Raw genomic sequence first — 288,358 nt, forward strand, 5'->3', positions numbered from 1 at the left:
TAAACCTTGTCATCACTTTGAAGTCTTTTTTTTTTTTTTTAGGATGAGTTTTGGTATTTTTGCATTCTGCCTCAAAATAGTCTTATTTGCTTTGATATAAATATATTGTTTTCAATCACATGCACAGTGAATCAGGCCATAGCGATCTGCTGACATCTGGGATCCGAAGCCCACCATACCCCACTCTGCCACCCAAGGGGATTTAGAACCCAGTTTCAAAGCCCACGTCAGCGATTTCTCCTCAAAGCTTTTGCACACTTTGCTCTCTGCTAGAACATCCTCTAGCTCCTTTTTGCCCAGCTGGTGAACACTTTAAAGAAAAACTCAGTCGTCACCTCTGCTTGCTTTTTTTTTTTTTTTTTTAAAGATATATATATTTATTTATTTATTTATTTTTGAGAAAGAGAAAGAACAGAAGGAGAGTAAGAAGAAGGAGAAGCAGACTCCCCACTAAGGAGAGTCCGACATGGGGCTCCATCCCAGGACCCTGAGATCATGAGCTGTGCCAAAAGTAGATGCTCAACCGACTGAGCCACCCAGGTGCCCTGTCACTTGTGCTTTTATGATGCTCCTGGCCTCACACCTCACTGTGAAGCCGGCGGACATCCTCCTTTCGGCACTCACTAGGCCTTTTGCAGATGTCCAGCCCTTTATTACTCGCATGCATGTTTATGTTTGACCCTACTTAATTGTTAAGGTCGTGGAGGGCAGCCAGGAGCTCTGATTTACTGATGAATGCCTAGGCCCCGAGAAGGGTGATGCACAAAATAGATGCTTGTAGATAACAGTAGAAGAATGAATGAGTGAAAGAACAAATGAACTCATAAATGAGCTTCAGTTAAAGCAGCAGTCATTTCTGTGGGACATTCTTGAGAACAGTGGTAAAATGTGAAACGTCTCACAAAAATGGACAGTGAAATCTCTATCTAAGGCTAACGGCAGGAGCAGGGGGCAAGGTTCTGTCTGCTCCAGAAGGCACGACCACAGAGCAGTCTGCCAGAAGGAGGGCGATAGCATAGGGCGTCTCCTGAGAGTTCCACAACTTGTATTAGTGAGCTTGCTCCTGACACCCTCGTTGTCTCTCCGACGGAACCCCCTTTCTGAATTCTAACAGAGTTGAGTCCCTTAGTACTTCAGGCTTGGATTAGCATTTATTTAATTCGGACAGTGGCCTAAAAGCCAGCCCTCTTCAATCAGTCTGCGTGTCAATGCCAGGAGTACTCAACTCCATGCAAAATTCCACCTCAATCCACCACATACCTGGAGAACATTGTCTGAGAAATTAAAGCTCCTTCAGTCCCTAGCCTCAATGTACATCTCAATAGTAGTCCACGAAGTGAATTGGCAATACTGGCTCTGGGTATTCATAGTAGTGAATTCAATGGACAGAACTTCCAGCCCTTGGGCACCTTCTATCCTTGTAGCCTTGTCTACCCCACCTCCATTCACCATCTTTCCTCACCTGCTCCCCATTACCCCATCACACCTCTCATTCCCATTTCCTTGCCTTTGCTTAGGAGTATGTCTTTTCCACCATTAGAATGTAAACTCCCTGAAGGCAGAAATGGGTTTCTGTTTCCTTCCAGGTCTTGCTCAGTGCTCTGCACATGGAGCTCAATGAATATGGCCTGAAGCAGTGAAGTCAGTTGGCAGGAAACAACTCTGTGGGGCTCTCCCTGACCTTGTGGTTTCACTTCCCACTTCCCAAGAGACCTACTTCTTCCTGTTACTCTGTCTGGGTCCTGCCAGCTTGGGCCCTTGTGGCAGTCTGTCAGTTTACGGTGATGCCCTGCGTCAGGGCTCTGGTAATGTGAGAATGACCCAAGTCTTGATGGTGTCACAGGCAGACATTTTCTTTGAAGCTTGACAGAACTGGCCAGGGTCTTTCTTCCTTTCTTGATGTTTCCAGAATAGAAACTACACACACACACACACACACACACTGAAACATATTCTAACTAGTGGGTATCCTTTTTATTTTTGTGAGTGACGAGGATGTTAGAATGGAGAGGAAAAATAAGGCAGCAAGAGGACCTTCAAAGAGCTGGGGTGTCCTCTCAGGAACTCCACTGCCTACACACATGCACAGAGGCACACAGGGCAGCGAGCTCACAGTGTGCACTGCCGCTAGAATGGAGACCCAGTACTGGTCTCATGAACATCATGTCCAGATGGTTGCCCTGGCATAGTCAGACAAAACCTGCTCAGAACACACAGACTGTGCAGGCTGTGTCTCTCCTTCACAGCGGAAGTCATGACCAGCACCGTTTCCCACTACCTCCAGCCATTCATACTGCAATCTGCCAAAGAGGAAGAAAGGAAGCAGTTCACAGACATCATTATCACTTGCTCTGTGAGGTGGTCTCCTAAACTGATCTTGTCTGCCAAACACGGCAGCCAAGACAGCTCCTGCCCTGGGATCAAATCAAAGGAGAGGGGAATTTCAGGAAAAAAAATTAAAATCCTCCTAGATAGCAAAACCCACAATGCTCTGGGGCCACATCTAATTAACTTAGAGCCTCTGATGTCAACAGCTTCCAAGGCTGGCATGGTGCATTCGCAAACACATTCCAGGAGAGTCAACATGATCTGGTGTTGACACAGGCCCATAACTGTCAGGGGCAGTAATTTTCAATTTATGGATGCCATAAAGCTTTGGCAATATGATTGCTACAATGTGTGGTGTGTTTTTGACAATAAGCAGGAGGTAGGGAGTTGGGGAGTACTGGCTCCGCATTTGGCCATGGCCATGGGCTCACGAAGGCAAACCTGTAGTGATTTCTGCTATTGCAAAGCAACTGCAACAGAAGCTCCAACAATGAACTTAAGACTGTTACATGGTTCTTTACCACAAAACTCTACAGTTCCATATCAGACCAAAGGTCATTATTTATTCAATAAACATTGATTACCACCTATCATGTGTTAGGCACATAATGCAGAACCAGCAATGGAAGCACAAGAAACAGGATATAAGCTTACCTCCAGGGGACTCAATCATAGGTCTCCTTGTTTCTAAGAATCCTCTTGGAGGAACAATGGAGAAAGGAAACAAAACAAAAGGAAATGAGTGGGATAACAAACACGGTTCTCATCAGCTTTTACACCTACCACCTCGGGACTGGTTCACATGGGCTTCCACAGGAAGAGTAACTAGGTCATTATCTGACACCCAAAGATAATAGGTCTGATGATTGACCAAAGTAAAGCATAACCAAAAATATTCATTTGGTTATAGACCAAAAATATTCATTACTTATAGACCAAAGCCAACATGTGGAGGTCCTCAGAGTCTAGGGTTTGAAAACCTAGGCAATGTGGCCCCAAGCTGGTATAGAACAGTGCCTGTGGTTTTATTTATGTGTATGCACGTGCATCTAAGTCCAAATCTCCCCAAACAGATCCTTCCAGTTCTCAAAAGTAGAGGTCGCTGGGTCATTGAGAGCTATGTAATCAGCAAACGTTTTCTAACCACCTACAGAACGCCAAGCTGACACAAAGGGGCAGACTGTGTGGCTCTCAGAAGCTAGTGGACATCTGCTTAACAACAGAGAGGAGAGAACCTGCTTAGATTAATAGTCACACACTCATTTTCAGGCAATTCCAAGTAGGAAAAACTTTAAACAAAAAGAGATAAAGAAAAATGTTACCACTACCCATCAGACTGTCTAAAATCCAGAACACAGACAACATGAAGTGCCGCCAAGGAAGGGGAGCCGCAGGAGTTCTCAGACGCTGCTGGCGGGAGTGCAGAATGGTATGGGCACTCTGGAAGATGGTTTCTTATAAAACTATCCATTCTCTTACCATACGTCCTAGCAATCATGCTCCTCCATGTTTACCCAAAGGAGCTGAAAACTTATATCCACCCAAAAACCTGCATACGGATGTTTTTAAGGCAACTTTGTTCATCACTGCCAAAACTTAGAAGCAACCAAGATGTCGTTCAGTAGATGAATGGGTAAATAAGCTGTGGTATATGCAGACAATAGAAATATTATTCAACAGTAAAAAGAAATGAGCTATCAAGCCATAAAAAAGATGAAAGAAACTTAAATTCATATTATTAAGTGAAAGAAGCCAATCAGAAAAGGTTACATATTATATGATTTCAACTATATGACATTTTGAAAAAGGCAAAATTATGGGGACAGTAAAAAGATCAATGGCTGTCAGGGGCTTAGGGGAGGGGAGGGATGACTACATGGAGCACGAGAGATTTTTTAAGGCAGTGAAATTATTCTGTACAATACCAAAGTGGTGAATACATGTCTTTATACATTTGTCAAAAGTCATAGAAGTTATGACACCAAGACTGAATTCTAATGTAAACCATAGGCTTTGACTGATAATGATATGTCAATATTGGTTCATTGACTGTGACAAATGTACCATTGTGGTGGGAGATGTTAATGGTGGGGGAGGCTGGAGGTGGGCAGGGGAGGGAGTATATGGGCATTCTCCATACTTTGTTTAATTTTGCTCAACTTTTGTGATTCCAAAACTCTAAAAAAAAAACAAATCCATAAATAAAAAAACAAATGGATGAATAAATAAGGGAAAATGGCATTCCAACCTGTGAACACTTGAAGAAAGGAGTGGATCTGATGGGTAATTCTCTCAGCTAGGGCCCTGAGCAGATTTCTTGGGTTCTTTTTGACAGTGAAGTAGTTTACATTTTTTGGTGAATATACAGCCATATTTAGAGTAGGGATAGTGGTTCCAATGAGTTTGTACCCAGCCTCAGGAATTGGGTCATAGCTTCCAACCCACGAGTCAGACGAAGTCCACATAAGGAAGCTGGTGCAGTCCAGAGCTCTCAGTGTTCCATGGCCAGGAAAGATTATGATGAAGAGTAAGAATGCTTGACCAGGCACAGTAACATGGCTGTGATACACTAAGTGAAAAAAGTACTTTGCAGAGAGCATGAATTCTATTTGACCTTAGACAAAAGACATACAAATTACTAACAGCAGTTGTCTTGAGATGACAAGCTAATGGTGTGACTTTTATGTTCTGCTTTATGCATTTCTATGTTCTAAATTTTCCACAATGTACAGATGTATTATTTTTTAATCAAAGGCAGAAGAGAGAAAATAAAAGAGAGAGAATGCTCGTTCATCAACAGAGTTCCCATTGAAGGTTTGGGTTTATCAAGATGAAAAGTGACCAGCAGATAAACCTCCCTAACATCTGACTCAGACCAAGCTTCTGAAGAAGGATTGAAGTACACTTGGGTTAAAATAAAAACTGCACATGAGAACATAAACCCATATGTGTTGTTTTTAAGTCAACCACATGGGCCATAGCAGTAACGATCAGCCCAGTTCTTGTCCACTCCCAGAAGAGAATCAAAAGAGCACAAAGTATTTGAACATGGCAGGTTTTCCCATCAAGGTTAAACCTCTTCATGCATGGAAAGAATAGGCTCTTTCCAAAGCTGAAAGGGCAAGAATGGTAGGGTCTACAGTCCTAAAGCAGATACAAATAAGTCAACTGGAGTTGTCGGCCTGAGCGTTCAACTTAATAGGCTGAGAGTAAGGAGGTGGGGGAAGGAGAAAGAAATTAAATAAACCTGAACCACAGCCAAGAATCAAAACCCAACACCTTCTACTTGATGTGATGGCTCTTCCAGGAGCCTATTAACACTTCATAACTTAACTGACACCCACAAAAGAAACCTTTCCACAGGCAGAACACATAACAGTCCGTCCACACACCCAGAAGTGATCACAGTCTCTGGTGCAGGACAGACAATTCTTCCCAGAAAGAGCTCTGCAGTGAAGAAGCAAAAGATTGCAGGGACATTTTTAAATGTCCCTCAACATTCCTGAGTGTGATTTGTCCATTCAAATCCTGGGAAAACACATTTTTGCATTTCAGTGAAGGGCTCCTGTTTGACATGTGAGATAGTGGATTTCCCAGTCTTCTCTGGAGGGCCAGATGAGAACTTGAGGATGGGCTATGAGTTCCTATCCAGAGCTGTTGGTCCACTGAGGTGCTGTCACCTTGGGCCCCTCTAACATGAGAAACATCCTAGTCAAGTTCACTGTGGCAGTCAGTGGTTCAGTTGAAGGTCAGATCTACAAAGTCAAGCAGGTGTCATTCCCATCCTGAGCTTTAAAAAAAAATACCAGAGCCAGTGGCCCCTGGGTGGCTCAGTCATTAAGTGTCTACCTTTGGCTCAGGTCATGATCCCAGGGTCCTGAGATTGAGCCCTGCGTCAGGTTCCCTGATCAGCGGGAAGCCTGCTTCTCCCTCTCCCAGTCCCCCTGCTTGCGTTCCCTTTCACTGTGTCTCTCTCTGTCAAATAAATAGATAAAATCTTGAAAAAAAAAAAACTTGCTGGTATTTAAAAATATATTAGAGCTGAAAAATTCTCTGTAGTCATATAAATTGACATATCTCATTAGAGGTTAGGGACATAGGGTTAGGATTAAGTATGTGTTATTAAATATTAAATGGCCTTTCTAGATTTTTATGATGTATGAATAACATTGATAATCACATCTCCTTTATCCTTCATAACAAAGCAATATGATAAGTAATATTGTCACTACCGTTTTATTTGAAGAAACTGAGCCTCAGGGAAAATGCCTCACCCAAGATGGTAAGCTATTAAGTGACAGAGCTGGGATATGAACCCATATCTTCTCACTCAGCACTCTGTCCACATTGCCTACCCTTGGGCAGCTAGCAGAGTACTACAAAGGAATTTCCAAGCAGGACTTGGAATGTAAGCCCGGACAGTCTGAGAGCTTTTCCAGGACAGGAATCATGTCCTGTTTACCTTCGTCTCAGGGGCTGATGAAACAGGTGAATGATGAAGAGAAGTCAGGAAGACTTAAGGAACACAGTGGGACTCAGTGGCAGCTCACAGACTAATGGCTTTGGGCGAATCAATGTCTCATGATAGGCTCCATCGGAAGGTAAAGCAATGAAACTTCTTAGAGCATCTCCAAGAGCCGGCTTGGATAGTGGCTGCAGCTCTGGGCATATGTAAACCTCCCTCCCTGACCTTTGGGGACTTTCAGAAACAATTTTGGGACACTTCCAAGGCCTAACCTTTCAGCCACTGAAGACTAAAGCAGGTAAAATTTAAATTATTTTTGTATTTAAAGATACTTGTTCTTATTTTTTATTTTATTTATTTATTTGACAGAGATCACAAGTAGGCAGAGTGGCAGGCAGGGAGAAAGAGGGAAGCAGGATCCCTGCTGAGCAGAGAGCCTGATATGGGGCTTGATCCCAGGACCCTGAGACCATGACCTGAGCCAAAGGCAAAGGCTTAACCCACTGAGTTACCCAGGTGCCCCTAAAGATACTTGTTTTTAGACAGTAAACAACAAGTGTTGGAGATGATGTGGAGAAAGGGGAACCATCTTGCACTGTTGGTAGGAATGCAAGTTGATGCAGCCACCTGGAAAACAGTGTGAAGATTCCTTAAGAAATTAAAAATAGAGCTACCCTATGACCCTGCAATTGCACTACTGGGTATTTACCCCAAAGATACAAATGTAGTGAAAAGAAGGGCCATCTGTACCCCTGTGCTCATAGTAGCAACGGCCACAATTGCCAAACTGTGGAAAGAGCCAAGATGCCCTTCAACAGATGAATGGATAAAGAAGATATGGTCCATATATACAATGGAGTATTGTGCCTCCATCAGAAAGGATGAATACCCAACTTTTATATCAACATGGACGGGACTGGAGGAGATTATGCTGAGTGAAATAAGTCAAGCAGAGAGAGTCAATTATCATATGGTTTCACTTACTTGTGGAGCATAAAGAATGGCATGGAGGACATTGGGAGATGGAGAGAAGTGAGTTGCGGGAGATCGGAGTGGGAGATGAACCACGAGAGACTGTGGACTCTGAGAAACAAACTGAGGCTTTTGGAGTAGAGAGGGGTGAGGGGTTGGGTGAGGCTGGTGGTGGGCATTAAGGAGGGCACGTATTGCATGGAGCACTGGGTGTGGTGCATAAACAATGAATCTTGGAACATTGAAAAAATAAAATTAAATAAATAAAAATAAAGATACTTTCTTTTGAACTTTTAATCTCGAGTGGGTATCCTTCTAAATCAGTAAATAAATATAATCTGCATCATGATGGTTAATAGTTATATTGTTCTCCACAATGAACAAGAACACAATTTATTCAACACTCTAGGGGCACCTGGGTGGTTCAGTTGGTTAAGTTCCTGCCTTCGGCTCAGTTCATGATCTCGGGGTCCTGGGATGCAGCCGACATCAGGCTCCCTGCTCAGCAGGGAGTCTGTTCTCCCTCTCCCTCTGCCCTTCCCTCACCTTGTGCCTGCTCTCAAATAAATAAATAAAATCTTTAAAAAACAAAAAAACAAAAAAACAAAGCCTGGTACTCCCTTGATGGTCATGTATGTTCTTTCCCATTTTTTGCTATTATGACCACGCTGCTATGAACACCCTTGCAAAGAGAGTTTCTGAACTTTAAATAAAGAGGATTGGATGGTCAAAAGAGAAAAGGTGACTTTCAGCTTGGGGAGGAAAAATTAGGCCAGGCTTCATGGCACATGTGAAATCTGAGCTGGACTTGGTGGTCAGGTAGAGATTAGGAGGTGAGGAGCAGGGGAAAGGTAATCCAAGTAGATGACTAACCTAGAGCAGAGGCAGACAGCTGGGAAAGCATGGGGTGTGCATGGGGGAAGAGAACACTGTATAATGAGATTAGAGCACAGAGGGAGATGATGAAACAGAGGGGCTGGAAACAAGACTTCCAAGTAGGTTTAGACAAGACCAAGGAGGGCTCTGACTGCCAGAGAAAGGGGTCTATTCCTGTAGATCAACAAGATGGTTTTAAGCTGACTCATTCATGTTAGAGATCAACCTTCCAGGCCTTCATACTCAATGTGTAACTCTCCTGCTAATGGTAATAAAGAAAAAAGAATGCCCTTGATTCCAGATTGGAATATTAGAAAAGAAAATTCACAGACTCAGAAGTTCAGTGAGATATGCATGAAATCACTTGGTATGGATGCATCATACAGAAACTGTTCAAAAAAAAAGGTAATTATTAGCATGCATAACCACAAAAAGAGGTCATTTTGAAATTCTGGGATTCTGCATTCATTCTATTTTTTTTTTTTTAAGATTTTATTTATTTATTTGACAGACAGAGATCACAAGTAGGCAGAGAGGCAGGCAGAGAGAGAGGAGGAAGCAGGCTTCCTGCTGAGCAGAGAGCCCGATATGGGACTCGATCCCAGGACCCTGAGATCATGACCTGAGCCGAAGGCAGCGGCTTAACACACTGAGCCACCCAGGCGCCCCATTCATTCTATTTTTTAAATTAAAAAAATATTTTATTTATTTGACAGAGAGAGGTCACAAGTAGGCAGGGGGGGGGGCAGGAAGCAGGCTCCCCGCTGAGCAGAGAGCCCAAAAGATCATGACCCGAGCAGAAGGCAGAGGCTTAACCCACTGAGCCACTCAGGAGCCCAGGATTCTGCAGTTAGAAACAGCTTTTTTTTTCATGTTGACTCTGCTCTCCCTGAATCTGTGTTTTTAGTTTCCAATAATGTTGCATGGGGAGATGGCAAGCTCACTTTAAGGAGAGAAAAGGAGAAACCCCACACACCCAGGAGGCTACTGGAGCTAGTTTTCAGATTGCTTTATCTCTTTAGTATTCAAATCCTCACTAGCTGATCATCAAATTCACTGCAGTCTAAACTGGCCTATGATATTTCTTCTGTGTTTGGAGTTTATATTAGAAATTAAGATTTACTGCATTTGCAGACCAGTTTTAGCCTTTTCATGAAAAAAATGGAGGCAATAGAGACCCACTTGTCCAATGTGTCATTTTAAACACGGTGGGCAAGCAGAGGGTGGCAGCTTTATTTATCACCACACGCTCACTGGAGTGCTGGTAAATGGAATTGCTTGCTCTGCCAAGCTCACAGGGAAGAAGCACAGCAGAGAGGCTGAGTTTTTACAGCAGCTCTGTGATCTTGAATTATGAAAGGATTAGACAAGGTTTGAGAGAAGGGAGGCTCTGTTGTTTTTCTTCCTTCTTTTGTGAAGATTTGAGGGTGAGGAAAAGCCTAGAATAAAGACAAGGGAAAAAGTCCACCAGATGATCCTCATTGGAAAATGGGTTGGGAGATTTCTGATTTATTCCCTCTGGTTATTTGCCAAGTCAGAAATCATGATGCAAATAACGACTTTTCTCTCTGGAGTGCGGAATTCATTAGTGTTAGACTTAAAGTCTTGCTGGGTCCCTGAAGCACTTGCTTTCCCTGGCAACCTTAAGGGCCACACAGTATTCCATTCCATGAATTTGAGAGTTGAACCCCATGTCTGTTTAATGACATAATGACATTACTGATAAGTGAACTATATTTTTTGGAGATGCTTATCTTTTCTCTTTGCTGCTAAACTGTGTCAAATCGAACTGACCTGCAAGCATTTGGATATTTTCTTCAGTGCAGATGCTACAGATACCACTAGTATCATTTCTAGGCCAATCCCTTACTTCTCTCTGCCTGCCTACCCTTTAGACCACACCCCCAGGTCTCTGCTCATCTCACCATCTTTGAGGGCCTCTGCAAAGCATGTGTCTGACAGAAGCCATCTTCCTGGGAACCTTATTCAAAGGCCTCAGTGTAATGGGAGATTTCTCCCTGCAGATGCAACCTTAGCCTACATCTCCATCTTCCTTGGCAGCTACCAAATTCTTGAACAAGTAAGTCATGCTGTCCCTTATCTCTGGGCCTTTGCAAAAACTAGTTCCTTGGGAAGAAATGCCCATCTGTTAAGGTCAGCAAGGGCTGTCATAACAAAATACCATAGAATAGGCACCTTAAACAACAGACATTTATATCTCACAGCTCTGGAGCCTAGAAGTCCAAGAACAGGGTGCCAGCATGGTCAAGTTCTGATAAGGGCTCTTTTCATGGCTTGCAGATGGTTGCCTTCTCACTGTGTTCTCATGAGGTGGAGAAAAATCTCTTTCTCTTCTTCTTATAAGGAAACTAATCCCACCAGGAGAGCCCCACCTTCATGACCTCAGCCAACTCTACCTCCCAAAGACCCCATCTCCAAATACCATCACATTGGGAATTAGAGCTTCAACTTATGAATTTTGTGGGAATACAAAGCATTCAGTTCATAACACCATCCCACCATCAAATAGGATTTGCTTCAAGACTTAACCTAAATGCTACCTCTGCTGGGCATATTTCCTGAAATGCCCAAGGCTATATTCTCTTTTGGCATACTGTGTTACCACAGTATTTGTCACACTGTATCGCAACTGCTGATATATCTATAAGTCTTCTCCTGCCAGGCTGAACTCCTTGAGGGCAGGAAATACTAGTCATTGATGGATCCCTACCACTCAACATAATATCATGCATATAGTAAGCATTTAAATGCCTATTGCCTGATTGCATGAGTCAGGATCATGCTAGTTGTTTCAAGAACAATGACCTTTAAGACAAAGAAATTTATTTCTCGTACACTAATCTATTGATCAGTTGTTTTATCTGCATATCCTAAATCATCCTTCAGTGAAATGATCTACATTTTGAAGGTACTTATAAGCAGGCAAAGCACCATCCATATACCTTTATTCATCCATAATTAGCCTCAGGTTGGACCTGAAGTCAGTGAGCATGGCCTGACCACCTGTGCCATTACTCAGGCCAACTTCAGACCATCACATAGCAAGAACAAGGGTGAGACTGTATCTCAGTTATTTCAGATGAGAATTTGACACCTGATGGTATTCTGATTGTTTTTTTGTTTGTTTTTTAAGATTTTATTCATTCATTCATTTGAGAGAGACAGAACATGTATATGAGTAGGGGGATGAGCAGAGGGAGAGGGACAAGCAGACTGCACTGAGTGCAGAGCCTGATGTGGGGCTCAATCTCATGATCCTGAGACTGTGACCTGATGAGACCATGACTTGAGCTGCAATCAAGAGCCAGAAGTCCAACCAACTGAGCCACGCAGGCATCCCAATGGTATTCTGATTCTTTTTTTTTTTTTAAGATTTTATTTATTTGGCAGAGATCACAAGTAGCCAGAGAGGCAGGCAGAGAGATAGAGAGAGAGGAGGAAGCAGGCTCCCTGGTGAGCAGAGAGCCTGATGCGGGATTCAATCCCAGGACCCTAAGATCATGACCTGAGCCAAAGACAGAGGCTTTAACCCACTGAGCCACCCAGATGTCCCTTAACATTACCTTCTTAATGTTCAGAATTCTTCTTCCTTTCTAACTATTTCTCACCATGCATTTCATGCTTTCAGATGTGCTCTAAATCTCAAATTTTAAAACACCTGGGCAGAAAATATAAGAGAGGGCTGAAAGGCATGCTAACTTCATTAGAAGCCTATTTTAGGAAATAAAAATAATAAATGTGAATGACCGAAGTTTTCAAAATGAACTTCTAATGGGAATAAACAAACTTAACTAGTCATTTTTGAGGAGTTACTGTGTAACTTCAAATGTTCCTTAGCCCCAAGACTTTCTTTTAACTATAATGACTTTCTAGATTCTTACTTAGCTAAACGACTTGGGCTTAAATCCTCAAAGTGCACGTCAGTAAGAAAGTGTCCTAGAGCTCTTGCAAGTTTTATTTTTGTTTAGACCATTACATTGCCTCAGGAGAAAATGAAAGGGTTCCCCAGTGTTCTGAAACCCATGTATTCCCATGTAAATGACTCAGTAAACATGATCACAGCCTCCTTTACACTTCCCAAACTCCAGGTCCTCTCACTATGAAATCTTGTTCTGACTTCCATGCCTTACGTCCTTGTCCTATTCCCTGCCTAACTCCCCCCGCCCCCATATATCTCTTGGGAAGAATATCACTTCCTGAGGTTGGAAAAGGGTAGCAGAAATGATGCTGCTTTGAAAGTTATTGGCAAAGCACTTCCTAGGTTCAACTTGGCGAGGGAGGCTTTCCCACCCTCCTCCAGCAACCCGCCACTGCCATTTCACACAGTGTACTTTCCACCCCAAATCTAGAGCACTGATCTATAAAGAAGAAAGGGAAAAGCAAGCTGTCTATAGAGTCCTAATTCTTCTTCATGGAATAAAGCAACATGTTACTGTGGCTTTTGACCTCCAGGGGTTGGATTAGATGATTTTCCACATGGTTTATTGCGAAAGGTTTTATTACACATTCACCTCACAGATCCCCCAACAATTTAATTGCCATAAAAACAGCTAACATATGTGGCAGGTTTTAAAAATGTCCATCCACCAAATGGATTTGCTTCTCGTGTGGCCGCCCAGAGCTGGCAGCTTTTCCTCCACACACCTCACTAGGGTTCTAAGCAATAGGGTTAGAGAGTCACCCGGAGGAGCTGTAATGAATGTGGCTCTCAGGAGACAGGAGACAGATTCTATGCTTCTACGACCCTCAGAGACATGCCTTGGTTGCCATTTTTCTTTTTCTATACTGGTGGGGGTTTTGCTTGCCTGTGTTTTTTTCTTTGGGAAGTGAGTTTTTAAAAGAACATTCTCTGTGGGCCATCAAATTTTGTATAGTCGATTCCGCGAACACAAAATGACCTAACAGGGCTCATGGCCACTGTCTTCATGGGCTAGTCCATCATATTCTCCCGAGTGTTCTCATTTGCATGCCACCTACATACCTGTTGGAAACAGAGGGAACGAGGGGCGCCTGGGTAACTCAGTCAGTTAAGTATTAGACTCTTGATTTTGGCTCAGGTCATGATCTCAGGGTCCTGAGATCAAGCCCCATGTTGAGCCCTGCAATGAGCACCGCGTTGGGCTCCACACTAAATGGTGAGTCTGCTGGAGATTATCTCCCTCCCTCTTCCTTTACCTCTTCCCCTGCTGTCTCTCTCTCAAAATAAATAAATCTTCAAAAAAAAAAAAAAAAGAGGGAAAGAAATCTAGCATAATCTATTAGAAGGAATGCAATAATTTCCTTGGTAAGAAGTCATTGTCTTTACATCCCATTAGCTAGTAACAACAATACTAAAAAAAACCATATATGGATATACTTCTCTTTACATAACAGATTTTACTTCTCAAAGTGAGGCTGCCTTCTTGAGAAATATTTTAAGGTCTAGTTAATTAATGTCTCCTCCACAGATATCCAATAACCAGGTGTGATTTCTCCCTTGGCCTCTCTTTTGTTACTTGTCATAGATTCCCCTGGCTATTACTGGGTGATCCCAAAAGCAGCCTCATAGAAGTTTGAGCTCCACCCTGTTAACAGCAGTGCCCCATTATCCTTCTTCAGTAGTGGTGCCTGCTTTAGCTGCCTATAACCTAGCCTGAAGAGGATACTGCCCATCAGAGGAATGCTGTTATCTATCTCTAGGTACCAGCAAGATTTCCCAAGCTCCGGTACCAGAAGAAGAAAGCCGAGGAAGGTCAATTAAGCCCTCCTCCTGTCCTGCTCCCTCAGACCCTAGAATTATCACCTGGCTTAGGAGTCTCATCCAGGCCCAGTGAAGTCCCTCTTGGGCAGCTCTATCAGTTTCTGGTTTCTAATTTAATCCAAAGGACCACTGAGGGTCCTTCCTTTCTTTATCCTCCTAGTCCAACTGTCATTTTTGACCCTCTCTTCTCTCCCCTTTAGAAACAGAACAGAGAGTGGAATATTGCTTCAGGGGCTAGTAGCAGAATTCATCGGGTGGAGACTCGTATTTGTGTAACAAACACGTGGATAACTTTCCCTACCAAACATGATACCTACCAAACATGTGGATAACACTTTGGCTGTAGCAAGATGGTCCATAGGAGATAGGCTGAATGAGACAAGAAGGCTTACAAAGTGAGAAGAATTTTTGAGTTTCTAGGAGCAGTGCTGGAGGAATAGGGGGCCTGAAAAAGGGGAGACATTGGGAGAGATGAGAAAAGATGATGAGAAGGGATGGCCTAGGAAGAGAGCACGGAGTCTGTAACTCTAGAGAAGAGAAAGTAAGTGAGAAATCCCTAGTGCAGTATATGACTTTTTATAATAGGGATAGCTAATCTTTTCAGTACAAAGTTGTTTATTCTGCCATGGACACCAGATTTTTATTAAAAGGAGCTGACTTAGGGGCACCTGGGTGGCCTAGTCAGTTAAGCAGTCGACTCTGGATTTCGGCTGAGATCTTGATCTCAGGGTCATGAGATTGAACACTGTGACAGACTCTGTGCTCAGCACAGAGTCTGCTGGAGATTTTCTCCCTCTGCCCCTTCCCCTGCTCTCTCTCTCTCAAATAAATAAATAAAATCTTCAAAAAGAGCTGAATTAAATTCATTCAATGAAACAAGCTATAGATTTAAAAATGATGAAGATCAGTATGAATTACTGAAGATAATTTTAATTAGTTCAATATATCAAAATATGTCACATATACAGGCACCCAAATAAACTGAAGTTCTTTCTTTATACACAGCTACATACTGTACCTGGGATAAGAGATAGGGTTTTACTGCTTTTCTTTAACCTAATTATTCTCACATACATCCCCCTCCCCAATGTTACTCCTACTTAGTGCCTTGTGGGCGTGGTATATAGGAAAGTGTAAAGAAAATGAGCATCTCCCATATTTGTATAGTTGTAAGAAATAAAGGCTATGCCAGGAAAAGTAATATTTAAGAGAAGTCCGAGTTCAGTGGAAGTGAAAAATCTGAGTATGACACATTGGGGATGGGGTAGCCAGATAAAATATAGAAATGCCCAGTTAGATTTGAATTTGAGATAAACAGGTGACTTTTCAGTATATGTCCCAAATATACTTCTCCTTATACTACATGTCTTACCTGCCGTTTTATTTGCAAAAGCTGGCAATCCTGGAGTAGGGGGATACTGAAATATGTTAGCAGTAAAAAAACTTTTTAGGAGCACCCCGGTGGCTCAGTGGGTTAAGCCTCTGCCTTCAGCTCAGGTCATGATCTCAGGGTCCTGGGATGGAGCCCCACATTAGGCTCTCTGCTCAGCGGCGAGACTGCTTCCTCCTGCCTGCCTCTCTGCCTACTTGTGATCTCTGTCTACTTGTGATCTCTATCAAATAAATAAATAAAATCTTTTTTAAAAAAGCCCTTTTAAATGTCACAGAAGTGATTTGGTACAGTTAATGTCTGGGTTAAATAATACTATTATTATTCTATTCTATTATTCTATTTAGAATCAGGCTCAAAGAAAGCCCTTCACTATGAAACACACAATTTGAATAAACCTTTGCAACATCAACACCTTTAAGAAGATCCTAATGCCATTGACTAGCTGATTGTCTAGAAAAAAAAAACTAGCTATTCTGTCTTTAAAGGGAATTGCTAGTTAGACCCTTAAACTTATACAGAAACTAATTCTAAAAAGGCAAGTGAACAGCCTCCCTTTTGACTCCCTCCCTATAGGATAAACAGAACGAAATGTAGCCTGGGGACCCCTACCTAAGGAAGACTGCAGTTCTCAAGGAGGCCAGCTTAGTCATCAAATAAACAAGTTGGGGGTCCTTTCCCCATTCTCCAACTACCTTGTTTTATCAGGCAGCAATAATCATGCTCTTAAAATGTCCAAATCTTGTTTTAAAAAAGATCTAAGCCATCCACAGAGGGAGAGTGAAAGAATAGGAAATACTTCTCAATTTAAAAAAAAAAAAAAAAGGTTATTACGAAGGTGCTTAATAAAATACAAGGTAAATGTACTTAAAGTTATAGCTTAAAGTGAAATGTGGGGAACCTGTTTCATTTTTATTAAAGCTGGATTTATTGCTTTGGTTTATTGGTTTATGTTCTCAGAACTTAATTTCGTCTCTAGATGATTTGCCCAAAGGAAAGCAGATGGGTCAGCTGCGTGTTGGACCATACCAGCTAAGGGGGTGTGATATAGGTATTAACTAACTTTGGTCTGTGTCAGCCACTCCCAAAGAAACAAAAAACATTCCAAAAAAATCTTTCCAACTTACTCCCAACTTCATCAGGATGAACTTTTTATAAACATCCCTTTTTATAAAAAAATGTGCTTTTTTACCTTTGCCGTGAAACACGACCTCTTTCTCTGTCTCCTATCTGCAAGCTTACATCCCACCCATCCTCTAAGGCTCCTGGATGGCATCACTCCACTTCTCTAGCCTGTCAGCTTTCAGTAGGGGCTGCACCACTCTCAGGGGGCATTTTGAATATTTGTGGGGATGTTCTTCTGGTATTGTCAGAAGAACATCTCAGAAGATTGTTGTTCTGGTATTGCCTAGAACTTATATGTATTAAATGACATACTATTCTATAGAAACATTTTCCCTTTATTTCTTCTTCATATTATAGTAAGGGCATTATTTTATGTATTAATTTAAAAATTAGGTATATAAGGAAAAGTAAAGGGCCAAGAGCAGCCAAAATGCTTCAATTTATTTATTTATTTATTTATTTATTTGGATTTTATTTCTCTATTTGAGAGAGAGCACATATGTGCATGAGTAGGGGCAGGGCAGAGGGAGAAGGAGAAGCAGACTCCCCTGAGAGCATGGACCCCAATGGAGACTCGAACCCAGGACCCTGAGATTATGACCTGAGCCTTAGAAAGATGCTTAACCAACTGAACCACCCTGGTGCCCTGACAGTTCACTTCTGAAAAAGGAAAGTACAGAGGTGGGGTATTGCCCAACCATATTTGGATTTATAATGGAGCTATAGAAATTAAGACAATGTTGTGTGGGTCCCAAACTTAATAAGCTGACAATGGAATAGAATAGAGAGCTCTAAAACAGGTCTATATACATATGAAACCTTGTATATTTCAGAAAAGCCATGTCAAATTGAGGTACACTGAGAGATTGTTCAACAAATGGAACTAAGAAAAGAAGCTTATCCATTTGGAAGAAAATTAGATTGAATCTCTACCTCACAATACACACAATAATCAACTCCCAATGCATTAAAAATTTAAATGAAGAAACAAACTTTTAAAAATATATGTGAGTACAATGTAGCCGTGAAATGAAGAAATTTTCAAAACAAGATATAAAAAGCATTGAGTATAAGAGAAAAGATTAATAAATTTAACTACATTAAACTTAAGTACTTTACCTTAAAGGAAGTGAAAAGTTACTAACTGGAAGAAGAAGCCTGCAATTCACATTACTGATAAAGATTAGGAAAAGAGTATACAAAGAGCTCCTAAAAATCATAAGAAAAACACTAAGAAGCTAGTAGAAAAATGAACAAATATAAGATTGGGCTTTTCTCAAAAGAGAAACTATATATATGGCCAATAAATATGAATTTTGATAAGATGAAGTATTAGAGAGAATGTGGATTTCTAGAATCTCATATATGCTACTGTGGGGATGTAAATTAGACCAACTATTGTGGAAAACAGTTTGGGTTATGTACAATATTAAACATCCAAATACTCTAATGACACAATAATCCCACTTATAGGCATATATACAAAAGAAGCCTTGGACCTGTACACCAAGGAGTATGTACAAATACATACAAATATGTCACAGCATCACTTTTCAAAACAGCAAATATTGAGACACAATCTGAATGCCCATCAATAGGACAGTAAGTAAGTAAACCTGGAATGTTCACTGAATGGTATATAACAGAGTAGTCAAAACCAGTGTACTGCAGAGACATGTGCAAAAATATGGATGAATCTCAGAATTACAACATTACAAGAGGAGATACATGTGAATACTTTTGATAAAGTTAAAACAACTGAAATAAAAATATGTTCAAGAAACTCATATAGATTCAATGAAACTGTATAAAAATGGAACCAATATGGAGTGTCTGGGTGGCTCAGTCAGTTAAGCACTGACTTCAGCTTAGGTCATGATCTCAAGGTTCTGAGATCAAGCCCTGCATCAGGCTCCTCACTCCGTGGGGAGTCTGTTTGTCCCTTTCCGTTTCCATCTGCTCCTCCTGCAACTCATGCTCTTCTCTGTCTCTCAAATATATAATTAAAAATGTTTAAGTTTTAAAAAAAATGGAAGAAAGACAACACCGAACATGAGATTCAGGATTTTGGTTAATCAGGATGAAAAAGATAAGAGCATGGTTTGGGAAACATCTCCAGAGTCAGATGTTGGTTATGGTAAATGTTCTACTTTTTATGTTGGATGGTGCCATCACTGGTGGTTTTTACATTAAAAATAGTTAAACAAATAAACAGAAGACTAGAAGAGGACCATGAATGGACCAATAATGCAGATTATGTCAGTGATTAAGGATTATGACTGATCAGTTCATGTACCTCCTATGACTTTTTTAAAAAGAAGAAAAAAGGGAAGGAAAAAAGGAAGAGAAATTATGTGTATAGGATGTTATATATCATATACAAAATTCATTTCAAAACAACAAAGGCGGCCTTGGAAAATATTTGTTATAAAAGGGTAGAGTAGGGGCGCCTGGGTGGCTCAGTTGTTAAGCATCCGCCTTTGGCTCAGGTCATGATCCCAGTGTCCTGGGATTGAGCCCTACATCGGGCTACCCGATCAGTGGGAAGCCTGCTTCTCCTTCTCGCTCTCCCCCTACTTGTGTTCCCTCTCTGGCTGTCTCTCTTTCTGTCAAATAAATAAAATCTTGTAAAAAGGTAGGGGGAAAGGGCAAGGTATCTATGATAGAGCTATACACCACCACCATAGCCAAATTGCTGGTTTGTTTTTACTATAAACTCTGAAGCTCTATGTCATGTTGTGCCAACTCATTAGGTACCACACATATTGCCTGGGTTGTGGATTTTCAATGTACTTAAAGTATCTCCCCTGGTCAATGAGTTTCTTGAAGGCTCTGGATTCTCCACAATAATTTATTGAATGAACAAAATATACTATTTAATTTTGTGCTTTAATTTCCTGGAGAAGCAGTTTTAGTCAAAACACTAATTTACACCAGATCATTGCCCCTCCACTTTCTGGAGTTTATCAGGCACTCAGGAATACAGCATCTGAAACATCAGGAGAACATCTATTCCTGGACCCAAATGGTTAACTTAGTTTTGACCTATAGTTATTCAAGCCTAAAATATGCTAATTCCCAAGGAATCTCAACAGCTCCATTTATGTAATAAAAAATAGTTAAAATATATTAAGTACCTACTATGGGCCAGATGCTTTGAATAACCTTGAACAAAGAAATTATTTTCATCCCTGTATTACTAATAAGGGAACTGTTAATCAGCAAGGTTAAGAATCTTTTCCATGGCTACATTGTTGGCAATGACAAGACAGGGATTTGACTTCATAAGGTTTTATGCTGAACTAGCCTGTCTCTTTCAAAATGTTACTGTTACCTGGGGAACTTTTCATGTCTTCATCAAGTTTTTGTTTATTTCTTTGTTGTTGTTTTTGTTGTTGTTGTTTTTAAAGGTCCTTTACAGATAGAAAGCAAGGTCTGCAGGGTTCCATTTGCAGAGGCCAGAGAATATAAAACCATTTCTAAAGATTAAAAGACACAGAAAAGGGAAAGGACCCCTCTATGCATAGAAAGCCAGAGGTTAAAAAACAAACAAACAAACAAACAAACAAAAAACAAACACTTGATGTGCTTATAAAACAAAATAATGTTATTAAATTATTCAATAGGAGAAAGTGACTAAATCAGTTGAAGTTTCTGTATCATCCTCAAATTCTACTACCATTAAGTAGCAACCATCCCTTTCAAAACCATTTGAACTTTCAGTCTAAAGACATTCCCATACATGCAGGCAGCAAGAATCATTAGAATGAATGACCACATCTTACACACTTGAGAAGGAAACTCTCACTAAGGAAGCAAAGCCACTGGGAGTCTTGTTTTGCACAAGAAGGTTCTGCAGAGTAAAACCCTAAACAAAGAAGGGAGGAAAAGTGCCCTGAGTCTTTGTAAAGATCCCAGGAAGAGATGAAGGGAAGCCATTTAGGAGACTTATCGAAGATCTGGGAGAGAGATGGTGGCAGAAAGCAGAGGAGCAGTAGCAGAATTCGGAAAGAAGTATACAGAGCTGATATATTTCAAAGGCAGATTGTGAGAACTTTATTCACTGGATTCGGGGAGTACAGCACCAGGAGGCTTGGAGAGGCTTGGTTTCTGAGTTGGGCTCCATGGTCCACCAGCACAGGCCCTGGGAGTGTGTTCCATAACTCTCTACAGAGAAAGCCTAAAAAATACTACAATACTTTTGAGACAATTAGATGGCTGGTTGTCAAAGCCATCATGGATGGCTCTCTACTCTTGTAAGCCAGAAAATGCACTCAAAAGCTGATGACAACTTTCTTTAATAAAAATAGCATCTTCTGGGGGCGCCTGAGTGGCTCAGTGGGTTAAGCCTCTGCCTTCAGCTCAGGTCATGATCCCAGGGTCATGGGCTCTCAGCTCAGCAGGGAGTCTGCCTCTCTGCCTACTTGTGATCTCTGTCAAATAAATAAATAAAATCTTAAAAAAAAAAAAAAGAATAGCATCTTCTGGGGCGCCTAGGTTGTTCAGTCAGTTAAGTGTTTGCCTTTGGGTGAGGTCATGATCTCAGGGTCCTGGGATAGAGTCCCACTGCTCTGGGAAGAATCTGTTTCTCCCTCTCCTTCTGTGTGTGTGCTCTCTCTCTCTCTCTCTCAAATAAATAAATAAAATATTAAAAAAAAAAAAAGAATAGCATCTTCTACCATGGACTTCACAGACCTTTCCCACCCAATTTATTATTTCCATGGCTAAACTACAGAAATGAGAACAAGCATAGGCCATATCTGACTATGAAGGGTAGCAATCTTGGGAGAAAGAAGTGATACTACAAATCATTTCTTACCTCTTAGAAATGTGAAAAAATGCTCAAATGAAGTGATTTGGGTACCAGTCCCATCAATGCATTCCACAGCGCACTCCAACACTAGGGAATAAATTTTTCAAGGGTAGTACCACCTTTATGGCTACTCTGCTAATTCCTTTTTCTAAACCATGTTTTGTGATCTCCCTAATAAATTAGTTTGGATGATAACATCATAAACCTCAAAACAGAAATTATTTGATCAAAAGCAAGATATATGAAGAAGGAAACATATTATGATATAAAATATTAATAGAACGGAACTACCAGAGGAAAAAGATTAAGTCTCAGTGAGGTTAACTTTCTCACCATCTGAGCCTAAATGTTCCCAAGTGTGGCTTCAGCACACAATCTTTTCCAAGAGTCTTAAAAGATTGAACAGATGCTCCTAAAGGTCGATGAACTGCATTACAACTTTGGTACTAATTTATTCTTTTTTTCCCCGTTTATGGGTGAGAGGTGAGAGGTGGTGGAAAGCGGGTCAGTTCTATCATCATCAACAGACACACAGGGACAAAATATCAAGCTGGACTCCAGAGGAATCAATCTGGCCATCCTGCAGAAAATGGCCCGGACTGGATGGGAAACAGAAATAATAACTTGGCAAATGGTTTTGCAGAAGGTCTTCCTTTATCAAGGAAAATGTTTAATCATAGCTGAGGTTGAAATACTCATAAAATAACAATGTTTACTAAAAAGAAGTGGTTATTTTTACAAGTTAAATAAGAAACAGTCATTTCCAATTAGCTTTATAAGAGAATGCCAAATAGAATATCAATGGGATTTAATCATCTCATGTTTTGGCAGGGACAAACATGAGCACATGGAAGAGCCAAATATCATGCTTTTAGCTCCTATACATTTTGCCTAAATGAGATTCTTCTATATGGTCAACATGCCTCTGCTATGCAGCAAAATCCACCCTCAGTCCAACTTTATTTTCTCAGAGCCTAGTTTCTTTCAATAAGGCAATGAATCATTTTATTGCAACTGCCAAATGCTCTCTTATTGCTAGGAATGCTACGATACCCTTACTTTCTGATACATGTTCCAGCTTTCCAAGATTTTGCTGGAAACAAAATGATCCTTTATGACATTTTATAATATTCCACCCCATTTATTGCTTTCCAGAATTTCTGTCATTAATTAAAGGGCCTTCTTTCACTACTGCCCCCCCAAACTAATGTATTCCCCAACTGCCTATCAGAGACTAAATAAAAGTCAGTCTATCACAGCAGCAGTGATGGTCGTGCCAATTTCACAGTGTGATTTGTGCACTCATTTCATTTTGAAAATGACCCTGCCCTCCATCTGTCTAAACCGAATGTCCTGCTTTTTGCAAGCCAGGCCTCAGGAACAGTAGCACAGGAAACAAGGAGAAAGACACAGAGCAGCCTCCCTCCTGCTCCCATCAGCTGCCTCATCCACAGACAGGTAGCAACACAAAGAGGGGACCCCAACTGATGCCTAAAGAGATCAGAGAAATTTGGGGGAGAAAAGATGGTCCATTTTTCATACATTTCCAAGAAGCCATTTGAAGGTGAATGTTCTCATGATACAACTCTGAAACACATGAAAAGATATAAAAGGCAATTTCCCATTTCTATGTTCTGTCATTTTACCTTGATTTAATAGCAAATTACCAAAGGTAATAGCTTCATACTTAAGAACTTAAAATACATTAAGATTTCAAAATATTGAGCCTTTTGGATAATTTTTTTTTCAAGAGTTAAGTGTCAGTCAGGCAGCCATAAAGGAGAAGACACCCTATTTCCTGATTATTCAGCCACACTAGCTAGCATCCCTCAAACCATGTACCTCCTTTGGTTGAAGACCAGAAAAGGCTGCAGCCAGAGACTGGGTCGAAAGCAGCTTTTGAGTAGGGTTATATAGAGGTCTTCTCAGCTGCTTTTTCAGGGAATCTTGAGTAGCCCAGAGACCCCCTCAATTCCTCTGAAATGGGTGCAGTTTCTCCTTTTGCCAGTATTCATGCAGTGAAAGGCTCTTTGTCTAGTTCCATCTAGAAGAACACAAGTTTGGCAAATTTCTCAGCAAGGGAAAAGAATGCTCAAGTACATGAATCAGTTGCTTGACAGTATAGAATCCAGATGCCTAACTGAAATCTCTTTTTAGTTGTAACAGGTGACTAGGAACAACACTGCCACCCAACAATCACTTCCTTACATCTGCTAACAGCTGCAACTCAGGCCAGAAAGCTCCAATTTTACTGCCCAAACCAAGGTGGTTGTTTTAATGGGGAAAATAACAAGCAAAAAACCAAGACACTAGTATTCCCTCAAAACTGAGCTCTTAGGTAATACATACATTGAATTAATTCAATAGTCTCACTTTCCTAATAACTAAGCTTTTGGATATCATGGCTCAGCTGTTCTTTTTTTTTTTTCTCTCTCTCTCTCTCTAATAAGCAGAATACAAGGTGATTATTAAGCTTAGAGATAATCTATATGAACAGTTTAATACAGTGCCCTGCCACACAGCTGATATTGGTTCCAAAACGAATTTATAGAACTTACAGGCTAATGCTACTGAGGCAGGTAAGGGATTTGCACTGAAGTCTTTAATTACATAGCAAAGACATGGTTTTACCTGGACTATGTTTAGCTTGGATTGTAGTGAAGCCAATGGAAATCTGAAAGACTGTGTCAGACTATGAAAGAAAACCCCATTACCCCAGAGGCACTGCATATGATATTCATATCTTACAGCTATTTTTTTTCCCCTTTAGAGAGGGACATACACACACAGCGGGAGAGGAGAATCTTAAACAGGCTCCACAACCAGTGTGGAGCCCAACATGTGGCTCGAGCCCACAACCCTGAGATCATGATCTGAGCCAAAATTAAGAGCCAGACACTCAACTGACTGAGCCACCCAGGCACTCCATAAATTATAGCTAATTTTATTATCTTAAGAACTGCTGCTACCTCACTGGGGTAAGCCAGTTGTGTCTTTTGCTGTTTTGTCTACCTTTGTCTCTAATTTCTGATTGAAAAATTATATTCATCTTTCACAAATTTTAGTCTCCACATCAGTATAAACTATGGGTATGTTTTTTATTAGTGATCCATTATAATTATATAAGATAATTATGTTCCTAGTGTTCCACTGTCCCATGAGGGACAATATTAAATTCAAAAGTATTTACACAGATATAGCCCAGAGGTAGTAACATGGAATCTAGAGCATCTATTCCAAATACATGACAAAAGAACAAAATAAACTCCAGGATTTTTTTGTACTGGAACAAATTTCCAGAGATCTTCAAACTAGGAATCCGAGGTAAAAAAAAAAAAAAAAAACCTTAAGTGTGGGAAATTTTCTTTTCTTTTTATTTTAACTGAAATGAAATCCAATCTTTATCAGTGATATCCAAAAACATTAAAGCCTGACAAGTACATGAATCAGCCTCTCTCTCTCTCTCTCTCTCACACACACACACACACACACACACAAACACACACACAAATTAAGTAGGTTTGGAGAGTTAGAAGAGTTAGTGCAGAGAAACTTGGTCGTGCTTTTATTGTCATCCCACCTTGGAAAAGACCAGGTCATAGATTTTCTCCACCGTCTTTCTATGGTAGTGAAATGTGAAGGTTCAAGGCAGAGGATAGCGCCAAGTGTAAACGCTAACGAAAAAAGTCAGAAAAACCTCACCGCCTGAAGACTGCGCGTCCACCTGGCGGAGACTACGCCTCCCAGCATGCAACGCGGTCACGACCTCGGCAGCGGCGCGATTGAACCAGAGCATGACGGGAAGTGGAGTCTCGGTCTCTGAACTACCCAGAGCAGTTTCTTCTTTGGTAACGCCGCTCACAGTCTGGAGGCTTGGTGAGAGCCCAGACATGAAATACTCAAATTCGTGACTCCTTTCTAACCCTAGTCTGGTCTTCCCCTGCAATGTAACATCATTGGGAATAGACCAAAAAAAAAAAAAAAAAAAAAAAAATCACAAAAAGAAAAAAACCCTAACTCTTCTTCGTATCTTCCGCTTCCGGCGGGCTCGTTGCCGTGGAAACCAGCACGCACCACCGCGGCGGCGGTTATGGCCGGGCTCAGCGGCGCGCACATCCCCGATGGGGAGTTCACCGCGGTCGTGTACCGCCTCATCCGCGACTCCCGCTACGCCGAGGCCGTGCAGCTGCTGGGCGGCGAGCTCCAGCGGTGCCCGAGGAGCCGCGCCGGCCTGTCGCTGCTGGGCTACTGCTACTACCGCCTGCAGGAGTTCGCGCTGGCCGCCGAGTGCTATGAGCAGCTGGGCCAGCTGCACCCCGACCTGGAGCAGTACCGCCTGTACCAGGCCCAGGCCCTGTACAAGGCCTGCCTCTACCCAGAGGCCACGCGGGTGGCCTTCCTCCTGCTGGACAACCCCGCCTACCACGGCCGGGTCCTCCGCCTGCAGGCTGCCATCAAGTACAGCGAGGGCGACCTGCCCGGGGCCAAGAGCCTGGTGGAGCAGCTGCTGAGTGGGGAAGGGGGCGACGACAGTGGGGGCGAGAACGAACTGGACGGCCAGGTCAACCTGGGTTGTTTGCTCTACAAGGAGGGACAGTACGAAGCCGCGTGCGCCAAGTTCCTCGCGGCCCTGCAGGCTTCGGGCTACCGGCCTGACCTCTCCTACAACCTGGCTTTGGCCTATTACAGCAGCCGGCACTACGCCCCGGCGCTCAAGTACATCGCCGACATCATTGAGCGTGGCATCCGCCAGCACCCGGAGCTAGGCGTGGGCATGACCACGGAGGGCATCGACGTGCGAAGTGTTGGCAACACGTTAGTCCTTCACCAGACTGCCCTGGTGGAAGCCTTCAACCTCAAGGCCGCCATCGAGTACCAACTGCGAAACTACGAGGCGGCCCAGGAAGCCCTCACGGACATGCCACCTAGGGCAGAAGAAGAGTTAGACCCCGTGACCCTGCACAACCAGGCGCTCATGAACATGGATGCCAGGCCTACCGAGGGGTTTGAAAAGCTGCAGTTTTTGCTCCAGCAGAACCCCTTCCCCCCGGAGACCTTTGGCAACCTGCTGCTGCTCTACTGTAAGTACGAGTATTTTGACCTGGCAGCTGATGTCCTGGCGGAGAATGCCCATTTGACCTACAGGCTGCTCACACCCTATCTCTATGACTTCCTGGACGCCATGATCACTTGCCAGACAGCCCCAGAAGAGGCTTTCATTAAGCAGGACGGGCTGGCAGGGATGCTGACTGAACAGCTCCGGAGACTCACCATACAAGTACAGGAAGCAAGACACAATAGAGATGATGAAGCTGTCAAAAAGGCAGTGAATGAGTACGATGACACTCTGGAGAAGTACATTCCCGTGTTGATGGCCCAGGCAAAGATCTACTGGAACCTTGAGAATTATGCAATGGTGGAAAAGATCTTCCGCAAGTCTGTGGAATTCTGTAATGACCATGATGTGTGGAAGCTGAACGTGGCTCATGTCCTGTTCATGCAGGAAAACAAATACAAAGAAGCTATCGGTTTCTATGAACCCATCGTCAAGAAGCACTATGACAACATCCTGAATGTCAGTGCTATTGTGCTGGCTAACCTGTGTGTTTCATACATTATGACAAGTCAGAATGAAGAAGCCGAGGAGTTGATGAGGAAGATCGAGAAGGAGGAAGAGCAGCTGTCCTATGATGACCCAGATAAGAAAATCTACCACCTCTGCATTGTGAATTTGGTGATAGGGACGCTCTACTGTGCCAAAGGAAATTATGACTTTGGTATTTCTCGGGTTATCAAAAGCTTGGAACCTTATCATAAGAAACTGGGAACTGATACCTGGTATTATGCTAAAAGATGCTTCCTCTCCTTGTTAGAAAACATGTCAAAACATACGATCATGCTTCGTGACAGTGTTATTCAAGAATGTGTCCAGTTTCTACAACACTGTGAACTTTATGGCAGGAACATACCTGCTGTTATTGAACAACCCCTGGAAGAAGAAAGAATGCATAGTGGAAAGAATACAGTCACATATGAATCCAGACAGTTAAAAGCTTTGATTTATGAGATTATAGGATGGAATATATAGTTATGTCTGATAATGTCTTTATCATAATAGTTTTCTATATCTGTATTTTATAGTTGTATCTATATTTAGCTATCATCATCTTTATATTTGTCACATGTTAAACTTTGTACATTTGAAAATCATATTAGATTAAGCTTATTTTAACTTTGAACTAGAAAGATACATGAAAAATTATTTTTACTTTAACTTTTTTACTTCTTTTAACTTTAACCTAGAAAGATACATGAAAAATTTAAAACTGAATTGGTACTCTGTGCTTATTGGAACTTGTAGTGCCCATGTTCCCTCTCCTTTTTTTATCAGTTGTGCTTGGCTGTATTTAGAGTGTCCCCTGTACAGGGATTACAATTTCCAGCACTATCTTGGCATGATCAAGCCCAGAACAAAGTAGTTAACGTAGAGGATTTCTAGGCTTTTAGTATTAAGTTTTAGGGATTGTGTGTTCTATTCTCACAAGTTACCCTCATATTAATTTAAAATGCACACATGTTGCATAGAGTTTAAGATGTTTTGGCAGGGTTTTTCAATATAGATTTAACACTTTCTGTAACCAAAATTCCTTAGGTGATAAAAGTTCTTGTTTTCTTAATGGACAAAATTCAGTGGGAAATCTTGTGCCCTTAACAAAATTATGGTGCTATAGTATAAAGACAATAAACAATTGCTAAAAAAACAACTTTACATAGTTATCTTTTGTTCCATTTGTTAATAATATGTACATATGAACAAGATACACTGTTACTCTTTTTCATAACTCTGCTCTCATTTATGTCTAGACAGTGACTAAAAGCAGAGGTACCCTAAAAACTAACTTTTTTTTAAAAAAAGATTTTATTTATTTGACAGACAGATCACAAGTAGCCAGAAAGGCAGGCATTGGGGGGTGGGGGGGGGTGGGGGGTAGCAGGCTCCCTGATGACCAGAGAACCCGACATGGGGCCAGGACCCTGAGATCATGACCTGAGCCAAAGGCAGAGGCTTAACCCACTGTGCCACCCAGGTGTCCCCTAAAAACTTATTCTTAATTCCTACCTACTGAGGATAGGTTAATGCTGGAGTTGTTTCTGTGTTGTAGCCTCTCTGGTAAGGAAAAATTTACACCATTCCCGTGACCCCACCCAACTACTTTCCTACCTCTATCACGATGAAAAGTTCTGAAACCTTATCTGGTAGATTCATAATGCCAGCTGCATACCTTATCTGGTAGATTCATAATGCCAGCTGCATACCCACAACGTTCCCAAGGAGAACTCTACTCATTCTGCTTAGGCATTTTATTTTATGAACCATATATGAGCTTTACTATTTGTTTACCTACCTTTTATCCATAAATGTAACTGTCAACCCCAAGTTGACCTGGTTCAGAAAAGAAAGTATTAGGTTGAATTACATGAAATTGCTGTTCTTCAAAGTTATTGACCTACAAAACTAGCAGTTTCTCATGGTTCAATCTGATAGCTTTCAAGTAATAGTGAATCCCTGCATTAATGAAATGACGATTTTTTTTTTCTTCCAGGAGAAATCCCTTATGTGCAGCATAAACCCTTTGCAGCATGACTTCCTAGGAGCTCAAATTCTATTAGCTCTGTTAGAAAATTTGGCCTACCATAAAGTCCAATGGTTTTAAATTTATAAGCATTTTTAATCTTAATTATAATTATAATATCATTTACCATAGATGTTTGATCCCATGTTTGGAAGACAGTTCATGTTTAGTGACTTCAGTGCACCCCACAGCACAATTCTATCTCTGGGAAATGGTCTTCATTTAACAACTTTTATACTAAAAGTATTGCTGCTGCTTTGTGCAGTAGCCCTATGTGCCTCTCAATCTCCATAGCCCCTTAAGATTAGGAAAGTAAATGAACTGAAATCTTATTTTCAATAGCCATGTTAAAATTCTGATGTTTTTGCAGCTTCTATTTTTTTTCTTTAAAAAAAATTAAAAAAAATAAGGTGTAAGTAACGTTAACCACCCAAAAGCACATGTTTTCCAGATTCCCTTTTGCAAATAGCCTGGCCTTTATTCAGTCACATTTTATTTACCCAGGTGCTGTGTGTTTGTGGTTTGCATGTATGTGTAATTTAGCTTTCTAGAACATAAAAAGCTTTTCAGAACAGTTTTAACCCCTTGCCACTGGGCAGCTGGGATTTCCTGGTTAGTAATGAATCAGGAAATCCTGACTGCTCCTACCTCTGCGTAAAGGAATAAAGGTCAATCACGGCATTTGTCCCCTTCCTTACCCAGGCTCTCTGGAGAGGCACCCCTCAGACTGACAGACTGCTGCCTGGGAACAGCAAAGACTCTTGAACCACACTTACGGAAGCTGCCCTGTCTTCCGAATGTTAGAGGAGACTGAGGACATTCCTAACTCTTCAGACGTTACTGCCCTTTATTTTTAGGAGATGTGTGTGTGTGTGTGTATTTTTTTTTTAAAGATTTTATTTTGTCAGAGAGAGAGAGAGAGAGAGCATGTGCACAAGCAGGGAAAGCCACAGGCAGAGGGAGAAGCAGACTCCTGGCTGAGCAAGGAGCCCAATGTGGGACTGAATCCCAGGACTCTGGAATCATGACCTGAGCTGAAGGCAGACATTTACCAACTGAGCCACCCAGGTGCCTGGGGATATATTTCTTTTAAATTCACCTTGGAAGTACTTAGCTCTGCTTATTGATACTATGACACTAACAAATGACTTCACAATGGCTGTATTTTGCCATTTAACTGAAGGCTTTCATCCCTAAAGCTCTGATGAAAAGTTTTGTTCTAAGCTCTTACAACATTATCTATTAAGTGCCAAAAGCATTTTTTTAATTTCATTATTTTTATCAACATATAATGTATTATTTGCCCCATGGGTACAGGTCTGTGAATCGCCAGGTTTACACATTTCACAGCACTCACCACAGCACATGCCCTCCCCAATGTCCATAACCCCACCACCCTCTCCCTACCCTCCCACCCCCCAGCAACCCTGTTTGTTTTGTGAGATTAAGAGTCCCTTCTGGTTTGTCTCCCTCCTGATCCCATCTTGTTTCATTTTTTCCTTCCCTGCTCCCCAAACCTCCCACCCTGCCTCTCAAACTCTTTGTATCAGAGAGATATAATTGTTAAAATCACGTTTCTTGACAAAAGGATTTCTGTATACTTCTAAAGCATTTACTCCTTTTTCTTCATCATGTCTGCATGGTATATTTTACAGGAATCAAAGATTAAATCCAGTATTTCATAATCCTAGTCAACCCCCCATCTCCACATATTCAGAATACAAACCTGTTTGTACCCAAGTAGTTATTTTCATTTTCTCAGGCATAAATAAGAACTTGATCTTTCCATGCAGAACAGCCAGCAGATTCCTTTGATCAGTGACATGACTGCCTGCCAAAGGATTCCAATTCCTCCTGACAGCCTTCTTTGAATCTGGCCTCAGCTGTGGCACGGATATTCACACTAACTCCATCTGTGAGGTCAGATGCATAGTGATGACCTCTGACCTACTTATAAGAAGCCAGGAACTAGGAGAACTGTGGGGATAGAGGGCGGTCATCGGGCAATGAAATCATAGGAGATGATCACACTCTCTCTCTGCAGAGTGAGACAGGAATACAGAGGTATGGCCTCCCAAACCTCAGAGGAGCTCCTCAGATCAAATCCATATAGAACTGCCAGTGATAGGTTCGGCCCCAGATTCTAACAATTTGTTTGTGGAGGGCTATGGGATTGATGCCCAGATAAATAAACTTACTAGAAAATGTGAGGTAAGAAAGGGTAAATGAATCTTGGCTTGGGCCTATTTCCACACTGGAATACGGAAGGTTAGCAGTGCTGGATGTCTGTCCAGTTAAGTAGGGTATAGCTATTTAAAGTACCTAATTTTAAAAGGATAACATCACCAAAGCGAAACGTTTCATCTCAAGTGAATGCCAGCATTTTTAATATAAGTTTTTGTCTTAGGTTCCTTAGTCTTTTTCTTAATGGCTATAGGTCTAGATCTAGAAATACCTTGGAGATTGTGGTTTCTTGATGGTATTCTCTGACACACTAATTCCTAGCAACGGTGTGACTTGCAGCTCACAATCTACTGTTCACTAACTGCCTCTTATCCTTTGTCTTGTCTCTGGGACTAAAGTGACATTTGGGCTTTTTTGTATTCACTTATTGAGCTGTACCCAGAGTATTAAACAGAACATTTTGTGAAGAGCCAGTAACTCTGGGTTCTTGGCTGTCCAACCACAGAAACAGAATGACTGTATCCACCAGATTCTAGACTTCTACTTTCATTCTATCTATAAAATACATGCAACTTTTGTAGTATCCAAATGTAGCTCAAATCCTTCAGCAGCAACTTTAATTCTTAAATTGGCAGTTTTAAGCAATTGTGACTTTCCATAGATGGGTTCTAGATTATAATAAAACATTTCCTTAATCTTAACAGTTCTTTCAATTTCTAGTCTCTTTATGGGAAGGTATAGAACTTATAGAAACAGCTATTCTTACATTTTTAAGTGCAGCTCAAAGGAAAATAGCATTAAAGCTCTAAAAATGCAAATTTATTAAGGCCATCAAACACAGCACTTCCTTTATAAGTTTCATATTAAATCTATAAAGGTACCAATACAGGACTTTGTGGATTAAACATTTACAGAGCAAAACAGTATCTGAGACAAAAGATATCCTGGTATTTTCTATGGTGTGTAGTCATGAAGACAGTGGCCTCCACTTTGTAGCTAGGAGAGACCATTTCCTTACTTACGTCCTCCTGCAGAGAGCAATGACTATTTATATAGTCTATATGTAGAATATATATATACAATCTACTTTAAAAGCAGAAATTGAAAATATTATATTTTCTATTGAAAATAGAAATTCTGTATATGTCATAGATACGGAGTACAAACAGCCTAGAGCAGTGAAGCAGCCAGCAGAGGCGTTGGATTTAGTTAGACTCACAGCCAGTTACTTATGAACAGTTGATGTTACCCAGCCTCATTAAATCTGTTATTTCACCAGTAAGGGGAAAAAAAAAAAAAAGGATAATACCACTCACCTCACAGGATTGTTATAACAATCATTACCTCTTGTCTAGGGTTAAATCTCAGCACAGTGTCTGGCTAATAAAGGATGAATTAAAAAGTAAATTAGTGATACAATCATCATTTCTAGGGTAGTATTCAGCAAAAATATCCAGACTTAATCAGAATCACCAAGTTAGAAGGGACCTTAGGGATTTTCACTTTACAAAAGAAATGGGTTCCAAATAGGGAAAATGACTTGTAGTTGTTAGAGGAAAATGGAACACACTCAAAATTCCAGAACTCTTTCCACTGTGTTCTTAGGCTTTAGAACCCCATCCTCTCGTATTTTACAGCTTTAGAGTGACAAAACTTCAATTTTTAAAGAGTACTTTCCCAGGTGTACTGTGGATACAACGAAGTACACAAGATGTGATGGAACTGTGTAAGTAAGAATGGATTTAAGAGGTTGTAACCAGACCATCCATATTAGACCCAATCAACAGGTTGCATCATAAACTGGGTTTAAGTATATTGAAAATAGAAACACACCCCTGAGGCCAAACACAGGCAAAAGTAAATGTGCTGGCAGACCTCATCTGCTTTTCTCACAGGCTAGGACAAGAAACTTGAGCAGCAAACTTCATCAAAGGATTTCAGTCTGGCAACTGACTTAAATGTAATTGCATGTTTAGGTTTTGTCTGAAATAATTGTTGATTCATTGGGACAAAAAAGCCCATTTGTGGACAAAATATAAAAATGTAAAGTGGACAATAGCACATGAAGTGGAAGAATAGCTGCCTGTGCTCAGAAAGCTCTTTCATGGATGTGTTACCAGGCAGACTCTTATGTACAACAGTTTTCTGCCATTACTTGCAACCAGATCCAGACATATTATGTCTCACTTCTACTAAGGACCCAAAACTGGATGGAACAAAAAAAATTCTGGATCAAAGTCAAGATTCTAAAATTTTGAAACTCTGGAATCAAATCCAGCAAGATACAAATTTTAGTAAGAATAAATAAAAGTAATTGGACTTAAAAAAAAAATCAGACTCCAGGGAGATGTGGCCAAAATGGCATATGCAGAAAAGACAAGCTTTGTTAAATTCAAGTTCATTGTGAGGTGACAGTGCAATGTTCATCAAAAATGCACTTATTAGTGCATCTATTATTAGAATAAGGAAATCATTGCTACTACTCTGGCACATACAGGCTTAGACGCTTCACTTTAAGAACATCAAAGAGGAGGCACGTGGGTGGCTCAGTCAGTCGAGTATCCAACTCTTGAGTTCAGCTCGGGTCCTGATCTTAGGGGTAGTGGGATCCAGCCCCGCTCAGCAGACAGCCTGTTTGAGATACTCTCTCTGTCCCTCCTCCCTGATTGCTCATACTTTTTTCTAAAAAAGAAAAGATAGTAATAATTAAATAAAAATTTAAAAATAAAATTTTGAGGCACCTGGTTTGCACGGTCAGTTAAACACGGACTCTTGGTTTTGGCTCCGGTCATGATCTCAGGGTTGTGAGACTGAGCCCTGTGTCATGTTCTGCAGTCAGTAAGGAATCTGCTTGAGACTCTCTCGCCTCCTCCCTCTGTCCCTCCACCTGCTAAAATAAATAAATCTAAAAAAAACCAAAAAACAAAACCAAAAAACCCCACCGTATCAAGGAGGCACACAGGAAGAGACTGGGATGGTGACGGTTCTGCAAGTCACAGGAGCAAAAGCTCACTGAAGAAGATGTGGGGGAACATGAGCTGCCCTTCACTAGAGCACCTGGACAACTCTATGACTACAGAGCTAAAAGTCACCTTAGTGAATAGAAGAGGAAGGTGGATTTGTTTAAACAGCAAAAAACCCTTAATACTTGAAGATTTCAAGCTGGAACAGGCTTCCTGGAAAGACAGTAAATTCCCTGTGGTCACAGCAAAATGTTCAGGACGCCTGGTTAACTGTGGCCTGGGGGATAGGGGAAATTAGACAATTATGTTTGGGAAAAGGTAAGATGAGAGGATTTCTAAGGTTCATTCAGTCCAAGCTCATACGAGCCAGGCAGAAAACTTCTTTATTTAACTAAGAGCTGAAATCTTAGTGAGGTAAGTGATTATTGAAATGGACCAAGTAAGGTTAGGTTCAACAGGTTTGGTCCTCAGTCATTTCAGAGCCCAGAAAACTGTAACCTTCCCTCCAGTTCAGGAGCCACAGGCAGGGAGAAGACCAGTGTCTGTACACATGTCCTTCAGTAACAAACAGAGAGGCTACTCATGGATACAGACTACATTCTATCACTCTCTGGCAGGCTAGCATGTCGTTGCTGAAATAAGGTTAAATGGGATCAACGTGAAATAAACAACTTCTGTAACAATGAGCGGTTTTGATATTGTTTTATTTCTTCCCAGCACATCTTAAAAATCATACATGGGCATTTGCTTATAGAACAGTACAGTCTAGGAAAAGCAATAAAAGGAGAAATCCAAACATACACCAAAAGCACAGTAGATAGACTATGTTTTGAGCCCTTGTGGAAAACAGTATGGCTCAGTCTGAACTGACAAAGCTGCGTTGAATCTCTCAGAAACTTCCCTTCCCACTACATATCAACATTTAAACTATAAACGTAAAGAGAAGAACTGTTTGTATGCATTAGTTACAGCAATATAATGGCTTACATACAAGAGCTTACCCACATAGTTCCCAAAAGATTACTACAGTACTGGCAGGAATATGTACTGCCTTGGAGGAAGACTCAGGATAAGATATTATTCAAGTCAAGTTGTATCAGAGCCGAAGTATTTCACAGGCTTAGCAAAAAAGGACAAAAATTAAGAGATATAATCTGCACATATTTCTCGTGAGATTTATCATTGTCCAGGAACAGAAATACTCATTATTCTGAAGGCACCATCACAGAAAAAAAGACTGACACACAATATAAGGAAGAGATCCCCCCACCCCAACAGGCCCTGCTCCTCAGGGAGCTGTGTGAGCTAACATCCAAAAGCAAGTAGTGGGTGTCTCAGGGACTGAGTGAGTAGGCCACATCCACTAAGCCACATCTTAGGGCTACTAAGTTAGGGCTACTAAGTTGGGACAATAGAAATGAAAATCTAAGAATGAAAGTACATATAAATCCCATCAACTGAACGGATATATGAAGTACAGGTCCACCGTATAACTAGTGAAACAGACTAGAACAGACGATTCAAACCCACACTGTGGAAAGGATTTTCAGTATTTCTACACATAACTACTTAAATCCTGACATATTCTTGAAGAGGAAGAGCCCTGAACTACTAAACAATCTCAGTCTTTAAAGACTTAATTATCCTCTCCCACTCATTTTAAACAATGGCTATTTTATGGAAAAACAAAACAAAACAAAAATCCCAACAAGGCACTGTAAACTTTTGGGGAAATTCCTTACGAGGTCCAAAAAAATAATTATTTATAGAAACTGTATATCAGTATAAGCATTTCATGTTCTTTACGAATATGTGAACAAGATTACTTTAAGTGTTAAACCGTAAGTTTCATAGGGTGCTCATATTTTTCATGAAAAACACTGCTAACAATAAGATGCCTGAAAAACAGGTATTTGTGCAGCTTAAAGATTCACACTAAAACATTTTTCTTTTCCTTCTCTCTCCCCCTTAGATTTGGAAGTTCAGTCTCTGAAAAATGTTCTTAATGATAATGTGTTATTTTTTTCCTTGGTGGAAAAAAAAAAAAGTTATAAAAAAAATCTCCTTTGGGAACCAAAAAAGAAATCTTTTCATGTTCACAGAACTCAAGTTCCTTCATTCTGTGATGGTTCTTTGGCTTGAGTGTTCCATATATCAGTGGTCCTCACTCAGGTTTATTAAGGAATAATAGAAGAGCATAGTGCTCATTTTCTGAGGATCTTCCTAGGTTCAAATTGGAATGCTTCAGGTTCAAGGGAGACTAAACACCTCCTAGGAATATAACATTGATTTAAAAAATAATTAGTGATAAAATCTAGCTAATTATATTCTAAAGGGGCTTGATTATGCTTCATTAATAAAATTATAAAATTTTGTTTTCAAATCAGTGGAAATATGAAGATGAAAAGCTAAAAATGAAAGAAAAACCCATATGCAAAGAGAACAATGAGCTTCCCACTCCCTTTGAAGAAAACAAAATCTCTTAGACGTGGGTGCATTTTATTAATGATACACATTTCTATAACCTGTTGATGTTACAAGTAGTTTTTACAAATTCCACACTGAAGGCAAACAGTGTGGTTTAGGAAGCAGAAACCCGAGGGTCTTACATCCTTCATAGCAGACAGCATAAAATTCAATAGTTAAAAAAAATCTTTTATATTTTCTGAATTTCAGCATCAATGTATACATTATTTCCTTTTCACGACCCTGAAATGAGTAAGAATTCAATGAATGTATTGACATATGGTTCATTTGGAGCCTTGAGCAAAGCCATACTTCATACTCGTAAAGCCAAAAGTGATTCTGGATTCTTCAATCCAACACTGGCACTTGGTATTTTCAGCTTTTCTTCCACCATGAGCTAAGCCCTAATTAAAAGCAAAGTTGCCAAAGATTAAGTGGTAAACGCAAAGCTATTAAAGCAGTCCTTAATGCCTCAGTGTTCCTTAAAATGCAGACACTTCCCACAGCATTCCATTGTGGCTGCTTCAAGCGCCAGCACATCCAGCTTCTGAATCAATCCATGATCAGGAACTGTTTGTGTTCTACATTTATACAGAATAGATGCTCAACCACACCCAGCCCCATTTGAACAGCTGAGGTTACACGCTTCAGCTTGGGACTACAGGGCTTCTTTGATGAGCTCTGGTTAAGAAGTTGCAGCTAAAAAAGGAAAGAACAAAGAAAAATCTCTGGAGCCAGCATGCAGAAAGGCATTATCAAAAATGTAAGCTAGGACTTAGCAGTTACTAAGAGAATATTCTGAACACCAGGTTTCCTTGCAACCATCTGTATCTGACACACTGATGGAAGCTCATCCTTCACTGAGCTTATGTTTTCCAAAATACATCTATACAACTACATTTAAGAAGGCTTCCAGCTTCATAAGTAGCTCTTAATAGTACTAAATACATGTAAGCATTTACGATGTAAATTCCCAATTCCTCCCAAGACGAAAGAATTCAATCCTCTTTCTTTGTGGTAAAATGCTGGGCACAATAAACATGTGGCTTCCACAATTCTTACTAAACTAAAAAAGCTCAAGTTACTCAGTATAAGACAAAATTCACTTATGCACTGTATTTTGCACCAAACATTAAGGCATCAGTTTCTCTAAGGGTCAAAAAAGCCTGTTCATATTGAGTCTTTAGTATTCAATGCCACTTCTGACTAGCAGCAAGTTCCTAGTCCCACTAAAACCTCAACCCAAATGTAACATCAACAAATATTAGAAATATGACTAATTTAAGAAAGACAAGTCAATGTTTACGCTGTACTAAAAACCAAATCGGTTATGAGCTTTTAAAATTTTAAAGAAACTTATTCAAAATGAGTTTAAAAGCCTCACATAAACAATATACTCCATGCTTTAACTTTTATGAAACCATTTTCAGATATTCCAGAAATATGAGGCAAGGTTTAAGTGCCTCTGTGCATAATCAAGAACCCAGTTCTCCACAGAAACTAAGTACATTCCGAGGTATCTCTCAGAAGCAGGTGTGAGAAAGTGGGGTACAGGGTTTCTGATTTACTAAATCAGAGTGAAACAGCACTGGCAAGTGTTCATCTGTTTCAAAATCCCTGTAGAAATCATTCCAAGAACAGAATGTAGTCATCACTATAAAATCAAGGTTGGGGAGTCCTGCATACATGAAAGAAGAAAAACAAAGACATAAATCACTAATTATTCCGTAAGGTTCATGTAGAACAGTGAACACAACAATTTTCAGCTGTGACATTTATAGTTTCCTAAAACCAAATACAGATTTCTGAGGTTGCTGAAATCTGAACTCCCTGGGAGAGAATGTTAGAACAATCACGTGCAAAGGAATGGGTCTGCTTATGAATCCGTAAATTTTATTTAAAAAAATTTACTCAGAAACATGTATACACTCCAGTGAGATATTACTACTGTATTAAGTTTTACATTTTGATCACCAGTTAGAGAAATTACCTTCATGAATAGATAGATGCATTTTATAAAGCTGAGATTTTTATAATTCTAGAGGCAAGTGGAATTTCCTCATCAAACATCCAACTATTTCAAATAGCAAGGGCTTTTAAAGCTAAGATCTGCTGGAAATTTTATAATTAAAAATAAATCACCAGTGAAGAGAGGCAGCTTCTAATAAATAAACATTTAGTTTTTGTTGTTAAACTGATTATTTAATTTTGATTTGCTTACAGATTTTAAGCTTATTAGTTTGAGGCCAATTTTATTACAAATTGTTTTATCATTTTGAAGTCTTAAAAATACCATTTTGTCAATTTAAATTTTCACTTTTCTGTTTAAGTATACTTCAGATATAAAAGGTATCAAACTGCCCAAAAATACTTTGGAGCTGTTGCTACATAGACAGACAGTGTGTCCTTTTAAAGGATCGTCTGCACTTTGACTTATATTATTTGATCAAATATTAATTTTAAAAAATTATCAAAAGTTAGGTATTGCATTAAGAAAAGAATCCATCCCAAAATGTGAATCATGAACCTTGACAGACAGTGATTCAAAGTAATAATTTTACTTATTTTAATATCCAGGTTTAAATGTAAAAATGTCTGCTAAATGTGATTAACGTTCTCCCTATTATTCAAGAAATATGACATTTCAAACTTTTGATTATGGCATGTGTATTAATATATTTTTTTCAAAATTTAGGTTAAACCAGTAATTCAAAAAGGCGTTAAATCACTATTAAAAACTAAACTGAAACTTTAGTTTTATATGAAAATTTATCATGTTGTTCAGGTTAATTAAAAAAAAATGGTTACTGAAACTTGAAGTTTTCAAATTCAGTAGTTAAATGATAGCTGTGTTTCGTTAGCCAAACGATTCTTTGAACTGGAGATATGAAGTGTAAGGAATCTTCCTTCTTCTGCTCCTGTTGCAGCTTCTTATGCATCTCAGCAACAAGAATGTGAAATCAGAAACATTAGAACTGTTAAGCTGATAAAGGCATTCATTTCATGGTAAAACTGTCCTTCAAATACAATGAGTGATAGGTCAGTTTTTCTTATACAACATATGATGAAGGAACTAGGATATAACAAGAGATTTTCTCACTTATACACATACAATTCATACCCCAGTAGAAACAGAAACACGGAAAACTAAAACATGTCCCTAACAATAATTTTTAGACTGACTTAAGGTCTAAAACGCTATACTCATTTCAAAGAAAAATGTAGGCCAAGCACCTCACAGAACTGAAGGTATCCTAAGTAACAGGTTGCCTATGTTCTTTCCTGAGTACCCTCCTTAATGGCCTACTCACACTAGAATTTGTAATCACTCCGAATGGAATCCTTCCCTAGATATTTGCTTCCCAGCAACACCCTTTTAAAAAAGAGGCTGGATAAGCCGTGGATGACACCAAAATCTGCCTTTGTTCCCAAGGGGAGGCATCAATACAGAGCAGCTGGCAGCATCTTCCTTTGAAATAACAGCTAGCAGCCTTGTGCTGCCTGACTAAAATTTGAAATGACAACCAGTTGGCGATCAACTGATGCACCTACAAGGAGAGAGATTTAGGAATACCATCTGTCAATTCATAGATTTAGAAACAAAACAAATACAGAATGATTAACAACTTATTTTCAACCAACAAACAAACTTTGCTGAAATACAGTCCATGATATATTTGATTACTGGTATAACCATAGTTGAAGACTTAAAAAAAAAAAAAAGAAAAAGTAACTTTTTTTTTGTAACAACAGTAATGGATTTATAAAAGGTTTTTGTTTCCAAAGATGTTATTGGGGTCCACATACTCCTTGACAGACTTCAGCATCCCAAAGCCAACATCAGAGATACTTTCCTTTAGCCACTGCTTCCGTAACTTGCCCACTAGAAAAACAAAATAAAAAATGCTTCAGTATACACTATGATGCTGAGAACCAATCAATCTTGTGACCATGAGTGAACAAACACTGTGTGATAAATGCTTTTATTCAAAAATGAGAAATGTTTTGCTTTATTTGATTTATTGAGCCCACCAGACTATCAAGCTCATTAAGCCCAATGTATTCCCAGGGGAAGCCTGAGCTCCACAGTGTCTCCTTTCTCTGTAAACTGTGAAACGGAGATGAAGGAAGCCTGGGCTGAGATCAGGACCCACTTAACAAATAATAAAATGAGAAAAACATGCATTTCAAAAGAACCCACCTCCTGTCTTAACTACCAAAACACGCCAAAGTTTCAGAGAAAATTAACTTAACTAAAGAAAAACATCATCTCCAGATGAATTTATTGGGAATATTATAGCAAAAATGGCAGGATATATACATCCATAAAATATTGTAAAGCTTAAAATAATTAAGGAAATCTGAACCTGTAATGGGCTTAAGAAAAAATTGTGGTTATGAAACTTTCACTTGCATTTTATTTTCATATTGCTTTTAAATAAATTTACATGTTCCCTAATAATGGTTATTTTCTTCCTATTGTTTTGCCAAAATTAAAGATTTTTTTTTTTTTGGCACTAAATAAATACCTACTCCATTTAAAACTTAATCTTCTACTTTTATATATTGTATAATGTTCCCCTTTTCTGTTTCCAGCTCTTGCTAATTTAGGAATAATAAAGTAATATGATGATCCACAGCATAAATTATCTTTTTGAGGGCACCCAATGAAAAAACAAACTTTTCTAAGTAGAACTTTTATAAGAAAGGATATGTAAAAAAAATTTTGAAATGTTAACTTGCTTTGGCATTAAGAAAAGCAAAGCAATATGCTAATTTATCTGTGGCAAAATGGATAAATCTTTTAATTTACAGATAGGCTTATTTGCAGTTAGTACTTTTCAAACATATTATTGAAATAATTGAATTCAAATGGTCATTTTCCACAAATGTTCATTAATGATCCGAAGTCATCAACAGTGATTTAATTGGCCAACTGAAATGGAAACCTTCTTTCATTAAAGTATTCAGCCTGTCATTCTAAAATGCAATCTCATTTATCAGGCTGCAGTGATACACTGTAGCATCTGCCATTTGGAACCTTAAATACCATTTCAGGCTCAACTGAAACCATCTTTGTGTCCAGTTCTCCAGGAAACTATCAAATTGTCATTAAAATTATAGCATGATACATGCTCAGAAAGCAAAGTATTTCTCCTTGACTTCCAGAAATAAAAAAGTTTGCTGGAATTAAGATGGGGGAAAATGAGATAGAGCAGGGAAAAAAATCTTAAATTCAAAAAGAAAAAAACTGTTTAAAAGAACTCTAAAACCAGAAGCCAAACAAAACAGATTCTTATTCATGCAATCTCTACCACCCAAAAGACGTTCTACCGCGTCCTCCTACTAGCTCCCGAAACTACAATGCTTTAGCCTTGGTTTTGTCATCTTCAAAGGGATTAGAATCTATGAAGTCTTTCAACTCAAACAGCCTATGATTTTAAGCACTCAAAAAAGTTACAAATCAGTTATTTTCCGATTTGCTCCAAGGGATTTAAAAAAAAACAAACAAACACAACTACTTTGTAAGTGATAGAAGTCACATTATTATAAGCTACCCGCATGGAGGCAGCTCAAGGGAGAGGGGTGAAGAGCAGTCAATGTTAGTCTCCGTTATCTGTAATATAGTTTCACTGAATGTGTCCTGTGGTTATGGATGTAATTGTCCTGAAAAGACTGCAAACAACTGCTCCAACAAGATGGAGCACATTAGAACCTCAGCATGATGCCCAACAGCTAGCTTGTCTGCCTGGTTTTACACCTCTAATAATAATGCAATTCCACAAGGAGTTGAACCATCCTCTGAGAAGCCACCCAACAGCCATTGCATATTTAATGAAGTTGCTCACCAAGCGCTGGAAAACAGAAGGTGCTTGGAGTGCATCATTAGTTCTGTCAGAAGGATAATTTACACATCTATCTTGTCAAATTTTCTATGGTTTATACTTTTACAATAATCAATCTAACATACATTTGATTAGTGAACTAGAAAGTAAAAAAAAAAAAAAGGAAAAAGAAAAAAAGCAGTAGAGGCAAAATGGCTGTGGTCCCTCATAAACATATTTAATGAAAGAATTTAACCCCTTGATGGCAGAGGTCTCTGAGCTTCTTCCATCAGTGATAATAGAATTTGATCTAAGGTCAGAAATCATGGCCTATAAAATTAAAGTGACCAGGAATCTTTTTAGTTTTGCTTACAATTAGGTCAGCTATACTGTAGGATAAGTGTACAGACAATCAGCCTTCTAAGACTTTAAGATGATTAGTAGAAATAGTCTTCATAAAATGCTACCAAAGAACATTTGGTAGTTTTCACAGATGAATCAGTAAGTGAAAATAACACCAAAATACCAAAGACCAGGGGTGCCTGGGTGGCTCAGTGGGTTGAAGCCTCTGCCTTCAGCTCAGGTCATGATCTCAGGGTCCTGGGATCAAGCCCCACATTGGGCTCTCTGCTCAGTGGGGAGCCTGCTTCCTCCTCTCTCTCTCTGTCTGCCTGCCTCTCTGCCTACTTGTGATCTGTCTGTCAAATAAATAAATAAAAATCTAAAAAAAAAAAAACAAAAACAAAACCCAAAGGCCATAATCTCAAAGAGAGATTACACTTCAAAGTAGAAGACTTTTATTCTAGAGCTAAACAACAACACTAATAATGTCCTTTGTACAATCCTTACCTGCACTGCATTTAGTCATTTAGAAATTAGTTGACTGTACTGGTCTGGATACGTTTAACACACAAGTACACAAATACATGTGTGCTTAAACATTTGCAGAGCTCATTTCAGAAATGGAGGAAATGACACTCTGTTCTTTATGTAGCATGCCATATTGGAGGAAGGGAGAATGGATAAGAATAGCAAATAACAGGCAGCCGAAGACTATTTCAGCATTCCTTGTGTGTATTCACACGTTATTCATGACAAGACATTTATGTACATTCTTACCACATGAAGTTTATGCTTCTTTCTGAACCTGGGTTATTCATGACTACTGACTCAACTATGTGTATTTGACTTCTGACTTTCCAGAAGTATAAACCTAGTCTAAGAGCTAAGACTAGAGCTTGTATTCCACAACTCACAATTATCCTATTGATGCCCAAAGTCTAAACCAGGTATTTAAGAGCCTTAGATATCTTTTTAAAAATGCAAAAATTTGGGTGCCTGGGTGGTTCAGTCGGTTAAGCATCTGCCTTCAGCTCAGGTCATAATCTCAGGGTCCTGGGACCCAGCCCCACATTGGCCTCCTATGCTCAGTGGGAAGTCTGCTTGTCCCTCTCCCTCTACCCCTCCCCCTGGTCATTCTCTCTCTCCCTCTCAAAAAAATAAAATCTTAAAAAAAAAAAAAGATACAAAAAATACAGACCAGCTAAATGCTGAACGTTATCAAAACGAAGAGGAAAATTCTTTTTCCACTCAAATTAAAGTGGAATTCACCTTTTTACAACTTAATATCTAATTATGTGTATACAGATTGGATAAGACAAGTATTTTATGTTCCTCCACAATATACAGTATATTTTTAAAAAATTACTTTTGGGGGGCGCCTGGGTGGCTCAGTGGGTTAAGCCACTGCCTTCGGCTCAGGTCATGATCTCAGGGTCCTGGGATCGAGTCCCACATCGGGCTCTCTGCTCGGCGGGGAGCCTGCTTCTCTCTCTCTCTCTCTCTCTCTCTGCCTGCCTCTCAACCTACCTGTGATCTCTCTCTGTCAAATAAATAAATAAAATCTTTAAAAAAAAATTACTTTTGGAACAGAGGAAATGGAAGCCTTTGGGGACAGTATTTGAAATCACAAGTTCAACAATCCCTTCTGGATGCTTAAGCTCCAAGAAAGAATGTTGTGGTATGATTGACCAAACATGTATGGGGAATACGGAAGTGCCGGGTGTGAAAAATGAAAAATCTACATGGTAGCCAGCCTAGTCACCAAAAATTATCTGAAACTACTCTTTGTGGTCTAAGGGACTGAAGCCTTTGCAGAAGCTACCAAATAGTCCTGTCTGTTTTTTCCTAAGATTTTATTTATTTGATAGAGAGAGAGATCACAAGTAGGCAGAGAGGCAGGCGTGGGGGGGTGGGGCAGGCTCCCTGCTGAGCAGAGAGCCTGATGTGGGGCTCGATCCCAGGACCCTGAGATCATGACCTGAGCCAAAGGCAGAGGCTTACCCCACTGAGCCACCCAGGTACCCCATCCCAAATAGTCCTGTTTTAAAAAGGATAAATCTTTAAAAAAAGGGGGGGGGGGACAAATCTGGGGTCTGCTGTCCAGAGTTCTTTTTAGTTAAATTAAAAACTTTTTGAATTATGAATCTGATTATAGGATTGCAAAGATTACATGCTTATTTAAAAAACAGATTATGAAACAGACTGTACATTTAGAAGATTACCAAAGCTAAAGCTCAGAAATAGAACTTAGCCACAGCTAAAAGCACCTAACCATTACTACATAACAACTATATTTTGAAAGTTCTAGTTTGAGCATCCTGCATATCACTTTAGCACTACTCTATAGGTCAGATGTTAAAGAGAAAATTTCGACTCAGGTGCTTGTTATGAGTGATCTGAGCATTAACTTTGTATTTCAAGTTTTAATTAATCCAACCAAACTACTGGTGGATTATGTAAGGAATCAGTGCTGGAATATCAGTGCTGGAATCAGCCCAACAACCTCACACCATTTGTGGTTCTGGCCCCATGAAACTTATTAGGTACTGGTAAGAAGAGAGAACATGGACAACCTCCACTCTGAGGTTATATGACTGCGAAGATGCTTCTTCAGAGCAAGGGTTTCAACATGGAAAGAGGATGCACTTGTCCAAGCATTCGTGCTACACAGCACATTTTTGTATGTGTTTGGTTCCGGTAGAGGTACATGCTGAATGTTAGCCAAAAGATCTCCAACTGAGGGATGCTAACATCCAGACTTTAAAGGCACATGAAATGGGACTAGGCCTATCCAAGAGTTTAGTTTAGTGCTTTGTGGATACTCAAGTCATGTTTCCATTTCTTTTTCAGATATTCGACTTATTTTCTACTAATGAAATTTCCGATATTGAGATGACAAACGCATGGATATAACAGGCTTTAATAAAGCAATTAAAATCTAATAGGATTTTTCTTTCATTAAATATTTAAAATGTCAATTTTTTTCATGCTCAGATTTCATCTGTGCAGTTCACACAATAGCTCGAAGATCTTACTGATCCTTGAATAGGTTTTTAGAGATTATGAAATAGAATAAAAGTCTAAATTTCTATGGCCAATAACAGATCACAGGAGATCTGTCTTCAGAATATAAACAAGTGATAATTCTGTTAGACTTCCCCCACAGAGGGCTTGACACACTTGAAATTCAAACCCAAGTTGTCAATTAATACCTATACAATAGAGTAAAAAGCATGTGAACAGGTGAAATAACATGAAATACATAAGGGCAGAAAAAAAATAGAAAATTTCATATGCTCCTTGAAGACTAGGGCCATGTTTTATTCATTTTTGTGGCTCTGTGGTAGAACAGTATATGTCACACAGAATACAATGTTAGTAGACATAAAAAATAAATATTGAATCACAGTTATCTGTAAGTCTGTTAGATTAGGAGCAGAAATTCAAGTATCTAGGGAAAGCTATCTGAGTTTCCTTAATTTCCTTTGCTTCTATTTGCCTTGTACTTCCTATATTCTGGCGTTATTTCTTGGATATAAGCAGAGCTATTTATTTATAGTAGCTAAAACAAGAGGTCAATCAAAGAACCTAAAGCTCTTTCCTTCAAATCGCTAGAACTCTTTGGACTCTATCAGTGGTTCTCAATGGAGACAATTCTGCCCTTCAAGAGACATTTTTGGTTGTCCTATCTGGGATGATGTTACCAGCATCTAATGGACAGAGGCCAGGGATGCTGCTAAACATCTTAAACGCCCTTAACAGTCTCCACAACAAAGCACTATCTGCAGTGCCAAAATGAAGAAATCCTGGACTATGTGCTTCCAAGGGGCTCTCTTAGAAGCCCAAACAGTTTCCATAAGGGTAACATACTCTCACTGTGACAATCAACTGGATTAAGGTGAACTTACTATGAATTTGAGGCTACTGACCAAACTGAAATTCTGGAGAAAGGATAAACGGAAGTTACATTTTAGAACATCAACCACTGATGACAAATGCTACTTTATTTTATTTTATCTATCTACCTACCTTTTTATTTATTTATTTAAAGATTTTTATTTACTTATTTCACAGAGAGAGATCACAAGTAGGCAGAGAGTCAGGCAGAGAGAGAGGAGGAAGCAGGCTCACCGCTGAGCAGAGAGTCCAATGTGGGGCTCGATCCCAGGACCCTGAGATCATGACCTGAGCTGAAGGCAGATGCTTTAATCCACTGAGGCACCAAGGCGCCCAGACAAATGTTACTTTATTTCATTAAAGTTAACTCCTGGAGAGGAGTCAAGAAGGCAGAGAAGTAGCAGGCTTTAGATAGCTTATCTAAAGATTGCAAACACCTACAAATCCAACGGGAGATCGAAGAGAAGAAGAACAGCAATTCTAGAAACAGAAAATCAACCACTTTCTGAAAGGTAGGACTGGCGGAGAAGTGAATCCAAAGCGACGGGAAGATAGACCATGGGGGGAGGGGCCGGCTCCCGGCCAAGCAGCGGAGCAATGGAGCATTAAATCAGGACTTTTAAAAGTCTGTTCCGCTGAGGGACATCGCTCCAGAGGCTAAACCAGGGTGAAGCCCACACGGGGTCAGTGTGGCTTCAGGTCCCGCAGGGTCACAGAAGGATCGGGGTATCTGAGTGTCGCAGAGCTTGCGGGTATTAGAACGGGGAAGCCAGCCACAGAGACAGAGCCAGGGTGTGAGCTCTCAGCTTGGGTTACCTTGAACCAGTCGCAGGCTCGGTGAGCTCGGAGTGTGGTCAGAGGCCAGGGAGACAGGAACAATTGCGCGCTATTCTCTGAGGGCGCACTGAGGAGTGGGGCCACGAGCTCTTGGCTCCTCCAGGCTGGAAACTGGGAGGCCGCCATTTTTCATTCCCATCTTCCGGAACTCTACAGAAAGTGTTCAGGGAACAAAAGCTCCCAAAAGTGAACCCGAGCTGATTACTCAGCCGGGCCCCCGGTAAGGGCGGTGCAATTCCGCCTGGGGCAAAGACACATGCAAATCACTACAACAGGCCCCTCCCCCAGAAGATCAATAAGAAATCCAACCAGGACCAAGTTCACCTACCACGGAGTGCAGGTTCAATACCAAGAAGAGCAGCAGAATTCCAGAGGAGGAGAAAGCAAAGCACGGAACTCATGACTTTCTCCCCATGATTCTTTAGTCCTGCAGTTAATTTAATTTTTTTTTTCAATTTTTTTTCTTCTTGTGCTAAATTTTTTTTTAACTTTTACCCTTTTCTTTTTTAATGTTTTTAAACTAGTTTATCTAATATATATACATTTTTTCTTTTTTATATTTTTTCATTGTTTTCTTTTTTTAATTGTTTCTCTCTCTCTCTCTCTCTCTTTTTTTTTTTCCTGAACCTCTTTTTATCCCCTTTCTCCCCACCATGATTTGGGATCTCTTCTGATTTGGTTAAAGTATATTTTCCTGGGGTCTTTGTCACCCTTTTAGTATTCTACTTGCTCCTTCATATACTCTTATCTGGACAAAATGACAAGGCAGAAAAATTCACCACAAAAAAAAAAAAAAAAGAACAAGAGGCAGTACCGAAGGCTAGGAACCTAATTAATACAGACATTGGTAATATGTCAGATCTAGAGTTCAGAAAGACGATTTTCAGGGTTCTAGCCGGGCTCGAAAAAGGCATGGAAGACATTAGAGAAACTCTCTCGGGAGATATAAAAGCCCTTTCTGGAGAAATAAAAGAACTAAAATCTAACCAAGTTGAAATCAAAAAAGCTATTAATGAGGTACAATAAAAAATGGAGGGTCTCACTGCTAGGATAAATGAGGCAGAAGAAAGAATTAGCGATAGAGAAGACCAAATGACAGAGAATAAAGAAGCTGAGCAAAAGAGGGACAAACAGCTAATGGACCACGAGGGGAGAATTCAAGAGATAAGTGACACCATAAAACGAAACAACATTAGAATAACTGGGATTCCAGAAGAAGAAGAAAGAGAGAGGGGAGCAGAAGGTCTATCAGAGAGAATTATTGTAGAGAATTAACCTAATATGGCAAAGGGAACAAGCATCAAAATCCAGGAGGTGCAGAGAACCCCCCTCAAAATCAACAAGGATAGGTCCTCACCCCGTCACCTAATAATAAAATTTATAAGGCCAGTGACAAAGAGAAAATCCTGAAAGCAGTCCAGGAAAAGAAGTCTGTAACATACAATGGTAAAAATATTAGATTGGCAGCAGATTTATCCACAGAGACCTGGCAGGCTAGAAAGAGCTGGCATGATATATTCAGAGCACTAAAAGAGAACAACATGCAGCTAAAAATACTATATCCAGCTAGGCTATCATTGAAAATAGAAGGAGAGATAAAAAGCTTCCAGGACAAACAAAAACTGAAAGAATTTGTGAACACCAAACCAGCTCCACAGGAAATACCGAAAGGGGTCCTCTAAGCAAAAAGAGAGCCTAAAAGTAGTAGATCAGAAAGGAACAGAGACAATATACAGTAATAGTCACCTTACAGGCAATACAATGGCACTAAATTCATATCTCTCAATAGTTACCCTGAATGTTAATGGGCTAAAAGCCCCAATCAAAAGACACAGAGTATCAGAATGGATAAAAAAACAAAAGCCATCTATATGTTGCCTACAAGAAACTCATTTAGACCCGAAGACACCTCCAGATTTAAAGTGAGGGGGTGGAAAACAATTTACCATGCTAATGGACATCAGAAGAAAGCAGGGGTGGCAATCCTTATATCAAATCAATTAGATTTTAAGCCAAAGACGCTAATAAGAGATGAGGAAGGACACTATATTATACTCAAAGGATCTGTCCCACAAGAAGATCTAACAATTTTAAATATCTATGTCCCCAACGTGGCAGCCAACTATATAAACCAATTAAAAACAAAATCAAAGAAACACATCAACAATAATACAATAATAGTAGGAGACTTTAACACTCCCCTCACTGAAATGGGCAGATCATCCAAGCAAAAAGATCAACAAGGAAATAAAAGGTTTAAAATACACACTGGACCAGATGGACATCACAAATATATTCAGAACATTTCATCCCAAAGCAAGAGAATACACATTCTTCTCTGGTGCACATTGAACATTCTCCAGAATAGATCACATCCTGGGTCCTAAATCAGGTCTCAACCGGTATCAAAAGATTGGGATCATTCCCTGCATATTTTCAGACCACAATGCTCTGAAGCTAGAACTCAATCACAAGAGGAAATCTGGAAAGAACCCAAAACAGGGGGACTAAACAGCATCCTTTTAAAGAATGAATGGGTCAACCAGGAAATTAAAGAAGAATTGAAAAAATTCATGGAAACAAATGATAATGAAAACACAAAGGTTCAAAATCTGTGGGACACAGCAAAGGCAGTCCTGAGAGGAAAATATATAGCGATACAAGCCTTTCTCAAGAAACAAGAAAGGTCTCAAGTACACAACCTAACCCTACACCTAAAGGAGATGGAGAAAGAATAAGAAAGAAAGCCAAAACCCAGCAAGAGAAGAGAAATCTTAAAGATCAGAGCAGAAATCAATGAAATAGAAACCAAAAAAAAAACAATAGAACAAATCAATGAAACTAGGAGCTGGTTCATTGAAATAATAAGATTGTAAAACCCCTGGCCAGAGTTATCAAAAAGAAAAGAGAAAGGACCCAAATAAATAAAATCATGAGTGAAAGAGGAGAGATCACAACTAACACCAAAGAAATACAAACAATTATAAGAACATACTATGAGCAACTCTACGCCAACAAATTTGACAATCTGGAAGAAATGGATGCACTCCTAGAGACATATAAACTACCAAAACTGAACCAGGAGGAAACAGAAAACCTAAACAGACCCATAACCCGTAAGGAGACTGAAACAGTCATCAAAAATCTCCAAACAAACAAAAGCCCAGGGTCAGACAGCCTCCCAGGGGAATTCTACCAAACATTTAAAGAAGAGCTAATTCCTATTCTCCTGAAACTGTTCTAAAAAATAGAAATAGAAGGAAAACTTCCAAACTCATTTTATGAGGCCAGCATCACCTTGATCCCAAAACCAGACAAGGATCCCATCAAAAAAGAGAACTACAGACCAATATCCTTGATGAACACAGATGAGAAAATTCTCACCAAAATACTAGCCAATAGGATTCAACAGTACATTAAAAGGATTATTCACGACCAAGTGGGATTTATTCCAGGGCTGCAAGGTTGGTTCAACATGTGCAAATCAATCAATGTGATACAACACATTAATAAAAGAAAGAACAAGGACCATATGATACTCTCAATAGATGCTGAAAAAGCATTTGACAAAATACAACATCCCTTCCTGATCAAAACTCTTCAAAGTGTAGGGATAGAGGGCACATACCTCAATATTATCAAAGCCATCTATGAAAAACCCACCACAAATATCATTCTCAATGGAGAAAAACTGAAAGCTTTTCCTCTAAGGTCAGGAACATGGCAAGGATGTCCGTTATCACCACTGCTGTTCAACATAGTACTAGAAGTCCTAGCCTCAGCAATCAGACAACAAAAAGAAATTAAAGGCATCCAAATTGGCAAAGACTATCACTCTTTGCAGATGATATGATACTCTATGTGGAAATCCCAAAAGACTCCACTCCAAAACTGCTAGAACTTGTATAGGAATTCAGTAAAGTGTCAGGATATAAAATCAATGCACAGAAGTCAGTTGCATTTCTCATCACCAACAAGACAGAAGACAGAGAAATTAAGGAGTCAATCCCATTTATAATTGCACCCAAAACTATAAGATACCTAGGAATAAACCTAACCAAAGAGGCCCAGAATCTATACTCAGAAAACTATAAAGTACTCATGAAAGAAATTGAGGAAGACACAAAGAAATGGAAAAATGTTCCATGCTCCTGGATTGGAAAAACAAATATTGTGAAAATGTCTATGCTACCTAAAGCAATCTACACATTTAATGCAATTCTTATCAAAATACCATCCATTTTTTTCAAATAAATGGAACAAATAATCCTAAAACTTATATGGAACCAGAAAAGACCTCGAATAGCCAAAGGAATATTGAAAAAGAAAGCCAAAGTTGGTGGCATTACAATTCTGGACTTCAAGCTCTATTACAAAGCTGTCATCATCAAGACAGCATGGTACTGGCACAAAAACAGACCCACAGATCAATGGAACAAAATAGAGAGCCCAGAAATAGACCCTCAACTCTATGGTCAGCTAATCTTTGACAAAGCAGGAAAGAATGTCCAATGAAAAAAAGACAGCCTCTTTAATAAACAGTGTTGGGAAAACTGGACAGCCACATGCAGAAAAATGAAATTGGACCATTTCTTTACACCACACACAAAAATAGACTCAAAATGGATGAAGGACCTCAATGTGAGAAAGGAATCCATCAAAATCCTTGAGGAGAACACAGGCAGCAACCTCTTCGACCTCAGCCGCAGCAACGTCTTCCTAGGAATATCGCCAAAGGCAAGGGAAGCAAGGGCAAAAATGAACTATTGGGATTTCATCAAGATCAAAAGCTTTTGCACAGCAAAGGAAACAGTTAACAAAACCAAGAGGCAACTGAAAGAATGGGAGAAGATATCTGCAAACGACATATCAGATAAAGGACTAGTGTCCAAAATCTATAAAGAACTTAGCAAACTCAACACCCAAAGAACAAATAATCCAATCAAGAAATGGGCAGAAGACATGAACAGACATTTCTGCAAAGAAGACATCCAGATGACCAACAGACACGTAAAAAAGTGCTCCATATCACTCGGCATCAGGGAAATACAAATCAAAACCATAATGAGATACCACCTCACACCAATCAGAATGGCTAAAATTAACAAGTCAGGAAATGACAGATGCTGGTGAGGATGGGAGAAAGGGGACCCCTCCTACACTGTTGGTGGGAATGCAAGCTGGTGCAACCCCTCTGGAAAACAGCATGGAGATTTCTCAAAAAGTTGAAAATAGAACTACCCTATGACCTAGCAATTGCACTACTGTAGTGATCCAAAGGGGCACGGGCACCCGAATGTTTATAGCAGCAATGTCTACAATAGCCAAACTATGGAAAGAACCTAGATGTCAACAGCTGAATGGATAAAGATGTGATATATATACACAATGGAGTACTATGCAGCCATCAAATGAAATGAAATCTTGCCATTTGTGACGACGTGGATGGAACTAGAGAGTATCATACTTAGTGAAATAAGTCAATCGGAGAAAGACAGCTATCATATGATCTCCCTGATATGAGGAAGCGGAGATGCAACATGGGGGGTTAAGGGGGTAGGAGAAGAATAAATGAAACAAGATGGGATTGGGAGGGAGTCAAACCATAAGTGACTCTTAATTTCACAGAACAAACTGAGGGTTGCTGGGGGGAGGGGGCTTGAGAGAGGGGGGTGGGGTTATGGACATTGGGGAGGGTATGTGCTATGGTGAGTGCTGTGAAGTGTGTAAACCTGGCGATTCACAGACCTGTACCCCTGGGGATAAAAATATATGTTTATATTTTAAAAAAAAAGTTAACTCCTAAAATCGTGAATTTAATATCTATTGAAAAAAAACCTGTAAGTCATTTTTTGTGCCATTTTCCTACCCAATGCATGAATATATATATACATGAAATAAAGCTTAACAGCACTATCTGATACAATTCTCTTATGATGATACAATGTTCTTTATCTGCACTATTCGGCATCGTTGCTCCTACCCACATGTGGGTATTTGCATTTGAAGTATAGCTAGTGCAAGTGAGAAAATGAATTTTTAATTTAATTTAATTTTTTAAAAAGATTTTTAAAATTATTTGAGAGAACACAAGCAGCAGGGAGAAGCAGAGGGAGAGGCAGCTGAGCAAGCAGCCTCACTCAGGGCTCAATCCCAGGACGCCAGGATCACGACCTAAGCTGAAGGCAGACACTCAACTGATTGAGCCACGCAGACACCCCGTGCATTTTTACTATTAATTAATTTTTTTTTAAAGGCAGAGAGGTAAGGCAGGGGCAGAGGAAGAGAGAGAATCTTAAGCAGGCTCCATGCCCCTTGCAGAGCCTGACAGAGGCTCAATCTCACAACCATGAGATCTTAACTTGAGCCAAAAATCAAGAGGTGGCTGCTTAATGGACTTAGCCACCCAGGTGCCCCTAATTTTAATTGATTTAAATTTAAATAGCCCAACGTAGCTTAGTGGGTTTCATATTAGATAATACATAACAACACTTTAAAAAAATTTCAACTAACATCACTTTTAATAGATTCACATCTGAAAATATCTATATGTTTTTTTTCTGTTATACATTTTTTAAATTTAAAATCTATTAACTAACATATGGTGTATTATTAGTTTCAGAGGTTGAGTGTAGTGATTCATCAGTTGCAAAAAACAATCAGTGTTCATTCCATCACGTGCCCTCCTTAATGCCCATCACCCAGTCACCCCATCCCCCACCAACCTCCCCTCCAGCAATGGTCAGTTTGTTTCCTGTAGTTAAGAGTCCCTTATGGTTTATCTTCTCTGATTTTATCCTATTTTATTTTTCCTTCCCTTCCTCTACATTCATATGTTTTTTTTTTCTTAAATTCCACAGGTAAGTGAAGTCATATGATAAGTCTTTCTCTGACTGCTTATTTTGCTTAGCATAATGTCCTCTAGTTCCATCAGCTTCACTGCAAATGGTAAGATTTCATTTTTTTTGATGGCTGAGTAGTATCCCACTACACACACACACACACACACACACACACCCTATATCTTCTTTATCCATTCCTCTGTCGATGGACATCTGGGCTCTTTCCACAGTCTGGTTATTATGGACATTGCTGCTAAAACACTGGAGTGCATGTGCCCCTTCAAATCACAACATTTGTATCCTTTGGGTAAATACTTCGTAGTCCAACTGCTGGGTCACAGGGTAGTCCTATTTTTAACTTTTCGAAGAACTTCCATACTGTTTCCCAGAGTGGCTGCACCAGTTTGCATTCCCACCAACAGTGTAAGAGGGTTCCCATCTCTCTGCATCCTCATCAACATCTTTTGGGTGTTAATTTTAGCCATTCTGATGGCTGTGGAGTGGGATCTCATTTGATTTGCATGTCCCTGATGAGCATTTGAAAATATCTATTAGAATTAACTGTTTATCTCAAGAAACTACAAAAATTAATCATTCTCTAACAATCTAATAAAGTAGTACAGACATTCCGACTAACAAACATCTTACTTAGAAGAGTCTTGGATATAAAATTGCTGGGATCTCTTTAGAGGTCCAAAGAGAAATATTAGTATCGAGGCCATCTATTCTAGGATGGTGATAGACCTGAGGGTGTAAGCTACAACAGGCAGCTTCTGGAATTGTATACATGGAAAGGCACAGGGATCAATACAACCTTTACAATAGATTTTCAGTCAGTTCTCAATCGGTTTGTCCTATGATACAGCTGTAATAATTAAATGTTCAGTGAAATTATGGGTAAAATTGGCTGGTTTTGAACTCTATTTACAAGATTACTTCAGTGGAAAAATATTAGTTTTGTGAGAAAAAGCCAGTCACAAAGAAGGAACCAAAAGAAAAAAAATTAATTTAAAGGACAAAACTTTCTGCCATATTATGGTAATCTGATAATCAATATTGGAAAAGCTATACTCATCTGGTAGGCATCAAAAGATCAAAATCACAACCAGGATACTGATATTGATATAGTCAAGATACAGAACAATTCCATCACGACAAGGATACCAGTGTTTTCTGTTCTACAGTCACCCCTTCCCCACAACCGACCCCTGGAAACTGTTAATCTGTTCTCTATTTCTGTAATTCAGTCACTTCAAAAATGTCATAGAAATAGAATTGTATTGTATGTAATCTTTGGGGATTGGCTTTCTTTTACTCATCATAATTCCCTGGAGAATTACCCAAGTTGTTGCATGCACTGATAGTTGGTTCCTTCATATTGCTGAGGAATTGTCATGGTATGGATGTACCAAACCACTAGCTGAAGGACATCTACACTGTTTCTAGTTTGGGACTATATATTGGGTAAAGCTGCTCTAAATACTCACGCAGAAGTTTTTGTGTGAGCCTAAGAGTTTAATACCCTGCTATACAATCCCCTGGTATACATAAGAGTATAATTGTTGGGTTAAATGCTAGTTGCATGTTTGATTTTATAAAAAATTGCCAAAGTGTCTATAGAGTGGCTATACCACTTCACATCCCTTCCAGCAATGTATTATTGATCTAGTTTATTCATATCTCACCAGCATTTGATATTGTCACTATTTTTAAATTTTAGCTTTCTGATATGTGTATAGTGATTTCCCTTGTGGCTTTAATTTGCATTTTCCTAATAGCTAATGATGTTGAGCCTCTTTTCATGTGATTATTTACCACCTATATATCCTCTTTAGTGAAATTCTTTGTATCTTTTGCCCACTTTCTAATTGGATTGTTTGCATCTTACTCTTGAATTCTGAGAATTTTTTTTTTAAGATTTTATTTATTTATTTGACAGACAGAGATCACAAGTAGGCAAAGAGGCAGGCAGAGAGAGGGGAAGGGAAGCAGGCTCCCTGCTGAGCAGAGAGCCCGATGAGGGGCTTGCTCCCAGGACCCTGGGATCATGACCTGAGCCAAATGCAGAGGCTTTAACCCACTAAGCCATCCAGGAGCCCTGAGAATTCTTTATATATGATAGACATAGGTCTTTTGTTGGACATGTGGTTTGCATGTTTTTTCTACCACTCTGTAGCTCAACTTTTCATCCACTTATCAGAGTCCTCCACAGAGCAAACATTTTTAATTTTGATGAGATCCAATTTATCAACTCTTCCTTTAAAGGACTAAACTTTTGGCGACCAGCTTAAGAACTCTTTGGCTAACTCTAGACCCTGAAGATTTTTTTCTTGTTTTCTTCTAAAAGCTTTATTATTTTATGTTTCATATTTAAGTCTGTTAACTATTTTGAGTTAATTTTGGTATATGATATTGAAATTCAGGTCAAGATTCTTTTTTTGGCTTATGGATGTCCACTTACTACAGGACCATTTGTTGAAAAACTATATACTTCCTCTACTGGGTTACTTCTGTATTGTTATCAAAATCAGCTGGACATACTTATGGGTCGGGGGACTTTTCTATTCTGTTCTACTGACGATGTTTCTCTCTCTCTTCCAACAGCACAATCCTGATTTTACTAGAGCTACAATATTAAGACTTGAAATCAGGTAGATAGATTCCTATGATTTTAGTCTTCTTTTTCATAATTGTTTTTCCTAAGTGTTTTGGCTATCTAGTTCCTTTGTCTTGCCATATACATTTTAGAATAATCTTTAATGTACCTACTAAAAATTTTGCTGAAATTTTTATAGGAATCACATTGAACAAATACGTAAATCTGGAAATGGCTGTCTTCACTACGTCAAGTTTTCAACCAATCCATGAACACGGTCTCTCCATTAATTTATCTTCTTTGATTTTTTTCATCAATGTACTATAATTCTCGGAATACTGATCCTGTATATATTTTGTTAGATTTATGCCTAAGTATGTACAAATTTTGTTAGATTTATGTTCACTTCATTTTCTTTGAAGCAACTGGAAATGGCATTGTATTTTAAATTTTGGTTTCTCTATCTTTGTTCTTAATATTAGAAACGTGATTTATTTTTATGTATGCTCTTAAATTCTGCATATCTTGTTTTTATAGATTCTTTGGGATTGTCTACATAGACAATTATGGCACCTATTAATAGTAAGAATTTTATTTCTTCCTTTCCAATATGTATGTCTTTTATTTCACACTACGGTTTTAACAAAGGGCTTTGAAGCCAATCTTTTGCTCATTCTTTTGAGTCGTCTCTTTTTTACTTTTTTAAAGTTTCTGATACTACTGGATTCTGTTAAGACCACAAACAAACAAACAAAACCTTGGAGCAGCTGCCCCACAGTTATTCTCTGAACAATAGGAAATAATTTTGGCTAGGTAAAAACACCAATATTTAAACTAAGACTGGTTTTATTTAATCAAAGAATTATACTTCCTGACAAGGACTTAGGTATAATATTAGGTAAAAACTTAAGTCATAAATTGAAATTAAGGACATGGCTGGTAAAAACTCTTTAAACTGACCAGCTCGTCGGTTATAAAAACAAGCACTATGAAGATTAAGTTAAGCAGGCTTTATATTTCCTATAGCCCCCAGTTCCAGACTACATCTGTTTTCTTTGATACACAAAACCAGAGTTAAAATAGCTCCATTTATCACAGCATGATTGTAGGCAGACAAATCAGCCTGTCTGTTTCCAGATAGTGAAAGCAACCATTATTAATCACAATTACAGGCCAAACCCTCTAAGAGAAATTGCATCAATATTCTCCCAACCGCCAGCCCTTCTACTCTTGAACTCAAAAATGGTACTGAGAATGTCGTGACACTGCCTGAAGGTCAGTAAATAAAGATGACACTATGAGGTCAACTTGAGTTTTAAGTTCAGGATGCAAATTAAGGAAAATCTTTTCTTCACATAAAAAGAAGTGATCTCTCAAAAGCTCTGTCATTAGTTAAGTTTTAGCAGGACAATTAAACCTATTCAATTTCAAATTTATCTAGAAAGGTTTCTGTTTTATGAAACTATACTGAACAGCAGAGGATATTTGACATTTATAAATTAGATGATTAACTTTTAAGCAGGAGGCATTTATGAGAGTAGACATTTTTGTATAGCATATTTTGTAGCCAAGAGTGTGAAGGAAATTTCTTTCATACAGATTATAAGAGAATTTCCTATAGAATGAGACCAACTGCAGGTTACAACTGAAAATATGTTAGGACAATTGTTGTATCCTATACCTTAAATGTATGAATGTATCCCTTTCATATAAACTGTAATCCTTTCTTCAACAGTTAAGAATATAAACCAGAGTTTCCATTTGGAGTTGTCTATTGCTATTTTTTTAAGCCACTGGGTTTTTTTTGTTTTTTTTTTTTTTAAGTGCCTACTATATGCACGGCACCTTAGATGCTTTACATATCACATGTAACTCTTATAATAATTGTATTTTAAGTTATTATTTTAAATGTATTAATATACAAGGTAGGTACTATTAATTCTATTTCAGAAGAGAACACCAGCTCAGAGAAGTTATTTCCTTAAGGTCACCAGCTAGTTAAGTGCAAGAACCAGGAGTCAAATACAGATTTGATACCAATGTCTATGTTCTTTCGCCTTGTTTATAAGCCTCCCAACCTTTTATTTGCTTTAAGACAAAGTTTGAACGGAACCTTATGTACATAATGCATCTATGGAAGAATATTAAAATGGCTGCTGTTATACAGTTGTAGAGAAATGCACCTTATTTTACCCTACTTTTCTACTGAATAACTGGCTCTAATATATTTTCTCAGAAATATTATGGAATGAGGTGCCTGGGTGGCTCAGTGGGTTAAGCCTCTGCCTTTGGCTCAGGTCATGATCTCAGGGTCCTCGGATGGAGCCCCCGCATCAGGCTCTCTGCTCAGTGGGGAGCCTGCTTCCCCCTCTCCCTCTGCCTGCCTCTCTGCCTACTTGTGATCTCACTCTGTTAAATAAATAAATAAAATCTTAAAAAAAAAAAGAAATATTATGGAATAAACTGAGTCTTTTCATCATTAAACATGACCCCATATTCAAACAAGGCCTGACCATTAAATATTTGAAGATAAATTAGCAATGAGACTATAGCCATTTTAATATGAATGACTCAGAGCTATCTGCGAATTTGCAAAACTGCTCCAAATTCTGTGAGCACTTGGGCACTTAGCCACTCACTTAACATATTCATTGAGCATCTACTATACAGAAGAGCCAGTAGTCACTGTTTTAGGGACTGGAAAACACAGTGATGAACAAGATAAAGTCAGTAACCTCACTGAACTTATTCAAATGAGGAACACAGAAACTAAACAAAAGAACAGGGAGGATACCCTTAAGAAGCTGACATTTTTATCAGAGAACTAAACGATGGGAAAGTGAGCCATGAAAACATCTGGGGGAAAAACAAGAGAATGGAAGAACATCAGAAAAAAAAAGAAAAGAAACAGCAAAAGCCTTGCAGGCTTTTAAGATTTAAGGAAATCTGGGGATTTCCCCTTTGCAGGGGAAAGGGGGCTGGTATGTCTGAAGAATAGCAAAAAAGCCAATGTTACTAGAGTAAAAAAGTAGGAAGAGATGTGGATGTAGAGACAGAAACATTTATATCCTTGAAGGTCCTGATAAGGAGTTTGGATTTTATTTTTAGTGTGAGGAGAAAGCACTGAATTTTGGGAAAAGATTACTCTGGCAGCAACAGAAATGACAGTAAGGGATCAAGAGTGGCAGTAGACAGACCAGCTAACATGCTACTGCAAAAGTCTCTGCAGAAAGAAAGTAATTTGAACTAGAATGCCCTGGTGGTGATGCTTCCTGGTAGCTGAGAATCATCAGCATATCTTTAAGTCCTGGGACTGAGGTCATCACCATCGAAGTCAACAGAGAAGAACAAACTGGCTCAGTGAGGAGTCCTGGAGGACACTCCAATATTTAAAAGTTTAGAAGAGGGCAAGCTGGCAAAGGAAAAGCATCTTCATTTTACCAGCACATATGAAATATACTTTGTATTTAGGCTTACCTAGTTTCTTTTTCTAAGCACTTGAGGAAACCAGCTAGTTTAGAGTTTTTTCTATGCAGCTATAATTTTTGAGCACAAAGAAAACAAAAATATGAGAAATACAATAAAAATAAGATTTCTATTTAAATGAGGCAGAATCTTAATAAATACATAATCAAACCTAGCTACATTCAAGTTCAAGTCAATAATTTCTAAAAATAAATCATTTCATCAAACTTGGGAATCTTTAACAAATAAAGACCTATGGGCCTAGAACCTGAAAATGGAAATAAATTACTGAAGTTTTATTGTAACATGATCTGACCAGTATTTATTTTGTTACCTGATACTGACAACATGTTAAAAACCTAGTCAGGAAGTAAAAAAACAATCCGAAAGTCAAACTGATTTACATGTAAGAGCTCAGAAAACAATAAATATCTATGATGCAGAAATTAAAATGTTGACTCATTTCTGTTTTAACATCTAAAGCATGGCCAAGTAATTAATTTGTGTCTAAATTAGAGAAAAAGGATTTTATACTTTAAAAGAAGAACAGTAATGTTTAATATTTCGTCTCTGGATTACCACCACAACTCTAGGCTACCTCAATGACAGACATACAAATTCTCAAGAAATATCAGGTGCCCTCAAATTACATACTGTTGTGGCTCTCCCCAGCACTTTATCAAACCAATTATTTTTAACAGTAGGAATATTAGAAATTCTACCTCCATGGTGATGCGACAGGCTCCCTCCATTAGCAAGGATTTCTTCTCTAGCAGCTGCCTGTATTTGGAAACAACACAACAAACAGTTGCTACTTAGGTTTCACTTTGCAGGGAAAGAGTAAAACCCAGCTCCCAAAGGAGGCACATACTTCCTGGGTTAAATAACAAACTGGAAGCCTAATTTTTCTTTCTCTTGGGTTACCTACATTTAACCCAATTAAACAATTAAATATTAAACAATTAAATAGAAACAATTAAAATATGCAGCCTAGCTTTTTCCCCCCCCCTGGTTGTTTTTTTTTTTTTTTTCCCAGTGAATGGTCACAATGTCTACAACAGTCACTTCAAGATTCTAGAAAACAAGAAGAAGAAAAATGATCAATTCAGGAGCACCTCATTGTTAATAATAATAAAAAGTTTTGTGAAGACATTCAAGTCCTACTCTGAAGTAAACATCTCACTATACCAACAAATGTTACTAACCCACATTTATTTTAACTGCTTATTTTAACATTTAACTGCTTATTTTATGTCTACAAAAGTAAGCAATTTACCTGCAGCAACTCATTTATTTTCCACTACAGCCTTATGGGATAATTACAACTATCCATATTTCACAGACAAAGGAAATGAGGCTTAGATGGTTAAACTGCTCACCAAATATCATAAGGTGGGCATCAGACTCAAAATCACTTGCAAAGCTACCAGAGATCAACCAGAAAAGCCCTTATGAAGAACATTACTTTTTTTTTTTAATTTTATTTTTTCAGCGTTCCAAGATTCATTGTTTATGCATCACACCCAGAACATTTCATAGGTCAATTCCTGGGACAAATTATGGTCAGACCTATTTAAGTGCAAAAAAACCCCCTTATTTTCTCCTCCTAACATGTTTGACCCTGATTAATCTCCTTATAGAGCATTAAGGTTAGAAAAATAAACACTTAAAGGAAAATAGAGAATGACTGAAGTGCAGAGTGGAAAAAAGGAACAGAAGTAGAATTACATTCAATTCATGAGTATATACCAGCCATGAGATGAAATAGCTACAGTGCCTAGAACTCAGAATTACTCAGGTGTGTATAACTATCAGGAATTAGGCCAGGGTAGAAGAGGGCCCAGGCAGGACAGATGGACCATATCTCATTGCAAAGCAACTTATATAAACCCTCATCACTGAGGATTTAGGGTTTCTCAAATTAATCCAAAAAAATGCTAGCATTATACCTTCTAACAAATTATTTTAAATAACTATTTTAAATTTAATAAATCATTACATTAATTAAACAAATAATTTTAAATAAGGCAATAACTATTTGAAATTAGTAGAGCTTAGAGAATTGCAGTTTGGATCAGGAAAAAGGAATAATTTCACTCTTGCAGTACAGTACTACAGGGACAGGGCCTTTGAGTAGTCAGAAGGTAACCAAAACATTGAAAGGCTAAACTGATGGAAAAGTATTTGAACTTTTGGGGGTGATAAATACGTTCATTATTTTGATTGACGTGATATTTTCACAGGTGTAAACATATGCAAAGCTCATCAAAATGTACATTCCAAATACATGCAGTTTTCTGTATTTCAATTATACTTCAAAAAAGCTGTTTAAAAAAAAAAAAAAAAAGGCATAGGAGGCAGCCAAACAAACCCTGCTACTGTTTGAATCTAAAAGTGTGGCACTGAAAATCACTGCATGGTGCTACCTTTGGCAGGCACGCAATAACACTAAGACACTAGGTTTTAAACACTACTTTAAACGGGAGCACACCTAAGGTTTTAACAAACCTCAATCTCTTCCCAGTTCCTCCGTAGTCTAGTCTGTCTCAACTCTAGGCATACTTGTAATGACAATTGGAATCTTAAGGCCACTGAAGGCATGTTAACAGAAACTAGCAGTAAATGAACCTCAGTGGCCTATGTATAGCTATAACAAACCAAAAATTTTAAAACTAGAATGAGGATATTACAGCAACAAAAAGCAAGAAGATCAGGGCTGCTGACTTCAAGTGCAGCCGCCATAAGCAAATGGATGAATTGCCAAAGTGATATCAAGGATTCCTAGTTAAGTTAATCAGGTTTCATATCCTGTAAGTAACAACCAAAGAATCACAGGCTACAGAATATTAATTCTAACATCTCTAGAGAATATTACTTTTAAACTCACAATTCAGTATACAACTCAGTACACCAAATACGCTTCTCATTTCTATAAACTACCAACCAGGTAAGCCATTGAGTGATTAAAGAGAGTCAAACTAAAATTCACAAATTGATAGGAAAGTTTATTTAAATTAATAAAAGAATATAAAAGTATACTCATGTATGCAAAATTACCTCTGTTTGTTCAAACACAGTCAGTGGGTCACTTATTCCCCTGTAGTTAAAGGCAAAGTAGAAATAGATACATGCACCTGCATCGTAAGTCTGCGTCACCCTAAAAAACAAAGAGACAATTCCCACAAGATGTTAAGTGAAATCAGATTTAACATTTAGAAATGTAAAGGTAAAATCATTTAATCTGCTTAAGCCATAATCTCATTCTCTACCCAGACTCTTAACTCCATGGAAGGAATGGAGATTGGGTGGATGAAGGAAACACAGGAACTAACTGTGCTATTTTTAACAACTTTTTTTTTAGTAAATCTGGATTATTACCCAAAGAATTTAAAAAATTAAAAACAATGTACATTTCTCCAATTGATCTGAAATAAACAAAAACCCTACCTCCTCAGAAGAGACTGGTTTGGTTTGGTTTTGTTACAAAGTATAGGGAAGTTAATGAAGTCCCCAAACAGACTAGATGGGACTTGGTGATCCATCATAAGCCTTCTAAACTTGCTCAAAGTCAACAAAATAGGCATGAGAACATAAACCTTGGAAATAAGAGAAATGTTCAAATACCAAAAATGATCAGGCTGGGTAAAATACAGCATCTTCACTAACTTCATATTAATAATTATTAAGAACTTTGGAAACAAATTGAATGATCAGATCAAATGCAGTGACAAGGCTTTAAAATACTGTCTCTGAAGGTTTTACACTCTAGGCCCCATATGTGTGCATGTTATATATGTGTTTACAAATGATACCAAGCACATTAGATTATTAAATCATATATATGACATATATCTGGGCTTTCAAAATGCAATTAGGTGAAGCATTTAGAAGAGGGCTAAGATAATCATAGTCAGATCTGTGAGTGCAATTTACAGAGGTTCCTACAAAGAATTTAATTTAACAGAAGGAGCATACAGAGGAAATACTCTTTTTACTACAACAATACAAACAATCTAATCTAAAATTTTAATGGCCTTTTAGGCCAAATGTTAGGTGCCTCAGAACAGAAGAAATGAACTGTTTAACAATGCTACTGTCAATTTGCCAGCTGTGTGTTTCTTCTAGTGTTAATTCACACTCATAAAAAAGATCCCTTGAATGTTTACATTTTAAGTATCAGATTTGCAAAGTTTAAGAAAAACTGGAGAACAGTTTTAACAATGAGGGCACTATCATTTAGGAATAATCAAATTTAAATACATTGAAAGGATACCTGGATGAAATGAGTTGATAGCAATTAATAAAATATGTATCACTCATATTTGAATCAATATCAATAAATAGAAAATACAACTAAATGCTAACAGAGCATTGCTACCTTCCAACAAATCTAGGATCTATACCACAGAGTTCAGTTTCAATAGATAAACAGGCTTCTAAAAGTCATATAACAAAGTTTCACTGATCAGTAACTCAAAGACAAAGTAAAAATAATAAACATTTTTTTGAAAACCTCAATTTGGATCTACTTCAGAAACTGACTCAGGTAGGTCTATACCTTTTAATAGAACAATTCTATTATTTAAGACACTTAAATGCCAAGAGCTTCCAAAATTATCTGGACAAGTGATAGCATGCCTGCCAAGGTCATTATATTATTCTTTAATTTCTAATAAATTTTTGGAGTTCTTATGTTAGACTCACTGGCCAGGAATTCCTTCCCTTATGTTAGACTCACTGGCCAGGAATTCCTTCCCATAATTTAGGATTAGAATTTCTATTCCAGTATAAAGTACATTTTTTTTTAAAGATTTTATTTATTTATTTGACAAGCAGAAATTACAAGTAAGCTGAGAGGCAGGCAGAGAGAGAGAAGGAGGAAGCAGGTTCCCTGCTGAGCAGAGAGCCCATTGTGGGGCTTGATCCCAGGACCCTGTGATCATGATCTGAGCCTAAGGCAGCGGCTTTAACCCACTGAGCCACCCAGGCACCCCTAAAGTACATTTTAATAGACAGAAATGAAATGAATGAGCCCAATAAATATACCCTACAGCTAATTATTTTCCTTGGGACCTTTGATTTCAATGAGAGCTATAATTATTTCAAGTTAATTTTAGAATAAATTTTTTAAAATAGTTTAAAAAATGTATCTCACACATTCAACATTTACATTCAACACCACAATAACCTCCTTGGCCCACACTATTAAGCAGCTCAAATCAAACTAAACTAAAATCAAACTCTGGTTAAACATTAATTTTATCAAGTATGAGATACAAGAACTATATTTAAAATTCCTTACCAAAACTATTCAAATAATTAGACTGTACATTCTAAATTTTGGTTTTATAAAATGATCACAGAAGCTGAGCATTTAAGCTTTTATCAGAAAATCATTCTTAAAAAAACAGCTGCTTAATAAATGACATATGTCAAATTTAGTCTATCTACCTACAATACATAATAAAGAGCCTTAGTTAAAGCCCTTATGAGTTCCTTTTGAAGATCCAAGACTTGTGCTATCCTGAGGGCAGAATATTTTACTTCCCAATAACTTTCAGTAAGTGGTTTGTCACAGTGATATTCTCATAATGGAAGGGGAGAAGCCTGGACAGAGAAATAGAAAGGTGGGGCAGAAGAAGAAAGAGGGGACAAAATCTATTAAGTCGCTACTTGGTAAAACAAAGGAATAAAAAAATTCTCAACTACAAAAATATAGATTCCATTATTTAAAGTATTTCAAATTTTACGGGTAACAAATGACTTTTGGATTATTAGGCCTGATTTGCTTTCAGTATTACAATAGGAGGCATGACAGACCAGGCCACCAAAAGAATTAAGCATCAATTTGGGTTTATAATATAAACGAACAGAAAATTTTTTCTTAGACTTTAAGATAAAAAACTTACTTTAAAGGACATCTCCAAATTAAAAAAAAGAGAAAGAAAGAAAGAGAGAGAGAGAGAGGAAGAAAGAGAGAGATAGAGAAGGAGAAAGAAAGGTGTATATCGTTACACCTTTATTTGGAGAAGTTCTCTCCAAGATCAGTCACTAGGCCACCAGCAGGTTTATCAAGTTATAAGTTCTTTATTGTACAAAGCAAGGCCCCGATTTTCCCTTCCTTTAGATATCAAATGACCAGTCACTAATCCACATTTTGAGCTTTTGTGTTTTTAGATTCATCCCCAAATACACTTGTTCTAAAACATGTTAATACGTAAATTAATACATAGGTTCAGTACTTCCTGAAATGTCATCAAACCCTGATATTCTCCCTCCCACACAGAAGCCAAAAACACATTTTCAAGTAGATCTTTCAAGCTGACATGAACATTTAATGTCTAAGAAAGAGGCTTTCCTCAGATCTCATGTTAGAATTTTGCTTTCTTATCCCAGCAAAAGCATAAAAATTTAGTAAATTCTGAAAGATATGTGTCCCAAAGGGGGCAATAAGTAGAACTAAGAAATATAATCTGGTAGTAGGGAAGTATGAGATGAGGATATAAAAGACAGAAAAAAAAAATCAAAAGAAATAGCAGTCTGAAAAGCATAGAAATATTTGTAGTCTTACAAATGAAATATATGCAAATTATCATGCTACATTAAAATATTAAAGAGGACTTAACAACTGGATGCCTTCATGAGGATTTGTCATTGGCGAAGAAAAACAGTACCTAAATTTTCCTCACTAGCACTAGTATAGGTTGTCTACCTCAAGTTTCATGTAATGACCTCACAACAATTCAATGGTATTCATAAAGCCCTTCACATGCCCTCTCTCACATTTCAGACTCACAAACTCATCAAGTAGATGGTATTACACTGCCTTACTAATGATAAACTCTGAGCTCAGAGATTAAATTACTAATACACAGCAAAACAGCGCCTTCACCTGTCATATACATGTAGTGTTACAAAACAAAGAAATTTAAAAGTAAACAGGAAGTTGCCATGGCCACACAGCTGGCCAGCAGGGTCTGGTTCTCGATCTGGATTAGGCCCAGATCTGCCTTCCCAGGCTAAGATTAAGTGATTCTGAGCAAATCAGAACAAGCATCACAAATAGAAATATACGGAAATGGTATTTTGGTCAAGCATATTTGTTGTTTAGAGTCCCGCATCAGGTACACTTAACAATAAGGATATTACATTATTTCCCAAATTACCTTAACTTCTAATTTTGCTTCTATTGTAATTTTTGGGTTTATTTCAATAATAAATATTGAGTTACATTCCTGAAAACCACATACACACACACACACACACACACACACACACAGGAGAGGAAGTTATGTAACATAGAATGTTTAAAAAATTTTAAAGTGCTAGATAACTACTGTATCATTTACTTCAAGGATCCCCTTCACATAATCTCCCCTAATTTCCCTTTATTCTCCATTCCAATTAATTCTATAACTTTATAGATAAGTCAAGCTTGATTCAGTCTTCATACATTTAATCTTCTGGTGTTTTACACAGGTCTTTTAATAAGAAAAGATTGACTACAAAGTGCCCCATCTCAAGAAAAACCTCCTTTTGGACTGCTGCTATCTAACAAAGAGGTCAAGACTTTCAGTTAACTGCCCACTGTGGAAGATATCAGCCACATGGAGTGTTTTAAATTTAAATTATTTGAAATTAAATAAAACTTAAAATTCAGTTCCACAGTCACATGTCAACAGCTCCACAGCCACATGTGGCTTGTGGCTACCGAAATAGACAGGGGAGACAAAGAACATTTCCATTGCCGTCGAAAACAACGACTTAATCTTTATTTGGATATTTTGTTCCACTCATTCCTTTATTCTATGCCCATTCATTTAATCAATAACAAAGTGGTGCTTTTAACTTTTGTCTATTGAAGAAAAAGTTATGTTGAGTGTGTATTAAATTATACTTTCTTGAATAGATGTGTGATTTACAGCTTCAGTGAACGAAGCGGGAGTCCTTTACTTATTCCAAGAGCTCCAAGGTTTGGCTCTGCACTAGCATGCTGTTCCAGTAGGGTAGAAGGCTCACTTATGGAAAGGTATCCTACTCCTAAAGCCCTAAGGACTGCATTAAAATCCTAGTGGCCCAGTCCTAAGAAGGTGGCAAAAGGGAAGTTTAGGAAAACTTGCTAAATGGAATAGACTGAAGATATTCCTCAGTTGGCAAATTACATTTCTCCACCAATTAGAAAATGTGGTTTGTTTTTCTTTTCAGGGTAAGTAGTATAACAACAACAACAACAACTCACCTGCAGGTAGAAAGAGGAGCAAACTGAACACCCTTCTCTTTGCATTCCCTTGTTATTCGCTCTTTTACATTTCTGCAGAGATCCACAACCCTAGAAAACATCATTGAACACAATATGAAATTTTCAAAAAATTTTCAAAAATGTGAATAGATGTTAGTTTACCTGGCATCCTTCAACTTATAACTTCAAAGGAGCAAAGTTCTTTCTTTTTTTGCCATAAGAAAGACAGAAGTCAGAAAAGCATACTCAAGCCTCCTGAAGGCGGTTTCTTATATTTAGGCAAGCCCAATTTCAAAAAAAATTTAATTACAAGATTTGAAAAGCTTTAAAAAAGCCATAATGAACACGTTAATGAAAACTCAATTCTGGGTTTATAGGAATACCAACCTGTGTCCATGTCTAAAACATTTCCCTTAATATAAAAATAGTAGTCATTGATGTTATACCAAATGTCCAATAGCCTACTGTTAATCACCGAGCTAAAATACAGCTAAACAAAGACTTACTGGACATGAACTATGTGTAAAGCTATGGCTAGACTGATATTAAAAGTCAATGAAAACAGACAGGTAAGAAATAGTTCTTTTTTTTTTTTTAATAAAAGATTTTATTTATTTATTTGACAGAGAGAGACCGCAAGTAGGCAGAGAGGCAGGCAGAGAGAGAGGAGGAAGCAAGCTCCCCGCAGAGCAGAGAGCCCGATGTGGGGCTCGATCCCAGGACCCTGAGATCATGACCTGAGCCGAAGGCAGAGGCTTTAACCCACTGAGCCACCCAGGCGCCCCAAGAAATAGTTCTTAAAGGGAAGAGGGGATTGATAATATTCAAAATGTCAATCCTTTTTTCTAAATTTTAAATAAACTTTTTATTAAAATAAACTTTTAATTTGAAATAGTTTTAGATACAGAAAAATCACAAAAACAGTACAAAGAGTTCCTCTTTTCCGAGTATCCTCTAACATTAACATATTATATTAACCATGACAGATTTGTCAAAACTAAGAAACTGACCAAAGGACATCACTATTAACTAAAATACACACTTGTTTTAAAATATGAAGGTATTCGATTTCTTTTGTTATTTAGTGTTTTTTTTTTTAATAAAGAGAAGCTTAGGCTTGATTTATTTATTTATTTATTTTTAAAGATTTTAGTTATTATTTGATAGAGAGAGATCGCGAGAGAGGGAATACAAGCAGAGGGAGTGAGAGAGGGAGAAGGCAGCTTCCCACAGAGGGGGGAACTGGGCTGGATCCCAGGACCCTGGCAAGGATCATGACCTAAGCCAAAGCCAGAAGCTTAACAACTGAGTCACCCAGGCGCCCCTTGTTGTTTAGTTTTTGATATAATTTTTAAGGTCCTATTTGGGAGTGGAGGAGATATAATGGTGACGTATCCATATTTGGGGAACAAGCTCAGGAAAAAGTTCTGAAATAGAAAATGGATGTCAATCAGAGCTTCCAGGGTGGAGATCCAGAGACAAAAGATTTGACAGATAAAAGATTAATCTATTTTTTTTAATATGAGCTATAACATTTTGTTATTACTACATATTCCATTTGTTTTGGAAAATAAAGCTCCTAAGGGACATATAAGCCACCTTATTCTCCAATAAACACTCTGGCTACACACTGACACTGACTGTATTTTAAATCTTGGTCTTTTTAGAATCAGGAGAACAGAAAAGATAACAAAGAAACTCAAAAGGCTGGGCCATCTCTAGTCTAAAGACTGATTTGACTGTGTGAGAACCAATCTGATTTAAAAAACTAATATTTACATGGACTATGCTTTCTTAAACACATTAAAGTTACTTATACTTCCAATTAGAACAAAGAATATACATTAAAATATAAATATGGGATTTTAGTATTTTATTAGCTACTGCAATAGCATGTCAAATTTTTTTTAATATGGTATCTGCAAGCTTTATAAATTCTGATTGATTTTATGAGAGTTCCAGGCAAACATGATTTATTAAGTTTATGCCTCAATTATGGAATGATAGGATGTATGCTTTTAAATACTTCTTGTAAAAGTATTTGGATTATTGGAATTTATTGTGTCATTATTTTGAAATTCCAACTTATAAAACAAATACCTGAAATATAAATTAAAGCTACTAAACTTTAAGAGCTACAGGGGTTAATAAAGATTATAAATTTATAAACAAGTTCTTTATCATGACTCTAGAAGACAGAATTTTTTACATAACATTAATTTGTTACATAACAATAATAATAATAACCTACAGTAGTAATAAGAGTAGATGGAACCAAGAACTTGACTAAATGGTTAAAATCCTTAATGGGATACTTTCTAGAAATGATTTATACAGAGGGGGTTCCGAAAGCATTCTCTCATAGAACTTGTACAAAGTTCAGTCCATTTGGACTGATCATCCTATGGGAAAGAAAATAACTGTGTATACTTTTAAATTCTTACCTGACCTATTAGCAAATTTAACCCTGTTGATTACTTCCTATTTGAAAAAAAAAAATTTCCTTGGGCTTCTCTCACATCACTGGTTTTCCTCCAAATCCTCTAGATATTATTTTCTTTTGCTAGCTCTTGTTTGTATGCTCATCCCTTAAATGCTGGGATTCCCTGGAATTCATTCTCAGGCCCTCTTTTTTTTCGATTCACCTATACTACCTATAAGGGTTTATATTTACTCTCTTGGTTTTAATCCCAAATTTCATGCCAGTGAGTCTCCAAAATCTTTAAATCTCCAATTCAGACCTTTTAGACAGCTATTTTTATAGGCTGTATTCTTTTTTTTTTAAAGATTTTATTTATTTATTTGACAGGCAGAGATTAGAAGTAGGCAGAGAGGCAGGCAGAGAGAGAGAGGAGGAAGCAGGCTCCCCACTGAGCAGAGAGCCCGACATGGGGCTCGATCCCAGGACCCTGAGCTGAAGGCAGAGGCTTTAACCCATTGAGCCACCCAGGCGCCCCTAGGCTGTATTCTTACACCATTCCAGAGTTCACTCATAGGACTCAGCAGAATATTCATTGAGCACTTAACAGGTATAGCCAAGGCTACAGAGAAATACCAATAATCCTGTGAGAGACTTATGCATGAAAAGGCCTAGCAATCTACTAATGTGTGAAAGTTGAAGACTGATCCCATGGGTTTCTGCTAAACATGGTCTCTACCTAGCTAAATGTTTGAAAGAAAAAGCAAGTTGCTGAATGGGTAACAAGTAAATTTTATGTCAGGAATGTAGCTGCTTTCCATTAATTTTATTTAAGAAAACTTCAGCTGATGATATTGTTTTAAATGAAAACAAAACAAATATATAACCCTGTATAAAAAATACTGTCAGTGAGTAAAATAAATATATAAAAAATACACAAGAAAAGGATTTAAATAGTGAAAAGATAGAAGTGATTAGCTTCCATAGTTCCAAGAATAGAAAGACAAATGGCAATCATCAACTAATAGTAACGGATGAGGAAATTGATAATGCTGAAGAAGTTAACACTACACTAACCTACCGTTCCCAGCAAGTAAATATATAAAAGACTAAAATGGTCTTTGAGACAACTATGAATAGCTGCCAAATGATATTTGCTGTTCAAAAGTTCAGATGTCAGAAAGTTGATTTTTTTTTATTTATAAGATTTATCCCCTTGTTAAAATATCACATCAAAAACTAAGTAACAGATTGGTACTATACACTTGATCACTGTTTTATAATGCATGGACTATGAACATCCATGCACCAAAAGTTAGAACCCAGAGTAGATAAAAAATGAATGCAGAAAAGTAAAAAGTTTTCTGGGGGAGGGGAGTAAAGAGGTTAGAGTAGAAAAAAAATGTTAAGATATGTAATATCTACAGGTGGATTCATGGGGATGGATCTGTTATATCTAATTTACTTTATAATAGCTTTAAAATAATTTGTATATTTTATAAAGAAAAAGTAAAATGTAAGGCATACTCAGACAAAAATGTACTAACAGTCTTAAGAATTTTTATTACTGAATGAGTTAACTCAAAAGTTCATTTTTAATATCTCACATTTGTTCATCAGTTTTTATTATCAATTCCCTAACCAGTATCTGTATGTACATGTGTATAATGCAAAAAACAGAAATTGTACATAATATCTTAAGCTGGATTTCTTTTAGAAATCACTGAAATACAAGTTAAAATCTTACTTAATAATACCCCTACAAATATCAAAAGCTAAATCATTTATTACAAGAGAAGTGGTTTTAAAATTTGGGGGGACTTTTCAGAGGATGTTTAAGCTATTAAGCCCTTAAAATTTTACACCAAAGCTAGTGAAACTATACATTGACACTTAAGTGCTCAATAAGATTCTTTAAAACATAGACTCCAATAATATTTTCTTCTTCTATGGGACATGGACAAATCTGCCTCAAACAAACAAAAAGGCTCACAAATCTGACATTCTGAAGAAGATACTGATTTTTTTAAATATTTATTTATTTTAGAGAGAGAACACGAGTGGAGGGGAGGGGAGAGAGAGAGGGAGAGAGAGAATTTAAAGTAGACCCTCTGCTGAGTCAAGAGCCCAATGCTGGGGCTCAATCTCATGACCTGAACTGAAAGAGAGAGTCAGATACTCAACTGGCTGGAACCACCCAGGCATCCCAAATATATTAATTAATTAATTAATTTTTAAAGATCTTATTTATTTTTTTGATAGAGAGAGATCACAAGTAGGCAGAGAGGCAGGCAGAGAGAGAGGGGGAAGCAGGCTCCCTGCTGAGCAGAGAGCCCAATGTGGGGCTCGATCCCAGGACCCTGGGATCATGACCTGAGCCGAAAGCAGAGGCTTTAACCCACTGAGCCACCCAGGCGCCCCCCAAAGATATTAATTTAAATAAAAGAGCTCCTTTACAAAAATTTAAAAATTCATATATTCATATACAAAAATATATTATTTCAGCAACTCCTATAGCATATTTGAATAATATTAGACATTTTATTATATTTTACCTGTCCCAAGGAGCAGAAGTCTCGAAAGACTCTCCTAATACATAGTATTCCAAGCCCAAGTCCTGTCAAAACATATATACAAAAATCAAGATATTACAACAGGCACAGAAGAATGAATACTATTGTCATATTGCTAGTATGTCACATAATTTTTAATATTACCTGTTTCTAATGTAACCTCCACTGCTCTTTACTCTCCACTCCATAAAAGCACTAGAAAGTGGCCCTGAGAGTGAGCTATAACCTCTAGGAGGACAGGAACTTTGTCTGTCTTGCTGTCTTCTGTACCCTTGTACCAGGCAATGTGCTTGACACATGGCAGGAATTTAAATATTTCTCCAAGGAATGGAGTCTCTAAGAACTGTCTGTGTACATGCCCAGGAAAACGTATATGCTTCAACTTCACTGCAACCTAAAATTTAGATCTTACCAAGGATTAAATTTTTTTTTTAAGACTTTTTAAAAAAAATTAACTTGACAGAGAGAGAGAGAGCACAAGTAGGCAGAGTGACAGGTAGAGGCAGAGGGGAGGCAGGCTCCCTGCAGAGCAGGGAGCCCAATATGGGGCCAGTCCCAGGACCCTGGGATCATGACCTGAGCTGAAGGCAGATAGTTGCTTAACTGACTAGGCCACCCAGGTGCCCAAAGGATTAAGTTATTTTTAAAATGAGAATACAATCCAAGCTTTCTTAGAGAAGTAAAAACAAATTTTATATAAGTTTATGTATTCCCTTCAGAACAATTTCCAAGTGAATATTTAGAAAATTCAGCACTTGGGAAAGTTAAATTCTCAGTAGGACATTTGAGAAATGACTTTTTAAAATAAGACCCTTCAAATTACATAAAAAAAAGCAATATTTTCAAAATGTAACCCTAGTAAGAGCAAAAACAACTACAAAACTTGAGTTTATTACAGCCAAAGTAGAAAAACAAAACGAAATAAATGAATAAACTTCTGAAATAATGCTTTCCTATCGGATAGTATAGTAGACTCTTGGTCAACATGACTAATAAAGTTTCTCAAAAATAGAAAATCTGGAATTAGAAAAATTTTAGACAAATTATTTTATTTAGAATTAATTTTATATAGAAATCATCACCAGTGAACCAATAATTACTTGGAACCAAGTTAAATACCAATTTTTAAAGAGTTAAAGAAAGATTATATATCTTTAGAAGAGATTATGAACCAGTCAGAGTAGAATGACCTAAATAATCTTTAAATTCCTCAAAAACATATAAGGAAGATTTCACTGGGCTTCTGAACACTTGTAAGCTAGTCCTCCATTCATGTAAAATGATGTGATACACCATACTAGATTAAAATTTAAGAAAATAATTTTATTCATTCAAAGAAAGGAAAAGTATGGTCTGCAACATAAACTGACAAGGGAAATAAGAGGTAACTTACTCGAATGTATGCGATGACATAGGTAAGCAAATAACCTCTCTGTCCATTATCTTCTCCAGCTGCCAATCCACTGTAATTAAAGAACAAACTGTGAATATATATCAGATGTATTTATTAAAAATATATAAAATTAACCAAACTAATATGACACCCGAAGATAACTGCTTAACAGATTAACAAATATTACATTGCATCTCATTTTTATTTTAATCTAATTTATCATAAATGTATCAAAGAGCTGTCAAAAGAATGAACTTGGGTAACAAAAAGCTAAAAACACATAATATTTCAGTTTGGTCATTAATTTCAAACTTTTATCTATCAAACTAATAAAACTGACTCATACGAACTCAACTACTTCTACCCATTCTGACAACAGAGAATTAGCCAGGAGAAACAAATTTAAGAAAACTTTAATAAACTTCACAAGCAAAACAAGATACCTAAAATACTCTTATTTTATTCATATATTCTTATCCATATATTCATGTGTCATTACAGTCTTGTTCACATATAAAGATGTACAATGATGGACTACATCTTCCAAATGCCAAGAAGTTTTTTGCATACTCATGCACATTGCATATGAAGTAACAGACACAGTGTTTATTTTATGAAATTTGTAACTTAAATGAGACAAAATATATGTACACAGAAACATTAAAGTTTAGGAAGCAACATACAATTACAAGAAAACAGGTAAGGTTTTATTACTATGAACTATTCATTTCAGTTTGAAAGTAGTTTTATCCACAGAACTGTATTTGGTGATCTAGTTAGAACTAATCCCGTATGACATATAATTCAGTCCAAGTACTCTGCTTTGTAAAAGTCATTCTTATTCTACTACCTTCAGTAAAGAGCTTTCACTTTTGCTTGTTCCCATCATCAGAGAGAAATTAAATTTTAGCTATTCTTAGTCAACTGATGAAAACTTAGCATAAACTCCCAAAGTGCCCATGGGGAAAAAAATCCCTCAATAAAACCAGATAAAAAGAAAAGTGTACTTTCATGTGACTTTCTTGGGTCATAATGGGTGATAAACTTCTCTGTCTCTCTGTAGAATGCCATAATTACACCTCCTTGGTCTCAGGATGCTGAGCCCTTAATCACAGTGTTGCCTAAGACTCAGGTCTTGAACCTCTGTTATTTGAGCCTTCTCTGGAAGAATCAATTTTCTTATTGCTTCGATTAACACCTTAGAGTTAAGTTCTTGCTTCCCCCTAAGTTTTGCTTGGATTTAGCAGTAAGTAAGTAATACTTCATAGATGTACCTTTATGCTATATAAATACTGTAAGGCAATTTTAAACTCAGATGTAAGGGCCAAATCAGATTTCCTGACTTAGAATACAGCTGCCTATAAACAAATCAGTATCACCCAGGGAATTGACAAACACTTGACAGGAGCAGCTCTAGTCTTGGAATACAATGGAATGGAATGAAATACAATGAAATGAAACGGGGTGGGGGGGCCTGTTTGTATTACTAAATGTTAATGACCAAAGAAGACAAAACTTAAAGTCAATCAGTTGAAAGTGAAAAGTAAGAAGAAATAATATAATTCTGGATTGAATATATATGGATTTAAGGTCAAGGTAGGAGGTCAAATAAAGCTCTAAAACAAGAAGCAAACAAGTCAGAAGTTTGCTGTGGTAAAGTGTGTGCATGGAGGGCGCCTGGGTGGCTCAGTGGGTTAAGCCGCTGCCTTCGGCTCAGGTCATGATCTCAGGGTCCTGGGACCGAGTCCCGCATCGGGCTCTCTGCTCAGCAGGGAGCCTGCTTCCTTCTCTCTCTCTGCCTGCCTCTCCATCTACTTGTGATTTCTCTCTGTCAAATAAATAAATAAAATCTTTAAAAAAAAAAAAAAAGTGCGTGCATGGAGGAAAATATCTGAGTCTATACCTCAGGTAGATAAGAAGCAGAGTCAGACACTGAGTTCAAGAAAGAAAAAACACTACTGAGCTAGGAAACAGGAATAATTCATCTTGGGCCTAGCAGCAGAAAGAAAGGACAGTGAAGACTAGCAAAGGTGCAGGAGACCTGCGCTGGAAATCCCTTAGAAGGCACACTCTAAGCATGTATTTGGTGGGAAGTAACAGGTAGGGATATTTAGTAGACCTGTCTCTCTTAAATCAGGATGAGAAAAAGTCCTACTTTGCAATCCCATGTCGAGCCGTTTTTCTTTAGATCCTGTTCTAACATCTGGTGGGGTGGGAAGATCTGCTTCACTTTGGGATTCAGTGTGACAAACCACACAGAAACATGCATTTTCTTATCCAAAACAGGAAAAAACCAAAGTCATTCTAATTATTCATAAATCCCAAAGGAGAAGAAAAGTCATTCTGGGCTTGCTTTTCGGAATCACAGGTTTTCTGGCAAATTTAGCTTTCTGTAACTTCGATCTCTCTCTCTTTCTCTCTCTTTTTGTAACTTTCGGAACTCTATCTTCCAGACAGGATTACTTTAAAATACAATATATAAACAAGAGTAGGGTGTAAAAATTAAATCCTTCTAACTTGCCCTTTTGCAGCCATTTTGGTATTTAACTTGGGTCCAAGTAGTAATTGGTTCACTGGTGAGGACAGCTATATAGAATTAATTCTAAATAAAATATGTCTAAAATTTTTCTAATTCCAGATTTTCTATTTGTGATAAACTTTAAAATTATACTAAGGTTCAAACCACTTTATGGCAAAGTAGCAATATCCATCTCTTACTTCCTACTCCTCTCCACAAATCTCAAACATCAATTAACAAGGTTCTTAAATAAATTTAAACCTGTTTCATGAGAAAGGGCTGGGAAGACTAATGAAAGAGGAATGAGAGACAACCTTTTTATATAAAAGAGCCATCTGGTGAACCTAATCACTCTCATGTTGAATTACATTAAACAACTTAAGCACACACTTTAAAAATAACAGTAACACATTACCTTAAGTTCTATGATAAATGTCAATACATCTGTCATGATTGCTGACAGGGAATGTTTATTCTGTTTAACCCTTAGAGAAGTTAAAGTATATTGCTAGCAAACATAGATAAACCACCAAAGTATGATTATTCAACATTTGCCTATTATGTTCCATTGGCGCATACGTGTTCAAAGGTATGTAACAGTGTTAGGGTAGGGGTATAAGGAAAAAAGGAAAAATGGCTAAGATAACACTTAAAAATGTTCTAAACTGTTGGGAGTACTTTATTTAAAATAATCAATTCAAAGCTAATGAGGTAGTAGGAACAGAAGATAAAACAAAAGAACAGAAAATAAAGGATAGATGAATAATGTCCTAATTCAAAATAAAATACATGAACTAAACTAACTAATCAAACTTTAGCAGAAAGAAATTTATGCTGCTTTTTAGTTATGCAGAAGAAATCATTCATTGGGGAGCAAGGGCTGGACAAGTGGCATCTTACGTAAGAAAAATATCCCTGAATCTTTCAGTGATTACAACGAAGAACTAGTGCCTAGGGAGAAACACAGAGAAAACCAGGACTTCTGCTAGAAAACCATATGAAGATATTTCCAAGTATCAAATCAAATCAAAACCAAAATAGCCCTAAGTCATCTGCCTAATGACAGCCTGAATTGTTAATAAGAAGATTCCTGCATCCAAATGAAGGAAACCAGGATGAAAGCACATTAAGAAATTAATTATAACATAACTAATAAGTACCAAATAATAATAGCCAAAAAAAGAGACCCCAATCAGAGTTTGAGGTTTAATGTTTTGCCCTTGCTTTAAATAGGTATCTCACTTACTATAACCTATTTTAATGGATGATTTTGATATGTTTTGTTTGATATAAACAGATAACTCGAATGAACTCAATAGTTCTGAGGCTTCAGTATCAGTATCTAAAAAGACCTGGATTCATCCTAAGGAAGTTCATTTTTAACTTCTAAGTTGTAAATGACCGGAATTACATGGGAAAAACAAGACAAATTATATGACAGCAGAATTCATGACAGTTGGCGGCTCAAATTAAAACTGACAAAATGGCTCTGATAAATACCTAAAGATTAAAATACACTGTTTAAAGAGGGGCATAGCAGTTAGGAATATATGAAACAGAATAAAAATTGTTAGGGAAAAATATTCAGTTTCCTTAATTCTTTCAACAAATGTTCAATCAAGCATCTAGTATATACTAGGCATCAGCAGTGATATCCAAGAGAAGACAGGACAAGCCCTATAAAAAATTATGTCTTACCTCACATGAAAAGGCATTTTGCCATCATGCTACCCACCCAGTTCAATAGGAAATGTAGCACATTATTAACTACTAATGATTCTGCTGGCTACTCTGAATTGTAATTAAACTTAAAGATACCATAAAGTAAAATTTCTATACATGTGTATCCATGTGTGAGGGTGTGTGTGGGAAGTAGGTTGAGGACCAAGGGATTAAGGTGAAACTAAGCAAATTTACCTTATTTATATAACATGATTCGAATATTATAGTGTACATTTCCCTACAAGTGCTCCTGAACAATTTTGAAATCCCAATTAAATATTTAAATATATAGAGCACCTGGGTGCTCAGTGGGTTAAGCCTCTGTCTTAGGCTCAGGTCATGATCTCAGCGTCCTGGGATCAAGTCCTGCATTGAGCTCTCTGCTCAGAGTGGAGCCTGTTTCCTCCTCTCTCTCTCTCTCTGCCTACTTGTGAACTCTCTCTCCGTCAAATAAATAAACAACATCTTTTAAAAAAATTTTTTTAACATATAAAAAAATTTTTTTAAGTTTTAACTTCTAATATTTAAGAACAGAAATAAAAGATTTACTTGAGATATAAAAGGTTTTCATCTAAACCACCTTAATTTTTTCTAACACCATGGATTTTAGGAAATAAAAGCTAAAAATCAAATTATGTATAAACTCCCAAAACTTAGAAACCAAAAAGTAGGTACACGTACATTTCAAAAATAAATTCAGAGATGAGCCTGTAATCTAAGCCTTTCAGTTACTAACTGAACTTTTATAGCACAATTACTCTTAATTAATTTAGTTAAAAAATCAGTAATTCCCAGAAAAGGTACTGTGAAAGAGGAAAAGTGAAAGATTAATTAATTTCATCTTTTACTAAAGAAATTCTACTTGCCAATTTCAGAATAAGGTAAAAATAAAACCAAGAAACTAATTTGCAATACTCAAAAACAGTACAAAAGTAAACTAAAAATTAAGCCCAAGATTAGATCTTTTTCTAAGAATTCTGCATTTAAACACTAAGTTCAGAACATCCTAAAAATGAAGGGCTAAATATTATATGTGAGAAAAATACATAAAAGTGAGGCATTCTAAAAGACAAGGCTACAAATTAAGTGCCCATTTATTTTCATAATAGCAAAAAAGGGAAACTAAAGTAAATATTTACAAAGAACTCAGATTAAACATAATGTATATTTTAAGCTCTGAAATAAAAAAAGGAAAATGTTATCCAGGAAACTTAGTTTATGTACTTAGAAAGGAAAGGAAAAAAATGTAGTCCTGATAAATGGCATTTTCACTATAGTTCTCATCAATCAATCTCATAATCCATCAAGCAGACAGAAAGAAACCACCCAATCATTATTCAGTTGGTTATAGATGGGAAATGTTTTCTGTTTCTTTATACCAGCACAAAACAGTAAGTGACAAGGGGTGGAGTATAGAAAATTTATCAAATTCTTTTGTTTAAAAAATTACCTTTTAAAAACATACTAATAACATGTTTTATACATATACAATTAACACTAAATAGTAAGAGGATTATGTATTTTTCATATTTTACTCTAGTACAATGAAAGCAAATATTATAAAATCAGCATTAATGGAAAAATATAATAAAATATTTAATATATCTCAAGTATATTTAATATATCTCCAAGTATCAAATCAAATCAAAACCAAAATAGCCCTAAGTCATCTGCCTAATGACAGCCTGAATTGTTAATACAGAAGATTTTAGAAGTAAACCAACACATTTTAAGTTGACTATCATATATTACCCAAATTTAATACTTTAAAGGATACATTAACAACTGTTTATAGATACCAGAATTTAATTATTTATTTTTTTAAAAGATTTTATTTATTTATTTGACAGAGAGAGAGATCACAAGAGAGGCAGGCAGAGAGAGAACAGGAAGCAGGCTCACCGCTGAGCAGAGAGTCCAATGTGGGACTCATGACCTAAGCCGAAGGCAGAGTCTTAACCCACTGAGCCACCCAGGTGCCCCTCAGAAGCCAGAGAGAGCTGAGAGAGAGAGAAGGGGAAGCAGGCTCCGTGCTGAGCAGAGAGCCTCATGTGTGGCTCAATCCCAGAACCCTGAGATCATGACCTGAGCCAAAGGCAGTGGCTTAACCCAGTGAGCCAGGTGCCCCCAGATACCAGAATTTTAGATTAACATTCTCTTGCCATTATGAACTAAAAGCCATACCCAAATTTTGCAGCGATGTCATACACTTGCTTTTCATGTTGAAGAACCTTCTCACGGTCGCCCTCAAATAGTAATGTAGCGACAGTTAGCTGATTTGGATCAAATCCTTTGAACTACCAAAAAAAAAAAAAAAGAAATTATTACAGATAAGTCTTATCCTACAAAACAGTAAATCAAAATACATTTTGCTCATTTTTCCTTCCGATCTGGGCTCAAAGATACCAACTCTTTAAAACTGAGCTTTGGAATTTTACATGTGAATCAAAAAGAATGTTTAATGCACCTATTCAGGTTGTTACAAATAACAAAGCTACAGAAAAATACTTATTTTCAAAGTATGCCATAGTGTCATATGGGTAAGTAATACAACAATAGAACATGTTAAGAATTATAGCTGCAATAAAGAAGCAAATTAAAATACCAAATGATAGAATATAATGAATTAGCAAGATGTAACGTGAGCAAAAAGTAAAAAATAACAGCATCCTTACATACCAACAATAACTTCTTATTAAATAACATTTTCAAAGGAGATCTTACATATACAATTAAAATACCTAAGAATAACCATAAAAGAAAGTATGTAACCTCATTAGGAAAACATGTCTAAAAATGGATTATAAAGACATATGTTCTTAGAATGCCTCAACTAAGCATATAAACCTGTCAATTCTTGCTCAACTTAATATACAGGTTCATTCCAATTCTGATAGAAACCTTAATGGACTTCCTAAGATGGTGAGGAGTTTCTAAAGTTTTTCTAGGTTGATTAACAGTAGGCTATAATGGAAAACAAGGAAAATTCTAAAAAACAAGAACTAGACCTATAGCAATTAAATCCATTTAATTTTTCAAAAACAAAAGCCATTTAAAAAAATGTGATACCTTTTTAAAATTCAATTTATATAAATTTAAAAAACAAACAAAAAAACAGTTCACCTTCTCCTTCTACCCCTCAACCCCTAAAAGCAAAAGAAGTTCATCTTCTTTTCCTACCCCTCACCCCTGTCTCTTGCAGTTACCAGTCTGTTTTCTGTATCTATAAGCTTGGTTTTTTGTGTTTTTTTGAAAATTTTTTCCAGATTGCGCATATAAGAGAAATCATACAGTATTTGATACATGAAAATGGAGTCTACGTCCTCAGTCAGTACATAAGATGTCTCAGACATGGCAAGTCAATGTAAGAGAAGCAGGGATTAGTTAGTTAATAGTGCTGCCACAACTGGTTAGCAATTGGGGGAGTACAGGGTGAAGGTTAATTTAGAGCTTTATCTCAAATCATAAAACTGAAATAAATTCAAAGAGTAATAAAGATAAAAAATTTTCAATTCCCACTTAACAAAAAAAGCAAGAGAAGAAATGCTCCCAACTTAAAAGTGGTTAAATAATCACGGGAAAAGATACAAAATTTTGAAACTTTTGCACCAAAAAGAAAAACTCTTATTAAAAAGGGAGTCAACCAATTTAATTAATTAGTTAATTAATTAATTAAAAGGCAGTCACCTGACTCAAAAAGTTATTCACAACATTTAAGACAAAGGCATCTAATAATCCCATTACTCAAACGGTACATGCAAAGTACCAAGGGAAAAAAACCACGAGGTTGCCACCCCTAGCAAAATAACCATACTGAACTAATGCAGAAAAAAATCGTACTAGGAATTACAAAGAAATGATGGGTCTCACTGGAATTTCAATGAGAAACACTAACTAAAATAAAGTACTACTTCCCCCCCACCCCCAGATTCAGTACATTTAGAACATAACAGAACACAACTCCCACATGCCATAGCAAGGATGGAACAAAGAAACAGCACGGGTGTGTCCCTAGAGGTAATGTAAGCTGGCATAACCCTTTAGGAAAGGAATTAAGCAATGATTAAAAAAAAAGTCCACACTCTCATTTCACTAGATACAGATATCTACTACAAAAAAATAAAAAATAAAAAATAAAACTATAAAAAATCTTACATGCATGAAACTGATGTTATTTTTAGGAACTTCATATCTGAAAAAAATTATTTCTGAAATTAAATGCATAACTGATTTACTTGATAAAACACATATTCCAACATAAAAAATAATAACTAAAAATGTACATAACACCATGAAAAAACATACTTGATAACAGGTACATGTGAAGGGGGAGAAGACAGAAAACAAAATATCATAAGCACTTACAATTTTAGCATTTTATAAAAATTCCTACCTTTGTAATATAAAATTTCTTTAAGCCATCCAAAAATGATGTGAAAATAGAAGAAACCTGAGGTTTAAGAGCATGACCTAAGAAGAAAAGTTCATAATTTAAATTAATAGTAAATTCTCTTTTTCAAAAGATTAAGAGGCTAGTTTAATTAAGTATCCTAAAAAAGTGAATGTTTCATGTCTCCAATTTTTTAAATCTTCCTACGTTTTATATATAGCATATTGATATTAATATCTACATCTTTTAACTTTATTTTCTTTCAAAAGTCACAACTTTCTTTTTGTTGTACAAAACCTCTCTTGTTTCTTTTTGAACTCAAATTACTATATGTAAATACTACATATAGTTTAGGTTATTTTTCAATGGTATAGTTTATACATAGTAAAATCACTTCATTAATTTTTATTTCATTAAGAACAGCCAATGGTGGCTGAGTTTACTTTTATTTTTTATAATTATGCAGAAACCATTCAGAACTATAACCAAATATGCAGTCAATGCCAAGTTTAAGGTTGTTTCTTAATTAATTCTTAATTCTTCCAGAATTCTTGGCATAAAACTAGTAATTGCTTCCTTAATCACACCCAGAGAGTTAAAATTGCCAAAATAACATAAACAGTGTCTCAGAGTCTGTTAAATTAACATCTTTGCCTGCAGATTGGGCTTAATTGAGTGAAAGTCTTTTACTGTTTTCTCATTGTTTTCAGAGTAACAACTTCTTAACTCCCATGACTGTTAGATTAAGAGTCATACATCTGGCCTTAGTGCTAAAGCCCCCATTCAGAAAAATGGGGCATACCATTTACAAAGAATTTTTATAAAGAATTTTAAAGTCTCTAGTAAATCTGAAGTTATTTTCAAATAAAAATTTTATTTTTTAAAAACCGCTTTAAGATTTTGGGATGTTGGGGCGCCTGGGTGGCTCAGAGGGTTAAAGCCTCTGCCTTCGCTCAGGTCATGATCCCAGGGTCCTGGGATCGAGCCCCGCATTGGGCTCTCTGCTCAGCGGGGAGCCTGCTTCCTTTCCTCTCTCTCTGCCTGCCTGTCTACTTGTGATCTCTGCCTGTTAAATAAATAAAATATCTTTAAAAAAAAAAAAAAGATTTTGGGATGTTGTTTTTGTTTGCTTAAAACAGAGATCTCTTCTTTAAAATAGGTGCAAAGAGCAAAGGAGTTTCTTTGGTAGGGAGGGGAGAGATTTCTAGAGGAAAAATACAATGACTTGTATTTTTTTCCCCATTCATCTTTTTTTTTTTCTTTTTTAGAATCTGAATCTGTTATACTTACTATATTTCTACTACTTACAGTAGGAAACTGTGACATGAAACACCAAGTAACATAAGTCTTAACCAGAGGTAAAGAGTTAGCTATCCATGCCATAACTGAACAAAACAAAAAACAACAAATATGAAGGGCAGATTAGATAGAGATCAACCTAGCAATCTTTCCAAGTTCCTGGATCACATGTTTGGGAAATTTTTTTTCTTTTACTGTACCCTGTCAAAAAATGTTTCTCCAGCATAAACAGTGCCTTAAAAAATACTATTACTAGAAAGTATAAAGTTAGAAATAACATACCATCAAAATATTCACTTCCTGTCCCAAATGGAATTTATCCTACTTTAATAATTAGAAATGAATAAACATAAATGTGTATATTAGTCATATTCTTGCAAAAAAATGAAATTATCTGTTCCCATATAAGCCTTCTGATCCACACATCTTTACATAATTTATGACTCCAAAAGTCACTAATGTGAAATAATCCTTAAGGGTCATCTTAACACATGGAAATTTATTTGCACAATTTCCACTAACACTTAGTCACATATATCCCAAATAATGAGTTGACATGATAGCTTTGAAGAATAATCATCATAAAAGTGATACTATCCTTAAGTGTGTCAAGCATTAGTAGTCACCTAAGAGGATATGACCTTGTATTTATTCTTAAATTATTGTTGCCTTTCAAATTAATTACATTCTAAATATATTTTGGCTACTGTGCTTTATTTTTTATAGTAAATGAAGGAACTAGGTTTTCAAATTTACTAGCTGAACAGTCTGATTAGTAAATTTGGTGTTGTTACACTGTTAAGCATTTTTAGTTATTTAATAAATACCAACATTTCAGAGAAGCAAGCTCAAAAGGTGGGAAAAAGTCTTGGGCCTTGGAGTCAGATTTGCGTTCAACCCTGCCCCTACCAGATACAACCTGTGGGCTTTGGCTGAAATATGTAGCCTTTGAGTCATTGTAAACTGGGAGTCACTTTCAGGAACAGTTGTGAGGAGTATTTGATAAACTATGAAACTGATATTGTGCCTGGCATGGTACTAAGCGCTATTCAAGATTTGTTCACCCTCTTTTGCTAAGTGGATGATTAAGTCAATCAACATCAGGGCCTATCATATGACAGGTGTAGGAGAACAAAAATGATAAAGAATCATCCCCTACATTTGACAAACTTTAGTTTTTCAGAGGAAATCTACAGATCATTTCAATATACTCAATGATATATATCATTTCAAAATATTTAAAACATATCATTTCAATATAATAAATTGAAGGGTTGCATCAGAGGTAAAAGTGAAATTAAAAATAATAACATCTAATAGTAAGGCTTGTGCTTTGTTAACAACCAATATGGTACAAACACTGCCAATCAGCTAGTAAAACGTCGACATCCCTTGCTGTGCCAAGTGTTATTCTTTAGTTGCCTGATCATGGAGCCATGACAAGATATATAGATGGAAAGGCTTCAACAAGTAGTGAGAAATCAAAAAGGTTATAGATAGCCAAGAAGCAGAATCAGATCTGTCTGTTCAGCAAATCACTTTAATGGCCATGTAAAGGGTGGCCATGTAAACAGTAGAAAGAAGAGATACAGTCCAGACTAGAGATGGTAGAACCTGCTTTAGAACATGTTCTTAGACAGACCAATGAGAATGTGGAATAGGGACGACAGATGGCCTGAGGAACTTTGCTTTAAACCTTCATTTTAAATAGTTAAAATCCCAATTATAAATCAAATCTAGTCAAATCAGTTAATTTTATAAATATGTTTATGTCTAACATAATTCACTAAAACAACAGCATATAAATGGATAATACAACATTATTAATCAGATACATGGCTCTCTTAAGACCTACATCTCTAAATACAGGCCGAAACACACAGAAGTCTTCATTTTCATTTGATTTAACTATTTCTTTATTTATAGGACACATTTATCTTAAGCTTTTATCATTTTGAAAATAATTTACTTAAAGGAATAAAAGCTATGACTGGGAAGAACCTAACTTGGAAGAACCTAACTCTTGATATAATATGAACATGACTTCCTTAAGTTTCTATATAATAGTCACTCTTCTCGGGCATCTGGGTGGCTCAGTGGGTTAAGCCGCTGCCTTTGGCTCAGGTCATGATCTCAGGGTCCTGGGATCGAGTCCTGCATCGGGCTCTCTGCTCAGCAGGGAGCCTGCTTCCTCCTCTCTCTCTCTGCCTGCCTCTCTGCCTACTTGTGATCTCTCTCTGTCAAATAAATAAATAAAATCTTAAAAAAAAATAATAATCACTCCTCTAAATTAAAATCTAAACTGCTTTTAAGTAGAACAAACAAAAACCTGCCTATCTTAGCCATTAATATTTACTACTGAGCAATCATTCCTATAATTTCAGAGACTGCTCTAAAGACTTCAATTCTATAAACTTGGATCCCAAACTCAATTTCAGCATACGGGAAAAATATAGAAGCAATAAAATTAGAATTAAAGAGATGATAGACTGCATCAGAATGTCAAATACTTTAAAGCAAAATAGGGAGAAAAAGAAACATGGTTATCTGCTAGTGAATTCTCCACCAGATTTTCCAAATGGTACCTTAGAGGCAAACCACTGTAAGATCTCTTCCACCAAATCATCATTTCTTCCTCTAGACAGTTACTCAATGCACACAGTCAGTCAAATCAGAAATCTGGGAGTTGCTCTCAACTCTTCCCATTACTGAACCTTGACAAACTGAGCTTTGGGAAATCTCTGCCTTATTCTTTATCTCCATTACTCCTGCCTTGATCAGGGCCCCCAAAATTTGCCCGTTGAAGCATTTCAACTCTTAGTCCACACTTGCACCATTCTACTCCATCCTGCATAATGCTAGTAGAATGGAGTTTTCTCCAATGTAAATCTAATTTATTTTATTACCTCTACAAGAAATCCCTCTGCTGACAAGATAAAATCCAAATCGATCCTGCTAAGCCCTAGTCCACCCATCCGGTATCTCTTGCAATAACTCTCACCCACCCTCTGTTTGAGCCATATTAAACTATTTGAAGTACGAACATGCCACTGAGGTTTTACAATTCCATATTTTTTTGCTGATAAGTGAACACATTTGGTAAAGGGAAAAGGCAAACTTGTAATCTCCTTTTAAGACTTAGCTTAAGCTCTACCGTCCTTTAAGAAGGCTTTCCTGACTCCCCATGTCAACATGCAGCAAAATTCAACAGGCTCAACCACCCCTTCATTTGCACTCTAGGGTACCCAGTGCACTCTTCTTTCACAACACCCGCAATAATCCTACACTCATTCTTTATGTAATTGTCTGTCCTCATTAGACTGAGAGCTTCCTGCAGGACAGGAAATATCACATTCATCTTCCTATTTCTTCATTCAGTACTCTTCCTGGCAGGTAACAGCTGTTTCACAAATTTTGTGGCTTCATGAGCAGTGTTTAAAATGACAACTCCTTACTTACCAAACTGAAACTGTTGGTTGTCCATGAGGCGGATAGATGCAGGAGCACATCTCTATTGTAAAAAGAAGAAAATGTGACATAAATTTAATACTGTAGAGAAGCTAGACAGGTAGAATAGAAATGTCATCTTTCTGTTTTTGAGATCAAGAGTAGAGTTCCTAGGAATATATACATTAAAAATAATCTTAACTTTTTATATAACTTTAAGATGACAGAACATCAGTGACTTCTAGAAAATACTTGAAGGAGAAATCCCCATGTATAATAATACACACATATGTTGCAGATTTTTAATTTGTCTGCAACTAGATCTTCTTCATGCTTAGCAAAGATCTATGGAAGCACCTAAACAAAATATTGGGGCTTAAAGTGGATTATTTTGGAACAAAGAAATTTCAAAGACTAAAATCAATGCCTAGAACATTACACCACTTGTGAATTATAATGTGGCCTCAGGTTCTTATATCATCTTTTAAAATGAAGAAGATGATGGTGGATATACACTTTTAAGATGAAGAAGATGATGGTGGAACTTTTGTGAGTAAAAGCGCTTTTTTAAAAAAATTATCTGTGATGCCTTCCTACATAACTCTAGGAACTCCCCTTTTTATCCCTTCTCATAATCCCTTTTAAATAGAAAATTCTGGACACTATCAGACAATGTCCAGAATTCTAAAATCTTTCAAGGTTACTTGTATGAAATAGCAACAAAACTCTGAGGGATAACATTACGTATCTAAACCTACGCCAGTGTTAAATTCAGTCTAGGCATCACAGTAAATGCTACAAGGAAAGAAAAATGAGGAGAGCCGATAGCCATATAAATGTTGTGATGCTGAAATACTACAACACAAACACTAGAAAGGTTTAATTAGCTATAATTTTTCCATAACATTAAAGCAAGCTGGACTCCAGAATTTTATTTTCTATGTGAATTTTTAACATGGTTAAAGTTCTACCAAGAGGTCACTTTCAGATGACAAAATTTTCACATTTATCAATAAAATTTACATCAACACATTAAGATTTCTGCAGATCATTCAAGAGAACAAAACTTACTATATAATTGTACATTTTTGCTACTATTCACTTTTAAATACTTAATTTTATAAAATCACTCACGATACATATTTTATTTCACCCAACAAAGTGACTAGATTCTCATTTTGAACACTGCACAATTTATTTACTCACCTTTGACACTAAAGGCGAGATAATTTAATCTGTATTTTAAAAAGTCACTGCCAAATCTAAAGAAACAGTACTAGGTAATTTTATATATATAGTATAATGATAATCTATGCCTTACTTTTATAGAATCCTGTGATGTCTAACTTAACTTCACATGTCTTACTTAATATAAGAAACAACGCCCTCAGGGTAGCAGAACTGGTATGATCTCCATTCTTCAGATGAGTACATTAGAACCAGAGAAGTTAAAAGACTTGTCTAAGGTCCTAAGACTGCTAAATAGACCAGAGTAAAAGACAGAAGTAGGACCAAGATATACCCTGACTGCTAGAAAAGCAGTATTTCAAATACATCACAAAGCTTCCCAAAAAATGACGTAACACATACCACGTACACACACACACACACACACACACACCCCTTTCAAGTCATATTTGAAACAAAATGTATGTGAAAACTATTCACTATGAAGTTATAAAATAAAAAATATACAGTATGAGTAATTTCAAATCTTTGTATAAAGATACCTTTGTAATTGAGTTACACTTCTAAAAACCAAACTAGTTTCCAAAATACTAAAGAAAAATCAATCTTCCTAAAATGTTCCTATTGAACAGGCATATCAACTTTTTCAAAATTTATTTTTATTCTTATTTTTTTAAGTAGGCTCCACGCCCAGCATGGAGTCCATGCAAGGCTTGAACTTAAGACCCTGAGATCAAGACCTTAGCTGAGATCAAGAGTCGGACACTTCACTGACTGAGCCACCCAAGAGCCCCAGGCGTACCAACTTCTAGTAAGACATATGAAGCCTGCTTAGACAAAGTTTCTTTTCTTCGTGAAATAAATAGAATATCATATAATAAACATATTTATATGTTTTGGCTTACACACACCAGTAACATATAAGAAAGAATTCAGAGCCCTCTATCATTATTAGATAACAAACCTTTATTTTAAAGATTTTACTTTTAAGTAATGTCAACACCCAACATGGGACTCTAACTCACAACCCCGAGATCAAGAGTCAATGACTAAGCCATCCAGATACACCCCCACCCACAAAAAAACAACTTTTAAATTCCTAACAACAACCTGTAACTTCTATCTCCTACTGCTACATAGATTCTACTACTCCTATACCTATAGCAAGTGCTATTAATGAAAACAACCAGCACAGGACACATATACCAGAAAATGGCAGGGAAGTATATTATGTCTAGTACAGCAAATCTGCAGTGGAATTCCATCTCTGAAACAACTAAAATACAATAAATATGCAGGCCTTGATAAAATCTTGGTTTGAAAAGACTATCTACAAAATACATCTTGGGTATAACTGAAATCGTTCCAGTTATACCCAAGATGTATTTTGTAGGTATACGGAGGAGCATTACTCTGTTCTTTTAAAGTTTCTATATGCTTAAAACTATCAAATTAAAAAACTGGAAAACTAAGTAAGCTTCAGGGCACTTCGTACATATAACAACTCATACTCAATAATATTGACCACGATTTTAACCTGACAGCTGAGTCACATAACTAGTCAATCATGTACTATTCCTATTTATAATGAAGCAGGGTAGATGGTTACAGACTAACACCTACCACAAAAGAATGAAAAGCTTAAGAAAGTTTATTGTATCTAGATAATAAATATTAGTTTTCAATACTGACTTCTAAATTTTTTTTATTTAATCTGTTTATTTAGCTTTATAATAGCTTCATTATTAAAGCTATTATTAAAACGGACAAAATAAATAGCTGTATTTAGTCTGTTTTCATGGTGCCATATCTTTTAAAAGTCAGTAAATGAGTTTTTTAGTTATCACAAGTAAAGTCTCATGAGTAAATTCCCATTCTCTCTCTCATAAAATAAATTCTCAAATTAAAAAACATCATCCAGATTGCTTTATGATCCTCTGGCTATTGATAATCTGTAATGACTGTGCATCATTCTAAAAACACGAAGCAAGGAAAGTCTCTTAGAGCTTTACATGAAAACTTGCCACTATAACTAATTAAGTTTAAGCTCCTATAATCAAAAGATCAAAATAATATTACTCTTAAAAAACAACACTCAATCTGGGTAACTCTACCTATGGTTAAGATCAGGTTATGTTTTAACTGCTATAAAAACCTCATTTGAAAACCTAAAAATATTTCTTTAAAAGTTAGAGACATCACAAATCCTGAGAATTTGAGCTCTAAATTCATTCCCACGCTATTTAATTATGCTGAGTATTTCACAGATGAGGAAAGGGGGAAAAGGGTCCTTGAGTTAAAGTGACCCCTGGTGGTTTGTGTCAGAACTAACCTGAGAGGGAACAGTTATAACAAGTAATTTTATTGGTGGGTTAATAATACGCATTCAGGGAATTTAAGGAACACTCAAACAAAATCTGCTTACCCAAACAGGAGTTAATGAAATAATTGATATATTTTCTACTATGATAAATGTATTTTTACTAGAATTCCTTATGTCATCTGACTTGTACCCAAGTATACTTTATATTAGTAAATAATCTGAAAAGAGATGAGAAACTCATTATTGACTAATAAGGAAATATCAAATTATCTTTGTTCTATCTGAAAAGAAATAAATAACTACATTGACCTGAGAGCACAAGTGTAGACTGACTCAGTTAAATAGCTGGCAATCTCTTCCCTTTAATGACACTTCAACCAGGAATTTACTTGAATATAAAACCTGGAAAATAAAAAGCCATCACTGATTAGTCTTATTTACTGAGTAGAATTCTCTAAACTAACTTAAAAACCAACAGATTTTTCAATCCAAACATCTTCTCCAAAAAATAATCCCTATAAGAAACACATCAGAAAATTTCTGCAAAATCTGTTTTTATGGAACTAAGTCGTATCTCTTTCTTATCACAAAGAAAACCAGAACTTGCATTGTAGATGTGACACATTATTTGTAAAGGTATCTCTTAGTTAACTAGTTACTGGCAAATCAATACTAAAACATTTCAAATGTCAGCAAGATTTCTGCTATTCCAATTTCATAAAGATGAAATATAAAATAAAAGCACTGAATGGTTGTCCTATATCTAAACTACCTTGGTTAACACATGAATCTTCTTTGTATTGAAAAGGCTTGTTTATTCAAGAAGTAAATCAAAACATTCTGTGTAGACTCTAGAACAGCCCAAATTCCTGAACCGTGAGTCTTTTTGGGAGATAGTCTAGTAATCCCATACTGTATCAGAAGCCAAAGTTCCAATGCCAAACTCCTGTACCTAACCATACAAAAATTTAAACACCTAAAATTTATTATGATATACGTCATCTGTAGTGATTGCTAGAAGCCAGGAACTATGTCTATTTAAATTACACAATATCCAATGTACTTTGTTGGATATAAAGTTAAGAGCACACTATCTCAAATACAGATACACACACACAAAATAAGTTAATAAATAAATTCAAAAAAGGGTATGTGAAGAGAATTCTGTTAATTGCAAATCTCCAGAGAAACGAAACCTAAAATGTAGACAGGTAATTTGATCTTCCTCAGAGCTGATACTACAGATGAAATCAGACAGCATTTAAGGCTACTGGTATAACTATCAGTCTCACTTGAAGTGACAGCTAGGAGTCCACACTGTAAACAATAAGAATGTTCTTTAACAAGAGAATTATCTCTTGGTTTTAAAGAATGAAACAATACATCTTATAGAGTACGTATTTCCCTCCATTTATATTAAGGGAAAGGCCAAAAGTTAATGCCAAACAGTCTCTGGTTCATCATTTTTATTTTTCATTTTTGTAAGGGTGTAATGACTTGTTCTGACTAGCTCTTGGTTGAAAGTAGGTCTTGTAACTGTCCTCAAGTTTAATACATTTTTGCAGGATCACAGAGTACAGATTCCAATTAATCAAACATTTGGCGAGGTTATTTACTCTGCTTCAGAGGAAGGAAAGAACATGCATTCACGAGTGCGTGCATGCACACACACACACAGGCTCATTTAAAATAGCAATGCCGGGGCGCTTGGGTGGCTCAGTGGATTAAAGCCTCTGCCTTTAGCTCTGGTCATGATCCCAGGGTCCTGGGATCAAGCCCCACATCGGGCTCTCTGCTCAGCTGCAAGCCTGCTTCTCCCCTCTCACTCTGCCTGCCTCTCTGCCTACTTGTGATCTCTCTCTCTCTGTCAAATAAATAAATAAATAAATAAATAAATAAATAAATAAATTTAAAAAATAGCAATGTCATTTTCCACATGTAACAAATTATTTCCAAGAATTACCACTGAATATAGAGAAGTTTTAATTATTTTATAATGTAAGTGCTAAACCTAGCTCCTTTTAATTTATTTCAACCCCTCCAGGATAAATCAAATTTAAGACAGAACAATCAGAACTGAGATATAACAGTCTGAGGTGTCAAACATGAACTATGTACTTCTTTCCAAATTATGGTCTAAACTCTCTAGAAAACAACATCATATCGGTTTAAAATTGCTTGAAATAAAAGTGATGGTGGGTAGAATGGGACACCCCTTGTCAAAAGGGAGAGAAAAAGCCACCTTTTAATTTATAATTCTAAAAACCTAGTTCTAATACTGAGAAAGACTGTTTTCAGAGGAATGCATACTGATCTGTGCCACACATGCAGTCTTTCCAATTAATGGAACAAATGGTCCTCCCTCAATACTACAGGGCAGAACTCGTAAGTTTTTACTGGGAAGGGGAAACCTCAGACTTCAAGAATTGCTTTTGAGCTTAGTTCAAAACTTTTCCCTTAATACTTTATAAAGATATCACGGTCATCTTTAAACAAACAATAAGAGAATAATAAAATACACCTGAAACGGATATTCTGATTAAGAAACACCTTCTCCTCTCCTGAGAGGCTCCAGAGGGAAATCTATTTTCTCAGAAAGTCTTAAAAATCACTTACTTACCCATCTACTGAATTAAGTTGGAGATTATACTGGATTGCCATTTGTAAGATAGAATCACATTAATCTTCCACTAAATCTTCCTTTCTAGTTCCTCACCAGGCAGTGAAGTATTGAAAGAGGACAATCCTCACATGGACAAAGATTAGTTGAGAAACCTTAGTAGAATCCTTCTGCTGTCAGTATAAAGTTGTTTAATTTATTTCCTTCAGTAGGAAAAGTGATGAAAATATGCAAAGAGCCCACTTTGCTAATTGTAAACAAGCATGTATACACCTTTCCAAAAGATACATATCCAAAGTATAGTTTCCCATTTCAAAAGCAACTTGAGTCTGAAAATACTGCAAAAATGGAAGTACTATGAAATGACAGTGAGAAATTACAAGCAGCTAACTCATTATTCAATCAAGAATTTGGCACAGTCATAAACCATGTACCATCTATTTTAATGGATCTTAATTCTCCTGCTATCAGTTGAAATTCCAAATTGCAAATTGAAGAACTCGTGCCAAAATGTGATCATTTTCTCAATTTTTCTGCCTCAGAATACTGTTACAAAGCACTACAGCACACAGTTCCATTCTTGACCTACGAGATTATACATTCTGTAAACGGACATGTAAATGTCCCTAAACCATAATACAAAGATTTACCCATTTCCAGGGAAGGTAAACATTAATGCTTACGTGCAACAGTAAAATACATATGCTCCACAAACAGCAGAATATCTCCAAACTGCAGTAACTATCCTAATTGTTTCATTCATACAAGCAATTTTTGAGGATAAAATATTATGTATCTAGGCTCTTTAATCAGTTTCAAAGCAAGGCAAGCTCTCTAGTTGCATGGTATGTATGTCTTTAAAAACTGGCTACTACTAAGTACACAGAGCCAAATTATTAAAACTGTAGATTAGAAAGGAGCTTTCTTTTGATGTCTTTAACCACAGGGTGGCACTTTATCAACCATCACCTTGGTTTACTCCAAACCATATACCCAATACAATTTTGTGTAGTCAATTTAGATTATGGTCACTGGTGAATATCCCAAGAATTCTTTAAATGAATAAAAGGGCAATTTTTACTGACTTATGCAAGGATGAAGCAAAATTTCACCCTCTGCTTTTCTTTAGCACAAGCAGTTCTTCTCTGTTACTTTCTACCAGGGGCATATTAAATTGTACCAAAACCCACATCAGATTATAGCAACTATGTTTAAATCCAACATTTCCATTTTAATAAAATTATAAATTTAGGATTATGATATATTTGTACTTCATTTCTCATTAATGAAACCTAAGATGCAAATATTTATAATATGGAAAAGCAGGAAAGCACAAAATATGTCTACCTCTACTTCAAAGATCACATAACAACAAGTTATGTTGAAATTCCAAATTTGTTGGAATTTCAAGTCTACTAAATCTGTGTTCTAGAGTCGAGATCTTGTGAAGGGGCAGATTTGGCCAACATAGACTGAATGTGACCTCAGTGAGATTTTTTGTTGAAAATATATACATACCAGATAGTTTTATAAATTCTATGATTTAAAAAAAATCCAATGTGGCAATCCTGCTTATTTTGCCATTAAAAAAACAGACACAACAATGGCCAGTTAAAAAGATGTCATTCAGAACTTGAACAAGAGAGATAAACTATATCTTTTACTATAAAGCTTTTTTGGGGAGGGAAATAATCAAGCTTGACAGAGAGAAAGCAAATAAAAGTACTTAACACAAAGAATAAATTATAATACCAAGTGAAAACACTTTAATAAAAAAACATTAAGACTGAAATTAATAGGAAAATACAATTTAATTATGGAAAATGGTTCTAATTTGTAATTGGTGAACTCAGTTATTTTGTAAACAAAACAAAATAAATACAAAGAACACAAAAACCTAGCTTTCCAGTCTTCTAGGTTTTAACTACCTCGAGCAAAACTATGAGGTTTTGCAAATAGTTCTTTTACTCTTTAACACCTGGGCTATCTTAAATTTGAAATTACTCTCCTTTGCTTCTAAATGAGAAAGGTTTTAGCAACAATATTAAAACACACTTGAACTTTACTGCAGTGCTCAGATATTACATTAGAATAACAAATATTTACTCCTAAAATTTATCTCCACTCCTTTATTCAATAATCCTGCTTTTAAATATTACAAATATTTAATAGTACATGAATTATATATAATATATTAATGATATTTAATAAAAGATGTGCTGATATATATTTACATATTAAAATAATATATAAATATTATACCATCTCACTTTTTTAGCAAACATAGCATAATACTTACTGTATATTTTAGCTCTCTAACCATAACATAATATCCCCCAATTCTAGGAATTACAAGCTCTTCTTGTAAAAATTTCAAATATTAACATTCGCTTTTACTTTAACATCACCAAAGTAACCTGTCACAAGTTCAAGAATGTTCATTCCAGGACTATATTTCTTTATTTAAACTCTTCCCCCACCTAGCAGTAAGACAATCGAGATTAAGGGGGCTAGGGCTAAGTTTTGTTGAAGGAAGCAATCTGATAAGTAACTGAAGCCACTTAGAAATTATAAAAATTATCTTTGCCAACCATGAGATTAGGTGACTATATAGCTGGGAATGTTCTGCAAATGGAAAATGAACAGAAAAAAATGAAGGTCTCAGAAAGCAAAACTAAGTGTATGAACTCAAGAACACTGGAAATGGTGAGTAAATGTAAAATATTTCTGCTAATTTTAACTTCATTAAACCACTTAAGAGTGGTTGTCTTGGGATGGTGGGAAGATAAGACTCTTGACCACTTTCCATTTCAATACCTTACCAAGTTTACAGTGCACATGGAATGGCTGCTGGATATCATTCCGTTGCCTCACCAGATCCTCCCTTCCCCCTGCTCATAACACCTGGAAGCTGACCTATATGGGTCAGGTCAGAAAGCTCCCTTGCCCTCAAGATTCCAGTAATATACAGCTGATGGGAAGTACTATAGAACTCTAGGAGTTTGGAGAAAGCAAGAAGAAACAGGCTGGAGTATTATTCCTTGATTTCCTACCTACTGAGAAATGTGCAATAAAATTTTGTATAAAACCACTGTAGTTCAAACAATGAACCAAATGCCTAAAGAAATGCAAGAATTTCTACAATGACACATAGAACATAGAAATAAAATTACATGGCATTACCTGGTCTTTAAAAATCCTCAATAATACATCTTTTTTTTAAGAAGGAAAGAAAAAATGGGAAGTCTTCTTAACTTACAGCTAAGTATATTATGTTATATTATGCTATATTATGTTATTTAATTCAAACTATAGCTTAGGTAGTATTATAAAACAAAGTAGGGCCTAGTAGTAGCACATTCTAAGAACTGAGAAAGTTTGATATACTATATACTTAATTTGTTTTTTTTTTTTAATCCTTGACATTCAGCCATTATTTTAACTTCGATACCTATCTTGGTTTAAGAAAAATTATACTTCAAATTAATCACAAAATGTCCTACCTAAAAATAATTTAAGAAAATACAACATTCATTAAAGGCAGAGTCATTCAAAGCCATCAACCCAAGTACACATCTTACCTTGGCTTAAAATCACACAGCACTCTTTAAACCAAAATATAAAGAAATAACTGCACTTACAGGGATGATTTTACATTACCTTTTCATAGAGAACTGGGTAAAAACCACATATATAACACAACTAAATATGAAATTATCTGTGACATATCAAAATCAGTTATGCAGTAGAATTTTTGAAATATAAATATAGATGGGTGGGTTTTTGTTGTTGTTGTTGTTGTTTTTACCTGTTTTGCAATTTCTCTTAAACAGGCTACTCCTTGTTCAAAATTAGGGAAAGCTACTGAGCCATACTTTTGGTATTCAGGGATTGGTCTGATTTTTATTGTAGCTTCTGTTATCACACCAAGAGTTCCTGAAAAAGAAGGGGGAATAATCCAATATATCACATGCCAATTTTCTAAATCATATTTAAATCTATTTTATCTATTTATTCTATTAATTTATTCTATTCATATTTAAATCTATTTATTCTATGTGGGGAATAAAGGCTACTCAAGTCTTTTTAGAAAAACAACTAAACAAATTTTATACTTTCTAAAAAAAAAGGTTTTGGAATACATTCTCTTATGTTAGGTATAAATACTTTAAAACATTTTTAAGGTAACCTTCCTACAAGAAGGTTACTTTTAAATACTTTTTAAAGTATGACAACCTATTAAAAGAAAAAAATTTTTAAAAACAACAGGTTTGTATACCTCAAACATTCAGACAAAAGTATATTTTGATATTTGTGCCTACTTTCACTGTGAGAAAAATTTGCTGGGGCAAAAAGAAAATTCTATGAGAATTTAAAAATGATAGAAGAAATTAGAGGGACTATTATTACCCTGCTTTTTTTCCTAGGAATTCATGCGAAGACAATGGCAATACTAAGATGCCCTTGTAAGACACAAAAAAAACCCAGATATTTCAGAGACAGAGTAGTTGCCATAAATACCTAGTACAAGAGAACCACCGATGAAACAAATGCTCTTTCCTTATGTGGAAATTTCCTCCTTACTCGGAGGAGGGACAAATCAAAGAGGAGAAAAGCAATTTAAATATAAACTTCATTCTATGAGATCTAAATAACTATGCTAAAATATCTGAAGAGACATGGTTAAAATGATTATATTCACAAAGCCAAGCTTTTCAAATTAGTGGTTTCTGATGTACAAATGGTAGAAATTATTAATACTATTAGTAAATTTTCTGAGAATGATAAAAAAAGAATCAAGAAGGAGGGAAATCTCTGAATTAGAGAACTTAATGATAACAACAGAAATAAATAAAAAGCATCACAAAAATCAAAGCTCCCAGTACATTTATAATACACCCAAAATGTCAATACAGGATACAAGATTAAAAACTAAGAGTTCAAAAAAAAAAAAAAAAAGAGTTCATTAAAAAGTAAACTACATTAGATCACAGTATGCTCATCACATATACAAATGATTGCCTACCAAGATATCAAATATGACCCTATTATAATTTTTAAATCACAAAAACTCTGCAATTAGCATTTAAATAAAAAGTAAATATATCTTGTAAATTTTAAAGGATCACAAAAGTGACTAAGGCTTTATCTTTAATTTCAGCATCTTTATTGAAATATAATTCACAAACCATAAATTTCACCCATTTAAAGGATAAAACTCAGTATGTTTTCAGTATAATCACAAATATATGCAACTATCATCAAAATTTAAGCTTAGGGGGCACCTGGGTAGCTCAGCTGGTTAAGTGACCAACTCTTGATTTCAGCTCAGGTCATGATCACCGAGTCATGGGATCAAGTCCTGTGTTGGGCTCTATGTTTGGTGCGGAGTCGGCTTGTCTATCTCCCTCTGCTCCTTACTGCCCACCCCCCAGCTCTCTCTCTCAAATAAATAAACAAAATCTTAAAAAAAAAAAATTCTAAGTCTAGAACATTTTTAATACCCCCCAAAAGAAACCCTGTACCCATGAAATAGCCATTCTCCATTTCCCCACACATACACTTCAGCCCTAGACAATCATTAATCTCGTAAATCTCTATAAATCTACAAATCTCTGTAAGTCTCTACAAATCTATAAATCTCATAAAATCTCTATAAGTTTGCCTATTCCGGACATTTCATATAAATGGAATTTTACAATATGTGGTCTTTTGTGACTGGCTTCTCTTTTCAAGGTTTATCCCTATTATAGCATGTATTAGTACTTACTCTTTTTTAATTGTGGACTATTACTCCATTGTATATATAATTCATTTTGTTCATCTATTCATTAGTCAATGGACATTTGGGTTTCCAAATTTTTTAAAAATATAAAGCGCGCACGCACACGCACACACACACACACACACACGATGCATAGGGCAAAGTATGGGGGAGGGGGTTCAGAGTTCCTATGTCCTCTGCAGATGCACTACCCTCCCAGCACCTCCATGTGTTCACCATCTTGCAAGCTCCCTGAAACCAACATTTTAGTGATTTTTATGGAGGCTTCAATACATGGGCATGATTGATTAAAACAATAATTCAATGTCCAGTCCCTCTCCCCTCCCTAGAGCTGAGAGTTCCACAGGTTTCCACATTTTGGCTACTTCATATGAATAATGCTACTGTGAATATACATGTAAATTTATATACATATTTTTGTGTGGATGTATGTCTTCCTTTCTCTGGAATATATACATGAAGACTTTTTTAATTTTAGAAAAACCTCTGGTCCTAGTCCACATTACCCTACTCTCAGCCACCTTTTCCTAAGGCTACATTCTGGGCAAGTACCACCAAGAGGTTAGGGGAATGGAAAGAAGTTAGTTCCCTTCTTGTACCCACCTGGTGGGACAGAGGCTCTACTTGGAGTGACACACTAATACTAGGGTCCCAACTGCCCTTAGCCTGGCTCGAAAAGAGATGGCATCTTGCCAGGAGAAGCAAACCAAGAAAATCTGTTTTCCTTTCCTCTTTTCCCTAGCACTCAGCTACCAAAGTAGGGATGATGTCCTCAGAGAAAAGAATGCCATTGCTCCCCTCTGCTCCCCTCCTGAGCCATGCTCAGAGACTCAGAAGCTCAGAGACTCAAGCTCAGAGATTTGGTCTCAAGGGGCTGAGGAGGGAGGGGGGGAAGGAATACAAGCCAAAAAAACAGTTCCTAATCTCTTTCTAAAGAAAACTATTTTGTTTGCAACAAATAGAGCATGGAAAAGTTCAAGCCTAAGAGCACTCTCAAATCAGTGGAGGATGTGGTAAAAGGCAACTGGGAGGACATAGGTAAATTTATTGTAGATAAAAGCAACATTGTACGCCAATTAGTTTGCTTATATAGAAATAGTGCACAGGACACCAAATATGCCTCAAGACGCCAAATATGCTCAGAAAAGTATCCAAACACTAACCTCAGGAACTATCCCTTCTAAGAGATACACTTAAAATGGGTGAATTTTACAGCATGTGAATTATATTTCAATGAAGCTATTTAAAAAATAACCATGATAAGTTAATTAATTCTCTAAACGAATTACAAATGAAACTTCAGAGTTTTTTTTTTTAATAAGGAGCTAACAGTTATACCTTGTACAAATTGGAAAATTTGTATCTTATGCTATAAAAGTATCTTAAAAGGCACCTAAAAGAACTTATATAAGAATCTTATGCTATAAAAGGCACCTAAAAGAACTTCTAAATCTTGGCCAGAGAAGAGGCAAAAGGCTGACAAGTATAATACTAGTACTATGATGTCCCCTCATCTACCAGTACAGAATTATTTACCACACTTGTTCGTTCCTATCAATACAAGTGGTATCACTTTAATTTCTAAAGTTGCTGATTTTCCTACCACTATGCTGACAGTACCACTAAGCTTATTTGTAATTCTTTCAACCCTTTTTACATTTATAGAAGCTCCTGGTAGCCTTGGAATTAACACCTCATGTTAAATGTCCTTTCTACAAACGAACTAAAATTTGACAGGCATATAATCCTAAACACAGGAATCATCTCTATTTAACTCTAATCTGACCACAGATTACAGAACACTTTAATAAATACTTGCTGAAACTAAAAAGTCACCAGATTGAAATCCATTAAGGAAAAGGTCAGAATAAGCCATGATTGCAGACAGGAACACTTTTCTTCTTAAAACTAAACTCCAAGTTCCCAGGTTTTTGTGAAATCTTTCCTTAACATCTGAGAAATGGAGTCATTTGAAAATCCTTCTTTGAATTAAAGCATATAATATTATCTAATACAACTTAAATATAATCCAGGAAAAAGCTGGAAACCATTTAAATGCCAATCATTGAGGGTCTGGCTAGTGTAGTCAGTAGCTGTCGAAAAGAATGAAGTGGCTCTAAACGTAATGATATGGAGTAAGCTTTACAAAGTGCAAGCAGAGTAGTAAAATCCCGTTTGTGCTTTTAAAAGAGCATACATACACACTTAAATATAGCACAAAGTGTTTACTGTGAACAAAGGAAATGCTCTGAAGAAGGAACAGAAGGCAGATTTCCCATTATACATCCTTAATACCTTTTGAATTTTGTATATCTGTCCATATTTTAATTTTGCACATGTAATTACTATATTCAAAAAGTTTATTTTAAAATATATATACCTTTACATTAGCAAACTTCTTTTAAAATCCTAATTCTACAGTGTAAAGTGACCATGCCTTAAACTTCTGCCTACCTGTATTGCTTCCTATGTAGAGTAGGTACTCTCAAGTAATAAAACCCCCCATAACATAAGTGAGGTTAAAAAAAAAATTGTAAAGTGAGACTCTGCATTATCACAAGGTTAATGAAATGCCCAAAGCAAGTCTCTACAACTATCCAGCTATGAGTCTACAGGGGGGTCCCACTGTGAAAGCAAAGTCACCCAGGTCTCAGAGAGCAGCTTCCATTCAACTTCCATTCAAATTAGCCCATTACAAATGGATATATCTAAATTCACTCAATCAAATGGCTCGTTTCTGTTGTGTTTTATTATATTTAATGATTCTTTTGCTTTGGGAACGTTATGCCAGTGGAATGATATAAAAGACTTGAATTATTATACCTTGAATATATGTACATTATATCACTTTATACACTTATATTTTAATTCTACTTTATATAATTGCTTATAAATAATTCCATGGCAATATGACATCACAGAGGCTTATACATCATTCACTTTTTGGTTTCATCAAAACTACACTACAATAAATTTAAGAATTTTCTAATCTATAATTTTCAAATATAACGTTTCTTCTCAAGAAAACTGAAAGCTTCACGTGCTATTTGATATAAAATGCAAGTATTTGCTTAAAGTAAATAAACTCTTTTGTAATTTAACAATATACTTTCAGGTGACTTCAGGACTAAGAAGAATGTAAGTCATTTGACTCTGAATCTTCCCTCTCTCTACCTTCCCCTGCCTCAAAACAAAAAAATCAATAAGAAACAGAAAACCACAAATAATATTGAAATAAAACTTTCACCATTACTAGAAGACAAAAAAAAAAAAAAAAAAAAAAAACACTCTGACCCTCACATTACTTGTTAAATAGAGATAAAAAGAAAAAATTCCGAAAGACCTACTATAGCCTTCCACCTGCTGCAAGCTTCTAAGTGTAGAAAGTAAGGGGAGGCTTAAAAGATTTTATATGGAAAAACAAAGAGTATCTGAGGACTTGGAGAAAGCAAAGACAAAATCAACCACAGACACCAAAAGTGCAACAGTAACACCAAAATCCTGTACAGGGAAATCCATAGCCCTGGCTGTGGGGAGGGTCTGAAAATGGGAAGAACTAGAAAGGCATCCTTAGAGAGACAAGTGGAACATTTTCAGAGGAGCATCATATTCAGAGAAGTGTGGTACTCCTTGGAGACAAAGTAATGATGGGAAAGAATTAAGTAAGAGAGAGAAATTAAATATCCTATAGAATAAAAAAGAAGACATGCCATGCCTTCTCCCACCAAAATACCACCATCCACAAAACAAGTAGCACAAGAGAGGGAAGCAGCACAGAAAAGAACATTCCCAAACTAGGAAACACTCTCTAAGTAATAAATAGCAATAGAAAAAAGCAGACCAAATCCACAAAAACTACTAGAAAGAGACAAAATGTAAATAAAAGCTTTTCTGCTCATGAAAAGTCTCTCTCCTAAACCAATCACGATCCTGTAAAGAAAACAGTAATAAACATCTCAAACTGAATTAAATATTGTCAAGCAAGCTTTTGGGGATATTAAAAATTAAAAAAATAAAAAACCTGAATCAGAAATACAATCATCAAAAGTCAGCAAAAAACAAGAAGAAATGAAATGAGAGATAACTAATCTCAGGAAAGAAAAAGAGCAGCGACAACAATAAAACAACATATAAAAAATGAAGGCTAAGTTATAAGGTATCCAAAGGAGAACAGAGAATAGATTCAAATGAAGACTTGATAAAGGGCACTGAAGAAGAGCAGGAAAATAATGAAGGGAATGAAAATGAAATAAAGAAAAAAGCTGGGAATAAAAAAGGGTTAGTCACTCCCTGAAATGCCAAACAAACACAGTCAAGTATAGTATAATTGGTGTCCCTGAAGAAGAAAAATCAAAACAAAGGGAGGGAACCCCTAATATTTAACAGTAGATCCAAAAAAAACTTTCCAGAAAGAATAAAAGATGTAAATGTAAACATAGAAAGGGTCCACTAGGTGCCATGTTAAACAACACAGATCAATCAACTCTGAGCTATAAAAGTAGTAGACTTCATTAATTAAAAAATCCTCAGGACACTCAGGCAAAAAGAGGGAAACAATCTACAAAGGCAAAAGAACTAGCATTAGATTTCTTTAAAGCAACATATAAAACCAAGCAACACTGGAGCAGCATTTTCAACAATGAAGGAAACAAAGTGCAACCCATGGACATTATAACCACTCAAGCTGTCTTACAAGTCTCAAGGTCATACAAAAGGTAAAATTACACAAAAGGACTGAAAATAAGGGGGCGCCTGGGTGGCTCAGTGGGTTAAGTCGCTGCCTTCGGCTCAGGTCATGATCTCAGGGTCCTGGGATCGAGTCCCGCATCGGGCTCTCTGCTCAGCAGGGGGCCTGCTTCCTCCTCTCTCTCTCTCTCTGCCTGCCTCTCTGCCTACTTGTGATCTCTCTCTGTCAAATAAATAAATAAAATCCTTAAAAAAAAAAGATTTAAAAAAAAAGGACTGATAATAAGCATTTCACTTATTTCGACATAGAGCAAAGACAAAAACAAGGGTGGGTCATAGGCTTAAAAAAATAAAAATGTAGTTTTAACCATTTTTCAAATGAAAGAACGAATTATTTTGAGTTACTAGTAAATTTCATACGTAAGAAAAGATGTAAAGCATTTCAGAGGCTTTGACTATTATAGTGTCTAAAATGGAAGGAAGCTGCTAATTGAAAAAAATCATTACGAAAAATTCGTAACACAAGATAAAAACATTAAATTCAACATGATTAGTCACATGTAGAACTTAGAAGGATCAGAAAAATACATTTTAGGGGCGCCTGAGTAGCTCAGTGGGTTAAGCCTCTGCCTTCCGCTCAGGTCATGATCTCAGGGTCCTGGGATCGAGCCCCGCATTGGGCTCTCTGTGCAGAGGGAAGCCTGATTCCCCCTCTCTCTGTCTCTGCCTGCCTCTCTGCCTACTTGTGATCTCTATCTGTCAAATAAATAAATAAAATCTTTGAAAAAAATGCATTCTTTAAATGATAATGCTTTCAAGGCTATCATGAGATAATTTTAACTATAGCAAAAAAAATTTTTTTTAACTTGAAGAAAAGTATATGATTCACATTTAAGGCAGAAGGTAATTATTTAGATGGCTAAAGACAACAGATAAAAATACATACTATGAAAGAATATGAACTTGCTGTGATGAGTACTAGGTGATATACAGAAGTGCTGAATCACTATACTATACTCCCGAAAACTAGTATTATATTGCATGCTAACTAGAATTTAAAAACGTAAAAAAAAAAAAAAAATCCTAAAGTAAAAAATAAAATAAAAAAAAATATGATTTCACATAAATTAACTTTCTCAATCATGCTGTCTCCCAGCCTACATTAAGATGACTCTATGTCCACATACAGAGATGGGGATTAAGGACTATACTTGTATAGACTACTTGTAAAGACCACTGATGCCAAAATAATAAATAGCAACAATAGTAATAAACTTAACATTTGTTCAGTATTTACTAAATGCTTATAGACTGCTTATCATAATCTCATTTAATCCTCACAAAAGCTTATGAAAATGGTTTCTTTTATTATCCTAATTCTATAGCTGAGAACACTGGCATAGAAAATTACCTAATTTACACAAGCCACAGAAATTTATGTGGTGGAACCAGGACTGAAATCCAGATCTGAAAGATTTCATCATTCATGCTCCTAAATCATTTTACATATATGTGTATAATAAAATCTCATTTAAATACAGTAATTTTCCCTAGTATATGTTTAATAAATCATATTTCTTTGCTTCCTCTATTATGAGTTTACCTTCCTCAAATTCAGAAAATAATTTATTATTGAGAGAGGTGTTCTAGTCATTTAGATACAGTTTAAACTATTTTAAAAGACATAAAAGACCAAATTCTCTCTCCAGTTACCCTGTAACCCTTACCATTCTACTCTAGACCTGCTGCCTACTACACTCTTATAGCTAAATCTTATGTTCCTGTTATACTGAAAACCTGGCAGCTTCACCATGCAGAGGAGGCTCTTTTCACTTTAAGTCTGCCCACCTGCAGTTCTCTCTGCAGGGCAACTCCCTCACCACCTTATTCCGTCAACTCCTATCAACCTTCAGGGACCACTTTAGGTATGACCCCTCTGAAGAGGTCTTCTTAAGCACCCATTAATATGAACTTTGTCTGTATTTCTCCTGCATTTACTTCTAATCACACAATTTATCATACTATATTATAAAGGCCAATTGTTACCTGTGTCCCTTCAGTGTGCCAGAATAGTGACTAGCACCAAAAATTTTAAAATACTAAGCAAAGGGAGAAAAAAATGTCTGATATAGTTACTTAAAAAGATCATTTATATTTACAGAGTTGACTCCAACTATGTATGCACCAAGAGTATAATTAGTAACTCTCAGTTTTAATACCTATTCATTACTCAATTTGATACCAGATGGCAAAAGGTTATATATCTCAGTTAACTTTTGGATGATGTGTTAGTATTAGAAGTTGCAGAATTTGTTAAGGGAATTTAACATTTTTCTCATAAAAATGTAGTTCTATTTTTCCACAGAAGAGTATACTGATCAGAAATAAGAAAGTAAACTGGTGATACATCGTGACAAAGGTTTATCATTGATTATCATGAAAAAATATTTAAGCTATATCACTGCTCATCAAATCAACAGTTGACCTCTAACATGGCACTGAGACATAGTTTGTTGTATTTTCCCTCCTTGATGTTTCTATCAAAAGATAGAATTGATGTCCTATCATCCTAGTTTATTATAATCGCTCTCTCATTCATGAATACAGCTAAACATTTCAAAAATCTCTTTTTTAGCTTGTACCATCTTCTAAATTAGTAATGAGTTCCTCCACTAAGTTAGAGACACTTGTTTTATCTTATTTCTCTGAATTTAAGGGATATTCCTGTCTCTGAATTTAAGGGATATCCCTGTCTACTATTCTAAGAATTAAAAAACACGACTATGTTCATCTTATCCACAACAATCACCGCAGAACAGTTAGTTTACAAAATAGATCAGTTTTTTCCTGATCAGTACAGCAGTTAAATGTGAGATAAAGAACTACATTCTAATCAACCCAGCATTAAGTAACCAAGCAAAGAACAGTAAACAGTTAAAAGAAAAAAAAGTACATCACACGTTTTAAAAGATATATAAATCAACAGGATTTTAAATTCCACTTCTTCAAAGAATCAAATAGCAAGTAATAAAAAGTACAATTACAGAAAGGCAAGACACTAAGACAATACTTTCTCAGCTATTCACCCCTGAGAAGTCAGACAAGGTTAGAGAATACTATTATATAAAATTTTAAAGCAAACCATTTTAAATCTTAACAACTACTCTTCCTAAAAAACTGTAAAACAAAAATAGAATACCAAAAAGGCTAACATCTCTAAAACTATAAAAAACCGAAATGTAAAAGGACGTTTAATAAGATGTTCTCATAATAAAAACTTTATGAAGTACTAAATTAAAGTAATAAAACTTAAAAAAAATCACCATTCTTTAAATACATAAAACGTGCCTTTCTTTCAAAGATCTTATATCACAGTATTACAGATTTTCACAAAACTGAGTCTCTAACCTGTAATTTTTTGTAATAAATTTAGTTATATTTACCTTCAGATCCCATGATGAAGTGATGGATATCAGGGCCTGTTGACATACGAGGTCCTTGACAGCTTTTTTCTATTATACCTCTAGGTGTTACCATTTTTATATGAACCACCTGTTTAATACAATGCATGATGTAAAGTCTACATATTTGTCAGTGAATGTTGTGCATGTGTGTACACACAACCATCCATATTTATAAAAAACTCTACTTTTAAAATAATAGATTAAGTGATAAATGGTGATACCCTTCAGAATTCTAGTATCTTTTAATAATTCTTAGACTAAAAATAAATTTTATATAACTTTAAAAGAAGAAAAATCATTCTAAGATTGTTACTGATTTGGGTATGTTCATCACCTTAAAAAAATGAAAAGCACTTTTCTTTAAACCAAATTTAGTCTAGGATTATCCATGTGGCAAAACTAAAGGACGAAAAAAATAATGATCATATTTTAATAGGTTCATTCTTTCACTTAATTTTGAATGAAGCACTATTAATCACCTCAAGCTGCTTCAATGCTTAGAATTCTAAGAAAAAATTTACTCTTGCCTTATTCCCACCCTCAATTTATCTACTTTGCCCACTTAGTAGAAAAGAATGAAAAGAATGAAGTATTAATTAATCAGGCAAAAAATGGGATGAAGAGGGAGATGTAGTGATTGAACTGAAAAGAAGAAAAGAGAGATGCATGTGATACAAGTCTCACACCAGTGAGAATGTAAGCATACTCAAGGGAGAGGGTCACTCAAATAGTTCCTGAAATTTAAATCAGGAAATGGTTAGGTAAAAATCCCAACACATTTTTACAACAGCTTTTTGACAGATAAACAAAAATAGTCTATTTATTATTTAAGGAAATGAGCAGAGGACATCAATAAACAATTCACAAAATAGAAAACAAAAATCACCAATGAAGACATTTTAAAAGGATACATTTACTTGCAATTAAAGAAATTAAAAAAATTAAAAAGACAAAAATAAAAATAAAGGGTCCAGTAAAAGAAATACTCTCATAGTGCTAGTGGGAATGCCAATTGGCACAAATTTCTATGAAACATTTTGGCAATAAAAATTCAAAGACTTAAAAAATATATATAAATGTCTTGATTCAGCAATTCAAGCCTTAGGAACTTCCCCAAAGTGACTGAAGATGTATACCAAGGAAATTACTAAAGAAGATATTTTCCTCTTTTTTTCCTACAATTTTGAAATCAAGAATAATTTAAAATATTCACTAATTGGGAATTACTTTAATAAACCATGAATTACTAGTAAAAGAGAATTATATACAGTCTAAAAATGATAGTGTATAAATACACTTGTCTTTGTTTTTTTTCAAATTAATATATTGATAACATAGTCTAAAGAGATTAAACACAGCATGATCCTATTCTGTATCAAAAGCCAGATACACACATGCAAGTAAGCACATTAGGATATATGATGATCTGTGGTCCTTAAGGCTCTCCAAAAAAGCGATAAAATAAATGACATGCTTTAGCAGTACTAAATGTAGCAGTCTATCACATGTTAACTATGAAAAAGTTTTTAATAATCCAATAGTGAAAGGATCAAATTCTCTCTTCTGAAATTGAATGTTATTTTATTTGCAAAAGGAAAAATGTGATTTCTTAAATATCCTCAATTTTTAAAAAGACAGGATTATGTGAACATTTTAAGTGTTTATAATACACACTTATAATAATTCCATGCAGTGAATATCATTATTCTACTTTAAGAAGTAAGAGGAAAGAAGTTTAGAAAGATGAGCTAATTTGTACAAGGTCACACAACTAATCACTGGAAAAGCTACACATGGAACAGAATGCCCACAGTTATACTATTACCACACTAACTCCCAGAACACTGGCACCAGATCAGCTAAAATAAAATGGTGTACACATAAACCACTACAGGTCATATTGCTATCTACTAGAACCTTTTTAATTAGGCTCTCCAACTCTATAGAGAAAAAATTTTTTAAGAGAAGTAAGTATAAACTCTCCTAAGGCAAGAGTGGCAATGATGAGATCATCTAAATAAATGGACTAAAACCTTGGTGGACTTGAAGACTGAGGCTCCATGAGGCTTATAAAATAATGTTTATATATTTTATAAGTCAGATAATACGAAGCATCTATAAAGTTGAAATATCAGTCATTTGAAAAGGAGCACCTGTAAATAATGACCACAGTTGTCTTTAAACTGCTTCTATTACACACAGTCAACTTCACTATAATCAAAAGGGGTATACTTTTGAGAAGACCCCTACCATATAACTCTAAAAAAGGCTTTAATCATTTTATAGTAATATACTAATCAATTATGACATAGTAACCAGAAAAAAATTTACCAGGTCCTCAATATTGCCATAGATATTCTTCTTCATGCCCGATGCCCGAGTAGAAACCCATCCTCCCACGGTGCTGAATTCCAGTGAATCTGGTTCATGACCTGTACAATAACCACTTTCTTTAAGCTGAAAAACAAAAAATGTAGTATTTTACTAGTGAAAATGGGACCATTTCATATAGCATTCAACACATTAATTTTTTTTCAGTGTTCCAAGATTCACTATTTATGCACCACATCCAGTGCTCCATGCAACCCATGCCCTCCTTAATAACCACCACCAGGTTCACCCACGCACCCACTCCCCTCCCCTCCGAAACCCTCAGTTTGTTTCTCAGAGTCCACAGTCTCTCATGCTTCATACTTTAAAATTTCCATATGTCACTGGTATTTGGACTCATTAAAACCCATATAAAAAAAGAAATACTTTAATCATGCTCATCCAAAAAATTTTTTAAGCTTTTGCCCAGTGGAAAACTTTATAAAACTGAAAAATGTGGACCAAAAGACAGGCTTGCTAGCCAATCTTACTCCTTTCATCCTTTTAAAATAAAACCAACTACCGTCCCTACTTCTTTTTTTTTTTTTTTAACCACAAAGAGATAATTTAAATACTTACGGAGATCAGATTATGTTTAAATAACTGTCAACTTCACCTAAACACTTTCAATAAATAAAGCACTTAATCTCTTGTTTTCCCTACCCTAACATAATATGCAGCAGGCCTGCAGAAAATCTAAGCAAATTGCCTGTACTTAATTCTCTCAAGGAGTCATGTGTTTTAATGTACAGCCATCTGGCTAGGTTTCCTGCATGTAATACCGTCATTTATTTGTGATGCAGATCATGCATTCCTGTACATTAAATAGTCACTTGTTTCTCATTTTTCTATATTAGCTTGGCTTTGCCATCTGCACAGCACCTGAAGTTGAATGGATGCCCTTTACTGCAACACCACCAAAGCCATTCCACTGCAATCATTTTAAAGACTAAGGCATCCCATGTCAAATGGTACAGACACCACCATCTGCACACTCACTGTCTACTGCACTCAAGCCCATCAATCTGTATTGACCATTTTGATAGTCATTCAGTTAAGCAACTGCTTCTATTTTTCAAGTAAGCCATGCAGAGATGTAGAATATGTCAGCTATGTTTGTATCTGTAAGTATGGTATAAAAGTTGTGATCCAAACTGAGAGAACTTAATAAGTTAAACATAATTTGTTAGCTTTTGCACATAAGCATTGCAAATTATTATCTTTTCTAACATTTTTGCTAGAAAAACAGCATTTAAAAAGATATCAATTATTAATAATAAATTTCACTAAATATTCAAGGTCTTTAATTTTAAGAAATTACTAACTACTCACAAAGAAGTAGCTTAAATATAAGAATGAACAATTTATTTTTTTATTTTATTTTTTTTTTAAAGATTTTGTTTATTTCTCGGGGTGGGGGGAGCACAGGCAGACAGAATGGCAGGCAGAGGCAGAGGGAGAAGCAGGCTCCCCGCCGAGCAAGGAGCCCGATGTGGGACTTGATCCCAAGACGCTGGGATCATGATCTGAGCCGAAGGCAGCTGCTTAACCAACTGAGCCACCCAGGCGTCCCTGAATGAACAATTTAAAATGAAGATCATCAGATTGTTATTTTTTAGTTTTTCCTTAATTCCCAATCTATATTCGTATTATTTACTCTCAAAAAAAACTACTGTTACTCAATTTTTCTGAAATTAGCAGAAAAAGGAAAAACACTAATAGAGCACTTAGATATCCTAAGCACTAAACAGTGAGTTTTCATATATTCTGATGACAAAATCTCCACATTACCTACACCAAAGCAAATTAAATCTAAACTACTTCTGTGAGTATATCCAGTGTTACATATAATTTGCCTCTTATGCCTGTAGGTTTACTTCATTACCTTCCTCAATTATAAACTGGCTACCACAAGCCAGGAATTACGTAAAGCAATGAAAATGAGGATATAAAAAGAATGGGGGGGGGGGAGACAGTCTCTATGCTCAAGGACCTAAACCTAGCACACCATTTTAAATCTACTACTTTGTTAAAATCTGACTAACTTCCTACTAGGTAAGTGAAGTAAGTGTAATGGTTAAGAACCTGAACATGAAACTTGCCATTTATGCTTGCTAGAAAATCTGCATGTTACAGTGCACTTATTAATAGGAAACAATTTTTGGCATATGGTTGGGTGCTTAATAAATGGTATCTATGACCACATACATTCAGCCACTTTTTCTTCTAAAGGCTGTGATTTGTTTTTGTTTTTAAGATTTTATTTATTTATTTGAGAGAGAGTGAGAGAGCACAAGAGTCGGGTAAGAGGCAGAGGGAGAAGCAGACTCCCCGTTGAACAGGGAGCCTGATGTGGGGTTTGATCCTGGGAGTCTGGGATCAGGACCTAAGCCCAAGGCAGATGTTTAACCAACTGAGCCACTCAGGCACCGCTTGCTGTGTCTTTGTTAATGCCATTAGCTGCTGGAAAATCTGAACAAAGGTTTAAAGATTTAACTCATATAGTTAATCAAATATCCTTTTTTAAAAAAAAAAATTATTTATTTATTTGACAGATCACTCATATAGTTAATCAAATATCCTTTTTTAAAAAAAAAATTATTTATTTATTTGACAGATCACAAATAGGCAGAGAGGCAGGAAGAGAGAGAGAGAGAGAGGAGGAAGCGGGCTCCCTGCTAAGCAGAGAGCCCGACGTGGGGCTCGATCCCAGAACCCTGGGACCATGACCTGAGCCGAAGGCAGAGGCCTTAACCCACTAAGCCACCCAGGTGCCCCTCAAATATCCTTTTGTAATAAAATAAAATAACCTCTCCTCTCCATCTGTATCCCATAAAACAGAATAAGAAATTTATCTTACTCATTTCTGTACTCCCATTCAATGTTAAAACAAATACTATGTTCTAGGCATGAGACACAACACTAAGAGCAAATTCTAAATTGCAGAGCTTGTTATCATATAGAAAGAGAAGGAACTGAAATTAACAAGAAACATAAATAAATACAGAACAATTAGAAGTATAAAGGAAAAAATTGAAAGTGCAGCAGAGACATTCACCCAAGTTCAAGTAAAAGGAACTAGATTTATCCTCTCACATGAAGAAAAAAAGGAAAAAAACCTGAAAAAATATAAGATACGAAAGTCTTTAAATAACTGGACATGAGGTAACAAAGGACTGTGATCCCTTGAGAAAGCAAACAAAGGAAGTGAATACTATGAATGCCCCTTGCTTATGCTCTAGATGGTGATGCAGGGAAAGTGAATCCAAGTACAACTCTGGCAAACACTGTGTGTGAGGTAAGGAGATTGAGTTTGAAGTTGTGGGAAACCAAAGCATATAAAATTCACAAGAGAAAGTACTGAAGAGAAGAGAGCAGCAAAGAGAGGGTCCCCTTTATAGTCAGCAGAGTAATGAAAAGCACATATAAGTGAGGAAACTACCCAGGATGAGAGTTAAAAACAATGCAAAGGATTAAGAGAAAAGTACTGGCACTCATATAGGGCCAGAAATCTGTTCCCACCAGCCTGACTTTGAAAATTTTTCCTTCACAAAGCATGAGATAGAACACCCAAGATGGTCATTCCTCAGTAATGAGAAATGATTAGCTTTAAGACTGAGCACTGCTCCTGAACCCACCTAAAAGATCGCAGAAAGAAGAACTAAAGAATCAAACTATATCCAAATATCTATACCCCAGGAAAAAAAAAGCTCAAGAATATTTATAGAACTGAAAAACATCCAAGACCTAACAAGATGATATTCATAATGTCTGGTACTTAATAAAAAATTGCGCCTGGGTGGTTCAGTGGGTTAAAGGCTCTGCCTTTGGCTCAGGTCATGATCTCAAGGTCCTGGGATCGAGCCCCATATCGGGCTCTCGGCTCAGCAGAGAGCCTGCTTCCCCCCCCACTCTCTCCGCCTGCCTCTCTACCTACTTATGATATCTCTCTCTCTCTGTGTCAAATAAATAAATAAAATCTTTAAAAAATAATTGCCAACTGTACAAGGAAGCAATAAAACACAACCCATAATGAGGAAAACAATATTATGAGATAAATAATCAAAGCCAAGCCAGAACCAACACAGATGTTACAATTAGCTGACCAGGACATGAAAACAGTTACTTAACTGTATTCCATATGTTCAGAGTAGAGACACAGAAAATATAGGAAGACCTAAATAAATATCTAGAAAAGTAAGAAATATAATGTTTGAAGTAAAAAAATACACTTAGTGGGGTTAAGAGCAGAATATATTTAGCAAATAAAAGATTAGTGAACTCTAAGACATAGCAAAAGAAACTGAAGAAAAAAACGAGAAGAGCAGCAGTAAGCTGTAGAACTTCAAACAGCCTAATATATAAGTAAACAGAGTCCCTAAAAGTCAGGTGGGGGAGGGAGAGTCAGATAATTTAAGAAATAATAGCCCCGAATTTTCCAAACATGATGAAAAGTATAATTGCACAAATAAAAGAAGCTCAACAAAGCCCCAGTGTAAGAAATACACACACAAAAACCCTACACCAAGGTCTATCACAATCACATAACTCAAAGCAGTTATAACAAAATCTTAAAAGCAAAACAGAGGGCAAAAAACCCCACAGAATGTACAAAGGGACAAAGATAAGATTTCTAGCCAAAAACGGTAAAGTGAGACAACAGTGAAGCATTATCTTTATATTACTGAAAGAAAAACACTATCAATTTATCATTCTATACTCAGTTAAAATACCTTTGAAAAAACAGAAAAGTAACCTTGAACTATTAAGCAATTAAAGCAAGACGGCAGGATACATGATTAATATACAAAACTCAATTGCTTTCCAATATACCAAGAAGCAACAGTGGAATTTAAAAATAAAAACATAGTGCTATTTACATTAGGCCCACCAAAATGAAATACTTAGGTATAAATCTAACAGATACATTACAAAATCTATGAAGAAAAGTCAAAGTTTTAAATAAATGGAGAGATATATTCCATGTTTATGGAAGACTCAATATTATCATGATGTCAGTCCTTCCCAAATTGATCTACAGATTCAGTGTAACAAACCCAGTCAAAATCTCAACAAGGTATTTACAGATATTAACTGATTCTAAAGTCTATATGGATGGGCGCCTGGGTGGCTCAGCGGGGTAAACATCTGCCTTTGGCTCAGGTCATAATCCCAGGGTTCTGAGATTGAGCCCCACCATCAGGCTCCGTGCTCAGCAGAGAGCCTGCTTCTCCCTCTCCCTCTGCCTGCCGCTTTGCCTATTGTGCTCTCTCTCTCTGTCAAATAATTATATAAAAAACCTTGAAAGTCTATATGGAAAGGGAAAAAACCCAGAAGAGCCAACACAATTTGAAAGGTAGTCTTTTCAACAAATGGTGCTGAAATAACTGGATATCCATATGCCAAAAAAAAAAAAAAAAATGAACTTCAATCCATCCTTTGCACCATACATAAACATTAACTTAGAATCTTCAAAACTTATCAGAGACTTGAATGGAAACCAAAAACTATGAAACTGAAATGGGAGAAAATCTTTGTAACCTTAAGTAAAGCAAAGATTTCAAGATATGACAGCAACACCACGAAATATAAAGTAAAAAATTAAATACATTATGGAATTCACCAAAATTAAAAAGATCTATTCTTCAAAAGACTCTGTTAAGAGACTGAAAAGACAAGACAAAGACTGGGAGAAAATATTTCCAAAGCATAGCTCGCCAAAAGGACTTCTATCCAGAATATGTAAAAGAATTCTCAAAACTCAATAAGAAAACAAACAAACCAATTTAAAACTTAGATAAACAACTTGAACAGATACTTCACCAAAGAGGACCCACGGATGACAAAGAGCACTTGTAAAGATCACTAGACACTAGAGATATACAAATTAAAACCACAATGAGATACTATAACACATCAAGTAGAATGACTAAAACTTAAAAGACTAACATTAACAAGTACTAGAGAGGATGTAGAGAAACTGGAATTCATACACAGTGCTAGTGGGAATATGAAATGATGCCCTGTGGGAAAATGTTTGGTAGTTTTTCAAAAAGGTTAAATATATACCTACCACTTGATTTAACTACTTCATTTCAAAATATCTACCCAAGAGAAATGAAAGCATAAGTCTAAACAAGGATTTGCACATGAATGTTCATAGTAGCTTTACTTGAAATAGCCCCAAATTGTAAATAATCTAAGTGTTCATGGATAAGTGAACAGTGGTATAGCTATATAATACAATACTACTGAGCAATAAAAAGGAACAAACTAACTGATACATGCAACAATATGCATGAATCTCAAACTAATCATGCCTCGTGAAAGAAGCCATACCCTCAATCCCCCCTCAAAAAGAGTACCTGATTAGTTTTCAGTAAAATTGGAGGACAGTTAAACAAATCTACAGTGATAGAAAGCAGATCAACTTCCAGAACTGTGACACAACACACTTCTGTTATTTAAAAAAAAAAAAAAAAAAAAAAGGCAGATCAGTGATTGTCAGGGGTGGAGGGTAAGGGTTGGGTGGAGAGAATCATAAAGAAGCAAGAGGAAATCTTTGGGTTTGGTACAGTGTTTACTATTGTGATTGTGGTGATGGTTTCATGATTGTACTCATGTTTCAAACATATCAAATTGTATCTTTTAAATAAGTGCAATTTACTGTATGACACTTTTACCTAATGAAGACACTCTACAACAAATCCATAATTGACACGTTAATGACCTCCTTAAATTGTACACATAATAAAATCAACATAATTTACAAACTAAAGAGATTAAAACATGTGCTACCCAACTACTATCTTTGTGTCATTTTAAAATTTCTAGAAGGAAAAAGCAGGATGTTTTAAGCTGGTTATCTCAGCTTATTAAGAAACTGAAGTATACAAAAATTTAATGAGGAAGAACTTGAACTGGGATCAAAATGGCTATAGAAACTACATTACAGTTTACTGGAGGCAAAAAAGAAAGTTCTATATTGGCATTTAGGGAAATGAACTAGTAGGTAAAATATCAGAAGTTCCCCAGTCTAGGAAAATGTCATTTAAATTTCAAGGAAATATGTTCTTTGAATTTTAATTCTAACCTTTCAAAAAAAAAAAAAAAACTTGAAAAGGTTAAAATACTCCATCAAATACTGTAATAAAAGAAGATATAAAATTAGAGACATGAAAGGCTACCCTTTGTTATAAAAAAAATTGGTGTGTTGATAGTGCCTCATTCAGATATAACAGAAAACTAATATGGGATTTTTATAGTCTTTTTCATTAAATACTATTATTCTGCCCACTTAAGTTCATTATATACTATAATAATTAACAAATCTATTACCTGGGTTTATATAAAACCTTGGCTTATTGAAGATCTTTAACACTGCCTCAACTAGTATGTTCAATTTCATTCCAGTTCTATCTTAGTGCATAAATCAAAAATAAAGATAATAGTTTAATAATTTTTTCCAAAGTTTTTCATCCAGAATTGGTCAGTGGCACACCAATTTGATTCAACTTTTATCCAAGAAATAAGGAAAAAAAAAACAATAAAAATAAGACCAACAAGGATGTCTTATCTCTCTCTGTCCCACTCAAAGGTAGAAGAGAAGAGTCTCTGTAACTCACATTGAACAAAGTGGTCATTATATCACCAACAAATTAAACTTTCTAATTTTGGTTTACAAAAGCTGAGTTACAGTCATCTTGACCATGTCTGAAGAAGTTGGAAATACTTTTTTTTTTTAAAGATTTTATTTATTTATTTAACAGATAGATCACAAGTAGGCAGAGAGAGAGGAGGAAGCAGGCTCCCACTGAGCAGAGAGCCAGATGCGAGGCTCGATCCCAAGACCCTGGGATCACGACCTGAGCCGAAGGCAGAGGCTTTAACCCAGTGAGCCACCCAGGCGTCCCTGGAAATACATTTTAATAATTATCTGCTTAGAATGTATGAAAGGAACCTAAAGTTTTCCAAGAATTCTTCTAGCACTAAAATTCTTGTAGCACTAAAAAAGTGCTACAAGGTTTCCAAGAGTTTGACTAATTCACGAGATGAGCAGTTTTCAATGAAATTAGGCATTGGGGCACCTGGGTGGCTCAGTTAGGCACCTGACTCTTCATTTTGGCTCAGGTCATGATCTCAGGGTTGTGAGATCGAGCCCTGCATCAGGCTGCACACTCAATGCAGTCTGTTTGAGAGTCATTCCCCTTCCCTCTCCCTCTGCTCTTCAATACCCCTCTACCCCACTCTCTCTAAAATAAATAAAATCTTAAAAAGAAAAAGAAATTAGGCATTGAAAAGTTAAATTAATAGTAAATACCAACATCTACCAGTTCATCCAATTTATCAACTTCTGAGAGTTCAATGTCCTCTATGTTCCTCCTTGCTCAATTCTTACTCATTAATTTTAAGTCACTATCAGCTCTTGCCTGAATTATGCCAGTAACCTTTAACCACCCTTATGTGCCCCCACCCAACCTCCATACAGGAACTAGCCAGAACTACCTGAATACAGAGGTAAAGTTCAAACTTCTAAAAGGGACTTTATAAGGCCCCTTTCTAATCTGATCTGTTCATGTTTTCTGGCTTCATCCTTTACCACTACTACACATATTCCCATCCAACATATAAATACCAAGAATGTGTATTCTCCCATAAACACACACTAGACCTCAGCCACACTCAGCAGTCTGCAGGCCCCCCAAAAGCAATAGCTGCCCTAAACGCCTCTGCACTTCCTCTGACTGGATTGTTCTCTCCACTCCCATTTTTTGCTGACTTTCACCCATGCTGAAGTCTCATTTTAAATGCTGTGTTCCCTGTGATATCTTCTTTGTCCAATTCCTTCCCTGCTAACCCTGTCTGTTGAGCTATAATACCCTGCATTCAGCCTTCACCTTGCAATTCTCACTCTGAATCATAACTGTCTATTTTCTGTTATAAGATAAGCTTTCTGTCGTGCTCGCTTCGGCAGCACATATACTAAGATAAGCTTTCTGTTATAAGATAAGGTTTCCAAGTGTAGGGGTTGGGGTCTTATTCACTACTATGTCCTCAGTATCTAGCTCAGTGCCTGACCCACAATGGAAACTGAGCAAATCTGTTCAGAGAATGTGCTGTAAAAGATACTCCATTCATAAAGAGGACACAAAGCAGGGCACCTGGGTGCCTCAGTCCGGTAAGCACCTGACTCTATTTTGGCTCAGGTCATGATCTCTGGGTTATGAGATCAAGCCCTGAGTCTAGCTCTGTGCTCAGCAGGGACTCTGCCTGAGATTCTCTCTCTCTCCCTCTCTCTCCGTGTCCCTCCCCACACTTGCTTTCTTTTTTTTTTTTTTAATAAGATTTTATTTATTTATTTGTAAGAGAGAGAGAGAGTGAGAGCGAACACAGGCAGACAGAAGGGCAGGCAGAGTCAGAGGGAGAAGCAGGCTCCCTGCAGAGCAAGGAGCCTGATGTGGGACTCGATCCCAGGACGCTGGGATCATGACCTGAGCCGAAGGCAGCTGCTTAACCAACTGAGCCACCCAGGCGTCCCCCCACACTTGCTTTCTAAGTAAATAAATCTTAAAAAAAATAAAGTAAAGAGGATACATAGCAATTCTGAAAATCTTAATTAAAGAAATAACATACCTGTCTTTCCAACTCTTGTCCTGTGATACCAGCCTCCACATGAGCTGTCAGATTATTCTCATCAACCCAGAGGATTCGATTCTGTTGCAAAGGAAAAAAAAAGTCTCATCTCCAACGTAAAGAGATTACGTACTTGTGCTAATCATCCAAAAGTCTACTGACATTTTCTGAGGAAATATAACTTCCTAACTCAAGGAAGCAAGTGACAAGACAGAAAACTAGCAAACAGAGTTACCCATGCTACTACACTACCCATATATCCCAGACTACACAACATGACAGATATAGTAACACAGGGAGTATATTACACAGGAGTTGGTTTAAAACACAGACTCTGTCTTTATTTAGGGATTAGTTTGAATTAAACTCTTCCTCTTACCTTAGCCAAATTATGTAACTAAGTTTAGTGTCTCCTCATTTGTAAAGTGTGAATAGTAACACTACTCATAAGGTTGGTGTAAGGATTAAATGAGATACTGCACATAAAAATTTAGCAGATGGGGGTGCCTGGCTGGCTCATTTGGTGGAACATGCAGCTCTTGATCTCGGGTTGTGGGTTGGAGCCCCACGCTGTGTGAAGAGATTATTTAAAAATAAAATCTTAAAAAAAAAAAAAAAAAACACTTAGCATACAAAGTTCCTGGCATTCTGCAAATACTCTCTGCACTACTATTAATAGTTAACAATCATATGTAACTTAAGAATATTAGAAGATGGCCACTGTGAGAGGAGAAAAAGTCACCTAAAAAGACATATGAGTATACTAAATGGCACTCCTGTTTTGTTTTTAATCCAAAATAGGACCAGGACAGAAACCAAAGCATACCCTGGCCTCCTGTTTAAAAGAAGGAACTGAGTATGAACTGGCTCAACTTAAATGTAAGACTGCCCAAAAATGTTTTTAACATTCTTGGTTAACCTATTTTTTGTATATATGAATCTTCGTGAATTATTCGCTAAATAAATTTTAAATTTATATTAATTTTTATTTAATATTATTTTTAGTTTTATATTTAATATTACTTATTTATATTATAACTATAAATTATTATAATTTAATATAAAATTTATATTATAACATTGTAATATGAAATCTATACTATAATATAATAATACTTAATATTATTTACATTAACTATTTACTATTATTTATATTAAAATTTATATTACTTAATATTTGTTTATATTAATTTTAATTTAAAAATTTAAATTTATTTCTAAATAAATTTAAAATTTTCAAAACAGACTTCTTCCCCCTTCTGTTTGGCTGAGCAATCAGGTTAACATATACACTCTTCTTCTGGATCCCAGAGAAGCTTTCTTTGCACTTTGATATGTTCGATTTCATGGCAATAACTAACACAGGTAAGTTTAGCTAATAATAAAAAGGAAAGAATACAACAGACAATATGAAAACTGTTTACCTATCTTTCAAATTTGCATACAAATAACTGTACTACTTAATTCACAGGATTATGATAAACATTAAATAAGGTGATATATGTGAATGGACTTTTTGTTTTGTGTTATATAAAACTCTAATTTTAATTATACTCTCACAATAAGACAACAGCAATTTTAATACAACCAAATCAGTCTTTTGGTTCTATAGCCACTAAACAAAAGGAAATATTAAACTGAAGTAAAAAGACAGAATTCAGTAATCCATTGGTACCTTATAATAACTTAGACACATCTTCTCCTCTAGTAGGCTGGCTCTTAAAGAGATTACGTACTTGTGCTAATTATATACCTTCAATTTGCCAGGAGCCCAAACATATTTTTTGTAGGGGGAAAAAAAGACTGAAGGAAGCAGAGGGAAAGAAAGAAAAAAAAAAAACCCTTTATAGGTACTCACAGAAAAGCTCAAAGAAAATATATAGAATACCCTATTATATCCAGTATACACTACCCAATACAAGTTAACAATAAAACTTTTAGACCAACAGGTCCTAGTATTATTATATGTATTTAAGAAATATAGAAATAAAAAACTGGCATAGCTATCATATTTTACACATACTGTATCAGAAGTACTCCGTGCAAAATCATGCAGAGACATAGCTTATCAACTCTAAAGCAAATCACAATTTTAAGTACCATCCATCCACTACAACAGTTATAAGATAAGCTTTCTGTCGTGCTCGCTTTGGCAGCACATATACTAAGTTCAATATTAAAAGCAGTGAATATATAAGGTTTTTCTATAAAATAAATGGTTAAAAACCTGGCATTTAAAATCCTGGCACAGAATTTTAAGCATCTACTCAGTGTAAAAGACTTTTATTTTATATTATCTCACTTAATCTTCACAATTACATTCTGGATTATTACTGTCTCTATTTCACAAATTCATTAACAGATTTAGTGGTAAATTTGTACACAGTAAAGTATACGTATACAGAAATCCAAACACAGTCAAAGCCTATTACAAAATAGGCTACTCTTAGGTGATCTTCTAAGGAAACTGCCTTTTCTTAAACTCCGGGATAAGGACAAAGGTTAATGGGGAACTTTACAGAAGAATAATCAGGCTGTTACCATCTAACATCCTGATTAATTTTGAGTGGACAACCAGGTATTATGTGCCTCCTGATGTGATGTGACGTGAGCTAGAAAAACACATCACCATCTACAAGATATCCTTGCTTAAAAAAAAAAATTTAAAAGCTATGCCTGAATCTAACTAGACTTTATATCTGACTTTGAGTTTAGAGGACATACAAAGCCTAGAGGAAGAATTAAATGACACTAAGATGAAATGACACGGAAATTCAAAATATGACACATTTTTATACTGCAAATAACTTACATTTTCCAAAAGTCAGTAACATTCAAAAGAGGAGAAAGAAGGGGGTTTCAGATGAAATGAAACAGGGAAACAACCAAAAGCTAATATGGGCCTTGTCTGAATCCCCCTATGAAAATGAAGTATAAAAGAAAGACAATTTTGAAACAACTATAAAATCTGAATGTGAATTGGATATTAAATGATATAAAGAATTCTTTTTAAATTTGCCAGAAGAAATAATAATATAGGGAGAAATGCCTTTTAAAAACAGATACATAAGGGGCGCCTGGGTGGCTCACTGGGTTAAAGCTGCCTTCGGCTCAGGTCATGATCCCAGGGTCCTGGGATCGAGCCCCGCATCAGGCTCTCTGCTCAGCAGGGAGCCTGCTTCCTCCTCTCTCTCCCTGCCTGCCTCTCTGCCTACTTGTGATCTCTGTCTGTCAAATAAAATGAGTAAAATCTTAAAAAAAAAAAAAAAAGATACATAAGTAATATTTAGATAAGTAGCATAATATCAGGCTTTACTTTTAAAATAGTCAAGAGGACAGTCTATGATGATGGAGAAGTAGAAGACCTTAGTTTCATCCAGTCCCCGGAATTCAGCTAGCTAGCTATCAAATCATTCTGAACATCTGTGAACTCAACCAGAGATCAAAGAAAAGAATAGCTGCAACTCCACAAATAGAAAAGTGACCACTTTCTGTAAGGTAGGAGGTGCAGAGAAGTGAATCCAAGACAATATATGGGAAGATAAACCACAGCAGGAGGGAAAGAGAGCCTATGTAAGCTGGAACCAGGAGGTGATATAGCAACAGAGCACAAAATCAGAACTTTTAGAAGTCTGCTCCAGTAAGGGACATCCCTGCCTGAAAGGTGCTCAGTTGGCGAAGGAGGGTGGAATCCTAGGCAGGACAGAGTGGTCCCAGGATCCCTGGGTTTCAGGAAGACCAGGGGTGCCTGAGTGTGGCAGAGTTCCCAGGCATCAGGTGGGAAAGCCAGCTGCAATAAGCAAGCCCAGGAGTGAGCTCTCAGCTCCAGGATGCCATATATTGCCACCCATGGCACAATTGGGCGACTGCTCTTTGAGCAGGGGCCCAGCAAGCAGCAGAACTAGGGAGACCTCCCTTTCTCCGCCAGGAGGACTGGCACAGATGCACACTACAGGAGTCTACAGGGTTTAGAGACTTGAAATGGGGCTGCGTGCCTGATACAGAAACACTCGGTTATAGGACGGAGACCAGGGAGAAAGGAATAATTGACTTCTTTTCCCTGAGGGTGCACTGAGGAGTGGGGCCCCAAGCTTTCAGCTCCAGGGCAAGAGATTGAAAGGCTGCCATTTTCATTCTCATCCTCTAAAGTGGCAGGAAAAGCCTTCAGGGAACAAAAAGCCACATATAGCAATCCGGAGCTGCTTACTTAGCCTGGCCCCCTGGCAAGGGTGGTGAAATTCCACTGGGGCAAATACACCCGAAAATCAATGCAACAGGCCCCTCTCCCAGAAGATCTGCAAGAACATCCAGCCAACACCAAGTTTACCAATCACACAGAAATGTAAAACTCCAGCACTAGGAGAAAATAGTATACAGACTTCATGGTTTTTTTCCCCCACGATTCTTTAGTCTTTCAATTTTTTTTTCTTTTTCCCTTTTCAACCAATTTCTTGTTTTATCAACTCTTTCTTTAAAATCTTTTTAAAATTTTCATTTGTACAGTTAAACCCTACCCTTTCATTGTATTTAATTTTATTTCTGTATATATATGTTTTTTCTTTCTTTACAATTTTGAGATATAGTTTCTTTTAAAAAACCAACCAAAATACACTCAGGATATAGTGTACTGCTCTGTTCTGTTCACCTGTCTGTTTATATCCATTCTTTCTTTTTGTCTTTTAATTTTCATCTTTACATTTACATTCTATCCTTTCATTGCATTTAATTTTATTTTCATACATATACAAATACTTATTTCTTTACAATTTTGGGATCTACTTTTCTAACAAACAGACCAAAATACACACATGATCCGAGGTATTGCTCTGTCTGTTCACCTGTCTGATTACATTCTTTTTTTCTTTTTTTTCAGTTTCAGGTATCTTCTGATTTGTTTAGTGTATATTTCTCTGGGGTTGTTGTTGCCATTTTAGTATTTTGTTCTCTCATTCATCTATTCTTCTCTGGGCAGAACGACAAAATGGAAAAACTCACCTCTACAAAGAGAACAAGAGACAGTACTGACTGCCAGAGTCCTAGTCAATATGGACATAAGTAAGATGTCAGAACTAGAGCTCAAATTAACAATTATGAAGATACTAGTGGGGCTTGAAAAAAAGCACAGAAGACACTAGAGAATGCATTTCTGGAGGGAAAAAAAAGAACCAAAATCTAATCAAGTCAAAATCAAAAGGGCTATTAATGAGATATAATCAAAATGGGGGCTCTAACTGCAGGATAAATGAAGCAGAGGAAAAAAAATCAGTGATATAGACAAAATGATGGAGAACAAAACTGAGAAAAAGAGAGATAAACAACTATTGGATCATGAGGGGAGAATTTGAGAGATAAGTGATACCGTAAGGTGAAACAATATTAGCTCACTGGGATCCTGGGGGGCGGTGGTGTGGAGAAGGTATATTGGAGCAAATTATACTGGAGAATTTCCTTAATCCAGGGAAGGAAACAGGCATCCAAGTCCAGGAGACACAGGCAATCCCCCTCAAAATCAATAAAAACAGGTCAACACCCTGACATATAGTAAAACTTGCAAATCTCAGAGATGAAAAAAAATTCTTGAGAGCAGCTCGGGACAAGAGGTCTATAATATACAAGGGTAGAAACATTAGACAGGCAGCAGGCCTATCCACAGAGACTTGGCAGGTCAGAAAGGACAGGCATAATATATTCCTGTGCTAAATGAGAAAAATATGCAGACAAGAATACTTTATCCAGCTAGGATGTCATTCAAAATAGACGGAGAGATAAAAAGCTTCCAAGGCAAGGGCAGCAGGGTGGCTCAGTTGGATAAGCTTCTTCCTTTGGCAGAGGTCATGATTCCAGGGTCCTTGGATTAAGCTCAGCAGGGAGCCTGCTTCTCCCTCTGCCTCTCCCCCTGCTCCTATTCTCTTTCTCTCTCAAATAAATAAAATCTTTAACAACAACAACAAAAACAAACAAACAAAAAAAACGTCCAAGACAAAAAGAATCTAAAAGAATTTGTGATCAATAAACCAGCCCTGCAAGAAATATTAAAAGGGAACCCTTAAGGGAAGAAAGAACCAGAAAGGAACAGAGACAAAATACAGAAAGTTACTTTACAGGCAATACAATGCCACTAAAGTTATATCTTTCAATAGTTACTCTAAAGGTAAATGGGCTAAATGCCCCAATCAAAAGATACAGGGTTTAAGATTGGATTAAAAAAAAAAGCAAGACCCATAGATATGCTATCTGCAAGAGACTCCTTGTAAACACAAAGACACCTTCAGATTTAAAGTGAGGGGTGAAAAACCATTTATCATGCTAATGGCCATCAAAAGAAAGCTGGGGTGTCAATCCTTACCTCAGACAAATTAGATTTTAAACTACAGACTGTAATAAGAGATGAGGAAGTACACTATATCAGAATTAAAGGATCTATTCAACAATAAAATCTAATAATTATACATATTTATGTCCCTAACATGGGAGCAGCCAATTATATAAACCAACTAATAAAAAAATTAAAGAAACACATTGATAAGAATACAATAATAGTATCACACTCACTGCACTCACTGCAATAGACAGATCATGTAAGCAGAAGATCAAATAGGAAACAAGGACTTCAAATGACACACGGGACCAGATGGGCTTCACATATATAGTCAGAACATTCCATCCGAAAGCAACAGAATATACATTGTTCTCGAGTGTACATGGAATATCCTCCAGAATAATCACATACTAGGTCACAAATCAGGCCTCAAAAACTGGTACCAAAAGACTGGGATCATTCCCTGTATATTTTCAGACCACAGTGCTTTCAAAGTTGAACCGAATCATAAGAGGAAATTTGGAAAGAACTCAAATACATGGAGGCTAAAGAGCATCGTACTAAAGAATGAGGGGGTCAACCAGGAAATTAAAGAAAAAACATTTATGGAAACAAAAGAAAATGAAAACAAAACTATTCAAAAACCTCTGGGATGCAGCAAAGGTGGTCCTAAGAGGGAAGTATATAGCAATAGAAGCCTTTCTCAAGAAACAAGAAAGGTCTCAAATACACAACCTAACCCTACACCTAAAGGAGAAATAGCAAATAAAGCCTAGACCCAGCAGGAGAAGAGAAATAACAAAGATTCTACCAGAAATCACATATATAGTGAAACTAGGAGCTGGTTCTTTGAAAGAATTAATAAGACTGGTAAATCCCAGGCCAGACTTATCGAAAAGAAAAGAGAAAGGACCCAAGTAAATAAAATCATGAATGAAAAAGGAGAGACCACAACCAACACCAAAAAAATACAATTATAAGAACATATCATGAGCAACTATATGCCAACAAATTAGGCAATCTGGAAGAAATGGATGCATTTCTAGAGATGTATAAACTACCAAAAGTGAAACTGGAAGAACTAGAAAACCTAAACAGACCTATAACCAGCAAGGAAATGGAAGATGTAATAAAAAATCTCCCAACAAACAAAAGTCCAGGGCTGGATGGCTTCCCAGGGGAGTGCTACCAAACATTTAAAGAAGAATTAATATGTATTCTTCTGAAGCTGTTAAAAAAAAAATAGAAAGGGAAGGAAAACTTGTAAACTTGTTCTATGAGGACAGTACTACCTTGATCTCAACACCAGACAAAGACCCCACCAAGAAGGACAATTACAGACTAATAACCCTGATAAACATGGATGTCAAAATTCTCACCAAGATACTAGCCAATAGGTTCCAACAGTACATTAAAAGGATTATTCATCGGGACGCCTGGGTGGCTCAGCTGGTTAAGCAGCTGCCTTCGGCTCAGGTCATGATCCCAGCATCCTGGGATCGAGTCCCACATCGGGCTCCTGGCTCAGCAGGGAGCCTGCTTCTCCCCCTGTCTCTGCCTGCCACTCTGTCTGCTTGTGCTCACTCTCACTCCTCTCTCTCTCTCTGACAAATAAATAAATAAAATCTTTTAAAAAAAAAAAGGATTATTCATCACAACCAAGTGGGATTTATTCCTGGAATGCAAGGATGGTCCAACATCTTCAAATTAATCAGTGTGATACACTACATTGATAAAAGAAAGAACAAAAACCATATGATACTCAGTAGATGCAGAAAAAGCATTTGACAAAGTATAGCATCCTTTCTTGATTAAAACTTCATAGTGTATGGATAGAGGGAACATACTTCAATATCATAAAAACCATATACGAAAAGCCCACAGTGAATATCATTCTTAATGGAGAAAAACTGAGAGCTTCCCCTAAGGTCAGGAACATGGCAAGTACGTCCACTATCACCACTGTTGTTCAACATAGGACTAGAAGTCCCAGCCTCAGCAATCAGACAACAAAAAGAAATAAAAGGCATCCAATTAGTAAAGAAGTCAAACTCTTACTCTTTGCAAATGTCATGCTACTCTATGGGGAAGACCCAACACTCCAACCCAAAATTGCTAGAACTCATACAGCAATTCAGCAGGGTGGCAGGATATAAAATCAATGCACAGAAATCAGGTGCATTTTTATACATTAAGAATTAGAAGAAACAGATAGTAAGGAGTTGATTCATTTACAACTGCACCAAAAACCATAGATACCAAGGAATAAATCTAACCGAAGAGACAAGAATCTGTACTCAGAAAAAAAAAAGAACATTCATGAAAGAAGTTGAGGAAGACACAAAGAAATGGAAAAATGTTCTATGCTCATGGATTGGAAGAACAAATATTGTCAAAATGTCTATGCTACCTAGAGCAATCTATACATTCAATGCAATCCCTATCAAAATAACTCAACTTTTTTCACAGAGTTGGAACTAATAATCCTAAAATTTGTATAGAACCAGAAAGACCTTGAGTAGCCAAAGGAATGTTGAAGAAGAAAACCAAAGCTGGTGTCATCACAGTGCTGGACTTCAAGCTCTATTACAGAGCTGTAATCATTGAGTCTGTATGGTACTGGCACAAAAACAGACATATTGATCACTGGAACATAAGAGAGAACCCAGAAATGGATCCTCAACTCTATGGTCAACTATTCTTCAACAAAGCAGGGGAAAATATCAAATGGGAAAAAGGCAGTCTCTTCAGCAAATGTGTTAAGAAAATTAGAAAAGCCACATGCAGAAGAATGAAACTGGACCATTTTATTATACCATACACAAAAATAGACTCAAATGAAGGAGAAATCTAAATGTGAGACAGGAATCCATCAAAATCCTAGAGAAGAACACAGGCAGCAACCTCTTCACTTTGGCTGCAGCAACCTCTTGCTAGACACGCCTCCAAAGGCAAGGGAAACAAAGGCAAAAATGCACTACTGAGACTTCACCAACATAAAAAGCTTCTGCACAGAAATGGAAATAGTAGACAAAACCAAAAGACAGCTGACAGAATGAGAGAATATATCTGGAAATGTCTCATCAGATAAGGGGCTAGTATCCAAAATCTATAATGAACTTAATCAAACTCAACACCCAAAAAACCCCAAATAATCCAATCAATAAATGGGCAGAAAATATGAACAGATATTTCTCCAAAGAAGATATACAAATGGCAACACATGAAGGAATGCTCAACATCTCTTTGCATCAAGAAAAAACAAATCGGGGCACCTGGGTGGCTAAGTGGGTTAAAGCCTCTGCCTTCAGCTCAGGTCATGATTCCAGGGTCCTGGGATCGATCCCTGCATGGGGCCCTCTGCTCAGCGGGAAGCCTGTTCCGCCCCCCCAACCCACCTGCCTCTCTGCTTACTTGTGATCTCTGTCTGTCAAATGAATAAAATCTTTAAAAAAAAAAAAGAAAGAAAAGAAAGAAAGAAAGAAAAAAACAAATCAAAACCACAAGCTACCACCTCACACCAATCAGAATAGCTAAAATTAACAAGTCAGGAAACAACAAATGTTGGTGAGGATGTGGAGAAAAAATACCCTCTTACACTGTTGGTGGGAATGCCAACTGGTACAGCCACTCTGAAGAACAGCATGGAACTTCCTCAAAAAGCTGAAAATAGAGCTACCCTATGACCCAGCAATTGCACTACATCAAAAGTACAAATGTAGTGATCTGAATGGGCACATGCACCCCAATGTTTATAGCAACGATTCCTACAATAGCCAAACTATGGAAAGAGCCCAGATGTCCACTGACAGATGAATAAAGAAGATATCAAATATACATACAATGGAATACTACTCAGCCATAAAAAAATGAAATCTTGCCATTTGTAATGACATGGATGGAACAAGAGGGTATTATGCTCAGCCAAATATATCAACAGAGAAAGATAATTATCATAATATCTCACTCATATGTGGAATTTAAGAAACACAGGATCATAGGGGAAGAAGAGGAAAAAACAGAACAAGACTTAATCAGAGAGGGAGACAACCCATAAGAGACTCTTAATCATAGGAAACAAACTGAGGATTCCTGGAGGGAAGGGGTAGGGGGACGGGGTAACTGGGTGATGGAAATTAAGGAGAGGATGTGATGTAGTGAGCACGGGGTATTACATAAGACTGACGAATCACTGACCTTTACCTCTGAAACTAATAATATATTATATGTTAATTAACTGAAATTAAATAAAAATTTAAAAATTAAATAATCAAGAGACAAAGAAATATAAAGCCAATATGATAAAAAAGTCAATAATTACTTAATCTAGAAAATGGATATACTATTGTCTCTACTTCAGTGTTTGAAAAAAATTTCAAATTAATAAAATAAATAATAAATAAATCTTAAACTTTTTATAGTAATGAAGGCATATGCAACCACAAATATTGTTGACTATATAAAGTTTAAGTTCATTTCCAAATTAAAGCTTTAACATAGCACAATGTCCAACTCTTGGACCATAGCGAGCCATAAGGTCACAAAATAATCCTATGATTAAAATTAGTTTGCTCTCCATTCTTCCAGAAGCAAAAGTGCAAGAGCATTGAAAATTTGGGGAATAAGTCTTGGTGTTTCAAATCAATCTTAAGTAATAACACTTGTTTTGCTTTTAACAATACAAATCAGGTCATCTATTGTATCAATATTCCAACCCATGCTTCTCAAATTATCAATTTCTCAGGTCAATTTGGTAGAAATTACCAAGATATATACCTGAGTGTGAGTGAACTTAGCTTTCTGAGACCTGAAGACAATGGTAAAATACAATGAAAAAATAAGTTTAAAACAAAATGTACCAAAATATACCTTTTTAATGACAACTAAGACTGAGCCATAAGAGTTTTTTTTTAAAGCAAACACTATCTTCAAGTATGTCTGAAATTATCATATACCATTTGTGAAGTATCCAAAGAAATAATTGTTCTTGTCTCATCTGGAGGACACATTAGGCCATATGATACACTTGTTCCTCCTGTCAAAATAGAAAACAATTTTAATATTTTATTTTTTAGCTACATTTCTAGGGCAAATCCCTAATACAAAGTATACAAACAGGCCCACTAGAAAAGTAATACCTATTTCTACTTTGCAAAATGTAATTTGCAAATGCTAACACACTAAAAGCAAACTCACCTTTATTTTATGCTGCGTGCCAAAATGAAGAAATATTATGGAGCTGAAAGCAATGGGATATGGCTCCATCCCCTGGGCACACTCAAGTGACGCCCCTAGCAATTTGTGAAACTCCAAAAACATGATTAGAAAAATTCTAAGCTAATGATTACTCTGGAGATATTGCTTAAAAGAAAAAATACTTCCTAATTCAACTAAAGACACCTTACCTTAATTATAAAATTCATTTATCATTTGAAATATCTTATATTGTCATACAAAAAGACTTTAATAAATTAGAATATAAGCAAGTTAAAATTGCCCAGATTATATAATATTCAAACAAATATATATGTTAATGATGAAAAGGTGATTTTAATATAGAATAAATATATACAAGTATATAATCAATGTACTCCTGTTTCCCATTAACATTTGCTATCAAAGGAAAAATGTTTTCTTGATACCAACATAAAATAATACTGCGTTTAGTCCTTAACCGTGTGTCTTACCATATACTAGAGTAAATTCTTAATTGGTATTTCCATGTGTCTTGGATAAAAAAACTCCTGATATGAGTAAGAATTACAGGAGGTGGTAACCTACTATATTCAGTTTACTTTTACAAGGTGAGACCATGAACTGTTAATTAAGAGCATGCCTATAATTAGTAAATACTATTTGCTTGTCATAGTTATTTGAAATCAGAAAAATATTTCACTAAAAGCAGCACTGTGTTGTCTTCTTTTTTTTTTTTCATGAATTAAAAGTATCAGCTGAAGAAGGAATCTGGAGCTGATTTGTTTGGGGTAGCACTTCTGTTTCATCAATGCTAACTGAATCAGTGAAGTCAATTTCCTTTGGCTTGTATAGGTTATTAGAATGTGGCTAATAAATGATCAAGAGATCAAATTTGTCTTAAAGGCAAATTTGTCTTAAAATGCAAAGCAATGTTAGTTTTCAACATTAAAATATATTACTGATCTGGTCATCATTGTCCTAGTTGATCTTTCACACTGCATAGTGTTCCTTCTCTAAAGTATATATTGGATATATTAAGTCTCTGAAAAATAACATTCTCTCCATAAAGAAAAAGGTTATAAAATAATTACTAAGGTGGGAACATTTTCTTATTTAAGCATTAAGTCACAGTGTGAATTGGGATCTATATGGCAAAGAACCCATGAACACATATTTCAAACAGTTTAGGTGATAGATCTACTCAAAAATGAGCATAAAAATTTTTTTCAGAATAATCATATCATAATTACAAGAATGTTTGCTTTCAATGGGATGATACCAATATTTAGAATACAAATAATTTAAATAAAAGTAAAAATAAACACATTTACCATATTAAAATTTAAAAGGCACAATACCTACCACCAATTGGTATGATACAAAGATTATATTTGCACGCTAGATTCACAATCTTAACTACATCATCATGACATGCTGTTGAAGAAAAAAAAAAGGAAAATGAATTAATCACAGGGATATGAACAAAATCTGGGTAACCCTGCAAAGTAAAGGTCCATGAAGTTCTTTAGTGTATAAACTTTTTCTTTCTTTATTCACTCACTAACACACATTAAACAGCTACATTAAAATAAAATGTTTACTATTTATCTTTTTAACTTTTTACTTTTAAATGATTTCATACTTATAAAAAGGTTGTAAAAAGGTACAAAGAAGTTTCTTCATCCAGCAGCCACAAATATTAACATCTTCTACTTTCAAATATCAAAATCAAGCAATTTACTATTACACAATACTATTAACTAATACATAGGCCTTATTCAAATTTTGCCTATTGTTCCACTAATGTCCCCTTTTCTGCACCAGCCAATCACACACTGTATCTAGTTGTCATGTTTCCTTACTCTTTTTTTTTTTGAAAGATTTTATTTATTTATCTGACAGAGAGAGAGAGAGAGAGAGAGAAAGTGTGCACAAGCAGTGGGAGCTACAGGAAGAGCAAGGAGCCTGATGAGGGGCTCAGTCCCAGGACCCTGGGATCTTGACCTGAACAGAAGGCAGACACTTAACTGACAAAGCCACCCAGTGACCTCTCCTTACTCTTCTTTAATCTGAGAGAGTTCCTCAGTCTATTTTTAATTTTCATGGCCCTGACACTTTTGAAAAGCACTGGTCAGTTATAGCATAGAGTATCTGCCAATTTGGGTTTCTGCCTCATCATTATATTCAGGTTACACATCTCGGCAGGAATTCCACAGAAGTGATATTGTGCTTTTCTTACTGAGTAACATCTGGAGGCACATGATATAGACAGGTCTCATTTCTGGTAATGTTAACTTTCATCCTTTGGTTATAAAGTATCAGCTAGGTTTTTCCACTATAAGAAGACTATAATTAATAAGTATCTTGTGGGGAGATAGTTACTCTATATAAATACGTTTCTCATCATACTTTCACCCACTAATTTTTGCAGCCGTTGATTCTCTACTGTTTTTTAAGCAATTTTTAAAATGCTATACATAATGTACTATGTATATTCCTTTCTATTGTACTCAACTAAAGAGTACTCTTTATCAGAGTAAAAGTTATATGAGTAACAAAAACCTGACAACAGAAGATCTTAGATACAAGACACAAGATTCTAAACCTCAATTTGAGTAGCAATAGAGCATTAAGTCAAGGACCAACATGGCAAAGAAACTATCTGAGAAAGATAAATCTTTCTCCATTTAATATGGCATGGCAAAGAAGAGAAAAAGACTTGATGTAAGGAAACGATGCAAAACTCAAGTATTACCTGCTAAGAGCTTGAAAGGGAAATTAAGGATGTAAAATATATAAGTGAATATCCATTAATGAAAGTAAAAATATTGTTCTATAAGATTTATCATTTCTCAGGTTTGTTTAAAACTAGGAATATGTCATTTGCGTCATTCCAATTTTTTTTTTTTAGATTTTATTTATTTATTTGACAGAGATCATAAGTAGGCAGAGAGGCAGGCAGAGAGAGGGGGAGAAGAAGGCTCCCTGCTGAGCAGAGAGCCTGATGTGGGGCTCGATCCCAGGACCCTGAGATCATGACCTGAGCCAAGGGCAGAGGCTTTTTAACCCACTGAGCCACTCAGGCGCCCTGCCAATTTTTAAAAAATATTTTATTTATTTATTTAACAGAGAGAGAGAGCTTACAAGTAAGCTTTCATTTTTTCCAGTTAAAAAATGGAAATAAATCCTCCCCAAATCTTGGTAAAGAAGTAGCCTAAAGCTACTAAAAGAATACTGGGAGAATATATACCATGAATACTGGGAGAATATATACCATAAGTATCAAGACAGTAATTTAATCTCAGCTACACATGCTCTTGGATTTTCCTCCTATGTATGTCACCTCCCTCCTACCTCTATATTAAAGTATGATTTTCTCCTTCAGATACTCCCTGTAAAGTAAAAGGATCACATCTAAAAACAGATGAGCCAACTTCTGAAAAATAAAAAATAAAATACTCCATCTACTCCTTTAATAGAATCTAAAGAGGAAAAAGGACCAGACCACTAGAACTTTTTTTTTAATGGTAATTATGGACAGTAAGGTACACTATACCAATTCTGCTTTAAATTTTCTACTAAGAGATAGATATAAAAATCATATAAATATACTGACTGTCTAATCATCAGCAAGAGCAAAATAACAACATAAAGCTAATCCATCCTCTTTCTCGAGCCAAAATCATGAATGATATTAATTTTTCAGAATTTAATTATTTATATCAAAGACAATGGGTATCTTAAACAATTTGTTTCACCATTTGGACATAATGCTTTTTAGGCCACAAGCTGATATCAACAAATTACTACAACAAATTTGCAGGAATTAATAGTTTCTCTACCTCTGAATATATCATTGATCGATACTAATTTCATTAAGCTTTCAAACTAACCAGAAATAGATTTTTTTAACTGAACTCCAAATATGATATTAACATTTAAAATGAAAACTTAATCATCAGCAAAATCAGTCATGAAAACCAATAGTTCAGGATGCTCAGATCAAGAAAGAATTATATGACTTTTGGTAAACTTTAAAAGTACAGCTACCTGTACTTTTTACAACTCCTATGTTCAAAAGTATGTATTTCCAATACTAAATTTACTTAAGATTTCACAATACTAAATTAATGACACAAAGAAAAGAAAGAACTTACTTGGCCATAAAACTATATCAGGAATTCGCTGAAACATTCCTTCCCTGAGCAAAAATATCTCATGAAGACAATGACCTGTTTTGCAATTTAAAAAAGAATATGTAAAAACATCTTAAATTATAGGAAATTTTAAAATTAAAATCAAATAGTGCTTCTATAAGGTTGCTTACCATGAGCTCTAAATACTCGATCATCTGCTTCTTGTGAATATGAAATATTAGTCTCTTTAAGGTCACGAAGAAAATCTTCATTTACAATAGAAGGAGGTGTATCACTAGGGTTTAAGGATGCCTAGAAAATAAAATTGGTTTCTTTGACTTATTTCTAGAAAATAAATTCTGAATATCTGGTTAGGAGAGTGATCATAACATGTAAATTTTTAATATCCAAATTGAGACAAAAGCATGAGAAAATACCAAGTAACACATATGGAAACCAACTCTGTGACAATAACAAATTATAAATGGTCCAGTTAATCACATTCTGTAACATAAGTTATAGAAGCCATATGTTTCCTCTTTTGCGTCTATGCCCCACTTTCTCATTGTTTCTTAAGACGGCAATCAAGAACAGAGAAGATAGCAAAGTCTCAAATCTCTCATTTTAGATCAAGGAAACTGGGGAAAAGCTAACTTTTTTCATCATCTACATTTTCACCTGTAGATAAAATTTACCATTTCTCATAGTTCAATTATTATTTTTAAATGATCAGTAAGAAACCTCATAATAAGTAACAGGTCCATTTTCACAGAACTGCTTTAAAACTTGTAACATTATAATTTGATACTTAATTTCAACTAAGAGGTAAGCTGGGGAAAAAAATCTTTAACTTAAAAGCTATGCAACACGGGGGAAGTCACAACTTTTCTGGACCCTGGCTTCTTTACTATTAAATGAGATTATCACCACTAAATTTATACAGCTACCATAAAGAAGAAAGGTTAAATGTCTTAACTTTTATGAAAAGCATCAAAAACCTGCCGACCATATATGTAGGCAGCCTCTTCTTATTTGTAAGAAGAGGCTGACCAAATCAAACCTGCTATTAAAAAAAAAAGAAAAAGAAAAGAAAGAGCTATGTTATAGTATTTGGAAAAAAAAATATGAATGTGTAAAAATATATATATGATATTTACATACTGTTAGTATCTTATTAAAGGGTCTGCATTTAATATTCAATTATATGAGAAATATTTATTGAGTGTGTGTTATATACTTGGCAATGTTCTAGGCCTTGGGGATACAGCAGTGAGATAATCAGGTAAAAAAATCTTGACCTCAAGGAATTTATGCTATGGTGAAAAGAAATGACCATAAGGACCCCAACAAAACATACATATTACTATTTTGTTGTTAAAAATTGAAAAGGGCTCAAAATCAGAAAAAAATGCATGTAAAACCGGTGAAATTTCTGAATATGGTATACAGATTGCATCAATGTCCAAAAAAAGTAACTACAAATAGTCAAAAGAAATAATTAGGGAAATTAAAAAAAAGGTCTTTTAAGAAAAGTTGAAAGAATTTGGTTTAGGAAGGGTAAAAATTAGCTGTTAACATAATTTACTTAGTAGAATAAAATGTAACTGTGGATTTAGAAATAAATCAAACAAGCAGTAGCTGAATGTTTAAGTCCTTGAAATCATGTTGGATACGGTAGAGAATATAGTATAAGCCACAGTCCCTGAACTTACAGAACTTATATCCAGTTAGAGGGACATGAAGAATACCATCCCATAGCAAATAATAAATAATAAAAACCATAAAGAAATGCTATTTTGTTAGTTTGATATGAATACAGTTTAAAGTTTTTTAACGCTAGCTTAAGAAAAGTGAAACTACATGCACTAAAATTATCACTCACATCTTAATCAAATTTTATTTTTTCATAAGTCTTCTAATATTCTAAATGTTTTGATATTAAATGTAAAATTACATTTACTTCAAATTATTCTGTATTAATCCTTGATTACTGTCAGTTCATTAAATATGCTAAAATTAATAGCAACTTATAATATTTTTGTAACAGTCCTACCACAGAATTAGTTCATGTGCATTTTACTACCACCCTATGAAAAGTAGAATGGACAGTTACTGCTCTCATTTCTCAAATTAGCATAACTAAGGCTCAGAGAAGATAAAAAGTTTACCAGACAAATCTCAGATAAATTTTGAGATTGGGATCCAGATCTGTGATGCTGAAAAGTCATCCCTAGAAAACCTAGCAAGGCCAATAAAACCAGTAAACTTTTTAACAAAAAAAAAAAAAAAAAAAAATTACAACAAATGCATTAAAGCAATTATAACAAATTACAAAGATAAATCTGACTGATTTGGGATTAAACACATGTCCATGCACACATAGACACACCCACACAGACTTAAGCATACTAGTCATCATTCTTATTTGCTTACTTTAGAGGTAGTTTTATGCTCCAGATTTACTCCAAGGGTATTTTGGATCCAGTCTTTAAAAGTTGGTAAAATCATACCACTAAGAGGGTACCTAAGATTACAAAGAAGATAAAATATTAGAGTAAAGGATCTTCATTTAAATTTAAATCTTCACTTTGGCTTCTAGTAATGGTCAAGTTGTTCCTATTAAAACAACACCCTCTCCCCAACATATAGCTATAAACTCTGGACAAAAACAAAAACAAAACACAACTCTGAAGGCAGTACAGACAGACAAAAGCAGGCAATAATAGAGGGTAGGGGGTGTGATACACTTAGAAAAAGTAAACAGCATTATGTAAGTTTCTGAGTTTTTTTTATTTTTAATACAGGTTTTAGAATGAGGGACAGCCCAGCTGGTACCAAAAACGGAAAAAAAAAATACAGAAAATCTATTGTCTTCCTGCCTTGAAAAACCAGAAGGCAGTATTTGCAGTGAACACAACAGCTGGGAAGAATCTCAGAAATCACAGAAAAGGAGAGAGTCATTGAGTGATATATGTATAAACTCTGTCCAAATGCTTAGCTGACCTTGAATTACACACATATGGAGCCAACTTGAAGCAGCCCAACTAAGCTTAAAAGAACTCAGTTGCTCACCACCACAGAGGGAAATGGGAATTTGAGAATAGTCAAGTTAATTACTTGATGTTAAAAAAATAAATAAAGCCCCTTCAGAAGAACATAATAGAATACAGGGTTTCTACCACAGACTATTTACATTGTCCAAGATGCACTCCAAAATTACTAGACACAAACAAACAAAAAACTGTAATCCATAATCAAGAGAAAGGGCAATAAGTAGGGACTGACCCTAAGAAGAACTAAGACACTGGAAGTAGCACACAATCATTTTTAAAATGGCTGTAACTATGTTAAAGAACAAATGGGAAACTATGTTTCCAGTGAGAATGAAAAAATCTGAGCAGAAAAACAGAAACTATAAAAAGGAAAAAAACAGAAATTCTATATTTAGAACTTTTAAAAATTCATTGAAAGAACAGAAGGGCAGACTGGAGATGCCTGTAAATGTACAGATAAAGTAAAGCATAAAGTAAAGTAAAGTAAAATGTACAGATATGTTTTATTAACATATACAATCTGAAGGGCAGAGAAAAAGATTGAAAAAATAAACAGCTTCAAAAACCTATGGAACAGGGGCACCTGGGTGGCTCAGTGATTTAAGCTACTGCTTTCGGTTCAGGTCATGATCTCAGGGTCCTGGGATCAAGTCCCACATGGGCTCTCTGCTCGGCGGGGAGCCTGCTTCCCTCTCACTGTCTGCCTTCCTCTCTGCCTATTTGTGATCTCTGTCAAATAAATAAATAAAATCTTAAAAAAGAAAAACCTATGGAACAATAGCAAAAGACATATATATATATATATATATATATATATTATACAACATACATATAGAGTCCCAAGAAAAAGGAAAAAAAAAAAGAGGGAAATAGAGTAAAACTATTGGAAGAAATAATGGCAAAAAGTTTCCAAATTTGATGAAAAATATACATTTACAAATTCAAGAGGGCCAGAAGACACTAAGAAAATAAATGCAAAGAAACTCACACTACGCACATCATAGTCAAACTACAATTTAAAAGAAAGAGAAAAAGAGGGAGAAAGAAAATGTTAAAAAGCATCTATAGAAAAATGACACATTACATACAATGCAGTAACAATAAAAATTATGATCAGCTTCTCATCAGAAACAATGAAGTCCAGGAAAAAACTGAACATTTTAAAAAATTATTTATTTATTTATTTGACAGAAATCACAAGTAGGCAGAGAGGCAGGCAGAGAGAGGGGAGGAAGCAGGCTCCCCGCTGAGCAGAGAGCCCAATGCGGGGCTCTATACCAGGACCCTGGGATCATGACCTGAGCCGAAGGCAGAGGCTTTAATCCACTGAGCCAGCCAGGGGCCCCAAAAAACTGAACATTCTTAAAGTGCTGAAAGAAAAAGAATTTCAACCTAGAATTCTGTATCTGGTGAAAATATACTTCAAAAATAAAAGTTAACTCAGGACACCTGGGTGGCTCAGTTGGTTAAGCCACTGCCTTTGGCTCAGGTCACGATCCCAGAGTCCTGGGATCAAGTTCCGCATCGGGTTCCTGGCCCAGCAGGGAGCCTGCTTCTCTCTCCTCTGCCTGCCTCTCTGCCTGCTTGTGCACTCTCTTGTGCTCGCTCTCTCTCTCTCTCTCTCTCTCTCTCTGACAAATAAAATCTTTAAAAAAGTAAAATAAAATAAAAGTTAACTAAGACTTTTTCGGATGAAAACCGAGAGAACCTGGTGCCAGCTGACCTATACTACAAGGAATAGTAAAGTGATTCCTATAGGCCGAATGGAAATACAACACTTAATATAAACTGAAATCTTCAAGACAAACTAAGTAACAGAAAGTAAATAAGTGGGTAAACAAAATGACTTTTTTCTTAATTTCTGTCCAATATTTATTGCTTCTAAAAATTCTATCATGGAACTAGAGGATATTATGCTAAGTGAAATAAGTCAATCAGAGAAAGACTATTATATGCTCTCACTCATATGTGGAATTTAATAAAACAGAGGGTCATAGGGGAAGAGAGGAAAAAATAAAAAGAAACAAGAAAGGGAGACAAACCATAAGAGACTCTTAACCATAGGAAATAAACTGAGGGTTGCTGGAGGGGAGGGGGGCAGAGGGATGGGGTAACTGGGTGATGGACATTAAGGAGGGCAGGTGACACAATAAGCACTGGGTATTACATAAGACTGATGAATGACAGACCTGTACCTCTGAAACTAATTTTATATATTATATGTTAATTAATAAATTATAATAACAAATAAATATTAAAAATAGGCCCCAAACCCAAATTCTATCACTATGTCATAGAATTTATGATGTGACAACTATAAAAAGAATACAGAATGGCAAATAAACCTACAGATTTCAAAGATACTTGGATTTTTACATGAAGTTGTAAAAGAAATTTAAAACACACAAGAGTTCTATAGAATAGGAACAGTATGGAAAAAACTAGATTTGCTACTCAGATTTCACTTCCTACATTTTCCATACCAATCCTTAAATAGTTTATATGAAATATGAACATTATTTTATATACACAAGAAATCCTAAATTTTATATATATTAAAAACTTAGGACTATTATATATTTTTTATATATTATTATATTATAAATATATATATGTATATATATATAAACTGATGCAGAAAACTCAAGTGCTTTGAAATACAGCTTTTCAGTTTTGGAAATACTTGTCAGAGGTGGCAAAATATTAAATAGCAGTAGGTGCTAAAAATAAAGACATAAAATAAGTATCCTACCCTAGATTAGTGTAGTCAAGAAGGCTGATAGGCAAAAAATAATGACCCAGTGTGTTATAACAGCACTAATATAATAGCTCTCTGAAAAGACCAAAACAACATTTTAAAATGTGTATTTTGAAACAGTACTTTAAACTTTTTACTTAAACACATACCATGTGTCATGTGCCAGGCATTGTTCTAAGTGTTTTATGTATATTAACTTATAATGTTATGAGGTTTGTGCTATTATCCCTATTTTATAGATGAGGAAGGCAACAGAAATTAGGCAACAGAAATTAACTTAGGGTGTGAACTTAAGTTCTTAACTTAAGTAATTTAATCAAGGTTACACAGGTAGTAAATTACAAAACCAGGATCTGAATCAGGTAAGGCTTCAGTCTGTGCTTTTAACCACTACATGATGCTGCCTTTAGTTTGATTCTTCCCTTACCACCATTCCAAGTGAGATCATTATTCTAAAATTCTTTATGAATGATATTTATAAAATCATGGTACTTACATTCAGTAAATTTTTTTCACTACAATGTTCTCACAACTTCTCTACTCCCCCAATAAAATGATGATGGAACAGCCAAGTAACCTTTATTACAGCTGCATTATTTTTGTTTGATTTTATAAATATTTTACCTAGATGTAAATGTATGTACAACATACACTCAAAAATACACACAAATAAGTCTGGAGCTGAATGAATTTTTACAAAGTAAACCTCCCATGTAATCACCATTCAGATCCAAAAATAGAACACTTACCGGTACCCCAGAAACATTCCCCTTCATGCACTTTCCAGGCACAACACCTTCCCTCACACCAAAGGAACCACTATCCTGTTATCATTACAGAGTAATTTTGACTGTTTCAGTACTTTACATAAATGAACTCGCATAAAACGCATTCTTCTGTGTTAGCCCTCTTTTGCTCCAATACTGTATTTGTGAGATTTATCTTTTTTGATACATCTTATTAACATTCATTCATTTCCATGGCTTAATTCCACTGTGTGAGTATGACACAGTTTCTTTATCCACTGTATTGTTGATAGACAACAGTGTTATTTAGGTTTTGGTGCATGCAGGGACATTCCTGAACTTGTTTTCTCAAGAATGTATCACGTTTTTCTGACAGGTATATAACTAGAGTGGAACTTCCAGGCCATACTCTATGTATATGTTCAACTTTAGTAGATATTGGTAGATAAGTTTTCCAACATGTTTACCACTAACAGTGCTATATGGACTTATTCCACATCCTTCCCACACTTGTTGCTGGGAATGAGAAATACTCTACTGGTAATCTCTTAACCATTTTAGTTTGAATTTCACTGGTTACATATGGTTTGAGTTTCTATCCAAATGGATAATAGATACATGAATATTGTTTTCAATGCCAGTTTATCTTTTGCTCATTTTCCTATTGGGTTACTATTGTTTTCTCATCGATACATAAGAATTATTTATATATTCTGAAATCAAAGATGTATGTATTAAATATTTTCTTCTGCTTTATAACTTGCCTTTCATTCTCTTAGTGGAGTCTTTCAAAGAAAATAAGTTTTATATTTTAGTATTATCTAACTGATTCATTTTTTTCTTCCATTATTAAAGTTAACACTTTTTGTTCTCTACTTTTTGACAACCTCAAATTCAGAAAAACATTTGCATATTCTCCTAGCAATTTTACAGTTTTAGCCTCTACATTTAGGTCTACAGTCTATCTGGAATTGATCTCTGTAGCTGACATGAAGTAACATCAAAATTAATTTTTTCCAAGATGGTAATTTAAATGGATCTACAGCAATCTTTATTTCTTGCGTGCGTGCACGCGTGTGTATTTAAATGGAGAAAAGAAGAAATACTCTAGTAGTCACTACCCATTCAGATCCAAAAACAATTTAAAAAATAATAATTAAACATGGGCACCTGGGTGGCTCAGTGGGTTAACGCCTCTGCCTGTGGCTCAGGTCATGATCCCAGGGTCCTGGGATCGAGCCCTGCATCAGGCTCTCTGCTCAGCAGCGAGCCTGCTTCCCTCTCTCTCTGCCTTCCTCTCTGCCTACTTGCGATCTCTCTCGCTATCAAATAAATAAATAAAATCTTTAAAAATAAATAAATAAATGAATGAATAAAATAATGATTAAATACTGACAATGAATCAGAATAAACAATAAACTGGTTTTAACATCGATGTGAAGCAAGTTATTTAAAAAGTTCAAAGTATAAAAATAAAGCTGTTTGCTCAAAAGGTTATTTCCCACTCATTTCATCAGAACCTGAATACCTACAAAGCATTTAGCAACTAGCTTCAAAAGATTACTTTGATATCACAAAGAAATTTTAAAGAGCCAGTGGGTAATATATAAACTCTGTTCAAAATTAAATATATGTTTATAATAATGCAGAATTCAACACGTAAAAAGCTGGTATCAGGCCCCATCCAAAGGAATGCTTAATTGAAAGTGACAAAAAGCACTCATTTTGTCACATAATTTTAAAAGTTACACAGCAAGGGTTGAGTGGGTGTCACTCCTCATGTTAACTTCAAATTACACAACAAAAATTCTATCTAAAATTGTCAAATCAGTCTTTACATAAACATTAACAAAACAAAAATGACAGAGAAAGGAAAAAACATGAAGAACACATGTGTTTTAATCAAACCAGTAACTTTGGGGTTTTTTTAAAGATTTTATTTATTTATTTGAAGAGAGAGAGATCACAAGTAGGCAGAGAGGCAGGCAGAGAGAGGGGGAAGCAGGCTCCCCCCACTGAGCAAAGAGCCTGACGCTGGGCTCGGTCCCAGGACCCTGAGACCATGACCTGAGCTGAAGGCAGAGGCTGACCCACCCAGGCACCCCTGCCAGTTTCTTTACGTTAAAAAAAAAAAAATCACAATGCTAAAAATCAAACAGAAATGGTGTGTTTGAAGTACTATATCATAATACCTTTTTCATAAATCTAAAGAAATTGAAATGAGGGGTGCCTGGGTGGCTCAGTGGTTAAGCCTCTGCCTTCGGCTCAGGTCATGACCTCAGGGTCCTGGGATAGAGCCCCAAATCAGGCTTTCTGTTCAGCAGGAAGCCTGCTCCCCACCCCCTCTCTCCCTGCCTCTATGCCTACTTGTGACCTCTATCAAATAAATAAATAAAATCTTTAAAAAAAAAAAAGGAAATTGAAATGAAAGAGAATATGGGGCTCATAGCTAAAACAATGACAGTCATTCAACATAAAATCTTCTTCATTTCAACTGAGGTAAAGTACAAATTCTGGAAAGCTGGTTGTTAACACATATGCCATTGTATGTTAGTAATGTCCTACCAAAAGACCAATTTGGAACTATTAGGTTTTAATGCTGGGTCTTTAGATGTTAAATGTACAATTAATTTGGGTCTCCATAAAATATATTAGACCCTTGATATTCATGACAGAATCATATTCAGACCTTTGTGAATCCCTTAATTCACAAATAACATTATCCATAAAATAAAAAAGTGACCACCTTCAAGATACTTGAATTAATAGATATAGAATTGGTGTTACTGCCATGTGTAAAATTTAAAATTACATTCTACCATTAAGACAAACACAATATATTTTCACATCTGAATGCACAGTATTTTGGACTCTGAAGAAGTTATCTTGTGAGGCAGAATATTTGATTTAAGATTTGCTCCACTATCAGGGTGCTGGGGTGGCTAAGTTGATTAAGCATCTGCCTTCAGCTCAGGTCATGATCTCAGGGTCCTGGGATTGAGCCCTGCTCCTTCTCAGCAAGGAGCCTGCTTCTCCATCTTCCTCTGCCCCACCCCCACTCAAATAAATAAAAGCTTTAAGAAAAAAGAAAAACTGTTTCTTTAAAAAAAAAGAGAGAGACTATGCTCCATTATCTACAATTCTGCACAAAACATATGGCTCAAAAAGTCATGTCAGAATATAAACCTTTCAACTGTACTTTTTCTTGTATCTAATGCCCTGGGATTTGAAAAACAATAAAGGAAGCCTGACTCAATAATCATAAAGCCTAGCATGTTGCCAAGCATTCCAAAAATCTCATAAAATATCATGAAGTAAAAATGAAAACTTTGAAGTCAAAGAAGTAAATTAACTGAAAAGAAACATTTTAAGAAAAGTTAAAGGAATAAGAGGTTTTTAATTTAAGAAATAGCCAGGTGATAACTTGCTTATTACATTACAGTAAAATAATTTAGATTTACATTCAAAACTATAAACAAGCATTTAACACTTGTAAGACTGTACTGAGTATTGCAGGACACAAAGACTTGGTATTACAGCTTTGGTTCTTAAGAAACTTACAACCTAAAAGAAGGAAGGCAGGAAAAAAGAAAAAAAGAAAGAAAGAAGAGAAAAGAAAAGAAGAGAAGAGAAGAAAAAAGGAAAGGAGAGGAAGGAAGGAGGGATAAAATTAATTTACAACTTAGTTTACTCAAAGCTACAAAGACACTTGATTGATGAATATATGGGTAAGAAACATGCAACTTTTGCCAGAAATATGGTAAGAGGAAAGCCAGGTACCTATATCAATTATTGAAACAGGTGACTCCCGAATGGATCTTTAATCACGACTGAAGATGAGTTTGAGAATTTTAAGGAATGGTTCATATTGTAAATACAAAGTGAGATCAACTCTCCACCTCCCGTCAGGACAGAATTAACAATATTGTAGAAGATACAGAACCAAGGGAAGCATTCAAGACCAAAGAAATCACTATGTAGAAAGAAAATCCTGTGAACATAAATATCCAAGAAGAAGGTGAACATCAGGTTTTACTGTGACTAAAGAAAAAGCACTCTTACTCTGTGCCTGTACACAGAGGCAGCAAGATAGTAGTAGGCATGACCTCCATCCTCAGAGTGAGTTCCGTAATAATTGCTAAGCAATTTAAAAATCTTTTTATAATCAGACAAACTTTAATGAAAAATTATGTCACTGAAAATAGAAAGTACATAAACGCCAACAAATTCTCTCCATTTAAAGCACTAACCTTTGCTTTGTAAGCACCAATTAATATTTAATACCTTTAAAGTCAATGAATAATGACACTTTCCAAAAATTTTAGTTTGTAGAAAAATGTAGGATTAGCTCTGACAATACGTACTGCCTTCCGCTGTTTAAACCCAGGAGGACTTACTTCATCTATAGCTAGGAGGAGTAAGAACGGCAAATTAATAAATCTAAGGATTTATAACCTGACAAATTGTAAATATGTTCAGAAGATAAGACTGTTCAGGAAAAAACTTCAGATTTTTCCCAAAGATCTGTAACAGTTTGTAATAACTGCTTTTAATTTAACGGCTGGAGTGCTTGCTTCGACAGCATATCATATACTAATTTAATGGCTGGGTTTGAAATGTTAAATGCTACCCTCCCCAAAATATACACATTCAAACACATTTGCTTAATAAAAATTTCTTACCTGTTCAATGTCTTTGGATCGGAAATAAGGGAATCCCCATAAATTTTCACTGACAACCCTTGGTTGCCAGCACCCAAGAATTCCCCTTTTTTCCCAGCTCTGTTTTAGATCGTTCTTAGGATATTTTATTCATGTTTTCTATACAGTTATACAGAACAAATGGTCTGTAATTTGTCCAGTCTTCTACAATGCCAGAATAAAAAGTCTTTATGAAGAATTTCAAAAATTGTCCTCAGGCTACTATTATTAATACAAAAGGTGAATTAATACGGCCTAATCAGTGTTTTCTTGTAACTCATCCTTTCTAGTCATTCTCTCTTTTAAGAATATCACAACCTCCTTTTGCGTCTGCAATGTGCCCTTCAGTAGAAAAATAGGAAATTCTCTCATAGGGTAATTTTTTACAATATGACTAACTCTGCTGTGCTAGTGTATAGCAGATAGAAGGCTACTATAAAGTGCTCTCAGAGTTTGGAGAGAAAACAAGATCAATGCAATAGATGAATACGGTTATCTACAAAAGCACAGTACAACAGAAATAGCACAAGTACAAAGCTTAAAAACACTTGGGTTTTAATCCCAGTTTCCTGCTGAGCAAGTGACCTCAAATAAGCTATCTAACCTCTCTCATCCTCAATCTCTTAATTCTTTTTAAGAAAATACCACTACCCATCTTAAAGTTATTTTAAGATAATTCAGCAGGCACTCAATTAAATAATAGCTATTACTGCCTTAAAGAATGTTTAATGTTTTCTGATAAAAACCAGAGAAATCCCTAGGAGGCTAGACTAAATTTACAGAAAGCTATGATCCAATTCAGTCCGGTTTATTATCCTGTCTATGACAAGGTAATGGTACTTCTGGAAGCACTAAAATGGGAACTGAATATTATTTAATTATTGGTATTAGTTATTAAATAGTTTATGTAGTAGATATTTAATCCTAGAGCATTTAAATCCCATTTCTGTATTTGGAGAATTGCCTTCTAGGTGAGTCTTAGTGAGAAGCCAACGCTACCTTCCATTAAAGCAAACGTGCCCAAAATCTGCATTACGGGTTTCCCTTGTAGGCTCTGCCAGTCAGATGCACCCCATTCCCTTTCCTTTTTTCCCACTGGACCTGATTCAGGAGATAATGCAAAGAAATGAAGGCTTTAAGGAACTAATTCTGGTTAGAATGGCAGAAGCAGCAATCTTCCAAAGTCAGAAGTCAAACAAATACATTCTCTGGTTCTATTACAACCTGGATAAAAAAGCTCTCTTAAGGCCTTTACTCTGAACCTATGCTTTCCAAACAATAAATTTTACATTTTATATTCTATATATCTTAGTATCATGAAGGCCTCTATACATGGAAAACGGAATAATCTAAATATTAATGAATACACCGGGGTTCTAATGTTTTTCCTGACTATATCATGAGTGTGGCACATGTGTCAGACCTCCACAACCTGATCCGCTCTGTGAAAACTGATAAATCAAGCGCCAGAACACCTGCAATAAGAAGGAGCTTCTGAATCCATGGCACTAGTAAAATACAATTACTTGTGATATTTTCTGTGACTGATCATTTCTTTCACACACACAGACTTCCAACACAAACCACTAACTAGCCTACAGTGCTCCACACAAGTCAGAAGGTGTCTAATGCTTTCAGTGGCACCATGCACAAGTGACAATTTGTCCCCTCTCATAAAATAAAGATGCCATATTTTCTAGGTCCAAAGAGAGAAAGAAATGAAGACGGTATCTGAGAGGAAAGGAAGTTGATCTTCTAAGTTCAGAAGATTTACTTTTCCCCCCAGGAGATTTTGCAAAGCCGTTTCCACACAGATAAGTTTCTACCATATTAGACACTATACCATTTAAAACACAAAACACTCAACATTTAGAACACTGGTAAATTTAATTTTAACCAGAAATTCCTTCTACCTGATTTACACAATTTCTCAACTAAGCCTCCACCAACATGCTGCCCAGTCTACACTTAAAGAGACGAATGAGAATACAGATATTTATTTCTCCTATTAAAAACAAATGTCAAACGTACATTTCATACCTTGATTAAAATTAGTCCCTAATTACTACTCCTGAGGTTTTGTTTCAGGTACAAAGTATGTTTAAGTCAGAAAACGGAAATGATTATGTTGCAAAGAAAGAGAATTTCTCCAAAGGAATAAAAGTTTTTCTGCTGATATTTCAATATATCAACATACCAAAAATATTAACCTAACCATATTAACGCCCAATAGATATTAAGTCAAAGCACAATACTGGAACAGATTCGAAATATATCTGATCCAAGTTTTTATCTACTCTCAATTTTTTATTTATAGAGCTAGCATTCAAATATTACGCATTTGTACTCACTGTCCTTTCAAAAGTTAGCATCAAAATTCAATACACAAACCACCCAAAATACCAACTTTGGCAGGGTCAGTTCTTAAAATCAAATAAGAACTTACTTTACAATTCTGTCTGTATCTGGAACAATAACAATACAAATATTCTTCAGAATTCTTATCCACACATTACCAAAAATATTTCAGAAATGTCAAAGTTACCACACAAATGATTGCTCTTTCTTCATTATTTCTTCCCTAATGTATCTCAGAAAGCTAATATTTTTTTTAAGATTTTATTTATTTATTTGACAGAGAGAGATCACAAGTAGGCAGAGAGGCAGGCAGAGAGAGAGAGGAGGAAGCAGACTCCCTGCTGAGCAGAGAGCCCGATGCGGGACTCGATCCCAGGACCCTGAGATCATGACCTGAGCTGAAGGCAGCGGCTTAACCCACTGAGCCACCCAGGTGCCCTCAGAAAGCTAATTTTAAAAATACTATTTATGGGGGCACCTGGGTGGCTCACTGGGTTAAGCCGCTGCCTTTGGCTCAGGTCATGATCTCAGGGTCCTGGGATTGAGTCCCGCATCGGGCTCTCTGCTCAACAGGGAGCCTGCTTCCTCCTCTCTCTCTCTCTCTCTGCCTGCCTCTCTGCCTACTTGTGATCTCTCTCTCTCTGTCAAATAAATAAATAAATAATCTTTAAAAAAAAAAAATACTATTTATGGGGCACCTGGATGGCTCAACCAGTTAAGGGTCTGTCTTAGACTCAGGTCATGATCCCAGGAGCCCGGGAAGGCTCCCTGCTCAGTGGAGAGCCTGCTTCTCCCTCTCCCTCTGCCACCCCCCAAGCCCCCCACATCTCCGGCTTGTGCTCTCTGGCTCTATCTCTCTGTCAAATAAATGAATGAAATCTTTTAAAAAATTAAAAATTAAAATACTATTTATATTCACAAGACCTAAAATTGTTTACCTTCCATAATAACCCACACCCAAAAATAAATTCCCAGTCCTAAAAATGGAGTTACTTCGAACAAGTCAATGGCATGAGATCAGGTAGGAGGACGACGATAGGCGTTTTTGGATCCTGATTCAAACTACCTATAAAATGGCATATTTTAGATATCAGGAGAAATGTAGACTGGATAATCAGATATAAAATTTTTCTTATTTTGAGGAGTATGATATGACATTATTATGATTAGCTGATATTAGGTCCTTATATTTTTAAAGGAGACATATGTAAATATTTAAGTGACATGACAATGCCAGAATTTAAAATTCCACAGACAAAAGAAGGAGCAATTATGTCAAAATGTTGATAACTTTAAATGGAGGGAGGAGTCATTATATTACCCTCTCTATTTTTATTTATGTCTATTTAACATAATTATGTTTGCTATTTATGTTTAAAGTTTTTTATAGAAAGAAAGAGGGGGAAAAAAAGAACAAAAGAATAAAGCAACCAGTTACCTTTTCCCAGTTAACTCAACTTGGCCTTTCTTATTGAAGAAGAACTTGGAATCATTATATCCCCATCCATTCCATTTCATAACTTCTTGCCTAGTAATAATAAAAAAAAAATGTTAGACCTATGCTAAACATCTCATAACTGAACAAAATATCATTGATATTAACTTTCACAATCATTTAAAAGACCTTATTCCACTAATACTACATTGATTTAAATAGTATATCAAAATGTCTATATGTTAATATTTTTAAATACAGAATCACTCTGATGAGCAGCATCTGTTTCCCAAAGGGCAACAACTAAATTTAATGCATTCAAAGGAAAAGAAAAAAAAAAGGAATAAGAGAAAAATACAGAGTATGCATCAATTTGTATACCTTATTAGTTTACATTATAGGATGGCCTAAAAAATTTTGCAATTAAAATAAAACTTGAATAAGAAGCAAATTTTTGCCTATATTAGAAAAATCACAATTATTTATCTGCTATGATGAAGAAGACCAATTCAGAGAGTCAGTTCACTAGTAATGACACTCTTAGCAGAGACTTAATAAAATAGATTTAAAGATCTGAGAGCTGGGTTTACAAACATTCTGAATCCTCCAACTTCCATGTCACTACCAATTTCTATCTTGACCTACATATTAGCATAACAGTTAATGACTACACCAGTTTTTATTATTCCAAAACGATATGGTACTTTGAATTACCAAAATGCTAGTATTTCATTGTCTTAAATATCATTTTCAGAGCACATGGGTAGCTCAGTCCTTAAGCGTCTGCCTTCAGCTCAGGTTATGATCCCAGGGTTCTGGGATCAAGCCCTACATCGGGCTCCCTGCTCTGCGGGAAGCCTGCTTCGCATTCTCCCACTACCCCTGCTTGCATTCCCTCTCTCGCTATGTCTCTCTGTCAAATAAATTAAAAAAAAAAAAATCATTTTCATCAAAATCAAGGACTCAATGGGGTGCCTGGGTGGCTCAGTAGTTTAAGCATCTGCCTTTAGCTCAGGTCATCACCACAGGGTCCTGGGACTGAGTCCCGTATCAGGCTGCTTGCTCAGCAGGCCCTGCTTGTGCTCTCTCTCTGAGAAATAAATAAAATTAAAAAAAAAAAAAGACTCATTAAATTTTTTTAGGAGATTTTATTTATTTATTTGAGAGAGAGAGAATGAGAGAAAGAGAGAAAGCACGGGAAGGGGGAGAGTCAGAGGGAGAAAAAGACTCCCTGCTGACCACGGAGCCAATGCAGGACTCAGTCCCAAAATTGAGGATCATGACCTGAGCCGAAAGCAGTCATTTAACCAACTGAGCCACCCAGGTGCCCCTAGACTCATTAAATTTCTAACATTACATAAGAAAAGATAGGTATAAGCCTGTGCAGAACACAATAAGCAAACACACTGAAGTATTCTATCAGCATTTATTACATGTTTTAGCATGGTATCCTAGTATATCTGGGCAATAAATCTTATTGCAAATTCAATTATGCAGTCTATGATGAAAATACTTAAAGAAAACTCTTCTCTATACAGAAAGTTATTTGCTGCATTAAAATTTCAAAATATATCACAAGAAAAAATCTGTAAATATGTGTGGTGACGGATGTTAACTAGACTTACTGTGGTGATCTTTTCACAATATATACAAATTTTGAATCATTATGTTGTACACCTGAAATTAGTTACATGTCAATTACATCTCAATCTTTAAAAATGTCAAAATAAACAAAGATGTACTCATTAGAAAGCATTCTAATTCTCCATAATTCCCAAGGAAGAAAAATATGTCAACTGACAAGCAAATGTTTTATTATAATCCTAATTCTTCATCCAAATCAAAGACTTTTCAAACACCCAAGGAGAATATTAACATAGCACAACTGAACCAAGTACCGTCATTAACTAGTCTCTACCTATACATAAAATTAAGAAAAAGAAAACTAGGCATGCTCTCTTTAAAACTACAGTTTGGGGGACCTGGGGGGCTGAGTGGGTTAAGCCTCTGCCTTCGGCTCAGGTCATGATCTCAGGGTCCTGGGATCAAGTTCCTCATTAAACTCTCTGCTCAGCGGGGAGCCTGCTTCCCCCTCTCTCTCTGCCTGCCTCTCTGCCTACTTGTGATCTTTCTCTGTGTGTCAAATAAATAAATAAAATCTTTAAAAATTAAAAAAAAAAAACTACAGTTTGCTATCAATAAAAACACCAGTCCCTAAACAAAAACAAAGTATTCAAAATATCTCAAAAGTATCAATCCAGATATTGGATTTGTAGATGAGCTTGTTAATGAACTATCACCCAATGTTTTCTTCTGATTTCACATTCCTACCTCATCGTAGAGTAAGGTTCTAGAAGAGAGCTTTTGGAAAAACCTCGTGGCTAATGTCACCACTGACTTCCCATTTTCTTAAGATTACATTTTCTAAAAACCAACTGAAGTTATTATCTGTTTCCCATTTTTCATAATTATAGTCTTTTTACTTTCATGAAGTATAATTTACTTAATACTTTGTATTTCCAGAGTAACTTACAGGAGGATGACATGTATATTTTAATTAACATTTTTACTTAATGTTTTATAATATGGCATAAGTTGTTTATTTATGAAATGCATTTTATTAGTGAATTTAAACATTTGTCATTTAGTCTGTACTCTATAAAATAAGAGTTTGGTGTAACACAAAATAAATTCAAAAATACCAACATAGTCATTTTGTTTTGGTATTATAATCACTTGGCACTGGGAAATTATTTCAGTACAGATGTTGAATTTGGCATGTTTACATAGCTTAACAATGAAAATCATTTTCCTTAAAATTATGTTTAGAATTTTAAAAAATTATTCCCATATGGCCTCAAAGTAAAAAGTGAAAACCTGATTACATGTGTTCACTCTTAGCACTGCACAAGAAAAATGAATCAAGGGAAGCAGGAAATATCTGCTGCTGTGCACACAAAAATAAAGAGATTTACATTCTGCAGAATCACTAGTCTTAAATTTTCAGTTGGGTAATAGCCTAAAGAATTCCCAAGTTTTCAGCTATAAGCTAAAGGTATTTTTTTCTCTCTTTTCATCTCAACTAGAAAATTCTGCCTATGATACTTATACCATTACCATTTATATATCATTACCATATTCATACCAACTTTTGGAGCCTTCCCAGAAGATGAAATGTAGGCATTTGTAATCCATTTGTGCAACTCCAACAGTATTATGTTGTTGAAAATAGTATATATTTAAAATCTAGGTTACCCTAAAATCAATCTGATATCTTCAAGTACCCCACATATTATATTAAAAAGTAGGCAAATTTCCTAGGTTTCTGATATTAAACTTTTGTATACAAGTATCCCCTCAAATTACTAATATATTTCATGACAGTTAAACACAGCTATGTGATTGATTATACATTAAACTTTCAAAACAATTTTTTATACAGAAGAAAATAATGAGTAACCTGAAGTAACCTGAGCATTACAGCATTAACATTTTAAAAGTTAATAGTAAAACTTAACAGCCATAGAATTCTAAAGCTAAAAGTATCTTCAGAAATCACCCAGTTCAACTGCTCGGTTTTCAGATGAAGAAACTTATGCCCAGAGAAGCACTCATGATTACACACACAGCTAAGCTAGTTGTGAGCATCAGAAAGTGAACCCCCAGTCTTGTGATATCCAAAACCCACTAAGTCGTGCCCTCAAGCAACCAAAATGATTTAAAGGAACTCTTCTTTCATCACATCAATATTTCTCAAAGCACTATTCCAAGTTATTATTATAGTCATTCTTCTGCACTGGACATTTAAAAATCAAGGACTATGGTTGTGTCAGTAAGTCAAATGCCCTTACTTCCTTTATCTGTAGTATAACGAATTCCAGCATTCAGAATAATGATCCCAAAGCACGGCAAGCACTAAAATGAAGAATGATCAAAGAATCATCAACATTCCATAAGACTCAAATAAAATGATTCAATTTTCTACTAATCCCAGAGATCAATTAACCAAACTGATCTCTCAGACTTTTCCAATTCTCAGAGCTAACTACACCAAATTTAATGTCTTAAAAATATAAGGTCCCTCCTCCTGCCAAGAAAAAAGAAAAGTTGGGTTGATTTTACTACATGAAAAATGAAAAAAAAAAAAAAAGTTTTACACATTTACTTAACTAACCAAAGTACCAAATGGTGAAGAAGCACTTTGTATTATTAGCTGGCGTTAACAAAAGAAGAGATTTAACATAGCATCATGTATACACAAGGTGGCAGTATTCTTCCATGATGTACATATTCAGTACTCTGCATTTTCCCCATGCGCTGTCTGCACAATCTTTACTGAAATATTTAGATTTAACATCATTATTATTATGAAACCCAGAGATCCTTTCTTAAAAATGGGAGATACTCACTTTTAAATCTCTGCATATACATAGTCAGACTACTCCTCTAATAAATTGCAAGCATCCTGAATCAAAGGCATGGCTTCTACCATTACTATGTCTAATCATTTTTTCATGAGAAAATATAGAAAAGGAAAATAGGCTTTAACCTAATTTTATTTTGACTTTGCAATAAAAAATTAAGCTAAGTGATAACTAAAAACAATTTTTTTCCAAAATAATTCCAATAACCAAAATTCTAATAAAAGATTCTTCACTACTTAGTTCAGATGAAAACCACATTTTTATCTATCTTTTCCAGTTTAAACAATAAGAAAAAGATATTGTGTTCTCAGAGATTTTAGAAAATAAAAACCAAAGTACAAAACTTAAGCCTCAATCCTGGATTTCTTTTTTTTTTTTTTAAGATTTATTTATTTGAGAGAGAGAGAGTTCAAGTGTACATGCAAGTGGAAGGAGGGGCAGAGGACAAGGGACTGAGAGAATTTCCTGCAGACTCCCCACCCAGCATGGAATCTCCTGCAGGGCTGGGTCTCACAACCCTGAGATCACGATGTGAGTCAAAACCAAGTTTAATGCTGGATTTTAACAAACCATGCTCAGTATCAGATAAACTCATATTAATCCCATATGTAGTACAATATGTATAAAAGTAAAAAATTCTTATACCTCAAGACCCAGAAAACCTAAAGGAAATTATGAAAGTGAAGTAAAGAAGTTTTGAGAAACATATCAAGATTTGATCAATAAAACAAATATATCTCTGCAAAGACCAGCTACAGCAAATTCCTACAACTGAAATAATAATCCCACTAACTTCTTTTATTTGAAAAAAAAAAAAAAACTGAAGCTGAGTTACCATTAGAAATATAAGGGGCTAATGAGGGGAGAAAACTATTCTAAACTTAATTTAAAATGTATATACTTTAAAAATAAATATCATATCTAGTCTACAGGTCCTACAAAAAAAATTTTTTTTTAAGATTTTATTTACTTATTTTGTCAGAGAGAGAGAGAGAGAGAAAGAGTGCGCTCGAGTAAGCACAAGCAGGGGGAGCGGCAGGCAGAGGGAGAAGCAGGCACTCTGCTGAGCAAGAAGGCTGACAAAGGACTTGATCACAAGGCTATGGGACCATGACCTGAGTCAAAGATAGATGCTTAACCAACTCAGCCACCCAGGCATCCCTGCAAAATTATTTCTAAAAACTCTAGCAGCAAAACTATATAAAACTATTTACAATGCTTACTTCCTCAATCTAACAGTGCCAACTAATCTCCTTTTGCTAACCTAAGCAGCTTAGTTAAAAGTACAGTAATGTGTGTATACTATAAAAGAAAGTCCCTTTACAAAAAAGAATAGAAAAAATTAAAAAAAAAAAAAAGATATTGAGGCAACTGGGTGGTTCAGTCGGTTAAGCTTCCAACTCTTGATCTCAGCTCAGGTCTTAATCTCAGGGTGAGTTCAAGCCCAGGCACTACCCTGGGCTCCACAAAATAAACAAACAAAAAATAAATAAAAGACATGGATAAATCATCATCACTTAACACTGCTACAAATACCATGATTCCAAGACAGTTAAAACATTTTATTTGGAATAAATAGATGTCATCAGCCTCTGATGGCTTGATACCATCAAACATCTGAATCACAGAATACTACTTCTTGCCCAGATATAAAACTCATCAAGTGACCTCTTCTAATTACACTTTATTTTCTACCAAGGAAAAGTGGCCAACTGAAATGGCCAGGAGGTTTGATAATTGTGTTTTTTCACCATGAATTAGTCTACTGGCATTCTAATTAATTTTGGCCAGTAATGAGAATAGTTTACACAAGTCAGACTACCTAAATATGATGGACTCTGAGACCCTGGCAAGATCAGGTTGATGGGAAGTTCGACAAGATAATATCCCTGCCCTCTAAACAGTGCACCTTCCCTTTGCAAAACCTGCACAGGATCATGCAACACTTCAAACTTTAACATGAATTTCAATCTTCCCTCAAAATCCCCATTATAAGTTTTAAGTCCCTACCTGCCATAATAAATTTGGCCCTTCCATGTAGTAAATCATTAATCAGCTTTCTAATTTCTTCCAGTGTGATAGTATAAAATAGATTAAATATAAGATTTATGACAGAGAAAATTGTTAGCAAGAACATGGAGAAGAGGAACCCAAATGCATTACTGGTAGACTATTCCACAGAGCAATCATGCGCTAAGTTTTCATAGGTAATGCCATTTCTATGACCCAGCTGTACAAATTCTTGGTATATATTCAGGAGGAATTCACATATAGTTCCATAAGGGACCAGCTTTGATATATTCCCATGGAGCATTATTTTTTAGTAACTAGAAGCATCACTAGAGGAATGGGTAAGTGTTAAGTAAATTTGGTGAAATAATATGGAGCAACCAAAAGCAGTGAGGAAGCCAGATATATATACAGAAACATAAAAAGATTTTTCAAACACTGGCAAACACATAAGGAGAAAACAATACGATCTATAGCATAATACTATGTTTTTAAATCCATGGCATTTGTCTATAACAAATGTGAGGCCGTATTTTTAATTTTTATTTTCCTCCATCTCTGATTCCTAATCCTATCTGCCCCCTTCCATGGACATTCAGAATGTTCTTGAATATATGTGCATGTGTTTAAAGTAAAATATGTTACTTTGTGTATATATTTTTAATTTGACTAAGTAATATTGTGTCATTACACACATGCAATGGACTAAAAAGTATGATTACCACAACTCTGCATCTCAAGCAAATATGCTGCTCAGCCCTTGAATCTCAATGCAGGTTCTCTCTGTTCTAAAAAAAAACAATTATTTCTTTCACATGGACATAGATATTCCATGATGATTTGTTATAAAAGCCACTATTGGATTTCTTAGCAATTCCCATAAATTTTTTTTAAATAACAGAATTCCATTCATAATGAATCAGTTTCAAATATTCAGCAAGTCAAATACATATTTGATATCCTAGAGTCAACTTTTAGTTTACAAGAAACTGGTACTTCACTGAAGAAACTTTTTAAAACTTGAATTCAAGAGTCAGTAATTGTGTCCCCAAGGTTGAAATCCTATTATACTTGCTATGAATCAATGAATGAAAGATAAAGGAATATACAGCTATAGGAGAAAAAAAATCTTATAAACAGAGACACAAAGAAGCAACAAAAGAAGGGAAGGCTGGGGCAAATAAGGCAAGGCCAGCTTTACCCCTTGGCAGAATAATCTGGTTATTCACTGCAGGCTCCTGGGATGTCTTCTTTTACCCCCCAAACTTTTCTTACACACACCAAATTCTACCAACTGGAAATTCATTATTGTTTGAAAAATCTCTTTGAAAATAGAAATACAGACCATTAGTCATTTATACCTGTAGTAGTATATATTCCAAATATTTGGTGCTAGGGCAGGCATGTTATATAAATATGTACTCACAGAAGCCTGGTATCTGCCATTCCAAACGCCTGGAAAGACATAACTATCTTGTCCCTTACCTTCATGTCTAGGTCTATGTAGTGAGGAAACAGTTCTAATCAGTATCAGGGAGCTGTCTTGGCAAAAGACAAAGCAAGGATATTATACCCTTCCCTTGACCATCTGAGCTCTCTAATCCATACTTTTTAAGATTTTATTTATTTTTTTGACAGAGAGAGATCACAAGTAGGCAGAGTCAGGTAAAGAGAGAAGGGGAAGCAGGCTCCCTGCTGAGCAGAAAGCCTGATGCAGGGCTCTATCCTAGGACCCTGAGATCATGACCTGAGTCAAAGGCAAAGGCTTAACCCACGGAGCCACCCAGGCACCCCTCTAATCTGTACTTTAAATTTCATGTTTTATTCCCCCAACTGTCCACTATAATCTAATCAATATGGCAATTTAGGCAGCGAATTCCAGACTTTGTCTACCACCAGCTGGGAAAATGCCAATTCACTTTTAATGCTCCCTCCCTGCTTGCTAGTAATTGAAGTAAGAATTATATCACAAGCTTATTATACTGACCAATGTGTAAGTGACCAAAAACATTTCTAGTACAGTCGTACATTTCTACAAACAACAAAGAAAATATGATTGTCTCCAAAAGTCTGTATGCCATTTTACAATAGAAACCAAGCTTCAGAGTTCTCTTTCTCAGCTGTCTTCCAGAGTACAATCCAATAACCTTGACAAGACCCTAAAAAAGCCAAGACTAAAATCCATACCTGTTTAATATACATAGTATTCTTGCTTTTAACAAGTGGGATTTTTCTGTTTAGTATAACAGTAAGCAGCAGCCTCTTCTACTTTAAATGATAGGTAGCTGAAATTATTACCTTTGCTTCTGGCAAACCCACAGGAAAAAAAATGAACCCCACAAAGTTTGGAGGGAGAGAAAAAGAAATATTAAAATCATGGCCCAATCACAATCTCAATAGAGGTTCCCAAACATCTTGGGAGTATAAATGTCACTTTAGGCATTCATTTTGAAAGAGTTCTGGATATCACTCTAGATCTAGCCAATAATTACAATCTCTGAAAGTGGGGTCTCAGAATATAATCATTTTTTTAAATAAAGATTTCATTTATTTATTTGACACACAGAGAGAGATCATAAGTAGGCAGAGAGGCAGGTAGAGAGAGGAGGGGGAAGCAGGCTCCCTGCAGAGCAGAGAGCCCGATGCAGGGCTCGAGCCCAGGACCCTGAGATCATGACCTAAGCGGAAGGCAGAGGCTTAACTCATTGAGCCACCCAGGCGCCCTCAGAATATAAACATTTTAAACAACACTACCCCAAAATTCTCATACTAGCCATCCAAAGACCATAATTGTGTGAGCAATGCCTTAAGGCACAAGGAAAAGTTGAGAGCAGAAGCCTCACCTGTTGAATAGCCACAAAGGAATACAAAGCCTTAATGTAAATGGTTTATCAACTTACTCTTACCCAACCTCTATCAAAATCAGAAGGGACTGGAACTGGTAGGACAAAAGGGGACAACTTTAAATTCACTGCACTATAGGAGAGGATGGACCTGAGGAGAATTCTGCAACAAAACAAAAGGGCAGCAAGAGGGCAAAGTGAAGGCACTCACCATGCGGAAGAAAGAGGAAAGGCAGTAACCGGAAATGGGAGATTTGGTTATGTGACAGAGGAGGTAGACAGATCTACAGCCAAATTTTAGAAAGGATTATCCTGTAAGGAGGAATGATGGCTATACTTTCTGACCTGAATTTCAGCAGTTAACCTGTTATGGAAATTTTCCTAGTTTACACATATTAAAGGAGTTATAAAGTATAAAAATTAAGATAATGGCTTATCAAATAACTTGCCTTTAGCACAATATGTTTATTCAAATTCCAATTTATGTATTTACCAAGGCCACACACCAGAGGCAGCAACTCCTAAGAGCCACAGGAAAGAGTTGCAAATGACAAGCAGCACAATGGTGACCATTGTGTGCATCATACTGACAATCAGCCCACCAAGTAGGACAAGAAATTGCTAATTCTTTTTACTCCTTGGGTTCTTCCTTTTCTTCCTAAAGCATTAGGTGGTATTTATTAGAACTTTGTTCTCAATATTAAAATGCCATGGCTGCCACTGCCTATGCTTTCACCTTCAGACATTATTCCAGCACCAGGTTCTTCATACTCTTTCTATACAGTATACTGCAATAGTAATAACAGTGTGTAATACTGTAAAGCTGAAGGTTTTATAATCATTACCTCATTTCTTTTTCACATTAAAGTATGCATGATTAATGATGTAAGTTTTATTATTCCTATTTAAAACATAGGGGGCACCTGGGTGGTTCAGTCAGTTAAGTGTCTGCCTTCAATTCAGGTCAAGATCCCTAGGTCCTGGGATGGAGCCCCACAACAGGCTCCCTGCTCAGTGGAAAGCCTGCTTCTCCCTCTCCCTCTGCCCTTCCTCCCCCATTGTGCGTGTGCGCTCTCTCTCTCTCTCTCTCTCTCAAGTAAATAAATAAACTCTTTAGAAAATAAAACATAAGAAAGATTTAGATAGAGTCAATAGCTTGTCCAGAGTCACACAAACAGTACATGACACAACAAGTATTTAAATCTTGGTCTTGTGGCTCCAACACTTCTTAGTTACCAAGCTATGATTTCAGTGTATTCATTGATTGCCACAGGTGGAATACAAAGTATTACAAAAGCTCAGAGAATATAGTATTCATCTCTAGCTGAGAGGAAAAGGCTTCACTTCCAGTTGCTTTGGAAAATTCAATAATCAAGCAAAAGCATAAAAGCACAAGGACTTTTCCCATGCTAGTAAGTAGTGCAAATTAGGTAAAGCATATAGCATATGCAAGAAAGTCATGGAGAACAACAAAAGAACTTTGAATACCAAATTAAGGGATTAAGCTTTATTACTTCAATAATCAACAGGGAGCAATAGGATCAAAACAGTATATTCTATGTTTCACACAGCCACCAAAAGTAAAAATCTAACAGCATCTGCTTTAAAATTTTGCTATACTCCAGTGTGAATGAAACTCCAATTCTTTAATATAGCATACAATGTCTTTTGCAATCTGGCTCTGAACTACATTTTTACCTCCCTTAACAACAATTCTTCCAGCCACACTGAAAGTTAACACATTTCCTTATATACACCATTGATTTTTTATGCATATATATATATGCATACATATATGTATATAAACATATATACACACTTCCCTATCTGAAATACCCTTCTCCCTCTAGAAAACTATTTATCCATCAAGAACCAGTCCAAAAGTTACTTTTCCTCTAAAGCGTTTCCTATCTTCCTCAGGAAGAATTTATGGCTCCCTCTGTATTACACTGATTATAGCATTTACTATGTCATAACTTCTACATATCTGTTTATATGTCTACTGGGCTGTTAATAAATTTTGCAACATTAGAATGTAGCACAGCACTAGCAGGTAGCAAGTACTCACACTTCCTCTGAACAAAGATTGGTCTGGGAATGGAATGGAGAATCATCTGAAGGGGAAAAAATAAAGGAAGACCAGAGTAGATGTGAGACAATTAAGATTTCATCTAGGTTGGGGTCAATGGGAGAAAAACAAAAATGTCTTGATAATTACAACTAATAGACTCTATCTGGTGTGTTAACAGCCTAGATAAGGAGAGGGAATGGAGCTCAGCAAGGCCTTATAACTGAGACACTGGCCTTGAAAGGTATCTAAGTAACAGTAGAAGTAAACAGAAATAGTGGAGTATTAGGATTGAATACTAGTACTAGGCTAAAATAACGACCTTATACATGCATACTAGGTTGAAGAATTCAGCAAAACAGTCAGACAGAAATGTACATTAAAAATGTGAAAATGGGGGGCGCCTGGGTGGCTCAGTGGGTTAAAGCCTCTGCTTTCAGCTCGGGTCATGGTCTCAGGGTCCTGGGATGGAGCTCTCTGCTCAGCGGGGAGCCTGCTTCCTCCTCTCTGCCTACTTGTGATCTCTGTCTGTCAAATAAATAAATAAATCTTTTTTAAAAAATTATGAAAACGGAAGTTGACAGAAATATTAGAAGTTCCCCCCCAAATAGTGGTAAAGCTAATACAGTCTGAGTCGATGAGGTTATTAAGAAAGAAAATGTTAAGGAAAAAAAAAAAAGGACTGGCTCACTCGGTTAAGCGGCTGCTTTTGGCTCAGGTCATGATCCCAGGGTCCTGGGATAAAGCCCTGCATCGGGTTCCCTGCACAGTGGAGAGTCTGCTTCTCCCTCTCCCTCTGCCTGCCGCTCTGGCTACTTGTTCTCTCTCTCTCTCTCTCTCTCTCTCTCTCTCTCTCCCCCTCTGTCAAATAAATAAATAAAATCTTAGGGGAAAAAAAAAAAAAAGAAAGAAAGAAAGAAAAAAAAAGGACTAAAAAAATAATCTCAAGGATTTGTAAATTTAGGAAGCAGAAGGAAGAAAAGTCAGCAAAATCATGGCCAGAAGAGAAGGAAGAAAACCAAGATAGTGTAATAACATGGGAGCTAAGGAAAGAGATATTAGGTACCAGGTATTGGAAACTGCTCAATAAAATGACTAAGGATTTTATAATTGGATTATTGATGGCTTTTAAAAGGGCTGCTTCAAAAGAGTGACATAGGCTGAAAACAATCTCAATAAATTATCTGGGTGTGATTTTAAGAAGCAGGAAAAAGCAACAAAGAAAAAAAGACTGATGGGGTTCTGGGAAAATGGCTAAGTAGGAGGATCCTGAGCTCACCTTGTCCCAAGACACACTAAGATAGAGCTACACAAGTGCAGCTAACTCTGAAAACCACCCAAAGACTGTCAGAACAGACTTTCCACATCAAAAGGTAGGAGATGCAGAGACATAATTGGGAACCAAACTCTGGTCCCCACCCACACCTCTCTTGCTCACCCCTCCATCCCATTCCCACCAACCCTCTCTCAGGAGACTAACCACAAACAAGAGGGATACCAAAAGCAGAGAGAAGTGGAAGAATCAGACCCTACCCTAAACACTCCAAACTTGGAGGCCCCTGGAAGACAAATTCTCATAACATTTGGCTTTGAAAACCAGTGGGGCTTAATTCAGGGTGTTTTTTGCAATAAGCAGGGCTTAACTCTAGGTACTTAAAAAAAAAAAAAAAAATCATCCAGCCTAGCTCTGGGAGACACCCAGAGGGAGATTAAAAAACAGTCTCCACCCTTAAAGGGCCAGCATAACAAATAACCTAGCAAGATACAGCATAGAAGCAGCAGTTTGAAAAGCACCTGGATATGATGAAGGTTTATTCACTAATCTCAGAAGGGCACTGGAGGGACAGGGATCCTTAGGAGACTTCTCCAAGAACAAAAATGCTGGTGGGCACCATTTCTCTCACCCTACCCAAGCCTGGATACTCGGTCACTTACAGGAACCAGCAAGGACACTCTCTACCTATCTTGTTAGTACCAGGCACCCTGCAAATGTTCTGCTTTGGATCCACCCCTCCCAACCTGACCCACTCAGCAGGTGTCCCTTCAAAGCTGCTCTTGCCCCAACTCTCCCTGGAAGCTACCCCAACAAGGACCAGAGCGACTTCAAAGTGACTCCTGTCCTGGGGAGCGGGGAATATAACCACACACTGGTGTGCCTGCAGTCCCAGCAACAAACCTCATAACTAGCAGTGCAGAGAATATGCCCTTCTGATTAGTCCTGGACTGGGAGAAGGCATCTGGTCTGATGGCCCACCCTGCCCACAAATGAAAGCCTTTCAGGGGACAGTGTGAGAAAAGCACCCTGCAGGTCAGTGTGAATACAGACCAACAGACAAGCTGAGGAAGGTCACCTGCTCTGATTGCTGACACTATCCAACAATAAGCAGTGGCCCCACATTGGCCCCTTAACAACACAAGGACCAAACTCTACCCAGTGCATCCACAAAAGGCAAAGAGACAGAAGACTGCGTCCCAAATGAAAAACAGGACAAAGCCACAACAAAAGAGCTAAATAAAGCAAATGGAGATAAGTTGGGTGCCTGGGTTGCTCAGTCAGTTAAGTACTCGACTCTCGATCTCAGCATAGGTCTTGATGTCAGGGTTGTGAGCCCAAGCCCCACAATAGGCTCGACACCCACGTTAAAAAAAAGAAAGAAAGAAAGAAATGGAAATAAATTATATGCCTGATAAAGAACTCAAAGTACTGTCAGTCATAAAGATACTAGACTTAAGAAAAAATTCAGTGAGACCTTCAACAAAGAAATGATACATATATAACTATATGTTAACAAAGAGAATTATATACATACAGTCATAAGTACAAAATAACTGAAATTAAAAATACACAAAAGGAGGCGCCTGGGTGGCTCAGTGGGTTAAAGTCTCTGCCTTCAGATCAGGTCATGATCCCAGGGTCCTGGGATCAAGCCCCACATCGGGCTCTCTGCTCAGCAGGGAGCCTGCTTCCCTCTCTCTCTGCCTACTTGTGATCTCTGTCTGTCAAATAAATAAATAAAATCTTTAAAAAAATATATACAAAGGGAATTGACAGCAAATAGGAGGAGGCAGAAGAACAGACAGGGTATTGGAAAGCCACTAAGGAGCAGAGCAAAATGGAAAGAATAAACAATAATAATAATAATAACAAAAATGGAGATTAGGTTAAGAGAACTCTGCCACATCATCAAGTGCAATAACATTTGCATTATAGGGATCTCAGGAGAGGAGAGAGAGAAGGGGACAGAAACCTTATCTGAAAAAACAGTAGTTGAAAACTTGCCTAATCTGAGGAAGAAAATGGACATCCAGATCCAGGAAGCACAGAAGGTTGCTAACAAGATAAACCAAAGCAGGTCCACACCAAGACACATAATTAAAATGGCAAAAAGTAATGATAAAGAGGAAATCTTAAAAGCAGCAAGAGAAAAGGAAACAGTTACATATAAGGGAAATCCTATAAGGCCATGAGCTGATTTTTCAGCAGAAACTTAGTAGACTAAAAGGGAGGTGCATGATGCATTCAAAGTACTGAAGGAAAAACATTCAACAAAGAATACTCCACTCAACAAGATTACCATTCAGAATAGACAGAAATATCGTTTCCCAAACAAAAGTTAAAGGAGTATATCACCATTAAACCAGCCTTATAGGAAATGTTAAAGGGAATTCTTTGAGTAGAAAGAAAAGTCCATAATGAGTAAGAAAACTGTGAAAGGAAAAAATTTCATAGGAAAATGCAAATATGTAATAAGAGTAGATTTATCACTTATAAAACTAGTATACAAAGAAGTGGTAAAATCAATTACATCTACACAAATCAGCCAAGGGATTCGCAAAATAAAAGGATGTAAAGTGTGGCATCATATACACAAAACGTGGGTGTAGTAAAAATTTAATGCTTTTAGAATGGTTTCAACTTAAACAATCACCAATCTGATACAGACTGCTATAAACATAAAATGTTATATGTGAACATAAATGGTAACCAAAAATCAAAAACCTATAATATAAAGAAAGGAATTCTTTTTTTTTTTTTTTTTAAAAAGAAAAAGAGAAAGAGAAAGAAAGAGAAAGAGAAAGAGAAAGAGAATGTGTACATGTGGGCATGAGGGAGGGGCAGAGGGAGGGATAAAGAGAATTCCTAGCAGACTCCATGCTCAGCAGTCTGGAGCCCAACATGGGGCTCAATCCCATGATCCTGAGATCATGACCTGAGTTGAAATCAAGAGTTGGACACTGACTGTGCCACCCAGGCATCTCAAGAAAGGAATTCAAACGTAACACCAAAGAAAACCATCAAACCACAAGGGAAGAGTAAAAGAAGAAAGAAACAGAGAAGAACTGCAAAAACAATCATAAAACAAGTAACAAAATGGCAATAAGTACATACCTATTAATAATTACTTCAAATGTAAATGGATTTAATGCTCCAGTTGAAAGACATAGGGTAAATTATACCGGAATTTTTTTAAATTTAAAAAAAAAAAGGACATAGGGTAACTAAATGGATAAAAAAAATAACCAAGACCCATCTTGCTACCTATAAGAGATTCACTTCAGAACTAAACACACATGCAGATTGAAAATGAAGGGACAGAAAAAATTTACCATCATATGGGAACAAATGAAAGCTGAGGTAGCCATATTTATATCAGACAATATAGACTTTAAAACAAAGACTGTACCAAGAGACAAAGAACACTACAAAACAATAAAACAATCCAACAAGGGGATATAACATTATAAATATCTATGTACCCAACATGGATGCACCTAAATACATAAAGCAACAATTAACAGACACAAAGGAAGAAACTGACAATAAGAAGATAATAATGGGGGACTTTAACACCCCATTTATATCAATGGAGAGATCAATCAAAAAGAAAATGCTTTAAATGACACATTAGACCAGACGGACCTAACAGATATATTCAGAACACTCCATTCAAAAACAGAATTTACATTCTTTTCAAGTGAACATGAAACAGTCTCCAAAATACATCACCTTAGGCCACAAAACAAGTCTTGATAAATTTTAAGACTGAAATCATATCATCCATCTTTTCCAACCACAACGGTATGAAACTAGAAACCAATCACAAGAAAAAATAAGGAAAGAACACAAATACATGGAGGCTAAATCACATGCTACTAAACAATGAATGGGTCAACTAAGAAATCAATGAGGAAATAAAAAAATACAGAGACAATGAAAATGAAAACACAATAGTCCAAACTCTTTGGGATACAGCAAAACCTGTTCTAAGAGGGAAGATTAGAATATTACACACCTATCTCAAGAAACGAGAAAAATCTCAAATAAATAAGTGAACCTAACACCCTAAGGAGGTAGAAAAAGAACAAACAAAGCCCAAAGCCAACAGAAAAAGGAAGTACTTAAGATTAGAATAGAAAAAAATACAATCAAGATTATAAAAATAGAATAGATCAATGAAACTAGGAGCTAGTTCTTTGAAAAGATAATAAAATTGATAAATCTTTAGCCAGACTCATTAAAAAAGAGAGAAAGTCAGTACTCAAATAAAATCAGAACTGAAGACTAACAACTAACACTATAAAAATACAAAGGAGTATAAGAGAATATTATAAAAAATGATATGTCAACAAATTGGATAACCTAGAAGATATGTATAAATTCCTAGGAACATATAATCTTCCAAAACTGAATTAGAAAGAAATAGAAATTTGAACAGAGTGATTACTGGCAATGAAATTGAAGGCATAATCAAAAAACTTCCAACAAACAAAAGTCCAAAACCAGATGGCTTGACAGGTGAATTCTACCAAAATATTCTACCAAAATTTTAAGTAAGAGGTAACACCTCTTCTTCTCAAACTATTCAAAACAAACAAACAAACAAACCAGAAAAAGAAGGGGGACCTGGGTGGCCCAGCTAGTTAAGCATCCAACTCTTGACTTCAATCAGGTTGTGATCTCAGGGTCGTAAGATCAAGCCCCACATTGGACTTCATGGTCAGCAGGGAGTCTGCTTGAGATTCTCCCCTCCCCCATTCACACACACATTCTAAAATAAATAAATCTTAAAAAAAAAAAGAAAGAAAAGAAAAAGGATAACTTCCAAATTCATTTTATAAGGCCAACATTACCCTAAAACCAGAGAAAGACACTACCAAAAAAGAAAACAAGAGGCCAATACCTCTGATGAACAAGAGAAAGGAAAAAAATCACATGTACATCTCAATAGATGCAGAAAAAATAACTGACAAAATACAAAACCCAGTCATGATAAAAACTCTCAATAAAAAAGTTTGGAGGGAATAAACTTCAATGTTATAAAGGCCATATATGAAAAACCCACAACTAACATCATCCTCAATGGTGAGAAACAGAGCTTTTCCTTTAAGATCAGAAACAAAACAAGGATGTCCACTCTTGCCACCTTTATTCAACACAGTACTGGAAGTTCCAGCCAATGAGACAACCAAAAGAAATAAAAGGCATCTACACGAGTAAGGAAGAAGTAAAAGTTCCACTGTTTGAGGATGACATTTTACTACATATAGAAAGCCCTCAAGATTCCACCAAAAAACAATTAGAACTAATAAATGAATTAAGTCAAGTTGCAGAACACAAAATTAATATACAGAAATCTATTGCATTTCTTTCTTTTTTTAAGATTGTATTTATTTGAGAGAATGCGTAAGCAGGGGGAGTGGCAGAGAGAGGGAGAAGCAAGCTCCGATGCGATCCCAGGACCCCTGGATCATGACGTGAGCAACCCAGGCACCCCTGCTGCATTTCTGTACACTAATAATGAAATAGCAAAAAGAGAAATTATGAAAATAATACCACTTACAGTTACACCAAAAGGAATAAAATACCTAGGAATAAACCTAACCAAATAATTCCAGTTACAATTACACCAAAAGGAATAAAATTAACCCTCCTAAAGCCATAAAACACTCTTGAAGAAACTGAAGATGACACAAACAAATGGAAAGATATTCTATGCTCAAGGACTGGAAGACCCAGTATTTTTCAAATGTCCGTATTATCCAAAGCAATCCACAGATTCAATGCAATCCCTATTAAAATACCAACATTTTTCAAGGAACTAGAATAAATAATAGTAAAATTTGTATGGAACCGCAAGAGTCCAAATACCCAAACAATTCTGAGAAAGAAGAACAAAAGTGGAGGTATAACAATCACAGATTGCAAGATATACTACAAAGCTATGTAATCAAAACACTATGGTACTGGCACAAAAACAGACACACAGATCAATAGAATAAAATAAAGAGCTCAAAAATAAACCCATGCATATATGGTTAATTAATCTATGATGAAGGAGGCAAGAATACACAATAGGGAAAAGACAGTCTCTTCAACAAATGGTGCAGAGAACACTGAACAGCTACATGCAAAAGAATGAATGTGGACCACTTCATTACACCACACACAAGAAATCAATGCAAAATAGATTAAAAATTTAAATGTCTGACCTAAAACGATAAAAATCCTAGAAGAAAACACAGGCAGTAATCTCTTTGACATTGGCTGCATGAACCATCCCTCTAGGTATGTCTCTTTGAGGGAAAGGAAACAAAAGCAAAATTAAATAAACCAAAGTGTAGTTTAGGACTATACCAAAGTAAAAAGCTTTTGCACAGCAAAGGAAACTATCAAAACAAAACAAAAAAAAGGCAACCTACCAAATGGAAGATATTTGCAAATGATATAGCCCACAAGGAATTAATATCCAAAATATACAAAGAACATACACAACTCAACACCAATGCCCTCCCAAAATAATCCGATTAAAAAATGGCCGGTGGACCTAACTAGACATTTTTCCAAAACAGACATACAGATGGCCAACAGACACATGAGAAAAGATGCTCATCATCACTGTCAGGAAAATGCAAATCAAAACCAAAGTGAGACACCACCTTACACCTATCAGAATGACTAAAATCAAAACCCAAGGAATAATAAGTGTTGATGAGGATGTAGAAGAAAAGGAACACTCGTGTACTGTTGGTAGGAATGCAAATTGGTACAGCACACACTCTGAAAAACAATAGAGCAGTTCCTCAAAAGATTAAAAATAGAATTTTGATATGATCCAGTAATTCCACTACTGGGTACTAACCGAAAGAAAACAAAAACACTAATTCTAAAAAATATATGCACCCTTGTTTACTTAAGTATTATTTACAATAGTCAAGATATGGAAGTAAACCTAGTGTTCATCCTTGGATGAATGGATAAAGAATATGTAATATTATTACAATGGAATATTACTCAGCCATAAAAAAGAATGAGATCTTACCATTTGCAGCAACATAGTTGGACCTCGAAGGTATAAAGCTAAGTGAAATAAATCAGTGAGAGAAAGACAAATACCACATGATTGTGCTCATGTATGGAATTTAAGAAACAAACAAACAAAGGAAGAAAGAGACCCAAAAACAGACTCTTAAATACAAAGAACTGGTGGTTGTAGAGGGGAGGTGGGCAGAGGGATGGATGAAATAAAGGGGAGTAAGAGTATACTCATCTTGATGCACAATGAGTAATAACAGAATTGGATCCTTATACTGTATACTTGAAACTGCATGTTAATTATAATTTGATTTTTTAAAAATCATCAACTAGGAAAAAAAGAAAAAAAAAGATTGAAGCTCAAGAGGAAAACAAAAGGATGACTCAAGGAGCAAGATTCTGGGGAAGGAGTCATCAAAAAAGACAAGCAGATGATCTGGCTGTGACATATTTCTACATATGATAACCAGAGTAAGTTCAGTTCATTTAGCTGCCTGGGCAACTATTTTTGAACTAAGATCACCACCACTCATTTCTAGGCAATTGCTAATTAGAACAACGTAGACATGTGACTCAGCTATTGAGAACAAGACAGTTCAATTATTTGCTGCTAACTGGCTGAATATCCAGGAGAGGGGTTACCATATTTTACCATTTGGACAGAAGAGCCGAAAGATAAACACGTAGCAGATACTAGCAAGAAATGATGCTAGCAAGAAACCTGATGACTTTCTGGGTTTTAGTTCTAATTCCACCCTGAGGCAAAGCCCTATTCCTGCCCTTGAGGAAGGTGCCCTGGTACTCTTTTTTTTTTTTTTTTTTAATTTATTTGATATAGAACGAGAGTGAAAGAGAAAGAGAGAGAGAGAGCACACAAGCTCCAGGAACAGTAGGCAGGAGAGAAGCAGACTCCCTGCCAAGCAGGGAGCGTGATGTGGGGCTTGATCCCAGGACTCAGGGATCATGACCTGAGCCGAAGGCAGATGCTTAACCAGCTGAGCCACCCGGACACCCCGGTGTCCTTGCTCTCTTCTTTTTTCAGTTAGCTCAAATTAATTGACACTTTTAAACAAAAGTCCTAATGAACACACATGCTAACAAATAAGAATTCATTCTTTAAAAAGGTTGCCTCTTATATAAAATCTGAAGACAGGCATAGCAAACCAGAATGTACGTTTTGAAAATAATTGCAGATGGCAGGAAAGAACTTGGAAATAAAGCCAAAATCAGACTGGGAATCTAATAATTATGTTGGGAAGCTACAAATATTTTGCAAAGACAAAGCAGACAAAATACTATCTGGAAATCAAGATCAACATAAAAGAACAAAAGCAGAACCTTTTACTTTAAAAAAATAGACTTTGAAAATTTTACTTCAAAAGGGGATTACCACTATGTCAAAACACCAATCCTCGGATAAAAATGTCCAATAATTGAAAATGTGAAAATGGAGATTGAAGAGTTAGAGATATTAACTTAAAAATTCCCTCAATAGTAGTGAAAACTAATACAAGAGATTTTACTTCAAAAATGAAGCTACTAATTTTCTTTAAAATTCATCAAAAATAAGATAGACTAACACTGTATGGAGAAAATGATGAATTAATGGACAGATATGGAATACAGAAACATAGTATGATATTATGGTAGAATCTAAGTGGTTGGTATAAAAATGTTTATTACAGGGCGCCTGGGTGGCTCAGTGGGTTGAGCCTCTGCCTTCGTAAGCTCGGGTCATGGTCTCAGGGTCCTGGGATTGAGGCCCGGGTCCGGCTCTCTGCTCGGCAGGGAGCCTGCTTCCCTGTCTCTCTGCCTGCCTCTCTGTCTACTCGTGACTTCTCTGTCAAATAAGTGAATAAATAAATAATTCTTTAAAACATTTTTTTAAATGTTTATTATAAAATTGAATTTTGCAGTATGTTTCAATTTTTTCAACATAGTATGTTGGGAGAAAAAGAAAACTACAGACATTATAATTCTTTTTTTTTTTTTAACATTTTTATTTGACTGATAGAGAGAAAGACAGCTAGAAAGGGAACACAAGAAGGGGGAGTGGGAGAGGGAGAAGCAGGCCTCCCACTGAGCAGGGAGCCCAATTTGGGGCTTGATCCCAGGAGCAGGAGGCAGACACCCAATGACTGAGTCACCCAGACGCCCTGACATTACAACTCTTAAGTTGCATCACAAGATGGAGAAAGATTTGACCAAAGAGTATGAGCCATCTGAATACGCATGTAGTATACAATATTAACTAATAACAATAAGTGGTTTAAACTGGCACACTGGGGTGCCTGGGTGGCTCAGTTGGTTAAGCGTCTGCCTTCGGCTCAGGTCATGATCCCAGAGTCCTGGCATCAAGCCCCACATCAGGCTCCCAGCTCAGCAGAGAGTCTCCTTCTCCCTCTCCCTCTGTTGCTCCCCCAGCTTGTGCGCAGTCTCTCTCTCTCTCTCTGTCAAATAAATAAATAAAATGTTAAAAATAAAAATAAATAAACTGGCACATTTAGCCACTTGCCTCAGCTCTCTCTCCTCATCACTTCCAAGGCCTAGGCAAGGTTAAGCAATATTTCCTAGGCTCTCTGTGGTCATGTTCTGGATTCCCTTTAGCAACCCAGGCCTAAACATTGCATTTCCTTTTAGGTGAATTTCTGGAAAGCTGCTTTCTTAAATTTTAAGATATAAATCTGCTCAAACATGATAGGAGTCTTTCTCCTGAGATTCCAATAATTTCCAATTCTTTATTCTTGGTCAAAATTAAATCCAAAGAAGCAACTGTGCTTTATTTCCGCCTCTGTCCACTGAGATGAATGAATAATGTATTCCAATGTTCTTTAACCCATCTAAAAAATTTCCGATGTTCTTTAATCCTTTTTAAAAATTTGTCTTATGGAAATTTTTAGGGATTTAATTGTAAAAAGTTTATCACAGCATTCTTTATAATAGGGAAAGACTGAACACAATAAAAAGTGATACTGTCCTGGTTGAACTTAGAGTACCTACATATAACGCAATACCTGATGAGTCCCTGAGGATGAGGTTACCATTAACATTTCTTGACATGGAAAGTTATACACATAAGATGGGATGCCTGGGTGGCTCAGTTGGCTAAGCGGCTGCCTTCAGCTCAGGTCATGATCCAGCGTCCTGGGATGGAGCCCCACATCAGGCTCCTTGCTCAGCAGGGAGCCTGCTTCTCCCTCTGCCTCTGCCTGCCACTCTGTCTGCCTGTGCTCACTCGCATGCTCTCTCTCTCTCTGACAAATAAATAAAAAAAAAGAAAGAAAGAAAGTTATACACATAAGATAGTGAAAAATGGTGGTTTCAAGACATTATTACAGCACAACTTTACACATATATGACATATCTAAAAGATGTCGAGAAGCTATAGTGTTTATCTCTTCATTATTTTCAAAAAGTCTTCATTTTGACTGTTTTTTTTCTTCAAATAAAATGTGTTACATTTCAGCATCAATTAAGTACCCTCTGATTTTTTAAAATTTATTTTTTATTATTTTTTAAAGATTTTATTTATTTGCTTGACAGATAGAGATCAGAAGCAGGCAGAGAGAGAGGAGGAAGTAGGCTCCCTGCCGAGCAAAGAGCTCAATGCGGAGCTCGATCCCAGGACCCTGGGATCATGACCTGAGCTGAAAGCAGAGGCTTTAACCCACTGAGCCACCCAGGCGCCCCTCCTCTGATTTTTTTTTTTTATTGTAAATTAACAGATACTCTGCTTTCAGAATAAGACTTCTAAAAGCTATCCAGGTAGCTGAAGGCCCCCAACATTACTGGGCCAAGTGCCATACTGGTTCTTTATTATACTGCCACATTCTCTTACTCTAATTCTTCTGATTCTATTTTTATCCAAATGCTCTCATCTATGTTTTTACCCTCAGATTTAAGAATTTTCTCATAGCATCTTAACATAGAAGAGCACTCCTCCACCATTCTAATCTATGTTTCTTTGAAATGAAGAGGCCCTTCTATTGCTATACGAGTCATCATTCCTCCCACTTCTTGCCTCTAGTCTAGCACTTAGCACCCTGCATTAACAGAAGACATATCAGTTTTCCTTAGTAGACCTACATGTCCCATAAGGCAGAAACTATGTGCTAATTATCCCCAGTGCTTAGCACATAGAAAACAATAATCAACTGCCAACAAACTTGAGTAGATGGAAGATTCAAACAGCTGAGAAGATGCCAAGAGGTATCTAGCTGCTTTAAATGAATTAAAGTCTCCAGGCCTAAATATTATATCGCATGATACTTAACAATGATTTAAGAGTTATTATTTATAATATAAGAAATCACAAGGAAGAGATAACCAACAACTGCCCAGTCTCGATTCTCAAAAATAAAAAGACCCTCAAAACGCACAGACCCTGAAGCCCGGTGTCCAAAGAGCAAAGATCTTCCAGAAAGTGGTACAAGGAAAGTTGTGGAAGTTAGAAAATGTAGGATGAATAAGAGACCTTGACTAAAACAGAAGAGACAGGTAAACTAGGAGCTAAGGTTTCAACGGTACACACTTTTTTTTTTTTAAGATTTTATTTCTTTATTTGACAAGCAGAGATCACAAGTAGGCAGAGAGGCAGGCAGAGAGAAAGGAGGAAGCAGGCTCCCCCTGAGCAGAGAGCCCCACGCAGGGCTCGATCCCAGGACTCTGGGATCATGACCTGAGCCGAAGGCAGAGGCTTTAACCCACTGAGCCACCCAGCCACCCCTCAACGGTACACTCCAGCTGCACTTGTTTTTCCACCTAAAACAACACACATGTGCATCCCCTTAAGGTATTTGCACATGTTATTTCTGTGCCCAGAACGCTCACTCAACTAGATATCCATAGAGCTTAACACTCTCATCTCCTTCAAATATTTGCTTAAATGTCATGTTCTCCAGTGATATCCTTTTTAAAATCTGAACACTGCCCCCTTACTCTGTTCTTTTTCTTTTTGCCATAGCACTTAGCACTTTCTAACATACTTAATAATTGATTTATTTACTGTTATTATCTATTTCACCTATAAGAATATAAGTCCCATGAAAGAATAGATCTTTGCCTATTTTGTTCACTGACACAGCCCAAACACCTAGAACACAAGTGACCAATAAAAACTTGTTTAATCCACAAAATGGTTTTAAGAACGATTTTGAAGAAAAAAATGACTAGAACTGGTGATATCAGCACAGTATCAAGGAAAAAGCTCTAGACTTGAGATAAAAGATCTGGATTCAAATCTAAACCCTACCACTTAGTGTATATAGCAAATGACTGTTTTCTAGCAAACGTCTGCAAACTTTAGTTACTAATCTGTAAAATGGGTGGTTGTGAAGATCAGATGAGATAAAAGTGTATAAGAGTAGCAGTTGCTTAAGCATCTGCCTTCGGCTCAGGTTATGATCCCAGGATCCTGGGATCGAGTCCAGCATCAGGCTCCTTGCTCAGCAGGGAATGTGCTTCACCCTCTGCCTGCTGTTCCCCCTTGCCTGTGTGCTCACTCTCTCTCTGACAAAATAAATAAATAAAATCTTAAAAAGAGAGAGAGAGTTCAATCTTAAAAGAAAAAAAAGATGAAATGAAAGCCAGAAAGGTAACTTCATTTGGAAACAAGAAAGGACAGATAATGAGTTAGATTTCAATATGCAGTTGTGCTGTCCAACATGGTATGTAACTAGCCACATATGCCTATTTAAATTTAAAAAATTAATTAAAATTGAAAAAAATTTAAAATTCAGCTCCTTGGTCATAATGATACTTCAAGTCCTTAATGGCCACATGTGGTTAGTGGCTACCATATTATATAGCAGATTACAGAACATTTCCAGCATCACAGAAAGCTCTAGAGCATAGTGCTGATTTATAAACTTTGAGTTGACAGCAGAATAGAAATCGAGTGTTATTTTAGTATCTCTGATGCTGGATTCCTGGAAAGCTCAGGATGAAGAAATGCAAAATCCAACCACATAAACAATCTGAGTTGGAATTGCAAAATGTGAATATAACAAATTAAATAATTCATATTATTTCATTACAAGGTACTAGAATACATGAACACACCCAAGTTGATAATATGAGGTCAACTATAAATAGAGTTTGGAGAAGCCCAGTAAAGTTACCAACAAGAATTTGGTCAGCATGCCAGCTTAAATCTCTGGTTAGTAACTTCAGATATGCCTGCAGGACAAATATTACATGCAATACAAGAGTTTTCTTAGTGAATGATAAGATACCTATAGCTCCAAATCTCACCCAAGAAGCAAACTACCTCGTCAAAAGTAACTGCAGCTACCTAGAATGGTATAGCTTTCCTTAATGAATAAGCTTATTTCAACTATAAAAAGATCTAGAATTAAATATACAAATGCTTGAGAAGGGACTCAAAATCAGATGTTACTGTTTTTGTTTCAAGAAAGCTATGCAGAAATTGATCTTTTATATACTTAGAAAATTGAAGAGGATCTCACTTATAAGAATGAATGGCTTGTAAAAAATTTCAAATGTGTAACTGAATTAAAGACTTAGACTTGTGACTTTAAGCTGATCTTATAAGTTTATAAATAACATTTGAACACTGCAAAGACTTTAAGGTCACAGTGTTTAAAAAGGCAGTTTTATGTTTACATTAAATGTTTACCATTTAATCATTTTAGCCTATTTCTATGCAGCAATATCTATGAAAACATTAGATATGTACTTCATAATAAAATCAATAAATTTTCAAACCTAAATTTAGCAAGCCACCTAAATGCTCATCCTGAACAAAATGGATAAACTGAATGGGATGCCTGGGAGGCTCAGACGGTTAAGGGTCTGCCTTTAGCGCAGAACCCAGAGTTGGGCTTCCTGCTCAGCAGGGAGTTTGCTTCTCCCTCTCCCTTTGTTCCTCCCACTGCTCTATTCTCTCTCACTCACTCTCTCTGTAAATAAGTAAATAAAAGCTTTTAAAACACACACACACACATACATACATCCAATGGAATACTACTCAGCAGTAAGAATGAACAAAATACAATACTAATACTAATACAACTAGACATGAAAACATAGATGAGTATTACAAACATAACAATAAGGGAAAGAAGCCACACACTAAAGAATATACACTACATGACTCCATGTATGTAAAGCTCAAAACAAGCAAATCCAACTCCAGACAAGGTTGCAGTTATCCTGGTGGGAGGTGAAGAGGAACATGAAGGCTTCTGGGGACTGACTGGTAATGTTGCTTCTTAATCTAAATAATGATAAGATGGATGTACTCGATTTGTGAAAAGTAATTAAGCTGTAAACATGATTTGTGCACCTACTTTTATAATAAATTTAATAAAAAATTAATTTATAAATTATATAAATTTATAATTTATAATTTATATAATTTATAAAATTTATAATTTATATAATTTATAAAATTAATAAAAACTTAATTAAAAGGTCTAACAAAAAATAATAAGTATATACACAAACATTTATAACCACCCAAGTAAGACTGTAAGACACGTACCATCCCAAATTATCTCAGGACCATCACTACTATGTGTACTATACTTTGGAAACATTAACATATCAAAGAAAAGGGGAAAGGAAGGACATGTCCCCAGAAGAGCAATAATTCTGGTGTAGAGCTAGAGCACATAGTAGGTACCAAGGAAATCAGAGGCCTAGAAAGGCCAGTTTGTTCCCCTGGAAGACCTTAACTGCCCTAAACAAGAAAATTGTGGAATGTATTCAGTAGGCAATGGGAATGACACATGCAAATGATGCAGGTGGACGACTACCTACCATAAAGTTTTCAACCCTTTCCCTTAATTTACTCAAAAATGTGTCAGTAATACCTCCATTCTCCAGCATCCAGTTTCCAGTCTGGAGGGAATTCAGAAGAGTAGCTGACCTGATCTCCCCAATGGTCACACAGTCATCCCTCCTCATGGGAGGAGTGAATTACCTTGTTAGTAATTTCTGAGAAGAGGACCAAGCTTCTGGAGTCAGCCTTCTCTCTCCTTAGAATTTATCAGCTACAAAGTGGTTATAATAGAGTCTGTCTCAGGGCCATGTATAAGGATTTCTGGAGTTGGCTCTGCTCTGGCAGGGGAGGCCTTCTGTGGTCCAGCATTACCTGTGACTATCTATCCAATTCAGAGTAATTATTAGGTAGTCCAAATCTAAGCCATATTCTCCAATCAACTTCATTTGTAATAAAGCTGGCATTTTTATCTCCACTTGTCTATACTCTATGTATATTCTCAACTGATGCTCAACTCAGATGTGGGACAGTGATAAAATTAAATATTACTCCTAAAGCCTAACAAATGAGGAGAATACTAATGGGAGGAGGGTAATTACTATTTCGTGCCAAAAGAGTAAATTCTACTCAGGATATTTTGATTTGGTTTGGAGTTGAAATTAACATACTAATCTGCTGAACAACAGAAATTCTCTTATCAATAATAAGAAAATAAAATTGGAAGGAGTAATACTTGCTTAGCATTTCCTTTTAAAGTGTTCCATAAAGTATATCATCTGACTACAACAGCACTCTACTCCCCTGCAGCCTAAAAATAGATCACTTAATTTATTCCTAGATATTTTTATTAAGTGACTGGGGGTAGGTGGCTTTATAGTAGGTAACTTCCTGACATAACGAAGTCTACTTGCAGAAAATGTGGTCCATTCCAAAATGATACTTGCAATCTAAGAGAAGTATATTTCTGTTTTATTCTCAAATTGTTCTCTCCCACAAATGAAACAGCAAAATCCACTCATAGAAGGAAACAGATCGGTCTATTTTTTAAAACCATGCATTGTGTTTTTGAAAATTAAGACTTTCAGTTTGATAGGATCATATATTTTGTAATTTATTCAGTAAGTACAATATAAACTAGTGCCTTAACCATATGACACTATACTTAATCATGATCTCTTTAATCACAAATGGTTGAAACTTGGCATGACAAAGATGCCTTCCTAGGAAACATTTACACAAGGTCAACTCAGCTTTTTTCTGTCTGGAAAACATCTACTAGGGATTCTGGGAGCTCTTAAATAATACATCATTTTTTAAAGAATGGTGTGCATAAATGGCAGTATAAGTAAATTAAGCAATTGGTAGCAGTCTTAAGCAGATCTTCTTTTGTTCGGAGGAGAGTTTGTAACCTCTGTAAAAATTGCCATAGAACAGTTCTGACTAACACAAACCACAACTGGGAAAGCCGTTAACAGTGCACAGGGACGGATGTCACAAGGGATTTTTTCTTCACTTTTTCTAACATTACAATAGCTTTTTTTAAACTGAAAAAATCCAAAACCAAGGTATAAAAATGTCACATAATTGGCATTTACTATGATTTTCAAGAATCTAAAACTGCAACCAGTAGCAAGATTAAAAAAAGAAACTATTCATGCAATTTAAAGAAAAACAGAGGGTCCAAAAGCAAACCATCACTTATCACTCTCAAAACTCTGCTCAGCAATTTCAAATAATGAGAATATATGTTCCTGGATAGAAGTAATTCCTATCAACTCATAGGAAACCAACGTGATAAGTGCAACAGGTTATGATTGGCCCACCCTCTTAAATATCCATGTTGCTCAAGACTCTTACCATCCCTCTTCTATTATCATTGCTCCAAAACTCCTATGGCATAGAGTCACATAATCTTATGTATTACTTAATGCACTAATTTCCAAACCTCAAATCCATCTTTTCCTCTATTCTCATTGGCATCATCTTGATTTAATCCTTCATTATTTCTCACCTGTTCCACTGTAACAGCTCCCTAACCGGTCTTCCTATGTGCATTCTCATCCTTCTCCAGTCTATTCTTAACACTGTACCTGGATGCAAACCCAAACCTGATATGATCAAGTCTCTTCCCAGCTTAACTGCCTCAAAGGTTTGCTGTTACCTAATCTCTTTGGCTGCTTCATTTTTCTTCATTACAGTTATAACCATCTGACATACTGTATTACTTATTTGCTATCTCCACCCCAACTAGAATGTAAGTCCATAAGGGCAGAGTTTTTGTCCACTGCTATATGTTGCATAGTAAGCACTGAAATAGTCACACATGAATGAGTGAATGAGTAAATGAATGAATTAATGGACTGATGATCTATAGACCAAGGCCTCCACGACGGGCCAGGGCCGTCCTCTTTTTACACCACTCCCACCTCTACCAATACTAAATTGTTCAATTACCTAAATACAATATGCACTTTCATGCCCCCCTTGCTTTGCCATATGCTATTATCTTTGCCTGGAACTGTCTTCACCATCCAATCAATCTGCCACACCATCATCCATATTTTAAAACTGTCTCCAGAAAGCTTTCCCTGACCCCAAGGATAATCACTCTTTCTTTCCTTTTTGCTACATCTATCTACATCTGTATTCATAGCAGCTTTACTCAAACTGTACTGGAATGTGTATCTCCCTTACCACTGTGAATTCTTTGAGGCAAGGACAATTATTTATCTCTCTGCCTTCAGTGCCTAGGATGATACTTGTCATAAAGCAACTATTCTATAAAAATTGGATAAATTAACATGTGAAGGTCCTGTGAGGGAAACAAAAACATGAAGTTTCAAGAAGTCACCCCTTCAATTCTATGATGAAAACCAGCCCTGAGATAGAAGAATTACAACCAGTGACATCATCCAAGGTAATCAGAGAGGAGTTATACAAATAACACACATCAGCAAGTGATTCCAAAATAAGAGACAAATAGTCACACTCACACTTTATTAGATTTACATGCTGGCTCCTTGCTCCATCATTCGTCTTCCCTTTAGACTCAGCTTGGCTGCTGGCAAACTGAAGCCCAGCAAGGCAGAAGGAAGTTGGCTCCCCAACAACAATATAGCAAGTAGATCACTCTCCAAGAGAGATCACTCTTCTATTTAATAAAAGTTTTTATGTTCCCTATTTTGATTCAAACTTCAAAAGAGTTGTACAGGGCTAGATATTACCACTAGCCACACCTAACTCTGAACCAAAGACCAAAGCTTTCTAACCATAATCTACACCAATGATAGGTAACAGTTGTGCCTTCTGTCTACGGAGTAACCACAGAGACCAGTCACCTTCAGCCATGGGAAGCCTCATTCATTACCTCAGTGTGCCTTATAAACATTATTATTTTTCTCTGACTGTTGCAGATGAAGGCCCCTAAATCCAACTATAAGGAATACCTGACCTACCTACTTAGTTCTAAGATTGTGAACATGCATAAAAATGTACATCATACAGATACATACAAATGAACAGACATAAATGTACATGAAGGGGTAATGTACATTTCCCCTAATGTACACTTGGGGGAAAAAAAGTTTTAAACCCAATGATGGCTCAAATAACATCAAGTGAAGCCTGTGGCCAGGATGTGATCTTTGATTCCTCCCTCTCCCATCATTCAGTAAACAAGTCATAAAAAATTTACGTCTTAATATTTTTTCAAATAGGTTTGCCTACTCCCAGTATTGTACCTTAGTTCAGAATGGCAGTATTTGCCATCAGAGTAATAGTCTCCTAATTGGCTACCCTGTCCTTGGACTCAATGAAAATTGCATCTACCATTTCATCTGAAGGGTTGTATAACCAGCAATGCACTTAAAGCACTTGATCACTTAACTCTGTATTGCTGAATTCTCACAGCAACACTACAGAGCAGGAATTACTGTCCTCATTTTCACAAAGGACCAAAGCTCTGAAAAAGGTTAAGTGACTTGCCCAAGGTCATGCAACTAGAATCATGTAGTGGAAATCCAAACTCAGGTCTTGGTTCCCAGCCTTAACTTTCTGCTTAACCTTCTTCAATTCGGTCCCCAATGCAACCTTTCTAAAAGGTAAATGTAATATTTTGCCCCACATAAAATCCTGCAAACAAGACTTGCCTCCTCTCCTCACCCCCTGTCATTCTCAACCCCTCCTACCCCAGAGAACTTCCAACAGTTTCCCAATCTGTCTTTCGCTGCTTTATCTGTGAATACAGTTTTTCTGCCAAAAACACTTTTCTCCTTTGGCACGTTACTTCCAACCCAAACTTCAAGATTTGCTCAATCCTTACTCTGGGAAGCCTTCCCCCTGACATACAGACCTAAAATTAGGGTTAGTGACCATCTGCTATGGTTATCAGCTAAATTTCTTACCACACTGTATTATGACTTTGCCCTACTAGGCTATTAGTTCCTTAAGTAAATACTGCATTTTGTATTCCGGGTAGAGTAAGTACTAGCAGATGAAGGACTCATGAATGTGGAATTAATAAATGAATTCACCACAAGTAGTACAAGTTAAGAAACTGACCCTAAAGTTAATATGACCTAGTCTGGAATTCTAACATGCAACATCTGAAGCAGGCTTTGTAAATCTGTTCTATTTCTTCATCTGTAGAAAACTCAAGAGTTTGAAGAGGAGTAAAAGAAATAACAGACTTAACACAATCTCTGGCACACTGACAGTATCATTAAACATTAGCAACACTTTTTTTCCCACTCTGAAAGTTCGTCCACATGACAAAGCCACATCTCAGAAAATATTTTCTCTGGTAGCTGCCATCAGCGCTTAAGATTTCTCCAAAGAGTAGTAAGCCAGGGTCACTTAAAAACATCCTCAGCCACAGGCAAGGGTCTTTCAGCTTCTAGTTACAGCAGAGTTCAGTAGTCACCACCACAACCTAAATCATTTAACTAGTATCTGAAGTTTTTTGCTTCTTACCCATCCCTCACTTTTCTCCCTTCAAAGTCAAAGACCATGCCCCTAAGCAAATGGAAACCTGCCCCCATAGAAACCAGTCAGCACCTTCCCCCCAAGAACCACCTCTCGCCACTCCCAGTCTAGCGCGAATTTGAAGAAAGCCATCACCTAGTGCAAACTTAAATCTTGGAGGATCATGTCAGAAACCTTTCTATCCATTCGAAGACCTTCTCCCCAACTATTAATTCAGGATAATGAATTCCTGGCATTAAGACTCCAAGAAAACGGGTCCCCCGAAGTCTTCCCCAGATTTGTTACTCCCAAAGTGACCAAAATGCACCGTTCCATCCCGCCCCCTTCCTGCCAGAGTCCAGGGTCTCGCCCACTCTTTCTCGAGACGGTTCTTCACTTTCAGGGACCGGGATGCTTTCCTCCCACTGGTGTCACCTCCCTTCCCACCTTGCCTTTGCCCTCCCGCGGCACAGGCCGGGCCTGGTCTCGCCGCCAGCCTGCTGCACAGAGCCGCTACTCACCGCTTCTTGGGGATGGTGCCTGACTCCTGCACGGCGGGAGTGGCAGTGGGCGCCGCCGTGGCCGCCGACGCGGCTCTCCGCGCTTTGCACTCATTGGTACTCACAGCCTCCTGGGGCCGGCCCAGCAGATGGCCCGAGAGAACCCGGAGCCTCCGCCCGGCGCGGTCCCGGTCTGGGTCCGGGTCCCGGTCCCGGTCCGCTGCAGAGCCGGAGCTCGCACCCACGTCCGTTCCACCCGCTGCAGCCGCCGCCTCCGCCATGGCTTCCGCCTTGTGCCGCCGCCCCGGACCGCTGGGCGCGGGTGAAAGGTCGCTCAGAGCGGCGCCCGGCGCGACCATTCGCTGCGGCGCATCCCGGCAGCCACTGCGGCGACTGGGCGGCGGGTGCCATGCGCCGGGAGTCTAGCAATCTCAGCTCCCGCCCACCGCGCCCGCCCGCCCTCCGCGGTCACGCCTCGGACGGCGAGCACCTGCCAAGCAGGTGAGTTTGGGCAGTCCCGGATTGGTCCAGACACGGCTGGGTTGAGCTGGACCAGAATCCAAACCACAAGCTTCCCGCGATGGTCTAGTACTCAGAGTGGTGACCTCGGGTGTCGCCTTGGCCTCCGGAGCAGCTTGACAGGGCAGACGCCTAGGACCAGGGTACTGCTGGACCTGATAGCTTAAGAAGCGCCATTCTTCTGAATGAGCTCCTGCTACTCCCCGTGTCCCCTCTGCGTCACTAAAGTAACTCAAAACTGCCTTGTTGCTTGTAACCATTAGAGCAAATAGCGGTCATTTTCTCCTCATCTACTTAGTGACTGGCACTGTGCTTAACACTAGATCTCAAGTAATCTCCATTGTAACGATGAAAAAACTGAAGCTCAGAGACACTAACTTGCCTGAGGACGTAGAACGGAGTTGCAACCGAGATTCTTATTCCATTCCTTACTGAATGCTATGCCCTTCCTTACTTTAATGGAGCCAGGCTTTATCGCTGCAGATAGAATTGCCCAACAGCTGTTCTTAGAACTTCTTGCTTTTCTATAAATTGACTTTCTGGATAATAACACTTGGTGAAATTAGGGGGATCTCCCAGGGCAGTGCACCTTGCAGATCTAACCATCAGAAGTAAAGTTCCTTTTTGCATAATGAGCAATTCAAAGTCTTGAGAATGGTAAGAAAATGGGTTGCCATAGGCATTCTAAGCCCAGTGAAGTCACCTTCTTTCCACATAACCACCTTCTTTCTAACACAGGCTCTGTGAAAGAGTTAAGATATCCCAGGAGCTATTTGACTAATCTAAAAGAACTACTTAATAGTTCTGAGAAAATTCAGACAATGAGAAAGATGATGTTAACTACCAGATCTCCAGCTCTTAAAAGATAGTTCAACATTAAATATCCAGGTTAGCTCTGGAATCATTGAACCCAACTCCTGTGTAGCTGCTCCTTTTCTCCACTGGCTATTTGGAATGGAGAAGAAAAGGAAAAGGAGCAAATCGCTGAGTGCTCGAAGGGGAAAGTCTCCTCAAGCTTGAGAGTTCAGCCACTCTAACCCTCAAGCTTCTCACACTCTTTCTACATGCTACTAGAAGAGCATTAAAATTTGCTTGCAGTCATGTAAAATTGGCATTTTTCTTGACAAAAATGCTATTAATAAGCAACAACTTCCTCAGAATTTTTTTCTGGAATGAGACTGGTCTATTAATTTTTTGCTTGACTCTCAGAGAGCTTAGTCTAACACTAGGCAATAGTTAACTGATTTCTTCACTATTGTCCAAACTGAGGTATGGATATACTTCTCACCAACTCTGAGGAGGAATTCTCAGTGGAAAAATTAGAGATTTTTTTCAAATATATATATATACAGTAATGAAATACAGGCAGTGAAAACATATGTACCTAATTCATTACTATGTGCTAGGAGATACAGAAGTACGTAAGTCAGTGACTCATCTGCATTATATAATCAGGCTAATTAGGAGTTAGGATATATGTCGGGGGGAGATATATGATACTGTTGGGTGGGATAAGTGTGATGTAGGTAAAGGGTTTCCTACCCTCTCTCCTAACAAGAACAAAGCCCAAGCAGAGTGCCTTGAAATTTATTTCAAAGAGAGAATGTTCCACACAAAGTGTGGTCCATTGGGATGCTTAGGATTACCGCAAAAAGCAAAACCTCAGTGAATATAACATTCAGGAGGGCCATCTCAACACCCTGTTTTTTCTGGGTCCTGGAACACTTGGCCCTTAATAACCTGGATCCAATGAAGGGCAGACCACATATACAGAAACAAAGGGTGAGCCTAAGAACAAAAGGAATTTTAAATGGAATGCCTTTAATTTGCACTTATGATACCTCTTCTGACATGAGGCACAAGAAGAGTCTAAATAGGATAGTACCAAATCACATGCACTACATTACTGCACTGATTTCCATTACTTCTCTACAGAGCTGCTGGTCTATTAATTTTTACTTGTCTCTCAAGAGAGCTTAGTCTAACACTAGGCAATAGTTAACTGAGTTCTTCACTGTTGTCCAAACTGAGGTATGAATACACGTCTCACCAATTCTCAGGAAGCAAAATTTATAAATTTTGCATGTATCAACAGAGTAACCTATTTTAAGGAATTCCCTGATGAAGGAATTCTTGCATTTTATACATTTTTATTGTAAAATACAACACAGAGAAAAATGAACCAAAGTATAAATTATCACAGATCAAACACCCACGTAGCTTCCATCTAGATTGAGAAATTGAACATTGCCAGCACCCTGGAAATCCCCCTTATGCCCTCTCGGAATGGCTTAGCCCTTCCTATCCGCCAAAGGTAACCACGATCCTCAGTTTCATAGTACATATTTCCTTGTTTTTCTTTATGGTTCTAACAATTAAGCATGCATCCCTTACCAGCTTTTAAAATTTAAATAATCATATGATATGTTCTTTTGTGTCTGGTTTCTTTGACTCAGCATTATGTTTGTGATAGTCATCCCTATTATTGCATGTAATTGTAGTTCATTCATTTTCTTTGCTGTATAATATTCCTTTAAAATATATATATATATATATATATATATATATATATACACACACACACACACACACACACACACATATCAGAGTTTCTATAGCTAATGTTCTATAATTAATGGACACTTGAGTTGTTTCCAATTTGGGACTCTCATGGGTAAGGTTGCTATGAACATTTTTGCATATGTCTCGAGGTAGACATGTAGATGAATTTCTGTTAAGTACCCATGTAAGAATAACATTACTAGATCTCCAAGGATGCATATGTTCAATAGATAATGAAATGCCAAACTACTGCAAGGAGATTGTACAAATGTATCCCAGGAGCATATGAACATTGCTCTACCATATGTTATTGTCAGTCTAGTTAGTTTTAACTATTATATACTATTACCTTAATTGTGATTCTGATTCATATCTCCCTGATTTTACTAATGAGATTGAGGGCCTTTTTTGTATGTTTGTTGACCATTTGGATATCATCATTTGTGAATGTATAATGAAGATAAATCTGTTGTATTGCCTTCTAGAAGCCTTATTGTTTTTCCTTTCATTTATAGTTTAACTGAAATTGATTTTTGTTTATGGGGTAGAGATCAAGTCTCTGGGTTTTTTTTTTTTTCCCCATATGAGTACCCAACTGTTTGGGCACTACTTGTCAAAAAGATCTTGTTCCAGGGGTGCCTGGGTGTCTCAGTCGTCGAGCATCCAGCTCGTGGTTTCAGCTCAGGTCATGATATCAGGGTGGTGGGATCAAGCCCTGTGTCAGGCTCTGCACTCTGGGGAGTCTGCTTGTGATTCTCTTTCCCTTGCCTCTGTCCCTTTCCCTACCCCCTCACCCCAGCTTGTGCATGCAGACATGCTCTCTCTCTCTCTCTCTAATAAATAAATAAATAAATTTAAAAAAAAAAAAAGATCTTGTTCTGCATTGCCATCTTTGTTATAGGGCAAGTGTCCATATAGCATTAGTGTATTTCTGGACTCTGTATTTTATCCATTGGTCTATTTGTCTATCTTATGCCAGTATCACACTGTCTTAACTTATTGTATATTCTTTTAGATCTTCTATATATAGTTATATCATTTGTGAACAATAACAGTTGATTTTTTTCAGCTGATTTCTTCTCAATCCTTATTTATACCTTGTACTTCTTTTTCTTTCCTTACCTTGCTGGCTAGGACCACAAGTACAATGTTGAATAGACGTTGTGAGAGTAGCACCCTTATCTTGTCCCTGGTTTCAAAGGGAAATCTCTCAACATTTTGCCGTTGTTTGAAGTGAGTTGCTGATTATTCTTTTTTTTTTAACCTTTTAGCAGATTAAGAAACTCACCTTCTAATCCTAGTTTGTTGAGAGTTTTGACCATAGATGCATATTGAGTTTTATCAGGTTTTTTTTCCTGCATCTATTGAGATGATCATGTGATTTTTCTCTTTTATCCTGTTAGTACAGTGAATTACATGGACCAGTTTTCCACTGTCAACCAACCTTGCAATGCTAGGTTAAATCCAACCTGGTCATTGTATTGGCCTTTTTAATAGCCAGGTATTGGCTTTTTTATATATTACTGAATACCGAGTTAAAATTTGTTTAAGATTTTGTATATGGTAAAGTTGGTCTGTTAATTCTCTAATAGGAACATGTCAGCTTTTGCTGGCCTCAAGAAACGAGTTAGCAAGTATTACTTTGGTTTTTAAGTCTCAGGAAGAGTTTGTGTAAAATTGCTTATTATTTCTTCCTTAAATGTTTGTTAGAAGTCATCAAATAAATGGTCTGAACCTAGAGTTTTCTTTATGGAAAGGTTTTTATTTATAGATTAAATAGTTTAATATTACTCAGATTTTCTATTTCTACTTGTTTCAGTCTTTGACAGTATTTTTTGAAAATTATCTGCTTCATTTATACTTCCAAATTTATTGACATAAAGTTTTTCACAGTATCCTCTATTATCATTTTAATGGCTATAAGATCTTCCATAATGTCCCACTTTTCATTCCCAACATTGGTTATTTCACTATCTTTCTTTTTTTTATCAGTTTGCCAGGCATTTATCAATTATATACTTTTTTTTTTAAGAACCAACTTTTAACTTTGTTGACCCTATTATATGTATGTTTTCTCTCTTATTAATTTCTGCTAATATTCTTTATCCTTTCCTTTCCTTTCCTTTTTATTTTTGTACTTTCTTGAAATGAAAGCTTAGTTCATTGATCTTTCAGCCTTTTTTGGGTGTTTGTTTTCTAATATATGTGTTTAGGGCTATACATTTTTCTCTAAGTAATTGATTTCATTCCCCTTTTGATAACAGTATTTTTGTTACTATTCAGTCCCAAGTAGTTTTCATTTGTATTTGAAAAGAATAATTTACATTGGGGAGGGTGTGTAATATGGTGAGTGCTATGAAATGTCTAAGCCTGATGATTCACAGACCTGTACCCCTGGGACAAATAATACATTATATGTTTAAAAAAAATAATAATTTTTTAAAAAGAAAAGAATAATTTGTATTTGTTCTTGCTTTGGGATATAGTAGTGTTCCCCAAATACAAATTTGGCCTGATCATTATATTGTCTAAATCTCAATATCCTAACTGGTATTTTTGTCTACTTATTTTTATCAGTTATTGGAGTATGTTAAAATCTCCCACTATTGTTATGGATTTATCTAACTTTTCTTGTATTGCTAATCTTTGTTTCCTGTACTTCAAAAAAATATATTAAACATGTCAAAATTACATTTTCCTGATAAATTGAAACTTTTACAATGACCAAATATCCCGTTTTATTTCTAATAATAATTTTTGCATTGAACTCTAGCTACGCCACTGTGTGTGGGGGGGTATCCTATCCTTTAGCTTTTATTTAATCTTTCTGTATTCGTATATATTTAAATGTGTCTCTTGTAAACAGCCTAGGTGTGTTGTTGTTGTTTTTTAAATATTCACTTATTTTATTTTAGAGAGGCAGGAAGGAGAGAAGGGGAGGAAGGAAAGAATCTCAAGCAGACACCCTGCTGAGCGGGGGTCTGATGTGGGGCTTGATCTCACAACCCTGAGATCATGATGTGAGCTGAAATCAAGAGTAGCCCGCTTAACAGACTAAGCCACCCAGGTGCCCTCTAGGTGTTTTCTTTTAAGCAGTGTAAGTATAAATATTGGGTCATTTAGCCCTTTTGAGTTCAATTGACTTACTAATATATTTGGTGTAATGGCTGAGAGCACTAGCCTCAGTGCCAGACAGACTTCGGTTCAAATATTTTCTCTATCGTTGACCAGATATGTTATCTTGAGCTTGTCACATTAATGTCTCTGGGTGTGTCTCCTCATCTATAAAACTGGAATGGTAATGACTACTTCCCAGAGCTATTAAAGGATTAATGTGCAAAAAATATAGTAAATTTCAATTGCTATTATGGAAGTGAAAATGAGGCAAGTATAAGGGTGACAGCCTTCCTAGAAAAGATAATTGGTGTTAGAGGGAGAGGAAATAAGGCTGAATGGGTAATGTGAGACCAAATCATCAGAGCACTGAAAACAGTAGAAGAGTAAAAACTTGACCTGGTGAGAGCTATTAAAAGTTCTTGAGCAGAGGATTTGCATGATAAGCCTGAAAAGACTACTGCTTAGGAATTCATTCTCAAGTGGAAGTCAGCCTATTGGGTATACCTGAGGACCTCTTAGCGGTTGTAAGAAGAAACCGAATTAGCAAATGGCGAACGATGAGGACCAAAAAAACCACAAAAGAAATTAACAATGTTTTTGAATGACAGGGGAACATTGAACTATGTTAGCTGTCTACTCCAGTAAGGGGCACTGACTTAGCTTCAGTAGTGAAGATGTTTAAGTGAAAGTGCTACAGGTGGTTCCATGTTCTGTTGCAATACATTTCTATATCAGGATGCACAATCACACTGTATAGGTTAAGGAGAAACTGATTTAATCAGCCAAATCACTGGGATAGAGTTGAAAGTACTTTATGTTCTCTTATTATCTTACTGTGCAATCTAAAATTCTTTGTTTCTTTATTTCTTCATGTTACAGGTAAGAGTAATTTCTAACCTGCCTACCTGTCAGATTTACTGTAAAATGATAAGTGTGCAAGATTTTGGAAACCAAAGTCAAAGTCAGTTTAAAATAATTATTTTCTTTGGGACATATAAAAGCAAGATTTGATATTTATTAATTAACACTCTAAAGCGGTAAACTTTTTAAAATTTTTTAAGTCTCTAGGACTTTCTTATAATCTTAAAAATGAGACTCCCCCAAAGAGCTTTTGTTTATATCTATTTACCTACCTATCTACTTATTTCCCTATCTACTTATATACCATATTAGATATTACTATTGAAAAACATTGAAGTATTTCTTTATTATTTTATAATGATAAGCCAATATTAATCTAAATAAAACACTTTTATTAAAAATAACTATTTCTCAGAAAAAAAACCTGAGAAAAATGGCATTCCTTTACATTTTTGCAAATTTCTTTAATGCATAGCTTGAAAGAAGACAGCTGGATTTTCATATCTGCTTCTGAATTCAATCTTTTGAGATATCACATGCCATTAACTACTGGAAAACTCGACACTCATGAGAGAATGAGTTGAAAAAGACAAATAACATCTTAATTCTTATTATGAAAATGGTTTTGACCTTGCTGATCCCCTGAAAGCATTTCAAGAACCTACAAGTGTTTCCAGACCACATCTTGAGAACTGCTGCTCTGAATTCCTAGGGATGTCTGCTAAAATGTTTTGCTAGGCTTGACTCTAAACAGCTAGATGCTAGAAGTAGTTCTATTACCATAAAGTAGTATGCAGTGGCCATTATTGATAAAAGACAACATTGTCAAAAATATTTAAGGCATAATTTAATACTTTGATACATTCTATATGAAATATATATTTTTAAATTTTATACAACATTTTGAAAGTGATTCCTATACGTTAAAATCAAATTTGGAAAAAATAAAATAAAATTTTGAAATGCAATTCATGTATGAACAGAAAATTAATTCTTTTAACTGGAGTTAATAAATTTAGTGTGACATGTTTTGTTAATCATTAATTTAATTAAATTGTTGATTTACCTTGTAAATTCAGGCTCACTCCCATTTGGGGCTTAGAAAGTTATTTTTATCATTGCATTTAGATAAGTGATAAATAGTTAAGAGGATGTTCGGGGCCAATTGTTCCCAACGCGACTTTTTTTTAAAGCTGTGGAGATCATAACTTGGAAATTGTGTATTCACAAATCCTAGCATTTGGCCTTTTCATACCTCCAGGTTTCTTAAGCCTTCCTGATTAACCATTTGTATGTGTGGACAATAGCGATCAAGCACCCAGTAGAAGAAATATTCTCAAAGGTAAATCCTTTCTGTCCTAATTCAGGTATTCTGGGAATTGTTTTTTCCATTGCTCAAACATATTCTTTGGGGATAAAGAAACAGAGTAAGTCTTTGAGTGCACTAAGAATCCTCCAAAGCTCCAAAGAGCCAAGTTTGAAGCTGTTGTGGCAAAAAGTCAGTGGTTTCCGGGAGCCTGTAACTCAACTCTGGCTAGGTCTACTTTTTTTTTTTTTTTAAGATTTTATTTATTTTTTTGACAGACAAAGATCACAAGTAGGCAGAGAGGCAGGCAGAGAGAGAGAGGGTGAAGCAGGCTCCCCGCTGAGCAGAGAGCCTGATGCAGGGCTTGATCCCAAGACCCTGGGATCATGACCTGAGCTGAAGGCAGAGGCTTTAACCCACTGAGCCGCCCAGGCGCCCCTGGCTAAGTCTACTTTTGACTGCTTCAGTACTATATATGTCTTTAGGAATCCCTACTCCGTACTTAGGAGAACTTATGGTGGAAATAATTATCCTGCTTAACCCTTTATAGGTGTCCCTCAGCTCTCTCTCTACTCAACCATTTCCCATTATTATCTTTCCTAAACAGGGAGCCATCTTTACTTCCCAAAGCTACTATGAGTGTATTAGAGATACACACATCTCTAATGGTCATCCCATTCTTATCCTTTTACAGTTAAAGAAGTTTTTTCTCTAGTCTTGGTGAACCATGGCACTACCTCCAACCACCAGCAATCATATCTCCTTGAAGCCTAAAGAGGTATGAGAGCTACTTTGAATCAAATGTTTAAAATGATCTACTAACTACCCATGCAATGTTTCCACTATACCCCAAAATCTGCTTTTAAAGGAACAGTATCAGGGGCCCCTGTGTGGTTCAGTCAGTTAAGGGTCTGCCTTTGGCTCAGGTCGTGATCTTGGGATCCTGAGATCCAGCCTCGTGCTCAGTGGGGAGTCCGCTTGTTCTTTTCCCTCTGCCCCTCACTGCACTTGTGCTCTCTCTCTCAAATAAATAAATAAAATCTTTAAAAATAAAAAACAAAATGTTGACATATTAAATGACTGTATTTTCAAACAAAGTTATATGGTAGCTTCTTAATGCTCTTATTTTTTTTTTCCTAATTCTTTAACAACCACCCCCTTTGTATTTTTTCTTTCTTTTGAAACCATCTTTTTTCTTTCGATTTTCAACTTGAGTCAATATAATCAGAGCTAGAAAAGATGTATGGAAAGTAGGTGTTCAGGGTCACTAAAATGAGACAGTCATGGGAAAACAACCAAAACTAATGTTGGGAGATCCTCCTAAGAGAAATCAAGGCAGGAAACACACCTCAAAGTGGAGCCCTGAGTAGAACTACTAATAGCTAGAATACAAGGCATGAAAGTGAAGATGGTCATTTCAAGGCCAACTAATTCTTTTAATATACCCTCTTTAAGGACATTTTCTGACCCTCTGAATATAGTCCTCGAAATGTATCCTTGGTCCACCTTGTTTTAAGCTTGTGTGCAAAATAATGGTGTGTTTGAAGTGTTAGATTAATTTTCCATTTCTGTTTTAAAAGGATTTAAATATCAGGAGACTATGATCCATTTCTTATTTCTTTTCTCTCTCTCTCTCTCTCTCTCTCTCTCTCTTTTTTTTTTTTAAGCAGGCTCCATGCCCAGCATGGAATGCAATATCGGGCTTGAACTCATGACTCTGAGATCAAGACCTGAGCTGAGATCAAGAGTCAGGCATTTAACTGACTGAGCTACGCAGGGGCTCCAATTCATTTCTTATTTCTAGAAAAAAAAGAAAGGGAAGAAAAGGAAAGGGGGAGAGAGAGAGAGAAGAAAGAAAAGAAAAGAGAATAAGTCCAAAGCTCCTGGATCAAAAGTAATATTCTGATTTGCTCATGTGTGGTTGAGGATGGAGCAGAGTTGAAATTCACATTACTGAAATTTTAATTACAGTCCGTTCTAGTGATTTATTTTTATGATGAGCCATATGATCCATAAACAGCTTTTAAGCCCATCTATTTAGCCACAGTTCAGGTTAGAAGGTTGCCTGTGTAGAGGAGGTCATAGGTTGAGCCTCCAGAGAGCAAGCAGGAGGCTGGTAGAGGGATGAACATCAAAAAATCTACGGGGAGACGGTGCACCAGCTGGAAAAACATGACACCAGGTACAATAATAATCATGAAGACATCTAGGCCCCACAGCAGCCAGAGCTTCTATCAAAGGGACAGGAAGATGTTTGAGTGAATGAATCACTTTGTATACTAGTTCTGGGTGGTACTTTTAAGAGGTCAGGGAAATCAGCCTTCAGTGGCTACCCATTAACCTGCCCTTTTGCTATTTAGCTACAAGTACATTTGTAGTCAGCTTCATCCCAAGTTCTAATCGTGATTTTCTAAAGACGACTCCATTATCAAGGGTGTCTGTTTATTATAACCAATCTGTGGATCTTCCAGCAGATCTTAAAATGTCAGGAAAAAAATTTCAGAAACCCAGAATTCCACATATGAATACATAAAACCACCATAATGTTGTATGAAAATTCCATATTAGCTTACAGGAATTCAAAAAATATAGGTCAAAAACCAGTTACACAACTTGCTTAGAATAAAAATATATTTCAGCTAAGGCACATTTTCCTTAGAACCAATCCATAAGAACAACAGGTAAGTTTCTGCTTCCTAGCTTTGAAGGATTATTAAAATTACCGTGTCTATGGAAAAATGTGATGGTTTGGATTTTTACCCAAATAATCTAGTGCAGGTGATCCAGGAAGGCAGCAAGCAGATTAGAGAATAGTCCAAACAAAATTAGCCATCTTAAAGCTGGGTGGTGGCTACATGAGGATTCACATGCTCTTTCCTTTTATATATGTTTAAATTTTTCTGTAATAAGAAGCTTAAGAGTTACATTTTAAATGTTAGCTCTGTCTTTTTTATTACTACTTCAAAAACAATCAGTACAAATTCTAAAGTTTCTAGAAAGCGTTGTAAAGTGTAAAGGAGAAAAAAAATCTCAGTATACATAATGACCTTTCCCAACACTCAAATATCAAATATGCTAATAGTGTTAGTTCATAAATGTAAATTGATCAGTAGTCCTAGTAGCCCCAAGTAGTTTTTAACTTTCATGCCATGATTTCTCTGTTATTGAATGAAACTGCTCTTACCCCATGTTTGTGAAATTAAGAGATGATAAAAACAACTATAAAATACATTGTGCTGCTTATCCACTCAGAAGTCATATTTGCAAGGTCAGGTCCAATGGTGAACCAAAATGACTAAATAGATACCAGAGAGAAATGTTTTTGTCCTTCACGATTTGAATGAACTCTGTCAGGGAATAAGACAACATCAGGTCAATTACTGTCTGCAGTAGCTTAGCAAAGCACCCTGAAAAAACACTGATGAGAAATTAATTGCCACCTGCAAAAACAGTAAGAGAGGTCATTTTTTCAACCTAACATAAAGCCAATATTTCCCAGTTCAGTACACATCAGTACATAATCCAGTACACTCAGTATACTGGTTATCGATTGCTAAAATTTAGCAGCTTAAAACAATAAACACTTATGATCTCATATAGTGTCTAAGAGTCAGGAACCCAGGAGTGGCTCATGCAGGTTGTTCCAGCCCACAATCTCTTAGGATGTTACAGTCAAGCTGTTGGCCAGAGTTGCAGTCATCTCAAGGCTCAACTAGAGTCAAAGAGTCCCTTTCCCAGTTCACTTCACAAGATTGTTAGCCAACCTCCATTACAAGCCTCTCTTGTAGTAGGCTTCCTGGATGCTATCATGACATGGCAGCCGGTTTCCCACACAGTAAGTTTTGAGACAGAGAGTGAGAGAAAGAGAAAGGGAGACCAAGCAGATGAGAGAGCACCGCAGATAGAGGCCACAGTCATTTATAATTTAGTCTTGGAAATAACATACCATCATTTATGTCTTATTCTGTTGGTCAGACAGACCAACCCTAGTACATCATGGAAGGGGAGACACGGGATGTGAATAGCAGCAGGCAGGGATTATTGGGGACCGTTTTGGAGGCTAACTACTAGATGTAGGACAGAAGAAGAGCAGTAACTCTCAAATATTAGAGATAGGATATATGAAGGTAGATTTTCAAGGGTTGTCTTTGAGTGAAGTATAGTTGGGCCCTAATCTATCTAGGATGGTTTTGTTAACTAAAGAGGTTGCCAAACAGTAACTTTGAGTCATGTAAAACTTTTTTTAAAAGTGCAAATACTTACTGCTATAAATCTCTGTGTATAAAAGCAGAGAACACTTATCAAGCACCCAAGCCAAGGGATGCAAAGCTTGTCTACATTCAGAGCTAAATAGACAGTAGTGGTAATTGCTGCTAAATTCTGTTTTTATCCCCGCTCTTCCCAAATGGGATCATGTATGCCCCTCTGCCAAAAACTGGCTCCTGGTTTCTAGTCCCATCCCTAGTGGACTTCAGTCTGACTTGGCACAAATGCTCCAGCCTGGCTTTTTTGTTGATTTGTAAACTTAACCCCCACAAACAAAGAATCATGGTAGAAAAGAAAGAAAATACAGCAAATGGTTTTTGCTGTTCACAACCTTAAAATTTCAACAAAGGAAGTAAATAATCTTCTATACCCATAACTAGAGGCCTTGAAGAAAACATTGGAAAATTTACAAACTGACAGCCCCTAGCTATTCCTAGGCCTCAGTTTATACACACCTAATTAAAAGTTATGCCTCAGTCTCTTCCTCTGTATTCATCTCTAAATCCACACACCTCTAAATCCAACACACAGTGTTGATTTCTAGCACTAGTGGTTTTGAAAAGCATTTCAGGGTTTCCTACCATACTTTCAGAATGCAAGTCCTCATTGCAAATAACCCAATAACTTCATAGTAATTGATATGGGTATATCACTGAAATGCAGACAAATTCCAGTCCACCTAGAGAAGCCTATTTTTTAAAATTATGATGTTGATGAGAGTATAATGAAGGCTGTGATGTATTGGCAAGTAGGTATTATCTCATCAAAAATAAAAACTAATAACATACTCAAAAGTAGCTCTAAAATTGATAAACAGGGGCGCCTGGGTGGCTCAAGTCTGTTAAGCATCTGCCTTTGGCTCAGATCATGATCCCAGGGTCCTGCGATCCAGCCCCATGTCAGTGGGGAGCCTGCTCAAGGAGCCGGCTTCTCCCTCTTCCTCTGCATCACCCTCTCACTTGTACTCTCTCTCTTTCTCTCAAATAAATAAGTAAAATCTTTTTAAAAATGTAAAATTGATAAATTGTGCAAGTCAAAGAATGATTATTTAACTACCATAGAAGAAAAGCGGAAAGATGAGTGACATCTTTTCACTTTCATAATAGTTATCATGAAAGAAATAGGTTTAATGATAACTTTACTCATTGGTAAGAGAGACTTAATCATTTTTGCAATCAGTTGAATATAAATTAACTCTTTTTAATGGAAAGAGTTTGATGCATGTGACTCTTCATTCTGAGTCTAATAGTCACTATTAATCATTATCTCCTCCCAACCCAACAGTCTTCTCAATATCCTACAATTCTGAGGTGCAGATTCCTTTTTTAGTCCTTTCTTGATGTTATCAGAACATGTGGAATTATATTGTTGTCAGGTTTTTTCTTCCTGTCAAGATAATTCACTGGTATCTATTTAAAGGAAAAGGTTTATGTTTTTTTGTGGGTTTTTTTTTTTTTTTTTTTTTGGTACTGCTCTAAAGAATGAAGACCTATACTGCACCCCCCCCCAAATAAAATAAAATATTTTTTATTCTTTAACAGATAATTACATAGTTCAGGATGAAGAGACACTCCTCTCTGATTTACACTCCATGCATTATAATGTTTATGTTGCCAAATTATTTAGGTTTTCCTCCTTTCAGGTTCACTTTAGCAGACACTTTTCCCCAGGGAAGAACAGTGTTGATGCTAGCAGTAGGTCTAATTCCTTTCTCATACATTCATTTTTGAAGACTGACTTGTCCTTAACCACAGGTAGAAGTTTATCCTGTATGATTTGTGTGTGAAGTAGGAGGCAATGAGGGTAGCATTGGAAATAAACCTTTTTTTACACAAACATGAAAGAAAACCTCATAAAAGTTAGGTAATATCTCACCAAAGAATAAGTGATTAATAGCAGATTCTCTCCTAAAAGCAAGTTTTGATAGGTCAAGAATAGAAATACTACAAGGACACAGCAGCTAAGAGGGAGTTCAGAGGTTAGACAGAACATACCTACATTTAAGATCGTAGCAGTCTGTCCTTCTATCCAGGTTCTACCTAAGGGCAGAGCACCTCCAAGATTTCCAGAGGAATTAAAATGAATATTCCTTCATATTGTGACTTCAAAACTATTGTCAACTCATTAAAACTCTTTTTATTCTTTTTTCATTTAAAAAACTAATCTTATAGTCACTCATATTTCAGGGAATTTTCTCTCAGATCCTAGATAAGATTCCTTGAGGCCAAATTACTTAAGAGTAATATAAAGAATGGTTTTTTATTTTATAAGGAAAGATGAGAGAAAGATAAATAAGAAATGAGATACAATCTAAAATGAAATACAATCTAAAATGGATATAAAAAGGCCACCTGGGTGGCTCAGTTGGTTTAGTGTCTGCCTTCGGCTCAGGTCATGATCCCAGAGTCCTGAGATGGAGCCCCATGTCAGGTTCCCTTCTGTGAGGGGAGTCTGCTTCTCCCTCTCCTTCTGCCCCTATGCACATCACCCCCCACCCACCGCTCATGCTCTTTCTCTCTTACTCTCTCTTAAATAGATAAATAAAATCCTTTAAAAAAATAAAATGGTTATAAAGGTTAACAGAAAAGCATTCTTCAATTGTGTGTGTTAATGGAAGAGTGAGAAAAATCTCACACATACTCCCCTAAACAGGGAAGCAAAAGTGATTACAATTGACCATGTAACGATAATTGTTTTTCTTTGTTAATGGTTTCTAGGTGGTGGTGGTTTTATCCCCAAATCTTAAAATAATTTAGTTAGGTACAACAGTTGGTCTTGATGAAGTAGAGTAGAAATCAAACGTTGGGTCAGAGATGTTATTTTTAATTACTGAATATATTTAGCATGAGGGTCTGATGGCATATACCTTACAGTATTAGTGAGGGAAAGAAACCCTCTTTTGTAGAAATAACTCGAAACCCTGAGTCAGGAGATCTGGATTGAAGTTCTGGTTGTATCACAGTTTCTCTCTTCTTTTCTTTACCTTTATTCACAGTTACCTTTTAATCAGACCTTAATCTTGTTTATCTGATGGGCTATTGTTAAGTTCAAATGAAGTAATACAAATGAAAGTATGTTCAAAGTTAATAACCCTAAAAAAACACCAGTATTCCTAAGAACATGTTGTCCTTTGTCATTCTGCTTTAGACCTTGGAAGATAAAACTTCCTAAAACTTGCAAAAAGATAAATGAAATATTTAGTGCTAGGCAGAAAGTAAAGGACAACCCAGCTTAGTTCAGTTTTGATATACATAAAAAAACTAAAACAGGGGCACTTGGGTGGCTCAGTCATTAGGCATCTGCCTTCTGCTCAGGTCATGATCCCAGAGTTCTGGGATTGAGCCCCACATCAGGCTCACTGCTTGGTGGGAAGCCTGTTCTCCCTCTCCACTCTCCCCACTTGTGTTCCCTCTCTCACTGGGTCTCTCTCTGTCAAAGAAATAAATAAAATCTTAAAAAAAAACCACTAAAATCAGTAAAATAATATATTAATCCATCAGGAAAGTACCAACTCCTTGCTCAGATAGCAATTAAAATGGCTTCTTAAAGAGAAGTGATATCAAACAAATTCATTTTATAACATAATAACAGGCTATCCAAATAAGAGGAAAATGACAGGTAAGTCTGCTTCAACCACAGTTCAAATGCTCACAAATATTTAATATAATTATAGAAAAACTAATAAAGCTTTACATTCTATTTCACATTCCCTTTCTCAGTCTATGACTAATTATTTCTTATTGGTTTAGGCAAAGTTTTGACTTTAGCCTTAAGATAGAGTGTTATGGTTTCTAGAGTGATAAATGGAAAATTTAATTTAAAATATTTTTTTTAAGTTGAGATTCTGTACAAGTGTAATGTACACACATACACACACCAAGTATAATATAATGGGAAGAACTGCCTACATTGAATCTGGATTTCTGCATTCTAACCTAGAACCAGTTAGGTGATCAGCCTAGTTTGGTAGTTGTACATCTGGTTCTGGTGCCCGACTGGAAGTCGGTCCAACACCAAATAGCCATTGGGCATTTTCCAGAGACCTATGGAATGTTCTATGTTTTTTCCTCCCTGAGAAAGAGAATTGATTGCAGGGATCTGCCACTTTGGAAATATATATAGTTGGAGCTTTCCCAGAGTAAATTCGGTAGGATGCTAGTTCTTCTAGAGACTGAGCATGTTTCTGTGGTTCTACTGTCATAAATTTGGGAAACACTTCCCACTGTAACTCTGCCCCCTTAAAAAGTCAAATTGCCCATTTACTCATTAAAGGTCCTGAAGTTCTTTGTAACCCTGTGTAATAGGGTTTCATCCACAGAATGATTTTCCTCCTAACACCTTTGGAATACATTGGCTTAATTTTAAGGTCCTACAGAGTATATATCCTACAAGATATGAATAACAAAGGCCAGCACCCAAAGAACAGTGATCATTGATGAAATCATTCTGCGAATGGTGGCCCAGAATACTCAATCTGAGTTTCATTATTAATGTCCTGAATGAGGGTCGTGGCAGCATATTCTTAACATTTGAATATGAGACTAAAGGTAAATCTATGTAATAAAACCTTTTTCTATTAGCTGTAAGTTCAGCCAATTGTGCAGAATCGAGCCTTTTAGACATACCTAGAAAGCTTATTCCACACACAAACATTCACATATACACATATAAATTCAGTGTTTCTGTACATGGAAGTCATAATCAAGATGGGTGACCAAATTTCATGAGCCTGCTAATTCCCTGGATTAAAGCCGAGAATTCAAGATGATACTGAAACACTTAGCAAGTGGTAGAATAGATGAAGCAATGAGTCCACTATTTCTTAATTAGGATGAAGGGAGGGGAGGGTTACAGATTTATAAGAACATTACAAAAAGGAAAGGAAGGAGCTCATAATATCTCAGCATATGGCAAGAATCATGATGCTTCTTGGGGCGCCTGGGTGGCTCAGTGGGTTGAAGCCTCTGCCTTTGGCTCAGGTCATGATCCCAGGGTCCTGGGATCAAGCCCCACATTGGGTTCTCTGCTCAGCAGGGAGCCTGCTTCCCTTCCCCTCTCTCTGCCTGCGTCTCTGCCTACTTCTGATCTCTGTCTGTCAAATAGATAAATAAATAAATTTAAAAACAAAGAATCATGATGCTTCCAAGTGTACTCCTTTATTTCTTATTTGAGAAGATGATAGGAAAGTTGTATATGGTGGAGGATGAGATATTAGCAGCTCTGTCCTTGATATTTAACTTGATCTGACAACAACATTATAGAGAGAGTGGGGTTCAGAATTGGACAAAATGTCATGTTTGTATAAAATGGACAGATTTTATACCTAAATTTCATGAATTTGGGTATAAATTTCCCACCCTGAATTTCATGAGCAATCTTCCTAATCTTCTTTCAGTTTTTTAATCCAGAAAAAAAAAAAAACATCTTTGTGCATTTATCCATTTTTTTGTTTTAGTAAGTGACCTTCTAGGACTGCATCTTTGGCATGCTCTAAGTGGGTGTAAGCATGCTGGGGGTGTTCAATAAATGATGAAAAAAAGTTTAGATGAAAAGCACAAGTCAGAAAGTTAATAAGGTCCAATTCAGGATTCTTAATGCCTGGGTTTCCAATAAAGCCAGATCTTGCTTGCATTCTTCTTTTTCTTTTTTCTTTTTTTCCATTTTACTTTATATTATTTCTTGTCAGTGTTCCAGCATTTGTTGTTTATGCACCACACCCAGTGCTCCATGCAATATGTGCCCTTCATAATACCCATGACCTGGCTCACCCATCCCCCCTACCCCAACCCCTTCCAAAACCCTCAGTTTGTTTTTCAGTGTCCACAGTGTCTCATGGTTTGTCTTCCCCTCCAGTTTCCCCCAACTCACTTCTCCACTTCATCTCCCAATGTCCTCTGTGTTATTCCTTATGCTCCACAAGTAAGTGAAACCATATGATAATTGACTCTCTCTGCTTGACTTATTTCACTCAGCGTAATTTCTTCCATTCCTGTCCATGTTGATACAAAAGTTGGGTATTCATCCTTTCTGATGGAGGCATAATACTCCATTGTATATATGGACCATATCTTCTTTATCCATTCGTCTGTTGAAAGGCATCTTGGTTCTTTCCACAGTTTGATGACTGTAGCTATTGCTGCTATGAACTTTGGGGTACAGATGGCCCTTCTTTTCACTACATCTGTATCTTTGGAGTAAATACCCAGTAGTGCAATTGTAGGGGATAGGGAAGCTCTATTTTTAATTTCTTAAGGAATCTCCACACTGTTTTCCAAAGTGGCTGTACCTACTTGCATTTCCACCAAAAGTGTAAGAGGGTTCCCCTTTCTCCACATCCTCTCCAACACATGTTGTTTACTGTCTTGTTAATTTTGGCCATTCTAACTGGTGTATGGTGGTATCTCGGTGTGATTTTGATTTTGATCTCTCTGATGGCTAGTGATGATGAACATTTTTTTATGTGTCTGTTAGCCATTTGTATGTCTTCTTTGGAGAAGTGTCTTTTCATATCTTCTGCCCATTTTTTGAAATGATTATCTGTTTTGTGTGTATTGAGTTTGAGGAGTTCTTTATAGATCTTGGATATCAGTCCTTTGTCTGTAATGTCATTTGCAAATATCTTATTCCATTCTGTGGGTTGCCTCCTTGTTTTGTTGACTGTTTCCTTTGCTGTATAGAAGATATTTAAATTGGCAATGAAGGGGCGCCTGGGTGGCTCAGTGGGTTAAAACCTCTGCCTTCTGCTCAGGTCATGATCCCAGGGTCCTGGGATCGAGCCACGCATTGGGCTCTCTGCTGGGCGGGGAGCTTGCCTCCCCCTCTCTCTCTGCCGGCCTCTCTGCCTACTTGTGATCTCTGTCTGTCAAATAAATAAATAAAATCTTTAAAAAAAATTGGCAATTAAGAAGTCAAACTCTCTCTCTTCACAGATGACATGATACTTTATATGGAAAACCCAAAAGACTCTACTCCTAAACTACTAGAACTCATAAAGCAATTCAGTAATGTGGAAGGATACAAAATCAATGTACAGAAATCAGTTGCTTTCTTATACACTAACAATGAAAGTACAGAAAGAGAAATTAGAGAATTGATTCCATTTACTATAGAACAAAGAACTATAAGATACCTGGGAATAAACCTAACTAAAGAGGTAAAGGATCTGTACATGAGGAACTACAGAACACTCATGAAAGAAATTGAAGAAGACACAATAAGATGGAAGACCATTCCATGCTCATGGATCGGAAGAATAAACATTGTTGAAATGTCTATACTGCCTAGAGCAATCCATACTTTCAATGCCATCCTGATCAAAATTCCACCGGCATTTTTCTAAGAGCTGAAACAAACAATCCTAAAATTTGTATGGAGCCAGAAGAGACCCCACATTGCTAAGGAAATATTGAAAAAGGAAAACAAAACTGGGGGCATCACATTGCCTGATTTCAAGCTTTACTACAAAGCTGTGATCAAGACAGTCTGGTACTGGCACAAAAACAGACACATAGACCAGTGGAACAGAGTAGAGAGCCCAGATATGGACCCTCAACTCTAAGGTCAAATACTCTTCGACAAAGCGGGAAAAATTATACAGTGGAAAAAAGACAGTCTCTTCAATAAATGGTGCTGGGAAAATTGGACAGCTACATGTAGAAGAATGAAACTCAACCATTCTCTTACACCATACACAAAGATAAACTCGAAATGGATAAAAGACCCCAGTGTGAGACAGGAATCTGTCAAAATTCTAGAGGAGGACATAGGGAGTAATCTCTTCAACATTGGCCACAGCAAATTCTTTCAAGATATGTCTCCAAAGGCAAAGGAAACAAAAGTGAAAATGAACTTTTGGGACTTCATCACTTGCGTTACTTTTAAACTGTGTCTGGGTTTTAAAACCTACTGATTTTGTTTCCTTAAAATAATTTACTGTTAAATGTTGACTTACAGTACCAGCATGTTTCATTGTACTGAATTACTGTGAAAACAGCAAATATTTTGAAGACGTTTATGGTCAAAACATGTTTTGCTCTATTATCTCCCCCTGGCTGGGGAAATTAGAGAACTTGCTGCAAACAGCAGGATTAGTAGATGGCAAAATGAATTACTACTTGCTTATGGTAAATCATGAACTTCTCATTCCTGTTTTCATGGTTTGTCATGCATAACATTTTTAGCAAACCTGGTCAGAAATTTATGCAAGTTATTAGTCAATTTTATCTATAGACCTCATCAAGTCAATGATGTCAGCTCAGCTGTTGGACATATTCTTTAAATTTATAATCCAAGTCTCTGTGTAGTATATACCTTGCATAGTAATTAGCTCTACATTCTTCTCATTATATTCTAGAATTGTAACTTTGAAGTGCTTGGATTGGCTACACCTGCAATAACTAATTTCTTCAAATCTGCTGGTGCTGCCCCTGTTCTATCAGGCTCCCAAAGAAACCTGAGAACTCTCTTTTACTTGTCTCCAGTCCTTCCACTTCCATTCTGACCATCACCAAGTTATACCAGAAAAGGAATGGCCTTTTCTTCACTATTCTCACCTATTCCCACCACCACAGTTTATGCCAGGCCATATCTCCTCATTCCCAGCCATTCTAATTTTCTCCAAGTTCCCTCTTTTTAATTATTCTTACCCTACAGTCCTGCCAGAATAGTCCTACTAAAGTATCATTTATAATACCTTTTACCAAGTCTGACTTCTCCAGACCTCAGTGATCTCTACAAATTCAGAGTACCCCTAGCTCTTATAGTCAGGCCCATACAGCTTAACACTTAAATATTTCCACATGGCTTTATTTGAATTTATTTGGTCTTCCTTGAGGAAAAAGAATTTGTCTCATATTTCTTTTCAGCTACTGTAGTCCCTAACATAAGACCTGTTCAAGACCAACTGTCAGGGTCAAGTACTGCCCAATTAGTACTACTTTAAATGTGCCATAGAATATTCTTTACTATGCCAGGAAGAAGTAGGTTACCATTCTTTCCTGCATCATGCACTCATCAGGTATTTTTGAGCAAATTCTCTATGCCAGGCACTCTGCAATGGATGCAAAGAGATAGAAGCCTTGCCTCCAAGAAGCGGGTGGCAGAGTCAGAGAAGTACAGCGCGGTGAAGATAGAGTACACTGTGTGCAAATGCTTACGGGCACCCAGAGGAAACACAACTAAATCAGACTGGGAATAGTAAGGAATGAAACATCATTTTCCAAAGTATGTTTCCCGGAGCACCAGTCTGCAAGATTCTCCATGAAAAACAAAACAAAACGAAACAAAACAAAATGAAATGAAGGTTTCGTGGTCAAATAAATGAGAAACCATCATTCCCATGATGTATACCATCATTTCCTCTCCCAAGGAGCTACCAGTTGCATTAGCACACTAATGCCTTAGAGGAGTCCTGTGGTAAAGAAACCTGTGGTAAACCCTGTTGTGAAATAGAGATGTTCCAGTCATCAGGAGAAAAGTGGTGGCTGAAACCTTTGGGTAGGTGAGGTCACTGAGGAACTGATAGAGAACAGAGGTCTGAGGCCCAGAACTAGGAAAATACCAACACTTAAATGTGGAGTGGAAAAGGAGTGGCCCAAAGGGAGACTAAAGTGAACTGGCCATGGGCGTACAAACTCAAAACAGTGGGAAAACAGAAGCACAAGGAAAGGAGAGAATTTCAAGTAGAAATTCCAGAAATATCAGAGCCCCAGGTGAAGACATTAGAGTGTCCCCCAGATTTAGCTATCATGAGGTTATTAGGGACATTTGCAAGAGTATTATCAAGGAAATGGGATTGCAGAGATTGAGGCTGTAAGGAAGTAGAGACAATAAGTGTAGATGGGCCTTTTGAGAATTTGGCTGTGAAGGGTCAGGAGTAATACAGGAAAGGAGAAAGAGAGATGCACCACACTGAAGGAGGATTATTTTACAATGAGAAAATCAGAACCTCTTTGTATGTGGAGTGAAAAAAGTCAATAGAGAGGAAAGATCAAGAAAGAGGGCAGTTGTGGTGAGAGGTGCTTCATGAGGCTGGATAGCTAAGACAGAGCAGAGGGGACAAATCACAGGTGAGGTGGAATTAGGCCCAGGTAGAAAGAGGAAAAAAGAAGATGGACTAAGAGAGAAAGACAAAGTTGTAGGTGGTGAGAGGGAAAGTTATTGATAACAACATTAATTAATATTCATGGTGCCAGTGGTTTACATAGGTTGTTTAATTCAATTTTTACAGTAACCATTTAGAGAAGGCACTAATATTATCCCAGTTTTACAGACAAATTGTCTATAAATTTGGTGGAGAGAGAAGGCATCTTGTCATTTAGGAGAATCGGGATGCAAAATCAGGTCAGTCAGTTAAGGATCTTCCTTTGGCTCAGGTCATGATCCCAGGGTCCTGGGATTGAGCCCCACGTCAGGCTCCCTGCCCAGTGGGGAGTCTACTTCTCCCTCTCCCTCGGCCTCTTCCCCCCGCCCCCACTCATGCTTGTTCTGTCTCTCTCAAATAAATAAATGAAATCTTTAAAAAAAAAAGAAAAGAAAAAAGATTTCTGACCTAAAAAGTACTGTCTAGGAAGGAAGTTCTTCCTTAGTGTTCTCGATTTTCAGAATGAAACAGGAGGCAAGGCTCTTTCTCAAGTGTAAGCCAGGGAGGTGTCTAAGGAACAGGGTACTCACGACTGGAATACCTGCAGAGAAGAATAGTGAAGAGCTCTCACTAAGGACACATTTGAGAGCATTGCTAAGTTGAGGAGCATGCTTTGGTAGAGATTTCAATTCCTATAACCTGTGACATCCCAGCACACTCCACCAGCCCCACCTGCTATATACCAGGGCCTAGGTAACAGGGCAGAGAAGAGATTGGTGGCAACTTGTAGGCTCCTAGAGGAGAGACCACACACATCCTCAGAAGTGACCACCAGTAGATACAATGTGGTTTGCTCTCCTATAAATACAAGCAAAGGGCTCCAAGGTACCCGAGGTAGGAGAGGGATTTACTCTGATTAAGAGAATTGGAGGAATCTAGGGATATGGGGGAAATCCCAACCAGCTCTTGCCATATAAAACTTAGCAAATTTCAAGCCTACTCAACTGAGAAATGAATTGCCAGAACACAAAAGGAAGATCAAATTTAGGGGAAAACCGTATGTCCACTTTTCAGACATGTTGATTTTGAGATGCCTACAGTTGTACTACATGGACTTGAGTTTGGACTTGAAAGTTAACACCTAGGGACACCCAGGTGGCTCAGTTGGTTGGGCAGCTGCCTTCAGCTCGGGTCATGATTCCGGGGTCCTGGGATCGAGCCCCACATCCGGCTTCCTGCTCAGCGGGGAGCCTGCTTCTCTCTCTCCCCCTCTCCCTGATGCTCTGCTTACTTGTGCTCTCTCTCTAACTCTCTGTCAAATAAATAAAATTTTAAAAAATATATATTAAAACAAACAAACAAATAAATAAATAAATAAAAAGTTATCACCTAAAGGTAATAGTTTAGGAGTTCACACACCAGTTTCTTGTATACAGAAAAAGTAGAAAGTAACACAGAGCTATCTCACAGTTTCCCCACAAATAAAGGCAGAAAGATAACACTGCCACCTGAAGTATGACTAGAGTAACACAATGATCCCATTGAGCACGGGAGCACAGTTCTCCTGCAGTAAAACCAAGATGGAAAAGTAGAAAAGACCTAGAATACTTTCAGGTCATGGAGTGAAAGAGCCCATAGGTGTAATTAAGAGCTTGCATAAGGGTTCTAGGAAGGATTCTTAGTTATACAAAGGGATGTGGTACTGGAAGAATTACAAAAAAGCTTCTTTCACAAGCTTGCCTGGAGCCAACCTTGCAGGAGATTATGGCAGAATTCTCCCAGGTTCAATCAATAGTAACACCACCACAATTGAGCAAGATCCTGAGTCACCCATGCTGTCTTTCACTCTTTTTTCTAGCCCCTGCTGTCTTGCTGTCCTCTACTCACTGACCTCGCCCCACTTACTCCTCTTTGCCCTAAAAGTCTATTTTTACTGTAGAGACACCCCCAAAAGACACCCCAAAAAACACATTTGTAAAAAGAAAATTATTTTATTGTTTTACAGTAAGCTCCAAACCCTGTGTATGTTTGCGTCTGCTTAAATCCTGGCTTTCACCTTAAAATTCAAATGTGAGGCAACCAAAGAGTATTCCAGGAAGAGCCCCTGGTAGTAAGATGAGGCAAAAGCCATCTCAACCACATCTGGCAAGTGTATAAGGAATTGCTGGTTAGGCACACTTCCTTTATCTACACGGGCAGTTACTCATAACCACAAATCTTTATTATTGGATACCACTCCCCATAACTTAAATTCACAGTTTCAACTCCATCTAAGAGAATACAGCCACCAGAACTCAGGTTCCAGTCCCACACTCATTGCTAGCTACCAGTGCTACTACAGGCACGTCAACCTCTTGGAACCTTATTTCTTCATCTGAAAAATAGAAATAATGCTTGCCTTTCTTCACAAGGCCCTAAGAATCAAATCAGATAGCTATTAGATGGAAACATTCTTTTATGAGTATCATGATACAAAAATAAAGAGTTGTTATAGTTCTAATAACTTTATTGGTTGTAGTAATAATTGTTATTATTGATAACAATAGTAAATAAGAGTAGTTTATGTTCTCACAGTCTCATAGTATAATCCCCAAGGGCTGTACACCAAGATCTTAGCACTAAAGGGCCCATCCATCTTCTACATGGCTAAGTTCTACAGCAGGCAGGGAGAGAGAAAGGGAGAAAAGGTGGTAAAAATAAAAGGAGAGAGAGAGGAGAAGGAGGAGAGAAGGAACGGAGACAACAGATGGAGGGACAGGGGCACAGGGAAGTGGGAGATGTAAACAAAAGGCCTTCCCTGCCTGCCTTGGGCCTCCTGAAACCCCCTTTTTCAGCCACTACAAGGTGGCTTTCAGAAGGGATTCTTCCCGAAGAGGTCATTGAAATCATTAACTGAACTGGATAAACTATGAATCCATAGTGTTTGGGGTAGTTCCTGGTCTTCACGCTTGGCCCTTGGAGAAGGAGATAGTGAGGAATGTGGTTTTAATGGCAGAGAGTAAAACATGTTTTAAATGACCAAGTATGTGATCTTGGCTCAGTGGTGAGCCACTATTTTGCATGAAACCCAACTTGGGAGAAAAAAAATGTTTTGGGCTACACATTTTTTAAAACTCTAAATGAATACCTCTCCTCTATTAAGTCCCCTAGGGGAAAACATCATTTTCTAATATATATTACATATCTGTTAAATAGAAAAATGTCAGTGAGCAAATTGGCACATCTTCTAATTGTCCATTTTAACCATTGTCTAATTGTTAGTATCTGGGCAAAGCTGAAAAGTAGCGAAACAGATGCTACTGACAGATTTTTATTTTGATTAGCAGCATAAGGGAACTGGTGTGGTGAGGGTGCTTGGGGTTCAGCAAAGAAGAGGGGAAAGAAACAAATGTCTAAATAGTTATTAAAAGATTCCAATTTTCAGGGTGCCTGGGTGGCTCAGTTGGCTAAGCATCTGACTTTGGCAAAGGTCATGACCCTGGGGTCTTGGGATCTAGCCCTGCAGCCGTCTTCACATTCAGCTGGGAGTCTGCTTGTCCCTCCGCCCTTTCTCTTTCCCTCCCCCCCCCCCCAACCTCTGCTCACACACACTACATGGGTGCTCGGTCTCTCCCTCTCAAATAAATAAAATCTTTTTTAAAAAATTCAAATTCTTTACATTTCCTTACTTTGGAAGAAACTCAGAGTTTAACTTCTGTGGGATTTTAAGATCTGTGTGTGTGTGTGTGTGTGTGCTGTGGTAGATGCAGAAAAACATCTTAAACATACCCAGGCTAACCAACAGAGGATCAGGACCCATTCCTTCCTTCTCTTTCTCTCAGTCTCTTTCTGTCTTTTTCTTTCTGTCTCTTTCTCTCTCACACGGACACACAGTCACACATCATTAAGTTTCTGAGGTTTATGTTTTTTAATTTTTATTTCTCATATACAAAAGCCTAAGAATATACTTTTCTTTATGTATCATGAGAAAATATGTAGGTGTAATATTCAGGAAGTTAAACTAATTACCTTTTACCTGCCAAGTGAAGTAAAAAGTCTACCTCTAGGATTAATATTTTAAATAAGGGTGTTTTCCTTTAAAACACACACATACACACACACACATATGAAATATGAAAATCAATGGATTGCTGAGAATGAAGCAAAACTGCACATTTACAGAAAGCCAAGACATGTGCTATAAAGTGAAAAGGAGTTGAGCTGGTTTCAACTGAAAGAGCAGCAATCATTTCAGACAACAGTCTTCCTTTTCAGCTGAAAATATGAAAGTGGAATAGCACAGGTGAGAGTCCTCCTTCACTACTCCAAAAATCTGTGGGATATTTAATGTGCCCTTTACCTGGCTTAATGGAAGCCCACTATATTTAATAATTAATTTAATTTAATTTAATTAATTTTAATTAATTAAAATTAATTAATTGATTGATTTTAAGTGAAGGCAAGAGCCTTTCAAACAGTAGGAATAGGAGGAGAAGGAGATTATATATATATATATATATATATATATATAATGTGCTCTTCCGATTATAAAGTAATTCATGAGAAAAAATTTAATAAAAACTTTTAAAATTAATGTTCATTGTAGAAAAATTGGAATGTGCCAGAAAAGATAAGGAAGAAAATAAAAATAGTTTATCATTCCACCACCCAGAAAGATAAGCTGATAGTATTTTATTATATTCCTTTCTAGTATTTTTTTTTTCTTTAATGTTAAACTGCCTTTGTTTGGTACAAGAAAAATACTATCCTTTGATGCTTTCAACACTGCTGGACAAGAAATAAATTAAAAAATGCATAAATAAAAGAGAAACAATAATTGCACCCAGTTAAACTGTGGGTGGGAAGCTGTACCAGCCTCCAGAACCAAGTATTTGAAGAAAGAAGGCAGTTGTGAATGATCAGCAGAGTGGAGTGGAAAGTACACACAGAAGATTTTTTTCCTGCTGCTATCTTACTGTTACCCGTCTCTGTGACCTTAGGAGAAAGTTTTTCCTTCTCTAGCCTTCATTTCCTTCGTCTTTAAAGCAGGGGACTGCAGCTCAGCAGTTCCACAAACATTAGTAGGTGTTTTTCCATGTGATGGAAAATAGAGATGACAGGCAGGAAGTATCTACTCTAATCCACCAGATTTTGCAACTTAGAAATGAAAATCAGGTAAACTTTTGTGATATCCCCTAATATTTAAAATGCCCCCTGAAATTTAACAGAAGAGAATCTGAAAATTCTTGGTTTCGTGAAGTGGACAAAATGCCACCCAAAGTTTCTCATTCTGAAATTCTGTAATTCAATGTCACCAAGAGTAAACTGCCTCTTTAAGATACCACCCTCAACCAGTATTGACCATGTGCATGCTGACAGCAATCAGTAAATTGCTGGAGGGACAGGAGGACCCCACTTTCAAAACAAATGGAAACCAGAGCTGAATATTCTGTCCATTCTGTTGCCATTATATATTCCCTAAATACCAAAGGCCAGCCTTTCAAAAATTGAGCAAAAAAATATCTATCCCCACTCCAAATCATTCTCCTTCTGACCCTTCTTAACAAATTCCACCTCAATCTAGGAATTTAGCAACTTTGAAGTTTCTCTTCCATTTCCAATGAAAACCTATTGGAAAGTAGTAAACAGGAGTCATTTACAGCTTAGTATATTTCTCCCAAGGATATTTATACTAAATTTTTATATGGTAATGTTTTAAAAATTTGGGGGGCACCTGGGTGGCTCAGTGGGTTAAGCCTCTGCCTCAGGCTCAGGTCATGATCTCAAGGTCCTGGGATCAAGCCTTGCATGGGATTCTCTCCTCTCCCTCTGCCTGCCTCTCTGCCTACTTGTGATCTCTCTCTCTCTCTCTGTCAAATAAATGAAATCTTTTTTTAAAAAATATTACCACTTAAATATATATATATCCTCCTTGAAAGAGGATTTATCAATGAGTAGGTAGAAAAGGTATATTTAAAGCAAGACAAAAGAACCTTCTGTAGTTCCCTAAATTAATACAAGATATGGAGAACCTTTGTCCATGAGTCTTTCAAATTCAGGAACAATGTGGATTCTGTCCAATATGGGTCATTCCCCAACTTCACTAATAAGGACACTTCTCCCTCTCTCCCCCAACTTGGAGCTACATAGAAATATAATATTAAAGAGCCATTTCAAGAGGTGGAGGAGAGATTGTTTGCTTTTTTTCAGTTTTTTTAGGAAGCTGAAAGAATTTAGGGAGTTGCCCCAATTTAAATGAATTACAAATTGGATTACTAATTGATATATTTGCAAATAAATGATTCTTTTAGATCAGTACTATCCAGCAAAACTTCAGTGATGATGGAAATGCTCTGTAACTGCACTGCCCATGAGTTAGCCATTTAGCTCCTTGTGGTTACTGAGCACTTGAAATATGGCACTTGAAACTCAGAAACTGAATTTTTAATTTTTATCTAATTTTTATTAAATTCCAATAGCCACATGTGGCTAATGGATGCCATATTAGCACAGTTCTAGATGATTCTTTGTGGAAGCTGCTTGGGTGCCAAATACCCTATTCTGACCCTAACAAAACAACTTCATTCAAGTAGGATGAATATGTCTTTAGAATTTCAGGTCTATTGTAATTACACTTGTTGGCAAGTCAGAGGCAGTTGCTATTGACAAGCCAGAAAATCTACAGAATTGCCATGGAAACCCTGTTGAAAGAACATAGGGCAAACCAGTATATTGCTGTTTAACTAGACTCCAGTAGGCCCCAGTCTATCCCTCAAAGTGACCCAAATAAAGCCAACTTAATGCTTTTTTTTTTTTTTTCTTAAATTTGTGTCTGCTGGGAGTTTTTCATGTTTCTATGTCAACCCTTGTTACAGGATATCTTGAAAGGCTCACCTATGACCAAAGATCCTCTGAATTCACAATTTTTTTCTGACTAATAGAATAAGGAAACTATGACTATTATCTATTGTTCTTAAGCAAGACATTTGGGACACTTCAAAGAAAGAGACTGAATATTTATTATAAGGAAGGAGAATTATACAGTGTGTAAAGGCCCTTTGTTGAAAATTTGGTTTTGATAATTACATTTTTATCTGAAGGCCCTTTGTCAAAAATCCCTCTTTGAGAATTATACTTGCTCACTCCTCAGATAAAAGAAAAGACAAGGGAAATGCTTGGCCATCAGTGTTTCAAATAAGAAGGTTTCAATGTGTTACCACTGGCCCTTGATTTCTACCTCGATTGACATGTCAAGGGGGTCCAACAATTGCCTAAAACTCTTTTGGAAGAGTTAAGTTTGCCAGAGCCTCAATTACCTGTTACTTGTATCCTAAAGTCCAGGGCACTCCCCTCGCTACAGAGTCCACGGTTTGCAAGAGCAGATAAACAAAGAGATCCCTGGCCAGCCTCCGATGCCTGCTCTCATTCCCATGAAGAATGGAATTCATTAGAAATTATAAAACCATCTTTATTGCTAGAGGTTACAACAAAATTTTTTTCCCTTGGCCCTTGAACACTGGAGTGCCTGGAAAGGAGGCTTAAGTCTTGGCCACCCTGGATAAGGACCCTAAGAGGCTGTGGCTGAAGAAACGGAGATGAACCCCGGTCCTTGGCAACGTCACTGGGTTTCCTGTGTTGTAAGAAAAGTTATTGGGAAACTGAGGACTTTTGTGAAGTGAGAATACTTGTTGTAGACAATAATAGCTGTTGATATGAATAAAAACAGATAAAGGAATCACTTCCTAGTCAGGAGCCAGAGAGAGGAATGCACACTTGAGCACTGTCTCAGTTTAGTTTTGAAATGTAGGTGGGGGGTGGGGGGAAGCTCTCTAGTTGCCTCCAATAACTGGCTTGCTTTCTTTCCCTTCCCCTCCCAAATTTATGTGAGTTTTTGGGCCTTGCTCTTCATACTACGTTAGACTTACAGCCCTTGTTATATGATCTCCTTACTTTAAGAAAGCAAAGACACAGCGTTGGTCAACTTGTTACTAGAACTCCCAGCCCAAAACTTACTTCATATGCCACAAAGTTCCTGTTTCCACAGCAGTAAGGAAGCCCTTATCTGTTCCCTATTTCCTTCTCCTTTCTACAATGAAATGACAGGAGCTGCAGAACTCTAAATTGTGCTGAGAATATATAGTTCTCGGGATCTTGGGACAGCCCTTACACTTTACTATAATCATGCTTCCATTCAACAAATATTGACTAAGTGACCGCAAGGTCCAAGTTGAGTACTCGGTGTTGCTTCAGCAGACAGGAGGTTCAAACGTGGTTACAGCTAGCATTCACTCGAAAGGGTGATCTCCACCCAAGAGAGGGAGGCTGGGGGACTCGTAACGATATACTTTTCCAACTCAGCATGTAGAGTTGATCCATATTTACTCAGCTACTCTCTCTTTCGAGTTGATTATAAGTTTTCTCTTCCTCTTATAACTTCCTCTCATCCTTGCCTGTGGCCTCTAGTTAAGGTTGAACCCAAGATTCTGGAAAAGGAGTGAGAAAGCCTAGGGTGTGACCCCACAAGCCACATCTTGCCCAGTTTCTGTAGATGGGGATTAGGAAAAGAATGCCTGATTCTTGAAGTTCTCTTCTGACCTGGGGCCAGGTTTGAGAGTGTGGGGATTCTGGCATGAAGAGAAAGAGAGTATAACTAAAAACAGTGCAGTCTTGACATAAAATCTGGTCCCCTCTTACACTGTCTGACTTGGTCAAGCCATGCTCGCTTCAGATCGTGCCCTCCTCCTCCCAACCTTTCTTCTGGATTCTCTCCATCTCACTGTCTCCACCCCAATCCAACTCACCTTCATTTGTTTGCCTAGACTCTGGGCAGGCAGGCCCCAAAGCCTGCTGACTGGCCTTTTTACACTTGTGTTTGTTTCCCTTTAATCCTTTCTCCATTCTGCACTCAGCTTGACCTTTCAAAAAGGTGTTGCTTCCTGGTATGCAAGAGTAATGACCCAAATCATGATTGGGGCCTCTAAGGCCGTGCGCAAGAGCCTTTCACCCACCTCCTTAGCCTTCTCACTGTTTGTGGACCACCCACACTGTGCTACCACCAGCCTGGTTTCCCCCCTGCCCTTAACCCTAACTCCGGCCTGTGCATCCCGTCTTCCCTACTTTTTCTTCAAGGTTCAGCTCAAATGTCATTTCTTCAAGGACAACTTCCCTAATATGTGAGGGCCCTGGTCAGAGGCTCCCCTAGCATCTTGCCCTTCTCCTTCACAATGTTTATTACAGTTGCAATTCTATACTTCGCTGTTTTTTAAAGACTGACTGCTGAGTCAGAACATAACTTCGTGAAGTCAGAGATGACGGGGGTCTCGTTCACTGCTCTACCCCCGCATCGATCACAGTGTCCAGCACGCGGAGGGGCTTGTTAAGTATCTGTGAATGAATGGCCACACTCATCCCGTACAGGTGCACACAGTCCCTTTCCTGACACACAGGCTCTAAGCAGAGGGGAATTACCCTGTTTTTACTGTGTCCTCTGTGTGCTTATTCTTTTTATTTTGATTTGGCTTGCTTATTTTTAATCCTCCATGCTTTTACATTTTATTTCCAAACGGCGAGAAAGAACCCCCAGATGGAAATGCAGCTGGCTCTTGCAGCCACACCAGCGTTCTCAGGACACACCCTGTCGTGTCGCATTTCCTTTACATACTGAAACCACCAAGAGTTTTGTGTGGCAAGTCTTGAATTCTGATTCCTAGTCAGCAAAGCAAGGTCCATCAAAGTCCCAACCACATGCCACATTCTCTCTGAAAGCCTATCTGTTCTTGTCAGAACTTCTCTCCTCTTGCCCAAGTGTTTTGTTTTTACCCCTGTTTAGCAGTTATATTGCTTGTTTTTTGTTTTTTGTTTTTTTTAATCACAGTTGTTTTGATACCCATCCACCTAACCTCCTAAACTGTTTTGAGGGCAGGTACACTGAACTGATATGTTGTCTGAATCATCTTTGTATCTCAGCATCTAACACAATATTAGGTATTGATTAAACTACCTTGATTTTTTTTTTCCCGTTGTTGTAGTGGGCCTAAGTCCTTTAGTCTGATCAGTTCCATTCATCAATTTCATCGTATGTTCTCCACAGAGAACTTCCACTTCCACTTCCACAGAGAAGTACAGAGAGTAGAGGCATTGTGTCCTCTTTGCCTTTCTTATGAAAGGTTACTAAAAGTGCAAGAGAAGAAAGAGGCTTATAAAGATATAGAACAAAACAAGTAATGCCAACAAATACATAATACTGGGTATGCTGTTTGTTTAAAGCCCCATGGCTTTCCTCATAGCAGATGATAAGAAGTTTAAAATGCCAGGAGCATCCACTGAAACTAATATCTCAAACAAAGAAATAGCCCATGTGCTGATAAATTTAACTGCCTTATTGTCGATTCTTAGAAGAAGGATAATACCGTGCATTGTATGCTTTGCAGTGGAAATCATCCTCCCTAATGTATAAACACCTAAAAATGATACATTCACTGAAGCCAAACACATAGATCTGGGAATTTAGGTTCTAATCCCATTTGTCCCTGTGTGGCAGAGTGACTTTGGCAAGTCTGTTACCATGTATAGTTAGTTGCCTCATGTTACAGATTTCAAAATAGAAAGTCTACTAAAGGAACTTGCTTTTATTTCAATCATCCCTCATGGAATCATGTGTGGACTTGCAGAAGGATCCTGTCAGGCCTTGACTATCAGGTGAGAAACTAAACTTTGCCATTATCAAAGATATAATAGGGTATGATATCTGGAAAAATAAATCTTTTTCGGATAAAACCTCTTCTTGTCAATCGCCAATTTCTATTGGGGGGTTGCTCCCCCGCCCCTCCCCCCAGTTCAACTAGTGTTTATTAAAAGTGTTTATTAAAAGAAATGACATATTATGACAGAACTACCAATTGGGAAATGTGTGCTCCGGGACCTGCGTGGTTCAGTTGGTTGAGTGTCTACCTTCCTTTGGGGTCATGATCAGAGGGTCCTGGGATCAAGTCCTGCATTAGGCTCCCTACTCAGGGGAAAGTCTACTTCCCCCTCTGTCCCTCCTCTCCTGCTTGTGCATTCATTTTCTCTCTCTCTTGCAAAAGTAAATAATTTTTTTTTAAAGGAAAATGTGTGCTCTAGATCTTGCTATGCCACAATAAGCTGTATGATCTTGGATGCTGAAAGTGACAGTTGCTACCTATGAGCACCTATTCTGTGCTCCCTGTGCTAGGCATTTTATAGGTTTCATTTCCTTTAATTCTCACAAAACTGAGATTCAGAGAAGTTAGGTAACTCGGCCCAGGTCACATAGCTAGTAGAGTAAGTGAGAAGTTTTTTCCACTGATTAATTCTCTAGACTTCAGTTTGTACCATCTGTAAAATTAGGGAATTTAATTATGTGACGTCCATGGATGATATTAAATAAATTTAACTTATTTGTGGACATTTATTATGGAAGATTTCAAACTTTCACGAGAGTCGACAGTCTTGTCCAATGACCTGTCCCCCAGCCGCAAGAGTCAGCACCTCATAGTCCTTCTCTCTTCGTCTGTTCTCCACCCACTTTCCTCCCTACCCCTGTGCCCACTGGATTCTTGGGAAATAGTCTACATATGTTATTTGATCTGTAAATACTTCAGTATTTATCACTAAAGAGAAAGACTTTTTAAAAACATAGCCTCAATACCATTAGCACATCTAAGATATTAACAGTAACTTCTTAATATCATAAATATCTAGTGTTCAAATTTTTCTGATTTCTTTTTTTTTCTGATTGGTTTGTTTATATCAGAAACCAAACCAAGTCCTCATATTGTGCGTGGCTGCTATGTGTTTTAGGTCTCTCTGAAGCTATGCTTTTCTCATGTCCCCCATTTTTGTTTCCCTTGTGTTCATTGAAGAAACTGGGTATTCATCCTAGAGTTTCCCACATCTGGATTTGACTGTATTCCTCAATTAACATATTTCTTTGTTCCCTTTATCACCTATAAAATTCTAGTTAGGTCTGGTGGTTTGATCTGGTTCAGGCTTGATTTTTTTTTTTCTTTACAAAAACACTTCACAAGGGTAAGGAGTATTTCCATCAGGAAATAGTGATATCTAATCTTTCTTTAGAGGTTAACAATCCTCAATGATAATTGCCTAGCTCCATTATTTCCATTGGGGTTTGCAATTGGTAATATTCTAATTATATCTTTTCTTCTTCATTTATTACCTAGAATATTTCTATAATACCTATTTCTATAGTTTTCCTGACCTCAACTAGTTAATTGCAATGAGACACAGTTCATAAAAGAAAAGCAGATTAAATGCTTGATTCTTTTCTTTTATTTACGAGTTTTCAGAATAATGACTTGGGGGTGCCTGGGTGGCTCAGTGGATTAAGCCACTGCCTTCGGCTCAGGTCATGATCTCAGGGTCCTGGGATCAAGTTCCGCATCAGGCTCTCTGCTCAGCAGGGGCCTGCTTCCCTCTCTTTCTCTGCCTGCCTCTCTGTCTACTTGTGATCTCTCTCTGTAAAATAAATAAATAAAATCTTTTAAAAAAAAAAAAAAAGAAGAAGAAGAATGACTTGGTTCGTTATCATCCTCTAAAGGTGACTGAGGAAACTGTTTTTAAAATATCATTATGTTCTCAGGATTTAAACCTATCTAATGTGTTTGATCAGTTGTGGTTACTCTTACAGACACTCCGATTATAAGAACCTCTTCGAGTTGGTTCCAGGGTCCTTTTGACACATAGTAGTCTTTGATAGCTTCTTCACTTTTTGTATGACAAGATGTCCAGACTCATACATTTCTTGCCCTAGATCTCTAATCAGACATTTCTCTAAGAATCCCTAGGGACTACAATCTGGACAGTAATAGTATTTACTTCTATGGTTTGTTAACTGCTTCTAGGCCTTTCTGTGAACAAAAATAAGAAATTCTATTATGAGTTCATACTGATAGTTTCTATTCAAATTTAGGATTACTGAGTTTTACTTCTTTGATTTTATAATTGTATTCCATTCTTTTTGCTGAAAATCTTGTCCCCTACTTTTAGAATACTTTTACACTTTCAGAATTTTTACAGACAATTTAGTCATTAAAGATAATTTGAGGGGCACCTAGTTGGTTCAGTCAGTTAAGCATCTGACTCTTGATTTTAGCTCAGGTCGTGATCTCAGGATTGTGGGATTGAACCCCAAGTTAGGCTTCATGCTCAGTGGGGAGTCTATTTAAGATTCTCTCTCCATCTTCCTCTGCCTCCTCCCTTATTTACTCTCTCTCTAAATAATTAATTAAATCTTTTTAACATAATATGAAAATGTTTTGCAAGTTTTGTTGTTGTTGTTGTTGTGATGGTGGTGGTGGTTTTTTGTTGTTGTTTTGTGGGGTTTTTTGGAACTGAGGGTATATCCCACCAGGGGTCAAATTATACAATATGTTTAATATCACTATGTTTTAATATCACTGACACTCAAAATATTAAACAATGAGTCAGAACCAATTAGCCCCCCACTATGCCATGATATAAATCTTTAGTTGTTGGACTGCAGAGAGGTAGAAGAAAGGTAAGATCTCAGGGCCACAGAAGTTCACCAACCCATATAGAATTGATCCAATGCTTTAAAAACTGGAAATGCCATACTCTGCATCCTGGTTTGTTATAAGCTTTGCTATGTTGTATCTGAGTTCCCTTCTAGCTCCAACAGAAACATATATATCACTCAATTGAGATGTCCTTTTCCTGCTTCCTTACCATATTAAGCTTTATTTATACATATACCTGAAAATGTTACAATTATACAGATGACCCTTTTATGTGATTCTGGAAGTTCTGACCAATAAAATAAACAACAAAACAGAAATACAAGCTGTAACTATTAGGAAATATAATTATACTATTTGGAACCTCTATGACTAGATACCTTAAAACAAATAGCAAATCTTAGATAGAATAAGCAATCAAGTAGTAATTATAATTGATGTTAAATATAATTAGTCATACAATTTTCAGCTGTTTTAATTCTACTAAAATTACTTAAGAATTACCATCGTAGGGCGCCTGGGTGGCTCAGTGGGTTAAGCCGCTGCCTTCGGCTCAGGTCATGATCTCAGGGTCCTGGGATCGAGTCCCACATCGGGCTCTCTGCTCGGCAGGGAGCCTGCTTACTTCTCTCTCTCTCTCTGCCTGCCTCTCAGTGTACTTGTGATTTCTCTCTGTCAAATAAATAAATAAAATCTTTAAAAAAAAAAAAAAAAAAGAATTACCATCGTAGATGTCAGTGAGACTGCCTTCCCCAAAAGCTCTTTCTTAAGATATCCCCCTGCCCCACAACCATCCACATGGCTATAAGCAGAACTTCTCTTGCTTATGTGACCCCACTCCCCTGGTCAGACTTGTTGGGTCTGTGGGTTGGAATCTGGCTTCAGTCAGTATAATCAGAAGTTTCCTATGGATTTTTCAAGCTGGGGTCAAGAAAGAGAGTCATTTATATGGTTGTTAAAAAACACTGACCCAAAGAGCTGTTGTCCAAGTTTTCTGCTTTGTGGGGAAATCCTGCAGTGAGAGCAGATGAAGCTGACATGCAGAGAAGAGCCAAGCCAACTGTGAAAAGGAATTCTGATGGCAGTGGATTTCCTGCAGTTGTTCCTGAGGCCAACTGCAGCCCTGCCCATCTCTTAAGTTGGTTTTATAATACTTCCTTGGCATTTATAAGCCAATTATTTCTCATTTTTGCCAAGGCTAATTCAAATTAGATTTCTGTCACTTGCTATCAAAAGAACTCTCACTTCTTTGACAAAAGGAAATACATTGAATAAATCTTCCATAAATAATAGATTTATATTTGAGTACTGTCAGCTTTATTATACCACATACAAATCCTCTCAGTTCCCTCACATATTATCAATAAAAAAATATTCAGAATGTTAATAGATTATGTGATTTTTTTTTTTAACTTAGATTTTCTTAGATGGGATTGATGGAAAGGCAGGACATAAGTCTGGAAAATGGACTGAGATTAGAACATACAAAGACTTAAATGTCCTGCTAAAGAGTTTGGACTTTATCTTATAGGTAGTGGGGACCTAACTGGAAAGTTTTCAAGCAAGTAAGTGACATGTTTGGATCTTTAGGATATCCTGGTGGCAGTATGGAACTTCATTTAAAATGGGAAAATAGGGACATCTGGGTGCTCAGTTGTCAAGCGTCTGCCTTCAGCCAGGTCATGATCTCAGGGTCCTGGGATCGAACCCCACATTGGGCTCCCTGCTCAATGGGAAGCTGGCTTCTCCCTCTCCCACTCCCCTTGCTTGTGCTCCCTCTCTCACTGTGTCTCTCTCTGTGAAATAAATAAATAAAATCTTTAAAATAAAATTAAAAAAAATTAAGATGGGAAAACAGGGGTGCCTGGATGGCTCAGTCATTTAAGCGTCTGCCTTAAGCTAAGGACATGATCCCAGGGTCCTAGGATCGAGTCCTGCATTGGGCTCTCTGCTCATTGGAGGGTCTGCTTCTGCCTGCTTCTCCCTCTGCCTGCCACTCCCCATGCTTGTGCTCATATTCTCTCTCTGTGTCAAATAAATAAACAAAATCTTTTTAAAATTGGGAAAATCCTTTCAAAGGTCCTTATTCTAGAAAACCTACTCATGTAAAGTCTATTCCAGGCATATGAGGCCGAGCTGATAAGGGACTCACCTGGTGGGAAAAGGGAAGAGTTCAAGAGAAATTTCAGAGGTAGACTTGGCAGTACTTAACGATCGCTTGGATACAGGGAACGAAAGTGAGGAAGTATGGAAGAACTGTGAATAGATGGGAGATAACCATCAACACAGGAGAAGGTGGAGAACATATTTGAGAAGACACTAACCTAGCTGAGCATCACCACTGACCTTTATGATCCATTTTAGCAAGTAAGATTGTTCTGTCCCCATGTAGCACTCACAGAATATCTCATTTCAAAAACAGCTGTAATATGATTATATCTTGACAGGCTGTTTGTACTTTATTGGAATTCCTCCAGGTAGGAGGCCATGGAAATCATTAAGTTCTGGAAATTTAGGATTCTTACTTGGTCTCTGAAAAGGAAGGCATTAACTATAGTTTTGTCATGCTGGTGTGTGTCGTATAGTATAATACATTTTATGTAATAGATCTAAAATAGTATATTCTATTGACTTATTGGTTTTATTTAGTGAATATAATTAAAAGTATTAATACAGCCAACCTAAAATTTTGTATATCACACATCATAAAGAATACCATCAACTCATTGCCTACTCTGTGCTTATGGTTACAGGTAGAGAAATGAAAACTTTATAGTGAAATAAAATTGGAAAGGATATAATAGAGTGATATGAGGCTCAGATTTTCAGTGTAAATATTTCTATGTTCAAAGCAATTAACCAGAAGGCACATTTTTGCTATAACTTCTTTGGGGAACTAAATAGCTCTTGTCTCCTGATATCTAAAGCAAAAATATCAAATGCCAACAAGGTAATTCATTCTATATTAAAAACAGAATTAGACACTGTCCCATCTTGCTCACTGCTATTCCAATATTTTCTGTAAAGTGTGAAAACTCCAATTTGTGAATGACAATTTTGTCAAAAGTGAAAGCTCAGCACCTCATAGACTTAAGTAACTGACATCTTTAGAATTCTGACAACTCTGATGAACTACCGGGAACTTTGGCTGAATTTCACTTGGTTTGTTTTGATTTCCTTATATCAACACCGATCAACAGAAGTTAAAGCAAACTGTATATGTAATTTTAAATTTTCTAGAAGACACATTTAAAAAAATTAGAAGAACCCTGTGAAATTAATTTTAATATTTTATTTAACCAATTTTTCCCAAAATGTCATTTTAACATACGATCAATATTTTTTAATTACTAATGAAATGTGTTACATTATTTTTGCATACTAGGTCTTCAAAATCTGGTGTGTGTTTTGCACTTACAGGATATCTCAATTCAGACTAGCCAAATTTCAAATGATCAGTAGCCTCATGTAGCTAGTAGCTATCATATTGGACAATACAGCCTTTAGATAAGAGAAAAGTTACAACTGGACACAATGTCTTTCAAAGAATTAATCTGCCTTACCTTTAAATGACATAGTGACTACAACATGCTTAGCACAGTCTTAGACACTTATAGCTGGAAGGCCATTCCAAGCCTGAGAGGAAAATGTTATATAACAGAGATTACAAATATACATTCAAATATTTAACCTTTTTTATTCTTTTTTTTTTTTTAGAAATACATTATTTATTTGACACAGAGAGAGATGATCACAAGTAGGCAGAGAGGCAGGCAGAGAGAAAAGAGGAAGCAGGCTCCCTGCTGAGCAGGACTCGATTCCAGGACTCTGAGATCAGGACCTGAGCCAAAGGCAGAGGCTTAACCCTCTGAGCCACCCAGGGGCCCCTAACCTTTTTTATTATGGTCTTTACCCCTGCCATTCTGTTTTCCCTGTTTTGAAGAACAGAAATGATGGTACTTTCCTGTCTCAATAAGTTATGAATTAAATAACGGGAAAGAGTGGAGTTGCCATGAAGTGGGACTTATTCCCAATTACGGAAGTAATATGCTATTCAGAGAGGGCACTAACCTGAGAGGTAGACCTGAGTTTCATCCTGGCTATGCCACTAGCGTATGGCCTGAGACAGTTCAAGTCAACTCTGGACATTTTCTCATCTTTAAAGAAAGACGGTGGAGTGCCTGAGTGGCTCAGTCTATTAAACGTCTGCCTTAAGCTCAGGTCATGATCTCAGGGTCCTGGGATCGAGCCCCGCATCAGGCTCTCTGCTCAGCAGGGAGCCTGTTTTCTCCTCTCTCTCTCTGCCTGCCTCTCTGACTACTTGTGATCTCTGTCTATCAAATAAATAAATAAACTCTTTATAAAAAATTAAAAATAAAAATAAAAAAATATAAGAAGGATGGACTAGATTAGCAGCCTTCAAACCATGCTCTGAGGAGCCTAAGGGTTTATAAGGGAAGTTGAAGAGGACTTAGGTGAAATCTTTGCCATACACACTCTCACACACCCTACCACATTCAGCTACTGCCGGATCAAGTTTGTTTTAATTATTAATCTCCCATATAAGCTCCAAAGCTAATTAAAATTTTAAATATTATAACCAGGGAATTTGATCATCTCTACTTCTCTTTTCAACAGTATAGGAAATCATATTCACATCCCCTGGTCCATTCCTAAAGGTCCTATCACATGCCTTTTTCTCAAACATCCTTGTCACCAGTCTTACCCCTCCCAAGTTGCTACTCAGATTACAAAATCAAATTGTTAGACACTGCTAATTCCAGGCAAATTGAACAATGAAATATATTATTAGTTCAAGTTCTTCCCATTGTGAGGATTATCCTTTTCCTTTGCCTTTCTGGGCTCTGTGGTCATGTGAATACCCCCGTGAAGCCATATGTGTAAAGGACAGCAGTCTGACATGAGTAAGCAACAAGAGAATAAAGGCAGCTTGCTCATAAAATTTACTTGCCTTCAAAAACCTGTCCACGCCTGGTTCTATATTTACCTTTTCAACTTGGGCTAGGAGTCTCAGATAACATCTGGATCATGTTGAGCAATTGAGATTGTAATCACTTGCAATCGCCAGGGTTAGTTGTTACAGTGGGACCCAGTAGCAAGACTCTCAAAATCCAAAAAAGTTCAAAAAATAATGCCTCTTCATATTGGTAAAGGGTTCAGATACAGTGCTTTATCCCTCACTTTAGAATCACAGGCACACATATTCTGTAAAGGTGTTTCTGAAGAATGGCTTCTGGACCTTATTGAAAGACATAGTTGAGGTGAGTGGTTGGGTCAGAAATGATAAATTCACCCCATCCTTCCTATCTCTTGAAATTTTTAAATGTGTTCTTTTACATTTTATTGAAGAGATTTGCATCTTAACTTCATTTTACATGAGTCATTGTTATGTCCAGATTTCAGTGAAACTTTAGCAGAACAAACAGAATTATCCCCAACTTCTCAAGCTAGAACAGTTAATCCAGAATCTCTTATAAACCCTATTTGTAAATCAGCTCAGGATTCAGTTGGGTCCTCCTCTCCTTCATCCAACATTCTTAAAATATATTCTAACCCACTCCACAGATTAATTAGCAAAACTCTTCAATTCCTTTGGTGCTGGAGCTATCTCTTCCTGAATTTCACTTTGTAATTGGTCTCTTGAAACATACCAGAATTTAATTCTAAAGATCTGGAGATATTCAGAGTAAGAGTGGGCATTAGAGGGTGCCTGGGTGGCTCAGTGGGTTAAAGCCTCTGCCTTTGGCTCAGGTCATGATCCCAGGGTCCTGGGATGGAGCCCTTTGTCGGGCTCTCTGCTCAGTGGAGTTTAGGGGTGAGAGTTATCTAAGTTCTCCAAATTCTCTTCTACATGGCATTTTAATTTTAAGTCTATAACTCTTTTTGGATCAGCACCTTAGCATATATTCATGTAAGACTCCCAGATAAGGAGGTGAATTCAACTGATTTGTAAGCAATCGGAAAAAAAACAAATATTGAGTTACAGCTATCTCAGTCTTAGGGTGATAAGAATTTCTTTTAATAAATTCTAGTTTGGGTTTCATTTCATGTTTTAAAATGAGAATCTAGAGATTTCATTTATTAATCTCTTCATTGGAAACAGCTAACAGCTCTTGAATTCCTCATATCCTTCATGCTGTTCTATGGTAACAACAGTTAGGTCCTCCATGCTCTTGTCTTCAATGCCCACCTTAGTCCTAATGTTCATAGTCACTAATTTCTTTAACTATAACAAGCCGTGGTCTTCCAGCATCCCATCTCTGAATATTAATTGGGTTTTTATTATCTTCAAACATAATGAGTCTAGATAACTAGTCTCATTTTGTTAAGAGTCTGTTGTTTAAAACCAATTCCCCGTCACCAGTTTCTGTACAAGTCAGGATTCATAGTTGCAAGCATTAGTAATCAACTCTAGGTAGCTTAAACAGAGTGGAGTTTATTGGAAGGAAAACAAGGGCTCACAAAATCTATGGGAAATTTAAAAACAAGGCTCAGAAAATGGATAGGAGCCAAAAGAAGCTGGCAACAGAAAACTCAGCCAAGAACCTCTGTAGAAACAGTCTGGTCAGAATGCTGCCAGAACTTGGCCAAGAGCCATTATGGGAAGAGGCTAAGCAGAATGTTTTCAGTGACACTGCCACCACCAGACATTCTCTTCTCCTGGATTATTGAGGTCTCTACCATCTCTGTAAATAACTTGCTATTCCATGCACTTTTGTATCACTCCTTCTGGATTGAGTGTCAGAATCCCACTGGACAAACCTCAGCTCTGTGCTGATGCCCTTACTGTCTAGAAGAGCGACAATCTGCCCTTTTTCAGTTTCCATGCTGGGAAAAGTGTTGGGATACAAAGTAGCCAACACACATGGGCACACACACACACACAGCCAGGCCACCATACCCTTGGGCTTATTTCTGGACTCGTTCTTCTGTTTATTTTGTTATCACTATGACAGTTTTCATTGCAGCCATTTTAAAATATATATTTTTTAATTTTATTTATTTATTTGACAGAGAGAGGCGGAGAGAGACAGAACATAAGAAGAGGGAGTGGGAGAGGGAGAAGCAGGCTTTCTGCCAAGCAGGGAGCCCAATGTGGGGCTTGATCCTAGGACCCTGGGATCATGACCTGAGCCGAGCCCGGACGCTTAACGCCTGAGCCACCCAGGTGCCCCCATTTTAAAATATTTTTTAGCATCTGATGGCTCAACCCTTTCCCCTCAAAAGGTTAAAAACTTTCATTGGCTCTTCTCAGCTTAATATTTATCAATGAATTTCACAGCTCTTTTATCATGTTTCCAAGAATATCTCATTGGAATTTAATTGGAATTGTATTATATTTATAAATACATTTGAGAAATAATTTAAAATTTTTGCAATCTTTAATCTTCTTATCCAAGAACATGGTATATCTCTATTTTCTTAAGCTGCCTTTTATACTCTTGATATAGCTCTCTTGGCTTAGATTTGGCACACTTCTTAAGTTTATGTCTTTTTTTGTTAAGGTAGCTAGAGTTTGTTCCATTTTATTTTCTTTTAAGAGTTTCAAGGCCCTTCTTTTGGCCCAAGCAAAATCTTAACATCTCGTAATTTTACTAAGCAAATCACTCTATGATTCTAATTTCCCTACTGAGCTGAATGAGTCATTAAGCTAAATTCTTCCCAGGTTTATGCAGTTTCTATTACTGAATTAAATCATATACTTTGTAGTTTGAATTTGAGTTTGAAAGTTAAAAGTAAGGAATGTTTCTCAGGGGAGTAAATTCAGGAAAAAAAGTTCACCAGAATTGGAAGAATTGGAAGATGGCGGCCACTGCACTGGTACTACAGTACCCCCTAGTGGACATAAAGAAATATGGTCTTGTTTACACCAAGAAAGAATCTAGAGGGGCTTTAGTGATCAACTAGATCAACACTAGCTTCCTGATAAGCAAACTGAGGAACAAAAAAGGGGAAATGAGGGGCCAAGTTTACACAGCTGAACCAACGCTAAATCACCCACCACTGGCCCCTTGCTTGCTTGCTTCCTTCATTTTAAACATGTGCTATGCACCTATTATATAGTAGGGCACCGAGAATACAAGTATAAAAACTATTGAGTCTTTGCCTTCAAATTCAGTTTTCTTTCAAGCCTGCTAATTTTATCCACTTACAGGGACTGAATTTGTTAGAGAATGAATACAACTCAGCAGGGGAAGGTTCTTAGTAACCACACAAATTGACTCACAATGTGATTAATTGATTTTGACATTTGATTGGGAAATACATTTGCAAGTGTGGATACTGCCCTTGACCAAGTTCAGACCATTTCATGAAGAGAGAAGACTTTATAGATTTATAACCGTGAATTCTCTTTTTTTATTCTGATTTTTATTTTATTTTTAAGATTTTATTTATTTATTTGAGAGAGAGAGTGAGAGAGCATGAGAGGGGAGAAGGTCAGAGGGAAAAAGCAGACTCCCTGTGGAGCTGGGAGCCCTGTGGGGGACTCGATCCTGGGAAATCCTGGGACTCCGGAATCATGACCTGAGCCAAAGGCAGTCACTTAACCAACTGAGCCACCCAAGCATCCCCTGTGAACTCTTTTGTGAAAAACGACAATAAGATATTGAAGGTATTCCTGTGTGCCCACCACCCAATCCCAAACATCATCATTTGTGTGTACTTTGTTGAGCAAATCTTTACTGAGGACCTACATACTAAGCTCTGTGTTTAGTATGGTAAAGAGAACAGACACGGTACGATGGTTTCTGCTCTCATAAAGCCTACAATGTCACATATGTATATGTATGTGTATCATTCTCTACCTCCCAGGAAAACCGTTTTTCTCACTTCAGTTTGGCAAGTCATATTTTTAGGTTACAGAAAAAAGGGGGTGTGTAAACGTTTTCTAAAATTACTCTGCCCCACCATCTTAGGTACCATAAGGATTTGGGGCAAACAGGACTAGACTTGAAACTCACAATTTACAAGCAATCAGACAAACTGATTCTCTTTTCTGAGCCCCAGTTGCTTCTACAAAATGAAAGTAATATGTGTCCTTTGTGAGAGATGATAATTTATCATTATCCTTATTAATACCTAAACAGAGACATTACTTCTTAAGTCAAAAGCATGAATTATATATTTCCTTTCCTAAAGTGCAGGAAAATTATTGAAAGAGAAGCATTAATATTGTTCACTTAGTTTCACCAAGAATGTCATTTTTCAGAATTAATACAGAAATATTCTCATCGCCACTGACATTTTAATTTAAAAAAAAATAATAAAGCAAAATCCTCAAATAGCAGATGCTACTACAAGAGTATTTCTTTAAGGCCATTTTCTTCCATGGGGGAAACAAAGCCCTAATATTTCAGTTATGATGAATAAATCTGGTATGATTATTTATAATTTTAGTAAATTGTATCTAACCTTAGCACTCCACTTATGGAATGATTTGACAATGCAGGAATAATAGATAGTTTTCCCTCTTCTCTCCACCAAATTGTACTTGCATAGGGTGAGAGCACCCTAAATGTGGCTAAAAAGACCCTACCTTATTATGGGCTAGTTGATGTACAAGCTGTGAGAGATAATCTAGCCTGCGTTGTAGGTAAATTTACTTTGTTTTACCTGGAAGTAGCAATTATCAAACCCTATTCCCATAACACTTCATCAGGGAAAAAATAGTTAAATTCCCCAATCTCTACTCAAACCAAAGCAGGCCAACTGCCTTTCCCTGTTGTAATATTTCCTAAAGTTTGCTCCACACAAAACCAGTCCTATGAAAAGCCCAGGGTTCCAAGGTCAAGTAAGTTTGGGAAATTTTGCCCAGCATTCTCCTCTCTTGAAAGTTCAATGTACATTGGTAAATTATAACCTATCAGAATTCCTGCTTGTAATAAAGAAAAGTGTTGAAAAGTGTTTACCTAGCATTCCCCCCAATTTATTTGACCAATATTTCACCTATAAACAGAACTAGTAGTTTCTGTGGAACACACTGACTTCAGGAAACTGACCTACTGCATTCAAAGACCCTCTTTACCTTGTTAATTCACACACACACACACACACACACACATCCTGGCATTTCTTCTCCAAATCCTGCAGGACTGAGAATGTGAGCACTTTCAGTAATATTTTAACTATGGACACTAGTCTGGAGGTACTAGAAAGTTAATACAATTGAATTCTACTTATGTAAGAAGTCAGTTTGAATCCAGGAAACAGCTTCCCCACAATGCCTGGAATGTTGTCATAAAAAACAATAAACTGATATCCAAGTCTTGCCTTGTATGTGGGAGGGACAGAGAGAGAGAGAGAGAGAAAACACAAAATTATCACCCCCAAATCTCACTGATGTTTCTTACAGTTTTCTACAAATTAGTATACAGAGTCCATTTTCCTGTACTCCATCTTGGGACTTCCAGTTTACCTCTGTGTGTTTTTTCTTTCTTTTTTTTTTTTTTTTAAAGATTTTATTTATTTTTTTATTTGACAGACAGATATCACAAGCAGACAGAGAGGGGAGAAAACAGGCTCCCTGCTGAGCAGAGAGCCCAGTGTGGGGCTCGATTCCAGGACTCTTGAGATCATGACCTGAGCCGAAGACCGAGGCTTTAACCCACTGAGCCATCCAGGCGCCCCATACCTCTGTGTGTTTCTAACTCTCCTCTCTAGATGGCAGCACAGATGAAAAAATGCCAGGAAAGCTCAGAGCCAACTGACTTCAACAGCAGCAAACGGCTATTCACTGCCTACCCTTGACTCACCCTTCTTTTTTTTTTTTTTTTTTAAGCAGAACCTAGGGTATAATGATTACACTTAATTTTTTCGACTAGATTGAATCAGTCATATGGGGATGTAAAGAATTAATGACAAACATATCAGTGAATGAGGAAACTGACCACTTAGCATCTCTCCCACGCTAGCTGTGTTTTCTATATCTTAACCATGTCATCGGTGTTCCCGCACCATGCAGAAGAAAGTCATATAAGCATGGTCGTTTGCATCATGACACCGGGCATCTGATACGGCCAAACTCCAAACCACCTGGTTTGCTGTGAGTATTGGATTCATTTAAGATATAAACAGTGCTGTTTACTGACCCTTTTGTCAACCGATGCTTTGAACCTGCTGTAAAATGATCCCCATGTCACCAGATGCTGCGCTGAAGTTTAAGTAAGCAAGAAGGTAACACTCCATTAAAAGCATGCAATTTACGGTGGAATTTACTATGCAAGAGGAAAGGAGTAGAACAGGCTTAGAGAGAAGACCTTTCTACTTTACTTCAAAGCCCCACTAAGGTTTTTTAAAACATTATTCCTCATGGTGTTTAAAAAAAAAAAAAATTCAACTGAGTAAATTTAGAAATTAAGTTTGCTTTATTCAACAGTTCATGAATCAGGCAGCATCCCATCTAGCAACTGGAAAGGAGCTCTGAGGAGCTCTACAAAATGGAAGGCTTTTGTAGAGGCAGGAATAAGGAAAAGGCAGATCATCTCATCTTTCTTTAGGGGATGGAAAGGACCTATCAGGCAGGTTACCTCAACACTGCTGACCAGGAAATTTCAGCCTGACTGATTCAAGGTTACATTCCCAGGAGAGGCTGAAACCGCAATTAAGTTAGGTATTAAGTATTGGTTCGGTGGTGTAGGCTTAGCATAAATGACTCCATTTTGGGCCCGTTGTTTCTTTTTTTAAACAATGGGGTCTACCAGCAAGATGTTCATAGCGAAATCTGCTGACAAGGAGACCATAAGGAAGGTACCCCTACAACATATGGCATTTCAAGGGCTCGGGGGTATCCTAAAGAACACTAAATTGTTCATGTGTAATGAACTGAACAGAAGCTAAAATGTGACCTGGACCTTTTAAACAAACAACAAAAACAAAAACCTCACCATGGAGACTGAACATAACCATAATACATAAATAGACCAACCTGAGGCTAAGTAGATTGCCATTCACATTTGAGAAAAAAATTAATTTGCACTGTATCAGAGTCCTTTTAAATTCTGTGTGTGTGTGTGTGTGTGTGTCTCTCTCTCTTTTTCTTCAATGAAAGCAAACATTCCAGGATGTTACTCTAAACACTGTATCTTTCCTTGAAGGAGTACCTTTTGATATTCCTTGGGTTGTAATAGGTTAGTGCTCTGATGTGTCAGGAAATCTGCCTTTCCCAAAACAACACGTGGTGCTCTAAGGTTACTGAATACTTTCCCCCTGGTCTCTTAAGTTGAGAGACAAAACTGAGTCCTAAAATGACTGGACTAAGAGGCATTGAGATAACGCAGACTATGAGAGAGTGAAGTTGGGATATTGAGTATCCACAAGCCCCTGGCCTGCACGCATCTCAAGAGCCACACCACCGCATACCACCCACAGCCCTCCGCTCTGGCACTTTCCTTGGAGCCTAGACCCAGATTACTCGGAGACCCAGGACTCGGAGGTGTCACATACCCAGGACAAAGCTGAATCTTGAGAGCCCTGCCCCATTAATTCTGTTGCATCCATGTAGCTGTCAAACCTGCCATCCCTGAGACCCCTGACATATTGGTATGTACCCAAGAAGGAAGCCCTTTCAAGGGGTTATATCCTCCCTGAACTCTCATCCTCATACTTGATTCAGCTTCTGTCTCCCCTTTCCTCCTAAACTTTTCCTCTGTGACTGCCAGAATCCCGTTTCTTCATCAGCAAAGACCCTGATACTCCCAGCCTCTTCACTGGACATTCTTTGGCTTTCAAGCCCTAATGTGGCTTTCCCCTGTAGCCCTCAGGAGTGGAGGCTGCTGAGTCAGGCACCCTCTGTCAAACACTGTCATCTCCATGGTCCTCAGTTCTCTGCCCTCTGAGACCCAGACTACATACATAGCCATCAGGTCACACTCTCCACCTCCGCTGTCATCCACGGACTGCCTAGCCATGTCCTTTATTTAGTAGAGACATTAGCAATGACCCCTAGTATCCCTTTTCATTCCAAATCCTGCCAACAGTCGGGCACATGTGTCATGACCATGAGGCACACTTGATATCTCTCAGTTCCTTGATTCCATCTCTGATTTCCTTCTCTATTCTGTTTCAATCACCCAATCTCCTGGCCACCCCAGGCTCGGTCATCAAGAAACCACAAGCACCTCTGAACTCATGACTTTCTATCCTCCTAGTTTTTTTTCCCTCTGGTTATTTTTACTCTATTGATTTTTCAAGCTCATTAGGAATTCTGTGTTCTTCTTTCTCCTTATCTAGCCTCCTCTTGCTGGCTCCTTTTCCTTCTTCATCCAGAAAAGATTCCATGCTTTCTAATGTTAACCTGTGACACGTGGCCCCAGCCCCCATGCTCCATTGCTCCATGATTTTTGTTTCATCTGCCTGACAAAACTTGAATCGAGTTGTTTGCCTTGGCCATTCCTTTGCCTGGGCGACTGGACACGGCCAGAGAAAACCGCATGGTCATACAGACTGGGCTGCCCAGAATTCAGCTCAGCAACCTCATGCGGGACATCGTACTGCCTGCCATCCTACCACATTCCCCTGACCGGCTTGCTCTTTCTTTCTGAGTCACCAGAGCAGCTATTTTGGGAATTCCCCTTTCCAAACCTCCAAGCTTGCCTTCTTTACTCTTCACTGTAGGTGGTTTTATTTTCCACCTGTCAGGGGGGTGAAACAGAAGCTATGAGGTGTGAGTAGTCTCGGGTTTCCGAGCCAGCCTATCAGCTCGCATCTTTCCCCACCTTGCCTCTTTCCTCGACCTCACCTCTTTATGAGAGATGTTCCCTCCGTCCTCTAAGGCCCATGTCTTGGCCCACAGTGTGGGTCCAGTCTCTCCTGACTTCTCATTCACCTCACTCTCGGTTATTGTTTCTTGCTCTTATCTATATATTCAACCTCTTCTCTCTACTGGTTCCTTCCTCCTCAGGTTCCAAAAAGAGCCACATTCTCCCTCCATCTTGCCAGTGGGAAAGTTATCCACTTGGAAAAATTATAACTTGGGAAATTATATATATTATAACTTGGGAACGTTATCTCCACTCACTGTTTCAACTTCCTCACTTTCCATTCACTCTCCCATTCTACTTTCTCCAAACTAACCAGTGATCTCCCTGTAGCTGCACTCAAGGGACAACAGTCAGTCCTTCAGTCCTCTCTTTACTTGACATCTGACATGTCCTCCTTTTCATACTTTCTACTTCCTGGGTATCTGTGGCACCCCCTGCATGCTCCCAGATATCTGTCCAGCACAGACCTTTCTCTTGAGCTTCAGACCCAGATAGCTACATTTTAGGCATCTCCACCTGTAGGTTCCAAGGCATCTTAAAGTGAACTCATTTCCTCTTCAAACATGTACCTCTTCCTGAATTTCCCTATGAGTGGTAAGCACTACCCTGGACTCATTGATGCAGCCAGAAACTTATGTGTCATCCCTGACTGCTTGGTGGAGAGAGGATGGAGGTCCACGTATGATTGGCTGCATGGTGTGATGGAGTGTGAGCTCTTCGTCTGATCTCATCTGGGTAGTTTGAATGCTGGCATGAACTGCAAATGCCACTGTTGTCTACTCTGTCAGTCCAGCAGGGCCCAGTGTTTGTGACCCTGGGCTCTGATGGGCAGTGATGGGCTGGCTGGGTGTACATACGGGTCCCACGTAGCTTCATCTTACAGAGGAGAAATCACATTGCCTGCAACCCAAGCAAACAATCCAGAAACATCTCTTTCTTCTGTCCAGCACATCCCCTTCCATATCAAGTCATTTCTTCTCCACTCATAGCACAGACAGGAAAAATCGATTCATATTTACACATGTGTACATTGTTTAATCTCATTAATTCACATGTGTGGAATTGCGTTAATCTCAAACAATAGAAAAATTAATTATTTAATCTCTCCCAATTTCAGTTTAATCTCTGGGTTAAAGAAGAGAATCCTTTGTATTTCATTTTTACAATGTAGGTCTGGGTCTCTCTCTCAGCATCAGATTATCTCCACAATATTTAATGTACTTTCTACTCCATTAATAAGAGTCTGGTGGTGGTGGTGGTGGTCATGGTGGGGGGGGGTGTATGTCTGCGTGTGTGTGTTGGTTGGTTTGGTGTCAGGGTGCAGGTTACAGTTCAGAACCCAAGAGGATGAGTGAAGAGAGTGCATTCCGTTCATACTTCACATATCATCCTATCACATTTTTTTCAAAATCATAAATCTGATCAGATCATTCACCTGCTAAAAGCCTGTCTGTACCTTCCCATTGCCTTTTGGTAAACTCTAAACTTTTAAACTTGACTTACAAGTTGATATCTGTCCCCAGTTTACCTCTCCCAACTCATTTCCTGCAACTTTCCCTCTTCTTTCAGTTCCTTGGGCTCTTCGTGCTCTCTGTTGCCTCTGGACTTTCTAACATTTCTAGAGGATTTTCTCCAACTTTTGCCTATGCCTGGTTAATTCCTGCACACTCCTCAGGTCTCAGAGTAAATGCCAGCTCTCCAGGAGAGCTGTACTCCCATAACTTTCTCAGGTCATAGCGTTTATCATATTTTAATTTGTTTTATTTATCTGCTTTCTGACTAGACTATAAATGCTTTCAAAACAAGATTGTTTCTGTCCTGATCACTGCATACCCTCCAACACCTAGCATGTGCCTTATACATGGTAGGTGCTCAATAAATATTTGTTAAATAACAAACGAATGAATGAATGAAGAATAAACTGAACATGCAAACCAGATAAGATCTGGCTTCACATGTACTGCCTTTCACCTTAAAGCAGGACACAGTACTTTGCTGTATTTCTCTAAAAGTAAATCAACCCCACAGAGCAGCAGATTTCACTGAAGATTTCATGCAGAAACTGAGAGAGTCTAAATGTCAGGCATTTCTGTTCTCCCTTCAATGTCTCTTTTGATTTCCAGATGTTGGGCCTTCCTCTCTTTTGACTCTCCCTTCTTCCCTGCTCTGTCACCCCCAACTCAGCCTCTACTTCCTTCTCTAAGGAAACATCCTCTGGGAAGACTACAGAGGATGAAGTGCAGAAAGTTGAGACTTGTGTCCATTGCTACCATTAAGAAAACAATTGAATGAAGACCGGCAGAGATGATGAAGGCCTGGATCAAGAAAATGACAAAATGAAGAGGAGAGGGTGGGTTGAGGAGATGTTTAAGAGGAAAGAGCAATAGGACGTGGTTACTGATCAGACCAGGGGTAGAAAAGAAAGGAAAGAGAGGAATATAGAATATACCCCAGCTTTTAGTGAATGCAAAAGAAGGGGAGGAAGGGGAGGAGGAAAGAAACAGAAAGGGGAGGCTCATGGTGTAGAATCTTAATTTCTTTCATTAAGCAAAATGGGAAAGTGATATGCCAGAGGTAGGATTTGGACTTGGGGGAAGTAGGAGAGATACGGAAAAGAAGAAGAGGGGAATGTCATAGGAAGGCATGTACCTTGATTGAAAATTCAAAGAATCACCTTTAGTAGTGAAGGCTCATCTGCTACGGTCACCTGACATAGCTTGGATCAGATTTCTAAATTTTCTCCAGCAATATCTTCTGCTTGGGAATGGAAACAGAAAGTACATGATGGATTTCATTCAGGGTAGGGATTAAAAAGACAGGAATGAATGAAGGACCAAGGAGATGAGGGTATCTATCAGGATCTATCAGTTGCTGAAATCATCAACACCAATAATAGGCTAAGAGGAAGTGGGTCCTTGGCACTATGAGAACAGAGGTGGGTGAGAGAGCAAAAGTCACAACAAGGAAGAGGACAAACAGGGAGTTCAGCAGCCCTTACAAAAATAACACCAGAATCTTCCAGACGTTATCTCCATAAAATGAAAAGTTGAGTGCCCTTTTAAATCATTAACTAAACTGACATTCAGAGCTGGACAGACTCTCTCAGATTGAGCTTTTCTGCTTTGCCAAAAATTGATAAGCTTCTGTGAACCCTCCCGGGTGAGTGAGGCATGATCCATCTTCCCTGTCTGGACAAGCTTGATCTGGCCTCCCTCCTCCTGCTGAAGCAGGTCTGAGGTATGTGCCAGGATTCCATGTCTTAGGCTAATTATCACATTCCGCAATGTAGAGCTCCTGCTGAGACTGCCTTTCAACTTTCAGAGGGTCCCTTCTCTGACCCACCCTTGCTGAGCCCCTCACCGCAGAGTAAGGAGACTGGGATGAAGGGGATGTACCCACTCAGAATCCACATCGAGCCCTACTCAATCACAGTCTGGATAACTTGGACCACCTTAGAATTCCTTGTCTTGGTGCCCCAAGTTCACTTCCAAGGCCTGCCTACGCTTCTCCAGTCCTGTCCTCCCAAGGGCAGGCCATGCCAACATGGAGATGACCAAGGAGAGTCTTAGGGGTATGCACAGAGTGTGGTATGTGGGCTGGGGCACCCACACATCTCAGACATGTCTTTCTCAGTCAGAGCTGGGAATGGAAAGAGAAGGGGGGTAGCTTCAGCTCTCCTCGTACCTCCATGTCCTGGTGCGGAACAGCAAAGTGTCTAAGAATTATACATTCAGACTTGGACTTCAGGCCATCAGGAAGACAAAGTTATCAAGTTAGGAAAATAGAACATATTTTATTTATAACTTTTACATGTATGTATGGAATATGGACATCCATTTGTACCTTTACCCTCAGTTTCACGGATTTTAGGGGGGCAGTCCTGGCTCCTGCAATGTGCTGTAACTCTTCAAAATTAGTATTCTAGGTTTATTTGACATAATAGGTCCAAAATGTATCCCAGACAGTAAAAAGTAAAAATCCTGTTTTGGATTTCTAAAACGTTGTGGCACCCTAAGCACTTTTCCCAATTTTTGATATCCTTTGATCTCATTTGATAGAGTATCCTTGCCTCTTTTACTAATGTCTATATTTAAGGTAAATTTTCTAAAAGAATCTGTAAAGATTTTTAGTATATTTACACGTATATGCAGTTATTGTCACAATTTTAGGACATCTTCATTACACCTAAAAGAAACCTTGTACCCATTAGGAGTCATTCCTAGTCATTCTGCCCTAGCCCTAGGCAATCACTAATCTATTTTCTGTCTGTATAGGTTTGCCAATTCTGGACCTTACATATAAATGGAATTGTATAATATGTGGTCCTTTATGACTGGCTTCTTTCACTTAGCTTAATGCTTTCAAGGTTTATTTGTGAGATCAGTACTTTCTTTTTATTGCCAAACAATATTCCATTGTGTGGATATAACACATTTTATTTATCCGTTCATCAATTGGTGGAACTTGAGTTGTTTCTACTGTTTATTTTTTATTTTTTTAAAGATTTTATTTATTCATTTGACAGAGAGAGAGATCACAAGTAGACAGAGAGGCAGGCAGAGAGAGAGCGGGGAAGCAGACTCCCTGCTGAGCAGAGAGCCCAACGTGGGGCTCAATCCCAGGACCCTGGGATCATGACCTGAGCCAAAAGCCAAGGCTTTAACCCACTGAGCCATCCAGGCACCCCTGTTTCTACCTTCTGGATGTCATGAATAATGCTGCTGTGAACATATGTATACGAGTTTTGGACATGTTTTCATTTGTGTTGGGTTATATACCTAAAAGGGGAATTGCTGGATCATATGGCAAGTCAGTGTTTGGCCAGACTGTTTTCCTAAAAGGCTGCTTTATTTTACATTCCCACTAGCAATGCATGAAGATTCCAATTTCTGTACTTCCTCATCAACACTTGTTATTATCTGTCTTTTTTATGCTAACTATCTTAGTGGCTATGAAGTAGTATCTCACTGTGATTTTTATTGCCATTTTCCTGAAAACTAATGAAATTGTGCATCTTTTCATGAGCTTATTGACCATTTGTATATCTTCTTTGGAGAAATGTCTGTTCAGATCTTTTGCCCATTTTTAATTTGGGCTGTCTTCTCATTATTGAGCTATAAAAATTCTTAGTATATTTTAGATGCGGCTCTCATGTCAGATATATGATTTGCAAATATTTTCTTCCATTCTGTACATTTCTTGCTGGTGTCCTTTGAAGCACAGAGATTTTTAATTTTGCTGAAGTCAAATTTGTCTATGTTTTCTTTTGTTGCTTGTGTTTTGGTGCTATATATAACCAACCATTGACTAAAGTTGCAAAGATTTATGCCTATGTTTTCTTCTAAAGTTATAGTTTCAGATCTTACATTTAGGTCTTTGCTCCATTTTGTGTTAAATTTTTTTTAAGATTTTATTTATTCATGAGAGAGAGAGAGATCACAACCAGGGGGAGGGGCAGAGGAAGAAGGAGAAGCAGGCTCCCAGAAGAGCAGATGAGGGGCTTGATGTGGGGCTCAGTCCTGGGACCCTGGGATCATGACCTGAGCTGAGGGAAACGCTTAACCAATTGAGCCACCCAGGCGCCCCTGTGTTAATTTTTATATTTGTTGTGAGGTAAAGGTCCAACTTTATCTTTTTTGCATATAATATTCAGTTATCCCTAACTATATGTTGAAAATACTATTCTTTCTCCATTGGATTATCTTGAAACCCTTGTCAAAAATCAGTTGATCATAAGTGAGAAGATATATGAGTTTTTAAAATACCACTTTTCTGATATCTATAATTTCTTTTTTTTTTTTTTAGATTTTTTATTTTTATTTTTTTGACAGACAGAGAGCATAAGTAGGCAGAGAGGCAGGCAGAGAGAGGAAGGGGAAAGCAGGCTCTCTTCCAAAACAGAGAGCCTGATGCGGGACTCGATTCCAGGATCCTGGGATCACAACCTGAGCCGAAGGCTGCGGCTTAACCCACTGAGCCACCCAGGCGCCCTCTTTTTTTTTTTTTCAAGATTTTTAAAACTTATTTGAGAGAGAAAGAGAGAGTGTATGAGCAGTGGGGGAAAGGGGGGCAGAGGGAGAAGAAGAAGCAGATGCCCTGCTGAGCCGGGAGCCCAATGTAGTGCTTGATCCCAGGACCCCGAGATCATGACCAGAGCCAAAAGCAGATGCTTTCCCAACTGAGCCACCCAGGCACACCAATAATTTCCCTTCTAAAGAGATAATACAATAGGTCCTATCTCAGGGTACTATGAGCCTTTTTAAAAATTTTATTATTAAATTTTTAAAAATAATAATAACAATAAAAATAACAATAACAAAATAATAAATTTATTATTAAATTTAAAACATTTATTATTATTATTAATTTTTTTAGAAAGTGCGGAAGGCCAGAGAGAGAGAATGAGAGGGAGAATCTTCAGCAGAGAGGGAGAATTTCCATGCCTGGTGCACAGCCTGACACAGGGCTCAGACTCATGACCCCAGGATCATGACCTGAGCCTAAATCAATCGCTTAACTGACTGAGCCAGCCAGGCACCCCACTATGACTCTTTTAAATCAAGAAGTTCAGACTAGAAACTACTTTAGGGGCACCTGCCTGGCTCAGTCAGTGGAGTGTACAACTCTTGATCTCGGGATTGTGATTTTGGCCCCATATTGGATATAGAGATTACTTAAAAATAAAATTTCTTTGGGGCACCTGGGTGGCTCAGTGGGTTAGAGCCTCTGCCTTCGGCTCAGGTCATGATCCCAGGATCCTGGGATCAAGCCGTATTGGGCTCTCTGCTCAGCAGGGAGCCTGCTTCCCCCGCCTCTCTGCCCAGTGGGGAGCCTGCTTCCTCCTCTCTCTCTGCCTGCCTCTCTGCCTACTTGTGATCTGTCTGTCAAATAAATAAAAATCTTTAAAAAAAAAAAAAAGGCAAAACAATTAAAAAAATAAAATCTCTTTAAGAAAAACCTACTTTAATAATTGTTTTTGTTCTGCTATAGCTATTTAGAAAATTATACTTGCAACTAAACATTCATTCACTTTAGAAGTGTTTTACTGAAACCGAAAACAAAAATCTGAATAAACTGGGAAACTGAGGACACACCAAGGATCTCTTTAATCTTTGGGTTTGTGTTCTAATTTGTCCTTTTTGAAACCCTCACCCCCCCCTTTTAATTTTATCCTGAAGAGTAATGTTAACTTTTTACAAAATTCATGGACATTGATCAGCTCTCTGGTGTTTGAAGCCAGAATATAGTTCTTGGCTCAAAGATCCCTTTACACCACTTTTACATGTTGGCAAAAATTAAACATGGGCCTCTAATCTCATACACAAAGAACTAGGGTTGTTTCCTCAAATGAGACAAGGGCTTAAGATGAAAACATGTTTGGGTTAAAATGGTTTTCTTAAACCTAATTAGCTCCAATTCTAGGCTTATTTTATTGTTCCCTGTATTTTGTTCCCATTTATACTGATGAATAATGGATTAAATTGTGTTTTATCATTTATATCATAAATATTTCCCTTAGGTTTGAGTGCTGTGAAGTTCTTTTAAACTTGCAGAGGGATTAAACTTGGCAATTAATTCATATGTCAGTTGTTAGCAAGGTCTAGTAATTAAAGTCTACTTCAGAGTAAGTTATTAACTCTCCAATAAAAAAAAAGCACTTTATCAACTTATCAGTTTTAGCTATTTATTCTAGTTGACAGATGAGATAGGGAAGTTATTGACCGTACATAATCACCTCTGTACTTTACCACTGAACACTGAGGTCAAATAGAAATCTAGGTTGTTCAAAGTCATAGTTTAAATCTAGAATAAACCAGTTCAAGTTGATGGGGTAGAAGGGGGTGCCCTTGGATCTTGTTACCTTTGCGATACCATCTCCTTAAATTTTGTAGAGTCCATTTTAACTCTGTTCAAAATTCTCAAACTTCTCATTAAAAACAGCCTAGATCAAGGATTTCATATTGAGATCTGAGATATTAAAATTACTTACTGTTTACATTTTTTACAGCTTTAACTATAATCTCCCTGCTGTACATTATATGCCCACGACTTCTCTATTTTATAACTGGAAGTTTGCACTTTGTCTCTCTTTTTATAATACTTTTAAAAATCCTAATATAATCTTTTAAAAAACTTTTAAATGCTATAAGTCAGTTATATCTCAATATTTTAAAAAGGTAAAATTTAAAAAATTTTTAACCCTTTTGATGCCCTCTTTGTGAACAAACTAAAGGAGAAACTCTAGGAGACTGTAAATGCCTAGGACACAACAAGAACAGGCTTTTTATTTGCAGACATAAGCTAGTCATGAGTTTCCATCTCATGATAGCAAGTTTCCTTTTTTTCTGCTTTATTTCTTGGCCTAACATCTGGCTATAGTTTCACAGTTTGAGGGTGCCCCTGTGCACCCTTGGCTTGTGATGAACTACTGCCAAGGTCAGTCCAAGTATGACTCTTTCTTGTGGTCAGCATAACTGCAGTAGTGGTTCCCAAGCCCAGCTGACCATCAGAATTTCCTGGGATGGTTTTTAAAGAGTTTTCAGGCCTCACCTCAAAGATACTGGATACAGAACTTTAGAGTGTAGCTGGTGAATATTCCCAGCTGAAATTGATGTTCAACCAAGTTCAAGCTATGGTCCAGGACTCTCCAGGTGCTTGGCAGTCCCATGGGTTTGGCCTTGGAGCATTGCCTCTGAGAAGCTGCCAGAGGATTCTAAAATATTCATGGGTGACTACTTGCAATCTGTCCTTCATCTTGGCAAAGAGTCTCGCCTCCCTCAGACTGTCCTTCTGACTTACTTGCTCCTTCAAACTGCCTGGAAGTGGCACTAGTGAAAATAAGATAGACTTTGGTTCTGACAAATCTACCATGGACTTTTGGTCCAGCCTGCTGTATGGATTCCATTTGCCTCATTTGCAAGTGGAGATAATATTGTCCTCTCAAGAGTGAGGATCAGAGGGCACCTGGGTGGCTCAGTGGGTTAAAGTCTCTGCCTTCGGCTCAGGTCATGATCCCAGGGTCCTGGGATCGAGTCCCGCATCGGGCTCTCTGCTCAGCAGGGTTCCTGCTTCCTCCTCTCTCTCTGCCTGCCTCTCTGCCTACCTGTGATCTTTGTCTGTCCAATAAGTAAATAAAATCTTAAAAAAAAAAAAAAAGAGTGAGGATCAGGAGAATGTAATTACATAGCATCTAGAACATAGTGCACCTTGCAATTTGCATTATTGTCTGTTTGGATTTACTTGTCCACCTCTTTGAATATGATGGGTTAATGAAACTTGCTCATCAGTTTTCCCTTATTATAACCTCGTTGATTACTCTGCACCGTGTTTCTCAAAGCAGGGGACACAGACTCCCTGCATCTGAATAGGAGGGAGAGAGGACAAAAAGCTGGTCTTATGCAACTCTAACTTTCTACACTTTTAATTTTTTTTTTATTGCAGTATAACATACACATGGAAAAGAATTTTTATTGTAAGTGAACACCTCAGTGAGTTTTCATAAACTGAACACACCCATGTAACCAGCACCCAGATTAAGAAACAAAACATTGCCAGCATCCCAGAAGCCCTCCTCCACACACGGAACTTTAACACTGTTAGAGCAAGAGCCTAGTGATGGATTTCTCCTTTACCATGGTCCCGCCTTTCTCTCCTGAGCCAAATCTGCATGCTGTGTGAGCCCTTCCCAGTCTGAGAGGCTAGGCCTGTAGCCTCACATGCCCCCTTATAATGATGTGACTTCCTTTGTAAGAAGGGTCACAAAGGGTGTTTCCATCATTTATATTCCTAGCATACACCCTAAACTGTTTAAAGTAAATGAATTCAGGTCCTGGCCAACAAGGAGTGGAGATCAGTCATTGCCTGAAAGCATCAGCTTATTACAACACTCCAGCATTTTCTCACGGAAGGGCGAATGAGGTGGATTCTAGTGTAATTACCTTTGTGTAATTGAAAACTAAATCACTGATGACTGCATAGTTTAAATACCCATTTAAATACTTCCATTTTATTGCACTTATTTTTGCAGGACTTGCTACCACCAAATAGGCTATTAATTTTTCTAGTGAATTAAAATGTGAATGGGTACATTAAAAACAAGCACAGCTCAAATAGATGCCCTCTTTTCCCAGAGATCATTAGAGTTTTTCTTTTTATTTAATCCAGCTATTCAAATAATGTATTAGACCAGGACCTGTAATAGTACAGGCCTTGCCCAAAAGAGATCAGGTTTTCTCTGTAATATGATTTATGCAAGATTTTAAATAGTAGGACAAAAACCTGTGGTGCTTTTGCTTATATCTTCTCAAATATTAACATGCATACAAATCACATGGGGGTCTTGTTAAAATGCTAATTCTGATTTGGTGAGGCTTAAGGCTGGAGATTCTGCATTTCTATCAAGCTCCCAGATGGTGCTGATGCTACTGGTCTGAAGGCCACACTCTGAGTTGCAAGACTGTTCAGAGTAAGCAATGACTCAAAGCCTGGATATATATCTGAGCTGCAATATCCTGGTATATAAAGACTATTTCTAAAGTCTCTTCTGAATGTGTGAATCTACAATTCAGTAATCTCTCTTTGCCTATTAATTTTTCTTTTGACCTCTGATTCTTATTGTTTATAAGCTGTTATATTAGATATTGCTCTGTACTGGGAAGCCAGACAAAACTGTTGCTTATGGTTGGCAAGTTTTATTTTTCAACCTTCTACAAATCTATTGGACCATAACCTAAACTTGAGTTAGCAGTGTAAGATTTTGGTCAAATAAACAAGAGTGTACATAGGAGTATAACCAAAAGAAAAGGACAGCTAGTTCCAGTTCAAGGTGATGACATAGGAAGATCCTGAGCTTACCGTCTCCCATGGACATACCAGAACTACAGATATATATGGAAAAATGCAATGTAATATCTGAGCCCATGAAACTCCTATAAGAAAACATAGGCACTAAACTTCTTGACATTGGTCTTGGTGATGACCAATGTCAATGTCAACAAAAATAAACAAATGAAACTATATCAAACCAAAAAGCTTCTACCTAGCAAAGGAAAAGAAGCTACCTAGAAAAGCTTCTACCTAGCAAAGCAATCAACAAAATAAAAAAGGAACCTAATGAATGGGAGAAAATACTTGCAAATCACCTATCTGATAAGGGGTTAATATCCAAAATATATAAAGAACTCCTACAACTCAATAGCAAAAAAACAAAACAAACAAAACCCACAAAAAACAAGCTGATTAAAAACTGGACAGAAGATCTGAGTGGACATTTTTTTCAAAGGAGACATACAGATAGCCAAAGGAACATGAAAAGATGTTCAACATCACTCATCATCATGGAAATGCAAATCAAAACCACAATGAGACATCATCTTATACCTGTTAGAATGGTATTATCAAAAGGACAAAAAATAATAGCTTTGACAAGGATGTGCCCCGTTTACATGGGAATGTAAATTGGTGCTGCCATTATGGAAAATAGTATGGAAGCTCCTTAAAGAATTACACATGGAAATGCCATATCCAGCAATTCAGCTTTTGAGTATTCATCCAAAGAAAGTAAAAAACACTAATTCAAAAAATATGTGCACCCCTATGTTCATTGCAGCATCATTTACAATAGCCAATATATGAAAACAAACTAAGTGTCCATCTACATATGATGGGACAAAGAAAATGTGATATATATATACACACATATATATATAATTATATATATACACATTATATATACACACATATATATATAATTTTATATATATATATAATGGGGATATTATTCAGCCATTAAAAAAGAGTAAGATCTTGCCATTTTGACATGTATGGACCTTGAGGGTGTTATGCTAAGTGAAATAATTCATACAAAGAAAGACAAATACTATATGATATCACTTACATATGGAATTTTTTAAAAAATTATAGATACAGAAAACAGATTGGTAATTGCGAGAGATGTGAAATGTGGGAGGTGAAATGGGTGAAGAGAATCAAAAGTACAGATTTCCAGTTATAAAAAAAAGTCATGGAGATACAATATACAGCATTATCTATAGTTAATATTGTGTTGCATATTTGGGGCCCCTGGGTAGCTCAGTGAGTTAACCATCCAGTTGGTGGTTTTAGCTCAGGTCATGATCTCAGGTTGTGAAATCCAGCCCCATGTCAGATTCCATGCTCAGTGCAGAGTCTGCTTGAGACTTTTTCCCACTCCCTGTCCCTCCCCCTGTGCTCCTTCCCCCAACTCATGCTCTCTCTCTCTAAAAAGAAATAAATAAAATATTTATTTTAAAAATTGTTTTTCTTATTTGAAGTTTGCAAAGAGAGTGAATCTTGGAAGTTCTCATTACAAGAAAAAAAGTTCTGTAACTATGTATGGTGACAGATGTTAACTAGAGTTATTGTGGTGACCATTTCACAATATAGACAAACATCAAATCATTGCATCGTATGCCTAAAACTAATATAATGTATGTAAATTATACTTCAATTTTTAAAAAAAAGAAAGAAAGAAAAAGAAAGGGACAACTAATCGTACCAGAATAGGCAGTCCTTATATAAATACTGTTTTCAAATAGCCACAACTGGGTAGCATTGCAGAACATGTAAAGAAAAGTTCAAAGAACTGGCACTATTTAGCTGTGAAGAGAAGACAAAGAATGCCTTAAGAATCATCTTTGAATGGCAGCAGAAAGCAGTATATCCTCTGAAGTAAATGGCTTTACAGCACGTCAGAGTAGATTTAGGTTAGCTCTAAAGCAGATCTTATGATAATGCTGATCCTAGGTGGTAGGATTGCCAATGGTAACTTCCTTTTTCAAAGATATTTAAAACCAACATGGACCTTACCACATTGCCTATCAGTTGTGTTATAAGTTGATGTATCAACAGGAGTTTAGTGCAGACACCACTCTTGGTGTTGAATACAAGGAATTAGATGTTTCCAAAACAATTAGGTGGGCTGGAAGAGCAGAGGTTAGAGGGCGGCCCTAAGGCTTCCAAGTCATACCACACAGCAACAACCTAGAGATCAGGAACGTATGGAGACCATAGCTAGCATCCCAGCCACATCTCACCAATGGAATTGGTGGCAATGCAGAGGCACAGAAAGTCTGGCTGTTGAAAATAACATCTAATGTAGCAGACATATCAAAAAGTAAGAGAGAAAACTAACAGGCAGGGGAAAATAGCCTCCATCTTGCTTATATTCCAGTCTCACATCATTATACATGACTGGCAAAATCCAAATTGTATACTGAATCCTATTAGCAGAAAAGTCTAGAAATTATAGTTGTTCGGATTTTTTAAAGTCAATTTTCACTGAAGTATAACATATATACAGAAAAATGCACAAATCACAATCAGGTACAGCTTGATGAATTTTTATAAAGTGAGTGTTCCTATGTAACCCTAACCCAGACTGGAAAACAGAAATTACTTGTACACCACAGAGCCCCCCTCATGCTTTTTTCTAGGCATTATCCTCCCAGAAGCTACCTACCATCCTGGCCTCTAACACCATAGAGCAATTCCACAAAGTAGAATGAGGTAGTATGTCCTCTTTTATGACCAGCTCTTCTCACTCAATATTGTAAGATTCATCCATGTTGTGCATAGCAAGAGCATCTTCATTTTCATTGCTGTATAGTATTTCTTAGGATAACGATAACGTGATTTGTACATTTTACTGCACATGGACACTTGGGTTGTTTCTATTTGGGAGTGATTACAAACAGTGCTATCAGGAGCATTGGTGAACAAATGCACACCCTTCAGTTAGATATATAAATGTGCAATTTCTGGGTTATAGGGAATGCATATGTCTAGCTTGAGTAGATACTACCAGTGTTCTAAAGTGAGGGATGTGCCATGCCACATACTCACCAGAACCTTGTATTTTCCAATTTTACATTTTAGCTATTCTGTTGAAAAGCTAATACAATGTGTTGAAATTGTATTATGGTTTTAGTTTTTATTTTCTTGATGTCTAACAAGTGGAGCACCTTTTCATATGTATATTGGCCAGTGAGATATTTTCTTCTATGAACTGCCTATTTTTCACCCAATTTCTTATCGGCTTGTCTGACTTTTTTTTCTTTGTAGTTCTTTATTCTATGAGTCCTTTATTGGGTAGATGTATTGGGAATACCTTTTGCCATTCTGTGTCTTATTTGTCCTTTCCTTTCATAGGGTCTTTGATGAAGACATTGAGAATTTTTAAAAAGATTTTATTTATTTATTTGACAGACAGACAGAGAGAGAGAGAGAGAGATAGTGAGAGAGGGAACACAAGCGGGGTGGGGCGGGGTGGGTGGAGGAAAGGGAGAATCAGGCTACCCGCTGAGCAGGGAGCCCGATGCAGGGCTCAATGTGGGGCTCGATCCCAGGATCCTGGGACCATGACCCAAGCTGAAGGCAGACACTTAACGACTGAACTACCCAGGTGTCCCGAAGACATTTATAATTTTGATGTAGTTCAGTTTATCAGAGGCTTTGCTTTACGGCTCGGTTATTTTGTATGTGTCCAATTTAAGAAATCTTTGCTGACTCTGAAGTCACAAAGTATTTTCCAATTTTTGTGTGTGGAAACTTTTACTGTTTACATTTAGATTTACAATTCATCTGGTATTGATATTTGTGTATGATGAAAAGAAATATATAAGTTTTGAGATTTCTAGCTCCTATAATACTGCAAAATGAGAATGGGGTATCTATGGGAGTTGGTGAAAATGAATGCTGAGTTCCTAGAGACCATGTCTGACAGTTAGGCTGCCCGAATTTTTACACTGTAAAACAGGTAGCTCCAAATGGTGAATTTTTCTGAACCTCTTTTCAAATATCTGTGATAGTGATTTTCCACATTCCATCCTTCTCAAATGTCAACACTCCACCTCAGGCAATTGCTTTGTATGTCTCCTTTCTTACCCCACCTCTTGGAATGTCATCACTGTTACAAGAGCACTGTGTTCTTTTTCAGAAATTGCAGTAAGAATTGATCTGCTTCCAAATAAATGAAAAGACCGGGTTGAACTTGGTGAGTAAATGTGAATGTTAGTATAATTTTAAAGCAGTGTAGTTTTATTGCCCAATCTAAGAAAGTGTAGTCAGGGGGTGCCTGGTAGCTCAGTTGGTTAAGCATCTGCCTTCAGCTCAGGTCATGATCCAGGAGTCCTGGAATCAAGCCTTGTGTCAGTCTCCCTGCTCAGTGGGAAGTCTGCTTCTCCCTTTCCCTGTGCCCCTTCCCCTGCTCATGTGCTCTCTGTTAAATAAATAAATATTTTTTTAAAAGTATGGTCAAGGGGCACCTGGGTGGCTCGGTGGGTTAAAGCCTCTGCCTTCGGCTCAGGTCATGATCACAGGGTCCTGGGATGGAGCCCCACATCGGTCTCTCTGCTCAGCGCCGAGCTTGCTTCCTCCTTTCTCTCTGCCTGCCTCTCTGTCTACTTGTGATTTCTGTCTGTCAAATAAATAAATAAAATATTTTAAAAATGAAAATAAAAATAAAAGTATGGTCAAGTATAGGTCATTGTTCTAAAAGATTTGGGGACATGGAAACAGCCTAAGTGTTCATCAACAGATGAATAGATAAAGAAGTTGTGGTTTAAAAATGCAATGAGATATTATTAAGCCATAAACACACACACACACACAAGAAATCCTACCTTTTGCGACAACATGGTTGGACCTAGAGGGCTTTAGGCTAAGTGAAATAAGTCAAAGAAAGAAAGACAAACATTGTATAGTCTCAGTTATTTGTGCAGTCTTGAAAAAGAAAAAAAGAAAAAAAAGACCTCATGGGAAGTGACCAGACTTGTGGTTACTAGGGTGAGGGGAGGGGGAATTGGTGCAAAGTGGTCAAAAAGTAGAAACTTACAGTTATAAGATAATAAGTACTAGGAATGTAATGTACAGCATGACAACTATAGTTAACACTCTGGGGCACCAGGGTGGCTCAGTTCATGGTTTCTGGAATGGGACGGGTATCTTAGCTGGTCCTTAATTAGTTCACAATATGATGTCCAAGCCTGGTTTATGTTGTAGGTATCCCATGGCCCTTTTATATCTAAGAGGCTTCTGTTGCTTCTGGGTGCCCTAGAGATCAAACCACCTGCATAGATGCACCTGGCAGCCCTTCTAGGTTCTTTGATTCGTATTTGCCAGGCACTCCTCTAATTACTCTATATGCATTGTCCTATTTAATCATCACAGTAATCCAATATGATAGTTCCTATTTTTATCTATATTTTATAGATGAGGGCTTTAAGGTTAGGTAATGTGCCCAAACCCCTTATAGCTCCTTAGTGGTAAAGCTTTTGCTATGGAAGGATTCTCTTTACTCTTTTGTGTAACTACTCATTAATAATTCATTTGCCCACTCTTGCTCTACGTCTCAGATCTTAGATAAATCTTGTGCTATCATCTCCACTTGTGGTCAAATTTATCTTTGCAAAGACCCAGCACATCAAGACGTGCCAATTATCTTAAGCTCCCTATTCCGTTCATGAAGCAAGTATTTCTAGGCATCAGCTATATGTTCAATGCAAATTCTGACAACGGACTGAGACAGGGAGCAAAAGAAATACAAGAGTCCCTTCCATAGAAAACACAAATGGAATTTAACTCAACTAGAAAGAAGCCCTAGTTTCTCAGTCATTAGTCATGAACAGTCATTTGTTGTTCTTGATGGCTCTTTCTTCTGGGTCATCTCCCAGAGGTAGCATAACACTCATTTGAGAGCTACTGAACCCCAGGGAGTCCACCTTCCCCCACAGTCCTCCTCAGAGTCCAGTGGATCTCAAGTCTCAGTTTCTCAGTTCTCTACTACACTCAAGGTTGCCATAGGGATTAGGGTGAGGATGGAATCTCCAGGAAACTGAAAGTGCCATTTCAAAGTCAATTGAGTTTCAGTAGGTTTTAGGAATAACTCTGGTACCCAGCCACTAAATATGAGTTTTATTTAATGGAAAAATATGAACATATCACCCCAGAACAATCTTGGTTCCCAGTCTGGCCACATTTCTTGATTATGAACCACGTTAAATTCTTTCCATTTCTTAGATATCTTAACTCATAAACCTGGCCACTTTAAAGGGAAATGTCTGGTATTTTCTTCCTTTTTTACTCCCAATTATTAATTTAAGCAAGTTAGTGCTTCCGTCCACTTCAGGCAAAACAAAGCTCTCTGATAGGAATCATTCAAGATTTTACAGAGTATTTTGCGAAGTTCTAATTATGCTTATTTGTCTCAAAAGTAATTTCTGGGGCACCTGGGTGGCTCCGTGAGTTAAGTCTCTGCCTTCCACTAGGGTCACAATCTCAGGGTTCTGGGATCAAGCCCCTCATCCGGCTCTCTGCTCAGCAGGAAGCCTGCCTACCCCCCCCCCCCCCCCCACCTGCCTCTCTGCCTACTTGTGGTCTCTGTTAAATAAATAAATAAAATCTTTTTAAAAATATGCACATTAAAAAAAAGGTAATTCCTAATTAGCTGAATGTAAGACGACCCACACAGTAGGAATTAATTTTACTGGAAGATCTTAGCCTGTATTTCTGTGTCTGTGAGTTTAGTCCTAGAGAAAGAAAACTCAGAATCATTTGCTTCATCCTTCAGGTAGGTCTGGTATAGGAACCTGCTCAAACTGTCCATGATCCTGATGGGAAGCAGAATGTCAGGGCTTTGTAAGAAGAAACATAAAATTCCTGATCCCAGAGAATTAGCAGTTCATCTTGTTGCTTCCTCCTCAGATGAAGAGCAATTTCAGTAGGATGAAATCCCTGAGCACAGAACCTACAGGAAGGGGAGCGTCCTGAAATGGGAAAAACTTAAACTTTCTATTGAAGAATTTTTAAGCCTCTACCCATCTCAGTTTTGTTATCTGTGAAAGGGGGTCTTAATATCTTTAGTAGGAGTATTATAAGACCAAGTGAAATATGTGAAAGTGCCCTGTAAAATTTAAAACAATATATATACCATTACAGATTTTGAGAATTCATTTTTGTATGTCCTTTGCTTTTTTAACCTAGAAAATGTCCTGATCAGCCATAATGACCACATTACATATTTTGAAAGCATTGCTAGACCTTGGTGATGGTGGTATGGTAGTAGCAATAGCAAGGAAAACAGAAAGAGGAGTGTGCATGGTGAGGTATGTGTGCATGCCCATGTGCTGGATTTTCTTCACACCCCAAGATGGTCTATGAAAGCCTTCTAGAGTTCAGATAGGAAGGAATGTAACTTACATGGGGAATCTATCCAGACATCAAAATTCACATTAATCTTACCACCAGAATAATATCCATCACAAGATCATTTCACTTCAAAACTCAAAAAACAAAAAAACACAAGCTCTGGCCAGTTTTGTTAAAGAAAAATTGTACATGATTTGCTTTTCACCAGTCTATTCTGGCATGCTTCTAATGATATCAGAATCACCTGGATCAATGATAGCCAGTGTGCATACTCTGTAATGTTCCCCACATGCTGTGCCCAGTTCAATATTATTGCCACTATAATGATGTGATGGACACCAGTGTTGGTCGACATGGCACCGTGTTCTACTTCAGATTTCCTCAAGGCTGGACAGTTGCTGGTGAGGATGACCAGTTTCACTTTTCCATGTCTGACCATTTTCAGAGTCTGCTCGTACCCCAGCACATACTTTCTACTTTCAATAATGACTTGGAGTCTGGAGTTGATTATCTCCAGTGACTTTTCGTCTTCTTTGCAGCCATCATCCTCCTGCCTTACACATAGGACAGCCCCAACCAAGAGCAGCCCCCAAGATGGTTGAGAGCCAGAAAGGGCCATTATTATTTTTTTAAATAGCCCTTTCTAGGGAAGCCTGGGTGGCTCAGTTGTTGGACGACTGCCTTCGACTCAAGTCATGATCCCGGAGTTCCGGGATGGAGTCCCGCCTCGGGCTCCCAGCTCCACGGGGAGTCTGCTTCTCCCTCTGACCTTCTCCTTGCTCATGCTCTCTCTCACTGTCTCTCTCTCAAATAAATAAATAAAATCTTTAAAAATAAATAAATAAATAGCCCTTTTTTATTGCTAATAGTTTCAAAAACTTGTTTTTGAGATTTCTTTGTTACATTGGTTAAGTTACCTTAAATTAGCCTTTAGATAAGAGTTTATCTTAAGAATGCTCTGTTTTTTTTTGTTTTTTTTTTTTTTTAAGATTTTATTTATTTATTTGACAGACAGAGATCACAAGTAGGCAGAGAGGCAGGCAGAGAGAAAGGGGGAAGCGGGGGAAGCAGGCTCACCGCTGAGCAGAGAGCCCGATGCGGGGCTCGATCCCAGGACACTGGGATCATGACCTGAGCCAAAGGCAGAGGCTTTAACCCACTGAGCCACCCAGGCACCCCAAGAATGCTCTGTTTTAAGAGATGAGATGAATTCCAGTCTGAAAGCAAAAAGACCTGGAACAGATACTTCTCTCCAATTCCAATCCAATGGAACCCCTAGGCTGAATTCTCTCTCTTAAAAAAAAAAAAAAAAAAAAGAAGAAGAAGAAGAAGAAGAAGAAAGCTGGGATGTGAGGGTGGAGAAAAGAAAGCTGATAGTGACTCACTCCAGCTTTTGGAAGGAGGTGGATCATGCTTCCACCCCCACAAGCCTAGTGCTGGGAAATCCTACTTTGGAAGATGAGGCAGATCTTGACATGAAAAAGTTTTGTTTTTTTAAAAGACTTTATTTATTTATTTGAGAGAGAGAGAGAGCGAGAGAAAGCACAAGCATGAGCAGGGGGGAGCATGGGCAGGTGGCTGCGTTGGGGACAGTGGGCAGAGGCAGGGGAAAAGCAGATTCTCCACTGAGCAGCGATCCTTACTTAAGACTCAATCCCAAGGACCCTGGGATCATGACCTGAGCTGAAGGCAGACGCCTAACCAACTGAGCCACCCAGGTGCCCTGACTTGAAAAAAGTTTTTAGTAGTGTCCCATCCTAGTTAAAGAAGCTATATTCATTGTTAGCTTCTAGATAGCACAGTTAAAAGGTAAAAACAGCAAATACCCATTGCGCTTAAAGGCTTTAAAAATGCACATAACTTTTGGGGAGCAATTTCAATTTCAGAACTATATCTTGAGAAATAATTAAGGATATGTGCAAAGATTGAGCTACTTACTAGGCAGATCATCTCAACTGTGTCCAGTACTATCGCCATAAGCATCTTCGCTATAGACATCTTTGCCACAAACATTTTTGCCCCATAATAATTGGCTGTAAGGCAATTTCACCATGAAAAATAAAATAACTGGTTGACAGTTTGGTTTCATTTTTCCATTGGTAAAGTTCCCATTTTTATATTATTTAAATCTTAGCTAGTTCTCATAGCCTATGCAGCAATGAGTAGACATGGTGGTCTTAAACTAGTAGATGATAAATATGTACAACAACTTGTGAGAAAATATGGTGATAAACTTACTAGAAGTGTGAAATAAGAGAGTATAAAGCCAAACTACATTCTGGACTATACTAGAAAATGATAAAATATCAGTTATAAAGGTAACAAAGATAGAAAGTTATAAAGGTAACAAAGATCAGTAACAAGTGCATCCTAGAGTTAGCATTTCTTCCACATTTCCTATGGAACTTTGGAATGTAGATTAGGGGCTTGTGATAATAGGCAAAGAACAAACAACCACATCGAAAGCTTTCACAACCCAGTACAAAGCTCAGTTACAAATATACATCCTGGCACTTGGAAAACTGATACCTCTCTTAAAGTAAGAAGAAATTAATAACTTATTAACTTTTTTCCATGTTTCACTATGTCCTTATTAATATCTCCTTTTTATTTTTTCATTATTTTCTCTTTTATGACATAATTACCTTCTGGCCAATTAGTTATGCAGTGAAAATGTTTGCAGTACTGGAAAGATGTTTACAGCAAAAATGTTTATAGTGAAACTATCTAGGCTATATTTATCATACCGAAATAGTAAAAGCAACCTACATATTCAATAATAAGAGTTTAGTTAAATACATTCATAGAAGGTATACTATTTATGTTTAAAGTAATGTTATAGGAGGGTGCCTGGGTGGCTCAGTCGTCAGGTGTCTGCCTTCAACTCAGGTCATGATCCCAGCATCCTGATCGAGCCCCACATCAGGCTCCCTGCTCAGAGGGAAGTCTGGTTCTTTCTCCCTCTCGCACACCCCCTGCTTGTGTTCTCTCTCGCTGTGTCTCTCTCTGTCAATTAAATAATTTAAAAATAAATAAATAAAGTAAAGTTATAAGTAAATATTTATTAATGTGATAAGATTTCTAAAGTTTAATAGATTAGAAGAGAAAAGACTGTCTGGTTGGGACACCCTAATCTCACTCTTATTATCTCATTATTTTCATGAGTAACACAGAATGTCTTAGGTTGACAACTTAGGTCTTAAAGTTGACAACTTGTAAGAGATCAATGGTGATCTGAGGATTAAAAGGTAGCCTTCCTGACCCAAAATATTTAACATTACTTCACATTTTACTAATAGAAGGTTGTATCTTCCCTCTACTCATATGTAAATAATTTGTACATTTGCAACATAATTTGAATGATTTCTGTGCTGATAATTCTTCATTTGCCTTAGATCCAGTCTCTGAGCTCTGCAATCCCAGGTATTGACCAGGGCAGGCTCCATCACTCAGGTTCCCGTGCTAGCTGGCTTCTTTGTTGGTCTGGCCAACAGGAGGCATCCGCATGAGAACAGGTGTCAGGAAGAGGTAGATAATCATGGTATTTGTCCTTAATCCCTCCCTGCTTGGGTACTGCAGACTTTGGCAGAAGGGGTGTCTCTCCATGAGGGTTTAGGAATGTCTCATTGTTAGTTCTGAGTCTCCCCACAATCAGGTATTCCCATAGCTTTCATCATGCCTTTTTAAGTAGTGGCTTTAATAAAGGCTCTTTATCTAAACCCTTAAAAAAAAAAATTTTTTTTTCTAAAGTTTGTTAAGGACAAACACTGGTAACAACCAATATGTGCTCAATGGTTCCAATTTCATAAAATAAATAAATGTGTAAATATAAGCATAGTTTTAAAAACTCGTAAAGGGCTTCTGGTTCAAGGTGGTAGACTGAGCAGATGCATTTCCTCTCCTCTTGCTCTCCAGGTCCCACTAAAATAATTTTAAAATACACACATTCGTGAGGCGCCTGCATGGCTCAATCAGTTCAGTGTTTGACCCTTGATTTCAGCTCAGATCATGATCTCAGGTTCGTGCAATCAAGCCCTGCATCGGGCTCCCCACTCAGTGGGGAGTCTGCTTGAGATTCTCTCCCTCTGTCCATCCACCTGCTCTGTCTCTCAAATAAATGAATAAAATCTTTTTAAAAATTTTGTAATTAAAAAAACCCCACAACATTCACAAAAAGCATAGTTTATAAAAGTGCAGAAAGGAGTTCCCAACACTGGGTCTTGCTCCTTCTCTCAAAGTGGAAAGAATGCCAACAGATGAGACAAGAGGTTGGAAAAAGATTTTTTACTTTTTATTTCATACTTTCTGTACTATTTGAATTTTTTCATTAATATGTATGTATTTTTGTAACCTTAAAAGTTAGTGAAGGATAGATACAAGTGTATTATAAATAGAGTAGCATCATTTGGCATTATCATCACTAGGGTTCACTTAAACTTAGAAAGAGTAGGTGGCAAAAAAGAAAGAACAAAGAGGGAAAGCAGAGAAAGACAGGAGGAGGGGAGAGCAAGTGAGAACGTATTAAATGGTATGGTGATTTCTGCCTTACCTTCCATTCAGTTAGCTTGACCTTAACTCAAAGTAAGTATGAAGGAGGTAATGTGAATTTTGAACCATTTCTGGTCCCATGTGCTTTTCATGCTTTGAGTATCTAGTCGTGCTTAGTGCGATTCTAGTGTTAACAGAAACTTTTATTTTTGTTTCTTAAATAACAAGGCTTATAAACACAACTACTTCATTAGCTGCTCATTGAGGAAGCAACATTCTGTTCCAAAACTGAGTGACTTAGGGTATTTTCAAGGGTAATTATCATTCCTCCCTGAATTTAGAAGTTAATTCCCAAAATAATGGAAAGCCACTGCAGAAATTAGTAATTAGTGGTGTATTAAGGTGTTTTTGGTTTTCTCCCCTCCGTCTTTTGTCATATTTCCTATTTGAAATATGAGAAAGTCTTCCTTTTTAATAAGAAGACTGTATTAAAAAAATTTTTTTACCACTACCTATACCTCTCATTCTGCCTTCACCAGGCTGGTGGACACCCAGTTGCTCCTCTTCTCCAAAGGCAACATGTTTCATGACTCAACTCCAAGAGCTCTCTCCTTTCCTCCTGCCACCCCAAATGGAACACTTTTTAAGTTAGAAGGTACATGACATCCCAATTTTATGCCTTATAAAACTCACTCAGCACCCATCTGTGTTAATAGCATGTATAACTAGCCCCTCATTTCTTTGTCTTTTCCTTACACAAAGAGCTTCATGAAATTTTAAGAAACTCAAATTTCTAGGGGCACCTGGGTGGCTCAGTTGACTGAGCATCTTATTCTTGACTTCGGCTCGGGTCATGATCTCAGGGCAATGGCTACACCCTGAGTGTGGCTCCAGACTCAGCCGGGAGTCTGCCTGTGGATTCTTCTCTTCCTCTCCCTGCCCCTCCCCACCACACTCTCTCTCTCAAATAAATACATAAATTCATCTTTAAAAAAAAGAAAGAAACTCATATTTATATTCATCTGTAGGAAGACTGTTTTTTGGAAATTTGAAATATACATAGAAAAGGCCATTTGTAGCAGAAACATTAAAGAGGCTACTACTTTATTTTATAAATTAAAACGTCATCCAAGAAACCTCAGATAGCCTGGAAGAGGAACTCATGTACGGATGATTAATCTGTTCTTGTGCCTGCAAAATTGAGCAATCAGGGTTGGGCTGTCCCCAAAGAACAACTCTGAAATCCTGGAAGGGCAATCCGGCCCTGATCTCAGAGGCGTGTGGGATAGACAAATCCTTCGGATGCTTTAGAAGTTAGAAAATAAGAAGCACTGAGGGCTGCCTGCTCTTTCAGGGGGCCAAGCCCTGATGAAATACGTCTAAACCAACAGCCTGACCAGGTTACGGGGCTAATGGTTTGGGTCTATAGAAAGTGAGACTCCCAAACTCTATGTTCTCTATGGAGGATAGATACCTGGATATAGATAACTAATCAGAAATTAAGGATCCTGTTTTAATCCCTTATCATGTGACACAGAACACTTAATATCCTGCACCCTTTTATGTTTATAGATTCAAAATGGAAAACATACTCTTTGTTTATTTTGCATATCAAATGAGAAGCTCCTTATGTGTATACAGTGCTGAGGTCCAAAGGTATAACTGTAAGCTTTGATAAGGAAAAGGTGAAACACTCTATCTACAGCGAAGATGTTGGACCTTTTTAGTGTGGGAGGTAGCAGACAAGCAGTTCTTGATGAGCCCAGTGGGAAACATTTTCATGTTCCCCTTTGGCATTTTGCAACTTGTTTATTTGTTAAATTAATACTTGGCAACAAGAATCTGATTTTTCTTGCACAGAATCCATCTCTAAGAAAATGCACACCTAGAAACTGTCAACAACAATTTGCTTGCCAAGTTAGAATGAGCCCATTGACAGGGTTGGCATGGATCAGCCTTAATCCTTTCCCACCCCACCATCTGATGTTAGGACTGCTGGCGGTGCTTTACAGTAAGCTCAACTGAACCACATTCAAAGACTCTCAAACAGTTACAAGTCCAGATAAAAGTTTTGAAAATCCTTCTTGAAATAAGATTCACTGAGATGCCTGACCACACCCCAACCTGGGCCTCTTTGCTCATCACTTCCAAGATCTCAAACTAGCTGCTCAACTAGCTGCTCAACTACTTCCCTAGTACCCACCTGCACTCCCAGGCTCACTACAAGTTCTTTAGGACCTCCCACCCATTGTACCATTTCACCCAAAGCTTAGATACGCTAACATTTCTTTCCAGCTCAGACTGTGCTCAGCAGCTCCAATGCCATTTTCATTACTATTCCCATGTTCCATCCCTACCAAGCCTGCTGGGTTGGGCCTATCCTGGATTTCCACCCCCCCACTCACCCACTTCACCCTACCCTACCATCTTTGTCCAGTCACTGCCCACTTGCAGAAGGCCGAAGTATAGACCCTGCAAGTCTTTACCACTTTACTCCTTAATCACCTATGACAGGCCTCCAGCTTCTCCCTTAAGGTCTACAATATTTGATAAGAAAGATGTCAAAGGCATATTTTCTGCTCCCCCTGCACTTTAATTCCTCCTTCTTTCTCTACTTTCTGAGATGGGAAGTGAATAGGGAGATACCAAATTGTTCTGGAGAGGGTGAACTAAATGTGTTTAGCTTATGGAGCCTGGCCTCAGAGGGAGGAATTGGAATCCTACCCATCCAACTGTGATATCCAACTTTAAGCCTTAAACTTCTAAAAGAAGAACAGTTGTGAAAACACCCAACTTCTTGTGAGAGCCAGATCAAACGAGGTAATGGATATATGAAAGCACTTTGTCAACTGTAAACCATTTTAAATCAGACAGATCACATTAACTATCATTTTAGTGATTGTTGTCAGAAGGAAATAGCCAAGACCTGGAATGAATGGAAAAGTCAGTATATCTCCCCTCTCCTGCCTCCTTCTCCCTAGCCTCACCCCTCAAGTTCCAACACTCACTGTCTTCCTATCACACCCAATCTCCCACTCCTTTTTCCTCAGCCAGATTTCCTTACCCCTTCTAGCACCAGGGGATGCTTTTCAACTAGCTATTGATTTCATCAGATTATAGAAATTCACAATAAGGTGTGAATGGGGATTAATTCTGGATATATATATATATATATATATATATATATATATATATTTTGTTGTTGTTGTTGTTAAGATTTTATTTGACAGAGAGAGCGCAAGCATAGGGAGCAGCAGTCAGAGGGAGATGCAGGCACCCCACCGAGCATGGGGCCTGTCGCAGGGCTAGATCCCAGGACCCTGGGACCATGACCTCATCTGAAGGCAGAGGTTTAACCGACTGAGACACCCAGGCACCCCCATTTATATTTGAAAAGAATTTGTTTATTGAGGGAATTGCATATTGATAGAACGGTCTGTAGAGGGAAAAGGGAAATGACTTTTTTTTTTAAGGATTTTTAAATTTATTTATTTGACAGACAGAGATCACAAGTAGGCAGAGAGGCAGGCAGAGAGGAAGGGAAGCAAGTTCCCTGCTGAGCAGAGAGCCCGATGTGGGGCTCGATTCCAGGTCCCTGAGATCATGACCTCAGCCAAAGGCAGAGGCTTTAATCCACTGAGCCACCCAGGCACCCCAAAAATGACTTTTTAAATATAGTTTTGATTTTTGATTTGTAGTTTTGATTTTTATGTGGTTTTGATTTATTTTTTCAGATTTACATGTGCTAGTCAGCAGAAATCATATTTTCACCCAAAAATATGTACAAGAATGTGCACAGGTGCATTATTCTGGACCAACCAGAAACAGTCTGAATGCTCATCAGCAGTAGAATAGATAAAGTGTAATCTAGGGGCATCTGGGTGGCTCAGTCAGTTAAGTTTCTGCCTTTGACTTAGGTCATGACTTAGGTCCTGGGACTGAGACCCAGGCCCGGCTCCCTGCTCGGTGGGAGCTTGCTTCTCCCTCTCCTTCCTGCTTGTGCTCTCTCTCACTATCTCTGTGACTATCTGTCTCTCTCAAATAAATAAATAAAAATAAAATCTTTAAAAATAAATAAAGTGTATGCTAGTCACATAATGGAATACTACACAGCAATGAGAATGAAGAACTAAAACTTTATATAACAACATAGATCATATCTCACAGACAAAATAGTGAGTAGAGGAAGCCAGGCACAAATGAGTACACACCATGTGATTCCATTTATATAAAGTTAAAGTCAGGAGTACCTGTGTGGTTCATTTGGTTGAGTGTCCAACTCTTGATTTAGGCTCAGGTCATGATCTCAGGATCCTGGAATCGAGTGGTGAGTCAGGCTCTGGGCCTAGCAGGGAGTCTGCTTAAGGATTCTCTCTCTCTCCTCTCTCTGCCCCTCCCTCTGCTCACACATGCACATGTGTGCTGTCTCCCTCTCTCTCAAATAAATAAATAAATCTTATATAAAGCTAAAGTCAGATAAAACGAATCTCTGATGTTAGAAATCAGGATTGTTTACCCATTTGGTGGGGAGGTAATAGTGAAGGAACTTCTGAGGTCATAAGAATGTTCTATTCCTTGATCTGAGGATTGCTTACATAGCTATTCAGATTGTGTGAAAATTCACTGAGCTGTAAATTTTTGTATGCATGAATACGTACTTAAAACACGCATACATGTTATACTTAAAATTAAGTATAGCATGCATGTTATACTTAAAAGTTTATTTAAAAATTAGCAATACATGTTTACTGTAAAAAAATCTAGAATATAGAAAATATCTACTGTTAAGGAATAGCTTTCATAAAAGGTAAAATCATGACTCATATAAATATATAATGAGCATATATCGAAGATTTTATTTAACTCATTAATTAATGAGGGAACCAGTAAGATGTTATAACCAGTTCAGATGGATTTGGATTATGGAGATTTTTATTATCTACCAGACAAAATTCATTTCCATTGCACTAATGGAATCATTTGCATAGCTACAATAGCAAATATTCACATTACTGTTAATTTTCTACATGTTAACCTCTTTCTCTGCAAAGTTGTAGAATAATAGCCAAGGACAATGAAAGCAAAAATAGCCAGAATGGATGAGCTAAATTTCAAAGATTTTTTTACAGTAGAATAAACGAAAACCACCTGTAATCCTTCTAGTCAGGAATAACATACAGTAATTTTGTGCCATATTTTTTTAAGATCTATTTATTTAAGAGAGAGAGTTAGGGGTGGGCAGAGCAGAAGGATTCTATAACCTACATGTATTTAACCATGAGACCTGAATTATTCAATTATTCAGTGGTGTTTATCATTGCTTATTAAGTGCCAGGGACAGGAGTGGGGTAGGCCTGGGGTAAGTGGTAAGCAAAACATACTTGTTTCTGTACTGTCCAAGAAGTATGGCTACTACATAATATATAAGATATAAGCATATATATGGAGTGAACACTGTGCATTTTAATGTCACAGTATTTATGGTTTTGTTGTATTTGTTGATTGCTCTCAGGAGGTAGGTCTCCTCTTTCCAAGTAGAAAGATGCTCTTTGAAGTCGGGGGCCATGTCTTTACTTCTCTGGCATCTTCTAAAATATTGAGCTTTTCATAGGTGCCCACTGGAGAGCAAATCAAGTGAAAACATTAGTGCCTCTTTTCTGCATGGGCCAAGAAAGCTATTCCTTCTATCTCTTCAATATCTCTTAGAATCTCTGTGGAAATAAATAACAAATGATGGCAAAACATTAATTTATTACATGTTATCATTTTAAAGTTCACCAATAGGTGGCACCATCCATTTTAAAGCTATATTTTATATTGTTAGAGCCCAAAGTTATGAAGTATGAATTCATTCAGTAAATGTTTATTGGGCACCTTCTTTGTGTAGGCTGCCCAACTGACCACCTCTAACAGCCACCACTAACAGTAATAAAATACTACAGATATGATTTTCATGTATCCTTTTCCAATAATACCCTAAAGAGCATTTCACTGCCAATTTTCATGTATCCTTTTCCAATAGTACCCTAAAGAGCATTTCACTGCCAGATTTCATTCCTCATTTTAAAAATAACATCTAAGTCTTGAGTAATGACTCAGAAACAACAGTCTTACAATTGGGTGTGTGTTCCAACTCAACCTAATATTTTATTTAAAAGCGAGGAGAGCAATGCAAAGTTAAGTAAAAACCAGAAAAATCTGGATAGAGGGAATGGGGATTCAATCTGCAGAATTTAATCCATGTTGGCTTTTTAATTAACATAATTTACCCCTTCTCAGTGAAAGGAAATTTCTTTCCTTTTGGGAGATAACAGAAGTGTGATCCAGGCATTACAGAATTATTTCTACAGTTTCTAAGGCTGCACAGTCCCATCTGGAGATAATAAAAGGTCTCATTTCTCTCTGTTTATTTCATTTGAAAAGGTTCATTCTCTGGAACTGCCTGAGGTTGTGAACTGTAGGGCATTTGCCAGCTAGAGAGGGTTGCTGCCTGAGAACTTCTCAGGAAGTCTCTAGTCCCCAAGAGAACTTGTCTAAGGTCTTCTCAGAGTGGAAACCAGTCCCTTCTACCCTTCCCAAGGACATTGCCTTCTCCACAGGCTGAACACAGAAAAGGGGCAAAAAGAAACAGGGAGGGGGGCTCAGTGAGGAAAGGAACTGTAGTATTTGCATAGAACACTGTATAATGGTCATTAACTTACCCACCTACTGTTGAGAGAAAAGGGCACATCTGACCAAGTCTATGCCTCTTTTCACTGAGCTTCTTTAAAGTAAAATGCATGGCAGTAGGTACTTGGGAGATGCAAAGATGGAGCATCCGGAGATGGTTGCTATCCAGGAGCTCCTTGTCTAGCAAACCACCATATGACTTATATAGTAGAGGTGAGAGAAGTATGGGCTCTGGGGCTCTATTCATCTGAACCTTGGCTTCACCACTAAATGCATTCTTGGATAAATTATTTAATCCCTTCATGCCTCAGTTTTCATAACCTGCAAAATGGGGATAATAGTAGTTACCTCGTAGAGTCATTAGAAGAATTAAATGAAGTAATTAAGATTTTAACAAAGGATGTGTATTGTTAGTACAAATAATTTTAATTTAAAAAGGAAATGTTAGGTATCCAGAGGTCTAGATAAGAGCTATGAAAACTCGGAAACTGGGGCAAGAACTTTTTACGGGGGCAAAGCAGAGCAAAGCATTCATTGACAGCTCCGTGAAGGTGGCATTGTAACTGAGCTCTGAGGAATAAGTAGTATTCACCAATGAAGAGATAGGGGAAAGGAGGGCACTCCCAGAAGATAGACTATGAACAAAGATGGTGGGAAAAGGAGGTAAGAAAGCAGAGTGTTTGTAACAGAAATAGTAGTTCAGTTTAGCTGGTATGGGGGCCATGAAGGGAAAATGAGTGGGGGAAAAGTTAGCTCCATTAATAGGTTGGAGTTATGGGCAGGGCATATCTCAGGCAAGGGAGTTTGGACCTTTTACTCTGGGACACAGGGTTAGGACTTCAACATATCCAACCATCTGGGAGGACACAGTTAAACCAAGGGAAGAACAGTGTGCAGAAGGGACAGAAGGGAAGGAATGGGGGCTGGTTAGTGTGGCAGAGGTGCGGGTAGAATTTTGAACACTAGAGGATGGCGGAGGGGCTTTTGGCCTCAAATAGGTCTGAGTTTGGGATGATTATATTGGTTTATGCAGACACAATTATATCTCTAGCTTTAGAACATCATTTTTTTTTTTTTAATCATCAGGAATTGACTTGGGTATGTAAGTTAGGTGCTTTATTAAAGCTCTAGTATACCTGGCCTTGGTCTTATGCTGAGGCTTGAGATGCTACTCTGGTTGGAAGTGGAAGGCTAGGGCACTTGTCCTAAAGCTGATTTATGGCAAACCCATCATATCTACATGGTTTGCTGTTATTTGAGATGACTTAGGGATAGAAGAGCTGATGGGGGGAAGGGGCCATACTTCTAAGCAACCCTGGGACTTCCATCGGTCACCAGCTTATCCTTTCATTTTGCTGGCCTTTCAGGATCTATTGTAACTAAACCAAACCTGTTAGTTGGAAATGAAACCAAGATTATGTGATTTTCATGTTCTCAGACTGTCTTGCTGGGTCCTTGCACATCAACAGAGAGAGGAAGCAGTATGTGAGTTAACTTTTCTAGAATAGTAGTTCAAGCATTTTGGAAAAATGTATAGCAGCAGCAGTTTTGCATAATCGTGATGCAGGGCCTTGCTTCCCTTGAAAAAGTGGATGAAGAACCACACACAACATAAAACCACAACCTGTGTTGCAACAACTCACATAAACAAGATACACATTAAATTTAGTACAGTAGAGATGGGATAATCCAGGTCACCCACCATTGTCCCAAGGATTCTTCTTCTTCTTCTTCTTCTTCTTTTAAATAGGCTCCATGCTCAGCACAGACTCTTGATATCAGCTCAGGTCTTGATGTCAGGGTCAAGAGTTCAAGCCCTGTATTGGAGCCCACTTAAAAGGAAAAAAAAAAAAAAAAGAATAATACAGGTTTATATGCAATAATATGAAACTATCCCCAAGATATCATCTTAGGTGAAAAAAAAAACCAGGTTGCCCAATTATGAATATTAGAAAAAAGATTGTAAAATGGTATACATAGCATGCTATCATCAATACTCTTTAAAAAGAGGTGGATACACACGCATATACACACAATTGCGGTTTTTGTTTTGTTTTGTTTTTAAAGATTTTATTTATTTATTTGACAGGCAGAGATTACAAGTAGGCTGAGAGGCAGGCAGAGAGAGAGAAGGAGGAAGCAGGCTCCCTGCTGAGCAGAGAGCCCGATGCAGGCAGATCCCAGGACCCTAGGATCATGATCTGAGCTGAAGGCAGAGGCTTTAATCCACTGAGCCACCCAGGCGTCCCCACAATTGCGGTTTTATCTGCAACAAATATCTCTAGAGACATATATAAGAAGCCAGAACTAGTGCTTATCTCTGATGAACAGAATAGGAGGACTGGAGAGCTCCTCGGGGAGGCAAAATACTTCTCACCCTTTTGTACAATTACATATTTTAAATCATAAATGTTTATTGCCTTTTCAATAATTATTTTGAAAGAAAGGGACCAGGGAAAGAAGATAGACTGAAATACGGAGGTTTCAGACCGTTCTCTGAGGTTCAAGATAATTACTGGGTTTCTGGGGAAACATAGTGTAGCATCATGGGCTAGCATTGGTTGAGTGTTTGCTTTGTGGCCACTTCTGTACTAAGGTTTTGTGTACCTTATCACAGTTAAACCTCACAACTATACAGGTCATTTTATTTTACCTCTGTCTTATAGATTATTCTCAAGCAGATCTGAGTCTGGAGAGCAACCTGAACAGATCCTCCAGAAGTAATAATCTAGAGTAGGCCTCCTCACAACTGTCCCATCCTTTATTCCACTCAGTTGTTAAGGATACTGAGGGTCTCCTAGGCCAGTGGTCCTCGAAATGTGGGCTCCAGACCAGCAGCATCATCGTCTGGGAACTTGTTAGAAATGCAGATTCTCAGGCCCCACCCCAGACTTGTTGAATCACAAACTCCAGAGGGGGACCCAACAATCTCTGAGCCTTCCAGGTGATTCTGATACAGGTTAAAATTTGAGAACCACAGACTTAGGCCTAGGGCTTCACCCGAAAATGTTTAAAAATAGCAAAATGTGAGTCTTGCCCCCCACCAGAGATTCTGACAAAATTGATTCATGATGTGGCCTAGACATGGGATTTTTCAGGGCTCCCAAGTGATTGGAAACTACTGTAACCTAGACCTTTTGAAGCAGCTACTGGCATCTGGGAATGGCTAATGGCACACTTATGCATAAAATCAATTTCGGGGAATTAGCAAACATGTAAGAGCATCACAACTTCCCCGTTTTGAGTCCTATTCCTTTTTCCAAACCCCGTCCCCTTCTCCAAACCAGTACCTAACCCTGCAGGCAGAGCCATGGCTGGGCAGTGCTCTTTTGGCTAAGCAGGTATGAGCTTATTAGTTTGAGCACGTTAGTTAAATTACTTACTTTAAGCCTATAAATTCAGTCTTTAATGAACGTTGAAAGGGGCAGGAGAAAAGATATCAAATTGCCCACAAAATAACTGAGTAAGGGAAATGAGATCTATAGATGGCATAGTAAAAGGCTAATATTAGTAGCTCAATATTTCTTGGACTTAAATATTTTATCGTGAAGTTCACATCTTATCACATGATACATCTCCAGCACAAAAGAGGTTCAATTGGCATTTGATATTCAATAAATGAATACACTAATTAATACATTTATGAATGCTTACAATTGAAGGAGAGGCTGATTCTGTCTTTGGCACCCACTGCTCAACCTACTACCAATGCTATTCTGGGAGTGAAGCATGGGGGGAAAATGTCCATTGGCAATAAATGTGCTAGGATCAGGTGAGAGAGCTGAATATTCCCTGAGGAAGACTATAAACCTAGCTGGGGAGGACAGAGGCAAAGCAGGTGTGGTCGCCATAAGAGCTAAATATTTCCAGGTCTCCTCCCCCTGATATAGTGGGATGGTATATCTGCACCTGTGATATTGTGATTTACAAGAAATATATATTTGGTCATTTGGATGCCTAAAATATATTTCTTATATATACCTGGTCTTTGTCCACAATTCCTGACCTACAGCTCCAGGATGCGCCTTTTGTTATGTTAATGAGATGACTCTTAGACCTTCCCTAAGATGGAGGGCTGATTGGCAGGAGAATGTACCATGTGATTGGAGGGTTGGAACCCAATTCCCCATGCCCAACCCCCATCCCTGACCTCTGAGGAGGGGAGAAAGCCAGGAGGTTAACTCACTCGCCAGTGGCCAATGATTTGATCAATCATGCCTATGTAATGAAGCCTCCATAAAAACTCAAAAAGAACTGGCTTCAGAGAGCTACCAGGTTAGTAAACACGTGGGGGTATTGGGAGAGTGGCACATACCTGGAGAGGGCATGGAAGCTCCAGCTCCTTCCCCCTTGCCCAATGCACCCTTTCCCTTTGGATTTCATCTGTATCCGTTATCATAGCCTATTATTATTATATTATCTGTTATCATAGCCTATTATTATAAACCTATTATTATATTATAGTAACCATAAGTAAATGTTCCATTCAGTTCTGTGAGCCACTCTAGCAAATTAACTGAACCCAAGGAGGGTGGTCATTGGAAATGCCAGTCTATAGCTGGTTGGTCAGAAGCCCAGGGGACAACCTGGGTTTGTGACTAGAATCTAAAATGAGGAGGCAGTCTCATGGACCTGAGCCCATGAGATCTGACCCTATCTCCAGGTAGACAAGTTAAGAATTGAATTAAATTGTGGGACACCCATCTTGTGTCAGAGAATTGGTTGGTGGGGGAAACACCTCCACACATTGCATGACCAGAAAGGTCAAAAGTGTTCTCTGAACGTAAAGGACATACACACAGAGAAAAAGAGGTAGTAGGGAGCAACTGGATTTTTTTTTTCCCCCACTCAGGAAAGAAAAAACTTGAGTTTTTCCTTTATACCACCCCTCAGAATTCTCTGTGCCACGGGACTTGCTGGGGGAACTGAAAAGAGCTGAAGTGGGCTTTGCTTTAAGAGCCGGTGTGTGATCTGTCCTACTTCTCTGTGGGATGACTAACTTTTCTGGTTTACCTGAGATTGAGGTATTTCTTGAGTTGCGGAGGTGTTAGTACTAAAATTGGGAGAGTTCCAGGCATCATTTCAGGTAGAGATCACGCCATCGGCTTCCGTCCAGGAGTGAGAGCAATTTGCAACAGAGCCCCATCAGGCCAGAGACTCAGAATGTTGGGATAACTCACCCGTAGACACACTGCTGTAAGATCAGAGATATACTTCAGACCACATCTGCCGACTCCAGAGTCCATAGTCACGGCCACTCCACCCAGTGTCTATGGCAGTTATCTTCTTCTGTTTTGTTTTCAGCCTTGGCGACTCTGGTCCACAAAGGAGGTGAAGATACCAGCTTTCCTAAATTAATTAAATGACATTCATTCCACAAACATTTATTGTGCCCTATTGTATTCAAGACTCTCAGCCTTGGTATCAGGGGTTACACAAAGATGAAGAAATGCTATGATTTCTTTCTTCAAGAGATGTGTACTGTAGAGGGAAGGTAGACCACACCAATTATATCACAAAACAGAAGCTGATAGGTGCGATTAAAACATTTTATATACTTTTATGTACTTGGCAAACTGATCACAATAAGCACATAATAGTTTTATGATTCTAAAAGCATTTATTTTAGGAAGCAACAATTAAAACATTTAAAGTATCTTTATTCCTCAGGTCACCAATTCTCAGTATAATAATAATAATAGTGGCACCTGGCTGACTCAGTCAGTAGAGCATCCGACTCTTGATCTCAGGGTCATGAGTTCAAATCCCACATTGGGTATAGAGATTACTTAAAAAAAAATAATATTACCTAGCAAAAATTTCTTTTTTAATGCTTTCTTTTTCTGAAGGTCAGTACCGTTCATTCAAAGATAATGGTACAGTTGCACCGATGGCCTTCAGGATAAGGGCTTTGAGATTTCATTCAGTTGTGCAGACAGATTTCCCACCGTATTTATGGTTCCTCACTCACCCTGTGTGACCAAGGGCTCAAGTCTGCCTGCCCCCTAGGCAGGATTCTCTGGCATGGATCAAAGCAGTTAACTGGTCCAAAAGAAGGTAGTTCTAGGCCTTCCTAGAGATCCTTCCCAATGGTGCAAAGGCATTAAGAATAAAGACTTACCCAGGGGTGCCTGGGTGGCTCAGTCAGTTAAGTGTCTGCCTTCAGCTCAGGTCATGATCCCAGGGTCCTGGGATTGAGTCTCGCATTAGGCTCCTTGCTGGGCAAGGAGACTGCTTCTCCCTCCGTTTGCCACTCTCTCTGCTTATGCGTGCACACTCTCATGCTCTCTCTCTCTCTCTCTGACAAACAAATAAATAAATAAAATCTTTAAAAAAAAAACAAAAAGAATAAAGACTCACCCAGAGAGAGGGTGGTGACCAGGCATGACTAGGCATGCGGCAGAGAAAATCTGAAGCCTGGGGCCTTGAAGATAATTGAGCTCTCTTGCCAGCTCTGGACAAAGACAGTACAGTTTTGGGGAAAAGCATTACTGTTCTGTCTGCGGTTGGATAGCCTCCCGGGCAGCAGTGAGGTTGTGGTTTCTCAGTACAGTCAGTAATACCCATTGCTCTGGTGGCTTGAGCAGAAGTTAAGCTATAAACGCATGTATATTGGAACTGTTTGGGGAATGGGAGTAGTAATAAGCAAACATGCAGAACCTACTGCTTTGAGATGTTTAGTAACAGCTGTGCTCCCTACAGAATGGGATTCCTCATTGCCTAGATCCGAGAGCATCTCCTGGGTCCTCCCTGTTAGAATGCTGAGTGTCCACGGAGAGTTTGAGATGCGGAGAGAGGAAGCCACCTTCAAGCTAAGCCAGTGCAGTGATCAGGCAAGGGACTTCAACTGCAGCAGCCGCAGGGAGAATGGTGTAGAGGGCCTGGGGTCTGTCAGAGCCAGGGTTGTAGGTGACCGTGCTTCCACTGAACAAGCCAGACAAGACTTGAATGTTATCATAACCTGTGCTTGTGATGTCTTTGCTCAAGAATAGCACAAACTGAATTTATATGTTTGTCATAATGTGGAAGGAAAGATATTGACTGAGACACTCCTTCACTCTTGAGACATCTGATTTGATAGATAGATAATATGAAATGTGTATATATATATTATAATAATATGTTATCCTATTATAGTACCATACCAATCAGGACAGGCTAGATAGGCTACATGAACACATAACCCAAAAGTATTATTGACTTGATATGATAAAAGTTTATAACTTACATCATAAGCCAATGTAGGAAGGGGGCACTCTTATGCAACTCCTCCAAGTGGTGACTTGGCAATTCATCTTAAAATGCCATCAGCTTCAACCTATGGCCTCAGCAGTTGCCAAAGAGGAGAAGGGAATATACTTAAGACCACAGAGGGGGATTTGTAGCTAGGTCTACAAGCACTGTTTGTTACTTCTGCCATATCCCAGTGGCAGAATCCAATCACATGGCCCCATCCTAAGTGCAAGGGAGGCTGGGAAACACTGGGAAATGTTATCTTTGGTGTGCCAGGAAGAGAAAAGGAAATTGATTAATCTTTTCCAGAAGTTTCTATAAGTTGGAGTTATTTCATCAGTTTTTTCTTCTAATTATGATTTGCATCTGATACTATCTAGACTGGCTCCGTGCCTTGTGCTATATATAATGACATCCACAGGTAGCATCCCGTTCTCACAACAGCACTATGAGTTGTCAGGATGGGTGTTATTATACACATTTTATAGACTGAGGACCCTGAGGCCCAGAGTAGTTACATGACTTGTCCAAAGTCACATACTACTAAGTGACAGAGCTCTTCAGGTTAGTGTCTCTCCAATATACCACATTGTCTTCCACAGAAGCTCAAACTAGATAAGGCACAGATCTCAGTATACATATGCAGGTGTGCCAAAGTGTGTCTTTATTCCACTATAATCAACCCACTTCATCTTTTTTTTTTAAAGATTTTATTTATTTATTTGACAGAGCTCACAAGTAGGCAGAGAGGCAGGCAGAGAGAGAGGGGGAAGCAGGCTCCCTGCCGAGCAGAGAGCCCCATGCGGGGCTTGATCCCAGGACCCTGGGATCATGACTTGGGCCGAAGGCAGAGGCTTAACCCACTGAGCCACCCAGGCGCCCCAACCCACTTTATCTTTTAAGCTCTGACTCTATATTGGAAGGTGATGTTGGCAATGACTTCCACCATTTGGGTATCTCTCTACCTTTAAGTTTGGGTTGGGATGCAGCTGGGGTACACAGGTTAGTACAAGGTATTGGAGATCCATTTGTTCCTCAAGTCAGTTTTGAGAAGGGACCAATTAAGATGTCTACAGTTCCTTCTAGTCTTCCCACAGATACTGATACATCTGTACCTGCTGCCTGGTCATGGCCTATTCATGTCCAGCTGCTCCCTACTTTGGAGCCACTCCAGGGTCTGGTAAGTTCTATAGTTCCACACCACACAGCCATTCTTCTTCCCAGGCTTGTTGTCTTCCCGAGGTAGAAGGGCAGGGCAGGAAGGAAGGACCCATCCATGCCTTTGCTCTCACTTTTGATCAATCTCTCCTCCTACCCCAGCGAAGGGAAGAAAGCCCCACTGTCCTCAAACCTTTTCCTTCTAAACCCTTTGGCTATATTCCAAATCCTCTCCATCCCTCTGAGGGCTTTTATAACACAAAACACAACTCACAGAAATTTTGTTCTTGTTTTGCTCTTTACCCTATCACATCATACATTTACCTTAAGATAATAAGACAAGGACCTGCTGTCCAAGGCATGGAGGTGAAGATAGGGGAATACTAAGGAAAAAAAAAATTTCTTATCACATGTGTATCACATTTAACCTCATTAGGTCCTTGTGAGGTGAAATCTTTGTGTCATTTTCCTAAAACTAATAGTGAGGAAGGGTGCCAGGTGGCTCAGCTGGTTAAGTGTCTGCTTTTGGCTCAGGTCATGATCCCAGGGTCCTGGGATTGAGCCCTACATCTGGCTCCCTGCTCACAGGGACCCTGTTTCTCCCTCTCCTCCCTGCTTATGTTCTCTCTCTCAATATTTCTCTCTTTCTCTCTCAAATAAATAAAAAAATTATAAAAATTAAAAAAATAAAATAAAACTAAGTGAGGCGAAGAAGCATTGATTGATGGGAGTTCTTCTGTCCAGGCAACTAGCAGATAAAGCCCGGTCCTGGGATGGAGCCCTGCATTGGGCTCTCTGCTCAGCAGGGAGCCTGCTTCCACCTGTCTTTCTGCCTGCCTCTCTGCCTACTTGTGATCTCTCTCTCTCTGTCAAATAAATAAATAAAATCTTTTTTTTTTAAATGTACATTTTTCCCTTGTCCACCTCAACTGGGATGGCTCTACCCTTGATGGTTTGATCTATATTCTTGGTGATTAGGTTTTCACTTAAGAATTGGGAACTTGGGGACACCACGGTAGTTAAGCAGCCAGTTAAGCAGATTTCAGCTCGGGTCATGATCTCAGGGTTGTGAGAATGAGGCCTGGGTTGGTCTGGCTCCCTACTCAGTGTGGAGTCTACTCTGCCCCTCCCTCTCGCTCATGCATGTGCACTCTCTCTCTCTCAAATAAGTAAATCAAAAAAAGAAAGAAAGAAAGAAAGAAAGAAAGAAAGAAAAAGAAAAAGAGGAGCATCTGGGTGGCTCAGTCAGTTAAGTGTCTGCCTTCGGCTCAGGTCATGATCCCGGGGTCCTGGGATTGGGCCCCAGGTCAGGCTTTCAGCTCAGCAGAAGCCTGCTTCTCCATCTCCCCCTGCTTGTACTCTCTCTCTCTATCAAATAAATAAATAAGACATTTTTTAATTAAAATTAAAAAATAAAAAATTAAAGAAATGAGGAGCGTCTGGGTGGCTCGGTTGGTTAGGCACCTGCCTTTGGTTCAGGTCTTGATCCTAGGGTCTTGGGATCAAGCCCCACATTGGGCTCCCTGCTCAACAGGGAGCCTGTTTCTCCCTCTGCCTGCTGCTCCCCCTGCTTGTGTCTCTCTGACAAATAAATAAATAAAATCTTTCTTTAAAAAAAAAAAGAAAAGAATTGGGAACCTGGTCTTCTTAGAGGAAGAATCACAGCTTCAAAAGCCTGTCTGTGAATGATTTACTAGTGTTGTAAATGTGGAAAAGGTGATTTGTTTCTGATTGTTTCAGTGTTTATCACTTCCCCTGCCTCAGTTATGAGCACACACCCTAGAGTAAATCTGTTCCCCGGGGGGACAGGTCATTGCACGGTAAGCACACCTACAGTGCTGAGAGGAACAGGAAGGCTTACGGCAGTGTAAGTGGAAAGATCACTTATTGCTAGTGAGAGCTGAAGAACTCAGACCAAATGACAGGTGAAGAGATGCTGCCTTAAAGCAAACATTGGTTAAAAAATTCTGTTTTGCACCAAATTCTATTGGCAAAGTGGATATTAAAATCATTTCAGAGCACATGAAGCTTTCAAAAGATGTTTGTTTTAAAGAATATGGTCAGCTTTGTGGTCAAAAAGTGAAGCTCGGTAATGCACAGTAATAACCGTAGTATAATTACTGGCCACAAAATACCAGGTGTTCAACCAAGCCTTTTCTACCCATTTAAGAGAGCCAAGCCAAGCAAAAACGCCCTGCCTAGCCATACCCAGAAGTTCAAAAGCTCAGCCTTTGTCACCAGGAAGGAATTAATTTAAAGAGCAAAGCCATTAACAGGCACAACCAGGCATTTTGTTGTAAACACCTTATTGCTAATATATGTTGAGAGCTAAACTTTCTCACATTTGCAAGAGGCCTGCTTGAGAGGGAATTTTAAAAAGCCAGGCTCAAGGCTGTTTTCTTTTTTGGATTTCTGATGACATATCTATGGGATGTGCATAATGGGGAGGTACTGGCTTTGGAATCCAAAGGCTCCCCCAGCTATCGTTTGACCGAAGAGTTCGAGTGTTCCCAGTATGGTGAACAGATCGCATTAGTGTCAAGGGAATGAAAGTGCAGAACACAGACAAAACACAGAAGTGCTATAGGGAAGAAACATATTAAGAGACCTAACAATGCACTTCCTCATTATATGTAAGGAAACTATTTCCTAGATTCCTTGAGCCATAAAAAGCCAAGTGCATTTGCTTAAGTTAATAAATGTTATTTAATTATATAATGACAGTACTGCAGCACAGTGTTTTGTTTCCTCTCCTTTTATTGCTTCCTGTTAGTTACTGAGAGAAATCCAATGTAACTTTTTTATACTCCACTAATGATGAGGCTATCTCATTTGTTCTGTTCGTGCTTCCCGATATATGTGTATGTGTGTATATAATCAAATTGAATAAGATGACCATATTGTGTGGTTGCTACAAACACAGATGTAAGGTTAAAGATGGGGCCCTATTTTGCTAGAGCAAGACCCCATTGTAAAAGCCCTTTGCCTTGCTTCAGAATTAGTTGTTCTGTCCTGAGAGAAAAGGAAGAAACTTCAGTTCTCAGAACAACTGAAAAATCTGAGGTATAACCTTATTCTTCTTTCCTAACCCTGGCAGGAGAATGAAGTTCTACATTCAGCTAAGGTACCCATCCCGCTTGGTCTGTCAGTGCTGCACATCCAGGGACAATCTGGGGCTCCCTATGCTCAGCTGATGGAGTCCACGGGCCCTCTGTGCTTCTTTGCAGCTAGTGGCCGAGGAGGCAACAGTATAGCGACACCACTGAACGGGAAGTGTGACGGGGACTGTTCAGAGCACCTTCTCACCTAGTCCTCTCTGCATGCTTTCTCGTGAGCGCCTACCCGCCTTTCATACATGAGGAGATTGAGGAAAAGAGAGTAAGTTATTAGATTTAACCCTGTGGAATTCCTGTGTTTGCAGGTCAAAAGGTCTAATATTTACAAGCTCATATGATTCAACCTAATACTTGCCCAATATTATAGAGTTAGTAGGGGGTGATGCCAGAGTTTGAATTCTCAAGTACCCCAAAATAGTAACTGCATATCTATTTCATTTATTTTATTTTATTTTTTTAGAAGATTTTATTTATTTGACAGAGAGAGAGAGAGAGAACAAGTGGGGTGAATGGCAGAGGAAAAGGGAAAAGCAGGCTCCCCGTGGACCCCAGGATGTGGGGATCATGACCTATATTGAAGGCATAACTGACTTAACCAACTAAGCCATCCAGGAGCCCCTGTATTTCAGATGACAGACTGGGGCTCAGGGCAAATGCATTTAAAAATAAATAAATAGTGGGATCAGGAGACTACTTCCTTTCTTCTACAGTCTCTGGTTTCAACTACTGACTTTATTCACGTCACACTGTGAAAGTTGGCTCAGTTCAGAAGGAATGCCCTCCCTGCCTGTGGCTACCATTCCTGCTGTGCAGCTGCAACCAACCCATCAAACCAGCTCTCTCAGGCTGGCTGCCTCGAAATGCCTGTCTATAAACATCTCCCTTCCAGGACAACACTGAGCTACACAGGCCGTCACCCCAGCTGAACTCCCACCGTTAGGGCCATTTGGCTACAGCCATATGCCTTCCTCCCAGAGCCATTGTTCAAATTCCTCTGCAAACCCCTTTATCCTTTCCTGTTAACACACCGATGATTAGTTTATCGTCAGATTACATAAACTCAGGACTTGGATGGAGCGAATTTTGTTTGAGGGCTGATGGGTAAGGTCAAGAGCATGAGGATGAATCATGAGCTGTTTGAGGTGGCAATAACTTTAGAAGCTGTATTGGCCGATCCCAGCATTTAACAGCTAAGGAGACCTAATCAGGTATCAGAGCCTTGGCATCTTGATTTTTAGGGTGACCAATCACCCCAGTTTGCCAGGGACTGAGGGGTTTCCTGGTACGTGGGACTTTCAGTGCTCAGCCTGGGGAATTCTAAGATAAACCAGAACTAGCTGGCCACCCTACTTCATTTGGAGCCTCAAACTCTCCTGCTTCTCTGGCCAGGTCAGACTCAAGCAGGACCCTGCAGTCAAGGCTTCAGAACTGCTCCATACAGCTCAAAAGCCCCAGGTGGGAAGATGACCGCAAACACAAATTTACATGGCCGTTTCATTGAGGCTAGTCCCCGAGGGGTCAGTCTCTAGGCTCGAACACGGAGGCCACAAGGAGGCAGCCATGTGAGGTAAGGTTGAATCGGCCTCATGACTAGACCCTGAGCCTCTGGGGCCACAGCATTTGGCCAAACTGATTCCATCGACTCCGTCTCTGAAGATTAGGCTGAGGTCTGGTTTATTCAATCCGTAGAGCTGAGCTGCTGTATAAGCAGAGCCTGCAAGGAGAGGGCTGTTGCTGTTGTCCGCTCCGTGCAGCTGCGGGGAGGACAAAATGGAGAAGTACTCGGGCAGGGAGAAGGGTCAGCAGGGTGCTACCATCGCTTCCTTTTTCAGAAGTTTTGTCATTCGGAGGTTTTGAATCCTGCAATAAGCAGTCATTCTTGGCTAACCTTGGACTTTTCCCCTTAAATGTCATGCACCTAATTTTTAAATATTTCTTGGTTTTACTTCTCTTCCTGGTCTATTTTGTCCCCAGCCCTTGGTTGCTTGGCAGTTGTCTTCCCCACCAGGCCTGCATTCTGTTCTGCTGGGACCTCGCCTCTGGTTCATGCCCTAAATGTGGGGGCGAGTATATGTTGAATAGGGAAGGGATGAAAGGGGAAGGGAAGGAAGGAGCAATGCAAGGATCCCAGTCAGGCAAAACACTAGTTCTCTGTAATAGTCTCTTCTCCGCATGCATTCCTATCCCCCCAACACACCTGCTAGAATCTAAATCGGTCCTGATCCTTCCTTGTTCTCATCCCTTCGCGAGACATCCTTGTTAGTGCCCAAATAACAAATTTGTTGATCGGGTAAGCAAATCACTTTTAATGGGAAGTCAGAGGTGAATACCTCAAAATTAAATCTTAACTGTGACTTGTGCAGTTAATATTCCTTCTAGGTTGTCTTAACATGTTAGTGAACTTAATTCCAGGGGAGGGATCTGAAAGCAGGGGAGGAGGCAAGCGGCACAGTGGAGAATTATTCTGGGAAGAGTTCTGTGGTAAGTGTTGCCAGATTTAGCAAAGAAAAATTCAGGATGCCCAGTTGAATTTGAATTGCACATAAACAACAGAGAATTTTTTAGTCTAAGGATGTCCATTGCAATATTTGTGATGTACTAAAAATTATTCGTTTATCTGAAATTCAAATTTAACTCAGTGTCCTATATTTTATCTGGCAACCCTGCGACCCATGAGGCCTCCCAGATAGGGAGCCTGTGCAGTAGAAGGCCAGGATGGTTGCAGAGTCTGGAACACTTTCCAAATGTCTGGCAGAAGGGAACCAGTCCACCCGAGAGAGCAACACGTGGTACAGTCTCTGTCCTCAAAGCCAGGTCTGCTGATGCGTGGGGGCATCTGAAGTAGGCATGAACCAAAAAACCCTGGAAACCTGCCAAGGTGCCAGTGAAAAGGGTGTGTTCTGCTGGATCCTTCCCAGAAGATACAGTGTCTGGTTCTGGTGCTGACAACTAACCTATCTGATATCCATCGCACTAAAACATTATTTTTAGATCTGAGGAAGGACTGGCAAGGTTTTAAAAATAAGGTAGTGTTGTAGGGAGAACTACATTCGAGAAGCTCAATCCTGACAGGAAATGCAGGCCGTGGGCCTGCTAGCATGAGACCTAGAAAAAGATGGGTACCAGCAGCTTTCCACATAAAAATGCCAAAGACTAAGACCCCACACTTTTCTTATAAACAAAAGTGATGCTACTAGCTTCAAGAAAATTGCTTTTACCACCTGTAATAATCTTTTTTTTTTTTCCTAACGAATGATGAGAGAGGCTGTTTTGTTATGTGGTTTTGGCTTCTGCATTGACTCTACCTTCAATCCTTCTTCTCCAACCTGCTGTGTGTCTGGGAAGCCAACCCTTAAGGACTCCCTTCTCCTCTGTCTTCTGGTTAGGACCAGCCACGAGGAGACATCAGCAAGAGACTGGAGGTTGGGAGGACAGATAAGGCAGAAGAATAGATCTGGGGTGCTTGGGTGGCTCAGCTGGTTAGACGTTAGGCAAGTGGGGGGAGGGGCAGAGGGAGAGGATTCTCCCACACAATCTCTCTCTCTCTCTCTCTCTCTCAAATAAATAAATCTTTTAAAAGAATTTTAGCACAGTCCCAATAAAAATATCAGCTTTTATTCTCTTTGAACCTGACAAAATAATCCTCAAATCTTTATTGGGAAGAGGAGGAGAATAGCCAGGGAAGTTCTGAAAAGAGAAGAAATACGTACTTCTGTGTGCAGTAGAAGGTGGAATGGCTGGCCCTACTAGATATTAAAACACATTATAAAGCCTCAGTAATTAAAACAATATGGGCCTAGTCCATAAATGAACATATAAATGAATGGAACAGATGAGAATGTTCTGATATAGACCTAAAGAGATGCAGGTATTAGTATGAGATAAAGGTGGTATTGCTAATTGCCAAGGAAAAGATCATTCAGTAAATAGCACTGGTATAACTGAATGGCCATCTGGAATAAAACTGGACCCATATTACACATTATACACTAAAGTACATTACAAATACCAGATAAGGAGGTTTTTTTTTTTTTTTAAGACAATATTTATTTATTTGACAGAGAGAGACGTAGCAAGAGAGGGGATACAAGCAGGGAAAGTGGGAGAGAATGATGCAGCCTTCCTGCTGAGCAGGGAGCCCAATGCTGAGCTAGATACCAGGACCCTGGGATCATGACCTGAGCCGAAGGCAGACCCTTAACTGACTGAGCCACCCAGGCACCCCTCAGATAAGTTTTTTTTAAGATTTTATTTATTTGACAGACAGAAATCACAAGTAGGCAGAGAGACAGGCAGAGAGAGAGAGGAGGAAGCAGGCTCCCCGCTGAGCAGAGAGCCCGATGTGGGGCTTGATCCCAGGACCCTGGGATCATGACTTGAGCCGAAGGCAGAGGCTTTAACCTACTGAGCCACCTAGGTGCTCCAGATAAGTATTTAAATATAGAAAATTACAACTAAAATCACTAGAAGAGGGGCGCCTCTGTGGTTCAGTTGGTTAATCGTCCAACTCTTGATTTTGGTTCAGGTCATGATCTGGAGGTTTTGAGATCAAGCCTTAGGTAGGTCTGGGTAGGGCTCCACTCTGGGCATGGAGCCTGCTTAAGATTCCCCCACCCCCACTGTTGTCTCTCTCAAATAAATAAAATAAAATCACTAGAAGAGGGGTACCTGGCTGGCTCAGTTGGAAGAGCATGTGACTCTTGATCACAGGGTTGTGAGTTTGAGCCCCACGTGGGGTGTAGAGGTTGCTAAAAATAAACAAACTTAAAAAAAATTATGTTATTTAAAAAGTAATAACAATAAAATCACTAGAAGAAACTAAGAGAATTTCTTTATAACCTTGGAATGTCTTTGTAAATGTGACTGAAAAATCCAGAAGCCGTTTAAAAATTGATAAAATTGATTACATTAAAATAGTTTCTTTTGTGAATAAGAAAAATCACCATCATTAATGTTAAATGACAAATGGGAAAAAGTATTTTTAACTCAGATAACAAAGCACTAATATCCCTTATATAAAAGCACTACTAGAAATAAGTAAGAGAAAAAGTTGATAACCCAAAAGAAAAATGGGGAATGGAATGAATAAACAACCAAAGGGTACCAGTTCCAACAAGCAATTCTCAGACACCAGTTGGATGTCCTACAATTTAACTCCATTCTGACACTGTTTACCCGGAGATAGCCTCAGATCTCTTAGATTAAGGTTTCAGTCCTGCAAGACTGCCAATCCTCCACTTCGGATGCCAAAAGCAAGTCCAGGTTGTCACCTGTGCTTCCAAAGTTGGGTTGTAGATTAGAGAATCCAACAACCCCCTTCTTGCATTTGATTAATTTGCTATAGCAGCCCACAGAACTCACAGAAACATTCTACTTCCTAGGTTACCAGTTTATTATGAAAGGATGTAACTCAGGAGTAGCCAGCTGGAAGAGATGCAAAGAGCAAGTAAGAAGAAAGCCACAGAGTTTCCATACTCTCTGAGAGCTCCACTCTCCCAGAATCTCCACATGTTCACCAACCCAGAATCTCTCTGAGCCTTTAAAGTTTGTTTGTTTGTTTTAAGAATTTTATTTATTTATTTGATAGAGATCACAAGTAGGCAGAGCAGCAGGCAGAGAGAGAAGGAGAAGCAGACTCCCTGCTGAGCAGAGAGCCTGATTCGGGGGGCTCCATCCCAGGACCCTGGGATCATGACCTGAGCTGAAGGCAGAGGCTTTAACCCACTGAGCCACCCAGGTGCTCTTGTTTTTTTTTGTTGTTGTTGTTGCTGTTGTTTTTAATGGGGTCTTCATAACATGGGCATGATTAATTAGATCATTGGTCATTGGTGATTGAATGCAATGTCCACTTCCTCTCCCATCCCAGGAGGTTAGAGAGGTGTGACTGTAAGTTCCAAGCCTCTAATCAAAGATTGGCTCCCTTGGCGACTAGCCCCCATCCTTAGGTGCCGTCCAAAAGTCACCTCATTAACATATCTTTATTGTGGCTCATCACTTAGGAAATTCTAAGAGTTTTAGGAGCTCTGCCAGAAACTTATGGAGACCAAACACATATTTCTTATTATAAATAACAGTCATACCTCAAAGAAAAATTCATAAATATGTGAAGAGATATTCAACTTCACTCATAAGAGAAATGCAAATTAAAGCTCTGTTGATATATCATTTTTTACATATCAGATTTTCAAACACCTAAAAGTTACATTATTTTTGTGGGATTGTAAATTGATACAATTCCATGGAGGGGAATTTAGCAAAATGCATCAATCTTACAAATGTACATATCCTTTAACCCAATAATTCCTTGTAATCAAATACATCAAATGAATATATTTGATACATAAAGTGGCCTAGGTACAAAGTTAGTCATGGTAGCAATACTTGTTATAGCAAAACTGAAAACAAGCCAGTGTCCATCAGTATGAAATTGCTTAAGTAAATCATAATGCCTTCTATATATTATAATATTATTCAGCCATAAAAAGAACAGAAATACATAAATATATGTATGTACATAAAAATATGCTGTACTGGGGTGCCTGGGTGGCTCAGTGGGTTAAAGCCTCTGCCTTTGGCTCAGGTCATGATCCCAGGGTCCTGGGATGGAGCCCAGCATCAAGCTCTCAGCTCAGCAGGGAGCCTGCTTCTTCCTCTCTCTCTGCCTGCCTCTCTGCCTATTTCTGCCTACTTGTGATTTCTCTCTCTGTCAAATAAATAAATAAATAAATAAAATCTTCCAAAAAATAAAAGAATATGCTGGACTGATACGTAAAAATCTCCAAAATGCAGTATATACTATCTACTGCCTTTTGTGTGAAAAAAAAAATATATATATATACATATAAGTATGTGTTTGTGTATGCCTAAACTACTCTGAAACAACAGTCCAAGAAACCTGTAACAGTAGATTGGGAGGAGATCTAGTGAATGGGAGACAGGAATGGGAAAGAAATTTTCACCTTTCATATTTTTTAAATATTTGGACCATGGGTATATATTACTTATGCAAATATTAAATACTGTAAAGGTGCTTCTGAAAAAAATCACTATAGAAATGCCTAAAGTAGGACTTGAATGTTCACCTACCCCTAAACCTACCACTCAGAGAAGGCCAATGTCAACAGATGGCTATTGACCTTAAGAGACTGAGTCAGTGAGAAGGAGATAGGATACTTTTTAAAAAAATCATATATTAGGCAAGGAAAACACTATTTTCTGAGGCTCTGAAATGTTGTCATGGCACTGCCAAATCCACTTAGACCAGAGATAAGTAGTGGAAATAAATATTGGCCTCCTTCTGCACACTTACCATGAGCCACGGGGCTTACATAGCACATTCAATCCTATGTAAGTTCGGGCATATGTAAAATTAGAACTAGAATAATTCTGAATTAGGTAACCATGTAAAAGTGAATGGTAGAGGCCATTAGCTCTAATGGGCTAAGTATTATGTGGATGTGAAATCAAGACATTAACATTTCAGCAAATGAAAATGTTTATGTAGTCTGAAAAGTCTTGGCAATGAAAGCACAGAATTCAGCCAGCAAAGGCTTCTAAATTACAAACATAAAAGAGTTGCAAAGAACACTAAAAATTATTCCTGATTTTCCACTGCTGTTATTAAAAATTATTAAAAATCTTTTCTCACTGGAATCTGACATTCCACTGGTGCAATGAAGCAAATACCATGTTACCAAGATCCCCTCAAGATCATGTTCTTTGACTCAGAAAATTCCTTGGTGAGTAGTAAATGAATGTTATAAGTAGCTATGAAAAAAACATATAGAGCCTCCCCATTTCAAAGTAAATATCAGAGTGTCTAGCCAAACCAGTAGTTGATATTTTTAATATATGCGCCTTATTACAACACAAAAAAACCTATGTTGATACAGTACACTCTCTTTCCTCTCTTCTTATAAAAGTGGTGTGTTGCTTTTGGAAGAAACTTTAGAAATCAACAAGTCTACTCACACAATCACTCATTCTTTTAACAAATAATTATCTAGTGCACCCATGTTATCAAAGCAAAAAGCAGTAGGATAAGATGATGTGTAACACAGTTTCTGTCTCTTGCGAATCTTGCCTGAACTAACTCCTTTATTTTTATTTTGAGGTATCTCTAGGTCTCGAGTTCAGACCAGTACTTCTTTTGATTATGCCAAACATCGAGCATTTATGAAAATAACTAAATCTAAAGGAATGGCAATTGCCTAGTGTTACTCCAAGGTTTTCACATAGTAATTTTTTGGTTTTGGATTATCATTTCAGAGGATCTAGTTGCTCTTCATCTTCCCAAATAACTTTATATACATTATAACAGCTTCACAAAACTTTTGTTTCACAAATGTGGAAACTGATGTGGGTGAGATTAATCAGCTTTCCCTGCATCACACAGCTAGGAAGTAAATGAACTGAGATCTGTCAATAGTGCTTGTATTCTTTCTTACCATAGTACCCAGCAGGATGCATCAAAATGTAAGCTTTACAAATTGTAATTAGTATTAATATTTAAGAGTACATGATTGTCATTGTCATTTTGATTGTTAAATATTCCGCTGCTTCACAGAGAATTTCTTAGAGAAAAGCACACTGTAACTGTAAACAATGTATTTCTGAGCAGCTTAATGTCAGTTCAAGAAGACCATGAAATGACACTGGATAACTATGCATTTTGGTCATTACAATACTCTGCATTAAAATGTCCAATGTATAAATGAAGTTAGTGGTTTTTTCCAACATTATAGTCCTTTAACTTTTTATCCTCAAACCTTCTTTTTTAAAAATATTTTATTTATTTATTTGACAGAGAGAGAGAGAGAGAATAAGTAAGCAGAGCGGCAGGGAGAGGGAGAGAGAAGCAGGCTCTCTGCTGAGCGGAGATGCTGGGTTCGATCCCAGGACCCTGGAATCATAACCCAAGCCGAAGGCAGCCGCTTAACCAAGTGAGCCACCCAGGCACCCTTATCCTCAAACCTTCTTATAACCTTATCTTTTGTTCAATCGAACTGCGTTGCTCTTTTGAATAGCCATATCAAGTCTTATTATATTTTTTTAAGTTACTATAATATTTTTATGTTATATTATTATTATTTTTTAAAAGATTTTATTTATTTATTTGACAGAGATGACAAGTAGGCAGAGATGCAGGTAGAGAGAAAGAGAGGGAAGCAGACTCCCTGCTGAGCAGAGAGCCTGATGTGGGACTCCATCCCAGGACCCTGAGATCATGACCTGAGCCGAAGGCAGCGGCTTAACCCATTGAGCCACCCAGGCGCCCCATTATTATGTTTTTTAAAAGGTACCTGATTTTTCTTTTTTTAGCCACATTGGTATGACTCTTCTCCTAACACACAAGCTCCTCTGCTTTTAAGCCTTCCAAGGAGCAAGACAATCACTTTACAGTGAATTATTGATGCACAGCTTACTCAGAGTAGGGTTTGGATTTTTGCAAAAATCATTGGATTTTGCATAGATCATGAAGGTGATCTATAGTAAAAGATAATTTAGGTAGAGTCTTGTGATTGAATTTGCCACTGATTGTAGGTTGGTTTTAAAGACCTTGGACCTTGGAATCAGACCATAAAATCTGAACTGTGTTCCTTAAAGTGATATTCTTCAAATTCACCTGTGAGCCACTAGCAATCACATACAGGTTTCTAGGGGCTCTTGTAATTTCTTTCTTTCTTTCTTCTTCTTTTTTTTTTTTTTTAATGTATCTACACATTTAGATCATTAGGAGAGGGTTGGTAAGCAGCAATCAAAAAAGAAAGACAAAAATGTGGAAATCTTAAATTTAATTTCAACATAAAAATTATACTACAGCATATATATAGCTTTATTATATCCCATCAGCATGAAATTATGCTGTACCCTTCAAAATATATCATACACTTAACTGATGTCCATGGCAAAAATTATGGTATAGAGTATAGTCCGTATGTTGTTAAATTATTCACAAATACTTGATTTATTGTGAATAAATTACTGTAAATAAGAATTGGGTGTTATTTTGGGACCTAGGTTGGCCTAGTGAAAAAGCAAAGGTTTTGGAATGAGCTAAACCTAGGATTTCACATGAACTCTGCTGTGGAAGCTTGGCCAAGTTACTGAATGGAGTTGTGTGACCTTAGCCAAGTTACTATATCAGATTGAACTAAGCTTTATCACTTGTAAAGTGGTTGTTGTGAGGATTAGTAATGACTGACAAAAGGTTTGGAAGTAAAGGCTCTTATACAGTAGGTGCTCAATAAAGTCAAGTCTCACATGGGACACTTCACAAAGTAAGTACGATGATTTTGTATTAAACTGAATTGATATGGGGCGCCTGGGTGGCTCAGGGGGTTAAAGCCTCTGCCTTCGGCTCAGGTCATGATCCCAGGGTCCTGGAATCGAGCCCCGCATCAGGCTCTCTGCCCGATGGAGAGCCTGCTTCCTCCTCTCTCTGCCTACTTGTGATCTCTCTCTGTCAAACAAATAAATAAAATAAAAATAAATAAATAAATAAATTGAATTGATAAAGAGGAAATTAAGTGCTGGTGTTATATGACCTTCCTCCTGGAATTGACAATTGAAATTGAAAGGACATATTTCCTGCTGACAATACAGTACTTACTTCCCTAGAAGACTAAAACAGACCAACCTTAGTAAGAAATGTCTCCATAATGTTCCTTTATGGCGAAGTCTATAGGATACACAAAAACTTATGAATAAGTATTGTCACAAATCTTATCTTATGAATTGTCACAAATCTATCTTATGAATAAGTATTGTCACAAAATATCTATTTTTCCAGTGTTTAGGTCTTTGTTGTTAACATTGTTAATAAATCTTCAGTGACTTTGTCAGGGTAGTTAATAGATGATTTTAACTAATTCAGTTTAAACTGTTTATGGTAATTAGGGTTTCAAAGAGAGAGGGCTCAAGGAGGTAAAAGAAACAGGTAATATTTGATGCTTCTCAACTGAGTTCAGAAAGTATGAGTAAGTAGGTCCACCAATGCATGGTGCATGGAAGAAATTCTGAGATACCAGTAGAAAGTAAAAGCTTAGTATTTTGTAGTTTCTTTTTTTTATAAACTCAAATTTGCATTAAGATGCCTATTTTCTATTTTCTGGAATTTTTATGTCATTTAAATCAATAGTTAATGTTATTTTTTCCCATAATTCCTCTTTGATTATCTAACAGCAAAATTTCTTTGTTCTTTTCCCTAAAGGGCAGGGGAGAGGCAAAAAGAGAGGAAGAGGGAGCAAGAGAATCTTAAGCAGGCTCCATGCCCCATACAGAGTTCCATCCACGCATGGGGCTCAATCTCACAACATTGAGACCATGACCTAAACCAAAACCAAGAGTCAGTTAATCAACTGACTAAATCATCCAGGCACTTCCTAAAACTGTTTTTTTGGGGGAAAGCATTGTGTCAATTTTTCATAAAAATGAAGAGACAAACCTGACCCTGTGCCATTAGGTTGGGTAGATCCACTGCCCCTTTCTGTGGCATCCACCACTTCCTGGCTGTGGGCAATTCTGATGTTTCATTACTGGACCTTAAGAGCCTTGAGGGTAGAATTCATATTTCATTCATCTGGGTCTTCCCTCAACCCCCCAGCACAGAAAGTCCCATCAACTGTTATTTTTTAAATGATTAAATTGCCTAGATACTTTTTGACAAAACATTTCAGAAAACAGTTCTACTCAAATTCCCTGGTTAACAATTTTTTTTTTTCTTTTTGACATCCAAGGGAAGCAGCAAATTTTCATGCTTAAGGACTTAAGTACCAAAGTGACCTGCTCAGCTACTTATTACTTGGCCATTGATAAAAGATAGCTAGCACTCCAGGCCTCAGTTTCCTCATTTTAGAGAAGGTAATAATATACCTCTGTCAGGGCGCCTGGGTGGCTCAGTCAGTTAAGCGTCTGCCTTTGGCTCAGGTCATGATCCCAGGGTCCTGGGATAAGGCCCCACATCAGGCTCCTTGCAAGGAGCTTTCTTCTCCCTCTCCCTTTGCCTGCCATTCTGCCTACTTGTGCTTGCTCTTTCTCTCTCTTTCTCTGTCAGATAAAAAAATAAAAATTAAAAAAAATAATAATATACCTATGTCATTAGTTTTCTGAGAGGATTAAATAAAATGATCCATGTAAAGTGCATAGCCCATAGTCAAAACTCAATCTTATTTTACTTTATTTTGAGATTTTATATATCTATTTGAGAGAGAGCACAAGCAGGGGAAGGGACAGAAGGAGAGGGACAAGCAGACCCACTGAGCCACCCAAAAAACTCAATTTTTTTTTAAGTTTTTATTTATTTATTTGACAGACAGAGATCACAAGTAGGCAGAGAGACAGGCAGAGAGAGAGGAAGGGAAGCAGGCTCCCTGCTGAGAAGAGAGCCCAATGTGGGGTTCGATCCCAGGACCCTGGGATCATGACCTGAGCCGAAGGCAGAGGCTTTAACCCACTGAGCCACCCAAAACTCAATTTTTAAAAAGCAAGTGAATTCATACATTTACCATCACAAACTTTTTAAAGTTTATGAACCCCGAATACTGAAATATTTTATCTTTCATGAGGAGAAAGAAATGTGATGGGGGCACTTGAATGGCCCAGATTAAGCATCTGACTCTTGATTTTTGTCAGGTCATGATCTGAGGGTTGTAAATTCAAGCCCTGCATCAGGTTCCATGCTGAGCGTGGAGTCTGCTTGAGATTTTCTCTCTCCCTCTCCCTCTGTCCCTCCTCTAGCTCTACCTCTCTCAAATAAATAAATAAACAAACAAAATATTTAAAAGACAAACAACAACCCAAAAAAAAAAAAAAAAGGAAGGAAAAGGAAGGAAGGAAGAAAAAAGAAAGAAATGTGATGAACAGTTACCTAAACCTTACCAGGAAAGATAGCTTTAAACTGGCAGCAAAGTTACTGCATATTAGGTTTTTTTAGAAGCACACAACCAGAGGAATTTAATTTATTAGAAGAAGTGCAAAGATTATAATAGTATATATTCTTGTCAGTACATTTGATACCAATGCTCTTAGACCTTTTCATTAAAACAGAAAAACAAAAAAACCCTACCATTAGGTAGAGAGGCTGAAGTTGCCAACAGTTCATTTAGTTT

General features: G+C 37.5%; 2 protein-coding genes and 1 long non-coding RNA gene across 3 annotated transcripts; 1 reads left to right on the plus strand and 2 right to left on the minus strand.

Moving 5' to 3' along the window:
• Positions 1-2,980: 2,980 nt before the first annotated feature.
• LOC123387988 lies at positions 2,981-34,126 on the minus strand. The gene is made up of 3 exons (XR_006602509.1): positions 32,865-34,126; positions 29,137-29,174; positions 2,981-3,026 (listed from the first exon to the last, which is right to left on the minus strand). It is a non-coding gene; the product is annotated as an uncharacterized LOC123387988 (long non-coding RNA).
• Positions 25,751-28,494, plus strand: LOC123387987 (tetratricopeptide repeat protein 30B). Its single transcript, XM_045066789.1, has one exon. The coding sequence runs from the start codon at positions 25,821-25,823 to the stop codon at positions 27,816-27,818; it is 1,998 nt and encodes a 665-aa protein (XP_044922724.1). The 5' UTR covers positions 25,751-25,820; the 3' UTR covers positions 27,819-28,494.
• Positions 34,127-35,199: 1,073 nt separating the features above from the next.
• AGPS (alkylglycerone phosphate synthase) lies at positions 35,200-184,802 on the minus strand. The gene is made up of 20 exons (XM_045066947.1): positions 184,438-184,802; positions 151,555-151,644; positions 138,935-139,025; positions 136,693-136,813; positions 136,523-136,597; positions 133,728-133,799; positions 132,125-132,204; positions 120,851-120,931; positions 111,179-111,304; positions 108,827-108,935; positions 98,721-98,848; positions 88,794-88,845; positions 84,039-84,115; positions 81,830-81,942; positions 75,406-75,475; positions 73,995-74,056; positions 69,021-69,110; positions 63,839-63,938; positions 61,504-61,561; positions 35,200-40,860 (listed from the first exon to the last, which is right to left on the minus strand). Exons 1-20 carry the CDS (start codon positions 184,773-184,775, stop codon positions 40,739-40,741), a joined length of 2,055 nt encoding a protein of 684 aa, XP_044922882.1. The 5' UTR covers positions 184,776-184,802; the 3' UTR covers positions 35,200-40,738.
• Between the last annotated feature and the right edge of the window lie 103,556 nt (positions 184,803-288,358).

This window comes from Mustela putorius, unplaced genomic scaffold, assembly GCF_011764305.1.
Source record: "Mustela putorius furo isolate JIRA1106 unplaced genomic scaffold, ASM1176430v1.1 tig00003869_pilon_pilon_pilon, whole genome shotgun sequence".
NCBI classification, from domain to species: domain Eukaryota; kingdom Metazoa; phylum Chordata; class Mammalia; order Carnivora; family Mustelidae; genus Mustela; species Mustela putorius.

What these genes read in the sequence shown, in the direction of transcription:
- LOC123387987 (XM_045066789.1), top strand. Translation starts at nt 25,821, where the DNA reads ATGGCCGGGCTCAGCGGCGCGCACATCCCCGATGGGGAGTTCACCGCG.
- AGPS (XM_045066947.1), bottom strand. Translation starts at nt 184,775, where the DNA reads ATGGTCGCGCCGGGCGCCGCTCTGAGCGACCTTTCACCCGCGCCCAGC. An exon ending in AGCATAAAACTACCTCTAAA is followed by an intron (nt 136,814 to 138,934) that starts GTAAGCAAATAA and finishes TTTATTTTCTAG; the next exon opens with GCATCCTTAAACCCTAGTGA. An exon ending in CTTCATCATGGGATCTGAAG is followed by an intron (nt 98,849 to 108,826) that starts GTAAATATAACT and finishes CTTCTTTTTCAG; the next exon opens with GAACTCTTGGTGTGATAACA.